This window comes from Erinaceus europaeus, chromosome 9 (genome assembly GCF_950295315.1).
Source record: "Erinaceus europaeus chromosome 9, mEriEur2.1, whole genome shotgun sequence".
Classification (NCBI taxonomy): Eukaryota; Metazoa; Chordata; class Mammalia; order Eulipotyphla; family Erinaceidae; genus Erinaceus; species Erinaceus europaeus.
Window position 1 is genome coordinate 107,215,710 of NC_080170.1, and position 288,358 is coordinate 107,504,067.

The 288,358-nt window shown below is 37.3% G+C and overlaps 1 protein-coding gene and 1 non-coding gene across 5 annotated transcripts; both read right to left on the reverse strand.

Annotated features, from left to right (window-relative positions):
- Positions 1-42,840: 42,840 nt before the first annotated feature.
- On the reverse strand, positions 42,841-210,637 carry IL1RAP (interleukin 1 receptor accessory protein). Of its 4 annotated transcripts, none has more exons than XM_060198507.1 (12): positions 210,480-210,637; positions 210,178-210,325; positions 157,897-157,961; positions 106,017-106,302; positions 100,518-100,704; positions 80,346-80,511; positions 78,851-78,922; positions 75,119-75,245; positions 72,157-72,305; positions 59,522-59,671; positions 56,887-57,030; positions 42,841-43,574 (listed from the first exon to the last, which is right to left on the reverse strand). In XM_060198507.1, the coding sequence occupies exons 2-12, from the start codon at positions 210,291-210,293 to the stop codon at positions 42,856-42,858; spliced, it is 2,181 nt and encodes a 726-aa protein (XP_060054490.1). In that variant the 5' UTR covers positions 210,294-210,325; positions 210,480-210,637; the 3' UTR covers positions 42,841-42,855. The 4 variants fall into 4 exon arrangements, with proteins under 4 accessions (XP_060054490.1, XP_016044843.1, XP_060054491.1 ...); XM_060198509.1 differs by lacking the exon at positions 42,841-43,574 and adding an exon at positions 52,644-53,841 and having other exon boundaries at positions 210,480-210,634; XM_016189357.2 differs by lacking the exon at positions 210,178-210,325.
- LOC132540558 (U6 spliceosomal RNA) lies at positions 205,601-205,703 on the reverse strand. Its single transcript, XR_009551757.1, has one exon. It is a non-coding gene; the product is annotated as a U6 spliceosomal RNA (small nuclear RNA).
- Positions 210,638-288,358: the final 77,721 nt, after the last annotated feature.

Genomic DNA, 288,358 nt, shown 5'->3' on the forward strand with positions numbered 1-288,358 from the left:
TTTCGGTCCGGGTGGTCTCCTTTGGTATTCCTAGTTGATCCGGGAGAGGAGAGGAGAGGAGAGAAAGCGGTCTGCTGCTCGTAGCTCCGCCTCCCTGTTAACTCCATATGTCACTTTTTTTATAATAAATCCTTTTTTTAAAAAAATATTTATGGACTGCAGGAAGATGGCGGACTGAGAAGCTGCTAGAGGCTGAGCTCCGACCACATCTCCTGGAAACGGTTCCAGATGCCGCCAGGATGCTGGCCAGGCTTCCCTGGATTGAAGACCCCACCAATGTGTCCTGGAGCTCAGCTTCCCCAGAAACACACCTTACTAGGGAAAGAGAGAGGCAAGGCAGACTGGGAGTATGGACCGACCAGTCAACGCCCATGTTCAGCGGGGAAGCAATCACAGAAGCCAGACCTTCTACCTTCTGCAACCCTCAATGACCCTGGGTCCATGCTCCCAGAGGGATAGAGAATGGGAAAGCTATCAGGGGAGGGGGTGGGATATGGAGATTGGGTGGTGGGAATTGTGTGGAGTTGTACCCCTCCTACCTTATGGTTTTGTTCATTAATCCTTTCTTAAATAAAAAATTAAATTAAAATTAAAAAAATAATAATAATAAAAAAATAAAATTTATTTATTCTCTTTTGTTACCCTTGCTTTATTGTTGTAGTTAATACTGCTATCGTTGTTTTTGGATAGGACAAAGAGAAATAGAGAGAAGAGAAGAAAACAGAGAGGGGGAGAGAAAGACACCTGCAGACCTGCTTCACCACTTGTGAAGCGTCTCCCCTGAGGGTGGGGAACCCGGGGCTCAAACTGGGATCCTTATGTCATGTGTTACTTTTTAAATAAGCTTAATAAGGAGATTTTCAAATGTGTTCTAGTCTTAGGATGATATTTGCTTTCCTAAAGCAAATTAAGACACTATACATTTAGGTAAAAAAAAAATATATATATATAATCACATTACCTCTTTTTTTAATTTAATTTTTTATTATCTTTATTTATTTATTGGATAGAGACAGCCAGAAATTGAGAGGGAAGTGGGTGACAGAGCAGGAAAGAGACAGAGAGACACCTGCAGCCGTGCTTCACCATTCGTGAAGCTTTCTACCTGCATGTGGGGACTGGGTGCTTGAACCTGGGTCCTTGCACACTGTAACATATGCACTCAACCAGGTGTGCCACCACCCCCGGCCCTCATGTTACCTCTTAATGGATAAAAGTCCATCATTAGTAAAATAGCTCTTGAATTTAATAAATTCAACTTACATCAAGCTGCGAGATAACATAATGACACAATAGGAGGCACATAAAGAAAGAAGTCACTCACAACATGTATGCTAACACAGACCGAGCAAAGAATCTAGAGCAACACCCATCATATTTTTAACTAATCTTTTGAAAATGTCAGTCGGTCTTAGCCAAGTCTTCCCTTAAGACACTCAGTTATTTCTTCATTTGTCTTCGTGTTTTCTGGTCCTGTCGCCATCTAGTCCTTAGCTCTACTCCACCGCCCACCTCCTGCCCCCTTGTGCCACCACCACCCACACACACACTCCCCCCACTCCTGAAGATTTTTGCTTGGTACCTCCCTCACTACTGACTGGCTAGCTATGCCCTCCAGTGGCCATTGTGGTGAAAGATCCTGGAAATAATGTCCCAGCTCTACAATGGACTGTGAGAATTTATAGAGCTCGCTGGTACTGAGAGGCTGTTGCCAGTGTGTTCAGTTGTGCTAGTTTTCTTTTTCATTTGCTTCTCCTGACAATCCATCTTTCCTAGTAGTCATTCCAAACATCCTTTCCTGCCTGACATTTTTTTTAAACATGTAAATCTGCAATCTACACTGATGTGACCTTGATAGATTGTGTTCAGAAAGCATTTATAGCATAAGAGACAGAGATGGGTACTGAGACTATTTTAAACTCACATGAATTTAACAAAGAAGATATTTAATTAAAAATAATTTTAATACTAGAAGATTAATTTTTTAAAAAACACATTCATAATATCCTCTTCCTAAAATATGTTGCCTAGTGACCAAATTGAATCAACTGTTAATTGATCTGGTGGGAATCTCAATAAGATGAAATTAAAAAGGAGTATGAGGCTAAGGATAAGAAAGAACTGTGTTAGAAAAAATACAAAACATGGTTCGATTCAACTTGGTTTAAAATATGATTCCAATGAAAACATAGGAAGGAGTCATTTTTTAATTATAATGACAAGAGAATGCACACCTACCATATATATTCATCTTTACAACGCTCTCATGAGGAATAAGAATATCATTCTCTTTCTACATCTGAGAAAATTGCTTCAGAGAATGTTCAGAGAGGTTGACCAAAGCAAAATTCAGTTTGGGTGTAGCATCCCTTCTATTAAAAAAAAGAACATTAGGGTCAGGCAGTGACATACCTGAAAGAGTATATATGTTACAATGAGCAAACCCCCTGGTCCCTACCTGCAGGGGGCAACGCTTCATGAGTGGTGAAGCAGTTGCTGCAGGTGTCTCTCTCTCCTTCTTTATCTACTCCCTCTCAATTTCTCTCTCTGTGTCTAAAAGAAAAATAAATAAATAAATAAAATATTTTTAAAAAAGAACATTTTGAAAAAATGAAATAGACCATCATAACTTTAAAAATGGGCATTAAGGATATTAAAATTTTCAGTATATCCATATGTATTAGTTTTCACAGATTGATATAATAAGACCATAGACTGAACAAGTTAAACTGTTACAGTTCTAAAGAGTAGCAGTACCAAATCAAGTGGTAGGCCATTTGATCTCTGGTGAGAGTTCTCTTACTGGTTGTAGACTTTGTCCTGTATACACTGGGAAAAAAGGAAACGAGGGGACCAGGCGGTGGCACACCAGGTTAAATGCACGTAGTACTAAGTCCAAGGACCCATGCAAGGATCCCAGTTTGAGCCCCCAGCTCCCCACCTACAGGGGGTCGCTTCACAAACAGTGAAGCAGGTCTGCAGGTGTCTACCTTTTTCTCCCCCTCTTTATTTTCCCCTCCTCTCTCAATTTCTCTCATCCAAAATAATAATAATAATAGGAATAATAATAATGACTGCCAGGAGCAGATTTGTAGTGCAGGCACACTGAGGCCCAGCAATAACCCTGGAGGCAGGAAAAAAAAAAAAAAAGGAAGGAAGGAAGAAAGAAAAGGGAAATGAGAGGAGGTGAGAGAGAAAAACCAATGTCTGCTACTCTTTCTATAAGAATACCAGAGTTTGGGATTAGGGCCCCATCATATAACCTCAATGAGTCTTAAGTGCCTCCCTAGTGGTAAAGATTCAAATATGGTTGCATTGGGGTCAAGGCTTCAATATATAAATTTGAGGGATACTATTCTGTCCACAGCTCTATACTTTATACTCTCTAAACGAAATTAAATGTTGCAACAGATAAAATCAGGTTTTAATTTTTTGAACATTTTAATTATAAGATCTGTTTAGCCAACTAAGTAGTAAAAGCATTGATAGCAAGGAATTTATTTTTGTCATCATTTAAAGCACGAGAATCTAGTATAACATTTGATTTGGAATATACTATCTGATATAACGCTAAAGATAAATAAAGATACTATTTTAGCTAAGTCAAATAGACTTGACATGCATATCTTTCCTCACCTTTATCATCTTTCTTCATTTTAGGTACCCTGGTTTTATAACCTGTCCACAAAATTTGGTTTAAGTTACTCAAACCTTGGATTCTGAGGTTTAGTGACCAGGCAGACTTATCCATAAACATGACTTTCTTTCATTTTGATGCAGAAAAGTATTTGAATTTCATGATGGTTTCATTAAAGAAAGGTACAGGGCTGTAAACCTGTAGGAAGGTATCATAATTTGAAGCTCAGTTAAATATTTCAAAGACCCTAAGAACTGATGTTTATATCCTTGACTCCTGCCACTGCTTATCGGTTTATTCAGTAATCAAACCCTGTCAATTCTAGTTCAGATATGTCGTGAGAATTTGAGTTATCCCCTCATTTGCTGCCCTAGCTCAGGTTATTTCCTTATAATCTTCTGTCTACAAGCCCTTCATCACAGACACTTCCTGTCATTAAGTTACTCTCCCCAACTCATACAACCCTATTTCCTATACTATAGGAATATTTATATGTTAAAAGATATTTAATCATTCCTTTCTCAAAATTTATGATTTATCATCTTCTCTTACTAGAGAAACTACCTGCATAAATTATTTAATAGTTGGCTTAAGGAATAACATGGTGTTAATTATAATTAACTATATTACTTTATATACAGTGACAACTGATCCTAACATGCCAAAAATTCTTAGTATTCCCAGTAAGAGGGAACTAAAATTAATTTAGAAACTACTTTTTATTATATCAATTATACAGCTTGAAAGTTCACCAAATAATTGTTATATATGATCTTTTGCTAAGCTGGAGAAGTATCATACTGCAATTTTAGAGCTGATTTTTGTTTTGAATATGCAAAGAGGTCTCAACAGAAGTAAGACTTAATGATCCTTGATTAATAATTAGTAGGTCTTACGTTTCAGGCTTCTCCCACCAGGTGGCGGTATATAAAACTTTCCCATATGTATTCTATACCCAATTTGTATCAGGAAGAAATAGGTAACCTATGAGGTTCTGAACTACCCATTTTGTCAGCTCTATGGAAAATTGGAGGTTCTGAACTACTCACTTTGTCAGTTCTATGGAAACTGGAGCAGACCCCTATCAATAAAAGTGATAAGCCGACATACTTCATAATTCCTAAAATTTTCAACTTTCCCAATTCTTCCTGCAACATTACAGTGCTGTAAAATGATATATCTGAAATTTAGTTAAGATTTTCTTCCTGGTTATTATTTTTAAAGTATCAAATACTCCCAGGAGAGGTAATTACTTTGTTCAGTATCTTCTGGTTTTTTTTGTTTGTTTGTTTTTGTTTTTGTTTTTGTTTTTTTTTCTCTGACAGAGAAAGTTCCACCCATTAACGGACTTTGCTCAGTTGAGATTAGGTCCCCAAGGGAAAAACAAGCAAAATTTTCTAGGCTCCCCTGATATCCCTGACCATACAAACCAAAGGGAAAAGTTGAGTCCAAGTCATGGAAAAAAATATAATTTTAGAGTTGATCTTTTCATATAGACATCATATAAGAAAACTAGCACTAGCAGAGGCAGGGTTATAGCCTAAGAAGCTGAAGGAAGGGCATTTCTTTCTTTTCTTTCTTTCTTTCTTCCTTTTTTTTTTTTCATAGATGGAATTCGCCAACTGAACCATCTTTTTTCCTGAATTCGTATCTTGTACATATGCAATTCCACAGCTCTTAAATTGGTTGGTTGGTTGGTTTGTTGATTGAAATTTATGAAAGTACTACAGCTCTGATATATATGTCACCATTATGTTATCTCTCCAGCCCCAGACTGACTTTTTCATTAAGGGAGAGGAAAAGAGAGATGGAGAGGCTCACAACAAACATACCCCAGTGCCTTCATGGTATTATCATCTGGTGCAAGGGTTGGAATGTGAGCTGAGTATATAAAAAGGCAAACATTCTACCCAGTGATCATGGTCTTCAATTGCATTCTAGATGTACTTGTTTAGAAGTTTTTACTACTGGTTTAATCTTTTGCTATTTGTCTATGCAGATTTTCTACTGTTTTGTGATTTAGTCTTGGTAAGTTATATGTTTTTGGAAATTTATTCACTTGTTTCTAGATAATCCAATTTTCTGCTGGCTTATAATTGTTCATAGTAGTTTCTTATTATCATTTGATCAGTGCAGGATTAGTTGTAATTTTTCCTCTTTTATTTCTTTTTTTAATATTTATTTATTCCTTTTTATTGCCATTGTTGTTTTATTGTTGTAATTATTATTGTTGTTGAAATTGATGTCATTGTTGTTGGGTAGCACAGAGAGAAATGGAGAGAGGAGGGGAAGACAGAAAGGGGAGAGAAAGACACCTGCAGACCTGCTTTAACCCATGATTCCCCTGCAGGTGGGGAACCTGGGGCTCAAACCAGGATCCTTATGCCGGTCCTTGTACTTTGCGCCATCTGAGCTTAACCCACTGCACTATCACCAGACTCCCTTTTTTATTTCTTAATTAATTTTAGTCTTCTTTCCTGTTAGTCTAGCCAATAGATTTTCAATTGTGCTTATTTTAAAAAAACATTTGACTAATCTTTTCTAATATTATATTAAACTATTTCAGTTTCTGGTATTTTTAACTTTATTTCACCCTTTCTGCTAAATTGTAAAGTTTATCAATAAAATTAAACTCTAGGTTTAATTTAATTGTTCACTACTTTACCAGTGTATACATCTTATTTATTTGAGATCTTAATTTTTCTTTTTTTAAATTTTTATTTATAAATAGGAAACACTGACAAAAAACACAAGATAAGAGGGGTACACCTATGAGAGGGGGAAATTGATTGAATATTTCAAACTTTTTAATACACAGATCATAATAGACTGAGTCTTTGAAATGTTGACTCTCTTAAAAGCTTAGATAAGAAGAACAGAAGCAATGGGGGATATTACTCTATAAGAGAAAGCTATATACAAATAATGTCAAAGGACATAAATTATGCTGATGTTGTTATATGATACAGCAAATCCTAATAAAGGGATTTTCAAAGTTAATCCAATTGCCAAATAATTTGATTACACCAATAATTATCTATTTTCTTCTTAATCCCTAAGACAGGAGGAACCTGCCACTTCCTCTATAGAGCCTATATTTCCCCAAGTCCTGGAAACTCTTGGGTGGGACTTACTTTCCTGCATGCTTCTCTCAATTCATACCAAATAATATTGCATCTGCTGATCCCAGCGTAATCAACACAACAAATAACACCTCAGCATGCTTCACTTCAGACTGTGTCCAGAGATGTCAGGCATGGAATGTCAACCCTTCACCCTCATTACTCAGGTGAGACATTTCCTTTCATAGGATTCTCTAATTCCATTTCAGGTGGTTCACTTCCTAACAAAGTCCCAAAGCCTAAATATAGACCAGGTCCCATGAGATAGAGCATATGCTTACATGTATCCATCAATTAGGGCAAAATATATATCTGAAAGCAAAAGTACACAACAGTCTGCAGTGAGTCAGTATCAAGTTCATAATGAAATAGTGTCTACTTAGACTTAGATACCCTCCTCACCTACATCCTATTATACTTCCCTCATTCACTCCAAAGCTAACCTTATCAAAGCAAGGACTGCAAAAGTTGAATAAGGGCAAGAGACCTGCATACTTTAAGGATGACTCTTTAGTCACTATCAGGCCACCCCATCATCTGGGGCCCTATTCGGGGAACCCTGAGATGCCCAAACAGACATGATGGGACTAGATCTCAAATAGATCCCTCCCTCCATTGTTATTGGTCATCTCTATCAGGAACAGCACAATAAACCCTGTCGGGCTAGCGTCTCAGGAGAGAGAGATGACCCAGGAACCAAGATTGGGGCGGCAAGGTAATACAAATCTTTATTCATGCAAATGCCCCAGAGTCGGGCAGTGGCACACCTCGTTAAGCCACTTGGTGCAGCAGCCTCTCCCTCTTCCACGCCCACCCTCCTCCAGCTTTGAACCTGGGCAACCACACCCAATGGGAGTGGGTTGACAATCATACATAGTTAGGAGAGGGGTGGAGAAAGCCACCTCCCCAGCAAAGGTTGCTAGGGGTTCAACTACTAGGATAGTAATACCCTGAGGGGAATTAGGAATGATGCCTTTAGTCATTTGTAAGACAAAGCAGAAGATTGATATGTAGATAAAGGGAAGGGCCATACTAGCATGGAAATAGGGTGGAGCAGGTTTAGCAAAGCTGTCAGCCTGGCGGGGAAGATGCATTTTGTGGGGCAGGGGAGACTTACATGGCTGCCAACCATCTGAGATTCATGTGTCCCCCTATTTTGCTCAACTCCTCTGTAGAAAGAGAGACTTACCAGGTGAACTCATCTCATAGGTTCAGCTCTGGCAGGCTCCACCACCTCCCCACAACTCCCTGCAAGACCCCTTTGTGGGCCCCATTGGACATTTCCCTCAACATGGATCAACAACGGTAGAGAATGTTCCATCCTTTGAAGGGAGGATGGACAACATACTCTATGTTCTACCTGAAGAAGATGGGTCCTGAAATTGGGGCAGCTTGGTACATTCCTACTCATGACCACAGAATGTGAGCTCAGATCTACAGGGATGTAGAGGTCACATAGGCTCCTAAGCTGAATATGGACCCCAAATCACATCAAATCGATGGGGTTTACAGTCAACAATATTTAAATACCTTTCTTATACTTGGTAGCTACTCTTTTCCCTGATCCAGCTTTCTTGTCCTTTTTCTAGCCATGACATCACCTCCCCAGGCAATAACTTGGATCCACCTACATATCAGATGTCTGGCTCAGGAAAACAAACAACAACAAAAACTAATATAATCATGGGCTCTTTGGAATAGAACTAAAATAGGATTACTGTCTACAAAGCGGAGATTCCCCCAAGTCTTCACATGAACTATTTCCAGCCTTTAGATTCATGACTAGTCAACAATTTATTTGGCTCTATCAGTTAACTCTTTTTTCAGCCACAAGGTTTCAGATGTCATCATGATGCCAACCAGACTTCCCTGGACAGATGACCCCACCACTGTGTCCTGGAGCCCCACTTCCACAGAACTCCACCCCACTAGGGAAAGAGAGAAACAACTTTGAGTATGGATTGACCTGTCAAAGCCCATGTTCAGCGGGGAAGCAATTACAGAAGCCAGACCTTCCACCTTCTGCATCCCACCTTGGGTCCATACTCCCAGAGGGATAAAGAATAGGAAAGCTATCAGGGAAGGGGATGGGATATGAAGTTCTGGTGGTGGGAATTGTGTGGAGTTATACCCTTCTTATCTTTTATTTTTTTGTCAATGTTTCCTTTTTATAAATAAAAATTTTAAAAAAGAGAGTGGTCAAATTCACACATAAATACTCTCTACCATTGTTGATCCATGTTGAGGGCAAGGTCCTATGGGGGCCCACAAAGGGTCTAATGTGTTGTTCCTGATAGAGATGACCAGTAACAATGGAGAGAGGGATTCATTTGAGGTCTATGATGTTTACTTCCCCTTCCTCTCTTTCTTCCTCTGGTAGGCCAATTCTTTTGAGATCATCCCATATGTCTCTGTTGTAGTTTTCAGTGTCTCTCAATCTCTTTTTGAGCTCTTTTACCTCTTTCTTAGTTTTCTCTAGCTCATCCTCTGCCTGGCTAATTCTGTTTTCTGCTTCTGTTACTCTTCTTTCCCTTCCCTTAGCTTCCTTCTTCTATTCAGTTATAGTACTAGCTTGTTCTGCTAATTGGCCTTTTAGCTCAGCTATTTTCAGTTGTCTCAGTTACCTCAAGGTAGGTAGTATTTTCTTGAAGGTCTCATCTGTTGTTTCCCAATTTCTGATAGCCCTTTCCTCCATAGTTGTCTTCATTTCTGTGATTATTAGGTCTACTGTTGCTTCCATACTTTTCTTATCTTATCACTTATAAGTAACATGACTTGGAGTTTCTTTTGGACTCCTGTCCTGATTCATTGTGGTAGCAGTTTTATTTGCTCTTGATTTAACCTTTTTTTTTTTTTGATGTGATTTTTATTTTTTGGTTCTGCCATTCTTCAGCTGTTGTGTTTTGAGTACAAGCCACACTAAACAAAAGTCTTTTCACAGATGCAGTCAAAAACCCCAGAAAGTACAGCAATAGCAACTGGAGCAATGATTGATGAGTTTAACCAATACCAGTTAGCCAAATAACACCTCCAGTCCAAAAAAAAAAAAAAAAAACCAAAAGAAAAAGCTAAAGGGAAAAAGACAAAGCAATAATAGACAATTATGCAAATCTATATATAGATCTAATATATATATATATATATATATATATATATATATATATATCCACTATAAATTCTAGAGATAGCAAGAGTTAAAAGGAAAGGAGAAAATAGAGGCAGAGAGAGAGAGTCCACTCTGAGTCAAATTTCTTTCACAAAGTAATTCATAAATGAGTATCAGTGAATTTAGAAAGCAAAAGAACGAAGAAGAAGGAAAAACAAAGAGAAGTGAAAGGAAAGAGGTTTTTTTTAAAAAAAAATATTTAGGAGAAGAGAAATGGGAGGGTGGAGGGTGGAGGGTAGAGGAGGGAAGGGGGAGGGAGAAACAAATTCCTCCCACAATGGACAGCACACCCAGTCACCTAGCAATGGAAAAAGCAACAACAGTTAATTGTGGCCAACCTGAAAAGGAGGGAGAAGGGACACATGTATATAATAATAGTAATAATAAAATAAAATGGAGTAAAAAACCCTAACAGTCTGTCTGCAGCTTGGACCTCTTTAGATTGACTGCACACAACCTGGTCCTCTTCCTGAGCAAAGCAAAGACAACCAATTATTAGAAGTATCAAAAAAAAAAAAAAAAAAACTCCAGCTAGTCTTTCCCAGGCTGGACTAAGGCCCTGATTGGTCAGGTATTCTGTCACTCAAATAGAGCTCCAGCCCCTTAAAAAATTAAAGGCTTGGAATGACACCTCTGCTGGGCCAGGAACTGTGGTAAAGAAAGTAGCTCCACAGGAAGCCTTCTGAGCAGCTAGCCAGCCCATGGGGGGCTGGTTTTGGGGTGGGGTGGGGGAGGGTGAGTTCAGAAATAGGCAAGCCAAAGATTTTCCTTTCCTTTGTCCTTTTGGCCTCTCTTTGCCAGCCCAAGAGTGGGTTATAGGACTCTTTTTTGGTGTCACCCTGACCATCCCTTGCTGTCCCTTACCACCGATGGGTCAGAAATAACTTCCCTCTCCTGAGAATCCCAGGTTGAAAGCTGTTTTTTTTTCTGGAACTCACACCAGGTGTTATCACCAAGTCACCATCTTGGCTCTGCCCCCTTGACTTTTCTTAAAAGAGGTAAGACTTCAGACCTGGAATGTCAACCTTCCAACTTCATTACTCTGGTAAGACCTTCTCTAACTTATAGGACTCCTTAATTCTATTTCAGGTGGTGCACTTCCTAACAAAGCCTCAAAACCTAGATATAGACCAGGGCCCATGACATAGGGCATAGTATACATGTATACATAAGTTAGGGAAAATATATACTTTAAAGCAAAAAGTTCACAATAGTTTGCAGTGAGTCAATAAATGAAGCAAACAAGTAGAAAGATAAAGTACCTAATCAAATAGTTTCTACATAGACCTAGATACCCTCCTCACCTACTTCCTATTTCACTTGCCTCAGTCACTCCAAAGCTAAACTTTGCAGACAAAGTAAGAACCACAAAAGCTGAATAAGGGAAAGAGACTGGCATACTTTAATGATGACTCTTTTGTCACTACCAGATCACTCCATCACCTGGGCACCTAGTCAGGGAATCCTTGAATTCCCACACAGACATGATGGGCTTAGACCTCTAAAAGATCCCTCTCTCCACTGTCACTGGTCATCTCCATCAGGAACAATATAATGGACCCCTTTGCAGGCCTGTATAGGTCCTTGCCCTAAATGTGGATCAACATTGCTAGGAACTGTTCCATTCTCCTAAGAAAAGTTGGACAACATACTCTACCACTCAAGGAAGATGGGTCCTGAAATTAGTGCAGCCTGGAATGTTCCTAGCCATGACCACAGAATGTCAGCTCAGACCTACGGGTTACAGAGGTTACATAGGCTCCTGTGCTGAATATGGGCCCCAGATCAAATTGATGGTCTCTACAGTTTATATAGTTTCCCCATATTTGGGAGCTGCTCTCTTCCCTGATCCAGGTTTTAGTGTTTTTTTTCCAACTATGACACTATCTCCCCAGCAATAACTTGGCTCCACCTGCATATTAGATGTCAGGCTCAGGAAAAAAAGTCATGGGCCTCTTGGAATATACCTAAAATATACCTACTAGCTTTTTCCAAAACAGAGTCCCCAGATCTTCATCTGCAATATTCTTGCCTTTAGGTTCATGATTAGTCAACAAATTGTTCTGCTTTATATGTTAACTCTCTTTTCAGCCACCAGATTCCAGATGCTACTATAGTGCCAACCAGACTTCACTGGGCAGATGACCCCACCAATGTGTCCTGGAGCTCCACTTCCCCAGAGCCCTGCCCCACTAAGGAAAGAGAGAGACAGGCTGGGAGTATGGATCCACCTGCCAAGGCCCATGTTCAGCAGGGAAGCAATTACAGAAGCCAGACCTTCCACCTTCTGCACCCCATAATGTCCCTTGGTCCATACTTCCAGAAGGATAAAGTATAGGAAACCTACTAGGGGATGGGATGGGATACAGAGTTCTGGTGGTGGGAATTGTGTAGAGTTGTACCCCTTTTACGCTATGATCTTGTCAATATTTCCATTTTATAAATTTTTTTTTAAAAAGAGGTGATTATAAAATTTCCTCTTAGAACTACTTTCATTGCCTGGAGGCAGACATATGCAGTTACCACAGCCCTGGGTTCTAGAGTATGGGCATTGCTGCTGTAGTGGTGGCACTAGTGCCCTAGGTGTGGATATTCATGGAACAACCATGAAACCAGATTCTATTGCATAGGTATGAGCAGAGTGAACACATTTCTGGAAGCTGCATCTTGAGTGTCTATGAAATAACTACAGCTCTGGAGTCTGGCATAAGATGGGGCATCACAGTACAGGTGCCAATGACTCCTTCTTAGGGAGCTCCAGGTATTTATCCTTGTCATGGGGATTTATTTCAGTTAGTGACTGTTGGCTATTTCAGTAATGAAAACTGTTGGTGACCTTGAAGAAATATGTCTCTGGAATCTGTGCTGAAAACTATTGCTGGTGCTCTATTATGAAAATTGCAAGAAGACCTTGGGGGTCACTGAGTTGTGTGTGCAGAGGGTGTGGATGTGGCAAGAAAGCTAAAGTGGAAATTCTCCTTGGCAAAATCTTCAGGGGTTCTTTGCAGAGCAGACTGCTGGGCATGTTGGTGACAACTGCAACTTGACTAATATAGAAAACCTTGAAACTTTCGTTCCTCCCATTTTCCAAAATTTTACTTATGCTAATTTTACCAGGAATTCTTCCTGTGCATTTATTTTATATTGTTTGTGAGGGAAGAGATGAATTGAATCACCAAAACATCATTCTGCCATCCATGATATTCTATTTATTTATTCCCTTTTTGTTGCCCTTGTTGTTTTATTGTTGTAGTTATTATTGTTGTTGTTGGATAGGACAGAGAGAAATGGAGAGAGGAGGGGAAGACAAAGAGGGGGAGAGAAAGATAGACACCTGCAGACCTGCTTGACCATCTGTGAAGCGACTCCCCTGCAGTTGGGGAGCCAGGGCCTCGAACTGGGATCCTTATGCCGGTCCTTGAACTTTGTGCCACGTGCACTTAACCCGCTGCAGTACCGCCTGACTCCCCATCCATGGTATTCTATTTGCTTATGTCTTTATCATTTTTATGTGGTGTCAAAGACTTAATACTCAAAGGCTACACCCAACCACTGTGAAATTCCCTAACTCTTCTTATTTATATATTTATTTATTTATTAACTATCACTATATTATTTTTTCACCTTTCTTTTTTGAAGGAAGACATTTATATCTAATATCTTATTTATTTTTTATGCTGGCATTATTAGTTTTCAACATTGTATAGGTCTCAGTTATATAGTTCCTTACCTCAGCAACTATATGTATCACACTGTACACACCATCAGATACCCAGCCACCATCCATCACCAACCAACTATCCTTCTTTACATATTCAACTATCACAGCTTCCTTCCCCTTCAGTATCCACAATTTTGTTGTCACCAAGAGATTTGTGTTTTTTTGCTTCTTTATATCCCAGAAATATGTGGGATCATGAAGTATTTGTCTTTCTCCTTTTGACATATTGTTCTTAGCATAATTCCCTCAAAGTTCATCCATCTTGCTGAGAATATCAAGTTTCATCTTAATTATGACTAAATTGTATTCTGTTATAAATATATCATATCTTCTTTATCTAATGTTTAGTCATTGGGCATTAGGACTGTGTCTGTATCTTGATTATTATCATTTGAGCTATAAGGAATGTAACTTTTTAATTAGCATTTTTATATCCTCAGTAAAACTCCTGCAAGTAGGACTGCTGGATCACATGGTTACTCTGTTTTTATTATTGGAAAACTCCTTATTGTTTCACGTGGAGGTTGCACCAATTTACATTTCCACCAATAGTACACAATTCAGGAGGGTTCTGGATAGGGGGATGTTTGTTTGCTTTGTTTTATCTTTGCCATTTGAGTATTTTGCAATCACTGTCTCTGCTGGCCAGAAGGATCCACAAGGGCTTGTGAGAAGGATCTCGGAATATCCTTAGCTGGAGGGCCTCCACTCCTCACTCCTGGGGCCTGTTATCTTCCAAAGCATCACTAGTCTGGGCTCCACAGGGACCCAATCACCTTCCAACATGATACCTGACCCAAGTTACCACTAGATGGTGCATTCTTAGCAGGGATGCCTCAGTCACATCCAGCTTCTTGCTTGCTGAGGATTAAAACAAGTCACCCTTACCATTTAATTTCACAACCTCATAACCCTTTTACTGTTTTCTGAATTTTTGTTAATAGCTATTTCCACAGGTGTGAGGTGAACTATGATTTTGATTTGCACCCTTCTAATGATAAGAGTCATAAAACATCTTTTCATGTGTTTCCTTGCCGACTGTAATTTTTGACACAGGCTTTTCAATTAGACTTTAGAGTGCTCCCGATGGTATTTTCATTTATGGATCTAATTTGGAAATGGGAGGAAGGCAGAGAGCATGAAAACTGGCATCACTACATTACCATCTTACTGATGCTACCACTAATGCTATCTCTAGTTACTGCAATTTTTTTTGTTATTTTCACTAGTTTATGTATTGCATTTTAATCTTCATTTTAATTGAGTTTATTTACCTTTATGAGAGATAGAAAGAGAACTGAACCTAAGGTCTCATGTATGCAAGGTATGAGCCCTATACTGACCCCCTCTCCCAGGTTACTGATTTTATTTTTGATGGTATACTGTTCTGGCTCTAGAAGTCATAAGCATTTGTAAAATACAAACTATCCAGTTTCTGGCAGAGAGTAAGTTCTCAAAAGTATTTGTGTATAATTGAATTGAATAAAACATTATAATGTACAGAAAGCATATCCTTTAGCATCCAGCTGCCAAAGATATATTTTTTAATCTCCTAAAGCTGGCTTAGTTAATATACCTGCTCCAAATATTCCCTTGCTTATAGGAACAAGGAGTCTATTCCTGGCACAAGCTAAATTTGTAAGTTCTGTGAGGCCAATATCTTTGCCTAGAGCACCTCACTGACATTTACTCACACAAGGAAACCACCCGAGCATCAGAATGAGCTAAGCAAGCTGTAGGTGTTGCAAATGAAAACTTCAGCTGAGAAGCCCACACAGCACACACTAACAACAGGAAAAAAAAAAGGGGGGGGGGGGAACAGCTACTCTTAAGCTAAATGCACAGTTGTTGCAGGAACCTCTTGAATAGCAGGGGTGAGCTGTGAGTTTAGATCATGATATCTCAACTGTGTGATCTGAAGGTGTGGAAAGGGAGAGAAAACTAGAGCAAGGAGTACAGGGCATTTTAAATTGGAACCTGGTAGTAAGGAGAAGTAGATATCCATCAGTTGGAAATTTTCTCCTTTGCTACTATATTAAAAACAGATAATTACACATATATTTAGACTTCAAAGTATTGCGTGTACTCTACCTATCTTATATTGTGCTATCTCTCCCAATTTGATGAAAATAAGTGGATTTTTTTGGATTTTCAATGCAAAATATAAAGCCTGAAGCCATAAAAATACATGCAATTAGAATTTTTGTGCCTGGAGAAATTAAAACTCCATTGTTTTCCTTTCAGAGGAAAAATAGCTATAGAGTGCTTTGAGAATCAAAATAGCAAGTGAATGTATGAATCGTATGAAAGAGATACAGTTTTTCAGTCTTACTGCTAAGTATCTTGTCTTATATCTTAACATCTACATGGCACTAAGTGGCCATCATCTAAAATGAAATTTGTTAATAAGTGAAACAAAATAAAAATATCCTGTTTTCAAGAAATGGAGAATTCTCAGATAGGTGTACCATCACCTGGCCCCACCACAAATTCCTTTATTAAGTATTTATTACTTAGCTCTAGACATTGTCCTCTCCTACATCGACTTCACTTCCCTCATGCATTCTAACTACTTATATAAGGGTACAAAAGATAGTAGTTTAATCTTCCTTATTTTATTCCATTCAGCAGGCAATCAGTAATCAATTATTGTCACCACTTGTCAATTTTTAGAAGAAATACTGTATACAATCAGCCAAGAGATATCCAAGAGGACAGGAGAAATAAACAGCAAAAAACTTAATTATAATGACAATATAGCAACTTGTGATTTGGGATACCTTCTAATACATTTTCTAGAGGGCCATTTTTTTCTGTTATTTTTATTATTTATTTAATATTTACTTACAAAATTATGAGATAACAGTGGTATAATTCCATACCATTCCCACTGCCAGAGTGCCCATTCCCTCCATTGGAAACTACAGTGGTAGTGGGATGACTGTTATATATACAGTGTGAGTGTATCCATTTATTTTCCATGATCCTGCTTCTCTTCCTTTCCAGGTCACACCTATACCTGTTGCTACTTCAGAATATCCTTCTTTTTTTCCCTTTCTCTCTTCCTCTGGGTCTTGGTGGAATTGGCCATTTTTAACCTTAAATGTTTATGTTAGAAAAAAAGAAAGGTAATAAATCACTTACATGGAGACAGTAAATAAATAAACTAACCCAAAGAAGATAGATTTACTGACGACAAGAGAAAAGATAATAGTAAATCATGTAGAAGAAATAAATAAATGTAGTCAACATAGGAAAAGGTGGTTAATTAGAATGAACACTGTCATAAGTCACTGATTAGAATACACAATAAAAAACACATCCATCACCAGTTACCACAATAAAAATGAGATGCTAACCCCAATACTAAAACATTGAAAATCGAAAATGTTATATTGTGAATACCAACAGATTTTAACTAAATGAATAAATTATTTGCAAATAAAATTGATCTAATGTGACATAAAATAAAGTAGACAATATGTAAAAACACCACATCAGAGGATCCAGGTGGTGGGTCACCTGTTTGAGTGTATATATTACAACGTGCAAGGTTCAAGCCCCTGGTCCCCATATACTGAATGGAAGGTTCATGAGTGGTGAAGTAGTGTTGCAGGTGTATCTCTGTCTCCCTCCCTTTCTCCCACTCCCATCAAATTCTCTCTGTCTCTATCCTAAATTAATGAATAAACATAATGTGCAACTAAACATTAATTTTTTAAAATAAAAAGCATATGTCAAACATATCGAATTAATTAACCAAAGATTTTTTTACAGGGAAAAAAAAAGAAGTTAGGATCATAATATCTCCAAGGTCAAGTGTTTTTCTTAACAAACATTTACAGAGGAAATAGCTCCAAGCCTACACAGATTTATTGAGGAAATAAAGAGGGATCATTTCCAAATCAGTTGTTAAGCTTACTGGTAACATAACATCATGAAGATATTATAGTATAAAATACTATAGCTCTATACCCCTATAGAAATGGCAGAATTTCTTAATAAGACATTGTCAAATTAAATACAATATTACATAAATTTTGCATAGTTCAATTTTGTATAGTTCAATCATACAAAATGCATTATTATTATTATTATTACTGGCAAAACTCAAATAAGTGATCAAATAATTAAGCTTTCCTACCCTCTGTCATAGATAAGGCAAGGATGTTCACTCTCACTACGTCTATTTATAATCATACTGGAAGTCTTGGCTACTGTCAAGGCAAGAAAAATAAACAAAAAGAAAAGAAGAAGTAAAACTATTGTCACAGATGACAAAGCTAATATAAAAATAATACATGCCAGTGGCCAGGCTTTTACATACTCAGTTGAGGGCACATGTCACTACACTTAGGCACCTAGGTTCAATCTTCTGGTCCTTACCTGTGAGGGGGAAGTTTTTCAAGCAGTAGAGCAGTGCTGCAGGCATCTCTCTTTCTCTCCCTCTCCATATCTCTCTTCCTTCTCAATTTCTCTCTGTCTTTATCCAATAAATAAGTAAAACATTTAAAATAATAATAGAAATAATGCACATTAAAGACTGTACAAAGCAGTTAAAACATAAATTTAGCAAGGCTGGAAGATACAAAGTAAAGTTTCATGAGATCAGTTCTATGTGTCTATAATGATTACAAACATTTGGTAAATGTCTACTTTAAATAAAAATTCTAGTTAAAATGCCATCTGACTGAAAAACAAAAGTAAGTTTAATATATTATCTGAAAGATAGTACTGGGGAGATAGGACAGTGGTTATGCAAACGAATTTTATGCCTTCAGCTTGGAGGTCCCATGTTCAGTCCCCTGCATCATGAAAGTCAGAACTGAGAAGTATTTATTTACTTGCTTATTTAGTTTTTGATCTGGGAACAATCTTTTATATATAATAGACAGAAACTTATAGTCATAAAAGAATAAAATATATTTAAACCTTTTGTTCATAAGATTATATTAAAATTGATAGAGAATACACATCATAGTAAAATATATAGGCATGTGAATATTTATGCATATGGATATAAACAAGCATAGCTATGAATATATATCTGCATCTGAGGCCATCAAGTGACTCACCTAGTAAAGCACATCTTACTATGGAGCCAGGTTCATGCTATGGGAGTACCTTCAGAGGTGAAACTTCACTAGCAGTGGATTATTGCTGTAGTGCAAATCCATTTCTCCCTCTTTCTGTCTCTCACTCCCTACCTAAAAGAAAAAAAAGTGGCTTCCAGGAAGAGTGGAGCCATGCAGGCACAGACTCCCAGCATTAATCCTGATAGTGATGATGATGATAATAATTTGTTTCTAGCCTACCAAGAACTCCTTCAATTATTTTTGTAATTCAATTATTTTCTATAATTTGTGCATATGTACTTCCATTCTTCTTGATCTAAAATTTTAATTCTTTCCTATTTCATATATATCAGTCATACTCAGCGAATGAAAAATCTCAATTAGGAGGCAAGTATTTCAAATAGGGTTAAAATGAGACATAGTAATATGATTTTATAGGAAATATACTTCAAATATAAAGTGCACATTAGTTCAGAATAATAGGTTAAATTACATCATGAAACAAATGTAAGAAAACAGGTCAGTTAATGTCAAAATACATTTTAAAATGCAAACTATCACTAGAAATAAAGAGATAAACATTTTATGAGTGAAATAAGTTAGTTTCAAATATGTATGCACCTCATAAAAGAACCTTTACTTTATATTTATATGATTATAGATGATGATGGAAACATTTATGCAGAATAGATTTTGTATTTTATTAATCAAGATGGAACCCATTGTCGACAGAAGCTAAGACTTAGGACAATAGACTATAGCAATAGTAAGAATCTATATATAAGCTACACACATACACTACTAAACTACTGAATCTTTGTTCTCAGTAGGTCTTTCATGCATTCTAAACTTACAGTTATAAACTTGCGTCACTTTTGGTAAATGTTTAGTATTTATAGTCAAAAGTGTCCTATTCAAGTGAAAAATAAACATGCAATTGCTAAATCTAAGTGTGTATAGTGCTGTAAATGAATTTAAAAAACTATTTGCCATCAGCAAATATGCTTAGAATCCTTAGAATCTATGGATTCTGAGTCATTTATTGTATCAAAACTAATAATAAGAAAGTATTTAGCTTTTTTTCTCAAGAACCGTAAAGTCAAGTAGAACAACTGGGAAGAATACACATTTTCTGCTTATTTAAGAGATGACATTTTAGATTTTTTTCCAATTGTGTGCCTTAACTGTAATTAAATCAGACTCATTAGTACCTTTTATCAAGCAAGTATTTTATTAAAACCCTATTTTGTCTTCAAATTCTTACTCTAATAACCTTCCTTCTGAGAAAGCCTCTCTCATAGATATTCAAAATTAACTCTTTTTTCATGAAACTAGTTCTATTTTTCTATTCTTCGACCTGCTACTCTATATTATATTTCTTTTAATCTATATCCACTCAACAAGTCAATATACCTAATATAAAATTCATATTTTACACATATTCATTCAACATGTTTGATCCAGTGTCTGATATAGTAAACATTTGTTGAAATAAATTTAATTTAATCAAGCCAGATAACATAAAATTAAATGAATATATTAGATAAGCAGTTAGTTAGACACAATATGACAAACAGTATATTTATTTTTCTCAAATTTGCCACTGCCTGGCCTCCTTGAAATTACTTTTTTTCCTATAGTATGTTATTTTTCCATCTTTGTCAATATATAGCTCTTAAAGTTATAATTTATGTTATCTGATGTATATTTAATAAACCAATATGACTTATATCTATCTAAAATGCTAAAAACATTGCTATCATTTATCACAAAAGAAAACTGTCAACTTTAATAGTCATTTTAATTACTCCCCTCCAATCTTGCATATTATTATTTAGTAACTTAATTCCAATATTTCTCTACACATACAAAAATAACCTTATAAATGTAGTGCTTTATTTGGTTCACACATAATAGTTCTTTCTTCATTACTTTCTTTTCTGCATATTTATTTATATATTCCATGGATAGTATCTTTAGTAAGTGTTCGTTTTCTTTGGAAATGACTTTACATTATGCTCATATTTGAATTATGGTTTATCTGAGTATATAATTTTAGAGTGACAGTTTAATATTTTCCTGAGCATTTTGATATTATTCCAGATGTCACTTAGCTTCATTTTTTTTTGCTGATAAGAAGTTCACTGGCAGCTGGAATTATTTATTTTTGTATCGTAATCTGTTGTTCTTTTGCATTTTCTAAACATTTTTTCACTTTGAATAACCTAAACATATACAATATTAAAGTTTGTTTCTTATTACTCTTTTCTGTGGTTCATACAATTTCCAATTTGTTCAGTTTATTCTTTATGTTTCTGCTTTCCTAGACTGTAAGGACATTTACACTGGGCATATTGTATTGCAACAAAATGAAGGATTCTGTGGAAGGAGGGAAAGGCTGGGTGTGAAGGGACTTTGGGACATAATAGTGGAAAAGAACTTAAGTTGGGGGTAAGAGAGTATTGTAGGCACATTTTATGTGAAGATGAGAAAGTGTACTCATGTTTCAAGAGCTGTACTATAAACAATCCCATAGTAAAGTGAATTGGAGAAAAAAAGAAAAACCTTCAGTGGTCAGCTTCTTGGGCAGTCTCCTGCACATGCTAAATCCTGGAAATTCCTCTCTGGGAGAGTTTTACAGCTCCCTCAATCTAAACCTTATAAAGAAAATTAATTCCTATTTTCATATCAGTCTTCCTACTTGGGACATCTTTGCCTACGAGTCACAAAAAGGGGATGACTTTTTCAGATAGATGATAGGTAGATAGATGATAGATAGAAAGAGAGATAGACAGATAAATTATAGTCAGAAATAGAGATGGGGAAGGAAAGAAGCACAGCACCACATCATCAAAGCTTGAACCAGCAAGAGGAGAAGGGAGAAATGACTTGAACCTGTGTCATCCACAGCAAAGCAAACACCTTTCTAACATGCTATCTTACTGACCTTACTTGGAGTTCCTCTAAATATTTCAGGTAGTATCTATTTGAGCTCTACATAGAGAGTAGACTAAGATTTCAGTCAGTTATATGATTTTTTGTATATTTAAGATATCATATGTATTTGGTCAGAGAGCAGAGATTTCAGAGATTTTAGGGATCTACACAAACACAGAGCTGCACACTTTTGATTTCTGGTTTGTACTAAAATTCTAGCTACCATCCTGTCTATATGTGATAACGGATGGCTTGACAAATGTTTGAATATAGCATTAAAAATTCAAGTCACTAATGCAAATATCTTTATTCCCCCAGAGGCAATATGGCTTCAACTCTTTTTTTTTTTTTTTTTGGCTTCAACTCTTAATCATTGTGATGGCTCTGAGATCATTTTTCATCTCCTGCATCTGGATATTTCCCTTTCTTGCTTTGTAGTATATCTGTTCCTAATATATTTAGAATGTCTCAGTAGGCAATATTATTTGCCTAGAATAAGAACAAAGATTTCTGTTTTGATGATTTTGTCCTTTAGTCAATAAACCAGAAGCAAGACTTTTCTACTCCCTCAGTTTCTGCCTCTATTTGACTGACTGCCTAGTTACTAATATTCTGGAGAGTTTGCACTTCCTGTTAGACTCCATCGGATGTTAGCAGCCAGTTCTGGTATTTGCTGCTCATGGATCAGTTTGAATTAGTAAGCTCACTCCAAGAACAACCTAGGTCTGATTTTCTTTGTAGAAGCAGTAGTTTAGGGTTTCAAAAGCTCTGGGAAGCACTACTATTGACACATTTAGCATACTCCATAACACGAAGTTCAACTTTCTCAAATGAGTAACAGATTAATTGTAATTTAAGCAAGAAGAGCAAGTGTCACAGAGTGGATATCTTAAATTATTTCTTTAACAAGTAAGTCAATGTTCTGTTCTCATATAGGAGCTTTACTTATTTGATCTGAATAAACCATTTTCTGTGTCTCTATTTCCTTAACTTTAAAATAGCAGAACAAAATTGGCTCTGCCTACTTCACAGGTTGTTGGAAGAGCAAAATCACAAGGAGATAGTGTATGTGAAAATATTTTGAAACTGTAAAATGTTATGTAAATGTGATTTATTGCTACTGTTACTGTCATAACAGAAATCTATATTTTACATCACAAGGCCATTTATACAGTCTTATTATAATCTGTGACATATAATGACAAAACATTATAGCTTGTTAATCATCAAAATATATCTGATCATTTTTCATTATTACGATACATCATTAGTGCCCAAAATATAAACAAGCATTTATGCCTTATAGTCATTTGAGAAGTTATGAGACAGCCTGATTTGTGAAGAGAATTTTAACTTTGGAATTGGATTTTTCTGGTTTCCAATTATCAGTTCTGCTACTTCTGAGATGCTTGAGCATTTAGTTTTCCTGAATTTTAGATATGTCACTTTTGAGATGGAAATAATTATGTATGCGGGTTTATTCTTGTCCCTAGGATGACTGAATTAGGTATTATGTGTTCATGTGAGGTTAGACTGATCTCACTAGTATTTATTTCCATCTCTCTCTGGCCAAATCCAGCTGCTTCCCAAAACAACCCCTTAGGACAATTCCCTAAAGCATAAAGAATGAAGGGAATATGTAACAAGGAAAATAGTCTGCATTTTTTAAGGTTATACAAACTGTATTGAAATAAACAAGAGAAGGTGGAGACCAGGGACTTGAATCTGGGTCCTTGTTCATGGTAATGCATGCACTCAACTGGATATGTCACTGCCTGGGTCCCCTATTTTACATTTTTAAAAAAAGGTAATAAAGAATACATCTGAATTTTTTTCCAGTTATATCAAAATAAACATCAGAGATGTTAGCTGAGGTTGATGTCCAACCACTATGCCCTTTGTCATGCACTTAATGTAATTCAATGAACTTTCTTTTTTTACCTCCAGGGCTACCACTGTGCTACAAAGCCACTGCTCCTAGTGGCCATCTTTTCCATTATTGGTGCTGCTGCTGTTGTTTTTGAACAAGAGAGAGAGAAGTTAAGAGTGTAGAGGAAGATAGGGGAGAGAAAGTCACCTGCATACCTGCTTCACCGCTTGTCAAGTGACCCCACTGCAGGAACAGAACCAGGGGCTTGAACTGGGATCCTTGTGCAGGTTCTTGTACTTGGCATTGTGTGTGACACCACCCACCCTACCCCCATGAATATTTTAAATGCAAATATTTAGCCTAAAATCAACGATATAGATGAGTGTTATCTAACAAGATAGCATATTATAATATATTCAGTATAATTTTGCTATGCTCTAGAGGAAATTTTGTGTTATCTTCTTTTTCTTCAGTATTAAAAGACAATGTGCTTTACCAAAATGACTAATATTCTGGGTCTTTTATCTATTTTTCAAAGTTGGAAATTAGTTATGTGTTGTTAAAATTCTGAGGCTCCAGCTGGCCGGGCTAGCTTCACGGGTGGGTAACAGAGATGACCAGAGACATACGGCTGGGCAGGGAAGCTATATTTCTTTATTCAGGAACAGCGATTTATAAACTAAGACAAACTAATCACCAAACAGAACTCTCTTTCCTCTTTCCCCTGCGGCGGCGCTAAGCACTCTCAAACTCTCGAACTTTGGAACTCTGGAACTCTCTCGGCGTTCCTTGGGGCGGGGCCAAGCGGGCCCACGAAACTAGCAGGACTGAACCAATTTTCTTGGCAGGGGGAGAGCTAGAACAACCCAATGTAAAGCATACAGCAATTCCCCCTTTTCTTTTTAACTAAATGACCACAGTGTCAGGGGTGTGGGGTGAACAGAAACCTATATCATACAGGCATTTCTAAAAAAGAAACTGGCACAAACATGGAGAAACATGTAAGCAAGAAACAAGAACCAGTGTGCTGCCAAGGGAATGCCTGAGGGGGTCTTTTTTTTTTTTTTTGCCTCTGTGGGCAAAACTTTATCAGCTTGAAAAAAACATTTCTTGCCTCTGGGGGGCGTACTTGTCTCAACAGACATTTGTATGGGGGCGGGGAACAGCCTAGAGTCCCAAAGGCAGCTGGCTGCAATTTACTTACTATGAAACAAAACTTGTTATTAGCATAACCACAGCACAATCTAAAATTTCTAATAGAGAAAGAATTTGAGACTTTTACATATCAACAACGTCTTTTTAACCTTTTGTTACACCCATTCAAGATGGAGACACACCCTAGGTGTGCACAGGAAAGGAAACCTCAGGCATGAGAATAATTAGCATAGCCATTGTGTAATCTACCATTTCTAATAGAGAAGGTAATCGAGAGTTTTACATATCAACAAGTTTATTTAACCTTTTGTTATACCCATTCAAGATGGAGACATACCCTAGGTGTGCGCAGGTCTTTAGACCATCTTAGTTAAAATATATTGTTAACTAATTTTTACCTCAGACTTTAAATGTAAGTTAATTTTATCTTTATGAGAATTACGTTGAAAACCTTTTTCATTTAACTTTGACTAGTAAGAATTTAGCCTTAAAGTTACTGTTTACCAAACTTTAAACATACACATAAACATGGTCATTAATACACAAGAAGAGAAACCTTTGTTATGAAGACATGTCATTTTAAACACGAATTTAGATATGTACTGTCTTAGTTGTTGGGGGGAGTCACCATCTGGAGGTGGCTTCCCGCGCAGCTCCACTTCAACGAATTGCAGGTTGCGATCTCTGCACGAATCTCTGCGTATTCCAGCTTGTCTGCCTTCAGACCGGAGCTGAGGATCTCGGCAAGTGTGCCCAGTTTCAGCAGGGAGCCCAGGAGGTTCAGGAGGTCCGGTATTGTTCCAGAATTCATAGCACGAGGGTGGGCGGGCCAGCCTTGTAGAAGGCACGGGCCGAGGTGCCCAGGGGTGGCAGCCATGATAGGCCACCGCGGCCCTGCCCCATGGCCCTGTCATATCTGTTGCCCTGCTCACAGTGGCTGAGCAGCTGGAGGGATCATGCATCCAGTGTCCTGCGCCATGCGGTGGAGAGCCGGCTCCTGTGGGCTGGCCTGCGTGCTGGCATTGGGCTCCTGCATGCTGGCATCGGGCTCCTGCATGTTGCCATTGGGCTCTAGCGTGTTGGCGTCGGGCTCCTGTGTGCTGGCGTCGGCCTCCTGTGGGCTGCAGGGCTGCGAGGCTGCGGGCGTGGTGCGCGGGGTTGTCTGGGCGCAGTCGGCTGGCTGGCTGTTCCACCAGGTGGAAAAGGCAGCTCCGCGTCTCGCCTCTTGCCTGCTGGCTCTTCCCAACTCCTCTGGCTGTTTTGAGTGTGCCCGAGCGAGTGGAAACCACAGAGTGGTCAAGAGATAAATGTTCCAGAAACAGCAAAGCAGTCTCGTGAAGAAAGAGCAGAGGCCTTTGGAGATCTCTTCACAAGCAGAAGAGAAGGCCATAGTACATAGGTAGCCAGATTGTCTTCACTTATCTGAGAGATGCGCAGGTCAGGTCCACATGGGTGCCATTTGTTGTTAAAATTCGGAGGCTCCAGCTGGCCGGGCTAGCTTCACGGGTGGGTAACAGAGACAACCAGAGACATACGGCTGGGCAGGGAAGCTGTATTTCTTTATTCAAGAACAGCGATTTATAAACTAAGACAAACTAATCACCAAACAGAACTCTCTTTCCTCTTTCCCCCGCGGCGGCGCCAAGCACTCTCTAACTCTCAAACTCTGGAACTCTGGAACTCTCTTGGGGTTCCTTGGGGCGGGGCCAAGCAGGCCCACAAAACTAGCAGGACTGAACCAATTTTCTTGGCAGGGGGAGAGCTAGAACAACCCAATGTAAAGCATACAACAGTTATGGAATGTATTTTAAGAAATTCTTTCTAACAATGCCCTTCACATATAATCTTTCTCTGTTCTTTCATAAATTGTCATATTAATGGCAATTGATTAATTGACTTATAGCTCTGAATAAACTTTTATATTTTGCATAAAATGCACTGAAAGTCCTTTCTAAGAGTGAGTAGTTTTATAAAAATGTAACTAGAAGCAGATTTCCTTTGAAATAAATTGACTTTAAATTCTTTGTTTCTTTCAAGGGCAGATTTTGTCTGCAGACTATGTGACTTGTAGTTAATATGGGCACTCTCATAATTGAATGAACCTTTAAATTGTAGACTTTGGGTAGCTTTCACAAGAAAGAAAAATTTCCCTTTAATTATCCTTGGCTAATTATCTTTGCATTAATGGCTTAACTGCTGTTATTCATCATATGGAAAGCACAAATAGAAGGATGAGAACAGTGTAAGACAAAATCTTTTCTCCTCACTGTTGAAGAAAATTAGTCATGGATCCTGTGTTTACAAATGAGATACCAACTCAAAGTCTCTTAGAAGAAAATTGAAGTGTATGATTTCAAATGAGTGGAAGTTTCAAAAGCATGAAATGTTTTAATTATTGGTGTAACTAGGAACTCAAAACAGATTTTTAGGAATCTTTCTCTCTTCATTGTTTATCTCCTCCTTCTTCCTTTGTTAACTTCACCCAGATGATCATTTCCAACAAAGAAGGCCTAAGCATGTTCTTTTCAAAACCTCAATAGAAAATCAGTTTGTTTTCCAAAAATTCTAGTAAGTTTTAGTTAATTTTGTTTTGATTGATTTGAACCATATACCTTTTAAAGACATCAAAAGTGCAAGGAACTATGGACATCTAATTTTTGACAAAGGTTCCCAAACTATTCAATGGGGAAAGCAGAGTCTCTTCAACAAATGGTGTCGGAGAAAATGGGATGAAACATGCAGAAGAATGAAACTGAACTACTATATTTTACCAAATACAAAAGTAAATCCCAAGTGGATCAAAGACTTGGATGTTAGACTGGAAGCTATCAGATACTTAGAGGAAAATATTAGCAGAACTCTTTTCTGCATACATTTTAAAGATATCTTCAATGAAACAAATCCAATTACAAAAAAAGACTAAGACAAGTATAAACCTATGGAACTACATCAGATTAAACAGCTTCTGCACAGCAAAAGAAACCACTACTCAAACCAAGAGATCCATCACAGAATGGGGGAGGATCTTTACATACCATACATCAGACAAGAGGCTAATAACCAGAATACATAAAGAGCTTGCCAAACTCAACAAGAAAACAAATAACCCCATCCAAAAATGGGGGGAGGACATGGACTGAATATTCACCACAGAAGAGATGCAAAAGGCTGAGAAACACATGCAAAGATGCTCTAAATCTTTGGTTGTCAGAGAAATGCAAATAAAGACAATGATGAGATACCACTTCACTCCTGTGAGAATGTTATACATGAGAAAAAGTAACAACAACAAATGCTGGAGAGGTTGTGGGGTCATAGGAACCCTGCTGCACAGCTGGTGGGAATGTTGATTGGTCCAACCTCTATGGAGAACACTCTGGAGATTATCAGAAGGCTGAAATGGACTTACCCTATGATCCTGCAATTCCTCTCCTGGGGATATATCCTAAGGAACCCAACACACCCATTCAAAAAGATTTGTGTACACCTATGTTCATAGCAGCACAATTTGTAATAGCCAAAACCTGGAAGCAACCCAGGTGCCCAACAACAGATGAGTGGCTGAGCAAGTTGTGTCATATATACACAATGGATTACTACTCAGCTATAAAAAAATGGTGACTTCACCATTTTCAGTTGATCTTGGATGGACCTTGAAAAATTCATGTTAAGTGGATTAAGTCAGAAACAGAAGGATGAATATGGGATGATCTCACTCTCAGGCAGAAGTTGAAAAACAAGATTAGAAGAGAAAACACAAGTAGAACATGAACAGGAATTGGCATACTGCACCAAAGTAAAAGACTCTGTGGTAGGCGGGTAGGAGGGGAGAATACAAGTCCAAGAAGGATGACAGAGGACCTAGTGGGGGTTGTATTGTTATATGGAAAACTGAGAAATGTTATGCATGTACAAACTATTGTATTTACCGTCAAATGTAAAACATTAATTCCCCAATAAAGAAATGTAAAAAAAAGAAAGCAAAGTATTAAAAAAAAAAAGTGTAAGGGAAATACTACTGAAAGGGTTATTTTAAGCCATATACCTTAGTCTGGATCTAGTCCCACTCGTAAGCATAGAATTAAAAGTAGGGGAAAATTTATGACTACTACTACTAATAGCAAGAATAATAAGAAGAATCTAACTGCTGTGAAAAGGTGAAGTGAAGGCTTAGAAGATATCATAAAGAATATACAAAAGACGATGTTGAAGTTCTGAAATCCTGTATTCAGTTTCCAGCACCACCCTAAGACAGAGCTGAGCAGTACTCTGTTTTCTCTCTCTCTCTCTCTCTCTGTGTGTGTGTGTGTGTGTGTGTGTGTGTGTGTGTTCCTTTCTGTATCTCTCACATTAAAACAAATACATAAGTCCAGTTGGCATCATGGTAGCATCTGAGACCTGGTGGCTGAAAAAGAATTAAGAGAGAAAGCAGAGCAAATTGTGAACTAATCATGAACTTAAAGGCTAGAATATTGAGGAAGAAGATTTGGGAGTCTCAGTCCTGGAAAAAGTTAGTAGGTCTATTTTTGGTATATTCCAAGGGGCACATGACTTTACTAGTTTTTGCCTATTCCTGATATATAATATGCAGGTGACCTAAGTTGTTGTTTGGGGGGATGGTGTCATAGTTGGAAAAAGTACCAGAAAGCTGAATCAGGGTAGAGAGCAGCTCCCAAATATGAGGAAAGTATATAAATATTGTTAACTGTAAACCCTATTGATTTGATCTGCGACCCATATTCAGTACAGGAGCCTATGTAACCTCTGTATTCTTGTAGTCTGAGCTCACATTCTGGTCAAGGCTAGAAATATTACAAGATGCACCAATTTCAGGATCCATCATCTTTGGGTGATAGGCAGAGTATGCTCCCTTCAGAAAATGGAACATTCCCTACCACTCTTTATACAAATTGAGGGCAAGGTCCAATAGGGACCCACAGAGGAGTCCATTATGTTATTCTTCATGGCTACCATGATACCAACCAGACTTCCTAGGGCAGATGACCACACCAATGTGTCCTGGAGCCCCACTTCCCCAGAGCTCTACCCCACTAGGGGAAGAGAGAGAGAGGCTTGGAGTATGGATCAACCTGTTAATGCCCATGTTCAGCGGGGAAGCAATTACAAAAGCCAGACCTTCCACTTTTTGCACCCCATTAATGACCCTGGATACATGCTCCTAGAGGGTTAAAGAATAGGAAAGCTATCAGGGGAGGAGATGGGATACGGAGTTCTGGTGGTGGGAATTGTGTGGAACTGTACTCCTCTTATCCTATGGTCTTGTCAGTGTTTCCATTTTATAAAAATAAATAAATAAAATATCAAAACAGAAAAGATGAAATGAATACTATGTTGAAAGAAATGAAAACATGTCTTGGTCAAGTATATTAGTCTTGAGCCTCAAATGGCTAACAAAAGTTTATAAATGGAAGAACTGATTGTAGGTGATAGAGTAAGAGATGCAAATGGCTCCGCAAAGATATAAATCTGACTAGAAAGCATGGCAATTTGTTGTTGCAGCTGAATATAAATCACCTCCATGAAGATGTGTTGTAGGTAAAGGGTAGGTGAGACATTAGACATATCAAAACATTTCAAAATTAGACTGCACAAATTTAGAGTAGGTTTTAAAAAGCTAACATTCAGAGGAAGGCTAGACAGTTACTTCGATTAAATTTATAAAGCCCTTATTATGTTTGATATCTCAGAGAGTATAGAAAAAGATGAAGTAAACTGAATAATCATGCTTTCAAAAACTATTAACAGGGCTTTATAAAAGATATTAACAATTGACTATACAAAAGGCATGGATTCATTTAATTTTATTTTTTTATTATTTATTTATTTATTCCCCTTGGTTGCCCTTGTTTTTATTGTTGTATGTTGTATGCTTTACATTGGGTTGTTCTAGCTCTCCCCCGCCAAGAAAATTGGATCAGTCCTGCTAATTTAGCGGCCGCTTGGCCCCGCCCCAAGGAACCCCGAGAGGGTTCCAGAGTTCCAGAGTTGGAGAGTTGGAGAGTTGCAGAGTTAAGAGAGTGCTTGATGCTGCCACGGGGAAAGAGGCAGCAGAGTTCTGTTTGGTGATTAGTTTGGTTTAGTTTATGAATCGTTGTTCCTGAATAAAGAAATACAGCTTCCCTGCCCAGCCGTATGTCTCTGGTCGTCTCTGTTACCCGCCCGTGAAGCTAGCCCGGCCAGCTAGAGCATCCGAATGGATAGGACAGAGAGAAATAGAGAGAGGAGGGGAAGACAGAGAGGGGGAGAGAAAGATAGACACCTGCAGACCTGCTTCACTGCTTGTGAAGCAACTCCCCTGCAGGTGGGGAGCCGGGGGCTCCTACTGGGATCCTTATGCCAGTCCTTGTGCTTTGTGCCACCTGTGTTTAACCTGCTGCGCTACTGCCCGACTAGACTCCCAGATTAATTTGATTTTAATCTCTCACATTCGGAACAAAATAAGTCAAGAAATAGCCCAGAACTGTTTGTGTCCCAGAAGTACTTCTGAATCTCTTTGAACCCAGACTTAAGGCCTCATCACTTTTTCTTCCTACAGAATTTTAGACCACTCCCATCATGCTATCTCCTTAATTATATCATCTATGGTCATTAAAGACATAAGACACTCTGATAACCCATAAACTGTTTAATTTTCCTCCTCCTATTTCTCTTCAATTCTTCCACCTGATCTAAAATTTGGCCAAAATTTGTCAGATTAAATTGTTGATAACCTATACAAGGCTACCAGAATGGCTTTGTCTCCTGCAGTATAATTTTTTACAAATTCTAGTCATTTCCATTTGGGCTTTTCCCACTCTACTCTCCATACACAAACTATTTTCCCTAAGCCTTCAGGAACTCTTGGTCAGTGAGTCATCAGGAGAAATTCTGATACCCTTTATCTCCTTTCATAACTCATTTTTCCTTCTTACTCAAATGGAAGCTGGTTTGACACCTGAAGATATGTCTCCTTTATTAAATAGTTGTTAATTTTCCACACCAGTTATGCAATTAGAATAGTAGTGAAATAAATACCTTCTCCCTCCTTTTTACTGTTTCTGGGTCACTGTCCCCCCTTCTCTGTAAAATCACCTAGCTTTAAATTCCATGAGTTCTATCCATATTAAACCGTGGATGTATTCATATAGTGGACCCTGATTCCTTTCCTTTATTTTTGTGATTATAACCCATTTCACTGTCATTCTATTAGTATTGGTGGTTTAATTCTAGGTGATTTTAACATTCACATAGCTTACATTTTTAGTATGTTTTCTTCTCTTTTCACCTCCAGAAGTCTTATTTTCAGTCTGTCTCCCTTCCTCATTGTCAATATCTTACCTTTGGTATTATGAGGTGAATAATTTCAATTTCCCTATTATCTTAACTTGCAAACATTTTGTCATGCTTTATCTTTCTAGCCCTTATTCCAACAACCTTTTAAGCTTACTGTGGTCTCTGGTCTATGTTTTATATTACACATTTAGTCAACATTACTGTGATTTTCGAACAATCTTAGGGTTCCAACTGTTTAGTCCATGTTTCCACCTACTTCTTACATAAACATATGTAGTCAAATGTGCTGGAGATAAACACAGTATTATTCTGTCTGATATCTTATCAATGTCATCACCACTATCCTTTTTTTTTGTAAAATTATCTTTATTTATTATTTGCACAGAGACAGAGAGAAATTAAGAAGGGGAGAGGGAGATAGAGAAGAGAGACAGAGAGCCAGAGAGATACCTGCAGCCCTGTTTCACCACTTGTGAAGCTGTCCCCCTGCAGGTGGGGACCAGGGGCTTGAACCTGGGTCCTTGCGCACTGTAATGTGAGCACTTAACCAGGTGCGCCACCACCTGGCCCCACCACTATCCTTAAATATATGCTATTTTTATTCCAGAAATAATACTGTTTAATAAGTCTGTGACCATTTACTTGTTTCTTCCAAGATACACTTCATACTTGGCTCTTCAGTCTCAAGTATTCAGTACCTAACATCTTCTACTTACACTCAAGACTATCTTGTTTATTTTTTTTCCCTGTAAAAAGCAGTAGGAGAAAAGCAGAAGATACAATTTTAAATTTTCCACTACTCCATAAAGTTACCTGCCTGGATCACCCATGTTACTCTGTACTCTGTGTAAATAAACTGTTCAAGTTGTTTCATTAATGCAACTCACACAAGGTTATCCTCCACTAACTTTATAATTGAACTTCACCTTAAGCGTAAATGTGAGAGATGTGTAAAAGGATATTTTCAAATACTAGCAAGCTGAAGAAGTCCTACTGGTGAAAAGGTATTCAGGAAATAGTGATATTTCTGAGTTGCATGGAAATGTGAAGCATACCTATAGAATTATTTGGAATTAAGTAAGTTGATGAAAATAGTCTAAAATAAAAGTGACCCAAATGCAGATAACAAAAATGAAAACATACTTTTGAAAAAATTGATGTCCCACAGAGATGTGGAGACTTGAAATAGGTTATAGTTGGGTCCTGAAAGATTAATTTTGTGATGATGCATGCAACACTTCAAAGGAAAGAGACAGGAGACACTGAGAAACATTAGAAAGCTATTATGGATTGTCTTGAATCAGTGCAGTGGTGGTGCCTTGGAGTGGAAATTATAAGATGTACTATTATGTACATTTATTGAACCACAGAAGATACATATATTTTGCTGGATATTTGGTATGTGTTTTTTTTTTTATCAACTGGCCCTTAATTAACACAGTGCTTTATTTTTCCAACATGACCTGAAATTTAAGTCAATAAGCAGGTATAATATTTTTCTGCTTGGAAAAATCATTAGTATGAAATATTCCATGACACATTGTAGGTAGGTACAAAGTGTTTATCATAGCTTAGTGTCCTGTCATTTTGAGACCATTAAACAGAAAGATCACAAGGAGATGAGTATGACACTGGTTTCAGTATCAGCAGTTATTGCAGTTAGTTTGGATAGAGATGGGAGGGTTGCAACCAGTCCAGGCATGGCACAGCTGGAGCACTTTCCACCTCTACTTGATCACAGAACATATGTCCTCAAGCTATGCTGGAGGTTAAACTTAATGATGCTGAATGAAGTGTTGTGAACATTAGGATTCCAACACTGCTATTTTATTTTGCATAGTAATGGAGAGTCAGTCAGCTATAGAAAAGACACAGGATTGTTTTGAAATGGAAACAATGACACAGTTACTCATTTTCTCAGAATTTCATAAAGCATTATAATTTAGAATATAATTCATAATGCTTAACTTTAGATTTATAATGCTCTTTACATGCTATATAATTTGAAAACCAAGTTCAACTTTTATTGCTGCATTATGATATCTGGATGCCATGGTAATAATTAGTTTTCTTTGGAGTTATATTGTAAAATAATAGGAAATAAATTTCTTAAGAATAATATGTATAAATTTCAATAAAACTTACAAATTGATACCTAAGAATTTGAGATTAAAATTAGTATAGAGAAATGAGAGCTTAACTAGAAACAAGTCCCATGTAAACTTATCTTTCCATAGCTACTGACCTCAGACTGTGACAGAAAGCAGGCAAAGGAAGAGAAAAAAGACTAGATGTTTATGTTTACAAGTGAGAAGTATGTATTATAGAAATTAGATCTAAATAGACACATTGCTTTTAATTTCTTGAATATCCTCTTTGTACCTCTTCCTGTTTTTCAGAATACCACTGGGTCTTGGATGCTAATATGGCTAAGTGGGGGCAGATAACATTTATTTAAACATTATCCAATAAATCAAAAACACATAATTTTATCATAACTAGAATATTTCTAGTCCAACTCCATTTTGTGAGAAGTCTGAAATACAGAGGAAATTGACGCATTAATCTGTAGTCCTTTCACTGTCGAGCTCATATAAGAACTGGGTTAATTCAGAGAATTACCTGCTCTTCCCTTCTTGTTCAGTGGCTACATTTTAAAATAGTCACTTCCAGTCTCTTTAAAGATGATCCCAAAATAAAGGTTCTATTTACTCAAACTCCAGATCAAGAACATGGCTAACTAACTCCATTCATTTCACTCATCAGCAGTTTTCAGAGCATGCCTTCCTTTGTAGACAGGATTAGAATAGAACAAGAGAAAGGGAAAGAGAAAAACAGAGAAAGATAGAAAGCAGGACCGATGATGTTATTCTACTTTTCCCAATTCTTTCTTTAATAACTAGGCAGAAAAAAATATTCTCATCAGAACAAGATGGTTACATCGACATCCCAATTGTTGTCATAGAACTAACTAGCTAACCAGTTAGTTAGCAAATTAGTTAAGACTGAACATGTTTTTCTCCTTTTCTGAACTACATTTAAATTTAAAAGAGGGTTGTCTATATTATAGAGCTGATTTTAAAATATGGTCAAATATACTTTCATACTCCTCCCTTGAATAAATACAGTTGAATTTCATCCCTTCCTAAGTTTGAGGTGAATTCAAGGACTCATTTCCAAGAGACTATAATATTGCAAGATGTCATTTAGTGAATCCTGGATGATCTCATTTATATGTGCAACTTAATAAGGACCTAAAGGAAAAACACAAGGTGAAACGTGGAGTAGGTATGGTGTACTGCACCAAAACAAAGGGCTATGGGATAAGAAGAGGAGAGAAAGGGTGGAAAGGGATTTGGGAACCCGGTGCTTGATAATGAAAATGGACCTTTGTTGAGCATGAGAGTGTTTTTCAGACATCTATTATGGGGAGATAAAAAAAATTGTACCCATGTGTCATCATCTGTACTGCAAACCATCAACCCCCCCCCCCCAATTAAAACCGACTAAGAAAAACGTAATGTCACCTAGGAGTTTGGGTTATGTCTTGCTCTAGGGTAAACCAGCTGATGTGACTTACACGTACTTAAGCAGTCATATGGGGGGGGGTGTGTTACTTTAGCAAGAACTGAAGTTTTACACCTGCAGATCTATCCTCTAGGTGATGTCAAGCCTTCAGAGGATCAGAGCCCTAGTCAATAGTTTAATTGTAACTTTATGAGTAACTGAGCATAAACCACCAGCTGAAGATCTTTCAGACTGCTGACCTATAGAAAATATAATCACTATTTTATTGTTTTAAGCTTCATGAGTTGTTTTCCTCTTCTTAATTTTTTTAGAAGCCATGTTTTATAGCCATCTAACTTATTGTAATACATATGAAATTTTACTGCCCATTCATTAAATATTTTTAGCATTGTGATACATGGTCTGGAAATATACCAGTATTCAGCAGGTAAAAGAATTCTCTTACATGACTTCTTTTTTCTTGGTTTTCTTTTAAATAATAATAATACCAACCGTGTAATTTCAATATCATGTAGACTCATATTTATTATATAATTTTACCTTTACAATAATTCAATGATATATATATATATATATACATATATATTTCCCATTATATATGAAGAAACTGAAAACTTGAGGACAAAAATGTTTGATTGAAAATATCATAATAGAACCACTACTAATCCAACTTAATATTTTCCACTACTTCAAGATCTACTATAAAAGAAATTTATTCCCTGATTCCCAACCCACATTTTAATTATGCAATATAATATTTGGAGACTTTATCTTATCTCCATTCAGTTTAAATTTCTAAGTTTTAGAAATGAAAGAATGGATTCATTGATTCTCTCAGTTTTGTCTGATTCTTCTTAGAAGTCATCTAATTTTCCTTGCCTGTGTCTAAATGTTGTACCTTAAACAGTCTGCTCTACTTTAGATAAGGGACAATGTGAATGTAATAAAAACTGGGATAATAACTTCCTTTGACCATCCACGTGAATAATTGCATTAGCTATGACTATAATTTTACTACATACATTTTGTTTTTCTCATATTACATGATTTAGTAAGATAGAAAAGTAAAGGAATAAAATAGTGTTTGAGATTTTAGTTGTTGCACATTAAGAAAATGTTGCCTAGGATATTATAAATACTTTACCTTCTTCAAATTTGTAGTATGTCACCATTGATATTTTCTTCTTCTTGGAATATTTGCAAATATTATAAGGATAGTTGAGGTAGTTAGTAGTAAGAATATATGTCTAAATCACTTGAGGAAATTTAGTAGTCAGAAGTAGACCTCAAATATATGAAACCTTTAAAAATATGGTACCCATCTTGGCAATATGTAACCTTGTGACAATAAAAAAACACTGTAATGCCACCTCAACATGCTTCACCTCAGACTGTGTCCAGAGACTTCACGTGTGGAATGACAACCCTTCAGCTTCATTACTCGGGTGAGACCTTTCCTTTTATAGTACACTCTAATTTCATCTCAGGTGGTTCACTTTCTAACAAAGTCCCATAACCTAGATATACACCAGTTTCTGTGAGAGAGAGCTTGTGTTCACACGTATCCATAAACTACTGCAAAATATATACCTGAAAGCAGAAGTACACTAGAGTTTGCAGTGAGTACCTCCCTAACACTTCCTCTCCACTATTCCAACCTTTGGGTCCATGATTGCTCAACAATTTGTTTGGCTTCGTATATTAACTCTCTTTTCAATCATCAGGTTCCAGATGCCACCAGGATGCTGGCCAGGCTTCCCTGGATTGAAGACCCCACCAATATGTCCTGGAGCTCAGCTTCCCCAGAGACACACCCTACTAGGGAAAGAGAGAGGCAGACTGGGAGTATGGACCGACCAGTCAACGCCCATGTTCAGCGGGGAAGCAATCACAGAAGCCAGACCTTCTACCTTCTGCAACCCTCAATGACCCTGGGTCCATGCTCCCAGAGGGATAGAGAATGGGAAAGCTATCAGGGGAGGGGATGGGTTATGGAGATTGGGTGGTGGGAATTGTGTGGAGTTGTACCCCTCCTACCTTATGGTTTTGTTAATTAATCCTTTCTTAAAAAAAATTAATAATAAAAAAACCACTGTAAATCAAAGTTCCTCAATAAAGTGATACTGTAATTGGATAGATAGATAGATAGATAGATAGATATGGTATACAGCTCTGATTGAGAATCACTTGGCTAAGATATTCAAATAATGTTTCTAAATTAAAATTTCATTGTTTAAATATTTGGCATAAGTTTTGATAATGGGAAAATAAACTATGTATTGTCTTTTTGTCTTAACTGAAAATATATGTATCAAATTTGATCTCATTTTTATTAGAAAAATGAATATTTGAATTTTTATCACCTTAGCACAGTATAAAAAAGCTCAGGAATTTGTGTACAGAGTTTATGTGGGAAATTAGCTTTCTTTCCAAGACCATTTTTCATAGTCTTTCTTTGCATTTAAACATTTTAAGTGCTTTGAATTATTTAGAAATAAATGGAGACTGCTGTCTAAAGAAATTTGTTATCAATAATCTCATCACAGTGATAAGATAGAAACAGTTTTCATTATTCAACATAGCTAACTAATATAGGATAAACCTCCCTAAGCACTGATACTCATCAGACTAAAGAGAATTATTATTTATGGTAATTGACACTGTATAACATGGAGACAACATAAAAATTTAATACAGGGAATCCAAATCATAGAAAGTACAAATACAGACATACAAATCCCCACTTTATCATCAGACTTCATAATACCCACACTAGTATTTGTCTCTTTATCTAAGCTTTAACCTGTTCAATTTGAATTCCCTATTTGGCTCTTCAAATAAATGGATGAAGTGATGCTTTCTAATGATCATGTTACATGCTCGGCTGTGTTCTAAATGTCTTCAATCCTACTGAATATCCCTGGATATTCAGGAATGAAATGGCTCATTGGCAGATAGTTTGAGCATACATTTTTGGAGGAGACACTGAATGAAAATTAACTAAGCACAGAAACACCCCATTTTCTTAGTATACTTCTTAATCAGAAAGTATAATGATCACTATTTCTTCACCAACATTTTTTTGGGGAAATTTATGGGCAAAGACTTTGCTCTGCTCTGTTTTTCTTTCACTTGACACCTTGGCAAACTGAGATGGGGTGATAGTAAAAAAAGTTCCTTCTACTCTTTTATTATCAACTGAGTGGCATATCTTGAAGGTTGCTTATCCCACCAAGCAGTATCAACAGCACCACTGAGGAAATTCTGTGTCCACTACTTTTCATTTCATTTTTGTCTTCTAAGGAAAACAAGAAAACTGCATTTCAGACTTCACTCTGGAGACATCAGTATTTACAGTTAGGTTGGGATAATTATAAATGTTGAGTAATAAGTATAAATATTTAGGCTAAAGTACACAACAGCAGAAAGCTACATATTTCAGATGAAAAAGCAAAAATGTAAAAATGTAAACTATGCTGAATGTAGAGCATACGAAAAGATAACTCTTGACAATTATTGAAATTTGGGGGTTATTTATTAGCATAGTAAAACTTCTGTTTAATACATGTGATGACTACAACCATCCTCCCAGATTGCAGAGGTCAGTATCTGATGTTCATATGTTGGAAACACCCTGTACTAATCACCCTTCTATTCAACTCTTTGCAGTGAGACAACTCCAAGGGACAAACATGCCCTATATGTTCATGTATTGCCTATAAACACCTTGTAAAAGGATGATTCGTAGTCCTTCTTGGTTGGAGAAAATCAGAGCCTAAAAGGATAAGAGAAGATTTAAACAGAAATAAAAATTAATGGTTCTTTAGTGTTTTGTGCATTAGAATTACCTGGGAAGATTTTTCAAAAGCACATTCCCACAATAAAATTCTGTATTTCATTAATCTTGCATAGTGTAAAAAAAAAAGGTATTTTAAAATACAAACCCCAACTAGTTCTTAAATAGATATGTCAAAGAATAAGATTTGGGTATTCATGAACCAAACTCTAATAGAAGCTCTCTATTATTAGAACATAAATAATAATTAAAAAGTATTGAGAGAAGTCAAATTAAGTCTTGTAGGTAGTAATGTGACCCATAGAACAACTTTAAAATGTAGATTTCTAGACAATACTCAAGATCTAATATATAAACATCTCTTAGGGAGACTCCGACTTGCTTTGTTATCTTCAATGTAAGCAGAATTCCAAAATTTGAAATAATACCCAAAGGAAATATTTGTTCTTCTGTGCATATATTTAAGATAGTTCAATTTATTTTTCATGACGTTTTCAGGAAAATTAGTTCAGGAACATTAATTTTATCAACAAGATCAGATCTTCAAACTGGAAAGGAATATGTATTACAATTTCTTTTCACTACTTATATAAGAAAGTAGCTGGAACTCACACAGAGATTCATAGATGCTGAAAGATTGTTTTTCAAGTTATTGATAAATATATTTTTATTTTTAATTAAGACAAACACAAATAATTTCTTTGGGATAAAATTATATCTTCATAGTAGAATCTAAGAGACAAAACTCCACTTTTGAAAATTTAAAACAAGAGGCATAGCATTTAAAAGTAAAATTATATCAACTCATAATATGACATGGTTAGATGACATATCAGATATTGATATGATATTTAATAAACTGTGTGGCAGGGTTATGTTAATGATCTTTTCATTTTGCATTCACTCTGGCTCAGCTTAGATAGTTTCAACTTGGCTGACTTTCTGACAGAAATAGTCCACATGAATCATATAGGGATGTCTCTAGATACTTGACCCTGGACAAATGCCACAAGCCTAAATAAGAAGTCCTGCTCTGCTCTATCACTGATAGTCTATGGTATCAGGAAAGCCACTTACTTTGGGTAATCTTATTCTATACTGTTTTTATCTGTTTTGTTGAAATAATAATGTATATGAAATCAATTATTTAAACCACAAATCATTATTAAAATGTTAAGTCTATGCAAACATAAGATACCATAGTTATAAATTATGCTAATAATATTAATTATGTTAATAACATTGTCTCCATTTTAAATAGCAGTATATTGAAGCCCAGAGAAAACAATCAAGCACAAAAGAAAATCTTTCAAATAGGCATAGGCATCATTGCTATGAATGATACCTATTTAGCCTACAAACACAACATTTTAATTATGAATATGCATGGCTTATAAGGAAACATTCTTTATTATTATTTGTCTTACTGAAATACATGACACTTATTACATTCAATTATAATGTATTGACTCAGAGAATAATAACATAGCCTATTAGCCTTCTTCCTAATAATAAAAGTCTGGTTCGTTATCTCTTTGACGGAGGTATACTTAAGGCCGAAAGCCTTACTTTTATGAGAATAAAATTACGTATTATATCACAAGTAAAGTCAGATTTAATGTTTAAGCCTCTATCCCTAACTTCAAAAATAATATATTTTAAGAATTTCAAAAGAAAATTCCCAGTTTTTTAAAGATATTTTATAATTTGGGACACCATATTAATAATAGATAAAAAGAATTAAAATGAAAGCATTCCCTACTTTCACAGGATTTAGATCAATTTACATTATCCACTGCTAACAGATTTGGAGATAAACTTATTTTCCATGTGAAAATCTTTAAATATATACCATAGATATATTAATCTCCTTAAGGAGGAATACAATATAGCTTAGGTGCTATATGTAAATTTTTTTGTTAGATAGAAGTATGGAGGTCTGTTATTTATTAATTATAAGTTCCATGATGAACAACATTTACTATGGAGGGCCCTTATCCCCTGGTCTTATTTCAACAGGAAAATTATAAGTTGATCCTTGTTTCAGGAAGAGTATTGGTTAAGAACATCTAGCTTCTTTTCCCACCCCTTGTTTGCTATTAGTGACAGAGAAGCTGATACTCATTCGGCCATAACTCACCAGTACCCAGGATTTTTACCTACTGAAGGGAACTACTCATTTTAAATATGAATTTTCCCACTTTACTCTACTTTTATCCAGGAATAATAGATTTTGTCTTATTTTCTTATAGAAAATCCATTGATCAGGAAACCTCTATAGACCAGATGGAAGACACACTATTTTTCAACATATTCATTTCAGTGGAAGGTTTGGACAGATCAGGCCTCTCTGAAAAGTCTAAATGTCTTCAATTTGGAACATAATAATGTCTCCTCCATTATGTCTTAAGACCATCCCATGTTTCACCGATCTTGACCCTAAGCCCCTGGCAAAACTGAATTCTTCAATTGTCACTTCTAAGAACACATGAGATTCTGATGGCCACTTTTATTGTTTACTTTCCTCTGGTTCTTACCCAGATCTCTCCCAGAGACTCCATCTTTCCTAATATCTAAACGAAATCTTGATTTCCTGGAATATTCTTTAGATATAAATTTAAATGTCATAAAATGTTGAAGGGCAAGAGATAGACAAAAATGTGTTAGTACAAATTAAATGGCATAAAATATAGCTTTATTGATGCTAACAACTTTAGGCAGCTTGAGAATGCTACTCTACAGTGAGAGAGCAAACACCATGTATCTCTGTATAGGTGGGCCTGGTTCTTCCAGGAAAATTGGCCTGTAGGTTTTATGGTAAGCTTAGTCTTACAGTTTCTACCAGAACCAATTTCTTTCCTTAATGCCCCCTTTGATAATGCATACGCTGTGTCATAGACCAAACACACCTGACTGTTTTAATAGCGAAGTTGATTGAGTCACTCAAAGAAGACACATTCTGGTGATGTTGTTGTGCACACTTGACCATGCACAAGAACCCAGGTTCAAGTCCCTGGGTCCCCATCTGCTGAAGGAAGCTTCACAAGCAGTAGAGTAGTACTGCAGGTGTCTCTATCCTTCTCTGTCTAACCCCTTTCTCTATTTATCTCTATGTTTATAAAAAAAAAAAAGAGAGTGAGAAAGCAAAGAAGAAAAAGTGGGGGAAATGGCCTCTGTGAGAAGTGGATTTGTAGTGCACCAAACCCCATCAATAACCCTGATGCCAAAATAATAATAAATAATAAAAATAAAACATTTAAATTATATTCTTCTTTGAACAGCTGTGCAAAATATAGGATCAGAATGTAGACAACTTTCTCATACTGACCTTCTAGGACCCAAGAAGAGTGTGCTCTTCTGAGGCCGTTAGAGGCAATAATTCTGGATTCAGATCCTTCGGGTCTTTGTCTCCTAGAAATAAATAGTTTTTAAAAATCAATAAAGGGGACACATTCTGAGAGTCCATTAGATGATAGAAATGTCAGTTATAACCATTGATTAACGACATATAGAGGGCAGGTAGAGACAAAAGCCACCACCCACCACACACAGTACTTATAGGATATAAAAGTCATTGTTATTGGATAAATCCGTCAAATGGTGAAGAGCAAGGGCTGAGATCTGGGGAGCTGGGGGTTCCAATCTGGTGCCATTTTGTATCCATTGAGTTTCTGACTCTTGGGACACAGGCTTACAGAGGTGTGTTTCCCACTGGGGCTGCGTATGAATCTCTGCCCGGTTCTTGCTCCTATGATGACTCTCTCCTTCGCAGTAGGTGACACAGCAACGACAGGCTGCAGATGGTTTCCCTCTGTGTTTGGACATTGTGCTTGTGCCTGGAGAAACACTGGTGACCCTCCCAGAGCTCTGGATTTCTGTGGGCTCTTTCAAACGACTTCTCCTCCTCTGAATATGGTCCAGACTGATGTCCGATTGGGAAGAACAGCTCTCATTCCAGCCAGAACTCGCACTGAGACTTCGCAAGGGAAGGGCCAATCGCAAGGCCTTCCAGAATTTAGAACCAGAATGTTTAGATTTTTCTCCCTTCCAACTCACAAAGGACACAGATTCCTTTAGCTGTAGGATTCCTGGGTGTGGATGCTCAAGGGGCCGATATTCAACCACAATGAGCTTGGTGGCAATGGAGTTTTGACACATGACACCCAGTTTAAACTCCAACATGCTGATGCTCTTTTCTGTCACATAGTCTGGGCTCAGAACAACAATCATCCTTCTGCTCCTTTGAATGAAGTCAAAAACTGCTTCCACTGTATCTATAGAAAAACGAAGCAAAAAAATAAAATAAAAAGGACAATACCTAGTGAAAACTTATGAACATCTAGTTTCTTACAGACAATAAATATTTGAGATTGAATGGTTTCAGTGATAAATAAGGCCCCTTATTATAAAATATTATCTAAACTCTCTTAGTAATGGTTTGCAAGTATCTGCTACTTTTAAAGATGAGGAATTTTGCTTCCTCAAACTAATTCTAGTTTTGTTTGTATAAGTTTTTGTTTTGTAGTATTCTTCTCTAATGCAGTTATCTGGTGGCATTAGATCTGATAACTTCCACTATTTCAAACACTTCACATTTGTGCTTTCACTACTTTTTATTAATTCAACTTCAATATTTTTAATTCCCCACCTTTCAGGTTATTGAGTATTATCCCCACTTTTATAGTTTTTCTCTGAATAATATTGTTTACTGCTCTCAGGTGGTGGTGCACCTGGTTGAGTTCTCACTTACCATGCGCAAGGACCTGGGCTCTAGCTCCTCGTACCCACCAGGGAAGCTTCATGAGTGGTGAAGTAGTATTCCTCTATCCCTACACACCTTTCAGTTTCTCTCTGTCTTATCAAATTAAAAGAATAAATAAAAATTTACATAAAATTTAAAAAATAGTACTTGTTTTCCCCCAGAATAGTATGCACAGCAGATCTGTACAAAATACTCCAGACATAGTCTTCTTCTTTCTTAGGGATGGACAGTAAGGGATTACTACCTTCTGATATCCATATGACCATATCTTAATACTTAAAATGGTTGGATACAGTACCAGATACTTCATATTACTGTCAAAATTCCCGTGTGTGTGTGTGTGTGTGTGTATGTGTGTGTGTGTGTGCACATGTGTATGCAGACACACATGAAAGTTTGAAAAAATTAGGTTAAAAATCAACTTGAAGGTTTATGGGTAGGAATTATTCAATTAGTTGAGATTTCCAGCAAAGCAATCAATTCTAATAATTACTGAAGTGGATTTGGACAGATTCTAGGAGCTAATGTTCGAGAAGAGTGTTAAGATTAACTCACTGTGAGATTTGGGAGTCTAAACAACCTAATTTTTTAAAGTAAAGGGATTACAAATGTATTAAAACAGTTATTTGCAACTCTGAAACCTGATACTGTAGACACACCATAAGGTTGTATATGAATTTTTGGATTCAGGGGAAACACAGTGATAGGCTGACTTTTTAGTCTGTGAAGACAAGCAGAAAATTTGTAACAAATTTGATCATTAAGAATGTGATCATTATGAGGGAAGGAGCTCTCCTACTGGATCCCTATTACCTAATTTGGGAATGTAACATGAATTTGAAAGGAAATTGAAAGAGACAGCATCAGTTTGAAAAATTCTGTTTTTCTTTTATAAAAAATGTGAGGTATTTGAAAGTTAAGTCTTTTCAAAATGTCTTTTATTTAATAAGACTAGTACAGAGAAAATGACAAAGAGTGGCCAGGACACTGCTCAGCTCAGGCTTAAGGGAGGATTGGTGATCAAACCTGGGACCCCGGAGCCTTAGGGCTGTCTCATCAGCCCTAGAACATTTATTTTTATCTTTTTTAAAATTATTATTATTAGGTGAATTTATCCAAATTCTTTTTTAAATTTATTTTTTATTTAAGAAAGGATAAATTAACAAAACCATAGGGTAGAAGGGGTACAACTCTACACAATTCCCACCACCCAATCTCCATATCCCACCCCCTCCCCTGATAGCTTTCCCATTCTCTATCCCTCTGGGAGCATGGACCCAGGGTCATTGTGGGTTGCAGAAGGTGAAAGGTCTGGCTTCTGTAATTGCTTCCCCGCTGAACATGGGCGTTGACTGGTCGGTCTTTGATAAGTTTAAAGGTTCACTTATCTGGGGCCTAACAGTGGCATAATGGGTAAAGTACACATAGTATTATCCACTCAAGGGGGAACATTTCAGGATTGGTGAAACAGGTCTGCAAGTGTCTCTCCTTTTTCTAGCTCCCTCTCAATTTCTCTCTGTTTTATAGTATGAAAAAAAAAAAAAAAAAAAAGGAAAAACCCGGCAGCCAGAAATGGTGGATTCATAATGTCCCAAAAATACCCTGGAGGCTCACTTACCTCAAAGTCTGTGCTTTTGTTTTCCTTAAAAAATAATTACTTTTGGGGCCAGGTGGTGGCGCACCTGGTTGGGCACACATGTTACAGTGAGCAAGGACCCAGGTTTGAGACCCCAGTCCCCACCTGCAGGGGGAAAGGTTCACAAGTGGTGAAGCAGGGCTGCAGGCGTCTCTCTCCTCTATCACCCCCTTCCCTCTCAATTTCTTACTGCTTCTATCCAATAAATAAATATAATAATTTTTTAATAGTGACTTTAGGGGGCTGGGGGGCGGTGCACTGGGTTAAGGGCACATACAAAGTGCAGGAACCCACTGCAAGAATCCTAGTTGGAGCCCCCCGCTCTCCACCTGCAGAGGGTCACTTCACAAACAATGAAGTTCTGCAGGTGTCTATCTTCCATCTCTACCTCCTCCATCACTCTCAGTTACTCTCTGTCCTATCCAAAACACCTGAAAAAAAATGGCCACTGGAGCAGTGGATTTGTAGTGCAGGCACCGAGTCCCAGCAACAACACTAGAAGCAAAATGATGATGTTGTTGTTGTTGATAATAATAATGATGATAATAATAATAACTGTAGGAAAATATAAGGTCCAGAATAGTAACTTTAGTAAAATAGACATCTACCCATTGAGGAAGTTACTCTTGAAAATAAAACACTATCCTGGATTTTCTACAGAAAAAAATTTTAAGGACCCTGGATTTGGAGTTTGGGCAGTAGTGAAACCAGTAGAATACACAGGTTACTATGGTCAAGGACCTGGTTCAAACTCCTGGTCCTCTCTTGCACAGGGGGTGGGCATGGGGCTTCATGAGTGGTGAACCCATGAGCAGTGCTACAGGTATCTCTATCCCTCCAATTTCTGTCTTTATCCAAAATAAATATTATTAAAAAGCCTATGGATTTGTCTCTAAAAAAATATTGAATCCTATTATTAAAGTGCATGATTTGAAAGAGAAAAATGCTGAAGAATCAGATGTGGTGGTGGAATTCCAGATACTGAATAACAGATGTAGAAGATACTTCTTAATTTTTAAAAAATATCTTTATTTCTTGGATAAAGGCAGCCAGAAGTCAAGAGGGCAGGAGGAGTTAGAGAGGGAGAGAGACAGAGAGTCACCTGTACTTCTGCTTTACCACTCGCAAAGCTTTCCCTGCAGGTGGAGACTGGGGGGCCTGAATGGAGTCCTTGCACATGGTAACATGTATGCTCAACCATGTGCACCACTGCCCACCCCCTTCCCAGGATACTTCTTAGGTGGACATTGTACTGTGTCATGGGATCATCACATAATTAGAAGGAAGCTACTTACTTTACAGAATATTTTGATATCTAAAATACTTTAAGTAATTCATATTCTAGATTATGAATTAACTGTCTTAATAACAAAAATTATTTGTATATGGAGTAATAAATTAAGTTGTTGTATGTGTCTCAGGTATGAGGTATAATTATGGAGCAATGAGACCAGTTTTTGTATGGCACTAAATTGTTAACATTTTCTAATCTTTAACTTGTAAATACTTCAGAACACTTCTCACTTATTTTTTAATATAACTTCTTTTTTACATGTATATTTATTTTCCCTTTTGTTGCCCTTGTTTTTTTTTATTACTGTTGTTGTTATTGGTGTTGTCATTGTTACACAGGACAGAGAGAAATGAAGAGAGGAGGGGAAGACAGAGAGGAGGAGAGAAGATAGACACCTGTAGACCTGCTTCACCACCTGTGAAGCAACTCCCCTGCAGGTGGGGAGCCAGAGTCTCCAACCAGGATCCTTACGCAGCCATGAGCGTTTAACCTGCTGTGCTACCATCTGACTCCCAACACTTTTCATTTTAAAACTCCTAATCTTGGAGGCCAAGCAGTAGCATACCGGTTTAAGTGCACATAGTATAAGGAGCAAGGATCCTTGCAAAGTGCAAGGATAGATCCTGGTTCAAGCCCCCGGGCACCCATCCCCACCTGCAGGGGGGTCACTTCACAAATGGAGAAGCAGGTCTGCAAGTATCTATCCTTCTTTCCCCCTCTGTCTTCCCCCTCCTCTCCCAATAACTCTCTCCTATTCAACAGCAGCAGCAACAATGGAAAAAAGATGGCCTCTAGGAGCAATGGATTCGTTGTGCTGGTACGGAGCCCCAGCAATAACCCCAGAGGCAAAATAAACGACAACAGCAAAACATGGTTTCTCTGGAAGAAAACCAGAGCTATAATAGTCTTCATTTGATATATTACTGGATACTAATAGCAGCAACCCTCTCTATTTTCTACTTTTGTTTCCTAAAATCTGAAGTGTAGAAAATGCTAAGAGCAACTTATTCTAAAACTGTAGATAAATCAAATATTGGTTTCTTCATTTGTTTCTGTATTTATTCTGATATTTTTTAAATAGGGTGGTGCATTGCATCAAAGCAAATGACTACAGAAAAAGTGGGAAAGTTACAGGGGGTGCTGGGGTTTTGGTACAAGAAGAAAAAAAATAGATTGGAGGTGTTTTTCAGATAGCTATCATGAGGATATGAGAAACTATTCCTGTGGCGACAATTGTATATTACCCCTTCATAAAATGACAAAAATGAATACAATGAGATCAAGATTGTCGAGCACATGGTTGACACAATGTAAGTTAATCACTTTAGTTATATTATTACTCTATCTAGTGAACATAACAAATAATGTACAGCCTTAAAGGTTGACTGAATATATATCAACTATTGATGGTATCTTTAAAGAATCCCCATAATACCTGGATTTGTTAGATGGCAACAAGCCTTTTAAAATCCAGTCAGTTCAGTTTAAAAGAGAGGCTGCTAAAAATACTATTGAAACATTTGATCTCCCATCTAAGTTTTAAGAATACTTCATATTTTGGGAGGAGAAACATATATAAGATAAACTGTTTTTTTAATTGTTTTGTTTAATTTTTTAATATTTATTTATTTATTTTCCTTTTTTGTTGCCCTTGTTGTTTTCATTGTTGTTGTAGTTGTTAGAACAGAGAGAAATGGAGAGAGGAGGGGAAGACAGAGAGGGGAAGGGAAAGACACCTGCAGACCTGCTTCACCGCCTGTGAAGTGACTCCCCTGCAGGTGGGGAGCTGGGGGCTCAAACCGGGATCCTTACTCTGGTCCTTGTGCTTTGCGCCACGTGCGCTTCACCTGCTGCACTACCGCCCGACACCCAAGATAAACTATTTTTTAATGTTATTCCTATCATTCTGTGAATTTCTTTTTGTCAAATACCTTATATTTGAAAATGACTAACAAAAATACTCTGAGTTAACAAGGTCACTAGTAGCCATAGAACCATGCTGTCCAACTTATTGAAATAGGAACTGCTGACAGTGAAGCTACAAAGTAATTTCTTCAGGTTTTTAAACATATTTAAACTCCTTACCACTCATGCATTGCACAAGTCCATCTATAAAATCTCAATAAGACCCATCAGATCTGTACTATACGCCTCTAGTTATAGTGACATTAAAAAAATCTTTAAATCTGCTTTTGGGGGTGCAGGTGGTGTACCTAGTTGAGCGCAATGTTACAACGCATAAGGACCCAGTTTTGAACCCCCTGTCCCTGCTTGTAGGGGGAAAGATTTGAGAGTGATGAAGCAGTGTTGCAGGTGTCTATCTCTCTCCCTCTCTACCATCCCCTGCCTTTTGATTTCTGGCTGTCTCCAATAAGTAAATAAATAAAGATAATAAAAAAATAAAAAAATTGCTTTAGGATAGTTTCTAACTGAATAAAAATTGGTTTTAATTTTTATACATTCACTGACCCTAAGCCTAGTTGTTGGAGACTGGTTAAAGAGGAAAATTCTTAGGGATCCTGGTGGTGGTGCACCTGGTTTAATGTACATGTTATAATGCACAAGAATCCAGGTCTGAGCCCCACGTCCCCACCTGAAGGGGGAAAGCTTTGAGTGGTGAAGCAGGGTAGCAAGTGTCTCTCTGTCTCTCTTCCTCTTTATATCCCCTTCCCTCTTGATTTCTGACTGTCTCTATCTAGCAAATAAAAATTATATAAAAAAGTTAAAAAGAGGATAATTATTCAATAAAAATATTTTTAGTAAGATCCCCAGCTTAGTTCTGAGAACCAAATAAATACTCCTGGAATAAATTAATAGGAATTAAAAAGAAAATTCTTAGGGAGTCAGGCAGTAGCACAGCAGGTTAAATGCAGGTGGCACAAAGCTCAAGGAGTGGCGTAAAGATACCGGTTAGAGCCCCTGGCTCTCCACCTGCAGGAGGGTCGCTTCACAAGCGGTGAAGCAGGTCTGCAGGTGTCTATCTTTCTCTCCCCCTCTCTGTCTTCCCCATCTCTCTCAATTTCTGTCCTCTCCAACAACAATGACATCAATAACAACAGCAATAATAACCACAACAATAAAATAACAAGGGCAACAAAAGGGAATAAATAAATAAATATTTTAAAAAATTAAAAAAGAAAGTTCTTATATTGCTACAAATGTAATATTATTAAATGAAAAGAAAATGTATTTCTAAATATGAATTATTAATTTATTTGAAACTGTAATAAAGCAATGTATCCATTATCAAAATAATCATTTTCTAACTAAATATAGGACATTTTAAAACTTGATTTAAAAGCAGTTGTCTTGGGGCTGAATATATAAAAGACAAGCAATTTCTGTAAGTTACCCAAATTTCAAGTTGACAAAAAATGAATAGGCTTATTTGTTTAAAAAATACCCTCCACACACACCCCCCCCCCCACATCTGGTATAGTAGGATAATCCACTTTAACTAAATGATTCCCTTACTTGCATGTAAACAAAACATTTCTTGATATGAAATTTCCATTTCTTTCAAAAAAGAAACACAATAAATGTAATCTATGACATAAATTTTATAAATGTACTGTTAATTCGGTTTATCATCATCTTTTACCCAAACATGAACATAAAGACATAAAAGTCATGCACAAATAAAATTTAATGCTGAAAATAAATGGTTTATTTTTAAAATAAACAAATTTACAAATCAAATGGAAGATGAAAAGTACAAATGTTTATGAATAAAATAAAAAGATAATCGTAAAACATTAGAACCTATGGAAAGAAAATAGATAATTAACAAATGGAGAATGAGTTTTGTTTCCCAAACAATGGAGTGCTTATTTATTAGATTCTTAGGGAACCATCTAAGTTACAATATAGAAAAAAAAAGTAAATCAATTTTATATTACTGTATAATTAGACAATCTATATACCATGGTTCTTGGTTAACTTGGGTAGAGAAGGTCTAAATATATTTTTTAATATTATAGATATGGGATTTTTTTTTAAACATTAGAATTTCTTCTTGCCTTTTACAGTATAAGCTATTTCTCCTCATCTCTCAAATACTATGTATTGAGCATCTTCTGAGACATAAAATATACAAACAAAATCTTGTAAAAATTTTCAGGATGATTTAGACTTGAGATGTATTGCATTTTATCACTTGGTAAAGTTCAGGAACAAGGGCAGGAATATAAATAGAAAATACCTAAAAGTTTCTAGGGCTACCCAAGGGCAGGTAGAATACATACGCAGAAGTGCAACAGTACACAACAATTGCAAGACAATGAATGGTCTCTTTGTAATGAGACTATCCCTCATTTTCCTAAAGTTCATCAAGGAACTAATACTCAAAGTTTATCTGAAGTCTGCTCACCTCCAGTCTTACAAGTAGAGGACTACTAGGAAGAGCAATTATGGTTTATAATAAGGAAAAACATTATCAAGACTAAAAACTTAGATCCAAACATGACTTCATACCATAGTTTTGTAGTCAAAAATTCAGGAAATCGCCTTCAATTTTAATAATCAGTAATTCCACGATGAAGCTATAATTTATTATGAACTTTATTACTACTGAGTGACACCTAAATACAGGAGCTAATTATAGACTTGCTTATTAATGATCATACTATTGGGACCAGGGTTTCTTAAAGTTATGATTTGGAGTGTTTCATAGGATATCTTGGATCATTTCTAGATATCTTATTTTTTCTTTCCTTTTTACTCAGTACTCCAAATTGAGATTTTTCTCTCTAATGCTTGGACACTGAGATTAACATGGCTTAGTTTCTACATGTGTGTGCTCGGAGCACAGCAGATCGTCAGTTAAGGCCTAAGTACTGGCTACTGCTTAGCAGTGGCCATGGAAACTTTGTGCACAACAGATTCCACTGTACTCAGTTCAACTGTAGCAGTAATAAATTATCTATACTAATTTAGGTAAGGCAAGACCTAATGACAACTAACACTCTGAGCAGTGAATTCACAAATAATACTAGTAGGCAGAAAATACTGACACGAAAACATATAATATTCGCTGGGCAAGAATTCCAGTTTTTTGTACTATTATAATCCAGTAGTTTAGAATATTGTGCCACTGGCAAAGTTAAAGTTATAAGCATATATGTATATACACACATATGCAATTCCTGTATATAAATAGCTTTAAGCATACATGCACACATATATATGTCTGCATATGTGTGTATATATATAATTCATATGTGTGTATATATATATTAATCTTTATGTAACACAGATATTCAACACTTTGTAAACTCTGGACTTTTTCCACTTTTTCAAATTTTAAGAAAAGTACGATTTAACTAAAAACAAACTAAAACAAGTTCCACTGACAAAGATTCTTCACACTGGTTTGGTGTGGAGTTTAATTTCTCCCATAAAAACAATAAAGAGAATATATACTCTGGTTAATTCTCTTGGGATATTAATGCCAAAAATAACTCTCAAGCTCATTTCCCAGTGAGTGGAGAAGTCTAATTTCCACACCTTACAGTGAGGAGACAGAAACATATAAGAAGTCACTTTTCCTACTAGTTACATCAGTTAGCAGAGTTGAGATTAAAAGACAAATTGCCAAAAACCCTGTTCTCTGTGCTTTCCAAAATCTCACTTGTCAGAAAATGACTAAAAAAAGTATTTTGCTTTCATTTTTCTCTCCATTAGCACCATTAAGAGAAGTTACTATCAGATCAAAGGGAGTGTGGAGCCACATGAAAAACTGAAATCACTATACAAGGTATAGTATATAGGGGAATGGGATAAATATGAGTTGACCGACAAATATTATAGAGCTTCCTGTCGTGCACAACTAAGATCTATTTCTCTCAAGTTGAAAACTATGACATGAATTACCTGAGATAAAGGGAAAAAGAGTTTAGTAGAAGAAAATGCTGGCAAGCTCTTTCAATCAACTATAAGGAGGTTTTGCTCCTAAATTGGCATCGGTCTTGATGCCACCCTGCATTATGTAGCTGCATAAGAGCTAATCATCTTCAGTGAAAATAAATGTAGGATCTGATCACATTGTTAAGGAAAGAATAACAATAAGAGAAAACTGTAATTATAAGCTTACAGTGACTCTGGTAGCAGGTGACTTTTCTTTAAGAGATTCTAAGTTCATAGCAAACTCCACAACATGTATGATCAGACAAGGAGAATAAAGAAAGAATAGAGATGCATAGGAAAAAGATTGGGATGTAGAAATTTAAAAAAAGGTCACATCAGTAAGGCCTGTGCAAAGAACACAGTGACACTAGAAACTGTTGACAGACTAGTGGCACTACCATCCTAAACCTTAGTCTTGCTTAAGGGAGCAAACTGGACACTCAGTCACCCTGAATTTATCCCTATGAGGAAGTTTCAATAGAATTATTTTCTGGTTTTGAAGGAATAATTTGTGAATAAAGAAGGGGAGACCCTTCCTGAAGTACTCTAGGCTCTTGTGTATCTTTCATTGACCCTTTCATACATTTTTCAAGGATGAATAGGAGAGACCCTGCTCGCCACTTCTAGACCACCTGGAAATTTTCTTCACTGGCATAGCCACCTGCAGCTGCTTCCAGAACCTGCCCTGTGGATACTTGGATTTCTCCCCTTTCCATTTAATGACCGTAAGCACCGTCTTAGCCCTCTTCAGCTCTTTCACCTTCGTCTCCTTCACAGCTTTGTACTGTACTAAAATGACGTTGATGTTGCCCCGAGAGGCCATGTTTTCTAGGCCAGCCTTGAGCTCCAGGAGGGCTTGGGTTCCCTGGAGTACGTAGTTGGGGCTTAGGACAACCAGGAGGCGTCTGCTTTTCTGAATGAAGCTCAAGGTCTCATCTGTGACAACTGGGAAAGAAAACACCATGGGGATTAGTGTTGGCCAAGAAATCCCCCAAAACATGGGGTTTAGAGAGACGTTAGGATAACAGCCTGAAATCCAAGGTAAGATTTTTTGGCACTTTGAACAACTTAATTCTTAAACCTATCCATTCTACTGACAAAAAAAAAAAAAAAAAAAAAAAAAACTCCTTAAAAAGAACAGAAATTAATGTACATATTTCTGTAATTTTGGTCTTCAAGAGTTTTATTTGGGATATGAGTTAAGATGAGTTGTACCAAAATCACTTTTTCTTCCAAAATATACCCATGTAACAACTCTGTAGTACCAATGGACATCTCTAAAATTATGCATTTCATTATGATTATTTTTGGTAGAGAGAGAGAGAGGGAGAGACAGAGAGAGAGAAAAGATGAATCACAGCACTCAAGTTTCCTTCAGTGGAATGGGGACAAGGCTTGAAAGGGGGGCAAAACAGGACAAAGCAGTACACTATCCAAATGAGCTATTTAATGGGCCAAAAGACCTACATTCCAGAGTTTCTCTCTGTTGCAAAGTCCCTATCCACTCAGACAGGAATAGGAACATTAAAAAAAAAAAAGTCTAGCCAATTGAGTAGCGATTTAGTTGGCATCACATTATCAGTTCATCAATCTATGAAGCTGTCTACTCTGGAGCCAAATTTAATCCATGAATTAGTTAAAAAAGAAAAAGAAAATCAAAAAATTAGTCCATGGATCTTTCTCCTTAATTTCCTATCATTCCTATGAAGCCACGTGTTTTAGCAGCTGCTAGCTGATGTGTTTGCCTTCACTAACAGTCCAATGCTTATTTGGGGTCAAAAAATTAGGAAAAGAAAAATGCAGGGAAATGGAAATTCACTATAATTTTATTCTGTTCTCAAGGGTTCTGATTAGATCCTGTCACTAATGTCTTGGGATTAATCCATCTCCATGAGTTCCCTTATTGAAGATTATAAAATCCTTTACTTGGGATTCAGATGGGAGCCAATTCCATGGAATGCACTAGTGTTGTTCAGAGTTATTTCATGGCTTACCAAATGCCTCCAAGAAGCTGAATTTTCCCCTAATAATCACAAGTTCAAGTCAGTTTAAAAAAGACTGATTTAAAAATAGTATGTGAAGCCTGAGAGAGAATGCAGGAATAAGTAATAGTCTACTCCAAGCAGCATAGCTGGATGTCGACCATGTATAAGCATAGAAAGAGAACTAGAGGTAATGAACATTAGGAAGAGCAGCAGAGAGAATGCAAGGATAAGAAAAATCACCGTCACGTCATAACTTGAATTTTCCAAAGAACTATCAACCCTCATTAATGGGTTTTACATGGTTGACAGATTGCATATATGTATATAATTTTCCACACAGCAGACAAATCTCTCTTGATGTCTGTATAAGCAAATACATGGATGAATAAATAATTTAGAATTTTAAATCCTATAATGGGTGGAATTCATCTCTCACTTGTATATCAAATAGTCATTTCCTACAAAATTGTGCTGAAAAGAGATTATCTGCTGTAGGTCATAAGCATGTTGGTCTTTTGCATGATGGCTGGGGTAGTAAAACAAGAAAATTAGCTAATTTAAAATGAGGAGGAAAATTATCTCCTCTATATACCAATTACATATATATATATATATATATATATATATATATATATAAACTTTAAAACATGAAATATTAACATTAGGTGGAATGTTGGTAAGCAATTTAGTGTTGAAAATTAGAATTATTACATGCATTTTAACAGCATAAAGGTTTTACAGTGGACTTAGGAATGTTATTATGTATTTATTTAAAAAAATCTCAAATGGGGAGTCGGGCAGTAGCACAGCAGGTTAAGCGCATGTGGCACAAAGCACAAGGACTGGCATAAGAATCCTGGTTCCCCACCTGCAGGGGAGTCGCTACACAGGTGGTGAAGTAGGTGTGTAGGTATCTATCTTTCTCTCCCCCTCTCTGTCTTCCCCTCCTTTCTCCATTTCTCTCTGTCCTGTCTAACAACGATGACATCAATAACAACAACAATAGCTACAACAACAATAAAAAGACAACAAGGGCAACAAAAGAGAAAATAAATAAATAAATAAATAAATAAAAACTCAAATGGACCATCAATTTTTGAGCTGCTATGCGCACCCAAAAGAGGTGTAGTTTTATTTTTAAAGTATTCAACAATTAAATATTTTTTAAAAATCTACTAGAACATACTAGTAATAGTTCTACTATATAAGATGACAGAAAGGAGAAACAAACCCAAGGAAAAGGGAAATTTGATAAGCACTGCTCTGTTAGAAAAAGTGATGAAAGGGAAACAGTCTAATATGATCAGCGAGTAAGATAAAAGAGTCCATGCATTCTCTTTTGCAGTTCAGTTTTGGTAAAATTAAACTCTAGAATTAGTTAAAAACATTAGACCCTGCATTTATAAAAAAATAATAAAACAAAAAACTAACCTAGAGAAATTAATTTATATTAATATAATTCTTATGATATATAAATGCGAGCACATGGAACAGTTAAAGCTGCGGAATTAAATCTAGAGTAATCTTCTTTATAGTTATACTTTTCTTTTTTAAATTTTATTACCTTTATTTATTTAACAGACACAGCCAGAAACTGAGAGGAGAGGGGATGCAGAGGGGAGGGAGACAGATAGATGACTGCAGCACGGCTTAACCACTTATGAAGCTTCTCTCCCTGCAGGTAGGGATTAGGGACTTAAACTGTAACATGTACGCCCAACCAGGTGTGTGACCACCCAGCCCCCTATATTTATACTTTTCTGACATCACCTCTTTAAGTTTATATGGGAACCTCGTGTAATACCATAAACTGCACTTGCATAGTTTACATCCACCAATGTAGATTCAGTCATACAGAAGTATCTGTCTCCTACACTAAAGAATGAAACTTTAAATGTTAAAGATACCAACACAGGTCTGTGCCATGGTAGTTAACATGAATGACTGCTAAAGTACCCTTTTGTCTTTCCAGGTAGCATCACTTGTACCCATATGAAATACCTACTTCCCCCAGGCAGACTGTCTCGGTCAAAGATGCACAGCTTGTATCCAAATTCATTCTCCAAAACTCCACGGAGGGTAAGTAGCACAAATTCTTCTTCTTCAGCATTTCTTGCATAGGATACATAAATATCATATTCCTTTCCATCTAGCAAAAAGAATGACAGATCAACTATGATTAGGGAAAATTCTCAATATTATTGCATTGTTCTTAAGCTTTTGAAGATTAGTCATTTTCATTTTTAGCTGTATAAATTATCTGACAGATTTCAGTGTGATTTCCCCTCTTGTGACAGATCTCTAGGCAAAATGACTATTTTAAGGTATAATTGCCAATTTATCTGATGTGTCTATTCTCATCTTACTAGGTTCATTATTACAGAATAGATGAGTGAGGTTTGGCCCATTCAACTATGAATTAGCAGAATTAGGAAGCAAATAGTCACAGAAGCTGGCAATTAATACCATACAGGCCATTTCTAGTTCATGTCCTAATATATTGTTCATTAATTTATTATAATAATAAGTTGAGTGAAATATTTAGAAACTTTCTAAAATATTTATACCTGAAAATAACCACCAAAAATAGCTTGATTTAACAAGCCAACATTTCTCAAAATGATCCATTTATAGAAATCACCACCTCTCATTACAAACAAAGGTCCCATGTTTCTGTCAAAAACCTAATCGATGATCATTTTTGGGGGGTGGATCTAAGAAGCTGTGCAAATAATTTATTCTTGTGAAGCCAATCAAGTTTTCATTAGAGCAGTGTTTTTGAAACTTACCACTTGAGAACATTGCTAAAGTATAAATTCTGGCTCAGAAAAGGGACTAAGTATTAAATTAGGACCTTGCCCTCAACTTGGATCAACAACAGTAGAGAATGTAACATCCTCCAAAGGGAACGTAGACAACATACTCTATGCTATACCTGAGGAAGATGGGTCAATATTGGGGCAGCTTGTTCCTACTCATGACTGCAGAATGTGAACTCAGATATACAGGGATGCAGAGGTCACATAGACTCCTAAGCTGAATATGGACCCCAGACCAAATCAAATTGATGGGGTTTACAGTTAACAATATTTATACCCCTTCTCCATATTAGGGAGCTACACTCTTCCCTGATCCAGCTTTCTGTCCCTTTTCCAGCTATGACATCATCTCCCTGGACAATAACTTGGATCCATCTACATATCAGATTTCAGGCTCAGAGAAAAAAAAACTAATATAACAGGCCCTTTGAAATATAATTAAAATATGCCTACTAGCTATCTACAAAATGAAGGACCCCCCCCAACACTGCACTATTCCAGCCTTTAGGTCCATGATTGTTCAACAATTTGTTTGGCTTTGTATGTTAACTCTCTTTTCAGCCACCAGGTTCCAGATGCTAGCATGATGCCAACCAGACTTCCCTGGAAAGACAACCACACCAATGTGTCCTGGCGCTCTGCTTCTCTAGAGCCCCACCCTACTAGGGAAAGAGAAAGACATTCTGGGAGTATGGATCGACCAGTCAACGCCCATGTTCAGTGGGGAAGCAATTACAGAAGCCAGACCTTCCTCCTTCTGCATCCCACAATGACCCTGCATCCCATACTCCCAGAGGGATAAAGAATAGGAAAGCTATCAGGGGAGGGTATGGGATACAAAGATCTGGTGGTGGGAATTCTGTGGAGTGTACCCTCTTATCCTATGGTTTTGTTAATGTCTCCTTTTTTGAATAAATACAAAAATATTTAAAAAATAAAATCATCCTTTTAATAAATTCCCACGTGACAGTGACACCTCATTTGCACAAAAGACAAATTCACTGTCCAATTCAGCAGCCCATGCCCCAACTGATTATTTAACTCTGGAGTTGAGTTATGCTATATGTATAAGATTTAATACGTACTAAAATTTCAAAGACACTTAGTAAGAAAATCCAACTTAATCCTCTCCATTAATATTTAACACAAAGAAAATTGTAGACTGAGTAAGCTGTAATGCATCAAAGCAAAGGACTCTGAGGAAGGAAGAGATTGGAGGGACTGGAGAAGGCCTTGGGATCCAGCTGTATGACGGTGAAAAAGATTCTAAATTAGAAATGAGAGTGTTTTGCAGGCACCTATCATAGGGACATGTGAAACTGTGTCCATGTGCCAATAATTGTATTGTAAACCATTAACCCCCCAATAGAATGATAAAACCCCCAACAATGATGACAACAATAAGTACAACAACAATAAAGAAAAAGACAAGAAGGGCAACAAAAGGGAAAATAGATAAAAATTTTAAAAAGAATAATAAAAAACCTTTTAACATTAATTCATGCTAAATTTTAATGTGTTCATGGTAAATAAGATATTATTGAAATTAAATTTACTTTTTATTTTACGTTTTAGTGTGACCCCTAAAATTTTTTAATTATGTTATCTGGTTACTGCTAATTTTCTAATTGGGATATGCTATTCCAGGCTAAAACAGAGAATAAAACCCTGTATATCAAACATTAGAGAAAATTCTTATGAGTAATTTTCGAAACAAATATTACAATGCTTGAACTCTCCAAGTAAGCTAGGTTTAGTCAAATAAACATCTTGTCTAAAGATGAGAATAAAAGAGACTTATATCAAATCTTCATTACTCACCTAAAATGGTTTCATCCGTTCCAAAATGAGCCCTATAAAACAGGACCATTTCTAGCCAATAGACATGGTAAACAACAATGAGAATTACTACTAGCAGGATGGTGGCTCCAAATCCACAAGCTAGTTCCACAGTGTATCTTGGCGGTATAACTGAAATAACAACAAAGAGAGAGATTTGACTTTCACATACTGATCACTGAGACCCACCAACCTGCCAGCAGCTAGATAAGACAAGCAGTTGAGCCACACATCTGCTTTATATGTGTGAACAAGCAAAAAAAAAAATACGGTAAGATTTAAGTACTATGTTTAATACTACACAGTATAATTATCTTTTTGTTTGTTTCCAGCACCTGCCATTAGGTGATATGAGGTAATTCAAATAAACACTGATAATATACAAACTAAAACAGAATCTTAGCTTTGGGAATGATTTAGAAAGTTCCTCACTTCTTGAATCTCTTCAAAAAATGCATTAAAAATATAAAACTATATCCTCTGCTTTCCTATCTTTTTGGATGGAATGCTAACTAATACTACTAGAATTAGCATGATATTTGTAGGGAAGTTAAATTGAGCAAAAGTCTTACTGTATATCTTTAGTCCTAATTGAATCCTCTTGTCCAGAACCATATGGAAGAAATTTAATTCCTTTTTTTAAAACTGAAAATAGGCCAAAAATGTTTATCAAGAAAGCATATGTTCATAGAGGTCATCCATGTGCTACTGAGTATGACTATCTCTGAAGGAATTTCCAAGCTCTATAGAGCTAGGATATGCATTACAAAGACTGGTGTGTAATATTTAGGTGTGAACACATTTCCACATCATCTGTTTATTTTCATATGATAGGCATCTATTTTTTTTGAAATTATCAGAAAAAGAGAAAATCCAAATTACCCAGCTTAGCCTTGTAAACAAGGTCTGTCACAATCAAATCACCTACCACCTCTCTCATTTACTATTGTCCTTTCCTGAAGAAATGAGGCAGATTTGGCATTTTTGTCTTTATTTATGCTATAGTTTCTGCTTTGACAAATAGTGATTCTATTTCTTTAATTCACATCCACATTATAATGTCACTATTTTGTAAAGGTTTTTCTATAATAAAACTTATCATGACCTAACCTCTGCCTGGTAGATAGTCCTACTCTTCTCCTCATTTCTAATCTTATTACAGTGTTTTTATTGTATGTAGATTTGTCTACAATTTTCTAGAAATATGTATCCAAACCTTTATTTAGCTACATTGCAAGCTTGTGATAATGAAGGTCAAGAGATAGAAGATCTAACAAGGAGTGACTTAAATTATTAATTAGTTAATAGGTTAATTGCTTATTCACATTTACTATACGCCAAAAGCAAGTGGAGACAGAATAGTGAAAAAGAAAGAAAAGGTATCTGTTTACTTAGTACTAATATTTAATGTAGGCAAGTATATGTGAAAATAAATAAAATAATAAAATTCAGATCATTATAGCTATCAGAAAAGTCATGATGCATTCTTGCATAGAAAACATAAAAGTAAGTCACGACTTCACTGGCAACCCAATGTAAACAAAATAGCTAGGGTGATGTTTTGGACATGGTAGATACAGGAAAAATACACTAAATAGAATAGGGAGCAAATGTTCCTGTGAGTAACTAAATATTGTAGCTTTTCTGTTTGCCCAGACAAAGCATAAAATTATTTTTTTCAAGTCTGGAATTGTTAGTGAATTTTCCTAACTTCAGTGTTCAGAGACCACCGCAGAAGACTACCATGAAATTCAATTTCTTTTTTTTTTTTTTTTTGCGTTTCTACTTCTTTTTTTTTTTTTACATGCATAACATTCCCCAGATTCCCATTTAACAATACAACCCCCACTATTTCATCATTTTTCATGGATCTGTATTCTTCCCACCCACCCACCCACCCCAGAGTCTTTTACTTTGGTGTAATACTCCAATTCCATTTCAGGTTTGACTTGTGTTTTCTTTTCTAATCTTGTTTTTCAACTTTGGCCTGAGAGTGAGATCATCCCGTATTCATCTTTCTGTTTCTGACTTATTTCACTCAACATGATTTTTTCAAGGTCCATCCAAGATCGGCTGAAAACGGTGAAGTCACCATTTTTTACAGCTGAGTAGTATTCCATTGTGTATATATACCACAACTTGCTCAGCCACTCTGATTATACATCAGTGGAAAAATCTTTTACGACAATAATGAGGAATGATAAGTAGTCTGAAGTTGAGCCTGGAGCTCTCCAATTAAAATTTCTAGTTTGAGGTTGATTGTCCAAAATTCAGTATACTACCACAGTGATGGTTTGTGACTCAACAGTGAAGATGTATGATCCGTACCTTTCTACTCATTCTATGTATAATGGTGCTTTGAAATAAGAAGACTCCATCATAAAAAGCTAGATGTTTATTAGTGTAGTTGTTGAAAATTTACTAAGATCAATCTGGTAGCTGTTATGAAAGATTCTGTGTCCTTGATATTTCTCTGGACCTGCTCTCTGTATTTACATTGGGGTAATTACTTACCATCTTCATTATTTGATCAGCTATTTTAACACCCTCTGGATGAACACTTTGTAACAGGAGAGAAAAAATTCATGACTGAAATGAAATTTTTAATATCAGTAGATACATTGCTCAATGATTAAGAGATCAGTTGCCCTCATAAATTTCCCCGCTGCCACATTCATTGTACTCTGCTTATTTTATTTCTAACTGTGATTTTAAATGTTTTATTTTAATATGTTTCATATTACAGACTGTACTTTGTGTGTAATCTCGATAATATTAGGAAATCTCTCATAATCCTCAAATAATTGAACTGTTTTCTTTCTTTTTTTTTTTAACTGAACTCTTGAACTACATAGTTCAAAGTCTAAATGTCTAAATGGCTTGAATCACATGTAAAAATTATTCTAAACTGGTTTCACAGAAAGCTTTGTTGGCTTGCTGGTCAAGCATAACTTTTGGCTCAGATTTTTCTATTTGCCTCAGCTAGAACCTCTGATGTTTGCATACTAAGATTTCAACTCTAATGCAATCCTAGACCAAAAGGTTCCCAAACAGAAAAGGGTAATGCAATTTGACCAGTCTGGACTTCTAAACGGCTCCTCTCTGATCTCACTGATAATCTGATGCAGGACAAAAAACAAATTTAACCACTTGGTCTGCTATTACTTTTTGAATCAGAATTTTTCTCCATCCATTTTGCAACTCTATAGTAATTACTAGCTCTAAAGCCCAAAATTTTAGTGAAGCACTCCTGGTTAAAATAGTTCAATATATCAGATCTAAACTTCTACTGCCTTGAGTTTTCAGTTTACAGTTTTGTTTCTCCTTAGGAACTTCAGTCACTTATCATTTTCATTATTATAGAGAGGGCCTACCCATTCTGTCTCTCGACCAAATGCTTTCAAGTATCCCCTGATGCAAAAATGTGTGTCTACTATTTGCTACATTGCATGAACTTCTTGGTAATTTTTGCAACTGTGGTAATGACCTCCTTCCTGAATTATAAGCAAAGAGAATGCTTTAAAATGAGACCTGTGAATTAACCTGTAGACATGATTTGTTTGGCAAGCAGTATGTTAAACTATGCATTTTGATGATCAGCAAAACAACTTAATTGTACAGTGTGTTGCTTTTCCATGAGTGTGACACAACTTTGAACATGGCCTCTATTACACTGAAGGAGGCTGTGGTGCTATACTTTCTTCTTCCATTTATAACCCCCTCTTGATCCCTCAGTTCACTATTTCCAAATGAAATATTTCATCCTTGAATGGTGAAGTCCCAGGAGACAAGGAAAACAAAAAGACATAAGCCATACATTTTGGACTTTAGCATATGGCCTTAAACGGGGGTAATACTGGAGTCCCCTTCTCCCCATAATATATAAAATAATAGTTTTTCATATTGGGACAATTGATAATCCTGAAATGTGAGTGTTGACAGAAAGGATATATAAAACAATGTAAACCTCACGATCATCTTGCTTTTTGCATGAAGGCACTTTGGGTCAGGGAAAAAAAAAAGAAGAAGAAGAAGAAGAAGAAGAAGAAGAAGAAGAAGAAGAAGAAGCTCCTTGGCCCCTTCCAAAAACAAAGTATAGTTAGTATCCCAGTTGAGATAAATCCAGAATTATCCACAGAGAAGAAAACCGTAGAGAAGAATTCTGGAAATCTGCAATGGGTTACTTCAAGCATTTGAAAAAATATGAAGACATTTTTTAAGTGCTATTTCACAAGCCCAGGCTACTAGTGAAATAATTGCCATAAAAATGAAACTACTAGGGAAGAAACAGTTCCAGGAGAACTGGTAGCTAAACAATCCTAGGACTGCACAAAGGATTCAGAAACAGTTATTGTTATTCAGAGGGTAGAAACTTTAACTCCCAATTACTAAGTGGAGACACCAGAAAAGTTGAGCCATAGAAACAGGTTATTTTAGTCTTCAAGTAAAAGTTATTTTACCTACTCTAACAAATACAAGTAAGGGGCCTTAAAAAAGAAACCAAGTTGGTATACAAGTACATTTAATGCTTGCTGAAGTATAACACTAAAAAAATAAAAATAAATCAGGCACTCAATTGTGTAACTTCACTAATGTATAGTATGTGATTAAATAAATCTAGACAGAAAAAGAAAAAAGTAGTACAAAAGAAAAACCCTCAATCAGCCAATAAACTCAGAACTGGAGCGCCAGAAGATGGCTCCTACAGTAAGACCCATTCCTTGTCATGCAGGAGGTCCTAGGCTTAAGCCCAGGTGCTACAGAAAAGCACCACAGCACAAGACAGAGCAGTGCTATAATGTCTCTTTACCACCCTCACACACACACACACACCATTCTCAAAATGAAAAGAAAAACAGATTAATCCAGAAGAGGTAGGCTTGTGCATGTCTGAGGACCAGGTTCAGCAAAACTTCAAAACTAAACTTCAACAAAAGAGACTGAAATTGACAAAGATGATAGGGTTAGCAGGTAGGTAATTTAAAATGGTTAATATAAATAAGCTTGTGGGACTGAAAAAGAATGAGCACCAGCAATAGGAAATAGGAAATATCAACAAAGATATTTTGATTAACACAGACTCAAAACAGAAGAATATAATTCTGAAGCTAGAAGTGCTGCAGTTTACAAATCAGACTAGAAATGATCAGTGAACACTAGGAATGATCCAAACTGAAAGTTAATTAAAAAAAAGGGTGAAATCTAGATATCAAATGTCCAGAAAATAAATTTACTGATGTTTGCAACTACACTGGCAATATCAATAAATTAGATGAATTATAGGAATGGAAAGATATATGAAAAAGATAACAAATGATAGAATCTAGGTCAAGCATATGACTACCTACCATATAATTCTTCATACTCTCTATGTGTTTGAAAAATTTCTTAATAAAGTATTGAAATATAATAACATAGATGAAATACTGCTGGATAAAAAACAAGAGGACAGAATTTGTCACCAGCAGATGTGCACCACCAGAAATATGAAATAATTATTCAGACTAAAATGTTACCAAGAATGAATGCACCAGAAATGGAAAATATGAAAATAAATGTAAAATTTTCCTTTTCTAAATCACTCAAAGGATAATTGGCTAAAGGAAAAATAATCACAATATGGTATGGAACTTATATCAAAAACTAACTGAAAAGCAGGAGGAAGGAATGATAGTTATTCATTGAAAGGGTGTCATAAAAGATGTGAAATAGTTAATTTCAGACAGAATATGATAGGTACAAAATTAAGTGCACATTTTAGAGAAAAAAATAAAGATGGAAGTAAAGTAAATAGGTCCAAGGAGGTGATAAAGAACTAAGAAATAGTGATTTATTCCAAAAGAAGGTGGGAAAAGAGAACAATAAAAGGATACAATAAAAAAAAGATACGATAAACAAATAGCAAGATGGTAAATTTACAGTTGATAAAATAACAATTAATTTAAGTTAGATATTCGAAGTAAAATTAAAAATAAATTAAAAGTGAAGAGCCCACATTATCTACATGAGATGTGCTTTCAACATGAAGACACTGATAAATTGGTGGGAAAAATTATATCATGCAAATACTAATTGCAAGAAATCCTAATGGTTAAATTACAATCATACAGAATACTAACAGAATATGCAAACATTAAAAAATAGAATTCAGTGGCCCCAGAGGTGGCGCAGATGTAGGGATTTGGAAGTATAAGGTCATCTATTGATACCCTATCTACATACTACTACATATAGTGATGAATACTGCTCTGAACTCTGATCTATTTACTAATCTTGTGTCAAATAAATCTTCAAGCAAACAAGGAACCATCCATCCAAAAGATCCAACAAGCTGGAGAGCTAGTTCATTAGATAGGGCTCAGACCTTGCCATGCATGACACCCAGGTCCAAGTTTGAGCACCACATAAGAGGTGTTATGGCACTAGAGAAAGAACCTGTGTTATGGGGCCTCTCCCTCTCTATTTGTTCCCCTCTGTGTGTGTCTAAATGAAAAAGTGACATGGAGTAGGAACATATTTCTGGAAATAAAAGTCCAAAATGTGTATGTTTCTAATAACATAGATCCTAAAATCATAAAGTGAATGCTTGTAGAAGTGAAAAATTACATTGAGATCAGCAGATGCAGTATCAGCTGGTATGACTTGAGAGAAGCATGCAGGAAAGTGAGCCCCACCCTAGAGGTTCCAGGACTGGGAGAAATATGGATTTTATAGAGGAAGCTGAAGGTTCCTGCTCTCTTAGAGTTTAAGAAGGCAATAGATAGTTATTGATGTAATCAAATTATTTGGCAATTGGGTTAACTTTGAAAATCCCATTGTTAGGATTTGCTGTATCATACATGACCTCACCGTAATTTATGTCCTTTGATTCTTTTTATATATAGCTGTATTTTAAAAAGTAATGCTACAAGTTGCTTCTGTTCTCCGTGGTCTAAGCTTTTAGGAGAGTCAATATCTCAAAGAATTAGTCATTATTAGAAATGTATTAACAATTTGAGCCCACTGTTAAAATTCAATCTGATTACCAATTTGAAGTCTCAAGTGCCTAGATTGAAGGAACCATACACTCAAGAGCTATGGTCTATGCATCCAAGTTTGAGACATTCAATTTTTCCCTTCTCTTATTAATTAAATAGTAATTTATGAGACTACAAGTTATTAGCAGTGTACATCAACACCATTCCCACCACCAAAATCTGCCTGCTTCCCCCCTACCACCACGCCTCCAGTGAAGCTGAACATCTACCCTTACCCTCAACCCAAGATTTTAACTTAGGTGCCCTACTCCAAAATCAGTCAGATTCTGCTTTGAGTTTCTCTTTCTGTTCTTCTTTCTCAGCTTCTGTTTATGAGTGGGATCATCCGATACTTGTCTTTGTCTTTCTGATAAAGTCACGAACCCCTTAAAATATACCTAAAATAGACCTACTAGCTTTTTCCAAAATGGAGACCCCAAATCTTCATCTGCAGTATTCCAGCCTTTAGGTTCATTATTAGTTAACAATTTGTTCTTATTTATATCTTAACTCTTTTTTCAGCCACCAGGTTCCAGATGCTACCATGATGCCAACCGGACTTACCTAGGCAGATGACCCCACTAATGTGTCCTGGAGCCCTGCTTCCCCAGAGCTCTGCCCCACTAGGGAAAAAGAGAGAGACAGGTGGGGTGTACAGATAGACCTGTCAATGCCTATGCTCAGCGGAGAAGCAATTATAGAAGCCAGACTTTCCACCTTCTACACCCCTTATAATGATCCTGGGTCCATACTCCCAGAGGGATAAAGAATAGGAAAGCTATCAAGGGAGGGGATGGGATACGGAGTTCTGGTGGTGAGAACTGTGTGGAATTGTATCCCTTTTATCCTATGGTCTTGTCGATGTTTCCATTTTATAAATAAATAAATAAAATAATTGAAAAATTACATAAAACCATAATTACATGTAAAGTTTTTAATACCTCTCAATCTCAAAAACTGAAAGGTTCTGTAAAATAATAAAATCACTCTATAAGACTTGACCAACACAGATATCAATAACCTTATTTGAAACTTGTAAGACATCATAAATGTAGAATATATGCTATTGAAAAATGCACATTAACTGCTCATCATGGTAAGTAATCATTTGGGACTTAAAAACAGTAAAAGAATGAAAAGAAATGGTGATGTGTATTTTTGGTCATAGTAGAAATAAATTAGGAACTATAATCACTGTGCTATAGTATGTGAAGCACCAGTAAATCATTCATTGTCACAGAGACACTGGTGATTTGGCATGTGAAGGATAAGGAAAGAAGGTTTAAGTGCCAGGAATAGCTTCCCCAGTACATATAATTTACCATGCATGAAGACCCATGTTGGAGCCTCTGAAACCATATGGGATACCATACACAACAGAATCTTCATGATGGAGCTACGTTGTGGTATATCTCCTGTAATTCTCTTTCCCTCTCTGCTTTTCCCCTTCCCTGTTTCTGTCAGTGAATGCAAGAGAAAGAATATATGCTAAGATCAGTGGAACTGTGCAGGTACAAAGTTCTGATAAAGCTTCTGTCACAAAAATGGAGGTGAGGGACAAAGAAGGTTTGGACCAGCTCATAAAAGTAATAAAGCCAGAATTAAAATGGGTCTGTATTGCAAAACTTTCCTATTCCACTGAGTTTCACAATAGGTAAAGCAATACTGTAGACACCTCTCTTCCTCACTTCTTTCCCCTTCCTTCTGAATTTCTCTCTGTCCTTGTTTTTTTTTTTTTTAATATTCTTTATTTTTTATTATGGCTGCTAAGACTCATGGATTCATCATATGGACACCAAGCAAGACCTAGTGAGTAACTTGGTGGCAATTAAAAAATGAATAGATAAAATAAATAAATTTGAAAATCATGTAAAAACTGAAGGTTCCTTAAGAAAAAAAGGCAGTAACTATAATAACTGTGTTTGTAAGTCAAACTGCAGTTTTAAGAAAATGAAGTAGAAAAGCAAAATGAAATGAAAGTATAATATAGAGGAAATAAGGAGTAAAAGTCTATTTGTGGGTGGCAGATCTATTGATATTATGTAAAACATGCTAAGTGTTCCTTTTGGCTACTATCAGGCCACCTCATCACCCTAGATTCTAGAAAGGGAATCCTTGTATTACTCCATTGAAATATGGGCCTAAATGTCTAAAAGATTCTCTCTACCATCACTGATCACATCCATTAGGAAGGTCACCTTAAGTCCTTTTTTGGGCTTTCAGACAATAGCCCCACTATGAGCTAGCAATGGTAAGAACTGCCCCACTTTATGAAAGGCAACTTCTTCCACCTGAGAAGACTAGTTCTAAAGTGAGTACAGCCTAGAATGTTCCCAAATGTGTCTATGGACTGTGAGGTCAGTCTGACGACGACTCTGAGGTTTTGTAAAAACTGAATGTTCCCTAAGTCCTACTTCAGGCTCAAGAAAATGAAGAAGGCAAGCAAAATAAATTGAAAGTATAGTATTTGGGAAGAAGGAGTTTATTTATGGGTGACAGACCTATTGATACTATGTAAAAAAAAAACTTAGTGAATGTAGAAAATATAAAGTGATATAAAAAAGCATGCTAATAGAAACCTATTTAATTAGAGAATCAAAATGACTAAAGACTGAGATCAAGGTATTAACAAATCAATTATTTGCAATTCTATTTTCTATAAAGGAACAACTGGATGATAAAAGATTTAAAATACCAATTATAATAATACTATAATATTTAGGGGGTAATTTTAAGTTAAAGTGGGCAAAAGCTGTACACTTTTAAAAGAAGAGCTACACAGTGAGAAATTCAATGAGTACTAAACACTTACCATTGTTTAGAAAACTCAATAATATTAAGATTCTTAACTTTCCCTAAATGATAGGAACTTAATACCATCTCAGTCAACTTCCAGCAGACTTCTTTTTTTTAAATTTTTATTTATAAAAAGGAAACATTGACAAAACCATAGGATAAGAGGGGTACAGCTTCTTACTTAGCTCACTTAACATAATTCCTTCTAGCTTAGTAGATCAGAAACAACCAACAGCACAGCTATATACAAGATACAGGGTACTGTACAGCAAACCCTAACAAAAGGACTTTTCAAAGTTAACCCAATTACCAAATAATGTGATGATAACATTAACTATCCATTGTCTTTTTGAACCTTAAAACAGCAGGAACCTCACATCCCCACTATAGAGCCTCTACTTCCCCCATTCCTGGAACCTTTGGATAGGGCCCACTTTCCCGTATGCCTCTCCCAATCCATATCAAATAATATTGCATCTGCCAATCGCAACCTAATCAACACAACGATTGCCACCTCAACATGCTTCACCTCAGACTGTGTCCAGAGACTTCACGTGTGGAATGACAACCCTTCAGCTTCATTACTCGGGTGAGACCTTTCCTTTCATAGTATTCTCTAATTCCATCCCAGGTGGTTCACTTTCTAACAAAGTCCCAAAACCTAGATATACACTGGTTTCTGTGAGAGAGAGCATATGTTCACACGTATCCATAAACTACTGCAAAATATATACCTGAAAGCAGAAGTACACTAGAGTTTGCAGTGAGTACACCCCAACACTTCCTCTCCACTATTCCAAGCTTTGGGTCCATGACTGCTCAACAATTTGTTTGGCTTCGTATGTTAACTCTCTTTTCAGTCACCAGGTTCCAGATGCCATCAGGATGCCGGCCAGGCTTCCCTGGACTGAAGACCCCACCAATGTGCCCTGGAGCTCCGCTTCCCCAGAGACCCACCCTACTAGGGAAAGAGAGAGGCAGACTGGGAGTATGGACTGACCAGTCAACGCCCATGTTCAGCAGGGAAGCAATTACAGAAGCCAGACCTTCCACCTTCTGCAACCCACAATGACCCTGGGTCCATGCTCCCAGAGGGATGGAGAATGGGAAAGCTATTGGGGAGGGGAGGGGATATGGAGATTGGGTGGCGGGAACTGTGTGGAGTTGTACCCCTTCTACCCTATGGTTTTGTTAATTTATCCTTTCTTAAATAAAAAAAATAAAATAAAATAAAAGAGGGGTACAGCTTCACACAATTCCCACCACCAGAACTCTGTATCCCATCCCCTCCCCTGATAGCTTTCCTATTCTTTATCCTTCTGGGAGTATGGACCCAAGGTCATTGTGGATGCAGAAGGTGGAAGGTCTGGCTTTTGTAATTGCTTCCCACTGAACATGGGCATTGACAGGTTGATCCATACTCCCAGCCTGTCTTTCTCTTTCCTTAGTGAGGAAGGGCTCTGGGGAAGCAGAGCTCCAGGACATATTAGTGGGGTTGTCTGTCCAGGGAAGTCTGGCTGGCATCATGCTAGCATCTGGAACCTGGTGGTTGACAAGAGAGTTAACATACAAAGCCAAACAAATTGTTGAACAATCATGGACTTAAGGGCTGGAATAGTACAGATGAAGTGTTGGGGTGGGGGTCCTCCATTTTGTAGATAGCTAGTAGGCATATTTTAGTTAAATTCCAAAGGGCCTGTGGCTATACTAGTTTTTTTCTTTCCTTTTTCTTTTTGCCCCTGAGCCTGAAATCCGATATGCCAGTGGATCCAAGTTATTCTCTGGGGAGATGTCATGGCTAGAAAAAGGACCAGAAAGCTGGATCAGGGAAAATAGTAGCTCCCTAATATGCAGAAGGGGTATAAATATTGTTGACTGTAAACCCCATTGATTTTATGTGATTTGGGGCCCATAATTAACTTAGGAGCCTATGTGACCTCTGCATTGCTCTAGGATCTGAGCTCACATTCTATAGTCATGAGTAAGAACATTCCATGCTGCCCCAATATCGACCCATCTTCCTCAGGTGTAGCGTAGAGTATGTTGTCCAGTGTCCCTTCAGAGGATGGAACATTCTCTACCATTGTTGATCCAGGTTGAGGGCAAGGTCCTATGGGGGCCCACAAAGGGGTCTATTTTGTTGTTCCTGATATCCACCAGACTTCTATGCACAACTGACAACTTGATATTAATACCTATGTATAAACATATATGATCATCTATTAAAATAGTCAAATCAATTTTGGGATTTATAGACTGCAAGTGACATTGGAATCTAGGATAATTATGAACAGCTTGAATGCACGTATAATACATTCTCATCATATTTATCCAGATGACTGATATATATTCTTGATGGTTTAATTGTCTGGGATTTTGCTTAGAGTTACAGACCCAAGCAAAATGTTAGACATAGTTTGTTTCAGGAACAATATCTCTCATAAGAGATTTAACATTTTTATTAACTGTATAAAAACACAGTAATATCAACATAAAACTCATTTTGACAACATTTTAAGTCAGTTTAAATTATTTTATTTTAGCAACTTGGCTAATAATATATTATAAATTTGAGAGTTGATATTGTACTTAAAATTTAAAATTATGTTTCTGCGAACAAAATATATTTTATGTAACTACTTACATATAAGCAGATGGCTCTATTTTTAAAATTTCATTTTTATTAATAATGTTTCTAAGAATATCACTGTGACACAACTGTCTTTCTGTGTCTCTATCTTTTCTTTATTCACCACAATGTTACATTTGGAGTTGCCATGTTTTTCTGTTGAATGCATTCATTACCTTTCTGTTTCACTTGGGCTACTCTGTTAACTTCTCCTCTGGCGTTTCTAGCATGACAGACATAGTTGCTCTTGAGATCCTCAGTGGTAACTTTCTTGATGATTAAAAACTGAGTTCTGGTTTCATCTTCCGTTTTACTATATCTTACACTAGAAGTTGGAGACAGAAAATAAAGCTTTAGTGAAGATTCAAGAGTCAAAAGCTCTCTGTGAAACAGTTAAGATAACCACAGAATCCTCAGAGGTGAGCAGGTAAGAATAAATTGTAGACTGGGATGAAACTATAACAAAAGAAGAATAGTTTTTAGATGCCAATAGTATGGTTACCATATACCTATATACTCCCACACTCCATTATCTATACTAAATCCTAGCATTATGGTCTATTGACCACAGTATGAATAATATTCACAGAAAATGTCTTCTTCCTTCACATTTTTGAGGTAGGGTGTTTATAAGAAGTTTCTCAGACCAGATATAATTGAATTTTGATCTAGGCTTTGACATGGACTGGCAACATAATTTAGGCAATGTAACTAATCTTTCCATATGTTGAGCATCATTTTTTTTTATAAAAGAGAGTAGCAATGCCTACAAAGTACATTGTGTTTATTTCTGAAAATTACTTCTGTTAAATATTAAGCAGTAGAAAAATCACTAATATTACTATCTCACACTCAGATATAATGCATTGTATTTTTTTTTTAAGATAGAGGCATAAAGAAACTGAAAGGGATCACAGCACGGAATCTTCTTTCAGTGCAGTGGAATCCATTCTCAAATCTGAGTCATGCACATGACAAAGCAGCACTCCTTCCAAATGGACTATCTCACCAACCTAGAGATAGTAAATTTCAGTGATAACTAAAGTTAAGATTTTAAAGACAATATATTTCTTGGTGAGAATGTTGGAGTTTAACAGTTACTTCTTAACTGATATACAGAAGAAACTTCTCAGAGAAACTCTGTGAAACTTCTCAGAAACTTTGTGAAAATAAATGTATCCAAATTTCAATAAGTTGTAGATTAGTTCTTTGGGAAAAAAATGCAGATTTCAATTTATTTAAAACTTCTTAGCTGTAAAGGAAATTAAAAAAAAAATCTCTCTTATAGCTGACTGCCATATAGGTTATTCCTGATAGTACTTACTGTTACTCAGAAGGTCGATTGTGAGTCTAAACTCAACTGCACTGCTCAACTATGGGCAGAGAATTTGTATTTCAGCAACCAACAAGGATGAGAAATTCAATTGTCTTTATTATGAGACCAGAAAGCACAATGTTAAGAATTCTTGAAATGACCAATATTCTCCCATTGTTTCGTTAGTAAGATTCTCATCAATGCTTTTAGCAACCCCCCTCCCCCGCAATTTCTAGAACCTTCTATACTATAAAAATGCTCTACTTCTCCAACCTCTAAATCTCTGCATATGATGCTTCTTTATACAGCAGTGTTCTTTCCATTTCCTTATCTAGTTGGTTTGGAACCACTCTTCAGATCTTATATATGTATTATATCATCTAAGACGTATTGTTCAATGTCCTAACAATTCCTAGAATCTCTAACCAAATTTTCTCATGACATCCAATAATTCAAACTCACTGTATTTATTAAATTATATTGGGTTATTTTCATTTTTAAATAACATTTTAAAAAATATTTTGAGACCTTAGGGGCATATTTTCACATCTACATCTGTACTACTCACCACAGATGGCAGCAAAGTTGCAGTGCCATCAAAAAAAGACCCCTCTACCTGCCTCTCACAATGTTTCTCCCCACTCTCTCTGATCATCACCAGAGTTTGGGACTACTATTAGGTAACTGTGAACACTCACATAATTTAAGATCTATCTACGCAATGGTGATGAGGCTTAGACAAATTCGTTATAAAGTTGTTCGGCTACTAATTTAAATAATAACAAGAGTCAACCAGTTGTTTTTTTTTTCAGTCATATGCTTCAGTTATATAAAATGATTTTTCTCTAAAGCTTTCTTCTTTGCCAACCCAAGCTCTTTCATAAAAGAATGTATATTTAGTAATAAAACGACCCAGCTTGCTATTCTTTTAATGCAGTGTTAGTGATGGAATTCAGGGCATCAGGTATGTGAGACATACTCTCAACTTCTAAGAAATATCCCTGGCTGATTTTTTAAAAATATATTTTATATGAAAGATAGCAAGAGAAAAAAATGGATAGATGAGAGAGAGAGGGGTAGATAAGATATATAAGTTTGTAGGTAGATGAATGATAAGCAGGTACGGATCAAAGCACTGCTCCATCATCCATAAAGCTACATTTGTTTTTGTTACTCTCTCATGTGGTGTCAGTAATAGAACCCACTACCTCAAACATGTAAGACAAAAGTTCAACTAATGAACCATAAGCCTGATCACTTCAACCCATGATTTTAAGGGTGAACTACATTATCTACCCCTTTCCAGTTTATGACAAAACTTGTGGTGTTGAAAAAGTAGGTGTCAATTTGATAGTCTAAATATTTTGTGAATTAAGAAAGAAAGGATGATGACAGTAAATACGGGCTCACTGAAAGACAAGTGACACCATTAGATGAGGCCAGTTACATAGGAACAGACTCCAGTTTTGAAGAACAGGGTTACACTGACAAGTTATTCTGTAACAGCTTAATCTCGTGACCTCGCATTTATGTAAAATAGTAATTCCATCTATTTTCTAGTGGGTATCATAAGTGTGTAAGCATTCTGGGAATGCTGTGCCCTATGGATAACTTTTATTGAAGACTGCCCATGTCAGGAAATGGTAATTCAACTCTAGGTCTTGGATTGCAAATCTAGAAATCTTGCTTTGGGATGTAGTCAGTAAAGACTTGAAAACTCTGCAAAGAGGCAAAATTACTTTATATCTATTGACTAGTATATATCGATGGGCATCAGATTGAAGGGTGAAGGTTAGTCACTCCCTTAACTGCATCAGTGATACCTTTCATTAACAGTAACTTCAATAGTAGTGTCCTCTGGTTTTTTTCCATCAATGGTCCACCAAAGTTCATTGCGAGAGTTTTCCAGGAAAGTGAAGTAGACAGTACAGGGGATTAATAGCTCCTCTCCTAGAAGACAAAAACCCATCAGTTTATAAAATTCATATGAGAGTATCTATGCAGTGTATCATGACTGATCAGAATTATTATAAACAAGTTTCAACTACTTAAAATTGTTCATCTAATTTTCAAATGAACTATTACAAATGTGTGTACCATACTTCATTCTGAAGCAAATTAAATAAAAGTATCCAAAAACTTTTCCTAATTTCACTAGAATGCAACCTATGTAAACAGTATCTGTTACAATCTATTATTTACTATATAATCCAAAATGACAATATTTCTTCAAAGAGACTCTGATGGTGTATTTTATTTTCTTTAGCCCTAAGCCTTCATGTCTATTTACTTTTGTTATCACAAGGAAGGGTCAGTATGAAAGGTTCTGCAAATCTTTTTCTTTAGAGAAAAGTGGCAATGAAACTGTTGAGAGGATGGTCACAGTGGGACATGCCTAGAAATGTTCAAACCGTCAGGACACAATCAGTTTAAAGGTAATTTACAGAGAAACAACTTCTGTAACATATTTTGAGGTGGAACATGAGGTTGGAGGGATGAAGAAATATCTAAGGTTTACTGTACTGAGGAATTGCTAGGGGCAGTTTAGGGTCAGAAAGAGACCCTGGGAGAAGGGTTTCTGGAACAGAATGTCCACACTCTGTTTTAAAAAAACAAACAAACTATTAAGTGATTGGCTGTGATATGCCTATATGCAAATGAGGTACTCCAGACAACTTGGATCAGCCTGCATATCAGATGTCAGGCTCAGGAAAAAAACTAGTATAGTCATAGGCCTTTTGGAATGTAACTAAAATGGGCTTACTAGCTATCTTCAAAATGGAGACCCCAAATCTTTATCTGTAATATTCCAACCTTGAGGTTCATGATTAGTCAACAATTTGTTCTGATTTATATCTTAACTCTTTTTTCAGCCACCAGGTTCTAGTATATTCAATGTATTTGAACAAACATTATTTTATAACATCACTGAGTTTGAGTAGATTTATTGTATAGGATACAATACAGAACAAGTCCAATTTTTCTATTTTCCCTTAACTGTGGGAAGCATTGAGTTGGAAGAATTACAAATTATGCCTCTTTTGGTCAATTACAAGTGATTTTTGTCTAGAATTACATAAATAATAAACTATACAAAGTAAAAACAAAAAACCTAGTCTTAGCAAACAAGAGGATTCTGAATAAGACTTAGCAGTTCTACGAATTGTAAAATTAACAATCCTGCCTCTACACTCCATCTCCTACCCCTTTGGAGTAGAGCAGATTAAAGGTTATCTTATGCTCATGCTGAAATGTTGCCAAGTCAATGTCTTGTGCAAGTTGTTTGCCTCAAACTGAAATCACTAATAGGAAGGGAGAAATCACTAGCAGTTGAAGAAATGAGTCGTTTCCCAGAGAGGCAGAGCATACTGGAACTGCCTACAAGATGGATGAATGAGTTTATCTCCTGAGCTGCCATATTGTCAGACATTTCACTTTCAATCCATATTTTCTCTTCTAATACTCCTCAATTTTCATGTGTTATTTATCAAATTGAAAAGCTATATCAAATTGAAAAGCTTCTGCACAGCCAAAGAAACTATCACACAAAGAGACCCCTCACAGAATGGGAGAGGATCTTCACATGCCATACATCAGACAAGAGACTAATCACCAAAATATACAAAGAGCTCAGCAAACTTAGCACCAAAAAAACAAATGGCCCCATCCATAAATGGGCAGAGGATATGAACAAAACATTCACTACAGAGGAGTTCCAAAAGGCTAACAAACATATGAAAAACTGCTTCATGTCACTGATTGTCAGAGAAATGCAAATAAAGACAACATTGAGATACCACCTCACCCCTGTGAGAATGGCATATATCAAAAAGGACAGCAGCAACAAATGCTGGAGAGGCTGTGGGGACAGAGGAATCCTTTTGCACTGCTGGTGGGAATGTAAATTTGTCCAGCTTCTGTGGAGAGCAGTCTGGAGAACTCTCACAAGGCTAGACATGGACCTTCCATATGACCCAGTAATTCCTCTCCTGGGGATATACCCCAGGATAACACCCAACCAAAAAGATGTGTGTACTCCTATGTTCATAGCAGCACAATTCATAATAGCTAAAACCTGGAAGCAACCCAGGTGCCCAACAACAGATGAGTGGCTGAGAAAGCTGTGGTATATATACACAATGGAATACTATACAGCTATCAAGAACAATAAACCCGCCTTCTCTGGCCCATCTTGGACAGAGCTAGAAGGAATTATGTTAAGTGAGCTAAGTCAGAAAGACAAAGATGAGTATGGGATGATCCCATTCATCAACAGAAGTTGAGAAAGATCAGAAAGGAAAACTAAAGGCAGGATCTGACTAAATTGAAAGTAAGACATCAAAGTAAAAACCCTGTGGTGAGCGAGAGGGTGGACATGCGGCTTCCTGGGCCAGCAGGGGTGGGGGTGGGGGTGGGGGCGGGTGGGTAGGATGGGACACAATCTTTTGGTGATGGGAATAGTGTTTATGTACACACCTATTAAATTGTAGTTATATAAATAACTATTTAATTAATATGAAAGGGGGAAAATTGATTGTATGTCTAACAAAGGGACTTTTCAAAGCTAACCCAATTACCAAATAATGTGATGATAACAGTAACTATCCATTGTCTTCTCGAACCCCAAGACAGCAGGAACCTCACATCTCCACTATCGAGCCTAAACTTCCCCCAGTCCTGGGACCCTAGGGTGGGGCCCACTTTCCCATATGCTTCTCCGAATTCTTATCAAATAATATTGCATCTGCTGATTGCAACCTAATCAATGCAATGAGAGCCACCCCAGCAGGCTTCACTTCAGAGTGTGTCCAGAGACTTCAGGTGTGGAACGACAACCCTTCAGCTTCATCACTCGGGTGAGAACTTTCCTTTCATAGTATTCTCTAATTCCATCCCAGGTGGTTGACTTCCTAACAAATTCCCAAAACCTAGTTATAGACCAGGTTCCAGGAGACAGAGCATATGTTCACACATATCCATAAACTACGGCAAACATATACCTGAAAGCAGTAGTACACTAGAGTTTGCAGTGAGTTCCCCCCAACATTTCATCTCCACTATTCCAACCTTTGGGTCCATGATTCTTCAACAATTTGTTTGGCTTTGTATGTTAACTCTCTTTTCAGCCACCAGGTTCCAGATGCCATCAGAATGCCGGCCAGGCTTCCCTGGACTGAAGACCCCACCAATGTGCCCTGGAGCTCCGCTTCCCCCAGGGACTCACTCTTCTAGGGAAAGAGAGAGGCAGACTGGGAGTATGGACCGACCAGTCAATGCCCATGTTCAGCGGGGAAGCAATTACAGAAGCCAGACCTTCCACCTTCTGCAACCCACAAGGACCCTGGGTCCATGCTCCCAGAGGGATAGAGAATGGGAAAGCTATTGGGGAGGGGAGGGGATATGGAGATTGGGTGGCGGGAATTGTGTGGAGTTGTACCCCCCATCCTATGATTTTGTTAATGTCTCCTTTCTTAAATAAATAAATAAATTTTAAAAAAGAGACATATTATGCTTTATAATTAAAATAATCTAAGTGAAATTCAGAGACACATTACCAGGTTCTTTTTCATACACCACACGATCATTAGGTGAATATATCTGTGGGGGCAAGGCATCATTTGGAGAGCCTGTGTGAGAGAGAAATAGACAATGGGAGACGATGTCAAACTATATAGGTTTTATCCCTCAGAACCCTCTCAAAAGTTGCTCTTCTGTGAATTCTTGCCTAACTTTCTGGTACAGTTTGCCAGCTCTTCTTGAAGGAAATCACAGCCCTATACATGTTCAATTACAACATTTCATGTTTTTAAAATAAGCTAAGAAAGAGATAAACACTACATATTAAGTACCCCCCATGCTACAGAATAGAATGTTTAATCTGTGTTTTTGTTTCCCAAAGCTTACATATGTGAAACATTTGTTAATGTGAGTATACAGCTATATACTTCAAAAGTTTATCTTAAGTTTCACATTTAGTGTAAATTTACTTCTGAATTAACTCCTGACCACATTATTCTGAAAGTAAGCATAGAAAGGGGAGACTGAAATCCATCCAAAGTTTTTATGTAAATTTTATTTATACTAGTTAATTCTCTCCTTCTTTTAAATTTATCCATGACAGCAGAGGAATCTGGGGAAGAAGAGTAGGGAGGAGGCTGGAGTCTGTGGGGTCCTGAGGTATGATGGTGGTAAAGAGCCCAAGTCGGGGGTGACAGTGCCTTGCAGACATCTACCATGATGAGACGAGAAAGTGTGCACATGTGTCAACAGCTCTACTGCAAACCATCAGCCCTCCAAAAAATAATAAAGGAAAAAAAAGAGAGAGTCTTTTGACTCTTTTTAAATGTTCTCTACGATTCTCTGGTTTTTCACCCTTGTTCTTTCAGTGCAGAGCAGGGATTAAAACAGTAAAAATAGAATGGGAAAGCTATCATGGGAGGGGGGTGGGTTATGGAGATTGGGTGGTGGGAATTGTGTGGAGTTGTACCCCTCCTACCTTATGTTTTTGTTCATTAATCCTTTCTTAAATAAAAAATTTTAAAAAAACAGTAAAAATAAAACTATTTTGAATTATTTGTAACATTTTACGTACATAGAAAGACATAAATTTAAGGAATTTACTTATTTTACCCAAATACCAAATTTAAATAAACTTAGTAATATAGTTCAAAAATTGCGTGCCTATTACCTTGGCCTCATTATGCATATTGTTTATAATATTCTCAACTATGCTGAATGCTAAGTAGTCAGTCTCAGTATAGAGAGAGGAGACTAAGATCAAAGTTGCACTGAAAACGAATTGCATTAGTATAATTTGAACATGGATCTGAAAGTACACCCTTCATTGACTAATCTTTATTTCAGTTATTCACATTTCCATTCAGTAGACCAATAGTTAATAACTGCCATGGATGTAGAATTGCTGAAGGCTCTGAGATAATGCAGTGCACAAAGAGACAAAAAAACCCCCAAAACTTTACATATATAACTACAAGTCAAAGCAAGATCATTGCATTTATGTTGTCTACATATAATATGAATCATACTTACCTACCACCTTTACAGTCAGAGACCTGGTGAGATGGAAGATGCGTCCATTTTCTGGATATGTTACTACACATGTGTAATTTCCATCATTTGTAACCAATGCTAAGAGAAAACTCAATTCCATGCCTTCAGGGATAACATTAGCAAAGCCCTTTATTACGCCACAGCCCTAGAGGAAATAAAAGATGTTTACTACTGTATGGGCATGTGTCAAAAATATAAAATGCATTTAATCTTACATAGAACATACGAAAATTGATATGGAAGAATTTTCTACAGCATCACTTTGGTTGATTATGTGGTGATGTTCTGTAGTGAATAGATATAATAACCTTCACTATCTTCCTGCAAAGGAAAAACTGACTTTTGGAACTGAAATAAAATCCCAATGTATAAACTTCCTGTCTCTGATTCCAATCTCTGACCAAATAGTATAGCAAGGTTAAAGTTCAGGAAGCTGACTAAGACAATATTAAAAGACTACATGCTATTTAAAAATATCAGAGCTACAGAGATAGCACAGAGATGATATAAAACACTTTTATGCCTGTTACTCTGAGGTCCCAAGTTCATTTCCCAATACCACCATAATACACCATAATGCATAGTCCTCTGAGAAACAAAACAACGAAAAAAACTAAAACCTACTTTTCATTTTTCTCCCGATTATATTAAATCAGAAATCTAGTCACTCCATTTGACAAATTAGGTTTAAATCTACATGCTTGATTTTGGCATTCAATGTAATTAGAATCTTGGTTTTCATGTCTTACTGTGCCTAATATTTTGTTTTATATTTTAAAGCACATTAATCAGTGTATAATGTGTAAAATATATATGTGTTGAACATTAAAATTTATATTTTTCTTTCTTCAGGAAATGACAAGTGTTGTAAAAGATGTGGAGAAAGAAGAACTCTATTACAGTGCTGGTGGGAATGCAAATTGGCTCAGTCATTATCAAGACAGTATGGAAAATATTTAAACAAGCACAAATAGAAATACTTTATGATCCAGCAATACCACTCCTAGGAACTCCTAGGAACATGAAAAACACTCATTCAAACAGACATATGCATGGGGGCATGCTCATAGCTGCACTGTTCACAATAGCCAAACTATGGAAGCAACCTAAAAGCCCACGGGCAGATGAGTGGATAAAGAAATGATGGCACATATACTAAATGGAGTACTATTCAGCAATTTAACAAGACAATATTGTTTTCTTTTGGACAAAAATGGGATAGAACTGGAGGTAATTATGCTTAGTGAAGTAAGGAAGTGCAGGACAACTACTAGATGGTTTCATTCATATACAGAACATAGAGAATTGAAACAAATAAACTTGAGGAAAAAAAGAAACAGTCGACCAATATCTAACACCTTGTGAGACCTATGTGGTTACAGTTGTGGGGGGAGGGATCCAAAGCCCAGAACTTTAGTAGTGGGAATGGTGTGGAACTATACCTCTATTACTTTCTAATTGTGTAAATTCTGATAAAATAACCAATACTCAACACAAAAATGATGTTTTATTAAATGGATAATTTAACTATGACATAGATGAATATATTACCTTAAAAGTAATTTCGATCCTTAAAATTAAGATATAATTCTTAGGTATTACTTTCAATTTCTAGTACTTACATATTTAATTTTAATTCTTATACACTTAAAGATTTCTTTTCTATTTTTTAAATATTTATTTCCTTTTTGTTGCCCTTGTTTTTATTGCTGTTGTAGTTATTATTGCTGTCGATGTTGTCGTTGTTGTGTAGGACAGAGAGAAATGGAGAAAGAAGGGGAAGACGGGGGGGAAAGAAAGACACCTACAGACCTGCTTCACCACCTGTGAAGCGACTCCTCTGCAGGTGGGGAGGCGAGGGCTCGAACACGAATCCTTGTGCGGGTCCTTGCACTTTGCGCCATGAGCGCTTAACCTGCTGCCCTACCGCCTGGCTACCAAAGATTTCTTAATTCCTGGAGATAGGGCAGGTATAAGTAAGTAGACTATTGTCACAGGAAATATGGTAAATATAGCACCAAGCTTTTCATTTGCAGTGCTGGGGAAAGAACTCAAGGACTCTCCACACATAGAACACTGATAAGTATCCTCCCTGGATTTTTTTTTTTTATTATTTAAAAAAATTATAGGGAGCCTGGCGGTAGCGCAGCGGGTTAAGCGCAGGTGGCGCAAAGCACAAGGACCACATGAGGATCCCGGTTCCAGCCCCCGGCTCCCCACCTGCAGGGGAGTCGCTTCACAGGCAGTGAAGCAGGTCTGCAGGTGTCTGTCTTTCTCTCCCTCTCTCTGTCTTCCCCTCCTCTCTCCATTTCTCTCTGTCCTATCCAACAATGACAACATCAGTAACAACAACAATAATAACTACAACAACAATAAAAAGACAACAAGGGCAACAAAAGGGAAAATAAATAAAATTACAAAAAAAATTTTAAATTATTTATTTATTTTATTTTAATGAGAGAGAGAAAGACACAGAGAGAAAGACCACAGCACTGCTCAACTCAGGCTTATGGTGGTGCTAGGGATTGAAAGTCTTTTGCATAACCATTATACTGTCTCCTCAGTCATAATTTTTTGGTTATATTTTTACAGGAGAAAGAAGAGGAAGGGATATTTGATACCACAGCATCATGCCACCACGCACACATTCCACATGGTATCAGGGCTCAAATCCATGGCTCTATGCACACACAGTAAGGTGTGTGCTCTATCTACCAGGTGAGCTACCTGCCACTCTGAGCACTAATTTTTGATTACTGGAGATGATCATCAAGAGGAAGCTGACATATGCTCAATTTAGTTATTTTCTGAATTAATTTATCCTATTTTGATAAACAGTGCTTCTAGACAATTGTCACCTTAGCAAAAAATTTCAGTACACTTGGGCTTTCACAAAGGCCTATAGCACTATAATGAATTCATGTCAGAGCTGGTTTAAATGTGTTTAAACTAGCCATAAACACTATTAGATGTTTTATAGCACCTTTCACTTAAGGAGTTTAAAGCTATTTTCCTTTCTAATTTATTAGCTAAACGGTTCTTAAATCGCAACAAAGTTGACAGATCAGACTAAACATGCTCTAGTTTTAGAAGTAAAAAAAGAGAGAGAAGATAACCATGCAGAACGCAAATCAGTTTTTCTATAGCTGAATATAGAAAGGTCTTTAGCTAACTTTTAAAACAAGAATGGACATTTCTTGTTCTACAATGAGACAAAACTAGAAAAATTATACTGAGACATGCACTTCAATTTACTTCATTATCTTATCTTACCTATCACGGTGCCAAACTTATTCTGTGATTCTCATTATCATCATTATTATTGACATCAGGGTTCTCACCCATCCCCAGCAGGAACTTTGCCCAGAATGGATAAGCCATTTTCACTGTCACTGAGTTAGTAGAACTGTCATCTGAATTTAGATCTACGTGTTTGGAGCCCTTTGCTTTTAATCCACTTAATTCTATTTCCCAAACATCGATTCTGCTTCAGCATATGTATCATATCACTTCAGTATTAAAAGTATGACATGGTTCCATCATTGCCATGAAGCTAATTCCACCAACTGTAAATTGAAATCATAACGTGTCAGCTATTTATAGTGAACTTGCTGACAGCACTTAAGAATGTGCTCCAAAGGCGGTTGCTTTATTGTTTTTGTTGTCACTTCACCATTCTGTGCCATCTTTAACAGAAGAGAGACAGACAAGTGAGAGACATCACTGCCCTCAAGCTTCCCCTACGCTGTGATAGGCTGGGCTTGAACCTGGATCACACGTATAGCGAAATAGATACCCTGTCTGGTGAACTATCTCAGCAACCCAAAAGGGTGTTTCCCCCTCCTATTACCTTGATGCGTATCTGTCACTTATGGTGGGACTATTTAAGATGCATGGCCTTGGGGGGCCAGGTGTTGGTGTATCTGGTTGGGCGCACATGTTACAGTGCGCAAGGACGCAGGTTTGAGCCCCTGGTCCCTGCCTGCAGGGGGAAAGCTTCACGAGTGGTAAAGCAGGGCTGCAGGTGTCTCTCTCCTCTATTCCCCCCTTCCCTTTTGATTTCTGGCTGCCTCTATCCAATAAATAAATATAATAAAAATTTAGAAATAGATGCATGGCCTACACATGTAAAATTATTTTCTGACTTCTATTCACCTATTCACTGTTGTATATCATTAAATAAATTGTATACTGGATATTGTTTGAGTTTCTAACAATAACAGTATTAGATAAAACAAAGGATTAGTTCTCAAGGACTTTTCACTAATAGTGAAATTGAATCAGATAAATCCAAATGTCAAGGAACATGAAAGGAAACAAATGTGTGTCTATTTCTTACTGACTCTTTTTGTCTTCATCTTAATCCAAATCCATGAAGATGAGCTTGAAATTTAGGCTGATCATACTTAAAGCTATCCATTAAATCTGTACTAGTAGGAAAAAAAATTCTTTTATCTAGTATTTCTTTGTCACCTCATAACAGAGGACAAAAATGTCAAAATGTTCTCACTTATATGCTGGACTTAGTAAGTAGGGACTGGCAGAGGGAACACAAAGTGAAATTTGGACTGGTTATGGTGCATTACATTACAGAAAATGACTCTGGGGAAGGAGGGAGGAGGAGGGGCTGAAGAGATCCTTGGGGTCCTGGTGCTTGATGATGTAAAAAGTTGTGGGTTGAGTGTTCTGCAGAGTACTTTCACAAGGAGATGAAGAAGAATATCTGTGTGTCAATGCATGTACTGTAAACCACTAATTCCCCAATAAAATGATAAAAAAAAATGCTTGGCAGGTTTCTGAGGTAATTTAATCAAGAAAAAAAAAAGGAGAATATCCTATATTCCAGATGGATGGTGGTGAATAAGGTTCAGAGCATGTTACAGTCCGCAAGAACCAGGGTCAAGCCTCCAGATCTCACTTGTAGGAGGAAGCTTCACATGTGGTTTTTCCTATCTCACTCTTCCCTCTCAATTTCTGTCTCTAATCAATTAAAATAAACAAACAAAGAACTAAATAAATCTCTAATGAATATCTCACAAAACTCTATGGGAAATATTCAGGGAAAAAAGGTTAATCAAAAATGGTTAAATTAACTAGTTTAACCAAAGAAACTAAAAAAAAAGAAAAAATAGCTGCTTCAAAGCTTTTAGCCCAACTCTTCATCTGCACCACTCCAGCCTTTAGGTTCATGATTGGTCAACAATTTGTTTGGCTTTGTATGTTAACTCTCTTTTCAGCCACCAGGTTCCAGATGCTACCATGATGCCGACCAGACTTTCCTGGACAGACAACCTCACCAATGTGTCCTGGAGCTCCACTTCCCCAGAGACCCACCCTGGTAGGGAAAGACAGAGGCAGGTTGGGATTATAGATCGACCTGTCAACACCCATGTTCAGCAGGGAAACAATTACAGAAGCCAGACCTTCCACCTTCTGTATCCTACAATGACCTTGGGTCCATACTCCCAGAGGGTTAAAAAATAGGAAAGCTATTAGGGGAGGAGATGGGATACGGAGTTCTGGTGGTGGGGACTGTGTGGAGTTGTACCCCTCTTATCCTATGGTTTTGTCAATGTTTCCTTTTTATATATAAAAAAAGATTAAAAAGACAAAGCTATTAGACCTATGGTATTTAATGAAAAAAAGAAATCATTTTATTTTGTACATGTGTATGTGTGTTGGGTACTTTTAGGGTGTTGATATGTTATACATAATCAAAACTGAGTATCTGATAAATTCTTTCTGTTTCTTTTTAAATTTTATTTTTATTAATGATGATTTGTTTTATGAGAGCATAGATCATCTCTGGCAATGTGTGCTTGGGCTTAAACCTGGGTCCTCTCATGTGTAACTCTCATATCCTATGGTGGTGGTATATCCTTAGTCCTTTTATTTCTTATAAGTAACTGCATATCTAGTCCCTTCCGTACACACACCTGAAATACATAAGATATTTTTATATATAGTAAACTGTGCCAGAAACTAAATCCTACAAGTTTTATGATAACTTTAAACAAAGTATTAGCAATACATGAAAATAGATATGTATAAAGACTGGGCTACTCAAAGACTAGAAACCATATTTCCAAATACAAGATTGAGTTAAGTGTAAGTGAATTTACAAGTGTTTATGAAGCAAATATATATTTAACAAGTCATGGTTTTAGTTTACCCATAAATTCATTCCAGATCTAAAAGAAAGAAGTTAAAAAGAAGACCAACCTTTCAGCTGCACAATGGCCATGGTGGCGATCTACCCACAGCATACTTATTTACAGTTCAAATATAATTGATATAATGTAATCAATTCTAAATATAAAACATGTTACCTCAGTTGAGTGCTAGATGGTTCATATTTGATGGAAAGAAAAGAGAAAGAGTACACTAGTACAGTAAATGAAATGCAACGATTATAGTGACAAAGATAAGGTACAAATTAAGTGCTATTAAAGTACCAAGATAGGGAGATTCATTTTGGCCTAATTTATTTTTGTGTCTTCACAGATATTTGAACAGACTTTTTGAGTTTAGTAGATGGATCTTGAGTTCTCAGAATTAGACATGAATGATATGCATATGTGGTTAAATATGTACAAAGAAAATATGATAAACACTTTCTGCATACAAAATGTTAAAAACCACTAAGTATGGAGAATAGGCAAAGGAAAGGGATAATCAACTAAGCTGTCAGTCCAAAATTAAGTAAGCATTTTAAACACAGAGTCTATTACACAGACTTTGGACTAGCTTCTCAACAAGAATGTCAAGAAGGGAAATTTTATCAGAAATGTCATCTCTTTATGATATTTTCTCATAAGTAATAAAGATTCACTTTTTAAATATGACTTATAAATAGTATCTGATGAATATAGCTCAGGTACTTCCAGGAGGTATGGCCATGGAGTAAAAGTCACAGAGCTGATCTCCCACAAAACAACAAATATCTACAACTACCAAACTTAATAAAACTCACCAACTACAGCTGAGATATCCAAAGAAGAACCACAACTCATACACATGACTGGGGTGAGAATGGACACAGGCAAGGAAACCAAACACAAAGAACTAAGATTGAACAGCAGAGGACTATACCATTTTCCCCTCTACACGCAGCAGTAGCCAAAACAAAACACAACTCTGGTGTTGAAAACCTTTCAACTTTTAACCCATGACATTACCAGCATTAATTACTGAATATACAGGCAAAGACACACCAAAAAAAAGCATGGAGCATTTCTAACCAAAAGAAGTCCCATCTATTAGAAATCCTGTCTGTTGCCAAAACATAAAGGGAGTTTGTGGCAGATAGCAACTAAATGGTAACGTGAAGCCTGCTTTTCTGAATACAGCTGCAGCCTAACATCAAAGGCCTGAGACTTGGATTCCAATTGAAATCATACAGAATATATATCATAGAGAACACAATGCTCAAGAGAACAACAAGAAACCTAAACCCAACCCCCATCCCTCCACCACCTGACATATAAATAAAGAGAAGTCCAGAGACTACAACAATACTACCAATTGTTGGCCAGTAGTAACCAGCATACACACACACACACACACACACACACACACACACACACACATTTGTAAATAGAAGAATTGCAGACAATCTACCAAACATGACAAATCAGATAGACAGGAATGAAATAAGAAGACTCCAAGAAAATAAGAACATAGCAGGATTATCAGAGAAAGACTACACAAAATCCATCATTAAGACTCTGCACAATCTAAGCATAGTATGGAAAAATCATATGCAAGAGTTGAAAGAATCTTTCAATAAAGAGTTAGGAAACACAAAAGAAGAGCCTGGACCAAAGTTCTCTAAGAAACTAGAAAACATGAAAGAAAAACCATTAATCAGAGTTCTCTAAGAAACTATAAAATATCAAAGAAGAGTTTCAATCAGAGTTCACTAAGCAGTGGTAAATTATAACAGAAAAACTTCAAATAGGACTGCAGGGACTGAAAAGATACTTTGAGGGCAGTACCAGCTTAAGTAGAAGGTTTAGAAAGTAGATTCAGTCATGCAGAAGAAGGAATATATAATCTAGAAGATAAATATAACCCCCTCTTTCACTTTAAAGAACAGGAAGTAGAAAGGTAGAAAGAATGAAGTGACTTTCTGTGAAACTGCAGACTCCATCAAAAGGTGCAATATAAAATTGGCCAGAATTCTGGAGGAAGAGGACAGGCTTATGGGAACAGAGACCATATTCAGGGAAATTTTAGCTTTCCTCAATTAGGCAATCCTTATAAAATAGCCATTCAAGAGGCTGAGCATACACTCACATACATGAATGTAAAACTACCAAAACATAATTGTAAAAACTATCAAAACTCAATGACAAAGGAAAAATTGGCAGGCTGCTAGGGAAAGGAAAGAAGTTACACACAAAGGGAGATTTACCAGGTTTCATCAGACTTCTCTTAATAAACCCTAGAGGCACCGAGAGAGTGGAATGGCATATTCAAAGTAGTAAAAGAGGGGGGATTCCTGTCATGGATCTTGTATCCTGCAAAACTATTTTTCAAATATGAAGGGGAAATAAAGGTCTTCTTAAATATCCAAAAGCTAAAGGAGTTTTCCATCACCAACCCCATCTTATATAAAATACTGAAAGGAGTTCTACAAGAAATGAGGAAGCAACGGATTACATGTTCTAAGTGAGGTGAATAGCAATAGACTAGAATTAAGAACAGGCCCCTAATAAGGGGCCAGGTGGTGGCGCATTGGTTGAGTGCACATGAGCAAGGACCTAGGTTCAAGTCCTTAGTCCCCACCTGCAGGAGGAAAGCTTCATGAGTGATGAAGCAGAGCTTCAGGTGTCTCTCTGTCTCCCCCTATGAATTTATGGCTTTCTCTATCCAATAAATAAAGATAATAAAAAAGTAAAGTCACTGTCAATGGCAGTTGTTAAAAAAAAAAAGAACACAATAAAAAAGAAAGATAAATAGGAAAGAAGAGGAAATTAATGGACAAATCAATTTTATCAAATGTTAATCAAGACCAAGTGAGGAACTCATCACAGAAACCCATCCACACAAAATGACAGATAGAAATAAATGGGCAAAGAATCAACCACTTAAAGCAAACTCAAAAGTAAATCGGAATGAGTAGCAACAAATGCTGGAGAGGCTGTGGGAACAGAGGAACCCTTCTTCACTGCTGGTGGGAATGTAAATTGGTCCAGCTTCAGTGGAAAGCAGTATGGAGAACTCTCACAAGGCTAGACATGGACCTTCCATATGACCCAGTAATTCCTCTCCTGGGAATATACCCCAAGGGCTCCATAACACCCAACCAAAAATATATGTGTACACCTATGTTCATAGCAGCACAATTCATAATAGCTAAAACCTGGAAGCAACCCAGGTGCCCAACAACAGATGAGTGGCTGAGAAAGCTGTGGTATATATACACAATGGAATACTATGCAGCTATCAAGAACAATGAACCCACCTTCTCTGACCCATCTTGGACAGAGCTAGAAGGAATTATGTTAAGTGAGCTAAGTCAGAAAGATAAAGATGAGTATGGAATGATCCCACTCATCAACAGAAGTTGAGAAAGAACAGAAAGGGAAACTAAAAGTAGGATCTGACTAAATCTAGAGCAGAGCACCAAAGTAAAAACCCTGTGGTGAGGGGGAGGGTGGATATTTGGCTTCCTGAGGTGTCAGAGGGGAGGGACAGGGATAGGAGGCTGGGAGGGGATAGAGTCTTTTGGTGGTGGTAATGGTGTCTATGTACACTCCTATTAAATTGTAGTCATATAAATCACTATTTAATTAATATGAGAGGGGAAAAATTGATCATATGTCTCGAACTTTTTAAAACATAGACTGAGTCTTTTTAATACATAGGCTGAGTCTTTGATATGTTGACTCTCTCAAAAGCCTAGACCAGGGAGAACAGAAGCAACTGTGGCACAGCTATATACAAGATGTTGGGTATTGTACAGAAAATCCTAACAAAGGGACTTTTCAAAGTTAACCCAACTACCAAATAATGTGATGATAACAATCACTATCTTCTTGAATCCTAAGACAGCAGGAACCTCACATCTCCACTATAGAGCCTCTATCTCCCCCAGTCCTGGAACCTTAGGGTGGGGCATACTTTCCTGCATGCCTCTCTCAATTCAAATCAAATAATATTGCATCCACGGATCGCAACCTAATCAACGCAACGAGTGTCACCTCAGCATGCTTCACTTCAGACTGTATCCGGAGACTTCAGGTGTGGAATGACAACCCTTCAGCTTAATCATTCTGGTGAGACCTTTCCTTTCATAGTATTCTCTAATTCCATTCCAGGTGTTCACTTTCTAACAAAGTCCCAAAACCTAGATATAGACCAGGTCCCATGAGATAGAGCATATGTTCACACATATCCATAAACTAGGGCAAAATATATACCTGAAAGCAGAAGTGCACAATAGTCTGCAGTGAGTACCCCCAAACACTTCATCAGCACTATTCCAGCCTTTAGGTCCATAATTATTCAACAATTTGTTTGGCTTTGTATGTTAACTCTCTTTTCAGCCACCAGGTTCCAGATGCCATCAGGATGCCAGCCAGGCTCCTCTGGACTAAAGACCCCAGTAATGTGTCCTGGAGCTCCGCTTCCCCAGAGCCCCACCCTACTAGGGAAAGAGAGGCGCAGACTGGGAGTATGGATCAACCTGCCAATGCCCATGTTCAGCGGGGAAGCAATTACAGAAGCCAGACCTTCCACCTTCTGCAACCCACAATGACCTTGGGTCCATACTCCCAGAGGGATAAAGAATAAGAAAGCTATCAGGGAAGAGGATGGGATATAGAGATCTGGTGGTGGGAATTGTGTGGAGTTGTACCCCTCCTACCCTATGGTTTTGTTAATGTCTCCTTTTTAAAATAAATAAGTTAAAATTAAAAAAGAAAAATCAGAATGTATGTAAGTATACTATATATATCAATAAACACCCTAAATGCAAATGACCTACAATCACCTGTCAAAAGACTCAGAGTAGCTAACTGGAGTAGGATCCACCCACTATATGTTTTGGAAACACACATTCAAAGACAAATAGAAGCTTAATGTAAGAGGCTGGAGCAAGATGTTCCAATCTAGTAATTCAGGAAAAAAAAAAAAAAAAGGACAGGGACAGTTAGTCTGTTCTCATATAAAAATAGTGAGCAGAGACAGAGAGAAACAACACATAATGGTCAAAGGATTAACCCATCAAGAAGACATAACCTTTATACATATACATGAGTTTAGGGCATGTATATGTATGAAGGTTAATATATAACAATTACTTACTGAACATAAGTGAGATATTAATAGCAAAAATAGTAGGGGGTCTTAATACACCACTCACAGCAAGAGACAGATTATCTGGACAAAATATGAACAGGAAAATAGTAGTCTTAAATGAAACCATAGACAAAATGGACCTAACAGATATAGACAGAAAATTTCCATCTCAAAAACAGTTGAATACACATTCTTCTTAAGTGCACATGGAACATTCACAAGATGTGACCATATGCTGGGTAAAAAAGAAAGTCTAAACATATATGTAAATGTAAAATTATAAAATACATCTTTTAGACTATGATGGCATGAAGCTAGAAATCAACAACAAAAAGAAAAGAAACTGCTCTAAAGTCTGGACACTAAATAGCACTCTTCTGAACAATACATAGATCATTGAAAAGATCAAAAACAAAATTAAGATTTACCTTGATACCAGAGAAAATGAAGAAATCAACTAACAGACCCTACTGAATACCATAAAAGCAGTCCTGACAGGAAAACTCGTAGCAATACAGTTTGACATTAATAAAGAAATCACTAGATTTTTTCCAAGAGAGAAGTTAAGTATAGCTTTCATTGGAGGCAATGGGACATGGAACTCTGGTGGTGGTGGGAACTATGTGAATTATATCCCTGTTATCTTAAAATCTTGTTAATCACTATTAACTCACAACTAAAAAAATAAATATTGCCTAATCAAATTCAACAACAAAATAAGAGAATAATTCACCAAAATCAAGTGGGATTCATCCTTGGGAAAGAGGGTGGTTCAATATCCTCAAATCAATCAATGTAATCCACATATAAATAAAAAGAAAGCTAAAAATCACATGATTTTATCGATTGACTCAGAAAAAAAAAAACATTTGATGAGGTTTTTTTTATGACACCCTTTTACGATAAAAGCCCTAAAAAAAATTGGGAGTGGAAGGAAAATTCCTCAACATAGTAAAGGCTATATATGACAAACCCATAGCTAACTTCATACTCAACAGGGGAAAATTGAAAGCTTTACACCTAAAGTCAGGAACTAGGCAAGGATGCCCACTTTTAGTACTTCTATTCACCATAGTCCTAGAAGTCCTTGACATCACACTCAGGCAAGAAAGAAATATCAAAGGAATAAAAATTAAAGATGGAGTTAAATTATCATTGTTTGTAGATGATATGTTGATCTACCTAGAGGAAACTCTGCCAAAATCTACTGGAAATCATCAATACACTCATCAAAGTAGCAGGTTATAAAACCAATACCCAAAAATTGTGGCAATTCTCTGTAAGGGTGATGGGTCAGAGAAAGGCAACTGAAGGAAGCAATCCAAGTTATAATCAAACCTAAAAAGATAAAATGCCTAGGAATAAATCTAACAAAGAAGGTGAGTGACCTTTTCAAGGAAAATTATAAAACACTGTTAAAAGAAATAGAGGGTGACAAAAAGAAATGGAAGAACACCTCATGTTTATGGACTGGAAGAATAAACATCATAAAAATGGCAATCCTGCCAAAAGCAATCTATAGATTCAGTACAATCCATATTAAAATTCCAATGATATTATTTCAGGAAATAGAACACCTTATTCAAAAATTCATATAGAATTTCAAAAAAGCATTACTAGCAAAGCACTCCTGAGGAAACAGAACAAAAATGGAGGCATCACAATGTCTAACTTCAAGTTATACTATATAGCAATAGTAATTAAAACAGTGTGGTACTGGAACAAAAAAGGTCACATGGTCCAGTGGAATAGGTTAGACAGCACAGAACTAAACACACATGTATAGGCACCACATATATGACAAAGAAGCCAAAACTGCCCAGTGGGGAAAAGCAGGTCTTTTAAACAAATAGTGCTGAGAGAACTGGGCAGGCAGATATAGAAAAGTGAAATTAGACAAAAAATTAATACCATACACCAAAATTAGCTCAAAATACGCCAAAGATCTAGATACTGACCTGAAAGTAAACATACAGAAGAACGTTATCAGTAAAACATTTCATGACATTAACATTAAAGATGTACTTAGAGACTCCACACCATGGGCAAGAGAAACACAAACAAGATTGGACAAATGAGACTATATCAAATTAAAAAGCTGACACACTAAAAGAAAATTCTATAAGGATAAACAGGAGACCTAGCAACTAGGAGATCATATTTTCATACCGTACTTCAGACAAGTGGTTGATATCAAACATCTATCAAACTCATACAGCTCAACAAAAAGAAAAAGAACAACCTAATAAAAAAGTGGATAGAAGATATGAATAGACAGTTCTCTAAAGAAAAGATATACATGGCCCACAGACATGTGCTGAAATGCTCCAATTCACTCTTCATTACAGAAGTGAAAACTAATACCACCTTGAGATAACTACCTCACACTTATGAGAATGACCTTCATCAGCAAAAAAGAAGAAGATAAGTGTTGGAAAGAATGTGGAGAAAAAGGAACTCTATTACAGTGCTGGTGGGAATGCAAACTGGTACAACTACTATGGAGAACAGTATAGAGAATCCTTAAACAAAGACATATGGAAATACCATATGATACAGTAATTCCACTCCCAGGCATTTATCCAAAAGAGATAATAACACTAATTCGAAGGGATTATATGTACCCCTCATGTTCATAGCTGCATTATTCACAATAGCCAGAATTTGGAAGCATGAAATGCCCATGACTGGATAAGAAGTTGTGGGACATATACTCAATAGCATAATATTCAGCAGTGAAAAGATGGTATTGTGTCCTTTTGGATAAAATGAATGGAACTGGAGAAGACTATGCATAGTGCAATGAGTAATGAGGTAAAGGACTTCATTCATATGTAGAGTTCAGAGAACTGAACACAGGAACTAGTAGAAGGGCCTAAAGAAGGCATCATAAATTCTCTAACCCATTTGCCCAAATAAATTTGTTAATCTAGTAGAAACGCCCAATGAAGGCAGACCCCATAAACCTAATACTGGTTTGGATATAATAAATGACACTCAACACTTTTTTAAAAAAAATTTATTTAATTATTATTGGATAGAAACTGGGAGAAATTGAGAGGGGGAAGGGAGATTGTGAGTGAGAGCAACAGAGAGGTACCTGAAGCACTGCTTCAGCACTCATGAAACTTTCCCCCTGCAGGTGGGGATTAGGGCTTGAATTTGGTTCCCTGCTCCACTGCCTGACCCTGACTTAATACTCTAACTCAATGGGGAAAAAGTCTAAGCTCATCAGATAAATGGTGCAGAAGTTGGTTAATGGCAAAAGACTGGCTCACTTAATGATGGCCCTTTTGGTCAATACCAGACCGCCTTATCATCTGGGCCCTAGTTAGGGAATCCTTGGATTCCCACATAGATATGATGAGCCTAGACCTCTAAAAAATCCAGCTCTTAAACATCACTGGTCACTTCCACTAGAAATGTAATCGTAAGCCCTCTTGTGGGCTCTTCCAGATGACAATACAAGATGGCAATGGTAGGGATTGCCCCACTCTCTGAAAGGATGCTGTATCATCCCACCCTTCCACTCAAGGAAAACTGATCTGGAAATGAGTGTAGCCTGGAATGTTCTCAGCCGTGACCATGAACTGTGAGCTCAGTACGACAAGGGACTCAGAGGTTACATAGGTTCCTCTGCTAAATATGAACATATATGGTCCCTGGATCAGATTGATGGGGTGAACAGTTAAATTTATTCATAGATTTTCTTCAAGATTGGGAACTACTCTTTGCCCCATTCCAGCTTTCCAGCCTTCTCAACTCTGACATTATCTTCCCAGACAGTATTTTTGTCTACCTCTATGTTAGCTATCAAACTCAAGCAAAAACTATGAAACTCATGGACCCCTATGTATCTAAAATATACTTCCTTGCTTCATTCCACCCTAAGATCCCCATTCTCATCTTCTCTATTTCTACTTTTTGGTACTTGTTCATTAATCATTTTGTCTTGCCTCCAAATTGCAGGTGCCATCATGATTCAATCCTGATGTCACAGGGTAGACTACCTCACCAATGAGTCTGAGAACCTCATCTCTCCAGACTCCTACTCCATTAGGGAAAGATAGAAACAGGCTGGGGGTATGGATTGACCTGCCAATGCCCATATTCAGCAGAGAAGCAATTTCAGGAACCAGAACTCCCACCCTATGTACCCTGAAAAGAATTTTGCTCCATACTCTTAGTAAAGGAGAAATGATAGGGCAAGATGACCAGAGGAGTCTGAACTATGAGTCAGGACCCAGAGAGAGAAGAGAAAAAAAGGAAGGACATTTGGAAGTTGTAATAAGTGTAGGTGTGACTTAAAAAGAGAAAGAAGGAAGAACCATAGAACAAAAACGGGCAAATATAATATATATAGATAGATAGTTTTAAAACTAATTGTCACCCCATATCTGGGAGAACAACTGTAGCTTCCAATGGAGGGAATGCAGATACAGAACTCTGGTGGTAATGGTGAGGAATTATATCCATGCTACCTTATAATTCTTTAAAACAATAATAAGGCACTAAAATACACACACACACACACACACACACACACACACACACACACACACAGCAGTATCTGATGAATTCTGATTAGTTTCACACTGGAATAGCAGGGGTGGAGGCAATATACCAGTTTTAATAATCACACTGAGTACTAGGACTACAGGTTTTTGCAAATTGATATCTGGAATGATACCCATTCTAGCAGTTGAGAACATATCAGCAGCTGCTATAAATGTAATATAAAAATTCTCAGTAAAGTGGTTCTCTAATCATCAATAAGAAGAGGAAATTACTTTCATTTTTAAAGGTGTCTCTGGGGAAAAATGAAACTCAATTATAACAATGAGAAAGAGAAATATCTAGTGAAATGAAAATTAAGATGGCTTGTCATGTTTTAAAACTCCTTTTTGTGAATAAATCAAAAAAATTAAAAGAACTAAAACAATGAGATCTCACATATATTTTTAGGACTATACATTTGTAATTCCCCAAGTAACTAAATTAGTAGTCTCCAGTTTAAGACTGGAGTGATATACCATATTCCAGCTATTTTATTTTATTTTATTTTCCTGTCTGTTGCCCTTGTTATCGTTGTTGTTGTTATTGCTGCCATTGTTGTTGGATAGGACAGAGAGAAATAAAGGGAGGAGGGAAAGATAGAGAAAGGGAGAGAAAGATAGACACCTGCAGACCTGCTTCACCACTTGTGAAGCGACTTTGCTGCAGATGGGGAGCTGGGGGCTCAAACTGAGGTCCTTACACTTCCTTGTGCCACATGTGCTTAACCCACTGTGCCACTGCCCGGCTCCCTATTCCAGCTATTTTCTAAGGTGGGTATTTGGTTCACTAAGTCATGGATAAACCAAGATCTGCCTTCCAGACTAGCCACAAAATTGGACTTAGTCAACAAACGTGTACTAAACATTTACAGCTACACTTACTGACTATTACCCAAAGGATTGTTAAATTTGAGAACTAAACTCTGGGTACTGAATGAAGAAAAACCTGCTACACAAATGAAAGAATAAAAGAAAAGAAATATGGGGGTGTTAGTGGGGGTTAAATCTCACTCATTTCTCCTACAATTCAAAACAGAAGCCTTTGATTTTTATTCTCTCCAATATCAGTTTCCTGAGCCCCCCTCCCCTGAACTCCCAAGACCCACTATTTACACTTCTTTGTTATAGTCTATCGTCCAATCTATACATCAGTCTATGTTAAAAACCGCCCTGCCACTCTCAGTGCAAACTCTGATCTTTCAGATACAAAGAAAATTGTTCGTCTACGGCCATACCACCCTGAACACACCCGATCTCATCTGATCTTGGAAGAAAATTGTTCATATAAATTTAAGTACAATGACTTTGAGGTAATTATAAAGAGGATTAACTCACCCCACCAAAACCAAACAACTCCCCCAAAAAAAGAAATTGTCATACCCCTCAAAGTGCCCAAAAGAATACATACATAATACATATAATATATATCCTTTTCTATATAATTTCTGGAGAGAATAAGTTTTGGAAAGTGGTCTGAAATTCCAGATTCTGCCATCATCAATTGGACTTTTTCCATTTTTTAATTTTTACTTTATTTGATGAAAGAGAGATATTTAAGAGAGGAGGGATAGAGCAGGAGAGAAAAAGATAGATACCTGAAGACCTGCTCTACCTGGGTTCTTGGATATGCTGATATGTGCTCTGAACCGGATGTTCCACTGCCCAGCCCCTTGAATTTGTTTGAGTAAATTATACAAGACAATATAAAAGTATAGGTCCTTAACACCAGTTGCACACTGTTTAATCTTCATTAGTCACTCAGTGACTTTTGACAAATCACTCAACTGCTATATGCATCAGTTCCTTAACTTATAAAATGAATAAAACAAGATAAACTATCTCACATAAAGAAACTAAGAAAAATGCATAAGGTATATGGATACATCGTTGTGGTCAATAAATGTTAACTATTATTATTTATCTATCATAGCTTTTACTCCTAATATATGAAAGACGATATCTACTTTGATGAATCGTGATGAGTATTGCATATAATATATAAAGTACCTAACACAATGTACTATACCAGTGAAGCTAAGTGAACTGTTAGTTTCCTTTTCATTTTTTCAGGTTTTCACCTTTCCACTAACAGGAAAGCAAGCATGCTCAAACTGACTGTGTCCTTTAACTCTCATACAGTTATCTGTATAAAGTTAAAATCTCTACATTGTCAAAGGAGGGAGCTAAACTGATAACATCACAAAGAGAACTACTGCAGGAGAATCAAGGTAAGTAGGTGGATATAGGGAAAAACTATAGAAGATAGAAAATAGAAGGTAATATCAGCATTTCTGTACCATGATAAAAAAAAAATGCAGTTTAAGGGATCTGGTTGAGTGCACACATTACCATGGCAAAGACCGGGGTTCAAGCCCCACCTACGGGAGGGGAAGAGCTTCACAAGAGGTGAAGCAGTATTTCAGGTATCTGTCTCTTTATCTCCCTTCCCTTTCAATTCCTCTCATTCCTATCAAATTAAAGTGAAAAAAAAGAACTCTTAAAATATATTTTTTTAAAGAATGCAGTTTCCAAGAAGCCTAATTTTATTTAAAATGTGGCAGAACTCACGGGATTAAAGGTACCATTTACTATTGAAATATAACCAGTAAAGAGCTATATATAATGTATTATAAACTTGTGGATTTAAAATTAATTCATTGGTGTCAACCCACTACAATTAATATTCATACTGAAATTAAAGTTGTTTCATCTCTGGCTAATGGATAACACTTAAAGTTGGCCCATAAGTCATACCACTAATGACTAAGTGAGATAAGTTAAAACTTTTAGCTATGATTATGGAATTGTCTATTTCTCTTTAATTCTGTTGACTACTGCTTTATGTGTTTTTAAACTCCATTAGTAAGAATATAAATTTCCCCTCTCTATTTTGTCCTGCTTGAACTGACATAAAATTCCTATTTTAGGGAGTTGGGCGGTAGCACAGCAGATTAAGTGTATGTGGCACAAAGCACAAAGACCAGCATAAGGATACTGGTTTGAGCCCCCAGCTCCCCACCTGCAGGGGAGCCACTTCACAAGTGGGGAAGCAGGTCTATCTTTCTCTCCCCCTCTCTGTCTTCCCCTTCTCTCTCAATTTCTCTCTGTCCTATCCAACAACAACAATAATAACTACAACTGTAAAAAAAAAAAAAAGAGGGGGCAACAAAAGGGAATAAATATTTTTAAAATTCCTATTCTAGCAGATTCTTATTGTGGCTGGTCATTTTCCAGAGTTCTGAGACACTAGGTCTACTCTGATGCCTTCAGAATCTTTTGCTATACAGTTATTTTGACTCACTGTCCCTAAGAGAGAAAAGCTCTTTTTTTGACTCACTGTCCCTAAGAGAGAAAAGCTCTTTTTTTTTTTTTTTAAGAGTCTGTACCTTCATGATGAATCCACCTCTTCTGGTGATACTTATTTTCACTTTTCCTTAGAGGAACTGACAGAATTTGAAAGTGAAAGGGGAGACAGAGGAGAGAGAATGAGTGACACCTGCAGCATTGCTTCACCACTCCTGAAGATTCCCAGCTACAAGTGGGGACCAGGGTCTTGAACCAGGGTACTTACGGAATGGTAATGTGTAAGGTCACCTGGGTGTGTCACCACCCAGTTCCTCTGCTGCTATTCTTAACTTGGTCCTCCATATCTTCCAGTGAATAAAAGTAAGAAACCTTTCTCAAGCTGTGTTTCATAGGAATTTAATATAAATAAGGCAATTTTCACATTCGATGAATGCAATATAAGAAACATGAGTTATGGTAAAACAATTTCTTCCCTTACTTTTAATGTTACAAAGTGAAAAAACAATAAAAGATATTAAAAGGGAGCTGCTCAGTATCGCAGTGGGTTAAGAGCACATGGCCCAAAGTGCAAAGACCAGCTGAAGGATCCCGGTTCTAGCTTCCAGCTCCCCACCCGCAGGGAGTCACTTCGCAAGTGGTGAAGCAGGTCTGCAGGTGTCTATCTTTCTCTCCTCCTCTCTGTCTTCCCCCCTCTCTCGATTTCTCTCCATCCTACCCAACAAAAGCATCTATGACAAACATAACAACTACAACAAGCACAACAACAAGGGCAACAAAATGGGAAAAATGGCCTCTAGGAGCAGTGGATTCATAGTGCAGGCACTGAGCCTTAGCAATAACCCTGGAGGCAAAGAGGGAGAGAGAGAGAGAGAGGAGAGATTAAGGAAGACACAAAACTGATGAGAAAATTTCAGTTTATACATTATCTCAATAAATACTTGTTGAGATTTTAGAGAAGGTAAATATCTTCTTGTCTACTTACCATATACCATGTAATATTTGGTTTAACACTGGAAGGAAAAAATCCATCTATATTTGGACAAGTGATCTTCTGAATACCATATTCTAGATATAGTCTATACTTGGGGCGTTTCATGGGAGACTGGAAACAGCTACCTTTTTGAACAACTTCCAGAGGAAATGCAACTTTGCTGCAATATGTGGTGTTCCTGAAAAGAGAAACAGACACTGAATGAGCAACCTCATTCCCATTTGATTTAATGCAGCAAACACCTTAAAGTGAACTAAGAAAAGCCATTTAACATTGGAACTTCATTTACATGTGTAAATTCCCATAAGAATTAAATGCACTCCTTTACCAAAAGACAAGACAGTATAAAAAAAAAATACATTAGCCGCTACTGATACACAAAGGTATTTAATATTTCCTTTATGTTCCTAAACATTTATGGATATGTACACATAGTCTACCTAAGAAAATAATGATATAACTACTCTAAGTTGTCACACATATATACAAACATATATATATATATATATAGACACATACACACACACACACACGTGATCCTATGCCAAGATTGAGAATATGTCTATGTCATGGTTTAGTTTCATCATGGCACTTGTGTATGCAAGTATATATAACAACATATCTAAATTATGTTATGATGATAAATAATAATGATGTAGAGAAACTGATATATATATATATATATATATATATATGAATGTAAATTTAATACTTGTAAGACAAAAGTTAAGACAGCAAACTTACTCAAAAGACAGATAACAGGAACCAGGCTTGGCACACCTGGTTGAGCACACACTTCACAGTGCACAAGGAACCAGGTTCAAGCCTGGTCCCTACCTGTAGGGGGAAGGCTTCATGAGTGGTGAAGCAGTGCTTCAGGTCTCTCTCACTCTTTGTATCTCTATTTTCATCTACCTCTCCTCTGTTTAACCCTGTCTGATTCCAATAATAAATAGATTTAAAAAATACTGATAACAGATAGATAATATAAGATAGTAACCTTAGATTGGGAGTCTGGTGGTAGCGCAGCGAGTTAAGCACAAGTGGCGCAAAGCGCAAGGACCAGCGTAAGGATCCCGGTTCGAGCCCCCCCACTCCCCACCTGCAGGGGAGTCACTTCACAGATGGTGAAGCCAGTATGCAGGTGTCTATCTTTCTCTTCCCCTCCTCTCTCCATTTCTCTCTGTCCTATCCAACAATGATGACATCAATAACTACAACAATAAAACAAGGGCAACAAAAGGGAATAAGTAAATATTTCAAAAAAAAAATATTGTAACCTTAGCTTTTGTCCTAGTAGCCCATTTCAAGAAACTAAAAAGTGGCTTATCCAGTGCTGTATCAGCAAGGGAAACACTGGACACAATAGGAGATTCTACCAAGTGAAGACTGTATAAAAAAATCATGGTAGCACCATTTATAGTGCATATATATATATATATATATATATTATATTTAAAATTACAAAAACATAAAACAACCTAGAATCACCAGGGCATTTTCTTTATGCTTAAATATTTGCATGTGTAATTTTATCTCCTACAGGATTCTTCTTCCATTGACCAAAAAAGACAAAAATGGGATCCAAGTTAAATGAAGCAATATTACTGTGACTGTTAGATAACATTACAATATACTTAAAAACCTTAAAGAGCCAAGAAGAGAACTTTTTGAAATCATTATACCACATAGTAATACAGTGGGCTACAAACTAATGTACAAAAATAAGAGGTATTCTTATATGCAAGTAATAAACAAGAAGAGGAAGAAATAAATCAATCTCATGTATATTCAAATAAAAAAATAACTAAATACTTAGGCACAAATTTAGCAAAAGGAGAAAAAAGACTTGTATGTTGAAAAGCATGAATCACTATGGAAAGAAATTACGACACAAGGAAATGGAATGTTAATTCATGCTCATAGTTAAGGAGAATTAACATCATTAAAATGACTATCTTACCAAAAGTGAAACACATATTCAATGCAATTCCTATCAAAAACCATATGAAATTATTTAAATAAGTAGAGCAATGGCTACAGAAGTTTATTTAGAACCACACTAGACTGAGAATTGTCATAAAAAGGCTGAACAAAAAAGAGCTAGAATAGAGATATTACATTCCCTGACTTGCAACCATATTATAGGCCTATATAGTAGCCAAATTTCTATAGTACTAGAACAAAAACATAAATTAATATTAATGGAACAGAGAGCCCAGAACTAAGCACTCTGATTTATGGACAGTTAGTCAATGGAAAAGGTGTCCAAAACATTAAATGGAAAAAGGAAAGTATCATTAATAAATGATGTTAGGAAAACTGGGTGACCATATTCAGAATAATGAAATAGGAAGGCTACATGTCACCATGCACAAAAGTAAACTTAAAATGAGTCGGAAGACTTAGATGTTAGATCCAAAACTGAAAATTACACAGTAGAAAGCATCATCAGAACACTACAAAATATCTGCATTGGAAATGTCTTCAGAGTCTTCTGCCCAACAGCAAGTAAAACAAAGAAAAATTAAACTACTGGGACTACATCAAGCTGAAAATCTTTTGTACAGCAAAAATATCTTCACCAAAACAGAAAAACACCATAGAGATTCCGGATAGAGAGAATCACTATGAAAAGAAATTAGACACAAGGAAATGGAATGATACTTCATGCTCATATTTAAGAAGAATTAACATTATTAAAATGACTATCTTACCAAAAGCGAAACATATATTCAACATAATTCCTATCAAAAATCCTATGAAATTATTTAAAGAAGTAGAGCAAAGTCTTCAATGAAGATATATAAAGAGCTCATGGGCTTGGAGATAGCATTTGGTTATCCAAAAAGACTATCATGTCTGAGGCTCTGAAGTCCCAGGTTAAATCTCCCATCCCCAGTACCACCATCAGCCAGAGGTGAGCAGTACTCTGGTACAGAAAAACAAAAGAAAAACAAACCAAACAAAGAAACAAACAAACAAAAATCACATAATTCAGTAGTAAAAACAAACAACCCCACTAAAAATGAGGTAAAGAACTAAACAGACATTTCTCAAAAAAATATACTCAGATGTTCCACAGACAGACAGATGCACACACACATAAATGTCAGGGGCTGGGGGTGGGGCAACTCCTTGAGAGCATATGTTACAATGCATAAGAACCCAGGTTTAAATACCTGGTTCCCACCTGCGGGAGGGGGGGGGGGCAAAGCTTCACAAGGGTGAAGTAGTATATATTTATTATGCTATTCTATACTGCTGTATGACTATGTTATTCACCCTACTTTATATACTGAATTGTGTTCTCTTAAAATTCATAATTCAAGTTCTTTTTTTATCTATTTATTTATTTTCCCTTTTGTTGCCCTTGTTTTGTATTGTTGTTGTTGTTGTTAGATAGGACAGAGAGAAATGGAGAGAGGAGGGGAAGACAGGGATGGGGAGAGAAAGATAGACACCTGCAGACCTGCTTCATCGCTTGTGAAGTGTCTCCCCTACAGGTGAGGAGCCGGAGCTCTGCTGGTTCTTGCACGTTGTACCATGTGCGCTTATCCCGCTGAGCTACCACCCAACTCCCCATAATTCAAGTTCTGAGCATCAGTACCTGAGAATTATTGTATTAGAATAGAGGCATTGAACAAGGTCACTAAGGTAAAAACCAAACAAAACAGAAAAATTCATACTAGTGGAACACAATAGATTGTGTCCCTCTACAATTCTTTTTAAGAAGAGACAGACTATAGAGGAAATACTGGGTGAATGGACACGTGTTACAAAATCTTGGAAGAGAGGATGATCATATATATAAGTCAAGAATAACTGATATATACCAATTCTGCCAATACTTTGATCTTGAGATTCTAGCCTCCAGAACTGTGACAAAAACAAACTTCTGCTATTTAAGTCTCCCAGTCTGTGGTGTTTTGTGATGGCAGAGCTAGTAAATGAATGAGTGCTTTTAACTCCTACTCTAAAATAGTAGGGAACAGTGTAAAAAAAAAAAAAATCACCAACATGGAAGGTCAAAAAACATAATAAAGCCTGGAAACTGAAAGAAAGCTGCAGGGGTAAAATCAGACTCAAAACAACATTGATCTAAAGTAAAAGAAGGAGGAAGTATATTATGGAGTAAAATGCAAAATATGCATAAGAATGAATTTTCAAAAGAGATTTTGCAGTAATGGTAGAATGTTAAGATAACATTCTTTTTTTGTTTGTTTTTTATTTTTTAATATTTATTTAATTTATTTATTCCCTTTTGTTGCGCTTGTTGTTTTATTGTTGTAGTTATTATTGTTGTCGTTGTTGGATAGGACAGAGAGAAATGGAGAGAGGAGGGGAAGACAGAGAGGAGGAGAGAAAGATAGACACCTGCAGACCGTGAAGTGACTCCCCTGCAGGTGGGTGGCTGGGGTTCGAACCGGGATCCTTATGCCGGTCCTTGTGCTTTGCGCCACCTGCGCTTAACCCGCTGCGCTACAGCCCGACTCCCCCTAAGATAACATTCTTATGTCCATAGATAAGGTGCTCATTTTTTTTGTAGGGAAACTTTGGTGGAAAAGTTTGAAAAACACTACCTTAAATGTACTTAACAGCCCTTAAGTATATTTTTTCTATAAAGACATCCTGAATGCTTAATCCATGTCGAATACTTTCTAAGATTCCAAGAAGAATACTTAAGAATGGGTTATGCTTGCTCTGCTCACTACCTACGAAAGAGTGCCTCCAAGTATGGCAGGTAAAAGTTTAGTCTGATAAGAGAAACAAAGCTCCACCTCCAGATAATAATAATTTTATTAGAAATTGAGAAGGAGGAAGTCGAGCGGTAGCTCAGCGGGTTAAGCGCACATGGCGCAAAGCGCAATGACGAGCAGAAAGACCCCAGTTCGAGGTCCCGGCTCCCCATCTGCAGGGCAGTCGCTTCACAGGCGGTGAAGTAGGTCTGCAGATGTCTTTCTCTCCCTCTCTCTATCTTCCCCTTCTCTCTCCATTTCTCTCTGTCCTATCCAACAACGATGACATCACAACAATTAAAAAAAAGGGCAACAAAAGGGAAAATAGGTAAATAAATATAAAAAAATTTTAAAAAAAGAAATTGAAAAGGAAACACGTGGTTAAATGCACTCATTACAGTATGCAGGGTGCTAGGTTTAAGCCAACAGTCTCACTTGCAGGTGAGAAAGCTTCACAAGCTATAGATCTCTTCCACCCATTTCTCTCCCCACTTAAATTTCTCTCTGTATCTATGCAAAAATAAACAAATACATTTTTTTTTCAAAAGAAAAGGAGCCATTTATGGAACATGTTCTCAAGGACACAGCAATTTTTTTTTTTCTCTCACTTCTTTCAGCCAACCACAGCTTATCCACAGAGGTAAAGTGTAATGCTTTCTAAAAACTTACTTCCTCTCTACAGCTTCAAACATTTTATTCAGTTCATGAAGCTTAAAGGAAAAGAGAACATCGTCACTAAATGCTGAACTACCTTAACATGCAGGTATAGTTGCCCGTGTCATTGAGGAGGGTGGGTCGGAACCAGAGCACATCTTTCTCTTTACTAATACGGTTATCAGGGAGGCGGAAGTTAATTGGTTCTTCAAGGTCTCGGTCTTGCCTAGTCCAATACCAGATCAGAGTAAGACCAGCTGAATGGGCTGTGCTGTAGTTATATTTCAGGAAGTGTTCAAAGAGTGGGCATTTGATGCGAGCTGGTTCATCTTCAAACACTTGGATCTGCCTCATAGTGTCAAGTCCCCAGTCATCACAGCGTTCTAGAACAATCAGAAAGAAGAAGCAGATTGAGTCATTTTACATTAAAGGCCACCAGAAAACACAGCTTTTCCTAATGATACACAATTTTCCCCAGGACCCTGCTTCTCTGACTGTTATAAGTCACTCTAAAAATGTATATAACATAAATATGATTATATAACCTGTCTTTTTGAATGAGAACACAGGCAAAACGCTAGAAAGTACTTTTTTTGTTCTCTATTAAAAATGTGTAAACTTCACGAAACCAGTATGTAACTCAGTCCAGTAAAAATAAAATGTATATGACAGACGACTGTGGTATTAAGAAATAACCCCTCTTATCCTATGGTTTTGTCAGTGTTTCCTTTTTATAAATAAAAATAAAAATAAATATAAATAACTTTTCATTCTGTTATCATGTCACTATTTTAGGATAATGATTTGACCTCCTAACTTGACTTTATTACGTCAAACAAGGCGTGGAAGAAGATAGGAAATGAAAAAAAAATCACATTCTCTTTCATTTCTCAGGGGTCTCTAAGAGAGCAGGTCTCTAAGGAGAATTTTTAACTGAAAAGCAAACCACATTAGATTCCCAGTGCCCCCTAGCTCCCCTGGTTTGAGAACTATCATAGAATTGCACTGCTCAAAATCATGTGAACCACATTTACATTGCAGATGCACCAGTTGCCACATTAGAAAAGGGGGGTTGGCACTTCTGGTTGAATGCACAAGGACCAGCTTTGTAAGTAATGAAGCAGTGCTGCAGGTGTCTTTCTGTCTCTCTCCCTCTCTACCTCCCCCCAAATCTCTCAATTTCTGGCTGTCTCTATCCAATAAATGAAGATAATTTTTTTTCAAAAGTTTAAAAAAGTAAAAATTGAGTAAATTAATTTTTATAATATTTGATAAAACATGGAGCATTCAAAACACTCCCCGCAATGCTGGACTACTTTACATCTGCATTATTTTTGTGAAAAATGTTCAAAAGTTCAATATCATTTATACGTGTAGCATGGCAATGTGGGTTATATGTGGATCTATTAGCTGCCATATTGGACAATGGTACTATGAACCTCAGAAAGTCAAAGGATCAGAGCAAGGTTTTCAAAAAAAGGTGCTAGAGTTTTAATCATTTAAAGTTAATACATACTATGCGATTTTAGGTGGAATACATAGCAGCTTTTATAAATTTATGTCATGAAACATAATCAAGAAGTCAAGGGATCAGAGAAAGTTTTCTAGAAAGATGCTAACATTTTAATGACTCAGAGTAAATATGCAACATGTAATTTTAAATGAAGTTTGTAGCAATGAAACATGAATGATTTGTTCATTCAGAAGGAAAACACAATATAAAACTTCATTTTGTGGGAGTTGAGCGGTAGCGCAGCGGGTTAAGCGCACGTGGTGCGAAGCACAAGGACGGGCATTAGGACCCCAGTTCGAGCCCCCAGCTCCCCACCTGCAGGGGAGTCCCTTCACAGGCAGTGAAGCAAGTCTACAGGTGTCTATCTTTCTCTCCCCTTCTCGGTCTTCCCCTCCTGTCTCCATTTCTCTCTGTCCTACTTAACAATGACAACAATAATAACTACAACAATAAAATCAACAAGGGCAACAAAAGGGAAAAGAAATAAATAAAATTTAAAAAATTAAAAAAATTCATTTTGTAAATTCATGTCTGAATGGTAGGCTCCAGATGACATCCAGCACATGGAGGCAAGAATAGCGGGCAAGGCTGTTGGAATCCTCTGTGTGTCCCTAACACAATCATCTTAAAACAATTTTCTTTTTACTTTTTATCATTGATATATAAGCACACACATGCATGTGCATATATACATATAAACTATATGATGCTCCTTGCATCACAGTTAACATCTAAAACTTTCATGAGATGTATGACAATTATAATGACCATACTTAATGCTATAAATTATGACATTTTAAAATAAAATGATGATGTCATTCTTTGATGTACATCACCCAATTACAATAAAATAGTCATTTGCTATGTATCAATATCAACTTAAAACTAGGAAGTAAACCTCAGTTTATTTATTGATTTTATTTTAATGAGAGAGGTATAGAGATAAAGACAGAGAGACACCAGAGCACTGTTCAGCTCTGGATTATAGTGGTGTTGGTACTGAACCTGGGGCTTCAGATCCTTAGGCATGAGAGTCTTTTGCATAATAATTATGCCTGGAAATCTGACATTAATCACTAATAATTCTATACTGTTCTTTGTTCTCTCTAAATTGACATTAATTCTCTATCTCCACATATAACCTTATAATTGTGGAATTCAGTTTATGTCTCACAGTAATTTGCTTTTTTCTGCAATTCTGTTTTCCTGTGATCTAAAGCGTTTTTTTGCTAAAAAGCTTTTTGTTTTGGAGTGAATTGTCTTATGATTACCGTATCAATACTTTCAATGATATATATTTTCAACTTTTCCAAGAGTTAGTAAGTATAAAATATAAAATTTTATTGGAAATACTTTCAAAGTGATAATTGGGTAGTTTCCTTTTTATAAGAGAAATGAGGTATTAGCTAAAATTTTTAAGTATAGGTAAGCACTGAAGAAGTTTTGTCTAGAGTCAAGCACAAAGAGAATTTAGTTCACAAAGAGAATTTAGTTCTAGCAAAGGCAATTGATTCTTTAAGCTTCTTCTAAGCCTTACGCCCGTTTGTATTTTTACTATCAAAATTTATTTGTAATAACTTGTCTTTGACAACTCTGGGGTATAGATCTTAGAAATATATACCTACTTTTCATTCCCTTTTGCAGCCTTATTTGCAATCTGATGCTATGAATTCTCTAGTCAAAAGGGAAATCTATTTCCCTCTCTTTAGATGTAAACTGTTCTTGCAGCATCTTGGCAAAATGCAACAGAAGTGATGTGAGTCAGTTCCAAGCAAAGACTCTAAAACTTTTATCCTTATTACTTATTTATTTATTTATTTATTTACATTTAAATCTTGATATCACCATAAGCATAAATAAAGTAGTATGGGTTGAATGTTACATCTCCTAAGTTTTACATGTTGAAACCATTATATGATATTTGGAGGATGGCTCTTTAGGACATAAGAGACTAGAGAAGGTAGCCTCACAAGACAGGATTATATGGGACTAATGTCTTTATTAAGAAGAGGAAGTGAGATGCCTGCTCCCTATCCCATATCTACCTATGCCTCCTCCTCTCTCTGTATCATGTCCTCACTGAGAAGTGAAAAGGCAGGCTTCTTTAAACCAGGGAAAAGAGCCTGTTAAACACCCTATCTATAGGTGTCTTCTTCTTCTAGCATTTGCCCTTCTTCCGTAGCCAGTCAACAGCATCAGGTTGAGCCTGATGTAAAGTTTCGAGACCTCCTTTGAATCTGGAGAGGTGGCAGTCGTTGACTATGTGGGTCATAGTCTGTCTGGAGCCGCAGGGGCAGTTCGGGTCGTCTCTGGCTCCCCAGCGATGGAACATAGCGGTGCACCGGCCATGGCCTGTTCGATAGCGATTGAGGAGGGCCCAATCATAACGTGCTAGGTCAAAGCCGGGTTGACGCTTGCAGGGGTCTGCGATGAGGTGTTTGTTCTTGACCTCAGCTGACTGCCAACTCTGTTTCCAAGAGTCTGGAACAGAGAAGTTCAGTGTAGGCGTAGGGGACCAGATTGGGTGATGAGATGTCAAGCGTTGGACAGGGTGAGCGAAGATATCCACGTATATTGGCAGGTCCGGTCGGGCGTAGACGTGGGAAATGAACTTAGATGATGCCGCATCCCGACGAATATCTGGTGGGGCGATGTTGCTAAGAACTGGTAGCCATGGAACCGGGGTGATCTTAGCCTTCTCATTCTCCTGAACTCTAAGGAATAAATGTTTCATCTTAAACCACCTGGCCTACACTATTCTGTGATAGCAATATGAACTGATCTGAGTCAGTTAAGTTTGCAAGCTTACTAGTGAATAAGAAAACTAACAGCATAGAGCTAAAACACCCCAACTGGCTTTTCCACAGTTGATCAAAGATGCCAGAGTAAGCCCAACTTGAGCCATGCTTATGTCAGCAGAATACCAAGGAAACCTAAAGACTCATGAGTGAAAATATAGCTATAAAAAATAAAATAAATTTTTGCCACAAAAAGTATGATGTTGAAACTATATTTTTGTGGCAACAGATAATTGATAGAACAATAATAAATGTGAAAATTAAATAAGCAAAGACTAACACCATTAAACCATTTATTTTAAAAAGCCAAGAATTTAGCTTTATGACTTGCAAGACAATTTATAAATAATAATAAATTTCTAAATTAAGTAATGACTCTCTGGAAAATTTAACAAATTTGATTTTTTTAATATTCAACAAAATACAACTATTTTAATTTATAAAGTTTTGCTTAGAAATATCTTTTAAATCTAATATTCTTTAAAAGAACTGAGATAATCAAAATCTTTTTCATATAACATATACCTGATAACATAGTATAATTATAAAACCTGTCACATCTTTATACATATTGTCACTAAAGACTCCACTAGAACTGAAATAACTTTTTCAAGAAATAACCTCAAGTCACATCAAGAACAAGAGAAAATAGCAACATAAACAAGGATAAGTAGCACTAAGCTCAGTCCATTTAAAATGACAAATCCTAAGTCAGAAAAAAGTTGGAGACCAAACCAATGTGCAATTCATAATGCCAAAGTGAAACAAAAAATGGAGATATGGAATCATTAGTGCTCTTAATCTGACACTTTTGAATTCTTTTCTAGGTATATTGTAATTTTGTAAATTTTCCATTCCTCTAAAGTAAAGAACAAGCCATGAAACTACTTTGGTCAATATGATGTAGTGACTGTCACTTGCCATAGGTATTTCAAGAATGAGAGTATATTTTACACACAGACTGAAACTCCCATAACTTGGGTCACTTAATGCGGATGTCATGAGGCAGAGCTTTGTGATATTTAGACATAGAGAATAGAACTGGCTTGTCACCAATATGAATAACCTACCCTATCCTGACCAATGCAATCAGATATATTGAATCTGAGGGTATGGAGATGGATAAATTAGAAAATTGGAAGAAAGCTATGTCCAAAAGTGACAGTATTTGTTCTATAAAACAAAATAAAAAAAACTGTCAAGAAAAGTTGGCTTTCAGTTTCACTCTCCCTAGCACTCAATGATTTTTCACTAGTCAGCTTCAAGGATGAGAACAATTAGATCTTTTCCCTCCAGCTGAGAAAAATAAAGACTACAAAGGGAAATTTCACTACCTTCAGAAGTTCTTTAACATATAGAACATTTTTTCAATATGCAAAAGAAATGTTCATATCTGGAGTAGGGCACCAAAGTAAAAACCCTGTGGTGAGGGGGAGGGTGGACGTTCAGCTTCCCAGGGTGGTGGTGACGGGTGGTGGTGGTGGGAGGGTACACAGTTTTTGGTGGTGGGAATGGTGTTTATGTATACTCCAATTAATTTGTAGTCATATAAATCACTATTTAATTAATATGAGAGGGGAAATTGATTGTATGTCTCAAACTTTTTAAAGCAAAACTGAATCTTTTTAATACATAGGCTGAGTCTTTGATATGCTGACTCTCTTTGAGCCTAAACCAGGGAGAACAGAAGCAACCGGTGGCACAGCTATATACAAGATGTTAGGTATTAAACAGCAAGTCCTAAAAAAGGGACTTTTCAAAGTTAACCCAATTACCAAATAATGTGATGATAACAATAACTATCCATTGTCTTCTTGAACCCTAAGACAGCAGGAACCTCACATTTCCATTATAGAGCCTATATTTCCCCCAGTCCTGGAACCTTAGGGTGGGGCCCACTTTCCTGCATGCTTCTCTCAATTCATACCAAATAATATTGCATCTGCCAATCCCAACCTAATCAACGCAACGAGTGCCACTTCAGCATGCTTCACTTCAGACTGTGTCCGGAGACATCAGGTGTGGAATGGCAACCCTTCAGCTTCATTACTCAGGTGAGACCTTTCCTTTCATAGTATTCTCTAATTCCATTCCAGGTGGTTCACTTCCTAACAAAGTCCCAAAACCTAGATATAGACCAGGTCCCATGAGATAGAGCATATGTTCACACATATCCATAAACTAGGGCAAAATATATACCGGAAAGCAAAAGTACACAATAGCCCGCAGCGAGTACCTCCCCAACACGTCATCTGCACTATTCCAGCCTTTAGGTCCATAATTGTTCAACAATTTGGCTTTGTATGTTAACTCTCTTTTCAGCCACCAGGTTCCAGATGCCAGCATGATGCTGACCAGACTTCCCTAGACAGACAACCCCACCAATGTGTCCTGGAGCTCCATTTCCCCAGAGACCCACCCTACTAGGGAAAGAGAGAGGCAGGCTGGGAGTATGGATTGACCAGTCAACGCCCATGTTCAGCAGGAAAGCAATTACAGAAGCCAGACCTTCCACAGTCTTCATCCCACAATGACCTTGGGTCCATACTCTCAGAGGGATAAAAAATAGGAAAGCTATCAGGGGAGGGGATGGGATATGGAGACTGGGTGGTGGGAATTGTATGGAGTCGTACCCCTCCTACCCTACGGTTTTGTTAATGTTTCCTTTTTTAAATTTTAAAAAAGAACTGGAAAATGAGGGATGCAGTTGACCAGCATGTCCTTCGGTATAATCTCACTCAGAGTCTGTAACTCTTGGCCTTTCCTCTCTACTAGATGGTGCACTGGCCATTGTGCTACTTATTCTCTTGGCCTCAGACACACAGCCCTCCACTGTGCTGGCAGAAGAATCTGTCTAATCATGTCTAATGCATGATTCTGGTGTGCCCTTTGTTTTTCTTTAATGTGTGAAGTTTCCTCCTTGTCATATTCATACTCATCCTTTAAGAAACACTGAAGAATCATCTTTTCTAAGAAGCAGCTCCGAACTCCCCAAAAGACTGACATTTTCCCTAGCACTAGGCCTTAACCATATCTGCACATAAAATTTGCAACAGTGCAAAAAAAAAGTTCAGAGTCAGAAAAATAGCTCACTGTGTAGGGAGTATGACTGTTCATTACATGGCTCAAGTCAGAGCTCCAGGACCACACAGCTAGATCAATGAGAAAAGTACTTGTTTGGTGGTGTCTTTCCCCTCTGTCTCTACCTTTCTGTGTCTCTATAATTGAGTGAAAAAGTGGTCAAGCAGGGCCAGTAAAATGCACATTTTATCAAGCACAGGGACCCAGGCCTATGACCCTGATTACCACATGTAAGCACCATGTAAAGAAAAAAATGTAGGAGTAGGTGAACAGTGCTGTGCTGTTTCTCTCTCCTCTCTTTCACCCTCTCCCTGAAAAAAAAAGGGGGAGGGGATAAAAAAGAAAAGACAACATTCACCAGAATAGGTGAATCATGCAGGTCCAAAGTTTCAGAAAAGATCCTGCTGACAAAAAAAAGGAAAGAAAAAGAAAAAAGGAAAGGAAATGAAGTAAGTAGAGAGATATGTAATAAATTTGAGCTGGTAGGGACTTTATCAATATTACACATACACAAGACCCTGGATCAATCTCTGATACCTTAAAAAGAAGAATTAAGCTCAACACTAATAACTTCTACATGGACATTTATAATTTTCAATCAACTTCTTAATTACATATATTTAAGTATGAAAAGATAATCTTAAATTGCACCTGAAAAAATTCTACCACAAAAAGTAAACTACAGAAAGATAAAACATTTTTTAAAAGCTTAAGAAAATAAATCTCTTAAATAAAGCCAGTTAATATTAACAAAGGAAAACTGTTTCTATTAAAAACAGGACCACATAAGAAAGTATTAGTGAAAAATGCTCATTAAAATTACAAGCATAGACGTAGAAAGTTTAATGTTAAAGGCATTATTTGAGCCTTAAGTTTAAGAATTCCCAAAAATTTAAAGTTAAAAGGAAAAAAAAACATAGGAAGTAGACAAACTAGTTAGAGAATAGTCGAGGAGTCTCAATTTCCCAGTAACAGGAGTCCCCAAAAAGAAAAAGTAGGCAAAGAAAATCCTCAACTATATCTCAACTATATCTGAAGAAAAAAATAAGTTCCAGAAGCTAAATTAAAGTGACTTTTCAACTGTGTCAACACAGTGGGTAAAAATAGACTTATACCACAAAAACATTATCAAAAACTATGGAAAAAGAAAATATTCTGTCATCTAGCAGAGCGAGAAAACAGCCTTTTATAAAGATTCAAAATAGTTTCGGAACTTTCCAAAACAAGATGAAAGTTAGAAGATTATCAAGGAATACATCTAAAAGAAAATTATTTCTGATTTTTTTCTATCTAAACACAGAGAAATAACCATATGTGACATGTTTAGATATATAAAGACTTGATAACAGGGGCCACAGAGTAGCAGCAGCTGTGTTTCTCCTCTCTCCTCTTCTTGCTCAACTACGAATATCAAAGAAGATCACCTGATACCACAACAAGAAGAGACTAGGACTACTTTGGGAACCCACTGAGTTACCAGTGAATGAAAATATATGTGGCCCCTGGACAGAAAGCAGCATAAGGAGAGATTCCTGGGGCTAAAAGCCTTATCTACTCCCTAGTGGCTGGTAACAGTTTGGCAGTTTGCCAGGTAAGGAGCCACCTCCAGTCTGTTTTCCAAAAAAAGACTGCTGAAGGGAGGAGAGGACTCCCCTAAGGTTCACCAAGTGCAACTGTGAGTATCCATTGCTACTGCCCCTTGGAGGCTGGAGGGGCAGTGGGGAAGACCCTGTGCTGACATCAGTGGGGAAGAGAATTGACCACGAAGCTCAGGAGAAGATCTACACCCTACTGGTCTAGAGATGGGGCTGTATAGGGGAGCCTTTCCACAGTGTTCTCCTGATGAGATCATGGTGAATAATTGCCTCTGCCTCAGAACCCACAGACTATAAATGGGACTAGTTAAGAAACTCACAGGGCCAAGCAGTACTACCTGGCTTGGCTCTGACTGACTGCCAGCAGAGAAGCTGAATTGAGCCAGGGGCTTTGGAACCTTGGGGTGTGGGACTCTCTTTTGCATAACCACTGAGCAACCTCTCCCAGAACCAGCTTTTTCTATTGGTCAGGAGTGAGTGATTAAGCTAACAAAGATACTTATAAGTAAAAAGCCCTCAGGCTACAATAGTCTACATGGAAAAAAAAAAGATCAAAAGAAGTTTTAACAGCAACTGTGCTTCAACTCAGAGATTGAGATAACAATGAAACAACTGTTAACTACCACAACTGTGAACTCTTTAAGTACCTTACTTAGACAAGTCAATTCAGGCAAGAGTGATCTGTGGATTGAAAAGTACAGAGAGAAGGACTTAACAATTTTTAACATCTATGCACCCAATGAGAAGCCATCTAAATACATCAAACATCTACTGAAAGAGCTGCAACAATATATTAACAGCAACATAGTCATAGTAGGGGACTTCAACACCCCACTCTTTCAACTTGACAGATCATCCAGGAAACCTACCTAACAAGACAAATACAGACTCAGTGAAAGGATGGAAAACAAATACAGAATCAGTGAAGGGATGGAAAACATACAAGCCAATGGCCCACAAAAAAAGGGCAGGAACAGTTATTCTCATATATGACAGGATAGACCTTAAAATAAATAAAATAAATCAGACAGCGATGGACATTACTTAATGGTTGGAGGAACAACCAAGAGGACTTAACGATTATCAACATTTATGCACCCAATGTGAATCCATCCAAATAATTCAAGCATGTAATGAAAGAGCTACAGCAATATATTAATGGCAACAAAATAATAGTAGGGGACTTCAACACCCTACTCCCTCAACTTGAGAGATCATCTAGACAGAATATCAATACAGAAATGAGGGAGCTTAATGAAGAGATAGATAAACTAGAAATATTAGAAATATTAGACATTTTCAGAGCCATTTACCCCAAGAAACTGTAATACACATTCTATGCAAGTCTACATGGGTCATTCTCTACTTTTAAAACTCTTTCAAAAGATTGAAGAGACAAGAATATACCCTTACAGCTTCTATGAAGCCAACATCACTCTGATACCAAAAGCAGACAGGGTTACAACATAAAAAAGAAAACTACAGACTGATATCTCTGATGAACATCGATTCTAAAATAGTGAACCAACTTCGAGCCAATCAGATACAGCAGTATATTAAAAAGATTGTTCCTCATGACCAAGTGGGGTTTATCCCAGGGATGCAAGGTTAGTTTAATATACATAAATCAATCAACGTGATTCACTACATCAATAAATGCAAGACCAAAAACCACATGGTTATATCAATAGATGCAGAGAAAGCCTTTGACAAAATTTAACATCCCTTTATGATCAAAATGCTAAAAAAAAAAAAAAAAAAGGAACAGATGGAAAATACCTCAAGATACTGGAGTCGAGTCCATATATAGCAAACCTACAGTCGGTATCACACTCAAAGGTGAAAAACTAGAAGCATTTCCCCTCAGATCAGGTACTAGACAGGGCTGCCCACTATCATCATTACTATTCAACACAGTGTTAGAAGTCCTTGTCATAGCAATCAAGCAGGAGCAAGAAATTAAAGGGATATAGATTGCAAGAGAAGTAGTAAAACTCACCTTATTTACAGATGATATGATTATATATACCTAAAGAATCCAGCAGGAAGCTTTTGGATATTATCAGGCAATATAGTAAGGTGTCGAGTTATGAAATTAACATATGAAAGTCAGTGACATTCCTTTATGCAAACACTCAAGTTGGAAGAAGAAGAAATCCAGAAATAAATTATTTTTTTACTATAGCAACAAAAACAATAAAATATCTAGGAATAAGCCTAACAAAAAAAGTTGAAAAACTTGTATACTGAAAATTATGAGCCACTATTTAAGGAAAGAGAAAAAGACATAAAGAAGTGGAAAGATAGTCCATGTTCATGGGTTGAAAGAATTAATATCATTAAAATGAACATACTACACAGAACCATAAACAAATTTAATGCAATCCTCATCAAGATTCCAATCACATTTTTTAACAAAATAGAACAAAAGGAAGATGAGAGGAAGGAAAGACACCATAATACAATGTCATTTTCAGTCCTTAATTTTATTATTCATTTTAATTTTTTTCTTTAAAATCTTGACTTAGTTTTTAACTTAAAAATGTATTCAAACACATTGGCATGAGGATAATTTCATTCATGAATTCTATCATTTCAAAGAGAAAGAAAGATAGCTGAGCAGTTGCTTATGAAGGCTGAAGCTTCACCACATTTAGTTTGCTGTCTAAGTGAAATAAAATGCTATCGCATTCTATATCTCATGAAAAAAAATCCTTTATGCTGTTCTTGAATATATCACTATTAAGATTCCGGCACTATTTGCATCAACATTGGGTGATGGCAAGTGAAAATTAGCGTCCTTTAAGCAACTCCACTCTTATATTTGTCAATTTAGAACACCTCATCTTGAGTCATTAGACCACTTGTTCTCATGTTATGACTCGCTCTTAATAGAAGCAAAGGCAAATTACAGAGAGGAAGCTTTTGTAGAACCAAAGGGGACTTTTTAATACAACAATTCAAATTGTCACTTTGGCCCCTGAAAGTCATTATATCCTTGAGTAAAATTTAACATATTAGCATAGATTATGAATGAAATGTGTATTTTTCTTTTTTTTTTACCTCCTCCCCCCCTTTCTTTTGTACTAGAGTACTGCTTGCCTCTGCTTTCTGGTGGTGCTAGGGATTGAACCTGGAACCGTCAATGTCTCAGACATAAAAAGCTTCTTATATAATCATTATATTATTTCTACAGCCCAGGTGTGTTTTTCTTTTGAACAGTAGCAGAATGCTTATTATGAAATGTGAGATGGAAGAGAGATCTAAGAATGCCATCACAACAAATATGTACACAGGCCAAAGTTCTAGGAGGAGTAGGAAATGAAATTTTGGTGATTGCTAAGGCAGACTGTGAAAGGAACCAGTTGAATGCTTATTGATCCTGTTTTATTTGTCTTACACAAAAACTACATGTCCTTATCAATTGGGATGCCACTATAATTTGCTCCGATCAATGCAATTTTATCAGCAATACTGAAATAATCTGAAATGCATATCATCAATATTGATGCTGTCTCCTACCCTTACTTGGGGACCCTAGAAATCTTTGAAAAGGTTAACATCATCACAAGATGGAAGGAGTCTGAACCCTTGCCACTGCTCAGAGCAGAGATTCTCAAGAATTCCATCTCAGTTAACAAGAACTGTGGTTGAGTGAAAAACAAAACTATTACATTATGGCTCTGAGACTATATTTGTTAAAGTAGTCATATTGCTTATCCTGACTAATAAAGCAGTTTTTTTTTTTCATATTGTAATACCCCAAGGGAAGACCCTTTAAAAATAGCATTAGATAAATGGTGCAGAGATAGCATAACAGGAAGGCCCAGGGTGATGGCACACCTGGTTGAACAAACATGTTTCAATGTACAAGGACCCCACTTGTAGGGAGAATGTTTTGTGAGTTGTGAAGCAGGGCTGCAGGTATCTCTCTGCCTCTCTTCCTCTTCTATCACCCCCCTTCTTTCTTCATTTCTGGCTGTCTATATTCAATAAATGAAGATAATAAAAAGAGATATCATAATGAATATACAAGAGATTTTCATACCTTAAGCTACCAGATTCAATTTTTAAATGTTATCTAGCCCTCTCTAAAATGATCCCTCACTATGAGAGAAACACAAGTCTTTCATAATAAAATTTAAATACAGGTAAATTATCAAGATTTTAGGCTATTCCATTTTTTTAATCAAATTTAACACAATATATTTTTAACACTTATGGGGGGGTTAATAGTTTACAAGACAGTTGTTTCCCCACTTCTATCACCAACTGCAGTCTTCTTACAACCAAGTTCTCTTAACAATGTATTTTTAAAGTGGAAAAGTCACTATAGCTGCTTTATATCTCCCTTGTAAATATTTCCTGGACCAAATGAGCACTTTTTAAAAAGCGAGTCAGGGGATCGGGTGGCAGTGCACAGGGTTAAAGTGCACATGGCCCGAAGTGCAAGGACCCTCGTAAGGTTCCAGCTTCTGGCTGAGGTCGCTTCACAAGAGGTGAAGCAGGTCTGCAGGTGTCTATCTTTCTCTCTCCCTTTCTGTCTTCCCCTCCCTCCTCTCTCCATTTCTCTCTGTCCTATCCGACAATGAAATCAATAACAACAATAAAAATAACCAACACAACAATAAAAAACAACAAGGGCAACAAAAAGGGGGTGGGGATAGTCTCCAGGAGCAGTGGACTTGTGGTGTAGCACGGAGCCCCAGCAATAACCCTGGAGGCAAAAAAAAAAAAAAGGTGTAACTATATAGCATTCTCTTTGAAGTATTTGCCCATTTGAATTCCGTTCTGTGAGATTCTAAGTTTCTCTAGTTAACCACCTGAAGGTATTTTGTCAGAATCTTTTTTTTAATTATTCAATGAGCAAATAAAAATAAAAATCTCTGGCAACAGGCTGAAGTGCCATGTAATACCAAATTAATTATATGATTCACTGCAGCCACCAGTAGAAGAAAGGATTGGAGAAAAGGCTGTTATGCAAATAGGTTTGTCTCTAATGGCAGCAAAGGGAATTTAGCAAATTACTGGTACAGCAAATTACTTTTCTTGTTGTTTAAAATATCCCCTCTTATCCAGCTTACTCTACAGTGCAAGCCCTCTCTAAAATGATCCCTCAATATGAGGGAAACACAAGTCATCCTTTCCCTCAATCAAAGGATTTCTTAAAGGCTGAGACTTGGGAGCACAGAAGACTAATGGAAATGTGCAAAGCTTCGCAAAAGCCAAGTCACTGGAAAATCCAAACCACGCTCCTGACAGCAATTAGCATTTATATAGCAGGGTATACATTTTAACTAATTAATCTCACAACACCCTCTTGGGCTTTCATGCCCATTCCCACATTACATGCCAGGAAATGAAGACAGAGAGATTAATTGACTTACTTTTGCCTGAGTGGTAACACAAATGAAAGCGGCCTGAACATAGATCTAGGATGCTTGTCCCCAATCTATGCTCACACATTTACAGAGAGATATTTCCCACAGGAAAGCTATTTGTGTATTTGTATTTATTAAATATTTATTGAGAACCTGCTATGAGTAAGACACTATGCTGAGTGCTAGGATAGAGAGACATATACATATTCAGGAAGCTCAGGCATAGTGAGAAAAAATATCTCCTATTGGAAGAGTAAGGCATAACTAATTGCTGTCCAATGGTAATTTGTCATATGCCACTAACTTTTCCTGTAACTGGATAAACCACTTCCCTTCTCAAACTCAGTTTCTTTATGTGTAGTAACATGAGCAACATATGGTGTTGTAGGAGAATAAAAGGAACTCAGTTCCTATTAGCTGAATCAAAATAATCTATCTGCATAGATCTGTCCAGAAGTCAACAGTCTTGAACAATGAATGATATAAGATATAGACACAGAATTAACTAAATGAAAATATCTGACAGCTAAAGAGACTCCTAAGCAGGTACACAACATGGCATGATATGATAATACATAGTAGTGCAGTACCGTACAGTGTAGTATAGTCAAGCATAGTGTTGTAGTATTCATGCGGTCAGGGATAAGATGATGGTCCTGAGATTGGGTTGACATAAGAATCAGCTGCTTTTTTTTGTTTGTTTGTTTGTTTTGCCTCCAGGGTTATCGCTGGGGCTCAGTGCCTGCCTACACTATGAATCCGCTGCTCCTGGAGGCCATTTTTCCCATCTTGTTGCAATGTTGTTATTTTTGTTGCTACTGTTATTGCTGTTATTACTGCTGTTGTTATAAGATAGGACTGAGAGAGGAGGGTAAGACAGAAAGGGGCAGAGAAAGACACCTGCAGACCTCCTTCACCACTTGTGAAGTGACCCCCTGCAGGTCACTGCAGGGGGATTGAAGATCCTAGAGTGGGTCCTTGGAGCTTTGCATCATGTGTGCTTAACCCACTGCGCTACCACCTGGCCCTCAGAATCAGTCCTTTTTGACATTCCCAACTGGAATCCAAGCTGCTTAAAAATATGTCTCCACCAATAATTCTATTTGTAATAGAGTAATATAACATTATTATTATATATGTGAGAGCAGCAAGCAAGACTAATAGGAGGACTGTATATCTACTGTGTTAGTTTCTGCTTAATTTTTCAGTAATGCATGATTCCTTAGGAAATATAAGCCTGAGGTTGTGATCTAGAGAATCCAGTGTGTGAGCCAATGGATTAGGGTGACCAGTGATGATGAGTGAGTGACATGAACACAGAGGAAATCAACAAGTGTGAACAATTTTTTGAGGCAAAATATAAGTGACAGTCCCAGAAATATTAGCAGGAGTTTTCAGATAGAGGAGACATATAGCACAGAACACATAGAACTAGAGCTTGATAAAGCAAATAAGATTCAGAGAGGCCTTATGTCACCTACTCGCCTTATTAATTCATATAAAAGCTATATGCTGAATAACCTGTCATGTGTCCAAGTACTGAAGTGGGCTCTAAAGGAGTATCAGTAAATAAAACAAAGGTCTCATGAAGCATACCTGCTAACACTGGGAGACTGTATTAGCAATAAACATTCCATAAACTACGTAAGGAAGAAATATAGAAAATATTGAATGGGGCCGGTTGGTGGCATACCAGGTTCAAGACCCTCAGTCTCTTCCTGCAGGGGGAAAGTTTTGCGAGTGGTGAAGTAGTGCTGCAGATGTGTCTCTCTTTCTCCCCTCTCTAACTCTATTCTCTCGATTTCTGGCTGTCTCTATCCAATTAATAAAGCGCTTTTTTTTAAAAGAGAGAATATTGGAAGATGATAAATCAGTGGGATAAAGTTAAATACACAACCATGTGGAAAAGGATAGGGAGTGAGGGTGTCGGGAGGACAGTGACAAAAGTATACAATTTAAAGAGAATAAGTACTCTAACCATTATGAACCTCAGTTTCCAAATCTAAAAAAGAAGAAAAAGAAAAAGGAAACAAACTTGGTCTGCTGAAATAGCTCACTTGTATAGGTGTTTTTTGTTTGTTTCGTTTATTTTATTAATTTTAATGAATAGCTGTTTATTTATTTATTCCCTTTTGTTGTTTTATTGTTGTAGTTAGTATTGTTGAATATGAAACGATATAAAACAGAAATGGTACAGTTCTAGGCAATGTGCTAGACATAATTAATCTGTGGGTTGCCATTTTCTATGTGACCACTGGGAAATTACTTCCCTTTCTTTAAGTCTATGGCACAAATGACTAGACCTGTCTATTTACCATGTTGTCACATCCCCTTCTTCTTCTTTTTTTTTTCCACTTCCCCTTCTAGAGTATAGGAATACTTAGATGGATACACTAGCTATTCAGAACAAAACCCATCATTCCCAGATTATCTCTCACCAAAATGTGGCCACGTCACTAAGTCCTGGTCAGTAGAATATATTTGTAATTGTCATGTGGTAGATTATAGAAATCATCACTGAGAGACACTGGTTTGTTCCTATGTTTCCTAAGCTTATGCTTAGATTCTGCTGTTTGAAAGATGGATATGCTGGCTGGGGCTGCGGCATGGATCATAAGAATGAAGGCCATCCACTAAAGGTAGGGAAATATGAAGATAAACGCAGGTAGAGCTTTGAAGAAGGTATGTGGATGCCTCACCTACTCATATTTCTACCTTGGATTTTTACATGAAAAATGCAGTTTTCTATATTCTTGATATACACCCACCATCATCAACACTTCTTGCAAAATGATTATAACTGTAGACTTTTAGAACCTACCCAGACCTAATAAACCAAAATCTGCAGTTTATGAACACCCATTAGTGTATTTGTATGTACATCAATACTGGATGTGTAGCAATTTAAAGCATTTATTTTTATTTCCCCTGTTAATAGCTGATCATCATCTTGATAGCAATATTCTGTTTAAACTATTAAAGTTGTTGAACTGCTTTTGAGCCATTATCTACCTCATGAGTCTATGGTAAGTACTTCCATTTTCCTTCTCAACAGAAAAAAATATTTAAAATATCTGAATGTTATTTAACAGTGGCCAAGAAATTGCCAGTTTTCAAAAAAATCTGTAAATTATTTGCCAGAGTATTATTTCTATGGAAAAAAATACTATTTAAACAATACTGTTAAAATAAGTATATTTTATGCATGGGAAAAATGATTCAAGAAAAAGTTTAGAAAATGTCTGAAATCTAATGCTTGTCAACCAAGTCTTTAGGAGTGAGAGAGAAATTAGGGGAGGAGGAGAAAGAGCTGGATTAGCTGTAGGAATCCATCATGTTGCTTGTAATGTCTAACAATACTGAGTTAATAACTTGGCAGATGGCTTTCCTGGACCAGATAATTGGACATACCTTACTCCCACCAAAAAAGAAAAAAAAAAAAAAACAGTTTCTAGATTGAGTAATTTGAAGAAAGAGCCCTGAGAGAATGACAAGATTTGTCAATATGGGAAGAAAGCCAACTTCAGAAAGTTGATTGCAAGAGGAGGGAGAATCTACAAATTGCAGTTGGAATTTTGCAAGGTTTTGTCACAGTTTGTTTCTACAACAAGGTTTATCCACCCTCCCACACCTCCAGTATACAGTATACAGCATCTCTCTGCAACCAGGAGCATTTATCTTTACACTGCCTTGTACACTGATATGTTTTATCAATTGGACATGATTGGTTTGACTAATTTTAAAATGTTCAGTAAAAGCATTACTAAGAAAATGTGAAAATAGACACGAGAAGGATAATATAATAAAAGGAAACAAATCCTCATAGGTGGAAACAATATAACTTGTGATGTTGGAAGCCAGGCTGTGGCACAGTGGGTTAAGCTCACTTGGTGCCAAGCAAAAGGACCAGTGAAAGGATCCCAGTTGGAGCCCTGGCTCCCCACCTGCAGAGGGGTCGCTTCAGCGGTGAAGCAGGTCTACAGGTGTCTATCTTTCTCTCCCCTCTCTGTCTTTCCCTTGTCTCTCAATTTCTCTCTGTCCTATCCAACAACAATGGCAGCAATAACAACAGTAATAACAACAACAACAACAATAAACAACAAGGACAACAAAAAAGAAAAACAATAAAAAATAAAGTTTAAAAAAAAGAAATATTAAAAAAACTTGTGATGTTTATAATCAGAAACACACACACACAAACACACACACCCTATAGTAGGTGACACTTAAAATCAAAAAATAAATTATTTAGAGGAAAATTCAGAGGTGGTATCATTCAGAACTTTGTAGTTATTATAAAACTAGTATTTTTGGATTTCTGAACAGTTTCACTTTCATTTTATATCTTTCACTCATATGTTGCTTTCAGTCTGTGACTATAAAAAATTCTCATTAAGGCAGAGATCTTGAATGAAAACTGTGTCCTCTGGAGGATATTCCAATTCCCAGGTCTGAAGGAGCTGCTAAAAGACTCCAGGCTTCCTTGGTTCCCATCAAGTCATTTTGCAACTGGTTTTTAGGGCACTAACAAAAAAGTTCCTCAGTCATCATGTGTTAATGTCCAAGAAGGGTCCAACAAACACCCTCCCTGCTGCTGTGCATAAGGAAGGACATGGAATAACATCAGCTAATAGCCATCTAGAAAAGACAGCAGGGGGCAGCAGGCTAGAGAATGGATGCCAGGTGTGCTGCCTCTGTACCATGAGTCCATTATTTTCACTTAAAAAAAAAAAAAAAGACTGTAATAAGCTTCCTTGTGCAACTGAAAGGAATGATTTTCTTTGCAGGGATGTTGTGACAATAATAATAATAATAAACAGACATGTCAAATGCGGCATAGTACACTAGGGAAACTCTAAGAAGTCACTAGCTGTTTTTTGTTTGTTTGTTTGTTTTCTGTTTATGTCCCCAAGCAATCCTTTAAACTTTCCAATTAAAATGTAAAGATCTACTTACTATTCACATACAATAGTCACTCAGCCTCCACTCTCTTTATTCTCATTATTACACAAAAATTTATTCAGAGTCCTGTGTGTGTTGCAACCTACAAACACAATTTTTAAAATATGACCTTTGCCTTCTAATTTCCATTGAAATGCAGATGTAAACAAAGGTATTTTACTTATTGTCAAAGAATTCCAGACTATACTGGTCACATATCTGGTTGTAGCCTCTGGCTTCAGCAGGACAGTTGGCAACATCCCGGTACCATAGTTGAGATGAATTTAAGAGACGATAAAAAACAAGGCTGTGATATGTGATAGAGGGCCGTATGTGAGAAGTGGAGGGGGATCAAAGCAAGTGCCTTACCTTACCAAGTGCCTTACCTCCAAATTACTTTCCCTATGGCTTACACAGTAGCTACTTTCTGGAGTTGGGCGATCCTAGATTAAATCCTTGTTTTGCCACTTCCTCACCAAGTGATCACTTAAAAGGAAATTAAAACTCCCCATGTGTGGATAGAGGAACCCTTTTACATTGCTGGTGGGAATGTAAATTGGTACAGCCTCAGTGGAAAGCAGTCTGGAAAACTCTCAGAAGGCTAGACATGGACCTTCCATATGATCCAGTAATTCCTCTCCTGGGGTTATATCCCAAGGACTCCATAACACCCAACCAAAAAGAGGTGTGTACTCCTATGTTCATAGCAGCACAATTCATAATAGCTAAAACCTGGAAGCAACCCAGGTGCCCAACAACAGATGAGTGGCTGAGAAAGCTGTGGTATATATACACAATGGAATACTATGCAGCTATCAAGAACAATGAACCCACCTTCTCTGACCCATCTCGGACAGAGCTAGAAGGAATTACGTTAAGTGAGCTAAGTCAGAAAGATAAAGATGAGTATGGGATGATCCCACTCATCAACAGAAGTTAACTAAGAAGATCTGAAAGGGAAACTAAAAGCAGGACCTGACCAAATTGTAAGTAGGGCACCAAAGTAAAAACCCTGTGGTGAGGGGTAGACATGCAGCTTCCTGGGACAGTGGGTGGTGGGAGTGGGTGGGTCACAGTCTTTTGGTGGTGGGAATGGTGTTTATGTACACTCCTAGCAAAATGTAGACATATAAATCAGTAGTTAATTAATATGAGAGGGGAAAATCAATTGTATGTCTCAAAGTTTCTCAAAACACAAACTGAATCTTTTTAATATATAAGCTGTGTATTTGATATGCGGACTCTCTCAAAAGCCTAGACCAAGTAGATTAGAAGCATCCAATAGCACAGCTATATACAAGATACTGGATACAGTACAGCAAACCATAACAAAAGGACTTTTCAAAGTTAACCCAATTACCAAATAATGTGATGATAACTTTAACTATCGATTGTCTTTTTGAACCCTAAGACAGCAGGAACCTCACATCTCCACTATAGAGCCCCTACTTCCCCCAGTCCTGGAACCCTTGGATAGGGCCCACTTTCCTGTATGCGTCTCCCAATCCATACCAAATAATATTGCATCCGCCGATCACAACCTAACCAACGCAACGATTGCCACCACAACATGCTTCACCTCAGACTGTGTCCAGAGACTTCACATATGGAATGACAACCCTTCAGCTTCATTACTCGGGTGAGACCTTTCCTTTTATAGTACACTCTAATTTCATCTCAGGCGGTTCACTTTCTAACAAAGTCCCATAACCTAGATATACACCAGTTTCTGTGAGAGAGAGCTTATGTTCACACATATCCATAAACTACTGCAAAATATATACCTGAAAGCAGAAGTACACTGCAGTTTGAAGTGAGTACCTTCCTAACACTTCCTCTCCACTATTCCAACCTTTGGGTCCATGATTGCTCAACAATTTGTTTGGCTTTGTATGTTAACTCTCTTTTCAATCACCAGGTTCCAGATGCCACCAGAATGCTGGCCAGGCTTCCCTGGATTGAAGACCCCACCAATGTGTCCTGGAGCTCAGCTTCCCCAGAGACACACCCTACTAGGGAAAGAGAGAGGCAGACTGGGAGTATGGACCGACCAGTCAATGCCCATGTTCAGCAGGGAAGCAATTACAGAAGCCAGACCTTCTACCTTCTGCAACCCTCAATGACCCTGGGTCCATGCTCCCAGAGAGATAGAGAATGGGAAAGCTAAAAGCTATCAGGGGAGGGGGTGGGTTATGGAGATTGGGTGGTGGGAATTGTGTGGAGTTGTACCCCTCCTACCCTATGGTTTTGTTAATTAATCCTTTCTTAAATAAAAAAACAAAAACAAAAACAAAAAACTCCCCATGTGCTAAAAAAGGAAGATTTGGACATTAATCACTTTTAATGTGTTTAACAGAGAGTTATTGAATAGTAGTCACTTTTATTCATTTTGGTTTTTTTTTCTTTTTTTTAATTCCAAACTGAGGGTCGCCAATTTCAAAATGGAAAGGGTTCAGCAAATGTAATTAATATATTTAACATATGATGGAGTTATTTCTTTGGGAATATTTTTGTTACTAGTTGGGCTCCACTGCTCCAAGTCAATGCTTTGGAGAGAGAGAGAGAGAGAGAGAGAGAGAGAGAGAAATTGAATGAATAAGGAGGAGGAAGAAAAAGAGGAAAAGGAGGAGAAAGATGAAGAAGAGGAGAAAGAGAAAAAGGAGACTCAAATGTTCTTAAAATTCTCTTAAAAAAAAAAAAAACTCTTAGAGCACTGGACTCAAGCCTGGGTTGCACACATGACAAAGCAGGCACACTATCCAGATAAGCGTTCTTGTTAGCCCTACTTGGAAGTTTTAGAAACATTCAGAACAAACCTCTCATTGAGCAAATGGTATTAGTAGGCTCAGAAAGCTAATTTGATGAACAACAGAGCTCACAAATGGTAAGTACAGAATCATCTTCCCAATTCAAGTCCCATGCTCTTACAAGAACATTATTCAGTAAAGTGCAAATTCCAAGGACAGAGTTTCACTATCATTCTCAGTCAGTACTTGGAATATAAACAGTGTAATAATATATTCTCCTTCAAAACAGAGCATGCAAATAATAAAATAATAATAATAATAAACAGAGCATGTAATAGGCAAAAAAAAAAAAAAGCAAACTTGGGAAGAATGAAGCAAGCCATATTAATAGTAGGCACTAAGAAAAAAAAAAATCGCTTTTGTTCAACATAATTAAGTCATGCAATTCTTCCCCATCTCCTCATTTTAAAAGTAAAGCTGTGCTATGGCTCTTGATCCGGAAGCTGAAGATGTACTAGGTGTGGCATATGGGAAGAAGGATTATTCTGAATCTATGTTTCATCATAGTATATAACATAGACTACAAAGACAAATATCTCTCCCATAAAAATGTTGAAGGAGTGAAAAAAAAAGTACAGGGAAGTAAGTACCACGTGATTTGAGGTACATAAATGAGCCCTAGTTTAGCTTCAACTGCTGTGTTGACTTTTATAGAGGAGCAGATTAAAACATGAAAGTTAAGAAGAAAAATGAGTAATTACATTTGTTTTTCAGTTTTTTTATAGCTATTTTATTAGAGCCAGGGACAGAACATTAAAAGCTAAGATTTCAGTCCTAAAATGTAGAAAGCAGGGTATGCATAAATTGACTTCTTAATTAGTAAAGATAGCTGCAATAATCTTTTTTACTCAGTAACATAATGGAAATTTAAAGCCCTGCAGGTGCTGAACAAAACTCTATCCCCTTCATCCTTACATCTCAATCGAAAGGTCAGGGAGATTATTGATGAAAGAATATCAGGGCCTTCAATTTTCAATCAGGAATTATATAATTCCTCTGTCTCAAAATTTGCATCCTTAGTCTAAACACAACTACAAAGCTAAAGAAAGAACATCTTGTAAGTCTTGCCAGAAAACTCCTCAACAATTCTCAGGAAATTGCCTGGAGTAAAAGGGTGTCTGAAATCTTTATCACCTGCCAGAGGAAGAGACAAGGGCTGCAATCCTGCCATTGCATTTAAGAAAGGCATCCCCTTGTGAGATGCCAGTGAAGCCTCATTCAATTTTAATAATATGTCCAGCATGTAGATTTCTCTTGAAGTGTGGTAGTGACAAGCAGAAACAAAAGATTCTAAGGAGAACTGGATGAGCCAGCATCACAAATGGAAAACACAAGAGAAATAGGGTTTGAGAAAATGTTTGGTAGCGAATGATGACTGAGTGATAAGAAGAATTCTCAAGGTAGGACTTCTGAGTGGTTGATTAGTCAATGTCAGCTCTCAGGAGAAGTGGGAGGGTCTTGGCAAGACAGATGCTGAGATGCAGTCATGGCCCAAGTTTCTGAGTACTTAAGTCACCTATGGTCCACTATGACTTTTAAATTTCTTTATTAGGGATAATGGTTTACAGTCTACAGTAAAATACAATAGTTTGTACATGCATAACATTTCCCAGTTTTCCACATAACAGTTCAACCCCCACTGGGTCCTCCTCTGCCACTATGTTCCAGGACCTGAACCCTCCTCCTACTCCAGGGTCTTTTCCTTTGGTGCAGTCCACCAACTCCAGTCCAAGTTCTGCTTTATGTTTTCCCTTCTGATCTTGTCTTTCAACTTCTGTGAATGAGTGTTATGTGTATTCATCCTTCTGTTTCTGACTTATCTCATTAAACATGATTCCTTCACCACTATGATTTTAAGATAACGCCACAAATATCAGAACTAGAAGGGAAATTGTCTTGTTTCATGACACATGTTAGAGGATATGAAATCAGAAGAGGTGAAGGAAGACCAGACTTAAAGACTAAGTCAGAAGGAGAACGAAATCCTTCCATGAGTTACCTCATCCTTATCTTTTATTTCTCTTAACAACACTTCCATACGTGTTTTATTATCTCCACTTAGGAAACGGGATAACGAGTCTTAGATACGCTGAAGAATATACGCACACCACCGGACAGTGCTAAATGAATTAAACAAGGATACCTCTAGATTAAGCATCTTTAATGCTTTAGTACTCCATTTTAGCAAACCAAACCCTAAGTCTATAATGCCTCAAAGTCTAGAAATTTGTATTCTAAGGACTATCATAGTCAATTAGATTTTCTTAAAGAATGCAACCACTTAAACTAGAGCCAATCAATAATTTCCTTGCTTTCTTCTGCCTCTCCTCTAGGAAAGCCTTGCCCCTAGTTTTCTTCCACAGAGCAAATGTTTTGGTTTAGAGCTATGAACTAAAATTGACCTTTGCTTAAATAAACACTTCAAAAATTTTATTACGCCTCAGTTTGTCACTTGCCAACAGTAAATAAGGAGGCAAGTATGAAGGGTTCTAACACTGATTTGCCTCATCCTAGAGTTTAAAATTTAATGCTGAAATTTCTCTACTGGGAATTTACCCAAAGAAAACAGAAACACCTGCCAGGGATCGGGGCAGTGGTGCACACAGTTAAGCGCACATATTACCAAGTGCAAGGACCCAGGTTTGAGCCTCCAGCTCCCCAACTGCAGTGGGAAGACTTCACAAGTGGTGAAGCAGGTGTGCAGGTGTCTTTCTCTCCCATTCTCTATCTCCCTGTCCTCTCTCAATTTCTCTTTCCTATATAATAAAAAATCAGGGGGCTGGTCACTGGGAGCAGTGGATTTATAGTGCTGTCACTGAACCCCAATGATATCCCTGGTGCCCTGGTGACAATAAAAATTAATTAATTAGTTAATTAATTTAAAACCATCTATCAGAAAAGATCTATGTACACCTATGTTCACAGCAGTACAACTTGTTATAGGCAAAACCTGGAAGCAGACTAGCTTTCCACCAACAGACAAGTGGCTAAAATAAACTGTGGTTTATTCAGCGGTTAAAAACTGAGGTCCTGGGCAGAGAACCCCACCAATGTGTCCTGGAGCCCCACTTCCGAGAACCCCATCCCCCTAGGAAAGAGAGAGATAGGCTGGGAGTATGGATCTACCTGTCAATGCCCATGTTCATCGGGGAAGCAATTACAGAAGTCAGAACTTCCACCTTCTGTACCCCGTAGTGACCACCCCTGAGTTCATACTCCAGAAAGTTAAAGAATAGGAAAGCTATCAAGGGAGGGGATGGGATAAGGAGTTCTGGTGATGGGAATTGTACCCCTCTTATCCTATGGTCTTGTCAGTGTTTCCACTTTATAAATCAAAATTAAAAAAAAAAAAAAACTGAGGTTTGCATAACTACAAAAAAAAAAAAAGCTCAAGGATACAGGTTTAAACCCCAGGTTTCCATCTGCAGGGGAAAAGTTTCATGAGTGGTGAAGTAGGGCTGTAGGTGTCTCTATGTCTCTCTCCCTCTCTATGTCCCCATAATCTCTTGATTTTTCCTGTCTCTATCAAAAATAAAAATTTAAAAAAAAAAAACCTGTGAGGTAGTTGCCTTTTGCCTTTGAGTCACTTGGATGGAACTGGAAGATATCATGTTAAATGAGATAAGCCCAAAAAGAGAATGAGGGAGAACATGAAATGTAGACTGACACAGTATATGGCACCAAAGCAAAGGACTTGGGAGGGAGGTGTGGAAGAGGTCTGTGGGGTCCTGCTGCATAATGAAATTGGACTCATATGCATCAATGATTATACTGTTAAGCATTAACCCACTCAATAAAAAAATAACAAGATATTTGAAAAATCAGTGCTGAGTGTGGTCAAGTAATTTCTCTTTCCTTAAATTCAAGTTTCTCGTGTAAAATACAGGCCAGGATAGTCAGGTGGTTTCTAAACCCCAGCTGATTTCTATAGTATGGATAGGCCTGTAATCAATGCTAACTTCCAGAGTGCTTTCTAAGTTTGACAAAAACTTAAAATCAAGCCTTTTTTTTTTTTTCTTTTCAAGGCAAAGATGCGGGAGTGGGGTGAGTAGGCACTAGTTAATAGAAAGTGGAACAAATTGAGTGAGTTTCTTTAATGAGGAGCATAAAATCCTTGATTACCAGTTCCCCTGCATCAGAAGGCACATGTCACAGCCAAGAGGCAGTGAGGCACATCACATCTGTCTGAATTAGAGTACCATTGCGTAGTCCTGTTCCCAATGGAGACTCAGGAGCTATCTTCATGCTTAACTTTCCCCCCATAATACCCACTTTAAGAAGCAGAGGAGTCAGAAATGTCAGCTTGTCCTCAAGGCAGCTCCCGCAGCACTCTCTGCCTCTGTCTTATTAAGTATAGTCAGGCATGACTCAGCTCCTTCATCAACTGTCTGGGAAGGAGAACATTTCATGCTACTCGAAAATCACCTAAAGCAGAACAATGGGAGGCGTTTAAGGTAGGTGGTTAGTGCTGAGTTGCTTATTGCTCAAAATCAAATCAGCCTTTTTCTATTCTAGACAGGAGAATCTTAGGCAAAAGGGATGCAAGGCTGCATTTGCTCATAACACATCAGATCACCCTGTCACCTCCAGTTGTAACCATCAGCCACTGAGACACCTCTTCTGTCTGGGTCACAAAGCAAAGTGAACTGTGGGTTATGTCACATCCTTCAATCAATGAACCCTCCATGAGAATGTACTCCATGCAACAGTTTATAATAACTGCAAAAAAGGAGACACAGTCTCTGCTCTCACAGATGTCACTATCTACAGAAGGTTGACAGATAGGCAAACAATCACAATTCAAAGCACTATGAAGTAAATGAGAGAGGGGGTAGAAAGAAGAGAGAGAGAGAGAGTTGCAGCATGTTATGAGAGAGCTGAAAAAGCTCTAAAATCTGACTATGGGAAGGCAGAGTTCAACGAAACCTTCACAGAAGAGATGGCATCTGATTTAAAACTGAAAAGATGAATAGGATATATCTTGACAGATATGAAGGGAAGAGTCCAAACTGATGAAAAAGCGACATATTGTTATGCATATAAGGTGACAGAACCATAAACAGTCGCTAGTCAGCTGGGTCTGCATTACATGGTGTGGAATGATTTTGTGCAGAGTAAATTCAGGTGAGTAGAGTCATAAGGGGGGAGAAACATACACGTTCGTTTCCATATCTATCTATCTATCTATCTTATCTATCTTATCTATCTATCTATCTATCTCTATCATGGAAGTAACTGAGAGTGGTGAAATCTGAGTAAAAAAATGGCACATCTTAATGATAACTACAGAAATAATAAAGAACTGGTATTTGCACACTAAAATTATCTAATGGGTCACACCCACGTCAAGAATTGAACGCAAGGACAGAGAGATTTTCCTAGCTTACCTGCTAGGAAATTTGCCTTGCTATGCAGCCCAAGTTGAGACTCAACCTTACCACATAGGAGTACAATGGTACCAGGGAAAATTTCAGTTCTGTGGTTTCTCGCTTTATCTTCTGTCTGCCTGTTTATCTTTTTTGATTTATATGAAAAAAAAATGGCTCAGAGTGGTGAAACTGCATATACAGGAATCTCTAGTGACAACCACCCACCCCAAAGAAAAACAGAATTTCTTTATCCACTTCTTCTTTTGCTTATAAAACCAACAATGAAGACAAAAAAGACAATGACAGTGACCTAACCGGGGTGGGAAGAGGAAGGCAATGAAGCTAATTGTTTCTGAGATGGTAAATGCTGTAGGGTTGTTGATGTGAAGACTGATTTATCAGCACCATTCCACAGTGCCTGTTCCTTTTCCATCCTCCAATCCCGATCATCACTAGTGATATTGCATGGGGCTGTAGAGTTGACAAGCATTTTATTAGAGCTTCTGGAACCTAATTGTCCAGAACCTTTTCTGTTTTTCTCCTGTGCAGTCTGCCCTCAAAGTAGTTTAATAACCTGAAATCCCTATGAATGACAATGCCTTGTAATATCGCAGCATACTGCCTATATATATCTGAAGGAACTCAAAGCATCAAACATCCCTTGAAGAGCCAATTCAATAAATGATGCAAAAACTGAATATCCATATGCAAAAGAATCAAAAGGGATCACTATTTCACATTGTGCACAAGTTGATTCAAATTGGATTTAAGACTTGGAGATTAGGGAGCCTGTTGGTGGTACAGCTGGTTAAGTACATATATTACCATGCACACAGACCCAGGTTCAGGTCCCGATCAGTGAAGTAGTGCTACGGGTGCTTTTCTGCCTATCTGTCTCTCTCTATCTCTCTCTCTCTCTCTCTCTCTCTCTCTTCCCCTCAAAATTTTTCTCTATTCCATCAAATAGTAAAGTTAATAAATAAGACTTGGATATTATATCTGAAACCATGAAATATATTGAAGAATACAGGCAAAATCATCCATACTATTTTTTTTGTGAAAAAAAAAATCTATTGTTACAACAAGCAAACAAAATCTTACTAAGTGGGAGAAAATATCTGCAGGCTGAATAATGTGTTGCTTTATGGTACGTGCAGCCTAGGTTCCAGCCTGGTTCCCACTATAGTAAAGGAAGCTTCTGTGTTGTGGTCTCTCACAAATCTCACTCTCTTTGCCAGGAAGCAAGGAAGGAAGGAAGGAAGGAAGGAAGGAAGGAAGGAAGGAAGGAAGGAAGGAAGGGAAAAGAGGGAGGGAGGGAGGAAAAGATTTCCATGCCTGAGGCTGTTTAAGTTCCAGGTTGAATGCCCTGTAGCACAGTAAGCCAGAGCTGAGTAGTGCTCTGATCAAAAAGGAAATGGAGCAGAAAAGAGAAGAAAAGAAAAAATAAGAAAAGAAAAGAAAAGAAAAGAGATAAGGGTGAAGAAGACATCTGGAAAACATACATCTGACAAATAGTAATGTGCAGGATACATAATGACTCACAAATGCAAACAACAAAAACGATCCCATTCAAAAATGGGACGATTTAACAGACACTTGCAGGGGAAAAAAAATATTTATTATCAGAGAAATGCAAATCAAAATCATAGTGAGGCCACCTCATAGCGTGAGAATGGTTTTTATCAAAAAAGCCAGAAACAGTAATTGTTGGTGAGGATGTGAAGAAAAGGAACAGTTACATGCAGTTGCTGGTTATAGTAATTGGCCCATGCAAAATTATTCCAGATATTTCTCAAATTGATGAAAATAGACCTATCATTTGATCATAATGAAAACAGACCTAACATTTGATTGAGTAAACCCACTGCTAACTATCGCTCCAAAGAACTCAAAATCACTATTCTGAAGAGATAGAACACACCTGTGTTCACTGGAGTGCTATTAGCAACAGCCAAGATACAAAACAACACAGGGTGTTCAACAATAAATATATTAATAATGAAAACAAAACATAAAGTACTAATATCCAGGATATATAAAGAGCTCTCAAAATTCAGTAAGAAAACTAACAATTTTAAAAATGAGACTTTTAACAGACATTTTATTAAACAAGATATACAGATTGCAAATATGCATGTGAAAAGATACCCCAAATCATTACAGAAATGTAAACTAATTCACACAGACAACAGCTAGCTTTTTGGTAAAATGGAAAGCATTTATGAGACTATGCACAGTATCCAGAGTCCTAATTTGACGTTGATGAGAATACTAACTGAGTTTCTTTCCTACTAACTTAAATATACATTTAGAATATGATCTACCATTGTCACTAATATGTTTTTAGCAAAGAAAAATAAAACTAATATTCAGGGAGAAATCTGAATATATTTTATAGGAGTCTTACTCATAATTATCAAAAGCTAGAAGTAGTCAAATTCTATTGAACTATGTAGTGAATAAACAAACTGTGGCATGTCTGTGCAATGGAATACTACTCAACAACAAGGAATGAGCCCGTGACACACTTCACAGTATAAATATAACTTGAATGTACCATGCAAAATGAAAGTTCAGGCCCATATGATTTCATCAGTATGACGTTTTGGGAAAAGCAAATCTTGTAGGAAAACAGATTCATTTGCTTATTGTTATGGTTTTCAAGCAGGAAAAATTGACTGCACAGACAGCTTTTGAAGGGTAGTAGAATTTTTCTGCATCTTAATTGTGGTGGTTGTTTCCTAGATGTAAACATTTGCTAAAATGCATAAGCCTGTTACACCAAAAACTAGAATTGACTACATATAAATCATACATCTAGTTCAATATGTGTGACACAAATTATACATGTGATCTTAAAAGAATAAAAGAAAAATTCCAAAGATGAAGAGCTGCATGGAACAAAAACTTATCCATTTACAACCTCTACTTAGAGATTTGGTTTTACTTGTAACAACTGGTAGTGGGCAAATACCCTGCATGGTAGTGATATCACAATTCCTTCCCTACCTATTTGTAAAAAACTCTCTACGACTTAGAAACTATTCATTTCGGGGAGTTGGGCAGTAGTGCAGCGGGTTAAACGCATGTGGCACAAAGCTCAAGGACAGGCATAAGGATCCTGGTTGAAGCCCCTGGTTCCCCACCTGCAGGGGGTCGCTTCACAAGTGGTGAAGCAGGTCTGCAAGTGTCTGTCTTTCTCTCCCCCTCTCTGTCTTCCCCTCCTCTCTCCATTTCTCTCTGTCCTATCCAACAACGATGACATCAGCAACAACAACAATTTTTTAAAAAGGGCAACAGAAGGGAATAAATTTTAAAAACTTAAAAAAAAAAAAGAAACTATTCATTTCGATATAATTGATGTAGTTTCAGTTTGTAGAAATTTCTCACTTCTAAAAAACAATAGCAGTTTCTCTGCTTCTCCTAAGACACTAACCACCACCAACTTTCTATATTTGGTATTTAAGGTCTAGACTGTCCTTGGACTGTCCTTTGTACATACTGAACTCAAAGACAAGGCATGGATCATGATAATGTGGCACATGGGTTCATACTTAAATGCAAAAATATCAGTTCTAATCTTGTAATGCAGAAAAACAGCTGGGTCTACCCACATGCCAAATTGTCATGCTACTTTCCAGACTCATTGTGTGAAGCTTCCCCTTACATATTTGCTTTTTCTGGTTAAGAATTGAAATGTCTTATCTCAGTGTTTCACCATAATAATTTGGAGAAATAGGATGGGTGTGATATTGTTATCTTCCTTTTCTAGCTAAGGACAAAGAGTCACATGGATACATGTGACTTAAATCTAGACTTAAAAAATATATACATTGTATATTGTGAATTATTCAGGAAAGTATCTATCTATCTATCTATCTATCTCCCTCCCTCCCTCCCTCCCTCTCTCTTTGCCTCCAGAGTTACGCTGTGGCTTATTTCTAACAATAGGAAGCCATAGCTCTTGGCAGCCATTTTTTGCTTTTTTTTTTTTTTTTCTATTCTATTAGCTAGGACTGAAAGAAATTAGAGGAGGAGAAGATAAAGAGGTAGAAACACAGACACCGGCAGACTTGCTTTGAAGCTTGTGAAGTGTGTCCCCTGCAGGTGGAGAGCCAGGGACTCAAAACTGGATCCTTGCACTTAGTACTATGTGTGTTAACCTGGTGTGCCACTGCCCGAACCCTCGACCTTTTCTTTTATTTTTCTTTCTTTCTTTTCTTTCTTTCTTTCTTTTTTTTTTTTTTCTTAACCAGAGCACAGTTCAGTTCTGGCTTATGGTGCTAAGGATTGAACCTGGGACTTCAGAGCCTCAGGCATTAAGAGTCTCTTTGCATAACCACTAAATTATGCTATCTTTCCAGCCCTAGGGAACTGTCTGATGCTATGCATATCCTGAACTCCTAGAGCACTAAGACTGAAATGTATTATACTAAAAAAAAAAAAAAAAAAAAAAAAAAAACAAAGGGAGGAAGGAAGGGAGGAAGGAAGGAAGAAAAGGAGGGAGGGAAAAGGAAAAGGAAAGCAAAGCAAAGGGCACGCTCACATGCTATTCTCCTAGATCAGAGTTGAAGGTGTTAAGTTCTGAAAAGATCTCATGATCTTTTCTATTTGAATGTAATATGCTTTACCTTAAAGAACCATTTTGAAAAGTAATTGTATCAACTTGAGACTCATCTGCTAATACTTCATAAAGGTGTGAGGTCATTTTTAAAAATAGGTTGGTGGCTCTTCAAAATATTAAACAAAGGGTTACCATATGACCCAGGAAATATATTTCTAGGCTTATATTCAAAAGTAAGAGAAATAGGTGTTCACACAAAAACCTGTATACATTTATTCACAACAGCATTAATCATATTAGATAAAAAGTGAAAATAATTCAAGTGTCTGTAATTATGAATGAATCAACAATAGAATGCTATTATTCATCAGTGGGAGGTTATGTAATACTAATACATGCTACAGCATGCTTGTATCTTGAAAGGACAAACCAGCTACAAGATAAAGTATATAAAATAAAATCATATGTAATGTGATTACATTTATTTTATTTCTATGAACTGTACAGAAAAGGCAGATCTGTTGAGACAGAAAGTATCTGAGGGTTGTATGGGACTGAGGAAGCGGTAAAGGGTCTTCAAACTGATAGTTAATAGACATAGAACTGTGTTTTCTTCTGATTGTGACTATGTTCTTAGATTGTAATGATGACTGCAAAGTTCACATGCCTGATTTCGATTCTTCTCTATCTAGAGTCAACAGGAAAAAATAAATGGTAGCCTTGGTGGGGATAGGATGCTTTGGGTGTGAAAGTAAAATGAATAAGGATCTTAGAACAAAGAGACTTTGAGACCTGTTTTTTGTTTGTGTGTTTGTTTTTGTTGTTTTTACTATTTGTAAGAATGGCTAGGTCATCTAACTTCAACTCTGATTGATTATATGTAAAATGTTGACAATTGCTTACTTTGTTAGTATTTTTAGGGTCAAAACTGTAGGAACATTCTGTAAACCCTGTACTACATATGTTTGTTGCATGGAGAGATCAAAGAATGCTGACAGATGAAGGAGGAAGTGCTCATTTGTTTAGCATAACATAATCACACCTAAAGACAATGAATTATTGACATCTGGTTTAGCATACTCTGTCGTACTGATCTGATTTATTTAAAAAAAAACAGGAAGCTGCAAAAATTAAAGTATCTTTTCTGTAGTAAAAAGAATAATAATAACTGGTAAATACTATTTCTCATAATATCCCCTTGTCTAAGATCTCACAAATTCCAACAATTCAGGTCTTTATTCTTTTACATTCTTGAAAATTAAGTTCTCTTTATATAATTAAATTGCAATAGTTCATAATAGTTTATCAAATTATTTTAACTGGGTTAGTATTTTATTTATTTATTTACTTTTGTGGAGCCAGAGTCTCACATCCAGGCAATTCACCCATTCCCAAACAACTCTTTCCCACTGAAGTAGAGAGATGTCACAACACTGGAGTTTCTCCCTGGTAATATTGTGGACTCTGATATTATACACAGGCTCAAATTTCAGTTGCACACATAACAAGGCAGAAGCTATCCCCAGTGAACTATCTCTCTGGCCCAAAGATTTTGAAACTCCTGATTTTGGGACAGTTTTAAAAAGATGAAAGCAGCATTAGCATTCTAGAAAGAAGCTCAAGTTCACCTGTTAGAAGGCAGATGCAAATTAAGTCAGCAGATGTTTTTCATTCATCAGAGTAGCAGCAAATAAAGAAAACAGCAATGCCCAGCCGGCACTGATCGTAATGGTGTGATCTTGTGACTAGGGGTGGTTTTCCATACTTTGTGAGTGAAAGTACACATTGGAATAGGCAAACTATGTGCCTTCCTTTGACCTTGTAATAAAATACCTACACCTCGATACTAAGGAAGTTAGCAGATGAGTGAATGGAGATGTATTCACAGCTCTGTGCTACACGATTGTTTTGAATACAAACATTGTTGATGCTTAGACAGTGTGTTACAATAAAATTCATACCAGGAAGCTTTTGAAATGACATCTGTAGTTGCTAATATAGAAATGATTTTTGGGAGGGAGTTCTTATTAAAAGAGGGACTATATATATTTAGGACTTTTGAGGATGGGCTATTAAATTTGTAGTAGTTTGAAATTGGTGATGTTGGCATTATTTATCCTGTACAAATTGGTAATGGATGCTACACTACCTCTTTTCTGCTGTACCACATGCCAATAGATGCATGTATAGGTAAGAAAGAGTGTGTGCACAGTGAAAATATGTGGTAATATCCACCCCATTATTAAAAGTGATCATCTATATCAAAAGAAATTATATTTAAATAAATAAGAAATACACTTGCTTATTTTTCCACAACATATGTTATATAGAAACAATTCTGTTATGAGCACCTTGACAATAACTCTTTAGTATATAGTTCAATCTTCCCAACTCTACATTTGACTTAGATGATTTGTGATGCTTTACTAGTTTTGTCCATTTTTATGCAGCCAAGTAGATGAGATTCTCTTTAATGGCTTCTAGTTTTGGTGATACATCTAGAATACAATGAGGGGTCTTCCTCATTCCAACACTACAGAAGTGTTTAAAGATATCTTCTTCTAGTACTTATAATTTATATTTTAATGTAAATATTTAACCCACCTGAGATTCATCTGGGATTAGGACATAAGACAGGGATGTAATTTTATTTTTAATAAAATTAACCAAAATGCTGCTGTATCTTTCTCCAGTAACTTGGACGCCACCTTGGCAACTGCCTGCTGCAGAACTGGCTTGCTAACTTTTCTGGATTCCTCTTTTCATTTCATTGTGTCCCCCTAGGATTTCTAACCAACTCAGCAATTCACAGTAAAAGCCATTTATTTGGGGACCTGGGTGTTGGCTCACCCAAGAGAATCCAGGTTCAGGCTCCTCCCGCGGACCCCACCTACGGGGAGAAAACTTCAGGAGCAATGAAGCAGTGCTACAGGTGTCTCTTTCTCTCTCTCACTCACTCTCTCAATTTCACTGTGTCTTACCTTTTTTAATTATTTTTTATTATCTTTACTTATTGGATAGAAACAGCCATAAATCGAGAGGGTGGAGGAAACAGAAAGGGAGAGAGAAGGAGAGACACCAGCGGTACTGCTTCACCACGGGCAAAGCTTTCCCTCTGCAGTTGGGGACCAGGGGCTCAAACCCAGGTCTTTGAGCACTGGAACATATGCGCTCAACCAGGTGCACCACCACCCCGGTCCCATCTCTTACCTTTTATCAAAAAGAAAAAATAAAATAAAATTGGCTTCCAGGAATAGTAGAGCAATGAGCTCCAGTGATAAATTTGACAGAAAAAAAAACTTTATATGTTGCATTTCTAGCTATTTTATAGGAAAAGTATTATTTAAGGAACTGGGAGTTGGGCGGTAGCATAGCGGGTTAAGTGCACATGGCGCAAAGCTCAAGGACAGGCATGAGGAACCTTCTCCATCATATTGAGAAGAACTGAAAACTTTCCTAATAAATTTCTATATGACAGATAGTATAAACATTTAAAATCTAGATGGCATCAAGGTCCTGTTAAAATACCCTCAATGATATTTCAATACAGAGAAGTCAAATGTATAAGCATCTTTAAGTTTTTTAATTGTATTTATCTATTGGATAGTAACAGCCAGAAATCAAGAGGGAAGGAGGTGACAGAGAGGGAGAGAGACAGTCACCTGAAACACTGCTTCACTTGCAAAACATTCCCCTTGCAAGGGAGGACTGGGGGCTTGAACCTAGGTCCTTGTGCATTGTAGCATGTGCACTCAACAAGGTTCACCACCACGGGGCCCCTAAACATCCTTAATATGCATGGGGCCCTCCTACCTCTTCCTTCTCTTCCCATGTCTCCCCACCACCACCACCACCACCTAATTCAGAAAATTCTAGCACCATAAGCAGCATGATCATTACAGTTTAGGGATTTTATTTTGGGGTCAGTAATTTACAGTACAGTTGTTAACTTGTGGGTACATCAATACCTCAAGACCCTTTTCAGACCTTCCCAACCCTTCTCCCTCCAGAGTCTTTTGCTTTGATGTAATACACCCTATCTCATTCAAAATTCACATTGTGTTTTTCTTTTCTGGTCTTGTTTCTTAAAATGCCACCCTGCTGCTTTCTGCTTTGCACAATTTTTTAGCACTCTTCAATTACTCTTTTTTTTTTTTGCACTCTTAAATTCTTAACAGAAGGTATTCTTCACAATTACATTTTAATTACTGGACAATGAGAGTATTTTCTGATTGCCTTCTGTCAACATACTTTCTTATAGATAATTTTTTATAGAACTTAAAAATCTGTCTATATCTATTTTGTTCTGTTTCACATACTCTCTAGACCTGCAAGACCTATGATAACAGGTAATTTCTTTTTTTTTCTTTCTTTCCTTCCTTATCAATAAATTCATACAAACACAGAGTCTTGCACAAACCCATAAACTGTGGATGAATGAATAAAGAGTGACTAAACCCCAGATCAAACAGATGGGTTCACAGTTAACGATATTTTTATATTTTTCCTATATTAGGGAGCTACTCTCTTCTCTGATCCAGTTTTCTAGTCCTTTTTCCAACTCTGACACTATCTCCCCCGACAATACCTTTGGTTCACCTACATGTTAGATGTCAACTCAGGCAAAAATTAGTAAAGTCATGGGCACCATAGTACTAGCTTTTTCCAAAATGAATATCCCAAATCTCATCTGCTCTATTCTTACCTTTAGGTTCCTGATTATTAAACAATTTGTTCTGCTTTATTGGTAAATACTTTTCAGCCACCAAGCTATAGATACTACCATGATGCTGACCTGACTTCGCTTGGCAGATGAGCTCACCAATGTTTCCTTGAACCTCACCTCTCCAGAGCCCTGCTCCACTAGGGAAAGATAGAGACAGGCTGGGAGTATGGATCAACCTGCCAACACTCATGTCCAGAGAAGCAATTACAGAAGCCAGACCTTCCACTTTCTGCATCCCATGATAATCCTGGGTCCATACTCCCAGAGGGAAAAAGAATAGGAAAGCTTCCAGTAGAGGGGATGAGATATGGACCTCTGGTGGTAGAAACTGAGTGGAATCATATCCCTCTTATCCTGTGGTCTTGTCAATATTTTTATTTTATAAATAATTATTTAAAGTTAAAAAAATAAGTGACTGAATGCAAACTGGATTATTCATCTTTGTATTTCTCATGCAATATAGATGTGGACATAATAAAGGTCCAGGGAATATATGCTGAGCTGGGTTTCAAATCTAATCATGAAAAAACAGTCATCCTAAATGTGAAAATTAAATAGATATTTGACATCTTATTTTCTTTTCAACTATTTTGTTGGGGGATTAATAGTTTACAATAAACAGTTATTGGCACATGTATAAAATTTCTCAGTTTGAAAATTTTTGACATTTTCTACTAAAACACAATGGTGTATTCTCTAAGGACGAAATACTGATCATTACTCTCTGATGAAAGTATCATATCTTTAAAATAGTAACAGTCATTGAAAACAGTGAGTTCCCTGGAATTTAGAAAGATGTGTGCATTAACCACTGAATATATTTTCAGGTTTTCAATTCTAGAGTGTTCACAGTGCAATAATATAACTATGTAAGGGTTGATGATTATATACCCAGTCCAATCTTCTGCACATTGTAGAATTCAAGTAATAGTTATTTTAACTGTTTGCTACACATGCACACGCACAAACATACCCTGAAAAAAGAGAACATTATCTGAGAAAGATAAAGCGTTGCAGCCATGTGGAGTAAAACGGAACTTAGAGTGAAACTATCACTACATTTGAAAATTCACACCATACTCCCAGAAGGACAAAGAATAGGGAAGTTTCCAGTGGAGGGAATGGGGCATGGTACTCTGTTGGTGGGAACTGTACCCGTTATCTTACAATCTTGTTAATCATCATTAAATCACTAATAGAAAAAAGTTAAATGAAGGAAAGATCTGAGCAGACTCTTAACAAAATAAGACAGTTAGATGGCCAATAGGCAATGAAAAAAAAATGCTCAAAATCATGGATTATGAGAGAAAAATGAAGAAAAAAATGAAGGCAATAATGAGATACCCACATTCCTGTGAAAATGTCTGATATGAAAAAGGACAGAGATTTGGTGAGAGCATGTGTGTGGGGGGGAGATCTTCTAGGGGCTGGGTGGTGGTGCACCTGGTTGAGCATACATGTTACAATGTGGAAGGGCCTAGGTTAAAGGCCCTGGTCCCCATCTATGGCGGGGGGTGGAGGGGCTTTATAAGTGGCAGAGTGGGGCTGCAAGTGTTTCTTTATCTCTCTCCCTCTCTAAGACCCCCTTCCCTCTCAATTTCTGGCTGACTATACCCAATGAATAAATAAAGATTAAAGAATTAAAAACAAATTAACAAAAAACTCCTCCTTCAGGCAACATGGAATCATTCAAGCATGATACCTTAGTGGCAAAAAAAAAAAAAAAATTAGGGGGGTTAGGCGGTGGTGCACAGGGTTAAGCTCACATAGTAAGAAGCACAAGGACCCGCACAAGGACCCCAATTTGATTCCCCAGCTACCTACCTGTGGGGGTAGGTATGGGGTTGGTCCCCTTCACAAAGCAATGAAGCAGGACTGCAGGTATCTTTCTGTCTCTCGCTCTCTATCTCCCCCTTCATATTGATTTCTGGCTGTCTCTATCCAATAAATCAATAATAATAATAATAATAATTTTAAGGTTTATTGCAGCAGAGCAAAGGGTTCTAAAGGAGTGGTGGTAGAGGCTGGCTGAAAAGGCTGCTGGTGATAAGGATACAGTGTCCTGTGCCAGGGGAATTGAACCTGTTGTAGGAGAGTTTAAGTATGCTGACACTGAATGTGGGCAGATATGATATTGTACACCTGTCAAAACCTGTCAAATAAAGCAGTACATAGAGTAATACATTAGCAAATAGAAATAATAAAATAAAAAATCATTTAAAATATAAAGTGTCTCTCAGGAAAATCACCTTGAAAAGTCCATAATTTGAATATAACACATGTAGTGAACATTCTCTCTATATATATATTTCGGGAAACTTGAAACAAAATCATTCGCAATAGTATCTGTAACATGAAAAGTCATGTCCAGGGTTCTTTGTGTTTTAGTTGGTTAAAAGTTATCATTCAAAAGTGTGTACTTAATATTATTGATGGGGAAATTTGCTTGACATATTTTAAAAGTGAAAATGATAAATTTTACAGAATTTAGGGGCAGCATGTAATCATGCAAAAATCATACCTGCATTTTAGAGGTTACAAAATAGGGTCCAGGCAATGGTACATCAGTAGAACACACATTACAAGGCACGCAAAGACCTAGGTTCAACCCTCTGGCCCCCATTTGTAGAAGGGAGGTTTCACAAGCAATGATGCAGGGCCGCAGGTGTCTTTTTTCTCTCTCCCTATCTCCTTCCTTTTCACTCTCAATTTCTCTCCATCCTATCAAGTAAAATAAATAAAAGGTATTTCTCAAAAGCAAAAAAATAAATAAATAAACAACAGGATATACACATTTTGCCACTTATAGCTATAATTAGCTAGTAAGTTAAATTAATATTATACTTCATTTTTCTGTAATATGGAGTTCCTCACTAATGAAACATCTATTTCTATCTTATGCGGCTATTTAGAGATTATAATAAAATATATCTATACACAAACTACATATACATGCATTATACTGTTATACCAATTTACAGAAAATTATAATAATAAAAGAGCTTCACATGATCTTCCTTTAGACATTACAAAAATCAATACTGTATTATGTTCCATGGTTATTACTGCAGTCATCAATTATCACTGCCCTATAGATGAGAGGAAGTACGTTCTTTGAAAACAGGATATTTCAAGTAATAAAAGTGAGATAACTCAGAGCTTCTTCTAATAAAGCAACTAGGAACAATATTCCTGTCTTCAGTTTCTTCCGGAAATCTCCAGTAAGGCCACAGTATACACTGAGAAGGACTCCTCAAACACTGCCACTTATAATTCTTCTATTTTCCATTCTCTACCAACAAAAGTTAACCTTCCTCCTAGACCTGAATACAAATCGACTTTCTATTGAGCTTAAAACAATATACGCTGCAACTAGGAAAAAGGAAAAAAAAAAACATTTTGTAGCATACTATATAGATGACATATAATAGCGGACTGACTCCACCTTAGCTTGTGGAACACAGCACAGTAAAGGACCTAGAGTCACACACTGTTGATGGTCACTGGATTTTCATTTTTGGAAGGCCAATCCCAGTTCTATAACTCCATCATCTCTACTGTACCTTTTCTTCAACCAGTATCCTGACTGACAGAGCATATCATTTAAGATGCTGGACGTACATTAAATGAAAGAAGCTTCCATACTTAGTGCTTCTATTTCCATATATCACTTCAATATACTAAGTATGATAGACATAATGAGGACATCTTTTTTTCCCTCTCTCTTTTCACCAATTTATGGCTTATAGTACATTTGTTGGCACATGGGTACAATGTCTCCTGATAGGTATCTGCAGAATATTCTCACTCCCAGTTTAAGTCCTGTTCTACCATCCTGCACTAGGACTCCATCACCCTCTTCATCATATCCTCAACCTCCATCTCCAGAGTCCTCTGCTTTGCTGCAATACACCATACCCACTCTAAATATCTTCTTGTGTTTTCATTCTCTGTCCTTATATCTTAATGAGATTTAAGTGAGATTGTCTGATAATCATTTTTTCTCTGTTTTGGCTTATCTCACTTATTCTTTCAAGTTCCATCCAAGGTGAGGCAAAGGAGATTATTTCATTTTTAACAGTGGGTATATATATATATATATATATATATATATATATATATATATATAATCATAATCTTAAGTCACTCATAAGTTGTTGGACATCTAGGCTGCTTCCAGGTTTGGGTTACAGTGACTTGTACTGCTCTGAGCATAGGTGTATAGGTGTATACAAATTTATTTAGATAGGTGATTTTGTTTCCTTTGGATAAATCCCTAAGAGAGAAATTACTGGGTCATAGGGTAGGACAATTTCTAGTGAAGAATCAATGTGGTGTAAAAGTAGAAGAAAATTTACTAATTTAGAAGGAACCCATATGAAGGTGACTGAGTAAATAACTTATGAAAAATGTTTATTTTTCAATGGAATATCACTCTGCAATTAAGAAAGATTATATTGTGTCCTCAGGGGAAAAAAGTGAGTGGAACTATTTATGATTATGCTTAGTGAAGTACAGAAGAAAGTGAAAGACAACTAGGAGATGGTTTACCTTACATAGGAGGTACAAAAAATGAAATATTTTAACTTATCAAAAAAAAAGTATCCACCTAATTCTCAGATTTTATGAAAACTATGATAGTTGGTGGGGGAGGGGTGATGGCATGGAATTTTGTTGGTAGGTACAGTATGGTTCAATACCACCATAATCCTACAATCTTATAGACTACTATTAAAACACTAACAAAAATTTTAAAGGATCACATATGAAGAAGATCTCAGAAAAAAGGGTGGGGTCCTTAAGTAGTGTTTGGTTTTCTGTTAATGATCTGATACAGTACATGAAACCACTATCACCATTACTATTCAACATAGTGTTGGAAGTTCTTGCCATAGCAATCAGGCAGGACCAAGGAATTAAAGGGACCACAGTTTGGGAGAGAAGTCAAACTCTCCCTATTTGCAGATGATATGATAGTATACATAGAAAAAAAAACCTAAAGAATCCAGCAGGAAGCTTTTGGGAATCATGAAGCAATACAGTAAGATGTCAGGCTACAAAATTAACATTCAAAAGTCAGTGGCATTCCTCTATGCAAACACTAAGTTAGAAAAAGATGAAATCCAGAAATCAATTCCTTTTACTATAGCAACAAAAACAATCAAATATCTAGGAATAGACCTAACCAAAGAAATGAAAGACTTGTATACTGAAAATTATGAGTCATTACTTAAGGAAATAGAGAAAGACACAAAGAAGTGGAAAGATATACCATGTTCAAGGGTTGGCAGAATTAACACCAAAATGAATATACTACCCAGAGCCTTATACAAATTTAATGCTATCCCCAATCAAAATCCCAACCATATTATTAGGAGAATAGAACAAATGCTACAAATGTTTATCTGAAACCAGAAAAGACCTAGAATTGCCAAAACAATCTTGAGAAGAAAGAACAGAACTGGAGGCATCACACTCCCAGATCTCAAATTGTATTAAAGGGCCATTGCCATCAAAACTGCTTGGTACTGGAACATGAATAGACACATTGACCAGTGGAATAGAATTGAGAACCTAGAAGTAACCCCCACACCTAAGCACATCTAATCTTTGGCAAAGGCTCCCAGACTATTAAATGGGGAAAGCAGAGTCTCTTCAACAAATGGTATTAGAAAAAAATGGGTTGAAACATGCAGAAGAATGAAACTGAACCACTATATTTCACCAAACACAAAAGTAAATTCCAAGTGGATCAAAGACTTGGATGTTGGACAAGAAACTATCAGATACTTAGAGGATAATACTGGCAGAACTCTTTTCTGCATAAATTTTAAAGACGAAACGAATGCAATTAAAAAGAAGACTAAGGCAAGTACAAACCTGCGGAACTACATCAAATTAAACAGCTTCTGCACAGCAAAAGAAACCACTACCGAAACCAGGAGACCCCTCACAGAATGGAAGATCTTTACATGCCATGCATCAGACAAGAGGCTAATAACCAGAATATATAAAGAACTTGCCAGACTCAACAATAAGAAAACAAATGACCCCATCCAAAAGTGGGGAGAGGACATAGAATAGTGAATATTCACAGAAGAGATCCAAAAGGCTAAGAAACACATGAAAAAATGCTCCAAGTCTCTGACTGTCAGAGAAATGCAAATAAAGACAATAATGAGATACCACTTCACTCCTGTGAGAATGTCATACATCAGAAAAGGTAGCAGCAAAAAATGCTGGAGAGGTTGTGGGGTCAAAGGAACCCTTCTGCACAGCTGGTGGGAATGTCAATTGGTCCAACCTCTGTGGAGAGTACTCTGGAGAACTCTCAGGAGGGTAGAAATGGACCTATCCTGTGATCCTGCAATTCCTCTCCTGGGGATATAGCCTAAGGAACCCAACACATCCATCCAAAGAGATCTGTGTATACCTATGTTCATAGCAGCACAACTTGTAATAGCCAAAACCTGGAAGCAACTCAGGTGCCCAACAACAGATAAGTGGCTAAGTAAGTTGTGGTATATATACACAATGGAATACTATTCAGCTATTAAAAATGGTGACTTCACAGTTTCAGCCCATCTTGGATGGATGTGAATTAAGTCAGAAACAGAAGGATGAATATGGGATGATCTCACTCTCGGGCAGAAGTTGAAAAACAAGATCAGAAGAGAAAACATAAGTAAAACCTGAACGGGGGTTGGTGTATTGCACCAAAGTAAAAAACTCCAAAGTTGGGGGGGTCCAAAAAGGATGATAGAGGACCTAGTGGGGGTTGTATTGTTATGTGGAAAACTGAGAAATGTCATGCATATACAAACTATTGTATTTACTGTCGAATGTAAAACATTAATACCCCAATAAAGAAATTTAAAAAAAGTGTAAGAGATTAATAATCAAATAAAATGCATGGTATTAAATAAATTAAAAGTAGAAATTATATAGAACACACTAGTAACTTATGGATGCACTATCTTTTTTTCCTTTTTCTTTTTCTAAATTTTTTTTAAATTTATATATTTATTTATTTTCCCTTTTGCTGCCCTTGTTGTTGTGGTTATTGATGTCATTGTTGCTGGATAGGCCAGAGAGAAATGGAGAGAGGAGAGGAAGACAGAGAAGGGGAGAGAAAGCAGACACCTGCAGACCTGCTTCACCACTTGTGAAGGGCCTCCCCTGCAGGTGGGCAGCCGGGGCAAAACTTATAAAGGATAGAGAATGGGAAAGCTATCAGGGGAGGGGATGGGATATGGAGATTAGGTGGCGGAAATTGTGTGGAGTTTTACCCCTCCTATCCTATGGTTTTGTTAATGTCTCCTTTTTTATTTATTTTTTTTCTGTTTCACTTCCTTGTAATATGTTATCTCATTCTTTTTTTTCTTTTATTTAAGAAAGGATTAATTAAGAAAACCATAGGGTAGGAGGGGTACAACTCCACACAATTCCCACCACCCAATTTCCATATCCCACCATCTCCCCTGATAGCTTTCCCACTCTCTATCCCCCTGGGAGCATGGACCCAGGGTCATTGTGGGTTGTAGAAGGTGGAAGGTCTGGCTTCTGTAATTGCTTCCCCACTGAACATGGGCGTTGACTGGTCAGTCCATACTCCCAGTCTGCCTCTCTCTTTCCCTAGTAGGGTGGGTCTCTGGGGAAGCGGAGCTCCAGGACACACTGGCCGCTGGCATCCTGATGACATCTGGAATCTGGTGGCTGAAAAGAGAGTTAACATACAAAGCCAAACAAATTATTGAGCAATCATGGACCCAAAACTTGGAATAATGGAGAGGAAGTGTTAGGGGGATACTCACTGCATACCCTAGTGTACTTAATGTCTCCTTTTTTAAATAAAAAATTAATTAAAAAAAAAGAATATCCTACCTAACATGCAGAGAGTTGGGAGGGGGGGATCAATATATTTACAAAAGGTTTAGTAACATTAGTACCTTTGTCAAGTCCAACATCAAAATGCACACTCCCTTTAATTCAAGGAGCACAGGAAGTAAAGAAGGAATGGATGGGGGTACCTCAGAATGGAAAAATGGTTAGAGTGGCCAAGAGTGTGAAGAGATAGTATAATGGTAATGCAATGATACTCTCATGGTTAAGGCTCCAAAGACTAGATTCAATCCCATATACCACGAGAAGTCAATGATAAAATTTTTTTTAAAAGTCGTCTCTTAACTACTATTTCAGACCCTACAGGAAAGTGATATTCACTTAACTTTATAGTGCTATGCCAAGAAATTTGATTCTGATGAATAGAGAAATAAAATTATAAATTCATGAATACAACAGAATGAAGTCATGTCTTATTACTGGGTTGTGATTATTTTATCTCTTTTTTTCTCATTCTTTCATTCACCTTGTACTTTGTTCCTTCTAAAACATGAAGAGACAAACGAAGTGATTATCTTTGTGAGTTTGTATGTCATGAACTTGAAGATATTGACTAGGGTTCCCAGATAATTTATAAAAGTATCTTTTTTTTTCTCACCCCATCAAAAACAGTTAAGCTAGTAGCATCCAGAGATTTTAAAATTAAATTAGCTGCATTATTCACAATAGCCAAAGAGTGGGGACAGTCTAAATTCCCATCCACAGATGGTTAGATAATGGGATATATATCCCATGGAATACTACCTTGCCTTCAAAAGAGATTACATTGTATCCTTTGGGACAAAATGAATGGAGCTGAAGGTGATTATGCTCAAGTAGAGAGGAAAGACAACTAGCAGATGTTTTCACTTATATGTGGAATCTAGGGAACTGTAGCACATGAACTTGGAAAAAGAAGAAGAAGAAGGAGAAGGAGAAGGAGAAGGAGAAGGAGAAGGAGAAGGAGAAGGAGAAGGAGAAGGAGAAGGAGAAGGAGAAGGAGAAGGAGAAGGAGAAGGAGAAGAAGAAGAAGAAGAAGAAGAAGAAGAAGAAGAAGAAGAAGAAGAAGAAGAAGAAGGAGAAGCAAACAAACAGTTTGAAAGACGTTGTGAGAACTGTGGTGGTTACCGGTGGGAGGGTGCGGGGACTTTGGTGGTGGCTGCGGGATGGAACACGAGCCCATGATTTTACAATCTTCTACCCCCCTATTAATCACAATTAAGATAATCATTTAATTAAGTTAAAGTAAATAATGCATTGTACATTGAAGGTGAATAGGTATTTTGTTTCCTCGAGAAGTTAATCAGCTAACCCTAAAATAAAATATTAAAGCAGTGTAGCAGCTGGGAGAAGAGTGCAGCAGGCAGAGCAAAGGATTTGAATGAGTTCCTAGTTTGATCTCTACCACCTCATGTGTCACAGTGGTGCTCTGACTCCTCTCCCTCTGTCATATACAATTATATATGCATCTCACATGAAAGAAATAAATCTCTTGAGTAAAAAAAAAAGTAAAGTAAAACAGCAAAATAAAAATCAAATTCTCAACTGTGTTGATGTTCTCAACACAGAATGGTGATTAATATAGAAAAAACCGTCTGCAAAGTTACCATAAACTGAATTGTGGTGAATGTTTCTTTTTTTCTCAATCAGAATGTGAAATACTCACACTCACCCTTGGGAAGCATTTGTAAAACAGAAATGCGTGTCAGTATAATACAACACACAAATGCAGCTTAAGGAAGAAAGAAAGGAAGGAAGGAAGGAAGGACAGAAGGAAGGAAGGAAGGAAGAAAGAAAGAAAAAAAGAAAGGAAAGTCTGGAGATGACTTTATCTCATGAGACAGCATTTAAAGACAACAAGGTGAAATGTTATCATTTTAATGACCTTTATGGCTAAGAGTAAAAAAATGCAACTATATTCTTCAGTCATTTCTCCAAATGGTTGGAATAAATTGCACAGAAACAAATCATGTTCAGGATGAGCAGCCATGAGCAACAGAGACTGAATGTCACAAGTACATCTGAGTATGGATTTTTTCAAAAAGGCACATTCAAATCAGATGAGGCCACTGGGGCTGGCAACAAAATTAAATCCTTAGCAAAAGCTGAAAGAACCTGTAGAACATTGAAAATACTACATGTCCTTGCAAAAGTAAGACAGAGTAAAAAAAAATAATAATAAATTAATTAAAACTAGTCAACTATTTCTAAATACATTAGACATGAATATTCTTTCCCTGCAGGGATTAATGTCCTTTTCAATCTTGTCTCATCCTATCTATCTGGATTGGCTTCTATATACTTTCATATTATCCTTTCAATTGCACTGCACTTCTGTTTCCAAACAAGAGGTACGTTTTTCTACCATAAAAAGGCATCTGTGCTTTTGCTTGAGAAGCCTTCTCGAATATCTCCCTGCAAAATCAGTAACTTTCTCTGATTTTTCAGGACATAGTTTGCTACTTATTTTCTCTTCTCTCAGTTTATTGTAAAATGCAAAAACTCCCTGTTTTTATCTGTTTATTTTTGCCTATTGAATTTTGTGTAATTCACTCTCAACATGCTACAAAATCGTTTCTGCCTTCTGAACACAATTTAAATAGTGAAAAAGAAAATCAGAGTTGGGTACCTCCATTAAGAGGATAGAATTCGAAAGGAAGGCAAGGTGTTACTAAGGAAAGGGCTGAGTTTTGCAGGCAATGCAGTCTTCAAAATACAGCAAATCAGACACAGCACTAAGAGCACTGTTAACTTAGCTCACCTCTGTGGTTCTTCACTTCCTAAGCTAAAAAAAAACAGGTCTAGGAATCTCTAGGTCCTCTCTCCAGGCAGTGCCTTCTGTGAAGATAATGATAGTGTATATGAAATGCAGGCCTGCACCTGGCACACAGTCAACTGATTATTTATTGGCTTTGAAATAGAAAAGCTATAGTCAAAGATCTGCTGTGCAATGTGTGTATAAATTCTGGAAGAAGATGCATTGCTATCATTTTAACATATAACTTGGATATGACAGTATTTTTTTGTAATTCACCATATTATATGTGGTGTCATTCTCATGTTCTCCTCTGCTTGGAATCACAGGTTCCAAATATTTATTTTTATTCTAAGGCAGCTTTTGCATCCCAACTTTCTAACATGCTGCCAATGAAACACACCAAAAAGAAAAATGTGTGATGAGATGAAGTTTCTTTCAGAAATTCTTGCCAAGGATAACTCCTTAAAGTTTAGTATTTCAAATTCTTAATACTATAACATACAAAAACATTACAATGACTGTCCTCTTAATGAAAGTATCTTAAGGAAGGGAGCCTTGAGGGTGGTAAACGTACATCTTTTTTTTTTTTTTTTTTTTTTTGCAGAGCACAGTGATCCATTACTGAGTGGTTCTTTAATAGCTAACGAAGACTAAGACCCCCTTAGTCTTAATTTCTTTCTAAATAGTTTCCATGCAGGTGAAATCCAAAAGGAGTAGATTTAACAAAATTAACATAGATCTTGAAAACTGGGGAATTAGCTGAAGTAGTAGTTGTACTAAGCATTAACTGCAGAACTTCAGGTCATTCACTGGACAGCTTTGATCCCAAGTTAACAACAGTCTATGTGTGAGAATCAAAGGGCAACACATATACAAAATTCAAAGTGCTTTTATTTTTCCTTCAAGTAAAGGGAGCTTTATTATTACCATTGTTAACTACTGGATTATAATCATGTGATCATTATTTCACTTATTAGTCTTTATTGTTTTAAATGAAAGCAAATAGAGAGTTTTCGGTTTTTTGTTTGTGTGTTTGTTTTAAATTTGCTTTTATCACTACCCATAATGAAAATGCTGCCCCCACGATCCTTTCTGCGACCAGGAGGAACTTAAACTGAAGTCAGTAAGTATGCTGTGCCTTCCATTCCACTTCACTGCACAGAACTGAGTCTTACATGTTGCTAGGGTTTTCCTCTCCAAGCTGAGGTGACAGCTCAGCCTACTCAAGCATCAACATGGATGCCTGAGGTTCCAGAGTCCGCCAGTAAAATCCCCAGCACCACTTTATACCATATCATGGCTTCTTTTCTTCTAGTTTCTCATCGCTGCTCTTTCATAATAAATAAATAATTTTTTAATTATTTTGCAGAGCTTTCCTTAAAGAAGGATCCACAGGCAGGGGTAGTTAGCATAATGGTTATTCTGAGGCTCTGAAGTCCCAGGTTCAATCCCCTGCACCATCATAAGGCAGAGTTGAGCAGTGCTCTGATGTTTCTCTCTGTGTCTTTCTCTCTCTGCACCTCTCTCAAAAATAAAATAAATAAATAAATAAATAAAATAATTTTAAAATTTTTTAAAAAGAAGGATCCCCAGGAAAAGTCAAAACAAGGCGAACCTCTTACTAATATTTTATGTACATAGGGTAGTTTAGTTTTATAGTTCACTTTTCCTTTGTTGCTCACATGCATTTATTTAAAAAGGTCTGACATAGAAAAAGCCTTGTGAAAGACTGAAGACTTGGCCAGCATCTCTGTCACTGTAACAGGTAGACCTTCATACATAAGAAGTTGATTGATCCCGGGGATGTCCTGTGATCCTTTTTTCCCTAGTCTCCCAGAGGCAATTTCCCCTTTTATTTTTGTCAACAACACTTCTTTTCTGTTCCTCTCCTTCCAGCTAGGAAGTACATCACTAGACAGACACAATATACCTTTTCATAAGGAAGGCAAATGAGTATGTGCCAGATGGGCTGAAGGGATTACAACATGTTTCCTGCCCCCATAGTGACTCAATGGGGCTGGTATGAGAATTTATCTTATTCAAGAAGTCAGCTTCCCCAGCAGAATTATGAGTCACAGTTCCTGGGTAGAAAGCTACTTTCCAACAGCATTTGGGTTGGGGGTGGAAGGGTGCCTTAGATGGATTAAAGTAAAGGTCATTCAGACAAGTAACACTACCAAGACTCTAAGAAGGCACCAATGTCACTAACTTCTGGGATTTCATAGATCTCTCAGTAACAGTAACAGTCACCTTTCCCCTTTTCTTCAAGGTGAAGCAGAGCATCAACCTACCTACATGGACAAATTACTTCTGAGTATACAAGCAAGTTCCAAGTTCCATTATAAAACATGCCAGTTTGTGCAAAAAAGAAAATGAAAGGATATTTTTTTTACATCTACTTAACACACACACACAGCCTACTACTTATTAATCATTATTCCAAGAATCTGGATAACAGACAAAAATGACAAGTTCATGACTTCAGACAAATGAAAAGCAGAAAAATGGGGAGAAGCAGAGAAGAAAAGAGAGAAAGAATGAGAGGAGAACAGGGATTTGGGATTTTTATACTTTAATATAAGTAAGGAAAATAATGCTGCATCAGGAAAAGATGGATGTTACAAAAAAATAAAGCAAGACAGGATAGTAGTTGGGCGGACCATTTTAGTTAAGATGGTTAAAGAAGGTCTCCAAAAGCAGATTACAGTCAAGCATATAACACAATTAAGAAAAATAAAGTTTTTAAAAAACTTTATTTATCACTGGATAGAGACTGAGAGAAATTGAGACGGGAGGGGGAGATAAAGAGGGAGAGAGACAGAGAGACACCTGCAACCATGCTTCACCACTCGTGAAGCTTTCCCCCTGCAGGTGGGGGCCATGGGCTTAAACCTGCATCTTTGTGCACTGTAGTGTGTGCATTTAACCAGGTGTGCCACTGCCTGTCCCTAAACATAAAGTGTTTAAATATGCCCAGCATATTTAAAAACTAGGTCATGGTGGCACTGACCAGGTAATGCAAACACTCAATCAAGTAGGAGAGATGTTGGTCTAAACAAACAAGGAAGTTATATCTCAACTTTGTCCCTACTGAATCTGTCCTGAGTGTTATGGATCCTTTCCTCTGTAAAGCCCAGCGGGCCAACAAAGTTGGAAGTTACCTCAATATTTCTTAGCTTTGTGCTGTACTCTGTCCTAGTTATATCCCTTCTTAAATGCTATTTTTGGTTTCTAATAAAATGCTTTAAATGGCATAGAAAACCTGAAATGCACCAGGAAAAAAAAATAATCAGATTTATAGGAGGATTTAATTTCCAAGTAAAGGACAGAGGAAGGCATATATTGAGGAAGGCTGGTTATGGTTACATGGTCAGAGATGACATTTCTGAAGGCCTCTCACAAAGAAGAGAAATTAAAGCAATAATGTTCAGGGAGTCGGGCTGTAGCGCAGCGGGTTAAGCGCAGGTGGCGCAAAGCACAAGGACCGGCATAAGGATCTCGGTTCAAACCCCGGCTCCCCACCTGCAGGGGAGTCCCTTCACAGACATTGAAGCAGGTCTGCAGGTGTCTATCTTTCTCTCACCCTCTCTGTCTTCCCCTCCTCTCTCCATTTCTCTCTGTCCTATCCAACAACGACAACAACAATAACTACAACAATAAAACAACAAGGGCAACAAAAAGGAATACATAAATAAAATAAATATTAAATAAATAAATAAATAAAGCAATGATGTTCAAAGTCCATGTCGCATGGTCTTCAGGGAAATTAGGTACAGAGAAGAATATTTTTTTAATATTTTTTTTAAATGAAGTCCTTTGGTACCCTGTATTAAAACTAGAGAACTTTGTTTGTTTTTGTTTTAATCAAGCAATTAAACCAAAAGTAAAATCCATGGAAATAACAAAGAGAAAAATTCAATTAGATGTGCAAAAAATTTCTAAGATTCTATTAATCTAAAGTCATTCCAGAATGTATAATGAAAGTACCACTGAATGGTCCTGAACAGTAATTTTGGATATGAGAAGAGAGTTGAAACAAAGGCTTTCAAGTCCCTATAAATCCATCACAGAATTCCAGTCATAACCAGAATGGCTGGTTTTAGTTATTCAAACACAACAGAGGACTTGACAACATTTTTATATGAAAGAATGAACCTAACAGCAGGTGTTTTGAGTTGTTGTGTTTTTTTTTTTCTATGTAGAAGCAATGTCACACAAAGAAGCTCATCATTATTTGCTTTTTAAGGCCTCAATAAACTTCTCCCATTACATCTGGAAAACAGAAAGAAGCAAGATTGTATTTAGCTTGTATATGAAAATGACAGAACATTCCTGTATTTTTACATAGAAGATAACTGCCCTATGTGTATTATATCCCATGAAATCTAGAAATATCACGGGGTTCCCATCATCAAAATTCTATGACTCTTATGATTCTTTGCTTACTCAGAATACAATGGAAAGAAATATAATGATATTCTCACAACTTACTTTCAGAAGGGTTAATACATTACTCTGTTTATGAGTTGCATTTTAATAGTTTATTTAAAGTCATTCACTTACCTGAGGCATCAATTTGCAAGATTCCATAGAAGTAGAGAATCACTATACACCACAGAAGTCCCATCCTGTCAAGATAAATACAAAGATGAGAGAGCTCTTATTTTTCTCAAGGGTTTAAATAATAGTCAATAAGCAATACTTGTAGCAGTGTTTACTTGTAATGCTTGTGGGGTGTTTACAATATTAGCACATTCAACTGTCAGAACCAGCTAAAAAGATAGTCATTTTTTTGTTTACATCCCCATAATAATCTCTGATATGTTTTCCATCTGGAGTTCCATTTATAGGAGCTAGGTTTGATCTTATAATTCTATTTACTCTCCTGGTGTACTTCCAACTAGAAATAGTCTAGCACTTCTCCTCAGTGATAAATAAAACCCTGGAAATACGGAATGCAGACATGATCTATAGTCCCTCACACTCTGAATTTACAGGAAGGAAAAATATAAACTTCATGACCTGCTGTGTTGACTTTCCCATTCTTAATGAAAGAGACAAATGGCAAGGCTAAAGTCCAGATTCTGTGACATTTTTAGCATTTCTGTTGATAACCAGTTGTAAGAGCCAGCTAGGAACAATAATGCCCTTTCATTTATTTACTTGTGTTATTTTTTTTTAATTCAGAAGTCTTGGATATTTAACACCTCTGTGAAATGCTTCTTTTTATACTGCCTTAGACATACCTAGCTGCTGATAAAAAAAAATTTTTCTGTAGAATTACTACCATCTAGATATTGTTGAGAAATTCCATGATTTCTGTTTCAGACACAACAAACATATAAAGGGCTCTTAAAAATAGTTTGGTAACTTGTCCAGATAATGTTTTAGGAAGTGATAAGAGACAGTATTTATACCCACATCTAGCTAACTGCCAAGTTATCATTCCTTCATTCTGGTCTAAACATTTCCCTTACAGTATTCTAAAATTTTTAGGCAGAAGAACAGATTACTGATTTGATTACTGCTAAGTCTACTACTCCAAAAATTAGACTAGGCCACGAGCTGCAGAACCATATGGGTCTACCAGTCTATAGGTCAGAGAGGCTTTTGTTAAACATGGTAATTGCATAATGGTATATAAAATGAAGGGGATTTTTGTTGTTGTTGTTGTTTACTTCCTTGTATTATAAACAAGATAAATAAGATGTTTAAATAAGATGGGTAGAGTTTATGAGAGACTGAAAATGTGTACAATAATAACTGCAATACAAAGTAAACAGAATTTTTTAAAAAAAGAGATTACTGCTACTGAAGATTAGCAAAAGAAGGATTACTACAATCATGACAATCAAAGAAGCTACTAAGGTAGCTTTTGAACTCAGACCTGTTAAAATTTTAGTGGGGGTTGTATTGTTAAATGGGAATCTGGAGAATGTTATGCATGTACAAACTATTGTATTTACTGTTGAATGTAAAGCATTAAAAAAATTTTAGAATTGAACAGAAGGAAAACATAAGGAAAGGAAAGTCAGAATGGATGATGATCAAAGATAATGAAGTGCAACATTAATGGAAATAATCTATAAGTAATTTACTTCAGCTCAAACACAGGGTATTATGTGAAACAACAAATTATTGGAAAGCAGGGAGTATCAGAATCAGTGAATATATAGTAAGGCTAGACCTAGCAGAGTAAGGATTTAGGAGTTAAAATTTGAACAAAAAATAGGGAATAAGTCAAGATTTCTTATTAGAAGAATTAAATGATCAAGTTATGCTTTATGGAGATCATTCTTCTAAGCACATATTAGATGAATTGCCACTGATTTCTGTCTCGAAATAATTTTGGCTCCTGAATTTGTCATCACAATAATTGTTATCCGCCTGGCTTTGTCTCATCTATAAAGTTAATCAGCATGCCACCTATGTCCTTGTATAAGCCATTAATAAAAGTAATTAATAATTCTGCATTAATCCTTGTCAGCAGAGGGCAACTAATATTTCATTGCAGGCACAGTAATTTCAGCCCCAATACTCAGTTATGCTAAGGCATGCTAGCATCTCAAATTGCTTTTGACTATTAAAAAAAATTGTGCACCTCTAGATTTTACCAATTTGCCTGTTTATAAGCTGCTGAATTCTAGCAGCAACACTTAGAAGACATTCTAATTAATGTGACTGAGGACCTTAATTGATATTCTCATGAGTAACTGGATTATGCCAGAGGCTATGAGAAGTCAAGTCACCAAAATAAAGCTGATTTAAGATAACCTGTGTACAGGGTCTGTTCTGCCCTGTGATGAATTAGAGAAAATGTTAATTGAAAAGAAAGTATGATTGTGCAGGGTGGTTCTGACAGTCTAAATGGACCAAGTTAGTGGGAAACAGTTGACTGGCTTGAAACCTATCAAAATAGGCTGGCTCATTTAACATCACTTTGTATTGTACCTCAGATTGTTTTTTTAACTGCCACCAGCAGATTTTTTAAATTTATAAAATGGAAATATTGACAAGGCTACAAGATAAGAGGGGTACATTTCTACAAAATGCCCACCCACCCCCAGAGATCCATATCCAATCTCCTCCCTTAATAGCTTCCCTATTCTTTATCCTTCTGGGAGTATGGGCCCAGGATCATTATGGGGTGAAGAAAGTGGAAGGTCTGGCTTCTGTAATTGCTTCCCCACTGAACATGGGCATTGATAAGTTGATCCATACCCCCAGCTTGTCTCTCTCTTTCCCTAGGAAGGCAGGGCTCTGGGGAGGTGGGGCTCCAGGACACACGGTAGGGTCCTCTAACCAAGGAAGTCAGGTTGGCGTCATGGTATCATCTGGAACCTGGTGGCTGAAAAAGAGTTAAGATATAAAGCAGAAAAATTTGTTGACTAATCATGAACCTAAAGGCAAGAATATTGCAGATGAAGATTTGGGGTCTCCGTTTTGGAAAAAGCTAGTAGGTCTGTTTTGGGTATATTCCAGAGGGCCCATGTCTTTACTAGTTTTTGCCTTTGCCTAACATCTAATATGGAGGTGGACCCAGGTTATTGTCTGAGAAGATGGTGTCATAGTTGGAAAAAGGACTAGAAAGCTGGATCAGAGAAGAGAGTAGCTCCCAAATATGAGAAAAGTATATAAATATTGTTAACTGTAAATCCCACCAATTTGATCTGGGGCCCATATTCAGCACAAGAGCCTGTGGTAACCTCTGCATCCCTGTAGGTCTGAGCTCACATTCTGTGGTCATGAGTAGGAACATTCCAGGCTGCACTAATTTTGGGACCCATCTTCCTGAGGTAGTAGGTAGAATATGTTGTCCAGCCTCCCTTCAAAAAATGGAACATTTCCTACCATTGTTTATCCACACTTTGGGCAGGGTCCTATAGGGGCCCACAAAGAGGTCCATTGTGTTGTTCCTGGTGGAGATGACCAGTGACAGTGGTGAGAGGGATCTGTTAGAGGTTTAGGCTCATCATGTCTGTGTGGGAATCCCAAGGCTCCTTGACTAGGGCCCCACGTGATGGGGTGGTCTACCAGCATATTTACTGAGATATACTTCACACACCACAGATACCATCCATTTTTAGTGTATAATTAATTAAGTATATTCATATATGACAATAATAGTTATTATGTTTTTTCCCCTGTTTTTAGATGTTGAAGAACTTTCCAAACACCCTGCCTGCCTCTGGAAAGTAAGAAACTGTAGGAAAGTAAGCCTAGGGTCTTTTCCTTCAACTAAGTGAGATATTTGAGGACTGTGCCAAAAAGTTGCCTACTTTATTTCTTAAGAGTTACTTTATTTATTTGATATGAGATCATTTCAAATAAGGGGGAGTGAGAAAAGTGATAAGCCAGAGTGCTGAAGCATGGGAGTACAGAGGATGAATCCCTAAAATAATTTTGCTAACTGAAATAAGCCAGATGAAAGAGTATGAACTCTTTTTTTTTTTTTTAAGTTGCCTTCAGCAGCTTGAGTCTGTGTGATCCCACCATTCCTGGAAGACTTTTGTTCTTTTCTTTTTAATGTCTGGTAAAAAGATACAGGGAAGGAGGAAGAAGGGAGAGACCAAACACTCCAGACCAAAACTCTTCCACTGTACCTGGAGCTTCTCCATTGCATGGTACTCGTGTGTGGTAGCTGGGAATCTGAACTCAGTTCCTCTTTTTTTTTTTTTTTTTTTTTTAACTAATATTGTGACAGTGTTTGCATAGAGGAATGTCACTGATTTTTATACATTAATTTTGTAACCTGCCACTTTACTATATTGGTTAATAACTTTCAGGAGTTTCCTGATGGATTTTCTATGTATATTATCATATCACCCTTGACCAGTGACAGTTTGAGTTCTCTTCCAACTTGTACCCTGAAATAGCTAGGACTTCTGACACTATGTTTAATAGCAAAGACAACACTGGGCACACTTGTTTAGTACCTGAGATAAGTGAAAATGCTTATGGTCTCTCACCATTGAAGGTGATGCTGGCTGAAGGTAATGTTATATTTAGATTCAACTAGATTTAGAAAGTTCCCATCTATTCCCATTTTTTGTAGTGTTTTCATCATGATAGGGTGTTGGATCTTGTCATAGGCTTTCTCTGCATTTACTGAAATCAAATTTGGTTTTTGGTTTTCCTTATTTTAATGAGATGGATAACATTTATTGATTTGCATACCTTGAACCAGTTTCTCATCCCTGTGATAAATTCCACTTGGAATATTCTTGTGTCCCCAATAGTTTGGAAGAACCTGAAAAGTATAGATATCAGTTCCTCCTTAAAGATTTTATAGAATTCACTTTATAAAACCGTCTATGCCTGGACTTTTATAATTGGGAAGGATCTTAAAAAGGTTTCCATTTTTTTTTTTACTATAATTGCTCTATTCATTTTTTCTAGTTCCTCCTGAGGTTCACTTTTGGAAGGTCTATGCTTCTAGGAACTTTTCCATATAGCTTGGTGGTATATAGTAGTCTAAAGAAATTTTGCATGATATTTTAAATTTCTGCAGTGTGTGTTGTGATATTTCCTCTTTCATTTACAATCCTATTTGAGTCTTCTCTCTTTCTGTTTAGTGAACCTGGACAAAGGTGTGTCAATTTTGTTTACCCCTTCAAAGAACCAGAGTTGATCTTTGTTACGTTATTTTTATTTTTATTTTATTTATTTCCACCCTAGTTTGTATGTTTCATACCTTATGCTTGCTACAGGTTTCCTTTGTTCTTCTTTTTCTAGCTGTAAGATGTTCAGTCAGGTTGTTAATTTGATTTTTTCTTGTTTCCTAACATTTGCCTGTATGGCTATGAATTCCATTGTTAATACTTCCTTAGCTATGTCTCAAATATTCTGATAGCTCAGATCTTCATTCTCATTTGTTTTCAAGAATATTTTAATTTAATTCTTACTCTCTCTTTTGACCTAGTAGTTGTTCTGCAATATACTAACTTTCCAAATTTGGGGGCTTTTGCTAATTTTCTGCTTCTTGTTGAATGTTAGTTTTAACTCCACTGTGTTCTGAGAAGATGTTTGGGGTGATTTCTATGCTCCAGAATTTACTGACACTGTCTGTGTGGTCTAACATATGATCTATCCTTGAGAATATTCCATGTGCATTAAAAAAGAAAGTATGTTTCCAGTTTCTTGGTGCAAAGGTTTATGATGGTGTCTAGTGGGTCTAATCTACCAATCTCTTCATTTAATCTTTTGGTGTCTTTATTAATTCTCTGCCTGGGTGATATCTGTCTACTTGTGAAAGTGGGGCATTAAAGTCTCCTACACTTGTTTTGCCACTGATGAATTTTCATAGCTCTCTCTGCAGATGTTTGACTTACTCTGATAGCCCCCATGGGGTTCACACATGTCAATAATTGTTAAGTCCTCTTGGCTGACTGATCAATGAGCATTATGGAATGCCTACCCCTACCTTTTATTACTTTTTTATTATAAAATCTATTGTATCAGATATATATATAGCTCCCCCTGCCCTTTTTTCTGGCTCTTTAGCTTGTATTATGGTTTTCCAAAGCTATAAAACTTTATCTGGAATCAGAAAATTTTATCTGGTAACAGAAAATGCCAGTGAAGTTGTGGGAATAAAGTAATTCTTTTACATTGCAGGTAGGAATGTAAATTGGTCCAGGCCCTGTGGAGAGAACTCTTAGAAGGCTAGAAATGGGCCTACCCAATGACCAGGCAATTCCTCTCCTGGGTATATATACTAATGAAACAAACATACCCATCCAAAGAGATCTATGTGTACCTGTATTCATAGAAGTACAATTTGGTTTTTTTTATATTTATTTATTTATTTCCTTTTGTTACCCTAGTTATTTTATTGTTGTAGTTATTATTGTTGTCATCCTTGTTGGATAGGACTGAGAGAAATGGAGAGAGGAGGGGAAGATAGAGAGGGGGAGGAGAAAGATAGACACCTACAGACCTACTTCACCGCCTGTGAAGCGACTTCCCTGTAGGTGGGAAGCCAGGGGCTCCAACGGGGATCCTTAGCCGTCCTTGCACTTTGGGCCATGTGCGCTTAACCCGCTGTGCTACTGCCTGTTTACAATTGTACTGCCAGAGTACAATTTGTAATAGTCAAAACCTGGAAGTAAACAAGTTGTTCAATAGCAGATGAATGGCTAAGAAATGTCTGGTATATATACATAATGGTATACTACTCAACTATTAAGAATGATGGAATCGGGAGTCGGGCGGTGGCGCAGTGGGTTAAGCGCACGTGGCGCAAAGCGCAGGGAACGGCGTAAGGATCCCAGTTCGAGCCCCCGGCTCCCCACCTGCAGGGGAGTCGCTTCACGGGCGGTGAAGCAGGTCTGCAGGTGTCTATCTTTCTCTCCCCTCTCTCTCTGTCTTCCCCTCCTCTCTCCATTTCTCTCTGTCCTATCCAACAACAAAGCAACGTCAACAATGGCAATAATAACCGCAACGAGGCTGCAACAACTAGGGCAACAAAAAGGGGGGGAAAATGGCCTCCAGGAGCGGTGGATTCATAGTGCAGGCACCGAGGCCAGCAATAACCCTGGAGGGAAAAAAAAAAAAAGAATGATGGAATCGCCTTCTTCACCTCTTCTTGGTTAAAGTTTGAAGGAGTGAAATACGCCTGAAAAGAGAAGGATGAATATGGGATGATCTCCCTTATTTGCAGAGCTTAAGAAAGAATAACAGAAAGTAGAAACATAAAGTAAAACTTGAACTGCTTTGGTGTATTGCAACAAAACAAATCTCTCTGGGGAAGGAAGACAGGGTGAGGAGTGAAAGCAGGGGGGGCTTCCAGATCCTAGTACATGATGATGGGCCTAATTTGGGGGGTGAGAATGTTTTTCAGACATCTGTCTTAGAGAGATAAGAAATTGTATCCATGAGCCAACAATTGTACTGTAAACTTATAACCTCCCAATAAAAAAAGAAAAAGAAAACTCTTAGCAAATTGAAACTGAAGCTACTTTCTCAGATCAATAAAGAGCATCTACTGAAACCTGTAACTAACATCACATCCAGTGTTGAAAGATATAAAGCTTTTCCACTCAAGTCAGGAGCCAGAAAAGATGTCTTTTCTCAATGGTCCTCTACATCACACTGAAGAAGTCTTATCCAATGCAGTAAGTAATCCTAAAAGGCCTATGGAAAAAAATAAACCTCAGTGAGCATATTTAGTAAGCTCATGGCCTATGCACTCATTGAATAAAAAAGTCAATATATAGCTACTTATACTTGGAATGAACTAAAGGAAACATGGTTTTAACTGTTTTACAATAACAAAACTAAGTGCTTTGCTCAAAGTCTAGCAAAGCACAAATAAGATCTATATACTGAAATTATATAAACTATCATTAAAGAAATTGGTGAAGAACTATATAAGTAAAAACGTGTTTATGACAGAATAGTCCCATGCTCCAATCCTTGGAACATGGTGTCTTGCCTTATTTATCAAAAGATATTTATAAATGTAATTAAAGCCACTGACTTTAAATTAAGGATGTTATCCAGATTATATACATGAGTTCAATCTAATCATAACAGCTCTAATAAATAGACAACTTTTTCTGACTAAAGTAAGAAGCAATAAAGCGATATATCAGAAATTCTAAACAAGAGAAGACTTTGATAGGTCTTTGATGTGTAAAGATAAATGTTCTCACATGTCCAGGGGGAAATTTCCCTTCCCTCTCAATTTCTTTCTGTCTCTGTCCCAGATAAATACAGAAAAAATAATTAATAAATAACAAAGTTAAATACATACATTCTAAAATGTCAAGCATTCTCAGGCCCAAGTATTTAGCCAAGAGAAATCAAAGATTTTGTTGACAAAATGAAACATGTACATGAACATTTATAGCAGTCCTACTACTAATTCCCAAACACTGGAAACAACTCAGATGCCCTTCAACAAGTCACTGGCTATGCAACTTTAGTTCATTAAAAAAAAAAAAAGAAAGAAAGAAAAGAAAAGAGAACTTTTGAGCAACACAAAGCAATGAGCTGTTGATAGCTACTTGGATGAAATTCAGAGGTATTGCACTAAATGAAAATAGTCTCAGTAGGTTACTCACTGTCCAATTCCATTAAAATGATATTCCCAAAAGGGCAAAATTAAGAGTGACAGAGAGCAGATCTGCAATTATAGGTTGTAGCAGAATAAAACTACAAAGGAAAATCACAAAAGATATGTTTATGGTATAGAATAGAGCAGTACAGAGTTGTACCTAAAAAACAAACAAACAAAAATCCCTAGATTTTATAGGATAATTAAAATATATTTTAATGTGGCATGATTTTTTCCATAGCCCCACAAATGATCTGCAAACCCTTCTAGACTGTCTAAATAAATGAAAGCTGTTTTAACCTACATATGGGTTCTATTTTCAACACCTGCTTTGAAAATAACACAGACCTGTAGTTAGATACTGAATGTTCCAGAAAATTCTAGCAGTAAAGACATGCAGAAAGATCAATGATCAATCCCAACTTTCTTCTTACCAAGCTAATGTTGCTATAACCTTGATGCAACAGAAATGTCTAAGTTCACATCTAAAAACATTAACACAATCCTCTTAGACATTGCCTTTCCCTTTCTTACTCAATAGTTTCAAAAGTGTTTGAAAATCTGAGGACATATATCAAACAATAGACCACCTGCCATCTTTAGAAGCTTGAAATAGAATTGATTTCCTTTTGTTCTGTATTATTTTGAATAGCAACATGCTCAGCAGGGTGAGAGAATAAATGTCATTATTATGTCTCATCCTTCACAAGAGAGAACTAGAACTAGGTTTTCAGTTAGATGAAAGTGAAAGAGCACTTTAGAAGGAGCACTTGGCACCACATGATATTGAACCAATGGAGAAAAGAGAGCTGAGGGATTACTCAAAGTAATCATTTAGAGTTATGATCCTGATAATATCTTGAAGATGAATTGAAGATCCACGTGTTAGATAAATATTTGTAGATACTTCTCAATGAAGATAGAAGAGTTTCCCATTGTGTCCACTCACTAGTGGAAGGGCAACTCAATAACTGAGTAGTCTGCACTAAGGAATGATAGACTAGCGTGTTGAATAAGGGTGATATAAACCGAGCTCATCAAGTCATTGGAAAGAGTGCACATGAATAGTCTTGTAAAGTACTTAGCATCATCCCATATTATAAATAATTCTGAAGGAATGATGGTTATCATGAACTCATATTAAATGATATAGTATATGTGAAATGCTTAATAAACTGGTGCTGCAGCTAATTTTGAGCTGCCATCAATATACTCTACAAAGAATTTAAATAACTTGCTTTAAGTGAACCATTGAGCACTAACTATTGGGTGAAACATGTCAAGTCCTAGTCTTTGAATGTGGCAGGTTTAAGCATAGTATTCTGTCCTCCAAATACTCTAGAGAAGGCAGCTGAATTTATAATCTGGCCTCTAACTTCTGTAAAAATCAAGATTATTACAAAGAAATGGGAATTTGAGAAAAAAGATCATAGTCCAGAAGATTCTTCTTCTCTGGTATTTGAACCCAGCATTTTGAAAATTGACCTGAAAACCTGTCTAATAGATTATGAAAGATTAAAGGATGTGACATGGGAGGAGCTTTGTAATCACAGAATTCTACACTTTTTCATGACATTTTATTATTAATTAAACTAGACTGTTTTGTTTCAATTAAATTTGATTTAAAAAAAAACCTAAAAGATTAGATATCTTAAAGTATGAAAAGAACCTGAATGGCCTTTGGGAATGCTTATAGGGAAGGGTCAAGAATGAGGTTTCCAAAGGAGTTGGGTGATAGCGCTGCAGGTTAAGCGCAGGTGGTGCAAAGCGTGAAAGACAGCTCAATGATCCAGCTTTGAGCCTGCAGCTCCCCACCTGCAGGGAAGTCTCTTCACAGGTGGTGAAGCAAGTCTACAGATGTCTATCTTTCTCTCCCCTTCTCTATCTTCCCCTCCTCTCTCCATTTCTCTCTGTCCTATCCAACAATGACGACATCATCAACAACAACAATAATAACTACAACAATAAAACAACAAGGGCAACAAAAGGGAATAAATAAATAAATAAATATTTTAAAAACGTTTATATATAGAATGAAGCTTCCCAAGTATGCTAACAGTCTACTTCTTAGAAGTCAAATGATAGCTACAATCCACTTGTAAACATCCATGACTTTACACAGTTAGTACTGTACTATTAAAGTGTTAGAAATCTATTAAATATAATGGTCATAAGAAGACCAGGAGGTGGGCAGAGGATAGAGAGCATAATAGTTAGGCAAACGTATTCTCATGCCTGAGGCTCAATCCCCCAGGATTCAAACACCACCACCACCAACCCTCCCCCACATACACACACACACCATCATCAGCCAGAGCTGAACAGTGCTCTAGTAACAAAACAAACAAAAAACAAAAACAAAAAAAAAAGAAGACTAGGAAGTGATGAACCCAGTCAAACACATTACCATGCAGGCTGACCCAAGCTCAGCTCTCTCTCTCTCTCTCTCTCTCTCTCTCTCTCTCCCCTCTATCAAAAGAGAAAGAGAGAGAGAGAGAGAGAGAAAAAAGAGGAAAAGAGCCACTGGAAGTGGTGGAGTTATACAAGCACAGAGTTTCAATTTTTAGCCCCCCCCCCGTGTGTGTGTGTGTGTGTGTGTGTGTGTGTGTGTGTGTGTGTGTGTGTGTGTGACTAATGGTTTGCAAGATTACCCACACCTACCACCAAAGTTGTCTGTCTGCCCCACTCTACAAATGATAACCACTGCAGTTCTCACAAAATCTTTAACATAGTTCTTTTAATTCTGCCTTTTTTTCCCCAAGTTAATGCCACGTAAATAAAAAATAGCTTAAAACAAAATATAGAACATGGCAGAGTCACCTTTAAGATTGGTGAAGGGAAATCTAGAATTTGATTAGTATTACAGCATTTCTTCTAATTCAGATAAATATCTGTCAAAATCTATGCAAGCCTAAACATGGAAGAGGGAGAAAACCATCACAGTACTCATATAATTTACAGTCCTAAGGCATATAAACACACAGAACCTAGACAACGGGGCTACAGTAGAATAATATCAGAGTGAGATTCAGAATAGGAGGCACCTGCTTGGGGAAATGTGATGGCAATTAAAGTTCAATTTAAACTTTAGATGAAATTATTACCACTGTAGACGCAAAAACAGTTATATCACTACATAGACTAAGATCCAAATTAATGACTTTTCTCACCATAGTAAAGATCCTTAGTCCTTTGAGATTTTCTCTCCTTAAATTTCACATAATGACACTGCCACTATTAACCTCACTTAATTCAATAGGATAGTCTGAAGATCATGATCCTGTCTGTGAGACTTGAGAGAGAGAAAGACATTATCTACACACTTTTAAAAAGGCACAAGAAGCAAAACTGTGACCAAGTAGTCAGGTTTCTCCAAGAAGACTGTGCTCTGTAACTTCTGAATCTACAGAATGGAATTTCGTTCACATCAAGAAGAATTTATTGAACACCTACAGCTGTTTTCATACACGTTAATAAAAAAAACTATAATACACAGAAGTAAGAACTCTCTTATAATCACAGACCTCACCAAGTAAGAATTATAAAAACAAAAAAGCAGAGAAAAAGAACAAGTGGTCAAATGTAATCCAATCACACAAAAAGAAAACTATTGGGTTGTCAGAATAGTCATGATACATTTGATGAACTTTTGGTGTATACTCCCAGAGGGATAAAGAATAGGGAAACTTCTAAGAGAGGGATATGCAACACTGGTGATGGGAATTGAATTGCATGTAATTGTACCCCTCTTATCCCATAATCTTGTCAATCATCATTAAGTCACCAATTAATAAAAATAATAAATAAAGAAGGTGCAATTAAAAAAAGGAAAAGAAAACATAGAAAAGGGGCCTGGGAAATGGTGTACCTAACTGAGTGCACACACATCACAGTGCAAAAAGGGGCCTGGGAAACGGTGTACCTAACTGAGTGCACACACATCATAGTGCAAAAAGGGGCCTGGGAAATGGTGTACCTAACTGAGTGCACACACATCACAGTGCAAAAAGGGGCCTGGGAAATGGTGTACCTAACTGAGTACACACACATCACAGTGCAAAAAGGGGCCTGGGAAATGGTGTACCTAACTGAGTGCACACACATCACAGTGCAAAAAGGGGCCTGGGAAATGGTGTACCTAACTGAGTGCACACACATCATAGTGCAAAAAGGGGCCTGGGAAATGGTGTACCTAACTGAGTGCACACACATCACAGTGCAAAAAGGGGCCTGGGAAATGGTGTACCTAACTGAGTGCACACACATCACAGTGCAAAAAGGGGCCTGGGAAATGGTGTACCTAACTGAGTGCACACACATCATAGTGCAAAAAGGGGCCTGGGAAATGGTGTACCTAACTGAGTGCACACACATCACAGTGCAAAAAGGGGCCTGGGAAATGGTGTACCTAACTGAGTGTACACACATCATAGTGCAAAAAGGGGCCTGGGAAATGGTGTACCTAACTGAGTGCACACACATCATAGTGCAAAAAGATCTGAATTCAAGAATCAATTCCCTTCCTGTAGAAGGAAAATTTCACAAGAAGTAAAGCAGTGCTTCAGTTATCTCTCTGTCTCTCCCTCTCTTTTTTATTACTTTTTATTTATTGGTCAGAGACAGAGATAAATCCAGAGGTAAGGGGAAAGAGAGGAAGAGAGAGACACTTGCAGACCTGCCTCACCACTCATGAGGCTTTTCCCCCTACAGGTGGGGGCTGGGGGTTTGAACCTGGATACTTGCACATTGTAAGATGTGCACTCAGCCAGATGCACTACTACCTGGCCCATCTCTCCCTCTCTAACTCTCCTTTCCTTCAATTTCCTTCTATATCTATCAAAAATAAATAAGTAGCATATATTAAAAAACAAAATAATAAAATTAAAAAAAATATAACATGTTAGAAAATCTGACAACCCAATATTATATATAATAGTAATTAATCACTCTGCCAAAGAATTACCTAGTCAAATGATTTTGTAAAATAACAAATCATCAGACAAGGTTTTTATCCAACTTCATACTAGCTATCAAAATCAAGCAAAATCTACCACAGTTGTGGGCCCCAAAAAACATGCCTAAAATGGACTTCTTCCACCCTAAGATCCCTAATCTCATCTGCTCTGTTCCTTCCTACTTTTTGGTTCCTGTTCATTAACCATTTTGTCTCACTTTATGTTTTTCCACCTTCCAGACTCCAAGCTTCATATGCTACAATGATTCCATCCTCACTCCTCTAGGCAGATGATCTCACCAACATGTCCTGAAGCCTCTCCTCTCCTCTTCAAAGCTTTACCCCATTAAAGAAAGATAGATAGGCTCGGGGTATAAATCGACCTGTCCACATGCAAATCCAGTGAAAAAGCAATTACAGAAGCTAGAACTACTACCTTCTGTACCCCCAAAACAACTTTGATCCATACTCCCAGTGGGGAAGAATGATATGAGGAAGAAGGTAAACAGGGCTCTGAACAACAGCTCCATCAGGTCCCAGAGAGAGAGGATGAAAAGGGGAAAGATATTTCAATGTAGTAATAGGATTATGTGTGGCCTGGAGTGGAAGAGAGGACCTGGAATTAAAAGAGAGTAATTATGTAGAAATGTAGACAGACAGATGAAGAGATGACAGTTAAGCCATGTCTGCAACCTTGGGAGAATCACAGTGGTTTGCAGTGAAGGGACTTGGAATTCAGAACTCTGGTGATGAGAACAGTATAGAATTTTACCTCTGTTGAAATGCAATTTTGTAAATCAATATTGAATAATTAATAAAAAAGTAACATATCATTTATCTTTTACTCAGAAATTCACAAAACACAATAGAATTTTAATGATTCATGTAGTCTACAAAGTAAATACTGTGTTTGACATGACTTTATTTAATTGATTCATTTGATATGTTTGGTAACCTAGGCTTACAAGACCAGTCTTGTAAGCTTTAGTAATAAAATTTCACATCACTTCAAAATGTGTTACCACACTGCACCCACTACCAAAATATAAATACCCCCGAATAAAGTCCATTAGACCTCCTCCCTCTATACAGCTTTGACCCTGCTTGTCCACTCCCATTCTTTTTGGTAACCTCAGTTTATGTAGTGCACATCCAAAGGCTTGACTTAACTAGCTTTTCTTTTCTCCTTGCTTTGTTTCTGTTTACTACAGATGAATAAGATCACTTAGTGTTTTCCATTTATATAAGTCCTTCTTAGTATTTCATGCTTACTGGTAGTGAATCCCTTTAACTTTCGTTTGTCTGAAAAGTTTTTGTTCATTCTTTCAAAGCTGATAGCCTAACTGCATATAGAATATTCTTTGTCCTTTTTTTTACCCTCCCCTTTTTTATATTGGGGAGATTAATGATTTACTATAAATAGAATACTACTCAGCAACTAAGAATTAATTCATCTTCTTCACCTCATCTTAGATGCAGCTTGAAGGAATCATGATAAGATATGGTAAGATAATCCAGAAAGAGAAGAATATAGAAAGTTCTTGATTAGAGCTCTTTTCCATTCAGAAATTTGAACATAATATGTCAGTCCATTCTACTCTTTAGAGCTTCTGTTGTGACATCCACTAAATGTCTTATGAAAGTTCTTTTATAGGTGATTCTTTTTTTCTTGCTGCTTTTAAAATCTTCCCTGTAGCTTTATCTTCAGCATTATGGGTCCTAGTGAATTTCAGCTTAATTTTTTCTGAAACTCAGATTTTTCTGAATATGACTGTATGTCTCCTTCCTCAGTATGAGGAAATGCTTTCCTAATATTGCTTTTTGTCCCTTTCCTTTCCTCTAGGACTACACTGGTGCAATGGTGTTTCTCTTGATATTTTCTTATAATCCCCTTATATAATCTTTATTGAATTTATTTGTCTTTTTCTTAATTTTTTAATGACTTCCTCTACTTTGTCCTCCAGCTCACCACTTCAACCTTCAGCTTCTGTCTTTCTTTTGGTGGTCCACTCTACTATATTTTTAAAAACACAGGTATGGATTTCTTTATTCTCTAACTCCCATTGTGACCTCACTCATATTTTTCTCTGACTCCTAATGAACTTCTCATTTCAGTGACTGTTGTTTGGATGATATCTTTAGTATGTTTATATTGTTTCCTCTGATATTTGAAAACGTAAGAATTGTGGAATTCTACTTAGGGAATTAAGAATTCAAGTCCCAATTTCCAGATCAATCTTTAATCCATAAAATGTGGATTTTTTTTCATAAAACGAAGGAATTTTCCACTACTAAACCTGACTTACAAGAATTGCTGAGAGGAGTCCCTCATGAAAAGCAGAAGCAAGGGGATTCTAACTTTTAATGAGATGATAAGTTTTAGAATAAAACCAGGAATACAACAACAATACTTATGTTCATAGCTGCATTATTCATAGTAGCCAAAGAGCAGCCTATATGCCCATAATCAGATGAAAGCCTAAAATTTTACAGGATATATATTACATGAAATACTACTCTGCAGTCAAAAAGATGATATTGCATACTCTGGGCAAAATGGATAGGACCAGAGGTGATAAAGCTTAGCAAAATAAGTAAAGAGATGAAAGACAACTACCAGATGGTCTTAATAATATGTGGACTATAGAGATCTATATTTATATAAACTTACCAAAAAAAATCAAAAAGAAGAAGGAGAAAGAGAAGAAGAAGGAGGAGGAGGAGGAGGAGGATAAGAGGGAGAAGAAGAAGCAAGCAAGCAAACTGCATACAAGACTTGAGAAAAATATGGTAGTTATCTTTGGGACGTGACAATACAAATTGTGGTTGTGGGTAGTGTGGAACTAAACACTGTAATCTTGTTACAAGCTACTAATAACAAATTTAAAATATATATTCAATAAAAAAGATGTGAACGTTTTCTAAAATTACACAGAGTATATACTGGTTACCCAGAGGGCATTGGGATTCTGGTACATGATGGTGAAAAAGGACCTAAGTTAGGTGGGAGATGTTTTGAAGATACCTATCACAGGAAAATAAGCAATGGTGCCCCATACATAAATAACTGTACTGTAAACCATTAACCTTCCAAAACAATATTCGAAAATACTAATACTAAGTACTTTTCAACATCCTACCCCTCCCTCTGAAGTCTTTCCTTGTTCTCTCTTATCTTGCTGTTAATGACATGTAGGCCATTACTTTTCTAAAAACTCTAAGCAGGCATTTGGACATAAGAGACTGGAGAAAGCTCTGCCCTAATCTATTTTATTTAAGTTTTTACTTTTCATTCCCCCCTTTTAGACAAGAGCTCTAAGTTTGTGCTCACAGTACAGATAGTCTAAATGAACATGCACACAAAACAACTTCTCGTTAGTAAAAAACATATCCTTGACCATTGTCAAACTCTGTTCAGGTTTCCTGTTGATCATTTTAAAACTTTATCCTTAGATGATTTGGCTAATTTATGTGAACCCTAATGCCCTTATAGATAAAATAGGGTATATATATATATATATATATATATATATATATATATATATATATAATTTTTTAATTCACAAACTACTAAAAGAGTAAAATTAGATAGTATTATGAAAAAATGTTACATAAGTTGAAGTGTTAAAGATAAGAAAGTGATACTTTTATTTTGCAAATGTACTCCCAGGCACAGTAGATTACTGAGCAAGCTAAGGACCATCCAGTGGATGTCATCTCTGCTAGGAGTGGTTCTAAACAGATGTCACTTCATTGAGTGTTGACTGTTTCATGATCCACTACCTAATAATTGAACCTGTCTTCAGAAATTAGATTTGACTAGCTGTAAGTCATTCTCAGTCTCATAATTCAGTCAGTTGCCCTTTCACAAGACAGCATTTCCCTGCATCATGCCCTTAAACACCATTTCTCCCATAAAAATAATCAGCCGGCTAAAGACCACCTGGCAGACTAGGACCCACCTGCACACCTGTCCAGGGACCTGCAGTCTAAGCTATGCCTTACAGATGCCGTAGCACTCAGGAGCTCCTAATGCTCAGTTACACAGTAAACAGAAGAGATGAATATGGGCTAGTCCTGTTTCGTGTATCAATTAGCTGTTTGACTTTGAATATGCACTTTATTATCACAGTGTCTCAGTTTTCACAGCTAGTTTCTTTCAAATGAGTCAAGGTCACAGTTAAATTGGAGCATTCACAGAAGATGTATGATGTACCAAATCAACACTGTGCCGATTGTGAGAAAACACAGAGGCAGCAGAACAGGCTCCAGCCCCATGCATTCTGTCTGTTGGAGAGTATGTTTCATTAGGCATCCTCCTCATCCTCAATCTTGTCCCTGAAAACACACTAATAATAGATAAAGTATGTTGGGGGAGGATGGTGCACCTGGTTGGGTAAACATGTTACAATGCACAACGACCTGGGTTCAAGCCCCCAGTCCTCACCTGTAGGGGAAGAGCTTCACAAGTGGTAAAGCAGGCCTGCAGGTTTTGTCTCTCTTCTCCCCCTTCCTTCTTGATTTGTGACTCGCTCTATCCAATAAATAAAGAAAATAATAAAAAAAAATTTTAAGTGTGTTCTTGGGAACCCACATAATTCAAAACTCTTGAGGAAGTCTCTGAGTGTGTGTGTGTGTGTGTGTGTGTGTGTGTGTCTGTGTCTGTGTGTGCATGTGCGCAGTGTGTCAGAGGCAGAAAGAAGAAAGGGTGAAACTCCAGAGCATGCCCTGATCACAATGTTTAGTGTCTATCACATTGTTTTGCAATGCCAGAAGTTGAAACGAAGTATGCCTATAGGCAAAATGTACATGCTTTGCTGCTCAGACACCTCTCGGCCTCCCCCCGAAAAGCTAAGAAATCTTAGAGAAAAAGTCATCTCTTTGTCTCTAAAGTGTTAAGGAAAAACCCCGCATGAACTAAAACTGAGGAGGTCTGTGTGAGTCTGTGTCCCTTCTGAGAAAATTCTATGACTTCATTCACTGATTTTTGGACACCAGGATCATCCTGACAGATGGCAATGTGCACCCACCAGTTCCTTAGTCTGGGATGTGACCTGTGTCTACTAGATCATTCTAAAAAGTGGGAAGGGTTTGGGGGACACTGACCACAGTTCTTTACATATACAGTTGACATTTGGTGACTTAATTCCAAATAAAATAAGAGAATGCAACCCCCTTCCATCAGGATAAGAATGAGTTAGAATTTGCTACTGCTATTATCTGCTGATCCATAAACCATCAGAGACTCAAGTGACCCTAATTTCAACAAGTGTGTCTTATCTTCACTACGCAGCTACTTCAAAACAAACAAACAAACAAAAAAACACAGTGCCCTCACAGAGGTGCTCAAGCAGATTTAAGTATTTAATATGAGGTTTTAAAATGATTTGACAAGAAAATTGAGCAAGAAGGCAGAACATATACAAAAAAAAAAAAAAAAAAAGGCAAAATACAAGCAGGATATTTTGTTGCTTTACCTTAAGTCCTTCAGAGCGTTTTCCAAATGTTGTGGAATACAATACCTGAATACCTACTATGTGATTCTTCTGTGCCAAATGAAACTAAGTTGGCATCTCTAATATGTTCATCATTAATTACAGCCATTTGGATAAAAGTCTGCTCATTTAATTAAAAGCTCCAATCTCTGACTCTGCCATATATTGGGTTATCAGAAAAACTCTGAACAGGTAGTACTTTGAAATATAGCCATTCTTAACAGAAAAAAAAATGTATTTAAGGAGAACTTAAAGCAAACCTTACATTTTTTTTTATTACCACTGAACATAGAATAGGGAGAAAAATTTGTTGAAAAAATCCAATCACGTGACTATTATCTTACAGTTTCAACATCCCTAAGACCATAGATTAAGGGCAGCAATTAGGAAGAAAAATGCATTCTACACACCACGTTAAGGGCATATATCCCTTGGAGCAGGTCATCCAATCAATGCATGGCTACCACGTTCTGTTCTAGGCAGCAATAGCAGTGATTACAGAATTAAATAGGGCCTTACATGCAATGGGGCCATGGAAGCATGTTCCATTATTCCCATGTGGCCAAGAAGGGAAGTTCTTATTAGCACACACAAATATTTTTAAAACACGGTCTGTATGTGTATGTATATAAGCACTTATTATTCACAAAGTTTTTATATGTATATGAATATCTATGTATATGACATGCAAAAACCTCTGAAAACTTTCAGAAGCTCGATATGCAATATCAACCCCATTTTATGAAAGTAGCAATTTTTCCAGACACAAAAATGGTAAAGCTTTTGTCTAAAATGCATTGTTCAAAAACCAAATATAAATATCTTCCCATTATATACTCTCTCACTGCTTATGTTCTTACTTTAAAAGTTTATATACACTTTGCCCATATTTGGAAGCTGCTCTCTGTCCTGATCTAGCTTTCTTGTCTTATTCCCAACACTCACAATATCTTCCTAAACAGCATTTTTAGCCCACATGCAGGTTAACTATCACATTCAGGCAAAAGTTAGAAAGTCATGGGCCCCTTGGAATATACCTAAAATAGACTTCCTAGTTTCTTCCAACATGAAGACCCCAAAAGTTATCTGTTATATTTTTTACCTTTATGTCCCTGATATTTAAACAATTTATTCTGCTTTATATCTTAATGCTTTTCAGCCACAAAGCTGCAGATGCTACCATGACACCACTGTGAATTCCTTGGGTAGACAACCTCACCAATGTGTCCTGGAACCCCACTTCCCCAGAGGCCTACCCCACTATGGAAAGGTAGGAACAGGATGGGGGTATGGATTGACCTGTTAACACCCATGTCCATGGGGGAAGCAACACAAAGACCAGACCTTCCACCTTCTGCATCCCATAAAGAATTTTGGTTCATATTCCCAGGGAGTTAAAGAATAGGGAAGCTTCCAATGGAGGGAATGGGATATGGTACTCTGGGAATTGTATGGTGGGAACTGTATGGCATTTACCCCTTAAGCCACAATCTTGTCAATCATTATTAAATCACTAATAAAAAAAATACTAGACAAAAAAATTAAAAGTTTGCATTAGATCACTCCAGTGAGGGGAGTACATAGTTTATATGTTTAAGGTTCCAGGTTTCATCAGTGACATTGTATTATGTCTGAGCAAAACTGTGGTCCTGGTGTCTCTGTCTCTCTGTCTCTCTCTCTCTCAAAATTAATAAGTAGATTACTAAAGCTTGTGACAGAAACATGGAATAAGAGAAACCATATATGAGTCTAAATGCCTAACTCTTTTTTTTTCAATCATTTTATAGGAGTTAAATGGTTTATAGTCCAGTTGTTGACATCTGCATACTATTTCTCATCTCTTGTGATAACTGTCTGCAAAACCCTCTAGACTCCCAACTTAGGTGAGCACACAGTCTTCAGTTTTTATCACACTCTAAAAAAACATCCCATATTGCTCCATGCCATCATTGATCCATAGCTGTCTCCAACAAGAGGTCCTGAATGTCTGCCTTGGCCCTGAGAATTTTAAATAAGAATTCAATGAGAGATGCTAGTAAGTGGTTCTGTAATTGTCTAGGGGCGGATAAAACCTTGGTAGAATAATAAACATATCAATATGCTGGCAACATGAATGATCCTGCAGCAAATTACAACAGGACACTTCAACTCCAAAGCCTAGGGTGGCACATCTGCATAATTAATCTCACTTTGCTATATCCCTGCAGGGTCAGCAACACTGGCGTTCTGCAGCAGAAATTAATGTCTTATTATTTCATCCCCTTTGGTGTGTTTCTTTGGATTCAGGAAAATAGTATCAGATGAAGCAGCTCTGTTGACACACAGAGAGAAAGCTTTAATAATAATTTAAAAATTTCTCACATAAATCCTGGTTAGGTACACACGAGATGAATTAAATGTACAGTCCATATGTACCTAGTAAAGAGAGAAAGACAGTCACGAAGTATTTATTTTCTTTTTTTAACATCTATTTATTTAGTCCCTTTTTGTTGCCCTTGTTTTATTGTTGTAGTTATTGTTGTTGTTGTTGAATAGGACAGAGAGAAATGGAGAGAGGAGGGGAAGACAGGCGGAGAGAAAGACAGACACCTGCAGAACTGCTTCACCGCTTGTGAAGCGACTCCCCTGCAGGTGGGGAGTCCGGGGCTTGAACCAGGGTCCTTATGCCGGTCCTTGCGCTTTGCGCCACGTGTGCTTAACACGCTGCGCTACCACCCGACTCCCTTAAGTATATATTTTCTTGAATTAATTGGGATAATCTGAAATTTCATATTGATCTCTATGGTCCAGCTTGGGGTTTTACAGAAGGATATCAGGAAATTGCATTTTACTATTATGGAAGCATTTTAGAGAAACCCTAGAATATTAGTACTGGGTGAAGGACTAGGCTACAAAGACACTTCTTACAAGACTTCTAAGGAGTCTTTAGAATGCTAGTGCACACTGAAACTGAGGAATCACTTACAATACTCCTCAAACTTAATTTATTTTAAGAAACCTTGTTTAAAATATCTTCAATCATTAGAATTCTTGACACAGTTTAGAAATGCTGACTAAAGCTTTTTATTTATTATATTTTTTATTGCACTGGAATAAGACACTCTTGCAATAAAAATAAACCTTGCAAAGTTCCTATAAGTTCTCTCATGGGGAGTATTAAGAAAATATTTTAGTGAAGTAAGGGTCATGAATTCTTAACCATGAGGGAAAAAATAGGGAATTCAAATCAATTTTCTAATTTACTAAGCTATCCCTGGGGCAAAGTGATGAAGTAACAATATAAAAATGGCTGGCTAAAATGAGACATAAGACATTCTGGTGGATCTGATGGTAATGCTATGCTCTGACAGTATGTTTAATTGGAGTTGGTTATGACTAATTTTTCTAGCACTTGGGATACTTTAAGAAGTATTACCAAATCAGAACATAAGACACCACAGAGAAAGAGTCAGAAAACTAAAGACAAATCGTATTTCTCAGAATATGAAAGAAATCAGCAGGAGGCCGAGTGGTGGCACACCTAGTTAAGAGAACAGATTATCAAGCTCAAGAACCCAGGTTCCCACTTGCAAGGGGTCCACTTCATGAGCAGTGAAGCAGGTCTGCAGGTGTATCTTTCTCTCTCCCTCTCTATCTTCCTCTCCTCTATCAATTTCTCTCTGTCCTATCTAAATGAAAATTAGAAAGAAAAAAGAATGAAATCAGCACACAGGAGATTCAATAAATAGCCTTTCTACCTCCATGACTTTAATATACACTAGAAAAATTATAAGTACTATTTTTTTAATTGGTTTGCTCTTCTCTTAGAGAGAGTGTGTGTGAGAGAGAGAAAGAGAAAAAGCATGTGTTCATTAGACTGGCCCCCCAAACAGTAGCTTTTTTCATGTATATTCATCCCCTGATACTTGAAAAACAGACTAAAATCTTGTTCTCCAAAACCAAAAGAAAGATGTTTACCAACCCACAAATAAGAAAGCTTTAAAAGCCTTAGTTAAGTTTTGGATGCTATCAAGACACCTGTAAAAGCTGACTGATGACAAGGACCAAATCAATTTTCCCACAGAGCACATCTTCATTCTGTTTCCCTCATGCCCTTCATATGACATTCTGAATCCTACAGAAATGACAGCAAGCCAGTTTTTTGTTTGTTTGTTATTGTTTGCTTTTCTTTCTTTTTTGTACCACTCCTCACCCAACCAGGACTACAGTTGTTGGTACACATACAGATGGTGCTATAAATCACACAGCCCGCAAGCCTCAGGCCTCTTAATCATTTTCTCTGCCTGGAATGTCTAGCATTACCCCTACTCATAAGTACAAACAATGCCCATCCTTCATGATTTATTTACAACATCATTTATTTCATGAAACATCTCTGCTTCCGTAGCCAAAGGTCATTTATCCCCTTTCTATATAAAATTCTCTTCTGCTCACATCAATACAATCCTTTACCTTGAACTACAAGTAAGTGTATATTTTTTCTGTTGAAATCCTTAATAATAGCATCTACCCTGGTAATGTTAGTTTGTTCTGATGCATGGAATGTGAGTCAAATGACTGTGGACTTCCAAATAGAGTAATTCCATTGGCTGTTGCGCAGTCCAAGCAAACACTTATTTAAAGTATTTCATTTGTCTCCCATACCTCTAATCGCTCAGTAATCTTTTTCCAGTTAATCTTTCAGGAAGTCTTTTCTCCCTAAATTCTGTCAGGCAATTTACAGCAATACTCTGTGACCATTATCTGTTTTATCACTGTAGGGTTTGATCTGGGCTTATGAAACATCCATTTGCATTTATCATGTATAAGATGGCATTTCAAAAAGGGGCCAGTTAGCTCTTTCCAAAACATTCAAAGGACTCTTGAGACTAGCCCTAGAATAAGACCTCATTCAGTGACATGTTGCTTCATTCAACATTACTTTTTGATCTGGGTGAAATCCAGAACATGGCTACTGCTGAGGAAAATTTTCTTTCTTTTTTTCTTTTGTTTCCTACCTGTTTATGTTCCAGTGGATATGAGTGCTTATAACTGCCATTCTCAACCCTTCTGAAGCTCTAAGGAAACATTTATTTAAACAGGAAGTGCTTTCTAAGAGGAATTTACAGGCATTCCTTTGGTTCTTCCAATCATCCTCAATGCCTTAAGTTTGGAGTTTCTAAGCCTGAAGCAAGATCTGGGTCAGGAGAGACAGGTATAAGTAGGAACCAGAAGAAAACAGAGAGTGGAGAGATAATAAACCAAGCCAAAAGTATGTGTGGATACAAGGAAACTGAGAGGCATTTAACTGTGGACACAAAATCGGTTCACTTATTCAACAAATATGTTTCAAATTCCTAGTATACATGAGGTGTGTTACTCAGCTGAAATAACGCATGCATTGAGAGCCTACCTAGTACTACTTTTCATGTCTCATTTTACTTTGCATTCACAACACTTATTCATAAAGGAATATAATTTTCCTGCTTTACAGATGAAAAAATTAGGTGCAAAAAAGGTGGAGTGTCTTACTCAAGATATCACAGTAATCAAATAGCAGAATCTGGATTTAAATATGGTTCTCTGATTACAGCAGATTGCCTGCATTGACTCTTTTAAATCATACTTCCTCATGCCCATGACAGGCTATAAAACAAAACACAAGAAGAAAAGTGTTCTGTATTTCATTCTCTGTATTTTAAAAAGATAACCCAAAAGGTCAACAAAGCAATGTTAAGTGTTGATGAAGTAGAGGTTGTAGAAAAAGCTCATCTACATTAGTAGAATCCCTGAAATATAAGTAAAAAAAATATTTCACTGGAAAAGTGGTTTTCATTACTTTGAAAGTAATGGAGTGACACAAATGAGATGTTTCCGGGAACTGCACTGACTAAGCTTATTTGTAATTAGTGTAGCATCACTTGTGTAAGTGGGGAGACTACATGCAAAGGTTTTTTTCAAGTTGTTTTCTCAGTCAGTTTCTCAAGAAAACACCCTTGCTTTTCAAATCTTATGCAAACAGATTCCAGTTTCTAAGGATGGGCAGGATATTGAAATCTCAAAGAACAGTTCCTTATTACATTATTGGCGTGCTAAAATGCTAACAAGTAGTGACTTTCAAGGGAAGACAGCAGGGATAAAACAACAAGTTAGTGTTGTTGTTTTTTTTTCTCTCTTTTTTCCTATTATTTATTTAGAGACAGAGAGAGATTGAGAGGTGTGGGGAAAATGGGGAGGGAAAGAAAAAGAAAGATACCTGTAGCACTGCTTCATCACTCATTATGCTTTCCACCTTGCAGGTTGGAGACCAGGGATTTGAACCTGGGCCTATGTGCATTGTAATAGGTGCATTCAGCCAGGTGCACCACCACCTGGGCTCCAAGGAACTACTGGTTCAAGGAGATACTTTTAGCTAAAGAAGATAGAATTGTTTTAGAGATGTATGGCAATATGGTTGTAACAGTGGAGATTGTCGCAAAATTACACACTTTAAAAAGGTTAAAATGGAGGGGCCAGATGGTGGTGCACCTGGTTGAGCACACATGCTACAATTCACAAGGACCCTGGTTAGAGCCCCTGTCCCCACCTTCAGGGGGAAAGCTTTGTGAGAGGTGAAGCAATGTTGCAGGTGTTTCTCTGTCTCTCTCACACTCTATCATCCCCTTCCTTCTTGATTTCTGACTGTGTTTATCCAATAAATAAATAAAGTTTTTTTTAAAAAATGCAGTTAAAAATGGGAAATTGAGACTTGCATGATAACTGACCTGGTGAATTTACTTTGTCAAACACATGACCCAGATTGAACTCAATCTCCAGGGCACTAAAGGAAATTTTGGTGCTGTTCCATCTTTCCCTCTCCCCCTCCATCTCACTCTCTTTATATGAAAAATAAAATTAAATTAAATAGGTCAGAGTGATGAAGCCCCTTAATGACATACACATTTTTCACCACACAAAGAAATAAAGAATACTAAGATCCTAGAATTTTTTAAAATCAGGTTCTATGGAGAAGGTACATAATTTTATACTAGGACAAACCCCAGCTATATCTCTTACTGATCATAAACTCAGAAGAAAAAATTAGACTTTGGTTCTGAAATGCATTTGCTAAACATGCTAAAGTCTATCCTCTCCTTTATAAAAGCAAGTGCAACATTAAAATAAGAGGCTTATTCTTCTTGTATGGAACTTGAAGGACTCATGTTAAGTAACATAATTTGGAAAGAGAAGAACAAATACTGGATGATCTCACCCAAAGGTACAAAGTAAAAAACAAAGAAACGGAAAACACATGGTGAAACCAGGACTAAGTAGAGTGTACTACACTGTTTATTTATATAAATAAAGGACTCTGGGGTAGGTCAGGGAGGTGGGTGGGGTGGGGATGAAAGGAAGAAATGATGGAGAAAAATTTGAGTGAGATACCTACCACAGGGACATGAGAAGTTGTACTCATGCATCACAAACTGTCCTGTAAGCCATTTCTTTATGGACCAAGCAGTGGTGCACCTGGATAAGTGCTCACATTACAGTATGTAAGGACCCAGGTTCAAGTCCCTGGTTCCCACCTGCAGGTGGAAGGCTTTACAAGTGGTGAAGCAAGGTTGTAGGTGTCTCTTTGTTTCTCTCCCTTTCTACCTCTCCCTACCCTCTCAATTTCTCTCTATCTCTATCTAATAATAAACAAGAATACATTTTTTGGGAGTCGGGCTGTAGCGCAGCGGGTTAAGCGCAGGTGGCGCAAAGCACAAGGACCGGCATAAGGATCCCGGTTCGAACCCCGGCTCCCCACCTGCAGGGGAGTCGCTTCACAGGTGGTGAAGCAGGTCTGCAGGTGTCTATCTTTCTCTCCTCCTCTCTGTCTTCCCCTCCTCTCTCCATTTCTCTCTGTCCTATCCAACAACTATGACAACAACAATAATAACTACAACAATAAAACAACAAGGGCAACAAAAGGGAATAAATAAATAAATAAAAATTAAATTAAAAAAAAGAATATATTTTTTAAAAACTATTTCTTCAACAAAATGGCTTAGAAATGCCAAAGTTTTGAGTATGAGAATAACGAGTAGCCAATAATTTATATTTACACTAAAAGGCTGGAATTTCCCAGAAGCATGCCATGGTAATACTGTAAGAACATATAGGTCATACACTGTCGGCATGGTAAAAGATAGCATGGTAGCTGAAGAGTAAGGGAACTCACAGGACACCAAGGTAATGTAAAATAAGTTGTCAGATCAAAATGGACAAAATTACTGCTTCCTCTGCTAGCATTATTAATAAGAGAAAGAAGAAAATCTTTCTTTTCTTTTTGCTTTATGAATAACTGAGACCTTACACACACACACACACACACAGACACACACACACACACACACAATTTCACCATCCTAGACCACTTTTTCATTCAACAGAAGGACAGAGAAAGAAAAAGGCCCATAACATCAAAGATTCCTTCACAGCCACAGCTCTTTCCATGTGGTGCTGAGGCTTGAACCAGGATTGTGTATATCACAATGCAGACACTCTCCTTGGTGAATTATAGCAGAAAAAAAGTTCCCTTAAGTAAAAGCATCAGAAAAATCCTCTGTCAATATACTACTTGTTCCTAATTCTGTACAAATGAGTCATAATCTCAAAACAGAATAGTATGGCTCCTTGGAATAGGACAGAGTCTCAATTTACCAAGAGGTTCTGGGTCATTTCCAGAAATAAGTTTGAAATTATTGAGAAGCAAGAATTATGCATAGATACACAAACGGACAAACACATAATAAAGCAAATATTATATAGTATTAGTAGACATCATGTTTATTATGATACATTTCCAACTTTATTATATGGTTTCAAATTTCCTTAGTAAACTGTGGGGGAAATAATTACATAATCCTATAAAAATCCCTTGAAGTGAATATAATATGCAGTTTTTCCTGCTTCAACTTGCATTAATCCTATTTGCAACATAATTACTAGATTCAGATTTTTCCATGGTTATATGTATGCATTTATTTTTATTAAAATTGAGTAATTTATAGTCTACAAGCTGCTTTTTTTGCTTTTTTTACTATCTTTATTTACCTACTGGATACAGACAGTCAGAAATTGAGAGAAATGGGAAGATAGACAAATAGAGAAAGAGGCCTGCAGCACTGCTTCCTCACTTAAGTCATTCTTATTTTTTCCATATTAGTGCATACATTATTCTTCTTAATGGCTAAACAGAATTCCTTTCATTATCCATAGTATAGCATGTTTAACAACTAACAAATGCCATTATGACTATATACAAAATTTTGTACATTTCATGTCAGAGAATGTTCCGTTTGAATTGATGTTTTAAAAAGTACATATGGTGGGGAGTTGGGCAGTAGCACAGTGGATTAAGCGCATGTGGCGCAAAGCAAACAGACCAGTTTAAGAATCCCAGTTCGAGCCCCCGGGTCCCCACCTGCAACGGAGTCCCTTCACAAGTGGTGAAGCAGGTCTGCAGATGTCTACCTTTCTTTCCTCCTCTCTGTCTTCCCCTCCTCTCTCCATTTCTCTCTGTCCTATCCAACAAGGACAACAAGAATAACTACAACAATAAAACAATAAGAGCAACAAAAGGGAATAATAAGTAAATATTTTTTAAAAATACATATAGTGCCCAATACCTACCCTGAAAACCACAGGGAAAATCTGAGTTGCTTCTAGTGACTAAGGGGCCTAACAGCTCCCTAAAAGAAAAGTGAAACTCACAGAATTCCAGGACATAGTCTAACTCAACAGCTGGCACCTTAATGACTAGACAGTGACAATTATCAAACATATGTTCATTTGCTAACCACTAGACAAACTAGTGTTCAAACATCAACCAGAATGAATCCTGGACCAACTTAAAATTGTTATCAGCTTGACAGTCCCTTAGATCCTCTTCCTAACAACTTGGATTATCTTAGTTCATATGCCAAAGCAAAAGAAGAAGAAAAAAATTGGGGGTTCAGGAGCAGGTTAAGCGCACGTGGCGCAAAACACAAGGACAGCATAGGGATCCCGGCTCAAACCCCCGGCTACCCGCATGCAGAGGAGTTGCTTCACAAGTGGTGAAGCAGGTCTGCAGGTGTCTATCTTTCTCTCCCCCTCTCTGTCTTCCCCTCCTCTCTCCATTTCTTTCTGTTCTATCCAACAACAACATCAGTAAACAACAACAACAATAATAACCACAACAACAATAAAATAAAACAAGGGCAACAAAAAGGGAGAAGGGTAGTCTCCAGGAGCAGTGGATTCCTGGTGCAGGCACCAAGCCCCAGTGATATAACCCTGGAGGAAAAAAAAAATGGAACAAAGGCAAACAACTTTTATATGTAAACATACTGATGTTAGCAAGAAAGTTGAATTATTAAAAAAAAAAAAACACTAAAAACCAAACAAGCAAAGCAGAGATATAGGGAGCTAGGCCCTTTGATGACACAGCCTCACATAGTTTTTTAAATTTTATTTATTTTTAATTATAATAGAGATAGAAATTGAGAGGGGAGGAAAAAACAGAGAAGGAGAGAGAGAGACCTGCAGCCTGCTCCACCATTTGTGAAGTTTCCACCTCATGAGTGGGGACCAAGGGTTTGAGCCAAGGTCCTTGTGCACAGTTACATGTGCATTTTACTGACTGTGCCGCTGCCTGACCCGAGTCTTCTATATTTTAACAAGTACTGGGTCCCTCAGTGTGCAAAGTGAAAAAGAAAGTGTCAAAGTAATAGCTGTAAAATAGTCATCAAACATAAGGTTTCTCTGGTTACTTGTATAAGATAGCTGTTTAGTATGGAATCTATTTAAGAAAATATACTACTGAAAGTGTAGCAACTTGATCCAAAACCACAGAAGACCATACAAGACTCTGGGTCAACCACAGTTAACAGAAAACACAAACACTGAGATGTCATGATCGATCCAAAGACAATTAGTTGTTGGAAGTACTCAGACAGCTATAATCCAGAGTCAGTGAATTTTAGTTACTGCATTTGTGGGAAACCCACACTTACTAAATGAATCACTAGGAACTGAAACTTTAAATTTTCATCATTCTCCATGACATAAAATATACCTATCACAGAGTCTTCCAGAGACAAAAAGCTGAGTCTTTAGAAATAGGATGATCATAAATGTGAAAGCGAGTTGGTCTGAGGAAGACTTAAAAATGAGTTAGAAGACATAATTTGTGGTATATAATAATGTTCACTGGGTCTCGAGAATGTCTCCCATTCCAAGTTCAAGACCAACCCAAATCACACATCACACTGGGATAAACTTCAGTATTATAGTATCTTTCTGCTCTCCACTCACTCTCTCTGGGGGAAGAAAAAAAAAAGGTAGCCTAAAACAGGGAAGCTCCCACAATTATAATTAGTAATAATAGTAATAAGCGGGAGGAGGAGGGAAAAGAGAGGGTAGCAGTTGTCCTTAGAATACAAACTTTCTAAAACCTAAAAAGAAAGAAAGGCATTGCTGGCTAGCCAAGCTACACAAAAAGGAACACTGCCCAACACATTTATCACCAGGAAAGAAGACATCTATATGATTTAAGCAAATCTCCTTGTTATCATGTTTTTATCAAAATGACCTTTAGAAAATATGAAAGGACCTCAAAAACTAGTGATTTTATACAGGATGCTATTCAGGAAATAGGAGCCCAGGCAGGAAAGGTGACTTTCATGAGGTCAATAGCTCACCTGAAAAAATGTATCTCTCCCTCTCTATCTCTCTCTCGCTCTCTCTCTCTCTCTCTCTCTTTCTGAATGCCATGCTGCCTGCTAGCTCTGAAAAAATTACTAGGAAATATAACTGTCCCCTAAAAATAACACACCATTTATAACCCCTGGGAAAGAGTCATGGCTAAATAGGCAACGGTCCTGTCAAAGCAAGACAGCTACTTGGGCCCAGGAGCAATAGTGAGGCTGCCAAGGAGGTTGAAACTGCTGTATTCTTGCCATGACTTGGTGAAGATTTATGACATATACAGGGAAGCTTGGTCACACTACCTTCAGGCAGTACTGGACCAGATTTCTAAGGAGTCTGTGCAGCTGTGAAATTTCTTTTGTGTTTGTTTCCTGGGAACATAGGGTTGAACTAACTCTGAAAATCTGGGAATTTCTAAAACTTCCCTGGAAGGAATAAGACTTCAGAATTGTATCTATCCAAACATGATAGCACACTTAGCTGGAATATATTTGGTTGGCTGGAGGAGGGGAGGAACTGAAAGAACTTGGCTAGAGCCTGGCCAAGTCCTGAAGATAAAGATCCCTGTACTTAACAGAAAGTGTCATGCATCCTCAGCATCACACTGGTAGGTAAAACCCTCTGTCAGTTTTCTCATTTCTTTTTATTCTCTTAAACCAAAGCTGCTAAATCACCTATTTGGCACTTTCTATGTCCATAATAGTCCTTCTTTCAAGACTGAAGGAATTGTTTCCATTCTGACTTGAAAATGATTATCAGTGTTGAGCAGTGCAGCTTGTGCACTAGCAGCAAACCATTATAAATAAAGAGATAAGTAAGGGAGTCGGGTGGTAGTGCAGCGGGTTAAGCGCACATGACGCAAAGCACAAGGACCAGCATAAGCATCCCGGTTCGAGCCCCCAGCTCCCGACCTGCAGGGGCGTCGCTTCACAGGCGGTGAAGCAGGTCTGCAGGTATCTTTCTATCCCCCTTTCTGTCTTCCCCTCATCTCTCCATTTCTCTCTGTCCTATCCAACAACGACGACGACAACAATAGTAACTACAACTATAAAACAAGAAGGGCAACAAAACGGAATAAATAAATATTTAAAATAAATAAATAAATAGAAAACAAGAGGAGAAAAGGAAAGAGCTTTGCACTATTGATATCCTCTCCTTTAAGTGGCTTCCCTTTTTAAAAAGGCAAGAAGAAATGGCTCTCAAAGATACTTTCTTATATGCTGCCAAGTACAAAGGGAATATTCTTCATGGGGTGTTTGTCTGCTCTGACTCGAACTTGTTTCAGGGTGTGTCTTCATTTGTCCAATAGGTCTGCTCCAGGCAAGACTTCATTCATTAGTAATTAAAAAGAAAAAGAAATCCAGATCTGGCAGCCCGTGGGAGGTTTTCCTACATGGATGTTCACGACCCACGTGTTCTGGTCACAGACACAACCAGGCCAGTAAGAGGGCCCAGAGGATCCGTGCCAGGCCCAGACACAAGTCTTCCATTCTGACACAAAGTGCTGCCAAATGGGGAGGAACCACATCCTTCCTCATTCTAAGTTCTCTTCTTAAATCGAGTAGTTGTTCTGACAGGGGAAGCACAGGGAGAGAGACAGGAGGCGACATCACTAGTTGATGTTAATCATTAACAAGGGCAAACCTTTATTCCCAATATAAAGTTTCTAAGTATATCTGAGACAGAATCTCAAAGCCGGAAAGACCCTCTAATATTACTCTGACTCAAACTTCTCCCAATATTCAAATGGCTCTGTGACATCCTTGCCAAGCTGGATACTGATATCTTTAAATCTCTCTGGTGACGGTGAACTCATTACCAGCTTAGTGATCATATGCCTTGAAAAGTTATGGGTGTCTTTTTATGCATAGTTGGGCTCCAATTCCTGTAATGTTCTGCTTACTTGTCCTGGTTGAAGGCTCTGGGCCATGTCAGGAAAATGTCCCCCTCTCCCCTAGACACCTGCTGATATTTATCTCAGTTATTCCAGCATGAGAAAGCAGAATTTCTACCACTCCAGAGATCTCACTTTCAATAAAAGGGAAGACTAGCCCATATTCCTCTACTCATCTCTCCAAACTATGGAGTGTGAAAGGCATGCCAAGAATATTTTTAAAATGTCATTAAAACAGTGGAAGAAGTGGCATCAATTGATTAAGGCATGCTTGGGTTTACAGGTAAATTGAAAATAAAAGATAAAAAGAAAGGAAGGAAGAAAGAAGAGAAAAGAAAAGAAAATATGCAGTAAAAAGTCAGAAATTCCAATGGGCAATGCTCAAGCTCAATCCAAGGGAAAAAAAAACTACCTCAAGAAAATGGTTAGATAATGCAATGTAGCAACTAAACACTTTTTGAATATTTATCTATTATTTATTTATTTGATAGGACAGAGGAATATTGAAAGAGAAGGATAAATAAAGGGGAAGAGAGAAAAATACCTGCAGACTTGCTTCACCAATTATGAAGCTTCCCCACTACAGGTGGGGACCAGGGTCCTATACCCAGCTACTTGTGTGTGGAAACACTAGCTCCACCAGACGTGTCACTTTACAACTAAATATTTTTTTAATTATCTTTATTTATTTGATAGAAACAGCCAGATATCGAGTGGGGATGGAGAAACAGTCAGAGAGAAACCTGCAGACCTGCTCACCACTTGTGAAGCTTTCCCCCTGCAGGTGGGGACTGGGGGCTTGAACTGGGGTCCTTGAGTATTGTAGCATGTGTGTTACCACCCAGCCCCACTAGACATTTCCATAAGATGCTCATACATCTTAGAAGCAAACTGGACAGCATCCATGGAGGAAAGGACAGACCAGCACAGTGAAGCAACAGACTATATTTCATCATGGGTACAGAGTGACACAGACTTGGGTACAAATCTCCCATGCCTTGCAAACTTCTTAACCACTATGAGTCGCAGTTTCTTGTTAGATGCACGTCAGTACTTAACAGGAACCTCATAGGAACTAGGAATAAGAATTACAAGAGTTAAGTTCATAAAACACCTGGTACATAGCTAAGCATTCAAATTTGCTAGTTATTATTTTTTTCTCTTACTACTAAAAAAGTTTAGCCTTCTATTCTCACAAACTTTTTCCTTACATACTGTAGCAAATATAAGTTAAAAAGAAAAAAAAAAAGGAGAAGGAGGAAGGGGGGGAGGTGAAAGAAAGTTAAATAATAAAAAAAAAAAACCTGCATGCCTGATAAGGAGAAAGGAGGCCAGTTCTCACATGGGAGAGAATCAAAGCTGAAGCAGCAGCATGCTACAGTTGAAAGCATAGTGTACTAAGACAAGTTACAGACAGGTTTGACTAACTCTAAATAAGACACATCCCTCCGGCCTATTTCAAAGCCTAGGGTTTAGCCTTTTTAACTCCAGCAATACAGTTTTCTCAGAGAACTATGAAGCACACTCTGTTTAAGGACAGCTGGAAAAGCTTAATTTCTTTAGGCCTCCTCCTGCTCCCCAGAGCCAGGTCTCTACATCATAACTGCAACCATCCCAGGTGCTCCACACAGCCAAATCTGAGGTGGTCACCTTGATTTGATATGTCTGAGGGATGTTTCCAGGAGGACAAAATACCACAGGAGTTCACTGAATGGCAGTGGTAGGCTTTGTACTCAGAACTGGCTATTGAAATGCTGGGCAATACAGCACTGGATTTAAGCGTGTGTTTGAGATAAGCCAAGAGTGTGAATGAGTTGTACTGTGGTTTGACAGGTAGGAAGTCAGGGCATGTATCTTCTAAAGATTCAAGGATATGCACAAAGATTAACTGTCAGAGAAAACTTAAGGAATGACCTCATTTGAGAATTTAAGGGTGTCCTAGGGATATCGGCTTTGGTATGTTTTACTTTTTCCTATTTATTTATCTGTGTATTTGTTTATGAGAGAGAGAACTTGAGCATCATGTACATGTCATCAAACCTGCGAGCTCATGCTCTAGGCACTACGTCATCTCCCAGACTACTTTGGGCATGTTTTTTATTTGTTTTATTCGTTTTAAAAAAAATATTTATTTATTTACTCCCTTTTGTTGCCCTTGTTGTTTTATTGTTGTAGTTATTATTGTTGTTGTTATTGATGTTGTTGTTGAATAGGACAGAGAGAAATGGAGTGAGAAGGGAAAGACAGATGGGGGAGAGAAAGACAGACACCTGCAGACCTGCTTCACCGCTTGTGAAGCGTTTCTCTGCAGGTGGGGAGCCAGGCAGATTGAACCCGGATCCTAACACCGGTCCTTGTGCTTTGCGCCACGTGCGTTGAACCCGCTGCGCTACCGCCCGACTCCCTGTTTTATTACTTTTAATTTTTTAAATTTCAGAGAAAAGGAGAGACCCTGCAGCACTGGAGGACTCCCTGGTGCTGTGGAATGCCCACGTGCTAGCATTTGAACACAGGCTGCAAGACCTGACTCCCACCAGCCAAGCTATCTCCCAGCCCCATCAGTTATGCTTTCTTTAATCCCCTAGTTTGGTGTTCTGTGCATTGGTGGAAGAAAGTAGTAAAAATCCTCTGTGAGAGTAAAGAATCACAGCTAGAACTGTACCATCTGGGTAGAAAAACAGATCTTAATGATAATGAAGTCCAAAAACAGGAACAGATTTAGAACAGGTGCACAGCATAACCAGAGATATGTCCCAAGTAGATTATCAGTCAGTGGTGTATAGGCTGAAAATGGAGGTATAACGACCAGTCAATGCCTATGTTCAGCGGGGAAGCAATTACAGAAGCCAGACCTTCTTCCTTCTGCAACCCACAATGACCCTGGGTCCATGCTCCCAGAGGGATGGAGAATGGGAAAGGTATCAGGGGAGGGGGTGGGATATGGAGATTGGGTGGTGGGAATTGTGTGGAGTTGTACCCCTCCTACCTTATGGTTTTGTTAATTAATCCTTTCTTAAATAAAAAAAAATTTTAATGGAGGTATAAGCTAAAAAGAAAGGTATCTGTTGGATTTATCTGACTACAGTGAACACTCCTTAAATATCAAGTGGTAAGTGGTTATTTGATGATTATCACAAACCCTGAGCTTCAGTTTTCTCATTACGACTAATCTTGAACTCAGTGACTTTAAAGAGTAGTTGTTAAGTGAATTGACATATAAGTAGTTTAATATGTGCTAGGCACTTACACAAACATAAGGGAATACTTATATTATCACTTGGTAGAACCAAAAAAGTTTAGGTTTGTCAAGCAAAATAAGTAATATTTTTTTACAGAAATTCATAGCCAGAATGATACTGGCTTGGTTGCTTAACTCAGTTTTACTTAAATCAATGTTTCAGCTGCATATACCTTATCTGTTGCTTTCACATAATAAAGAATTATGAGAATATTTTAAGGAATAGTTATCTAGGTGTGCCTAGATAACTTTAGACTTAATAATATTAAACAAAGGTCAAATCACCTTGGCTTGCAATATACTGTAACTTTTTCAAATCTCAGAATGGTGCCAAGCCATTTCTTACATGACTCTAAGCTACCTTTCTTTGTGGGAATAGAGAAGTGTTCCAGGACTAAAAAAAAAACACATAAAAATCTGACCAAATTTTTATAATAGAATCATCATTCACTGAGTGTTCCACCTATTCCCTTTATTAATTTTTTATTTTCTTTATTTATTTTCTAAACTCCAATGCTTGGATGCCCAATCACAGATCTATCTAAAAAAAAAAAAACATAATTCTGAAAATACCCTCCCCCTACTCTCTCCTCTCACTAGAGGATATTCAATGCTTCTCCTTACCTTATAGGATTGAATGCAAATTCCTTACAAGAATAAGCTAACTACTCACATTTATTGGAGTCCAGTCTTCTCATATACCATCCCCCCGTCCAATGAAGTTCTCCTATGCAAAATATACAAACTCATTCTTCACTTTGTGTTTTTCATGTGCTCTTAAACTTTGGGTATAATGCACAGCATTTAACTGTGTCACTTTAGTTAATCTGAATTTTCCCACAATCTTTTTCTCTGAACAATTCCTAATTAGAGCTTGCCGCTTGAAAATGAGAGTGAGATTTGAATGGTAGAAGCAAAATAACAGTCATAGCTTTGGCAAAGTCTAGTAGGTGAGCGAGTACCTACTGTATTTCATGTATCTAAATATCATATTGATCTGGTAGCAAATGTAAGTAGGAGCACCAGCAGTAACCACAGGGCTTCTCCATTTCTCCAAGTCAGTGGTCAGGTAGGTGTGGCCTCCATAACTCAATGTGCTGACCTTTCATACAAATCACCCACATTATCATGATAGATACAGTGAGGGACAGTGTATGGATAAACTTTATCCACCTGGGTTCCAGATGTCTTCTTCAAATTCACATCTGGATAGTCTTCTAAACTGCCTGTTTGCCACAGACAAAGGCACTCCCAGAGACTCTTTCAGAGGCTCCTTGTAAGAATCCAATTTCTGGACTCCCAGAGTCCCACTGTGAATCTTTAATATCCTGTCTGTAAACACTGGTTTAATCCCTGCCTGTGACAAAGCTCATTCTCCACAGCAGCATTCACCCATCTGATTTCTGTTTTCTTTGTTAGGTCCTAACTCATACATCACTTAATCACAGTCGCCTTCTGGTGCAACAGATGCATTCTCTTTTGAAAGGACAACAAACTGTTCTATCACATCTCTTTTACGATTTATAAAGGGACCAGGCAGTGGATACACCTGCATGAGCTCATACATTATCATGCACAAGGACACAGGTTCAAGCCCCTAGGACCCACCTTCCAGGGGTTAATTTCACTATCAGTGAAGCAGTGCTTCAGGTATCTCCCTCTCTCTCTCTTCCTCCCCCGTAATTTTCTCTTTGAATCCAAAATAAATAAATACAAAACTTAAAAAAAAGTTATGCTCTATAAATATTACACAGTTGTATTAAAAGCCTCTGTGTATTGTTTCATCTTTCATAATCATCTGTAAATTCTTTATATTTAGGAACAGTGTTTGATGGTAGTATTTTTATCTCCACATCTCACCAGTGTCTGGCTTACAGAAGGTTCTCAGAAAATACTTACAGTCCTAAACGGTAAGTGGATCATCCACAGCACTGTTTCCTTTTCTGACAGCACAGGTAACTGAAACCAGTGCTCCTGTGTAAAAGTAAAGTCTCCTCTTTATGGCAGTGATTTCTATAGCCACTGTACCTTTTCATTCCCTTCACTTAGAGAAGAGCCTCTTTAATGTCAAATCCATCACTATTTATTCTTACCATACGCACAGCTCTAGAAAAACTCATTAGCTGTTTCCCTGGTCTATAATAAAGTAGGAATAACTAATTGTATGGAAAAGGAAGAGAAAACTACCAGAGCAAAATGTGCTAAAAGCAAACAGGAATAGCAGACAGTGTGAGAGAAAAGGTACAGAAAATTTATGAAAATCGAATTACCTTTAAAAAGGATAGCAATCTGTTGCCATTTAGTCTATCAGTAAATGATCTCACCTCAATAAATTCTAAACAAATTACAGTCCTTTCCGATAAAGTGTCTTGAATCACCAAAAGTAAGTACTGTTACAAATTTTCGAGGAATCTTCCGAAATTGTTTTTTTTAAACAAGTCTTTTTCAAAAGTCACACACTGAAATTTCAACATACAAAACACAAACAAAAGCTCCATTCTCAGAAAAAAAACAAAGGGAATTATAAATCTATCATACAGTCTTGTGCAGTGGGTGCCATGTATAACTTGGGCACTGCTGGGGGGGGGTGGAGGGAAACAGAGAGGGAGAGGGAGAGAGAGAAAGTTGTGTATACCTTTCTTCAAAAGAAATCAACAAACTGGAAATGTGGGAATATGGAAGCAACCTGGAATTGTCTTTGTAGTAAACAGTCTAGAAGATTATCCATATATGAACTGTAGGACGATAAAAGAAATATCTTTTATAAATGTTTCATAGACTGGGGGAAAAAATCTCATTACAAATCAGCTCCATATCAGTTCCATCTTGGCCTCTTACTAAGAAACAAGCAAATTCTGTCAACGAAATAGAACTGTATTCATTCTAAATAGTTTCTTCCAGAGCAAAATAAACTGTCAACTAGAATGCAGCTTCTAACCTTGCCCATACAACCTTTTCCTCATTTCTCTGCCAAATATCTCTTCACTACAGAGAATGTTCCTAGGGACTATCAAGGGCCTACAACCCAGCACCACTTGCCTTGGAAGAAAAATGTGACCATACACAGGGAAGATACAGTTGACAGTATTGTCACAGTCACCCAATACAAACCTGGAGGCAACTGTGGCATTCTTCATTTTTCCCTGATTTACAACTAAAATTTGAAATTCACAGAGGATTGAAGTAAGAACTGAATTAAGCACTCAGCACAACTCCTGGCACACAAGAAGTATTGAATCAATACAAGTGATCATAATTAGCAAGAGGCACTAACCTTCCAGCAAGCTCTGCAAATTAGTTCCATTAAATGTTATCTGAGGCAAAATGAGAGCTGCTTTTTTTTTTTTAATCTTTGCCCCCAGAATATTCTGGGATTGTCACTCAGAACATAAAATAACTTCCCAGCAAACCTGACTCAGGCTAAGGAGAAGGATACACAAGTGTATCAGATGTTTGGAGAAGAGGCAAGGTAGCTAGCCACACAGCATAGTTTGCTCTCTCCCTTGCCATGTCATCCCCTAGGCCAGGTCCTTCTACCTACAAGAGCTCCTGTAAAAAAAGGCAAGATGCCATCATGAGTCCTGGAACAAAATTAACATAACTGATTACATAATTGAATCTTCAGCTTTTTTTTTTTATTTAAGAGGAAGTTTTTCACAACTGAAAAACTGCTGGAGTATGTAAGCGTTAAGTATGTTTAGGGAGGTTAGTACAGTGCAGAAAGAATAAAAACAGCTCATATGGACTGCACCCAAATTATGCTGCAGGCACTGTGTTAAATACTTTTATTTGCATACTTAAACCAAACAACACTGCTACCCTTGTGCCAACAACACAGATGAGCAAGCAGGTTTAGAGATCAATCGGTGAGCAATTTTTATCATAGCCCAGAGGTAACAAGTAGCAAACATTTCCCTGACCAATCCAAAACCCACATTTTTAACTCAAGAATATAAATATTGTCACCTTCTAAAATTTGGGGTTTTAGCATAATATACTAATGAAATGGTACAACTGAAAAGTAGGTCAGACATTCATGCACTGATTTGATGCATTTTTTTCAACTATTCCTTCATATAAAGCACTATGAAGAGAACCCCCCCCAAAAAAAAAAAGATGAATGAAACAGGCAGGTTCACATCTCACATCAAAGGGAAGAATGGTAACATGATTAAGGTTGTCTAAGTTCAAATACTGGCTCTATCACTGACTAGCTCCATGATCCTGACTCTCGGTTTTCTCTGCTGTCAAATTATGTTTCACATAATCATTCTGAGTGTTCTATAAGTCAGTATTTGTAAAGTAATTGAAAGACACCCCACACATATTAGAGAACTAATATTAGTTCATGCTATTAGGATACACAGATGACTAAAATGTGTTTTAGTTCATATTTCAGGAATCTTTGTCTCCAGAAGTGTGAGGTGCTATTTAGCCCTGACAAGAGCCAGGAAGAAGAAAATGATCTTACATAAAATTAAATTTGCTTTTCACATACTCCTCAGGATGACATTATTTCAGAAACTGGAGTTTAAAATCTTATATGGAAATAGCTCCAGGTCCAGTATTTGGGAAGAATGATTATATAAGGCTCCTATATAAGAACTGTAGTTTCCAGCTGCATTAAATTGAACAATGGTCCATATATCTCAGCCCATTACTTACTGCATTTGGAAGGAAGACTGGTATTACTGAGAAAAAGTAAAGAAATCTCGTTTCGCTAATTTCACTGTAGCTGACTTGCCTTTCTCTTCTGCTCATAAGAGACTTTATAACAAAGCAGTTTGTTTCCTCATTTTATAAATAAATTCTTTCATATTCCTTCATTCTGTTTAAGACTCCAAATGTCAAACCTACTCACCATTCTATTTCAAGACCTTTCAATGACTTCCCACTACTCTTTGTATAAAATTCCAGCTCCTTCCTAGGTCCTGTGAGTCCAGTCTGACCCAGTCTGAATTAGGCCTTACTTCTTTACTATTATTATTATTGTTATTGTTATTATTTACCAAGAGCACTGTTCAGCTCTGGCTTCTGGTGGTACAAGGGATTGAACCTGGCACCCTGGAGCCTCAGGCATGAAAATATTTTTCCATAACAATTATGCTGTCTACCCAGCCTGCTCCTACTTTTTCGGAACCATACTTCCAGCCCTTCACTTCCTGTCCTCTAGTCCTTGTCATGTCAACAATGACCTCAGACCTATTCTGACTTTTTTCGCAGGCCTTATTGTAAGTACAAATGCAACCTCCTCCTCCTCTTTCCTTGTCACTCTTTTCATTTCAGTCCCAAATATCTTGGGACTCTGAAATGAAAAATTAACAACAAAAACAAAAACTCTGAAATCATTTGTATTTTTTGTTTGTTTTTAATAAGTTGTCTATTTATTGAATAGAGACAGAGAGAATGTAAATGGAAGGGAAAAATGGAGAGTCACCTACAGCACTACTTCACTGCTTATGAAACTCTTCGCCTGAATGTGGGGATCAGAGTCTTAAACCCTAGTCTTTGTGCACTCAACTGAGTGCACCACTCCTGACTCCCATATTTTTTGTATATTTATTTATACATTTAGTCACATATTTGCTGTCTCTCCATTAAACTATCCTTACATCTAACAACACCTCTGTCTTCCAAGGCAATTTGGGGAGATAAATATAGGTGAGATGTAAATATAGAGATAATCTACTTCCAAAATATAAAACTTTACATGTACACAGATACACAATAGTAATACACACCATACACACACAAATGTACATACATATGAATTTCTAATACACAATATTCAGCATTCTAAATATGAATGCATGCACAGAGCCTATACATGTTTCACACTAACATCCATCTACATATTTATTTATTCATCACCTGTTCAAGATTACTCAGCTACTATTTATGAGGCCAAATTCTAGGCACTTAGGACATGGCATGAGCAAAACGAAGATCCTTGTCCCTGTGGGTTTTACACCATGGTGAGAGTGAACTAAAAAAAAATAAAAATAAAAAAATCAATAGACCAAATAAACTAGTTTAAAAGTATGTGGAAAGTGAAAAGGTGACAACTGCTGTGGAAAAAAAAAAAAGTAAATGAATCAGAGATGGTGTGGGGAGATGAGAAGCAGAATGAGAGACATTTTAATCTACAGCCTTTACTGAGATGGTATGGAACAAAGGCTTCAAACAGATCAAAGAGTTAATCATGTTGTTATCTGGAAGAGTGGGTAAGACAGGAAACAGTGCAAATCACAGGTGGCTTTGCAAGGTATCTTACAGGCTGGCTTATCTATTGGCTGTAATAATATGTGGCTAATGGTGTCAGTTTCTGCTGTGGGTACTTCATGTGTTAAATTATTTTGTTCTCACAGCAGCCCAATGAGTTATATACCCTGTCTCTCTCATTTCCACAGATAGGTTAAATACCATGCTCAGGATTATACAGATAGAGCCAGAATTTAAACATATGTAAAGAAAGACTCTAGACTCTTACAATAGACTCTCTGACAGAAAAATCTAATCCAGCAAATCCTCAGACTTCAGCACTGCGGCCCTGCATACCTGCTTCTATAACAAGCTTTCCAGATTCTGAAATAGATGGTTCATGCACCACAATTTATCACTGCTCTAATTCCTCCTCCACATGAAAGCTTTTCAGCTATTATAAAGTAAATATCATATTCACGCCCTATCTCTTCCCAAACTGGGAAACATTTCTGTAGTCCCTCTGAGATCGCTATTCAATGAATTTCATCAATTGGGTCAAACAGCATTGCTGAATAAAGATGAAGGAGTAGATATTTATTGAAGGTCTTTTAGGTGCCAGGTATTAAGTACAAGAGACTTAATATTTTTTTAAAAATATTTTATTTTATTTATTTATTCCCTTTTGTTCTCCTTGTTGTTTTATTGTTGTACTTATTATTGTTGTTGTCGTCGTTGTAGGACAGAGAGAAATGGAGAGAGGAGGGGAAGACAGAGAGGAGGAGAGAAAGATAGACACCTGCAGACCTGCTTCACTGCTTGCGATTCCCCTGCAGGTGGGGAGCCAGGGTTCGAACCGGGATCCTTCTGCCGGTCCTTGTGCTTTGCGCCACCTGCGCTTAACCCGCTGCGCTAAAGCCCGACTCCCCAATATATTTTATCTTATACTATTCTCTCTCTCTCCCCTATATATAGATGAAGATATATAATATGTATGTATGTAGCTAGAGATACAGATATCTATCTCTAGGAAACAAAACATCTTACCACTAGTTAACAGATTAAAAAAACTAAGTCAACACAGATTGACAATTCAAACTCAACTCTGACTCTAAAACTAGAATTTCATTACCCAGGGGCCTGGCAATAGCGCAGCAGCTTAAGTGCACAAGGCATGAAGTGCAAGGACTGGCGTAAGGATCCTGGTTTGATCCCCTGGCTCCCCCCCTGCAGGGGGTGGGTAGCTTCACAAGTGGTGAAGCAGGTCTGTGGGTGTTTATTTTTCTCTCCCCCTCTTGGTCTTTTCCTCCTCTCTCAATTTCTCTTTGTCCTATCTAACAACAAGGCGGGCAGCAACAAGGGGCAACAAAATGGGGAAAATGGCCTCCAGTAGCAGTGGGTTCATAGTGCAGGCACCCAGCCCCAGCAATAACCCTGGAGGCAAAAAAAAATCACTACCCATTTAATCCCCCAACCCGTGCAATGTTTTATTGTGTAACTGAACAACAGATATCTAATCTACCAGATAAAATACTATGTTGTGTATTTTATGTGTATTATGTATATGTAATGTATATTAGCATTTGAGTTTATCCTTTCTAAAAGTTAAGACTGATATTTATTCAATTAAGAGCCAAATTTCTTCCATGGACACTAAATGAGTTCAAAAGGAGAAATTAGGAAACAAAGTCGGAAAGCTAAAATCCAAATATTTTATTTCTTTGTAGAAAGTTATGGTGATTAATGGTGATGGACAGCCAGCTTTATATAAAAATTCTATAGGGAAGTCGGTGGTAGCGCAGCGGGTTAAAGGCTCCTGGCACAAAGCTCAAGGACAAGCGGAAGGATCCCATTGGAGGCCCCGCTCCCCACCTGCAGGGAAGTCACTTCACAGGAGGTGAAGTAGATCTGCAGGTGTCTTTGTCTTCCCCTCTCTGTCTTGCCCTCCTCTCTCTATTTCTTTCTGTCCTATCTAACAACAACAACAATAATAAATACAATAAAACAAGGGCAACAAAAGGGAAAAAATAAATAATAAAAAATAAAAATAAAAATTCTCTGCATGAATGTCCTAAACAATAAATGCCTGTATGCTAACTCAGTCCTCAAACTATTTTTCCTACCCCAAACCTGGGTCCAGGGAGGGTAAAAGAATTCACAGGTCAGAGGAATATGGCAATACCACAGGTTTAACCTCCTAGTTCGACTACCTTCTGGCTAGTCTCAGCAAATATATAGTCTCTTAGATTCAGGATATAAAGTGTTAATGGTCTCACCACAAGATTTGCCTTACCGCGGATGTGAGGGCGATCTGGCTGTGACATCTGTCACCCCATTGATCGCCAGAGTTGATTCGGCTGATCTGGCTGGCTAGGCAGGTGTCCCCTTCCTCCCTCACCACTCTATGTGCGTCCCTCCCGAAGCTGCGAGCTTGGTCGAAGAGGACCGGTCTTTGGTGGAGGGTTTATGAGTAGCTGCGCTCCCCTGCTAGAACCTCCAAAACAAGCTCTCAAGATTTGCCTTACCGCAAGGTTACTGCCAAGATAAATATAGAAACTGTGTGTATAAAACAATAATATGTTGGAAACTAAAGTTCTATGTAAACAAAAGCTACTACTGTTTAAACCTAATTAGGCTTTTATCCAATCTGTTATCAGTTTAGGCATGCAACTGAATCATTGTGATTGCTGGGGTGAGTAGAGCACATATGATACTACGGGGATCTGGGTTCAGAACTTCAGTCCCCACCTGCAGGGGGAAAGTTTCACAAGTTGTAAAACTGTGCTGCAGGTGTCTTACTCTCTCTCTCTCTCCCTTCTCAAATTCCCTCTGTCTCTATAACCATTTTAAAGCCACTGTCATTTCTGTTGTTAACCATAGTGAAGGTTAAAATCCTCATGCACATATCTTAAAGAATGTCATTGCATATAACTGACACTTAACAAAACCGAATAAACAGTATTTTATTATCACTACCTTTTAAAAAATGATGAAAACAAAGCGGGGGGGGGGGGGCAAAAGTCTTTTCAAATTTAATCACAGAGAGACCCAAATCTCTGATGTCACAGTCACACAGGCACAAGCCTAGATTCCCATAACATCTACGACTGGGTTAAAGACCTATGTTCCCTATATTTAAAAAGAAAACATTTCAGATATCAGAGTTTTCTTTTTTTAAAAAAAAATCCTCTTTTCTGTTGCCTTTAGTTCTGATTGGGAAATGAGGAAGCCAGTGCAATCATAAGGACTTATGTGTCAAACAAGAGTCTCCTGGATGTAAACATGGATGTAAACAGGACGTAAAGTCATCCTGTACCTATAGGCTATTTTATCAAATAATGGCTGGACTGATGTGAATTCTTCAGTACTTTTTAGAAGTCTTAAGATCAGATAATAACCCATTAGAGCTACATACCTACTGCCCTGGAAACTTCCGATTTATTTTTTCCAGGTAATTTATTAAGACACTTGACAATGGCCTTGCTATCAATATTTGGAAGCATGCACTTCAGTGTTATTCTCCACTGTGTCTGCAAAAAAAAAAAAAAAAAGAAAGGAAATATCTATCCTTGGGTAAAAAAATTTTCTTTAATCATTGACCCAGGTTGTCCAACATTCTAATTACAGAATGTTAGTCTGTGACTCCTTATCATTTGTTTCATGTGACCACAAAATTAAAAGAAATTAAAGTTGCATTATTAAGCTACAGAGACAGCCTCTAAGATAATTAACGCCATGACAATGTGTGAGAGAACTGGAAAGTCAATGGTGGAACTAATCGAGAGATAATATGAATCAATCATTTACTGAACTCTGTATCTTTTATGTACATGGCTCTATGCTGGGCACAGAGGAAGGTAAACTATGCTATTAGCTGCTTAAGAATTAATCAGGATTCTGAACAAGAATACAGAAGGATATATTACTGACCCAGATTTGTTTGTTTGTTTATTCTTAATCACAGCAGAGTTAGAAGAAGTTACAAGTATATAGAGCAGTCTAAAGGACTGGGAAGAACAAAAAAGAATTTGAGCAACATATTTGGGAAGGCGATTTCCTCTTAAAGGAAAGGAGACAGTCAGCCAGATACTAGGTATTGGTATCTATTTTCACTTCCTTAAATTGTGTGTTGTAGTGTCTAATTATATGGTATAGTAAACCAAAAATTTTGCACTCAGCCACACAGTTGGTGTATTAATTGGACCTTAGAGAAGTCTCTAAGTGCCATTGAAGCTCAGTTATATCCTCTGTAAAAGGCAGACAAGAATATATATGAGAGTTCCTTTTTATGCTTAAGTGACATGACAGAAGTACATGTATCAATGAATGCTGATTTCTTTTGCCCTCCTCTGTTTGACCAGAAAATAGATGTCCTGGCATAAAACAATAAGAACATTTTCACTTTGTTCCTCCCTTCCCCCTTTAGCTCTGACTTTTGCAAAGAAATACAATAGTAGAATTTCAGAATAGAGAGGAATTCTAAAAAAAAAACAAAATGTATCATTACAGGAGAAACTTTCAGATTATCCAGTCTTGTTCCCTATACTTTACTTTCAAAGACAGAGACTTCTCAGTCCTAGGTAAAGTGATGACCAGAAAGGCAGAATGAGTATGGGTAGGTCATCCATCCTTATCCAGGTCCTCCTTCCTAGCCCAGAGAACTACACAATTTAAAGTCTTTCTGCAGTCAGGAGATTGCTCATTTAACAAAACAGGTATGTCATCATGTTATCATATCAATTTGATCACCAAGTGCCCCAAAAGTGCCACTGCAGTTTGCAAAACTCCATGGACTGTAGATGACATTGTGATGACTTCTTAATCTCTCTATCCAAGACTTATTTATTTTTTTAATCCAGAGCTTCGTGCATGAGTTATTTCACTATGTGAGGCTGCTTTTCAGTGAAACATAATGAAGAAGCAAATGGAAGAGACAGTACAGCACGAGAGATGCCCCTGTGTTATGGCACTGCCATGGGGTGCTAGAACTTAAACCTGGGTCATCTTCATGTCAAGCCAGTACCGTACCCAGTGATATATTCCTCCAGCACCTCTATCTGATTTTCAATTTTTTATTATTGGTTCATTCATTTGTTATTTACTTATTGAGTTTACCAGAGCACTGTTCACCTCTAACTTGTGGTGGTACTGGGAATTAACCAACAACTTTTGGTGCTGTGGGCGTAAAAATCCTTTCATATAACCATTATTCTGTCATCCAGTTCTATTTGAATTTTTTTTTAAATATTTATTTTCCCTTTTGTTGCCCTTGTTGTTTTTCATTGTTGTTGTAGTTATTGTTGTTGTAACTGATGCCATAGTTGTTAGATAGGACAGAGAGAAATGGATAGAGGAGGGGAAGACAGAGAGGGGGAAAAAAGATAGACACCTACAGACCTGCTTCACTGCCTGTGAAGAGACTCCCCTGCCATTTGGGGAACTGGGGGCTCGAACCGGGATCCTTCGGCCCATCCTTGAGCTTTGTGCCATGTGCGCTTAAACTGCTGCACTACTGCCCAACTCCCTTGAAAATTTTTTAAAGAATGAAAAATTCAATGAGCGTAAGCAGAATACACACAGGTGCAGTACAATGGAATCACAAAAAAACAGTTAATTGAAAATAAAACCATTAATAAATTATTTTTTATTCATAGGGTTATTGCTTTGCAGTTCAGGCACTGACATATTACTATGATTTCATTATGCACCAGGACCCAAGTTTGTTTGTTTTAATATGGAGTGCCTCTCAAATATGCATGCCATCCTTGTGTAGGGGCCATGCAATACTTCTCTGTGTCATTCCAATTTTATTATATATGCTGCTGAAGCAAACACAGAACCCTAAAATGTAAAGACAGCAAGAGAAACTACTTTACACCTGTGAGACTGTCATACATTAGAAAGGACAGTATCAACAAACGCTGGAGAAGATGTGGGGAAAAGGAGACACTTCTGTACTGCTTATGGGAGAGTGCATTGGTCCATTTTCTGTGGAAAATAGTCCAGAGACTAATTAATTAAGATCTTTCCTATCTCTAGAATAAATTCAAGCATTGTTTCTTGCTTATACTAAGTGATAAAGGGTATGCTTTAACTCTATTTAATTTCTCTTGCCTTGGAAGTAAAAAAAAAGTACACAAAATTATTACACAAATTGAATGAAATACATATGTAAAACAGTATAAATCCTGATAGGCCTCAAGAAAGAATAAGTACTATATGTTTATTTTCATAACTTAGACAAAATGGAATTGAAATCAGAAGAATGTGCAAAAAAAAATGTGCCCTACTTCTGAAATGCCTCCTTGAACAAGGTACTATCATAGTTCACACACTACTAAATGAATCAATTCCTGTTTTCTAGCTAAAAAAAAAAAAAAGAACTGATATTCATCTCTGTACAACAACTTGCCTCAGGTACCTTCACTGTCAGACTCTCCAATCCCGGAGCAGCTAGTGTTTCTAATAATAAATTCAGACTATAAGGTGGTCCCCTAATAACAGTCAGTATAAGCTTTGTAGCCTTGCTTTCAACAAAGGATGAAAAAAAAAAAAACTGAGCCAATGAGAAGTTAACCTGAATGAATCCCAAAAAAAATATCAGGTCCCAAGTGTTCTATAACCTTCCTTTCTATTCCTTGGAGTTTTTACTTATCCACACAGAACAATTTCCACACTGTGCATAGATCACAGAAGGTGGCTTCTTTAATGTTTCTGGCACAAGGAAACAGTGACTCACCAGATCCTACATCTGTGTCACCAGAGCAAAAGCCTGGCAAGTTGATCAACAGATGAAACTGCATGCACAGTCAAGATAACCTTTTTTTTTTTCCTTCTTTCCTCTCTGCTTCCTCTGATTTCTTCCAGCCACATTCTGCTTTTCTAACTGTGCCAGGTAAAATGACACTAATTCCCTACCTTTTGGCAAAAAGCAAACATATGTTCCCAAATGTCAAAAGCAAGAGAGTAAAACCTTTCTCCCAGAACCGCATTTGCAAGCCTGTCTGCTAGCTGCAAAGCAGAGAAAGCTGATGGTCTGTGAGGAGTCTTAACTGATAAATGGCTCCACTCCCTGGGCTGGAAACAGAATTGTTCTTTTTTTCTACATAAGCCTGCAGTCATAAGTGTCCAGGCCAGCACTGAGCACTACCAACGAGCAATAGTCTTTTCTAGTAATGCAGCCTCTCCCTGCAACTCTTAATATTCCCTTACCCACAGAATCAATGCATCCTTTACACTTGAAATTGGCAGAGGTGAAAAAAGTTACACTCATGCTATTCATGCTTCAATCTTCTAACCACCCTGTGAATTAGTACCAAGATGCGAGAGGGAAGAAACCACTCAGAACAGGAAGGAAAAGGCGACATAAGTGAACTTTGTATCTTCATAGTACCCATCCTCCTAGGAATGAACATGCTTACAGCAAACACAGGCTGGTAGGAAAGCTACCTTAGCAATCATTGTTTTGCAACTTCCTCTCCTGAGGCCAGGTTCTGCTTACTCCACAGGGCAAGATTAAGAATTATTCCCTTGCAAGAAACTGTCTTCTTTTTTGTTTTGTTTAATTATCTTTATTTATTGGATAGAGACTGCCAGAAATGGAGAGGAAATTGAGATGGCAGAGAGGGATAGAAAGAAATAGACGTCTGCAACAGTACTTCACCATTAGCAAAGTTTTCCCTCTGCATGGAGGCTAAACCTGGGTCTTTGCACAATGTAATGGGTGCTCAATCAAGTGTGCCACCACCAAGCCCTCAAAAATATCCTCTTTTGAACAGAAAGGATACCCTGCTATCGCCAGCCAAGTAAGATCAACCTAACAATTGAAGTGTGTGTGTGTGTGTGTGTGTGTGTGTGTGTGTGTGTGTGTGTGTGTGTGTGTGTGTGTGGTGAAGGGGAAGTATGGTGGTAGATGGTAAAGGTCCTTGAGTGAAACATAAAACGTGTTTTCCCAGGATTGAAACTTACTAACCACATGATTCTTGCAATCTCTCATTTTTCTGAGTCTTACTCAGAGAATAAGACTGCCCCCTCAACATAGACTCCAACAAGTAAGAAATATTATTGGAACCTACATTATATTCTCAACTGAATTTGATCCTTACAAGAATCCTTGGGGAGAACTTTTTTTTTCTCCATTTTAGAACTGGATGAAGAAAGAAATTCTAAATGGTGAAATAAATCACTCAGGATTATCCAGTTACATAGGAATTAAGGCTGGAATTTGAATTTGACCATAAAACCTCATTCTTTTTCACTATTAATATTCCTGCCATGTCCTTCTTCCCTCAGGACTACTGCAAGGAACAAGGAATATTATAATATATAAGGAGCACACTTCAGAAAATTTATCTTTTTGTTTGATCACGCAGATGGAATATAAATTTAAATTGAGGTTCTACTGGTTCTACACTATAGATGTCTTAGGGGTACTTTGGAAATTTAAAAATTTGATAGATAAGGAAGAAAGATATAACTGGGCATCCTTTCTCAAAATAAAAAATCAGAATCAAAAGGGATTAGCTTGCAGACTCCTTTCTGTCCCCTTGTTGTGACCTTATTTTGAACATTTTTCTTTTTTCCACAAGTCCCCAGCCTCTCAGGCATGCGTTCAGATGTATCCTGGCCAGCTCATCACAATGCATGCACACGGAACAAGCTGAAGGAAGCAAGTGAGCCCATCCTCTGCAAATGCTCCATGCAGGAGAGGGCTGTGGGGACCCCACCAAGCTACGTTCTTCCATCAAGATGCATCACACTCCTTCGCATGTGGTCATCAGTACTGCACACAAATGCAATGGACTGTGAAGGAGGCAGTCTACTATACATGCTGGATGCTCATTCAGGGACTTACAGCATTGCCAGAAGATAATAGTAAATAAATCATTGTATGAAGTCCAATCAGAAAAAAAGAAAGAAAATGTTAGGAGCTGGTGAGGGGGAAGATTATTTAATTTTAAAATACCCCAACTGCACAGAAAGATCACTATGGACATGTATGAATGTGTATGTTTAAATAAGGAAAGTTTGTCTACATGTAGCAGCATCACAACATAACCCATAAAAATAGAATGTTGTTGTTCTACACTAGATGGAAAATAGAAAGTTGATCTTGTGACCAAAGATAAAGGAAAAAAAGGCTGAAAAACAGTCTGCAATATATCAATATACATGGAACTTACAACTTCTTTACTTGCCTTCCTACTTCTAAGTAAATTCAGCACTTTATTTTTTTTTTTTGGTCACAGACCTAAAGTCTGGCCTAAAAATGACTGGGGAATTTACACAACTGAGAACCATTAATATTATACGAGTCAAGCATCCATAATCAAAGTCACATATAGATATCATTTTTTTAAAAAACTATAATAGAGTAATTAAAACTGCAGAGAAAATATTTCCAGATTTTTAAAAAGGCACTCTAAGTAAGGTAATAGTTTTTTTTTTTTTCAGGTTTGATGATCTGCTAGTTGAACTATTTCCTCAGTCGAAATAATCTTTTGTGAAAACCCGCTCCCTCCAAGCTTTATAAAAAAACAATACTGTAATAGTTGCTATCAATTTCAACCTGACTAGGAGCTATGTCAAGCACTCTGTGCTTTGAATTAGTCCATTTCTTATTCCAACTAGCTAAAGGCTCCTTGTAATTATAATATCCATGCTGAGATTGGGGAGTGGGGAATGAATATCAGGAAAACTAAGATAACTGGCCCAAATTCAAGGAGCTAACATGTCAGAACTGGAGACAAACGCAGGTAAATCCTCCTTCTCAGCCTGCAACTAGTCCAGGGATCTGGAGGGATCAGTAGAGCAAAGACGGTTTGAGAGGCGGCCCGGGGGTGGGTGGTGGGAGGGGTGGCGGGAAGGCAGCCTGGGGAATGTTTCTTAAAGGAAACGCAGAAGTTTGCTTTTAGGTCTATGCACTATCTTGCTTCCTCGTTCTTTCCCAGTCTTAAAAGCAAACGGGGGTTCTGACCCTATGAAGTCAATTATTCCTAAATGAGGGCCATCATCTACCCCTCACTAAACTCCTCTTCCTCCCTCCCTGGCTGGAGAGGGAACTGTGAGTACTATACCAGGTCACCAGGCTTTGCTCACCTCTCCACCCACTCCACCTAGAATCAGACACACTCCCTTGTCCAAGACATAGGCTTTGAGAAAGCAGGTCGGGGGGGGGGGGGGTTGGGTGGGTGGGTATAGAGAGAATCTGCAAGCAGCCTCTAACCAGGCTGTCACAGTTGCAGGCTGGGAGCAACGCGACAAGAAGTGGGCTTGCAGGCGCACGCTGCCCTCTCCTACCCTCACCGCTTGCAGCAATGCTCCGGGGTAACCAAGGCGAGGGAATGCCCGCGTAGATCCCTTAAAGGACTGGGAGCAAGAAGCAGCACCAGGCAGTCTTCCCACAAACACAAGGCGATCATGCGGCTCCGGGATGGGCGTCTGGGTTCGAGACCTGGCCATGATTAATAACTGTCTGTGTGATTGAATGCAGACACTGCCTCGCTTTCTACCTCAGTTTTGCCCTTCTGGGCCATCCCAGGATTGAACTCCATACTCTGTACGGGACCTGCTATTCCCCCAAGTCCAAAGGCCAGCGTGAGACTCACCTTCCTAGGGGAGCAGAGCAGACTCAACGACCGAGGCGAGGACCAGGGACAAGGGTCGCCCAGCACGAGCTGTCAGGCCCTAGCACGAGCGGCTGGGAGCCCGGATCCCTCCAGCCTTCCCCCTATGAGCTTCTTACTTTCAGCCGCCGCACTTTCTTTTTCCCCCTGTAGGGCTCCTCCCCCGGCGAGGCGCGATTGGCCGCCGCGATGTGTGGGCTCCGCCCGCCGCCGGGGTTCGCCAGCCAAGAGTTCTCCAGGCTTCCCGGAGTCGGGGGCGCGGGGGCGGCACCGAGCGCGCAGCCCCACCCGGCGGCGGCGAGTTACGCGGAGACAGAGGCTGGCCTGGAGGCGGCCGCCGGGCTGCTCTGGATCCCTTCGGTGCTCTGCCACCACCTGGGCAGACTAGAGCGTGCAAGCAAAGGGTAGCGGCAGTCCTGAGGCTTGGCATGATACCAAAAGCCATGTCCCCTGCTATACATATAGATGATACTGGCTTCTCAGTCTAGATCGATGGCACCCTCCCGGCTCCGTGTATTTAGCAATCATACTTGCAGGTGAGTGAGTCAGGTTGAACTACAAGGTTTATGCCTCCAGCTTCTCTCCTTACCATGTGTCAAGCACAGAGAGAGACTTAAATTCGTGGTCCAAAGCTATAGCTCCCAGATGAGGTAGAGCTGGAGAATCCTAAGAACCAGTGGTCCTGACAGTCAGGCAACATCTTTTTTTTTTTTTCCACTGGTGAATGTTCGGTGCTTGACACAGTTTCTGGCACTAAGTAGGTACATGAATACTGAATAATAGACGCTGAAATTGTTAAAGGAGGAAATGATCTCAAAATAACCACTTCCCTTTCGTTAATTCCCATTGCCCTGGGTTTCAGTAAGAACCCCCCCCCAAGTGTCCTCTCACACTCCAGAGGGTAGTTTATATAATTACCTTGAGAAGTTTTGTAATTTCTTATCCATAAATTGACTTAATATCTCTCATTAAATCAAATGTTTTTGTTCAATACTCTTCTGGTCATCCCTTTTGATAGTCCATCATCATTTGTCCCCATTTCGAAAACTCCTTAACAAAGACAATCTACCAGGCTGACTTATCTCTTTACACATTCATTGCTCACTGTCACCTCCTTGACTTCTCTCCTGCTCTCAGTCACCTAATTATAGTTTATTAGTTATTATTAGTTTATTTGAGATATTGAGATACAAAGAAAGCAAGTTAAGAAACAGAAGAATAAAATATATATGAAGGAAGAAATGTCCTTCCTGTGCTGGTAGATGCTAATCTCTACTACACATATTAGCTAAAGATTATAGCAATGCAAATCCCACAGTTTCTGACCTCAGAGAGCTAACTTTCCCCATAGTAAAATAACAATGGAAATGAAACTGTAGAAAATACCCATGCCATTTCAATTAATCATGAAAATTAACGCCAAGAAATCATTATTCCCACGGATATCTGGCACACATGTGCTCACAACATGGTTATAAAACAAAATAGGAAATAATCCAAAAGAATTTTAAAATTACCTACCACAAGCTAAAAGGATAATTTAATGATAGAGCACTAGATTCACATGTATAAGGTCCCACATTCTATCCACGTCTCTACATAAGTTAGAGTAGAAGTGGTGCTTTTCTTTTTTTTTTTTTATTTATTTATTATTATTATTTTTTCCTCCAGGGTTATTGCTGGGCTCGGTGCCTGCACTATGAATCCACCGCTCCTGGAGGCCATTCCCCCCCCCCCTTTTTGTTGCCCTAGTTGTTGCAGCCTCGTTGCGGTTATTATTGCCATTGTTGACGTTGCTTTGTTGTTGGATAGGACAGAGAGAAATGGAGAGAGGAGGGGAAGACAGAGAGAGAGGGGAGAGAAAGATAGACACCTGCAGACCTGCTTCACCGCCCGTGAAGCGACTCCCCTGCAGGTGGGGAGCCGGGGGCTCGAACCGAGATCCTTACGCCGGTCCCTGCGCTTTGCGCCAAGTGCGCTTAACCCACTGCGCCACCGCCCGACTCCCAGAAGTGGTGCTTTTCTATCTATCTGCCTATCCATCCATCCCACCATCTATCCATCTCTCTTTTTCTCTTGCACATCGTCATGGGAGTTTCATTGCTCCTGGTCAATTTTTTCTGATTGAAAAAAACAGAGACAGCGATGGAAAGACACCACAGCACATAAGCTTTCTCCAGTATAGTAGTGGTTGGCAAGGAACCTGAGGTGCATTCAATACGAAGCAGGTATAATATCTAAGTGAATGATCTTATTGCCCACCTCACCCCCTCAACAAATATTACAGTATTACCTACCAGTACAAAAATTAAAGTTTTTCTTCAATGTATTGTTCACTCATGAAGTATATTCAAGATATAACTTGACAAAGTGCATTTTTCAAGCACTTAATATAAAATATGTTTACAATGTAACAAGCACTTTGCATATATTAGCTCATTTGGTTCTTATGACAACCTATAAGATACTGTTACTATCTCAAATTTATGGAGGAGGTATAAAGATATCTTAATATAATTTGTATATTATTACTTACAGTCAGTCTTAGACATAGTTGATCAATTTCTCTTTTAAACTCCTTCTTTTTTGTGATCAGGGAAGTGAATCAGTAGAATGTGTTAGCCTGTGACCCTACATTGTATCTCCTAATACCACATATGCCACATATAGGACAGCTTTCTCATAAAATAAATAACTAAATCTGTAATAAGTAAATGAAATAAGATTTTTAAAAAGTAAGCAGCATCTCTTATATTATTTAGTCTCCACCAATTTCATTTGCTGTTCTTTTCCAGATTCTTTAGTTGAATCTTCTACTCCTTCATAATCACCGAAAATGAGCATGCCACAGAGTTCTTGTTATCTTTACATCCCCTTTCTATGGTATCTCATGTAAATATAAATATCTCAAGCATCTACTACTTGCAAGGTTAAATGCACAGTGCGTACTCCTAACTCTGCTATCCCTATTGTTACCTTCACAGACATATCTTCTGAGATGTTTTCTATATATTAAATTTAATGTGTTCAAAACAACTTTTATTTCTCTCCTTCATCAAACTACCTCACCTCAAGAGATTTTACTGCTTTTGTAAGAATTTTTTTTATTTAATTGTTCAGACCAAAAAGATGGATTCATTACAGACCACTCTTTTCTCTTGTAAGTCATAAGCAGTTAATCAGCGAATATTTTGTTTCCTTCACATTCAAAATATGTCTTAAATTTGTATTGTATTTCTCTACTCCTTCACAATCATCACAGTCCAAGTTACAGTAGTAACTCTTCTGCCTTTTTTCCCCTGCTTAAACTCTTTTCCCCAGAGTCTATTGCTTACACTTCAGAATGATCCTTATAAGTAGAAATCTGAATAAGTACAAGCCAGTAATTGAAGGCAAGGACCTTGGGGTCTAACTCTATGGGTTCAAGTTAAAATTCTAAAATATTAGCATAACTTGGTGAAATTATTTAACTTCTTCGTGTTTTAGCCTCTTCATCTATAAAAAAAAAATTGGTAATAATAATAGCAAAACCATAGGGCTCTTGTAAAATTAAGTGAATTAATATGAAAAATACACTTGAAATATAGATTACACATATGGAGTGCTATATAAATATTAGTTGCTATTTTCACTAAAATGTATACATATATAAATATTAGTTGTTATTTCACTAGAAATAATAAATCATAATCTATTTTCAAGTATCCAATGATTTCTTTCTCATTATTAGAAAATTCTCCAGAGTTCTTACATTGTCTACATGTTCTAGTACTTTTTAAAATCTTTATATATTTTACTGTTTGTTGCCCAAGCAAACTAGTAAGTCTCCATGCTGAGGCCTTTGCACTTACTAGTCCTTTCTTGTAGTATTCTTTCCCTATGCCTTGCTTCTTCACTTCATTCATATCTTCTTGCAAGTCTCTTGCTAACTGGCACATTGTCATCAAAGTCTTTCCTTGACAATGATATCAAACACTATTTTTCTCCAACTTAACTAAGGTACAGTTTAATTTATTTGTCTATTCAGTTTTTTTTCACTAAATTATAAAGTCCAGGATGGTAACATGTTTCCTTCATAGATATATCTTCTGAGATTGTTTGTTTGTCTGTTTGTTTGTCTCCAGAGTTATCACTGAGGCTTGGTGCCTGCACTACGAATCCGCTGCTCCTGGAGGCCATTTTTCCCCCTTTTGTTGCCCTTCTTGTGTATCCTTGTTGTTATCATTGTTGTTGCTATAGCTGTCATTGTTGTCTGACAGGACAGAAAGAAATTGAGAGAGGAAGGGAAGACAGAGAATGGGAGAGAAAGACAGACACTTGCAGACCTGCTTCACAGCTTGTGAAGTGACCCCTCCGCCCTGCAGGTGGGTACCCGGCCGGGGCTTGAACCGGAATCCTTGAGCCTGTCCTTGTGCTTTGCGCTTTGCACTATGTGCGCTTAACCCACTGTGCAACTGCCCGTCTCCCCCTCCCCCGAGATAGTTTCTATATATTAAATTTAATGTGTCTGAAACAATTTCCTCTCCTTCATCAAACCACCTCACCTCAGCCAATTTTGCTGCTTTTATAAGAATTTTTTCATTTACTTTTTCAAACCGAAAAGATAGATTAGTTATAGATCACTCTCTTCTCTTGTATGTCATAAGCAAATATATTCCCCTGACAAGTAGACAGAGTCTTGCACATGCTATTGACTTAGTAAATAGTCAATCAAGTATAAACCCAGTCCAAATCTCTTGTGGCTAAGCTGAGACCCCAAAAACATTATGTGATGAATTTTCGCCTCTCTCTTTGGATTTGTTTTTTAGGAAGCAAAAATAATTGGAAGAGAATAACAAAAAGCAGTAAGTCGCTTTTCTTGACTGGGAGCAGGCTAAAGAAAGTACAGTACAGAAACATTTCACTTTAAGTTTTTGGAAAGAAGGTGAACAAAAGGACTGAGCCAAAAAAGAAACTGGGAAGGAAAAATATAATTATATCACCTTCCACATTCTTTTGTGTCCCCATCTCTTATAATTTTCAACTTTTTATTTTTTTGCATCCCTACCCAGCCCTTGTACCTGTCAATAGCCCAGTGTAGTATTCAGTCATACCTTTCTCTTGAAGTGTACATATTTCCAAATACTTTCTCCATCTCCCTCTTCCACCATGTTGTCTCTATTATTGGAATTAAAGGTTGAAATATCTTCTCTCTTCGGTTTAATTGTGCTCACTATAGAAACATAAGTAGAATGAGCAGAGCCATTTCAATATGTTGATTACTAAGGACTAAATCTTATCTTGTCATTTGCTTAAATATATTTATTTAACTTTTGATCCTTATAAATTAGAAGAGGAAATGTGACCTTTGGGGGGATTTCTTCATTCTTATCCCTTGAGCTAGAAGACTAGATTATTTGGATCCCTGAAAGCAGAGAGACAGAAGGGAAACTCATGATCCTATCCAGAACTTTCTTTATAGGTATATAGTAAGGGGGTATCTCCAACATATAGATGACATAGATAAACACAGCCAGACATTGGTTAAAATAATGAAAAAGATTTTATCCAATAATTATTGTTAGTTCAGAGAAGAGCTGAAGTTTATTCAGATTTGTACAGAGGAGAGTGAGATATTTTAAATGGAGAATAAGCAGCAGGTGGAGTGACTGGTCAATGGCACACCCAATGGAGCACACACATTACCATGTACAAGGATCTGGGTTCAAGCCCACAGTCCCACAGGGGAAGCTTGAAGAGAGTTGAAGCTTGTCTACAGATCTCTCTCTCTCTCTCTCTCTCTATCCTATCAAATAAAAGAAAAAAAGAAGGAAAGAAATATTCCCTGCTAGCAGTGATTCATCATCCAAGCACCGAGTTCCAGTGATAACTCTGGTGGAAATAAAAAAACAAAACAGGTAGAGCATGAGTTTAATAGAGTTAAAGATCTGAGAAATTCCAAAAGAGTTAGTTAATGCAGATACTACTAAGTAGTGTGTATCTGCTAGTTGTCAGTTATTGAAGTTGGATTTCTGTGTCCTCTTACTGAGACTAGAAGACAGAGATCTTGTTCTACTGGATGTTTGCACCTCAGACCTAGCTCTCAAGTCCTTGAGAAAAGGATTTCTTAGTTCTAAGAATTACATATTCACGATTGCATATCATTTTTAGTAAGTTCTTCAAGAAACCCAGGGGTCAGCAGTATATCATTATATTGACTAGAACAAAAAGCATTTCTTCCCAGCAGTTTTAACTTCCTTAGGCAAACATTTTAAAGGAAGACTAAGATTAGGGTTTAAATGGAGTTGTTCCTTGCTAAAGTTCTCAGCCATCAGAAGATTCTCCCTCAGCACATCCAAATTACTGAAAGCACTGCGTACTTTCAGTTGCTTCTCCTTTAAAACCATCTTCCCTTCCTCTGGAATGTTTATCTTCATGGTGATGCTCCTCCAGCATCACTGCAAGAGCATACTGAGATGACTGACAGGGTGACCATGATCAGCAGACAGGTTTTCCAAAAGACAGCCTGAGTCTTCTTGGTTTATGGCTTAAAGCTCCAGGAGAACTGTTAGAAAAGACCTAATTTTCTCACCTGCTTTTATCCTTCCAAACAGAAGCTCTGAAGCAAAGGTCAGGATTTTAATAAAGTCTTGGAAGATGGTTATTATGCAATGTTGACACTTAACTACAGCCGGAAATTTAAAGACAAGGATTTTGCATACAGAAAGGGGAAACTTACCTTTATGGATCTGACTTGGCCTTAGAAGTACTTAACAACACATTTACCAATTTCCAGTCACTAAAATTTAATTTAAACTGAAAACATGCTCTTTGTACAGATAGCATTACCTGATTTACTCTCTAAGACCAGCCACCGCAATGTCTTAAGGCCAGTAACCTAAATTGGTCACCATCTGGTGAATAACAACCAATCAGTGCCAGTCAAAATCATGCTAACGAGTACTTGCTAATTCTTATAGTAATATGAGAGGGCTATGCCATTCAACCCTTTATTCTGTGTAGCAGCAGGAAAACTGAATGATCCAGGAGCAGGCAGGCATGCACTTGTTATATTATTCGTCTCAAAAGAAGAATTTTCAAATAGTCATCTGGGATTTGGAGATTTTTGTATGGGATTCTTTCTGTGCCACCAGCATTGAAAAAAGTGTTTTATGTTTTATTCATTCGTTTATTTCAAACATTTGTTGAACATTTGCTCTTTGTGGGCGCTGTGAGTGATTCTGAGATAAGGTAGACATGGCTTTTTCATTGCAATGTCTACATAGATTCTGCAATGCAAGATTGAAATAATATCCCTTCCTCACTGAGCAAGTATCACATGATATGCTCTTCAACCTCACAGTATTTTTAAGCCTTAGAATAGCCTTAAAAGATTACATGTTATTTTCTTTTAGTGATTAAATGATAGAGAAGCTTCATCACCTAAGAATTACAGTCATTTCCTATCAAACACAAGAGCAAACCCTAGATTTAACAGATTCCAAAGGCCACACTTTTCAATGCTACACTAAGGTCCATAAGGAACTTCAAATAAAGATCTACTACTTAAGATGTATGTAATAAGTACAATGTGATGTGAAGAACATAGCATGATATTTCAAGTCAGAGAAAGATGTTTGCAGGTGGCACTGAGCTATAGAAACAGGAGCCATGGGGTGATGGCTTTGACTTTAATATGATGGCCAGTGGGAGAGAGGCTGGAAAACTGTACTTTAGCCAAATATTTGAAAGCCAAGGGGTCAATAATATTTTAATTACTCGCCAGAGAACAGGAACTGTGATTTTTCTTTACATTCCAGAAAGTTACTTGACGTAAAGATTGCTTGAACAAATGAATGAGTTATTGATACCTGTTGAGAACCTGATGCTCTCTAAGTCTGATGCTTTTTACAAATATTATACTATGTGATCACAGAGGTATTGTGACAAATACAAGATAGGCATTTGTTTTTCCTACTTAATAGACACAAGAATTTCTTAGGTTCAGGGAGTTCATATAGCTCGCCCAGCACCACAGAGTAGACTAAAGCAGCAGTTTATTAGTATTTTTGTTGTTATTTTAAATATGTATTATGGAAACATAATATGAATTTGTAAAGTTCATCTTACGAGTGGAAGATATGACTTTTAACAAAGTAATCACGCAAAAGACAACTGGTATCTAGATTAAAACAATTATGTGCCATAAACTACAGAATTTGACCTAATATGGAATTCAGTAACGTCATTTCAATTTTTATACAAAAAAACAAAAACAAAAAAAACCCTCACTCTGTAGTTTTTATTCAAGGGGACAAGGGAACTTATGAACTACTGAGTCATATTTTGCCTGGAAAGCCAACTTCTCTTTGGGGAGCATGCATGCCTTTCTTAAAATCAAAGTTAATTTTCTTGAACAATAACACTGGAGATACACCAAGGGTTATTATAATCAGGACAAGTCTCCTGCCTCCAGAACAGAAGCCTCAGTAATACTTCTACATTCCACTTAATGAATCACTGCATAGTTTGATGTATTTCTATAGTTTTAGTCCTTTTGCTGTAGACAATTATTCCAAATATAGATAAAGCCTGTGAAACAGAAGTAGACTGCCAAAGAGTCAAGAGGCAGCAAAACACACTTAACTGACTGCAAGTCACCTGGATTCTTGTGAAGTTTTGCAGTCTTTTACTTTTTCTCTGAGTAGTACTTATTCTCTGAGTTTTAATTCAATAATTTTAGTAGCTTCTGCTTTCTGGGATTCTACTTCCATGCCTATAAAGTGGTCGTGAGCTTAAAATAGTTAACTGGAACAATGGTCACCAGCACTTAGTAAGCATCTAAATCATCTACATTTTCTAAATTATTAAATTATTTTTGGTATAATTTGCTTTACGTTTCATCATTGGAGATACTCAGAACTTACAGGTTAGTACCTGTGGGTTGTGGACATAGCTTGATACCAATAACCTCACTTCAAAAGTATTTCTAAAAATTGATGTTGAAAAATTGAAATTTAATATGGAAAATGACTCTCAATTATCTTCCAGACAAAAACCAAGGTCACATGTTAGTTTAAACATCAGTTTGGAAAAGTTCACAAAGTATTGTTTTACCTTGATTCTAAAAGAAATAGCAAGGAAATTATACATTTAAAATACATTTATCTACATGAATGACTCCACAATTCTTATTACAGAATAGTAAATATAAAATACATTTAGTAAATCTTGCACATTTATAGTTATTGAATACCACACAAAGTCCACAGGAATAAAGCAATTAGATTATCTAACTGTATTTATAGATTCTTATTAAACTCAAATGAACTATAATATAGTTTGCTTATCTAAGGTCTGCTTTGATATTTAGAAAGATCAACAAGGGAAAAATAAAGATGAAAACAATTCGGAAATCAAAACATTTAATAAAGGTAAAAAACAAGACAAAAAAAAAAACCTTTATTGTATCCCTCTGGGAATACATAGTAAATGTCAACAAATAAAAATTTTAGTGTTAACAGTTATATACATGCATATTTATGCTGTGGAGTACAAAATTATAACAGAGCAAGAAAGGGCTGAAACAGACCCCTGCTCACCTCTCCTCACCATGGGCCTGGAAACCGGCACTTCCAACTTCACTTACACACCTGGAAAACAGGTAGTGTAGTTTCTGGAAGGTGATTTATTTACCTGAGAAGAACCTGCCTAAGAACAAGTAGCTAGAACCAAGACAACCAGGAATGTTTATAAAGGAGCTAGAAGTACACTGGAAAGATGGGATTTTGAACAAAGCATGACATTTCTCCCCCTCTGCACTTTACACTTTATTTTAATAAACCATCTTTCTGTAACACAAATGATGTATTGAACTTTTATAAGGAATGGACAGATGAACTAAAAATGTACCTATTTTGATCCTATATCAAGATGACTTCCAGTTGGGAAATTACTGAAGTTTATGTGAAAATAGAAATTGATATTTACTGTCGAATGTAAAACATTAATCCCCCAATAAAGAAATTTTAAAAAAGAAAGAAAAAAAAAGATAACAGAAGCTGAGATCCCTCTTGGAAGAGGGGTGTGATTTGCCAAGAGAAAAAGGAGATAAGAAACATTTAGGCTGTGAAAACAGCAGGACGGAGATATTATAGCCTGGATAAACAAAGCATGGAGGCTAAAAATGACTTTTCTTTCTTTTTCTTTATTTTTATTGGGAGCCTAATGGTTTACAGTTCACATGTTGGTGCATATCTTCTGTGCCAACATGTCTCATCTCACCAAGACAGGTGTCCATCACTGGAAGTTCGTAGAGGTAAGGCCATAATCCCTAGTCAGAAAGTAGTCACTGCAGGATGGGCATAAAGACACTGTTTTCTGAACCTATAGGAAGCCCCTGAAAGCTTATAAGCAAGGAAAAGAGCTGCAATAAAGTTAGGGAAGAGGAGTTGCTCTGGAGCTCAAGTTGGCTAATTTGAAACCAGAAAGAACTTTATTCTTTATTTCTTTCTTTCTGTGTCTGACAACTGAAATGGTATTGGGATAGTCATGGGACAAAACCCATTCCAAATATCTCACCATTAAAGATCTTGGGATTTCTTTGAAAATGTAGTGGGTTGTTTTTTGTTTGTTTAAAAGTGAATGAAAAAATTCCATTTATACTGACTCCCCAATAACGGGTTCAAGGTCTTCTCTAGGATAAAATTACCAGCTACTTAATACAGAGCGGTAAAAATCAGGAGCACAGAGGGATGTTTATTGTGTTAGCAACTACAGAGGGAATTTAAAACTGGCTGAATACAATTTCAAAAGTTGGAATTTGACCAGGATCTCATGAATTAATATCGCCATTCATTCTGGATCCTTGTGAAGACTTTAATTTTATTGTTCTTATAAAATTCATGGGACAGTGTTTCTCAAATCCCATGCCCCACCTCCTATCCGCCCCCCCCCCAAAAAAAAAAAAATCGGCTGTTTTACTTTCCTTGCTTGGCCTTGGCCACGTCCAGTATGGTTTTGATTGCTGCTGCTGCTGACATCAGGACACATTCATTGTCCCTGGAAGGGCATTTTATTTATTGGTGCTATGTTTCAAAAGGTGCATTTCCTTACACCATTATGTTCAGCTGGCCACGTAATAGCATAGGCTGACATTTTGGTCACTACTCAGGAAAGCAGCAGATTGTGTAAATTCCACAGCTCCAGCATGTCAATCATGAAGTACCTTGAAAAAAATAGTACATGTTGAGCTTACTTATTAAAAAAAAAAAAACTCATAGAAAATATATAATCGTAGAAAATACAGCAAGTAAAATCAAGAATCACACTTTAAACTAGAAAAATTTAACTACTATGCATACATATGTAACTTTTGTTTACAGAGAAAAAAAAAACTAAGGCATACCTAAGATAAAATAGACACTATTGCAGATTATTTGGAAATCTATGAGAGAAACATTGAAACCCCATTAGGTAAAGGGGCAAGTATGTGACCAAACTGCTAATTATTAAGTCTATAGTTAAGACCAAAACAATTTAAATCACATCCAAGTTCACCGGTGATTAAAGAAATGCTAATGTAGACAGTGAGGAACATTTTACACTTACTATTGAAATAAAAACCCTAAAACTAATTTTGTTGATCAAATTTTTAGAGTATTGATACACTGCTATTTCTATGATTCTGAAGCATTAGCATAACTCTTTGAAGAATCAATTTGGCGATTAAAGTCAAGATCTTAAAAAGGTTATATTCCAAATATTTCAATCCTCAAAATTTACATAAAGAAGTAAATCAAGGAGAAAAATGTATCTGCTTATATATCTATTGCATAATAAAATAATATCTTCAAGGATATGTAAAGAACTACAATTCAATAGCAATAACAAATAATAGCCTAACTCGCACCAGGTTAAACACACATAATAGGAAGCACAAAGACATGCACAAGGATTGCGGTTCAAACCCCAGGCTCCCCACCTGTAGGGATGTCTCCTCACAAGTGGTGAAGCAGGTCTGCTATCATTCTCTCTCGCTCTCTCTCCCCCCTCCCCTCTCAACTTCTTTCTGTCCTGTCCAAAAAAATCGAACCAAGCCCCAGTGACCACCCAGGAGGCAAAGGAAAAGAAAATAACCTGACTAAAGACTGAGCAAATGATTCAAACATTCTTTTTTCCCCTTCAGCCCACCTCTTATGAATATGTAACCTCACTGCTCTAGAATGGTTTTTCATTAAGCTCGAGAGACTTAGAGAGGGATAGTACAGTGCCATATCACTTCTTGAGAATTTGAAACTTGAATCTAAGCTGAGTACATAGCAAAACAGATGTCCTAACCAGTAATCTAGATAGACTTTGAATAGATTAGTCCCACTCGTTGAATAGATTTTCATCCAAAAAAGAAATACAAAATGATTAGTAACTCATAAATACATGTTCAAGTTTGAATAAAACGTCAATGGGATACAACCTCAGAACATCAAGTGAGTTTTAGTTTAAAAAAAAAAACTGATGTCAGGATGTGAAGAAACTTCATACCCTTATGCATTATTAGTAGAATGTAAAATACTACAGATTATGTGGAAAACAACATGATTCTTTTAAAATATTAAAAATAGAATTCTTGCATGATCCAACAATTTGCATTCAGATATATATCCAAAAGAAATGAAGGCTTAGTCTTGAGCAGGTATTTGAAGGTCCATGCTCAATGCCAAAATCATTTATGATAATAGTAATAAAAAAAACAGAAGCAACCCAAGTGTCTTTTGACAGCCAGATGAATAAACAAAGTGTGATATATAAATACAATACAATACAATACAATATTAATCATGGGGCTGGTTGGTGGTGCATCTGGTTGAATGTGCATGTTATAATATGCAAGGACTTGGGTTCAAGATCTTAGCCCCCACCTGCAGGGGGAAAGCTTCATGAGTGGTGAAGCACTTCTGCAAGTGTCTCTTTCTCTCTCATTCTCCATCTCTTCCTTCCTTCTAGATTTATTTCTGTTGCTATCTATAAGTAAAATACTTTTAATTAATAATGCTAATCAGCATTAAAGAGAAGGAACTTTATGAAGCATATTATAATGTGTATAATCCTTGAGGACACAATGTTAAATGAATCACAATGGCAAAAAATAAAAATAAAAAACAGACAAGTACTATGTGTATATGAGGTACCAAGAGGAGAAAAATTTAGAGACAAAAAGTAGAATGGTCATTACTAAGGCTAATGTCAAGGGAGAATACAAACTCACTGAGTATAGCATTTCAGTTACCCAAGGTAACAAAACAGAATTCTAAAGGTTTGTTGTATAAGAATATGAAGATATTTTATTCTACTCAATTGCATTCTCCAAAATGGACAATTTTATATTGCATCAACCATAATAAAAAATAAAGTGACTTTTGTTAGAAAATGAGTTAGTCAATTTTGAAAGGTCATGTGCTCAAATATAATAAAGCCATTAGAAAAAATAATTGCACTTATTATGGCTCTGGATAGAATAGTCATTTTGATTACTTTAATTCTTCTGATTCATGAACATGGGATATTTTCTCATATATTTATTTATTTTTCTATTTCCTTGAAAAGTGACTCATAATTTTCAGGACATTATCAGATATTAAAAATGATGAAGTTCCCCCATACCTATGCACATCTAATTTTTGACAAAGGGGCCCAGACTATTAGATGAGGAAAGCAGAGTCTCTTCAACAAGTGGTGTTGGAAACAATGGGTTGAAACATGCAGAAGAATGAAACTGAACCACTGTATTTCACCAAATACTAAAATAAATTCCAAGTGGATCAAGGACTTGGATGTTAGACCAGAAACTATCAGATACTTAGAGGAAAATATTGGCAGATCTCTTTTCTGCATACATTTTAAAGACATCTTCAATGAAATGAATCCAATTACAAAGAAGACTAAGGCAAGTATAAACCTATGGGACTACATCAAATTAAAAAGCTTCTTTATAGCAAAAGAAACCACTACTAAAACCAAGAGACCCCTCACAGAATGGGAGAAGATCTTTACATGCCATACATCAGGCAAGAGTTTAATAACCAACATATACAAAGAGCTTGCCAAACTCAACAAGACAACAAATAACCCCATCCAAAAATGGGGGGAGGACATGGACAGAATATTCACCACAGAAGGGATCCAAAAAGCTAAGAACACATGAAAAAATGCTCCAGGTCTCTGATTGTAAGAGAGATGCAAATAAAGACAATGATGAGATACCACTTCACTCCTGTGAGAATGTCATACATCAGAAAAGGTAACAGCAGCAAATACTTGAGAGGTTGTGGGGTCAAAGGAACCCTCCTACACTGCTGGTGGGAATGTAAATTGGTCCAACCTCTGTGGAGAACAGTCTGGAGAACTCTCAGAAGGCTAGAAATGGACCTACCCTATGATCCTGCAATTCCTCTCCTGGGGATATATCTTAAGGAACCCAACACATCCATCCAAAAAGATCTGTGTACACATATGTTCTTGGCAGCACAATTTGTAATAGCAAAACCTGGAAGCAACCCAGGTGTCCAACAACAGATGAGTGACTGAACAAGTTGTGGTCTATATACACAATGGAATACTACTCAGCTGTAAAAAATGGTGACTTCACCGTTTTCAGCCAATCTTGGATGGACTTGAAAAATTCATGTTAATTGAAATAAGTCAGAAACAGAAGGATGAATATGGGATGATCTCACTCTCAGGCAGAAGTTGAAAAACAAGATCAGAAAAAAAAAACAAATAAAAACCCATAAGTAGAACCTGAAATGGAATTGGCATATAGCACCAAAGTAAAAGACTCTGGGGTGGGTGTGGGTGGGTTGAGAGAATACATGTCCAAGAAGGATGACAGAGGACTTAGTGGGGGTTGTATTGTTATATGGGAAACTGGTGAATGTTATGCATGTACAAACTATTTGTATTTATTTTTGAATGTAAAACATTAATTCCCCAATAAAGAAATTTTTAAAAAATGATGAAGTTGGGGGCCAGATGGTAGCACAGCAGGTTAAGCACACAAGACACTGAGCTCAAGGATCAGCATACAGATCCCAGTGCAAGCCCTGAGCTCCCCATCTGCAAGGGGGGGAGCTGCTTTGCAAGCTGTTTTACTCTCCCCCTCTCCGCCTTTCCTTTCTCTCAATTTCTTTTTCCTACCCAACAACAACAGCAGCAGTAGCAACAATAACAAGGGCAACTAAATGGAGAAAATGGCCTCCGAGAGCAGTGGATTCATAGCGTAGGCACCAAGCCCCAGATATAACTCTAGAGGCAGAAAAAACAAAAAGAAAGAAAAGAATGATGAAGTCATCTTCTTCACCTCATCATGGATGGAGCTTGAAGGAATTGTGTTAAGTAAGAGAAGCCCAGAAAGCGAAGAATGAATATAGGATGATTTCACTTATGGGTGGAACTTAAGAATATTACTGCATATAATATTTATATTATATTAAATATGTTGAATTTATTACTTTTAATTGATAGGTAGTACATTCTTAAGATATCTGACATTTTTATTACTTGGTATTTGCACATAAGAACTGGAATGATCCTGAGCCAAGATGGCGGTGCGACAACATCTCCTGACTTAATCTCTGAAAAGCAGCTGCTTGAAACTGGGAAATTCTGAGTGAGGGCAAGATTTCCAGAGAGTGGTACAGGAAGTATACAAGAGAGATCAGAGTGGAACCAAAGAAGAGAGGCACAGATCACCTACAGGCTGGACTGGGCTATAAAAGGCCAAAGCACATAGAGTGTGGTTTCTCTTAGTTAAAATTAGCCCTCTGTATGGGGGTCAGGTGTGTGTGGGGGGGACCACAAGCTCCCTCATTCCAGAGGGGTCAATGACCTCCCAGAAACTTCTTCAAGGAAGTTCATCTACACCGATGACATCTGCTGTGCAACTCAGGCATCCAAGTTCGACATCCTCGAGGAAACACTCACGAAAGACATGTCTCTGATATCTGACTACTGCAAAAAATGGCGACTAATCCCTAGCACTGCAAAAACGGTATCATCTGTTTTCCATCTACACCATGCCTCGGCCTCGCATGAGCTTAATGTGCAGCTTGGCGATACGAGAATCCGGCATGAAGCCCAGCCAGTTTATCTTGGCGTTACTCTCGATCGCACTCTGTCATTTCATGAACATCTCATAAAAACTGCAGCAAAGGTGGGAGCCAGGAATAACATCATTGCAAGACTGGCCAGCTCCTCATGGGGCGCGAGCGCTTCCACACTACGATCATCATCTCTGGCATTATGCTATTCCACTGCAGAATACTGTGCCCCAGTATGGTTCCGTAGCCCCCATGTCCACTTGGTCGATTCCAAATTATATTCCTCCATGAGGATAATTTCTGGAACCATCCGTTCCACCCCGGTTCCATGGCTGCCAGTTCTTAGCAACATCACCCCGCCAGATATTCGTCGGGATGCGGCATCATCTAAGTTCATTTCCCACGTCTACGCTCGACCGGACCTGCCAATATACGCAGATATCTTTGCCCACCCTGTCCAACGCTTGACGTCTCGTCACCCAATCTGGTCCCCTACGCCTACACTGAACTTCTCTGTTCCAGACTCTAGGAAACAGAGTTGGCAGTCAGCTGAAGTAAAGAACAAACACCTCATCACAGACCCCTACAAGCGTCAACCCGGCTTTGACCTAGCACGTTATGATTGGGCCCTCCTCAATCGCTATCGAACAGGCCATGGCCGGTGAGCCGCTATGTTCCATCGCTGGGGAGCCAGAGACGACCCGAACTGCCCCTGCGGCTACAGACAGACTATGACCCACATAGTCACCAACTGCCACCTCTCCAGATTCAAAGGAGGTCTTGAAACTTTACATCAGGCTCAACCTGACGCTGTTGACTGGCTAAGGAAGAAGGGCAAATGCTAGAAGAAGAAGAGGGGTCAGAAAATAGTCATAGAGGAAGAGGCCTCCTATGGATACAACCACATTCTCAAGATTCCAGACTCAGCAAGGAACCAGGAGAAGGAGCTGGGGTTTTGTTTGTTTGCTTGTTTGCTTTTCCTTTCCTCTGTTTCTCTCTTCAAGGGGGCTGGAACTCCTTCTGATTGGTCACCAGTCTTTTGCCCCTTTTAGGGCCATGAGAACATTCTGCTGTAGCATTTTTTCTTAAATCTAGTTAAAAGCTTATGTTGCTTTTTGCAATTGGTTTTTACTTTGTTTAGGAAGGCAGTGAGGTTTAGGATGACAATTTGGAGGTTAAACTACAGACTGATCTTTAGGTATTTTTTAAATATTGTGTGTCTTTTTTGTTTGTTTTGTTTTTGTTAGTCAGTTTAATTGTTTGGTTTTTTTTTTTTTCATTGCTGTTAGTTTATTTTCCTTTCTCTTCCCTCTGACCGAAACCAGTGTTGGCTATTGGTGCATTGCATTTACTGGTTGTGCTATTGTGGTAATAACTTTTTTCTTAGCCTTTGCCCCTGTATTTGCTGTATTCACTTGTGCATATCTGTGACCTATCTTGTGCAAGGAGACTGACAAGGTAAGATTTTTCTTTCTTTATCTCTCACTCAATCTCTTCCTTTATTTCCTCACCCTTCCCACAATCTCTTAAATTTATGTTTGATAGTGGATCATAGTTACAATGAAAAGAAATAAGGATAAAAAAAGGATCCTGAAGGCTGCAAGAGAAAAACAAAAAGTCACATACAGGGGAAAACCCATAAGATTATCAGCAGACTTCTCCACTCAAACTCTAAAAGCCAGAAGAGAATGGCAAGATATCTATTGAGTGCTCAATGAAAAACGGTTTCAACCAAGGATAATATCCTGCTAGATTTTCATTCAGACTAGATGGAGGGATCAAACCTTCTCAGACAGGCCGCAGTTAAAGGAGGCAACCATCACCAAGCCAGAGGTTCTAAAAGATCTCTTATAAAAAGAACACCACCATAATACTATAAATTGTTTTCTTATTTATTTATTTGCCCTTATTTTATTGTTGTAGTTATTATTGTTATTGTTATTGATGTCATCATCATTGTTGGATAGAACAGAGAAATGGAGAGAGGAAGGGAAGACAGAGAGGAGGAAAGACAGACACCTGCAGACCTGCTTTACTGCCTGTGAAATGACTCCCCTGCAGGTGGGGAGCCAGGGGCTCAAACCGGGATCCTTATGCTGGTCCTTGTGTGTTGTGCCACATGCATTTAACCCACTGCGCTACTGTCCGACTCCCCTTATTTATTTATGTATTTATTTATTTATTTATTATTGGATAGAGACAGAGAGAAACTGATAGAGGAGGGGAAGATAGAGAGGGAGAGAGACAGAGAGACACCTGCAGACCTGCTTCACCACTTGTGAAGTTTTCACCCTGCAGGTAGGGACCAGAGGCTTGAATCTGGGTCCTTGTGCACTGTAATGTGTGTGCTTAACCAGGTGCTCCACCACCTGGTCACTCACTTTGAACACATATCTAATTTAAAATAAATTTCTTCTTTCCCCAAGGAAGAACAGACACCTGAAAGAAGTTGTAAATTGGGAGTCGGCCAGTAGCGCAGCTGGTTAAGTACATATGGCACAAAGCTTAAGGACCAGTATAAGGATCTGGGTTTGAGCCTCCTGGCTCTCCACCTGCAGGGGGATCACCTCACAAGAGGTGAAGCAGGTCTGCAGGTGTCTTTCTCCCCCCACCCCAGTCTCCCCATCTCTCTTGATTTCTCTCTGACCTATCCAATAACGTCAATGATAACAATAACAATAATAACAACTAGAGCTATAACAACAAGGGCAACAAAAAAAATGGAAAAAATGCCCTCTAGGAGCAGTGGATTCATGGTGCAGGCACCAAGCCCCTGGAGGCAAAAAAAAAAAAAAGTTGTAAGTCATGCTAATTTTTTTCTTTACAGAGTCTAACACAATTTCTTACATATGATATGCACTTGATAAACCCTTATTGATCAACACAAATATTCAATAAACACTTTTTGCTGGATCAACATTGCAGTCAGACATTTATAGGACTAACATGCTTTCCTGATTTATTATAATATGTTGGATATACCAAAGGGCAAGTACCAGATAGCTCCCTTGTTGCTATTTAAGATTTAAAAAAAAGTTTCTTTGGGAATCACTATAAAATGAAAGTTATTTGATTATACATTCCAGAAAACAGTATCATCTACAAATTAATCCAAAAGCAATTTTGAAAAAACGTTAAGAAAGCAGGAATTACTATCCTCACTTAACATGAGGGACAACTTCTTTGAAATGACATGAAAAATACAGTAAATGTCAGCAAAAGGACCAGAACCCAGGTTTGGAATAGCCTGATCCCTTGACAGTACTGCCTTGCTGCAGTCTTGTTGTAAGACCTCATAAAGCCTTGAGACCCTGCTTTTATTGTTTTCTTTTATCTATGCAGCACAGAGCTAGTCAGTTTCTCCATCACTAGACTTCGAAGTACTTAGCTCTGAGTCTCTACCCTGTACTGCATTGAAGTTGAATGAGAGAGGCTGGCTTTCTTTGGCAAAAGACACAAAGAGGAAATTTTATGAAAATTTCTGTAATCATAATTATTATTTCACATGGGCTACTTCAATGCCTTGCATGCTATATTCATATTAAATGAACATCACTTTTGGAATATTTATTTATTTATTTATTTCAATTTCTTTTCCTTCTAGAGTTATCGCTGGGGCTCAGTGCCTGCACTACGAGTCTACCATTCCTGGAGGCCATTTTTCCCATTTTATTGTCCTTGTTGCCACTATTATTATTGTTACTATTGCTGTTGTTGTTCTTGGATAGGACAGAGAGAAGTTGAGATGAAGGGGAGTGGGGTGGGGCGTAGAGAAAGATAGACACCTGAAGATCTGCTTTACCGCTTGTGAAGCACCCCCCCCCCCTTGCAGGTGGGGAGCTGGGGGCCCCAGTCGGCATCCCTGAGCCTATTCCTGTGCCTCATGCCATGTGCACTTAACCCCCTGGCTACTGCCAGAGCCCTATTTATGTATTTTTCATAGTATGCAAGGTTCCATTACTCCTACCCTACTCATATTTTTAAATCTCAGATAGATTGAGACAGAGAGAACAGGAAAAGTGTCCAGGTGGTGGCACTCCTGGTTAAGCACACACATTACAGAGCACAAGGACCCAAATTCAATCCCCTGGTTCCCACCTGCAGGGGGAAAGCTTCATAAGTGGTAAAGCAGGGCTGCAGATGTCCCTCTGTCTCTTTCCCTCTCTATTTCCCCCATCACCTAGCAGTTTCTCTTTGCCTTTCTATTATAATAAATAAATAAATAAATTTAAATATACATTCAAACAATGAGACAGAGAGAGAGAGAGAAGGAAAACATACCACAACACTACCCTACCATTTATGAAGCTTATGCTGGTACTGTACATGGTGTTGCTATATGGTGTCAGGGCCAGAGCCTTCTTACATGGCAAGATATGCACTCTATTAGATGAATTACCTTTCTCTTTGAAGACACAGCTAAGGTTCTGAAAAGTACTTCCTTGTGAATTGAGTGGATAAAACTAGCTAGTCTGAAATGCAATTTAATCAAGATGGCATCTCAGAAGAAAGATTGTGAGCATTCTTCCCAGAAGTCAGGGATGGAAGCTGTGTAACAAGAACATGGGTACCATGTGATCTGATTTTTTTCAAGGAAAGTTTGGCTGACATAAAAAGACAATGTCTGGTCACTTAAGGAATTCTAATATTTTAGGTAACATTAAGTGATATGACCGTTTTCCTCATTGTCATGTTTGTTAGGAAGCAAATGCAATTCTCTGGAACTGACTGACAGAAATCACACATTAGAATTCAGTTGCCCGGGAGTTGGGCAGTAGCGCAACGGGTTAAGCGCACATAGCGCAAAGCGCAAGGACCAGCTTAAAGATCCCTGTTCGAGCCTCGGATCTCCACCTGCAGGGCTGTGGCCTCACAGGCAGTGAAGCAGGTCTGCAGGTGTCTCTCTGTCTTCCCCTCCTCTCTCCATTTCTTTCTGTCCTATCCAAGAACAACGACATCAGTAACTACAACAATGATAAACTGAAAGGGCAACCAAAAGGAATAAATAAATAAATATTAACAAAATGCATTTATTTATAAAAAAAGAATTCCACTGGCCTATGAACCATGCATTTCTTCTTATGACCAATGCTTACACTAAATTTATTCTGAGCAAAGAACTGTACAAAGCACTTACACTATCTCTGCCTTCCACAAAAGTTTTGAAACCTAGAGAAAGAAAGAATACACAAATAGACATCACAGAAGGAAGATGGGATGAATGCTATTGATGATTATAGAGTGCAAAGAAGTTCAAAGTAATTAAAAAGAAAAGAGAAGAGAAGAAAAAGCTCTCCAGTTGGTTCCATCTGGCAAATAATCTCTTCCATATCTCTCTGGTTTAAACAAGTCTATTAAAATCTAGCATCTCACACTTTCATATTGTATCTTCTTCCTTATCACAATAAAGATATCAGGGTTTTTTTTTCTTGTCTTTGCTACAGGTTTTAGGAATATAAGGGTTAGTTTTATTCATTGATTGGTTTTAGATTTTGTGGTTTATTTTCTGTTAATGGATGTCTTGGCATCTATTTAGCTAATTTTTCAGAAGATATTAACAAAAAGGGGGATATTGTGAAGTTGTTTGAATTTAAGATCATCACTTCAGACTAGGGCCATCTCTTACAAAGCACTATGATGGAGACAACGTCTGACAGCAAAGCGTGCAGCCCATTACTGAGAGTTTTAAAGGTCAGACTGGAAGTGACCTGCTATTATATGTGAATTTTACTGATGACTAAAGAACACATGTTCTGAAAAGATTGGGTGGATAAAATGACTATTATAAACTAACCGCTTATATATGTCAGGACAAATGGAGCAGCATAAGAACATTTTTTTCTGAAATTCTTTGAAGTGTGACAGAGAAAATTAATTTGAAACTAGAAAATAGGAAAGCCAGGCCATAAATTTGGAATTTGACAAATAGGGCATACTTATACGATTTGCCAAGTCTATAATAAAAAATGAACTGATTAGAAAAAAATACCAAGTTCTTGTGAAGAAGTTTCTTCTGCTAAAATTATTTTACTAGTCAGGTCTTTTTCTCTGCTTTTTTTTTTCCTTTTCCTTTTTTGTTGTTACTCTTGTTATTGTGTTTCAAAAAGTTTTTAAGCCCTGATCAAATAATTGCCATTTCTGTCATCATGGAGAAAAAAATACATAAAGTTGGATGTATTTTTTTCTGAGTTATATACATGCTATTATATAAACACATTATGTTCCATTTTAAGCCCAGGGTAGAAAATTCAAGAAACCTACTATAATTAAGCAATAGCCTTTATTTATATCTACTTAAATATATATATGATATGTATATAGGTCAACTATAAATTCATAGTGCCAATTTTCACATACATATATACATGATCACACACACAAACACTTTTTTCTCTCTCATCCCACATATACCAGACAATTCTTACTCTGTATGTGTATGTGTACATATAAACACACATATGCGACTCTTCATATAGTGCTTCTTCCATCTGTTTCAAGTTTCCGTATATTCCAATCAACTAAAATTAAATGTAAACATGTGCTTCCCATTTAAGATCTGGTGAATCCATCTCTTTATTTCTAGTATATGGTATCCAGTGTTCCCAAGCATAGGAGGCATGTAGTGAATATTATTTGAACTATGTTGGATTGAATGGAGAGAACACTACAAAAGTGAATTAACTCAGCACAGTGTTGATTTACAGCATGAGATTCTGCTTAAACCTATAATCAGATTAGTTCAGGAGCTAGGAAGTAGCATAACCAGTAGAGTATGAATATTTACAGCGCATGGTGTCCTGAGTCTGAGTCATGGGTGCTACCTACATGGGAACACAGTTGACAACACCAGGGGAATTTCATGGATGGTGGAAACGTATGATATTCTTTCCTATTTGTGAATGTCTCCCTTTCTCCTAAATAATGAAATGACTGGACTAGGGAGGAAATTCAGAGGTATCTTACATGTGCTAGGCTCTGTGTTCACACCCTGTATCACATTAAAAAGTAAGTATCTAAAATGAACCTACTAGCTTTCTCCAAAATGGAGGCCCCAAATCTCATCTGCTATATTCTTGCCTTTAGGTTCCTGATTATTAAACAATTTGTTCTGCTTTATATCTTAATGCTTTTGCAGCCACCAAGTTGCAGATGCTACCATGATGCCAACCTGACTTCCCTGGGCAGATGACCTCACCAATGTGACCTAGAACCCCACCTCTCCAGAGCCCTGCTCCACTAGGAAAAGATAGAAACAGGCTGGAAGTACAGATCAACCTGCCAACACCTATGCCCAGCAGGGAAGCAATTACAGAAGCCAGACCTTCCACCTTCCGCACCCCATAATGATCCTGGGTTCATGCTCCCAGAGGGATGAAGAATAGGAAAGCTTCCAATGGAGGCAATGGGATGCAGAATTCTGATGGTGAGAACTGTGTGGACTTCTACCTCTACTTCTTTTTAAAATTTTATTTACTTATTTGTTACCAAATAGAGAAAGAGAGAAATTGAGAAGGAAGGGGAGACAGAGAGGGAGAGAGACAGAAAGACACCTGCAGCCCTGACTTGTGAAGCTTTCCTCCTACAGGTGGGGACCAGGGGCTTGACCCTGGGTCCTTGCGCATTGTAATGTGTGCTCTCCACCAGCTGCACCACCACCTGGATCCTACTTCTACTTCTTAGCCTATAGTCTTGTCGATCATTATTAAGTCAGTAAAAAAAAAATAAGTTGAAGCTCTAGAGTTTTAAAGCATTCTAATGTAAAAGAGGAGTATATTGCTATAGTATACATGCAAATTTACACCCAGTTGTAAATTTCAGCTTTGTTATTAAATATATGTGTGAATTGCTCTTACCTTACTGTCTGACACATCAAACTAAATAAATTGTATAGGTAATATGTACATGGTAAGTACTATATGTGTGTGTGTGTGTGTGTGTGTGTGTGTGGTATTTTCCCTCTTCTTTATTGACAAATGAAAAAACAGCTTTGCTTACTTAAATATGTTCTTCTTTCCCACTTAGAAACATGTTAGATGTTCACAGACATTAGGTGTTTCTATTAGTTCAGTTATAATAACTTTTATTTTTCTTGGCACACAACATTTCCTACTGTAATAGATAACTATGAAGTTTCTTATATGCAAGTGTCTTAATATTTGTGAAGATCTGATAAAATGATAGTGATATTATTAATAGGTAGTTATAGGACTAACTGCTAGACATCAGGATTACATGAGAATGGAGAAATATTTCCTCATTCTCTGGATTACAATACCTCCACCTAATAAAAAATTTTTAAAAAAAGGAAGATACAGCTTATCAAGCGATTTTGATTAAGTTTTGTCATCCTGTATACAGAAAGAAGACACACACTTGCCGAAATTTATAGGCAACAATAGAGGAGGAAAGGGAAGAGACAATTGTTTAGCCTAGTCAGAAAATGAATTCATTCCTTTAAATTCCCTCTGACCCACAAGTGTTCAAAAATTAAAGTGTACCCAATTCCAGACAATTGTACCAGAGTTAAAGGACTCAGATCTTTGATTATGCTTGCTGTATTATTTGAATTGTTCTTGTCTCAAACAATAACAGTTAATCTCATTCTCAAATTCTTGTTTTGTGCATCCCATCCGTTTTAACCAGTTGCTGAGTTTCCTGTGTGTCAGCTGCTGAGGAGCTATGGGTACTGCACAAAATGAGGCAACGTACTGTCATCAAGCTGTTCAAAGCCTAGTGAAGGCAGAAAAAGACAAGACAACTGAAGATAACTAAGATAAATCTTCTGATTAGGTTATGAATTAGATGGAGAATAATGAGTGTGCATTAACTAATTCCTACTGAAGAAGAAATGAAAAATAATTTCAGAAAAAAATTTCAGATAAGTGAATTATAGATTTTCATTCACCTTTCTCAGGGTGATTTATTATTTTTTTAAGTACCATTTGAGAATGAAGACAATTCAGGCCCTGAAATACTGCCAATAGTAAATTAATACTCACTAAAGTATCCAATCTCCCTTGTCTCAATGAAAAAAGTGAAAGATATGAGGAGGAGATTCTAACTGCCTTATCTTTTAATCACACTTCCATTTCTTTCATTCATGCAACAAGTGCTTTAAGCCTAGCACTTTTGGGGTCACTTGATAAGCACAAAATTAACTGACAGAAATATACTGCCAATACCACTCTTAGGCATTTATCCAGTGGACACTCAAGGACTAATTAGAAGGGATGTACGCACTCCTATGTTCATAGCTGCACTATTCACAATTGTCAAAGTGGAAGCAGCCTAAATGCCTATCATCAGATGACTGGCTAAAGAATTTATAGGATATATTTTCCATTGAATACTACTCTGCAGTCAGAAAAGATGATATTGTGTCCCCTCAGATAAAATGAATGAAATTGGAAGTGATTCTGCTTAGCAAAATAAGTAAAGAGATGAAAGACAACTACCAGATGGTTTCACTCATATGCAGAATACAGAGATCTGATTTACACGAACTTTCAAAAGGAAGAAAGAAAGAAAGAAAGAAAAAGAAAGAAAGAATCCAAACAAAATAGAAGCAAGAAAACTGTTTTTAAAACTTATACGCTATGGTGGTTATTTTGGGGAGGTGAGAGAGTGAGGATACAGAACTTTGGCGGTGGGCATGGTATGGAACTATATACATTGTTATCTTACAATCCTATAACAAATTATTAATAACAAATAAATTAAATTTTACTGCTACTCTTTGGGAAAAAAATGATTTGTTTAACTACCAAAAAATGTATAAGATTAGTTTAGCATATCATCTAGAGGCTGAAGGTAAAAAATTAGCGGGGAAAAATTATGAAAATATGTCAAGTAAGTGCAGGGCCAACTAAACATTCCTGTTGGTCAGATCTGACAACTCGAGCAACGTAAATGTTGGACCCTAATTTAGAAAAAAGAATATTACCAGACAAAAACATTATGAATAATGAACTTTCATTATAATAATATTTAAGTGTTGATTCCTTGATTTTTGACAAAGGTGTCATATTAAATTAAAGACTCATAAAGAAACTAGGTGCCAGATACACAAAAATCTCTGTGTTACATGCTGACTTTTGATAGTAAATAAAGCTATTCTAATAATTAAAGTTTAGTTAAAAAAAAGGAAAGAAAACTTTACCAGCTTATAGAATTTAATAAATTTTGTAAAATATATAATAGAGCCGATAAAATAAATTCTTCCCAGATAGACCCTTTATTATACTTTAGATAAAATTACACTTTCTCCTGTACTTACTACTGTTTTTCTGATTTATTCTTTCCCATGATGGTTATGCAAAGAAACTCTCATGTTGGAGGCTCCAAAGTCCCAGGTTCAGTCCCCTGCACCGGCATAAACCTGAGCTGAGCAGTGGTCTTGTTAAAAAAAAAAAAAGTACCAGAAATACCTTAAGGGCAAAGTACCAATCAAAAATAACTCTCTCCCCTATTAATTTATTCAAGAATTTTTATCAGTATAAACTCAGATCACAAACTTCTATCTATATAAACAGACTCAATACTTTGGACTGTAATCCATTAATAAAAGAAATTCAATGGAAAAGGGTAAATTAGAAAAACAGTTGCAAGTACAGGAGAAAGTATAATTTTATCTAGGGTATAATAAATGTTCTATCTGAGAAGATAGAACAAAAGTTTAAAAGGTATGACAGTGAACTGCTCAGCTCAGTGGAGAAAGAAATTTCCAAGAAGATAACATACAAGTACAAAGACTGCGGTCAGAAGAAAACTTATGGTGTTATGAAATAGCAAAGACACTAGTGCAGTATTATAGGGCATAAAATGAACTAAGAGATAACATGTTTGACCAAATCCTATAAGGCTCATATTCATTGTAAGGTGGTATCTCTTATTCAGGGTGAGAGCATACTACTTGCAGTGGATTATGAGCCAGAGATTAATATTACCTGATCTATTTTTAATGGGATCTCTCTGACTGTTGGATGTATCATAAACTGCAACAGGAAAAAAGAAGCAGACGAGGCCATTACAGTAACCTATGTGAGGATGCTGGTGTCTTAGTGAGGGATTTAGAAGCAGTCTTAGTGAGTTAAATCATGATACATTTTGAATATAGAGCCAACAGATTGCTGAGTGTTTGAATGAAAGTTATGAGTGGAAGTCTATAAGGAACAACAAAAGAATGATGACCATCAACTAAATCTGGGAAGACTGTAAAAAGAGGATTTTTCTGGTAGGAAACCAGAAATTCATCACCACCACACTTTTTTCTTCTACTTTCTAAACGCACTTTGGATTTTTTTTCTCTTTGCTGTTTTGACTTTGCTACTTTTACCACATCAAACGTTTCCCATTCTTTCTCTTTGATCCTTGCCATCATCTTATATCTGGACTTTCTGCTTTATTCTTATCTTCCTCCTGCTATTTTCACACATCAAAATTATGATTAGTTTTTGAAATGTAAATAAATGAAAAGTTTTTCTTTTTTGTATAAGGCCCTCTAAATTCTTTCTTTCTTTTTTGAAAATAAATATATTTAATACATATTTTCCTGCATCTTGATTTGCACACTCAACAATGTTTCCTGGAAAACTCTCCAAAAAGCTGGAAGACCAATGATTTACCCTTTTTATGGGCTACGTAATATTGTGCATTATATATATATAATAATGCTTTTGCAACCTACTCTTCAGTTCCATAATTTGATAGGATTCATTTTGTTCCTTGGACAAGGGTATTCATTGCAACTTTTTTTTTTCTGCCTCTAAAATTATCTCTGTGGTTCAGTGCCAGCACTATGAATCCACTGCTCCTGGAATTTTTTCATTGTTGTTGTTGTTGTTACTACTGCTGTTCTTGTTGGATAAGACAGAGGGAAATTGAGAGGGGAGGGGAGGACAGACAGGGGAGAGAAAGATAGACCCCTGTAGACCTGCTTCACCATTTGTGAAGTGGGCCCTGCAGGTGGGGAATGGGGGCTCTAACCGAGATCCTTGCACATGGTGATAAGTGTGTGAGTGCTTCACCACCGCCCCCCTTTATTTATTTTTAACCAGAAATGTTCAGCTCTGGCTTATGGTGTCAGGGATTGAACCTGGAATTTCAGGGCCTCAGATGTGAAAGTCATTTTGCATAGCCATTATGCCCTTTGTTCAGTTAAAACTGCTACCATTGTATTAAGTCTCGTGCTATTAGTTGCTTCTAAAAGCTATTTTATGACAAAAAGTAATACATCTCATAATTGTAGATTGGAGAAGGCTTTGGATCTTACTCTATCATTTCCCTTGACAAAATGGATCTCAGAGAGCAAGCAGGACTTTACCCATATTTGTACAAAGCTGGGTTGTCAGAAATACAATTGAATTTGGATATACCAGATGGTAGATTAGAATTAACAATCCAAATCAACGCCCATAGCTAGCAAACTACACCCAGTTTATGAGTTTGGTTTTCATTTAACTTTCAGTCCAGAAGTGTGGTAATAAGACCAATGAATCAAGTTAAACAGAAAGCATAGGGAAGATTTGTGTGCAATTAGTCTATTTTGGTTTATGTGAAGAAACTTCTGTCATATGACCCAGGTGCACTCCTTAATTTGGGAGCTGCAAAGTTTTCCTGTAAAAAGGGTCCTTTTTATCATTTGTCTGTCATGTTCATCCTCTTTTTTTTTTTTTTGAGGCAACTATTTGGAGCCTTTTCTCAAAAGCACTTTCCACTAATTGTTTAATATACTTACCAGTTCCTAAATCCCCTCATGTTGTAGCTCTATTGCCTTCCTCAGGAGAGAGAGCTCACTATAAAATGCTGGTTGCTAAGCAGTGCCTATTTTTATCCCACTTGAGCAGAATAGAGGCCCACTTGATGAGATTCTATCACTGAGGCTAGCTATTTTGCAGGTTTTGCAGGTTAAGCATTTATTGATGTTTTCCTATGAAGTCCATGGATTCTGCAGTATGATGTACAGCATGAGGGTGGAAAACAGAGGTCAAAGACCTGTCTCAGAGATCTCTTAGCAAAATAGTAGAAAAATCTAATACATTAAGTTATTCATGAGTGTTGAAGCAGGTCTGCAGGTATCTATTTTTTCCCTCTCCCTTTCTATTTCCACGTCCCTCTCAATTTCTCACTGTCCTGTCAAGTAAAAATAAAGTAGATAGAAAAATAAAAGGTTGGGGGGGAGCAAACCCTAACCCTGGTTGAGGGCACATATTATAATGCACAAGAACCTGGTTTCAAGCCCCCAATCCCCACCTGTAGGCGGAAAGCTTGACATTGCTGCAAGCATCTCTCTCCCTTTCTTTTTCTTTGTTTTTTTTTTTAATTGTTGTAGTTGTTATTGCTATTGATGTCATCGTTAGATATGACAGAGGGTAATAGAGAGAGGAAGGGAAGACAGAGGGGGGGAGAGAAGGAGAGACACCTGCAGACCTGCTTCACCTCCTGTGAAGCAATTCCCCTGCAGGTGGAGACCCAGGGGCTTGAACTGGGATCCTCAAGCTGATCCTTACGCTTTGTGCCACGTGGCTTAACCTGCTGCACAACCACCCTACTCCGCTCTCTCTCCTTTTTTCTGTTTCCCTTTTCCCTCTCTATTTCTCTCAGTCTCTATTCAATAATAAGAAATAAATAACATATATTAGGGAAAAAAAAGCCTGCCAGGAGCAGTGGATTCATAGTGCTTCCACTGAGTCCCAGAAATAATCCTGATGGCAATAAAAAAAAAAAAGAAAAAGAAAGAAAGTAGAAAGGAAAAAAAAACTTAAAAGTTAAATAGAAAATAAATAAAGATATTGCAGCTATTTGAATACAGTACCCCATAATGACCCTAGATCCATACTCCCAGAGGGATAAAGAATAAGAAAGCTTCCAATGGAGGGGATGAGATATAGAACTCTGTTGATGGGAATTGTGTGAAATTGTACCCCTCTTATCCTTCAGTTTTGTCAATCATTATTAAATCAAAAAAGGGAAAAAATAAGTAATAAATAAGAAAATAACAGAATAAATAAAGTATATTCTCATTTTAGTGTCAGACTTATCCATCTAATTAATTTTCTTAACAATACTTTGAAGATTCTATGCCTGTTTTACGGACAAGTTAAAAAAAACTCAGAAAAGTAAACTCTGTGACACCATATTACAGGAGCAACTAAGTGATATAAGTACTGGTTGTTTCTTGAGTATAGAGAACCGTATAATAGAGCTAAACTACAGTAGCATTATGGAAGTGGGCGAGAATTCATTGTTATTCTGTTCATAAGCATTTTTCAATATATACTCTTCAATTTACAAAAGAATTTCTGCAATAATTTCTTTCAAAAGTGAGTACAAAACATTGTCAATAGGTTCCTGAGGAGCACTGTAGAAGGAAGAGATTAACTCTATGGATAAGGGATTAACAACATGGTTGTTAACATCTAGTGAAAAGCCCCAGCCATGAAACCAATCTCTATAGGATCTTGGTGTCTGACTAAGGAAAACTTGGCAACCACATCTAGACTCTGCATAAAACTCAGTAACCTGTCACCCAGGGGCCCACACACTAAGTAGATTAAATTTGCAAGCCTCTTGCACCTTTTCCACCTCTCTGGTTCATCCTGGTTTTTTATTTGCTTTTTTTTTTTTATTGTTGTTTTCTTTTTGCTTGGCTTTGATCAGTGCACTGCTAAACTGTGGTTTATGGTGGTGTTAAAAATGGGATCTTCAGTGCCTAAGGCTTATATAACCATTATGCTATCCCATCCCTATCCTCTGAAGCCTTTCTGCTCTGTGCTCTCCTGCTGAGCCTTGGCACCTCAGGCAACTGATCGCCTGCAGCTCTGTTCTGGCTCCTACGCTATTTAATATTTACATCAATGACCTCCCAGAAACTTCTTCAAGGAAGTTCATCTACGCCGATGACATCTGCTGTGCAACTCAGGCATCCAAGTTCGACATCCTCGAGGAAACACTCACGAAAGACATGTCTCTGATATCTGACTACTGCAAAAAATGGCGACTAATCCCTAGCACTGCAAAAACGGTATCATCTGTTTTCCATCTACACCATGCCTCGGCCTCGTGTGAGCTTAATGTGCAGCTTGGCGATACGAGAATCCGGCATGAAGCCCAGCCAGTCTGTCTTGGCGTTACTCTCGATCGCACTCTGTCATTTCACGAACATCTCATAAAAACTGCAGCAAAGGTGGGCACAAGGAATAACATCATTGCAAGACTGGCCAGCTCCTCATGGGGCGCGAGCGCTTCCACACTACGATCATCATCTCTGGCATTATGCTATTCCACTGCAGAATACTGTGCCCCAGTATGGTTCCGTAGCCCCCATGTCCACTTGGTCGATTCCAAATTATATTCCTCCATGAGGATAATTTCTGGAACCATCCATTCCACCCCGGTTCCATGGCTGCCAGTTCTTAGCAACATCACCCCGCCAGATATTCGTCGGGATGCGGCATCATCTAAGTTCATTTCCCACGTCTACGCTCCACCGGACCTGCCAATATACGCAGATATCTTCGCCCACCCTGTCCAACGCTTGACGTCTCATCACCCAATCTGGTCCCCTACGCCTACACTGAACTTCTCTGTTCCAGACTCTTGGAAACAGAGTTGGCAGTCAGCTGAGGTAAAGAACAAACACCTCATCACAGACCCCTGCAAGTGTCAACCCGGCTTTGACCTAGCACGTTATGATTGGGCCCTCCTCAATCGCTATCGAACAGGCCATGGACAGTGAGCCGCTATGTTCCATCGCTGGGGAGCCAGAGACAACCCGAACTGCCCCTGCGGCTACAGACAGACTATGACCCACATAGTCACCGACTGCCACCTCTCCAGATTCAAAGGAGGTCTTGAAACTTTACATCAGGCTCAACCTGACGCTGTTGACTGGCTACGGAAGAAGGGCAAACGCTAGAAGAAGAAGAACTGCAAATCCAGACTATACCTTGGTTATCTAGTAGCCAGACCACATTGTCATCAATGAAGTTTAAGACCTTTCCAAGTTTGTACTTTCTTGGCAACTCCATCAGTACCTGTATAAAGTTTCCTTATACTTTACAATTACTATTTTACTGTGACTATTTCATTTTCTTTTCTTTTCTTTTCTTTTCTTTTCTTTTCTTTTCTTTTCTTTTCTTTTCTTTTCTTTTTGCCTCCAGGGTTATCCATGAGGCTATGTGCTAGCACTACAAATCCACTGCTCCTGGTGGACATTTTCCCCATTTTATTGGATGTGACAGAAAGAAGTTGAGAGAGGATGGGGGAGATAATGAGGTAGAGAGAAAAAGAGACACCTGCAGTTCTGCTTCTCTGCTTATGAAGCATTCCCCTTGCAGGTGGGAAGTTGGGGGCTAATACTCGAATCCTTGAACCCAGATCCTTGCATGGGTCCTTGCACCTAGTATTATGTGGATTAACCTGCTATGCCATTGCCCAGCCCCTTAATTTACTATCTTCATCTTAACCTGGTTAATCTAAGTGGTTTCTACTTTTCTCTTGACTGAGTCCACACTGTTACATGAATAGAATTAAATGCATGCTACATTTATCAGAGTTTGATAATGTTGGGAGAAAGAAGGAACCTCTTAATCATCTAAAAAGTGGCATCTTAGGGAATTTATATATTGGAAAAAAATAACTACGTATTTATTTATTTATTTTTTCCTCCTCCAGGGTTATTGCTGGGCTCGGTGCCTGCACCATGAATCCACCGCTCCTGGAGGCCATTTTTTCCCCCTTTTGTTGCCCTTGTTGTAGCTTCGTTGTGGTTATTATTATTGCCCTTGTTGACGCAATTCGTTGTTGGATAGGACAGAGAGAAATGGAGAGAGGAGGGGAAGACAGAGAAGGGGAGAGAAAGATAGACACCTGCAGACCTGCTTCACCGCCTGTGAGGCAACTCCCCTGCAGGTGGGGAGCCGGGGGCTCGAACCGAGAGCCTTACGCCGGTTCCTACGCTTTGCGCCACATGCGCTTAACCCACTGCACCACCGCCCGACCCCCTCTACTACGTATTTATTATACAAGAACACTACTCAGCTCATACTGTGTGTGGAGGAGAGGTTGATCCTTGGACCTCAAAGCTTCAGGTCTAAGGGTATTTTGTAGAAAACTTGTTCTATCTCTCCAGCTCTGGAGGGGATTGCTTTTGATCACAACTGACATCCAGTTTAGTATCATGGACTTAAAGGAATAAGGAATAGAGCTAGTTAAACAAAGGTCTAGTAACCAATCCCAAAAAGAACTAAGGAGTAATTTGGATCACTGAAATATGCATATGAAATTCTGTTTCCAGATAGATGTCTCTTTTTCCTCTATATCTAACATTGTAAAATCATTTTGAAATTAAAAGAGCAGAAAATTTCAATATGATTGAGGGTGAATTTGACCTATCATGATTCTTAAGAAACTTTTGTGCAGAAAGTTCTACTCTTCAGGAATTTATAGAGTATCCATCTCAACTTGTAGGGAAGTCTCTAGTTGAATGACACAATAATCCATCTTGTTTCTAATTTGGTTCAATGCTTCTGCTATTGGATAAAAACACAAGAGGAAAATCATTAAGCTTTCAAATAACAGATGTTGGGAAGAATAACAAATGTAAAGGTGTAGAATAAAGAAATACTAAGAGCTGTGTAGAGTTGGAACTAAACACTGAGGTTTAACAAAGTTAAATCAGTCAGTAGGTGTATATTTTAAGACAAATTCTTAAAAGCATACAGTTTCCTCCAAAGAAGAGAAAACTTCTATTTTCTCAATAAGAAATTATATGTCTTGGCTGTCTCTGCTAATTTCTCTTGTTGAAAGCAGAACTGCTATTGAATTTTCAAAAAAGATTCATAAATGTAAAGAATTAACTTCATTGATCTTATTTTCTCTTAACAGTGCCTAAGGGCCAGACAAGGACTATTGTTATACAAAGTCATAAATCTGGCCAATTTAGGATGAAAAGAAAGGCAAGTCAAATGAATGAGAAATAAATCAAAGACATGTCAGTTACAAGCCAACACGGTGCATGATCCAATTCTGAAGTTTCCAAATCCATATGACTTTCTTTTGCAATTCACACAACTGCAACTTGAGGTGGATTTTTGGAAGTTATAACAGACATTATGAACATATAATTAAAAATGAGCCACCAGGGACCCAGCAGCGGTGCAGCAGGTTGGGCACACACATTATCATGTGCAAGAACCTGGGTTCGAGCCCTGACTCCCCCATCTGCAGTGTGGACAATTGAGCTGTGATCAGTAAGTATGAAAGTATCTACCTTTCTCTATCTATCTATCTCCCCCTCCCTCTCAATTTCTTTCTGTCCTATCAAATAAAGTAGAGAAAGAAAGAGACAGAGAGAGAGAAACAAAAAAAGGACCACCAGTAGTGATAGATTCATGGTGTGGGCACCAAATCCCAGTGGTAACCCTGGTGGCAAAAAATAAAATAAAGAAAGAAAATAAACCACTATATGTATGTGGTTTAAAAAATACCTTAATTGAGAAAAAATAATAAATACTAGTTTAATATTATAGTTACCTAATAATTACTGAGAACATCCTATTATCCAGGCAACTTGGTAGCATTTCACTTGTCCTGGAGATTAAATAATTTGCTAAATTCATTCAGCTATAAAACTGGACCGACTGGATTTGAATCCTTCTGTGTCTGATTACAAAGTCACTTTTCTGAGTCTGGACATTATTTAGTTACCACTTTTTTTTTTTTTTTAACCAGAATACTGATCAGCTCTGGTTTATGGTGCTGCAAGGGATTGCACCTGGGACTTTAGAGCCTCACACATGAAAGTCTGTTTGCATAACCATTATGCTATTTACCCTGCCCCACCACTTTTTGGGGGGGTCAGGGGGGAGAAAAAGTTATGAGAAGATAAATAGTATCTATGAAATGGAACCACAAAATAAGAACTCTAATCTATGTCTCCTGAATCCTTAAATGTTATGTCTTTTATCACATGAAACTACAAAGAAATATTAGATCTTTGGTTCTACAGAAGGTGAGCTTCTTTATTTTTTATATTTAATTATTTTTAATGAGAGAGATATAGAGAGAAATGAAGAGGGGGGAGAGAGAAAGAGATGAGAGCACTGCTCAGCTCTTAAGGTGGTACTAGGGACTGAACCTAGGACCTCAGAGCCTTAGGCATAGAAGAGTTTTTCCTATTATGCTATCTCCCCAACCCTGAGGGTGAGTTTCTAAGTCTACCTATGTAGAGGGAAGAGTAAAGAGTGTATGTTTACAATCTTCAGATTGAGTAGTTTTTTTTTCCTCCTCTAGGTTTGACTTTTCTTTCTTGCACCTACACAGTTCCTGGAAGACATTGCCTTGCCTTCCTGTTTCTTTTGTGTTTCTTTTCTTTTTTTTTAATTGGGGGAGAGATTAATGGTTTACAGTAAATGCAGGTTTTGATACATATGTAAAATTTCTCAGTTTTTTGCAAAACAGTCACAACCCCAGCCTAGGTCCTCCTCCACCATCACGCACCAAGACCTGAAGCCCTCCACCCCCCCCACCTACCCCCCCCACACACACACACACCAGACTTCTTTGCTTTGGTGCAATACACCAAATCCAGTCCAAGTTTTACTTGGTGTTTCCCTTTTCTAATCTTATTTCTCAACTTCTGTCCATGAGTGAGACCATCCCACATTCGTCCTTTTCCTTCTGGCTTATTTCATTTAGCATGATTCCTTCCAGCTCTGTCCAAGATAATGTGAAGAAAGTGAATTAATCATTATTTTTAATAACTAAGTGGTATTCATTGTGTATATATACTATAAAATTCTTATCCAGTCATCTGCTCTTGGACTTCTGGTTGCTCCAGGTTTTGGCAATTAGAAATTGTGCTGCTATGGACATATGTATATGCAGATCATTTTGGATGGGTGTGTTTCATTCCTTAGTATACATCCCCAAGAGAATTGTTGGGTCAATAGTTCCATTTTTAGACTTCTGAGAGTTTTCCAGACTGTTCTACATAGGGTTGGACCAATATACATTCCTACCAGCAGTGCAGGAGGATTCCTTTATCCCCACAGCCTCTCTAACATTTGTTGTTGCTGATGTATGAGTCTTACAGGGATGAATTGGTATCCATTATCTTTATCTGTATTTCTCTAACAATCAATGACTTGAAGCATTTTTTCATATGCCTGTTGGCCTGTTGGGTCTCTTCTTTGGTGAATATTCTGTTCATATATTCCCCCCACTTATGGATTGTATATATTTTTTTTCTTTGCTGAGTTTGGTGAGCTCTTTATATATTTTGGTTTTTAGCCTTCTGTCTAATATATGGCATGTAAAGATCTTCTCCCATTTGGTATGGAGCCTCTTAGTTTGGGCGGTGGTTTCTTTTGCTGTGCAGAAGCTTTGCAGGTTGATGTAGTCCCACTGGCTTATTTTTGTTTTACATTCAAACTTGTCTTGTACTATTGAAAATGCCTATAAAACTTAGATGAGAAAGAGCTCTGCTAATATTTCACTTTAAGTTTTTTTATAGTTCTGGCCTAACATCCAAGCCCTTCATCCATTTAGAGTTTACTTTTGTGTGTAGTGAAATGTAGTGTTTCAGTTTCATTATTCTGTACATTTCAACCCAATTTTCCCAACACCATTTGTTGAAAAGACTCCTTTTTCCTGTTTAATATTTGGGCCCCCTTGTCAAAATTTAGATATCCATAGGTCTGGGGGCTTAGTTCTGGACTCTCAATTCTAGCCCGCTGGTAAGCCTGTCTATTTTTGTTCCAGTACTAGACAGTTTTTATTACAATAGTCTGTATTCTAGTTTAAGATCTGAGAGCATGTTTCCTCCAGTTCTCTTCTTTTTTCTCAAGACTGCTTTGGCAGTTGTGGATATTTCTTGGCTCCAGATAAACATTTGTAGTTCTTATTTTATTTTCTTTAAAAAAAATGGTGATATCTTGAGGTGGACTGTTTCTTTTCTTTTTGATATCAGATAGAGACTGGGTGTGAGACAAAGGGAGAGAGAGAGAAAGAGAGAGAGAGAGAGAGAGAGAGAGAGAGAGAGAGAGGAACAACCACAAACCCTCTGTAAATGGTGTTCCTATAAGGTGCTGGGTGCTTGTACCCAGGTCAACGAACATGATGAAGTGTTTGTTCTGCAGAGTGAGACCTTGTCTGGAGCAATGTGACAGGTGATAAAGGGTAGCCCAAGTTAAGATACAAATCTTTCCTTCAAAAGAATTTTGATACAGGTCCAGGGAGACATCATAGTGTTAGCTCCACAGGAATTGTATGCAAGAAGTCATAAAAGCTAAGCAACAGTGCTCTGGTCAAAATTAAAAAAATAAGTTTAGTACACTGGAGAAAAATTAATCAGTAAGATAATTTAATATAAGATAGTGCTATTTAAGTTTGTAAGAGACTTCTTTAGAAATGTATAGATTAGATAGGTGGGGAAATAGTATAATGGCTTAATCATTATACAAAAGACTTTTGTGCCTGAGGCCCTAATGTCCAAGGTTCAATCCCCCATAAACTCTGATAAAAAGATAGGAAGAAAGAAATAAAGAAAGATGTGTAATTCATGTCATCACCATACTGAGAGCTTCACTGACTCAAACTTAATCTCTGTTTTCACTCACCTCTGAATTAGAATCCAGACACTAAACTAATCCAGAAGAAGGAAAAAATAAAGGACAGAGGTAGGATGCAAAATATTATTTAGTATAGAGAATGTATTCATTAATTCCTATAAGTAAAGCTGTTCTTGTCTCTCAGCAATGTTGTGGAAGGTATCAGCTAATTTTGGAAGATATTCAGACTTTCAGAGTGTGGAATAAGATCATCTACTCACCTAAAAGTTCTTATTTAAAAATTATTATTATTCTTTTTTTTTTTCTGCCCCCAGGGTTATTGTTGGGGCTCAGTAACTTCACTTCTGCACTTTGAATCCCCTATGTCCATTTTTATTTATTTATTTATTTATTTATTTGGTTAGGACAGAGAGAAATTGAGGAAGGGGAAATATAGAGAGGGAGAAAAAAAGACACCTGCAGACTTACTTAACTGCTTGTAAAGCAACATCCCTTCAGGTGGGGAGCAGGGGCTTGAACCCAGATCCTTGTGCTTCCGATTTTTAAATAGATAAAGATAATTTGAGAGGGAAAGAAGAGACAGAGAAGGAGATAAAGAAGGGAACAGACAGTGGTGCACACCTATTTAAGCACACACATTACAATGCACAGGGACCCAGGTTTAAGCCCCTGGTCTCCACCTACAGGGGCAAAGTTTCACAAGTGGTGAAGCAAGGCTGCAGGTGTCTGTCTCTCTCCCTCTATACCTCTCCCTCCCATCTCAATTTCTCCGTCTCTACCTAATAAAATGTCCCCCCCCAAAAAAAAAAAAAAGAAAGAAAGCATTTTAAAAAAAGGAAATAAAAGAGAAACCTGTATCATGATCTCACACTTGCAATGCTTCCATGCTGCAAGTGAGGATGGGGAACTTGAAGCCTGGTTCTTGTGCATTGTAATGTGTTTGCTCAACCAGGTACAACAACTCTTGGCCCGTTCATAAAAATTCTTATTCTCAGAATTTTGAGATCATCATAAATACTTAAATATTTGTTTAGCTCTATATGTTAACTCTTTTGTTAGCCACCAGGTTCCAGATTGTTGGGACTATGTGTAAGCTTGATAGAGCTTAGGGAGAACTACCCCCATCTTTGGATGGAGGTCTGAGAAGATATCCTCTTGGTTAGTCTCTCTCAAGCGAGGTGAGCAAAAGGGGGGAAACTCAGACTTAGTTCTTTCCTTCTTGACTCTCAGGCACACAGAAACCCCAATACTTCTCCCCATTAACTGCAGGCCACATGGCCGCCTACTTTAAGATTCATTTCTCTGACAATCAAAGACTTGGGACAATTTTTCATGTGTTTCTTGGCCTTTTGGACCTCTTCTGTGGTGAATATTCTGTCCATGTCCTCTCCTCATTTTTTGATGGGGTCATTGGTTTTATTGTTGTTGAGTTTGGTAATCTCTTTATATATTTTTGGTTATTAAAATCTTGTCTGATGTATGGCATGTAAAAATCTACTCCTATTCTGTGAGGGGTCTCTTGGTTTGGGTAGTGGTTTCTTTTGCTATACAGAAGCTTTTTAATTTGATGTAGTCCCATAGGGTTTTACTTGTCTTAGTCTTCTTTGTAATTGGATTCGTTTCACTGAAGATGTCTTTAAAATGTATGTGGAAAAGAGTTGTGCCCATATTTTCCTCTAAGTATCTCATAGTTTCTGGTCTAACATCCAAGTCCTTGATCCACTTGGAATTTACTTTTGTGTTTGGTGAAATATAGTGGTTCAGTTTCATTCTTCTGCATGTTTCAACCCATTTTTTTCTACACCATTTGTTGAAGAGACTCTGCTTTCTCCACTTAATAGTCTGGGCACTTTTGCCAAAGATTAGATGTGCATAGGTGTGGGGGCTTATTTCTGGGCTCTCAATTCTATTCCACTGGTCAATGTGTCTATTCATGTTCCACTATCAAACAGTTTTGATGAAATGGCCCTATAATACAATTTGAGATCTGGGAGTGTGATGCCTCCAGTTGTGTTCTTTCTTCTCAAGATTGTTTTGGCAATTCTAGGTCTTTTCTGGTTTCAGATAAACATTTGTACCATTTGTTCTATTCTCCTAAAAAATATGGCTGGGATCCTGATGAGGATAGCATTAAATTTGTATATGGCTCTGGGTAGTATATTCATTTTAATTATGTTAATTCTTCCAACACATGAACATGGAGTATTTTTCCACTTCTTTGTGTCTTTTTCTATTTCCTTGAGTAGTGACTCATAATGTTCAGTATACAAATCTTTCACTTCTTTGGTTAGGTTTATTCCTAACCAAAACTATTTTTTTTTGTTGCTATAGTAAATGAATTGATTTCTGGATTTCATCTTCTAACTCAGTATTTGCATAAAGGAATGCCATTGACTTTTGTATGTTAATTTTGTAGCCTGATACTTTACTGTATTGCCTGATGATTTCCAAAGGCTTCTTGCTGGACTCTTTAAGTTTTTCTTTTTTTTTTTTAATATTTATTTATTTATTTTCCTTTTTGTTGCCCTTGTTGTTTTAACATTGTTGTGGTTATTGATGTCGTTGTTGGAGAGGACAGAGAGAAATGGAGAGTAGAGGGTAAGACAGAGAGGAGGAGAGAAAAACAGACACCTGCAGACCTGCTTCACTGCCTGTGAAGAGACTCCCCTGCAGGTAGGGAGCCAGGGGGTCGAACAGGGATCCTTAAGCCAGTCCTAGTGTTTTGCGCCACGTGCGCTTAACCCACCGCGCCACTGCCCGACTTCCTCTTTAGATTTTTCTATGTATACTATCATGTCATCTACAAATAGGGACAGTTTGACTTCTTATCTTCCAATCTGTATGCCTTTAATTCCATGCTCCTGCCTGATTATTATGGCAAGAACTTCCAACACTATATTCAATAGTAATGGTGATAGTGGGCAGCCCTGTCTAATACCCGATCTGAGGGGAAATGCTTCCAGTTTTTCACCATTGAGTATGATGTTGGCTGTAGATTTACTATATATAGACTCAGCTATCTTGAGGAATTTTCTATCTATTCCCATTTTTTTGTACGGCTTTGATCATGAAGGGAGGTTAGATTTCGGCAAAGGCTTTCTCTGCATCTACTGATATAACTATGTGGTTTGGGGTCTTGCTTTTATTGATGTGGATCAAGTTGATTCATCTACGTATATCAAACCAACCTTCCATCTCTGGGATAAACCCCAGTTGGTCTTGATGAACAATCACTTAATATACTGCTATATCCAGTTGACTAGAATTTTCTTTAATATTTTAGCATCTATATTCATCAGAGATATTGGTCTGTAGTTTTCTTTTTTGTTTGTGTCCCTGTCTGTTTTTGGTATCAGAGTGATGTTGGCTTTATAGAAGCTGGAAGAAAGTATTCTATGTCTTCAATCTTCTGAAAGACTTTTAAAAGTAGAGGTATTAACTCTTCCTTGTAGGCTTTTTAGAACTCATTCGTAAAACCATCACATCTAGTACTTTTACTCTTGGGAAGGTTTTTGATACCTATTTCAATTTCATTGGCTGTGATGGGCCTATTCATACTGTCTAGCTCCCCTTTATTTAATTTTAGAAGTTTGTATGTATCTAGGAACTGGTCCATTTCTTCCAGATTCTCTAACTTGGTGGCATATAGTTGTTCATAGAAGCCTCACATGATATGTTGAATTTCTGCAGTGCCTGTTAATATATATTCTCTTTCATTTACAATCTGATTTATTTGGGTCTTCTCCCTTTTTTGTTTTGTGAGTATGGCTAAAGGTTTGTCGATTTTGTTAACTCTTTCGAAGAACTAACTTTTACTTTTGTTGATCTTTTTTTTTGGTTTTCTTATTTTCAATGTTATTTATCACTGCCCTAACTTTAAATATTTCTGTCTTTCTGGTTCATTTAGGGTTCCTTTCTTCTTTTTCTTCTTCTTCTAGGTCTTGAAGGTATACAATAAGGCTGTTTATTTGTGCTTTTTATTGTTTCCTAGTGTGTGCTTGCATGGCTATGAACTTCCCTCTCAGTACTGTCTTAGCCGTGTCCCAAATATTTTGACAGCTTATGTCTTCATTTTCATTGAACTCTCGAAACATTCTGATTTTTTTTTTTCCTATTTGACCCAGTATTTGTAAAGTAGTATATTATTGAGCTTCTACATTTTGGAACTATTAATAATCTTTTTTTATTGTTAAGTGTTAGTTTAATTCCATTGTGGTCTGAGAAGATGCTTGGGATGATTTCAATGCACTTGAATGTGCTGATGCTGCCTTTATGGCCTAACATATGGTCTATCCTTGAGAATGACCCATGTGGACTTGAGTAGAATGTATATTCCAGTTTCTTGGGGTGACTGACTCTGAAAATGTCCAATAGTTCTAGTAATCTTCCTCTTCATTTAGCTCCCTCATGTCTTTATTGATTTTCTGCCTAGACGATCTGTCAAGTTGAGAGAGTGGGGTGTTGGAGTCCCGTACTATGACTGTGTTGCAGTTAATATATTCCTGTAGCTCTTTCCGTGTATATTTGGTGTACTTAGATAGCTTCTCATTGGGTGCATAGATGTTAATAATTGTTGAATCCTCTTGATTGACTTATCCTCTGATTATTAAGTAGTGTCCATCTCTATCTTTTTAAATTTTATTTATTTTAAAGTCTATCATGTCAGATATGAGAATAGTTGTTCCTGCCCTCTTTTGTGGGCCATTGGCTTGTATGATAGTTTTCCATCCTTTCATTTTGAGTCTGTGTCTTGTTGAGTTAAGTGGTTTTCCTGTAGATAGCATATTGTTGGGTTGTGTTTTTTGATCCATCTCTCTACTCTGTGCCTTTTAATAGGTGAATTCAGGACATTGACATTTATTGATATCAAAGATTGAAGTTTTTTTATTTAAAAAAGGAGACATTAACCAAACCATAGATAAGAGGGGTACCACTCCACACAATTCCCACCACCAGATCCCATCCTCTCCCTGAATGCTTTCCTATTCTTTATCCCTCTGGGAGTATGGGCCCAAGGTCATTGTGGGATGCAGAAGGTGGAAGGTCTGGCTTCTGTAATTGCTTCCCCGATGAACATGGGCATTGACTGGTCAATCCATACTCCCAGCCTGCCTCTCTCTTTCCCTAGTAGGGTGGGGATCTGAGAAAGCAGAGCTCCAGGACACATTGAGGGGTTGTCTATCCAGGGAAGTCTGGTCGGCATCATGGTAGCATCTGGAACCTGGTGGCTGAAAAGAGAGTTAACATACAAAGCCAAACAAATTGTTGAACTATCATAGACCTAAAGGCTGGAATAGTGCAGATGAAGTTTTGGGGGGGTCCTCCATTTTGTAGATAGATACTAGGCATATGTTTAGTTATTTTAATGCCATTATAGTATATTTTTAGAATTTTCTGATATATGGCATATTTATGGTGGTCTGTTTATAGGAAATCTTTCAGAACTTCTTTCAGGGCAGGCTTGGTGACAGTTGATTATTTCACTGTTGCTTGTCTGAGAAGGTTTTTATGCCTCTGTCTAGTCTGAATGACAGTCTAGCAGGATACAGTAGTCTTGGTTGAAAGCCTTTCTCATTAAGCACTTGATAGATATCTTGAAATTCTCTTCTGGCCTGTAATGTTTTTGTGGAGAATTCTACTGGCTAATCTTATGGGGTTTCTTCTGTAAGTGAATCTTTGTTTTTCTCTTGCAGCCTTCAGAATCCTTTCTTTATCATTATGATAAAGAGTAAAAATATTCATTCTAAATATGATGTGCCTTGGTGTCTTTAAGTCTGGGTTAATTCTGTTGGGGACCCACTGGGCTTCTTGAACCTTTATGTCTTTTATGTTGTCTAGACTAGAGTAGTTCATAGCTATTATGTCCTAAAGAATGCTTTCTTCCCCTCCCTCTCTTTCTTCCTCTGGTAAGCCAATAATGCATATATTATTTCCTTTGAAGTCATCCCATAAGTCTTGCTGGGTCTAGTGTGAGGGTGTTTCTTCCTGGGCATGTGCTCTCTGGGTTGGAGAGAACTCGACCAGAGCCAACCTTGGCTGCCGCTTACTCAGCGACACAGGAGAGATACCAGGAACTCATGGCAGAGCGGGAATGCAATGCATCTTTATTTATCAGAGACAACACTTTTATATATTTTGACTGTAAGTGGCAAGTCAGAAAAGGAAATGGCTAGGAAAGGGGGTGGAGAAAAGGAAAGAGCAGGAAGGTAGAAAGTATCCATAGCACTCTTGCAAAGGTTTTAACTGGTAGGATTAATTAATACCCTGCAGGCAGGGTGGGTCTCAGGCAAAACAATTATTATGTAAATAGACCATAATATCAGCAATGGAGGATGGAGAACAGAGGGGTGGAGGGCTGGCTTAAGGCCTGACAAATGTCTCTGTTGTTGTTTTAAGTACCTCTTAATCTCTTTTTGAGATCTCTTACTTTTTTTTTTAGTTGTCTCAAATTCATTCTCAATCTTGCTAACTCTGTCTTCAGCCTCATTTATTCTATTCTCTCTCCTCTGTACTGTTTTCAGTTTTAAGCTCTCTAATAACCTTGAGATAATTAGTGTTTTCTTTCAGTCTCATTTGTTGTTTCTGCACTTCTGGTGACAATTCTTTCAAGCTCTTTAGTCACTCTTGTGTCTATTTCCTTAACTACCATTTGGATGTTGACCTCATTATTCTGTGCTTCAACCTTTTGGGTGGGGGGCTTCAAGCTGGACTTTTATCCTGGTTAATTTCTCCAGTATTTCTTTCTGGTTTAACCATTTTATAAATAATCACTCATTCCTGACTAAGAGATAAAGCAGGGTGGGGGAGATATAGCACAGTGGTTATGCAGGGAGACTCTCACACCCAAAGGATCCAAAGCTCCAGGTTCCATTCAGCTTCTCTGCCAAGCTGGGCAATACTGCTGGCCCTGTGAGTTTCTAAATAAATCCCTTTTATAGTCTGTAGGTTCTGAGACAATTATTCACCATGTTCAAATCAGGAGAAAAATGTGGAAAGTCTCCCACTATATAGCCCCACTGTTAGGCCACCAAGGTGTAGATCTTCTCCTGAGTTTCCTTGTCAGTTTTCTGTCCCTCAATGTCAGCGAAGGGCCTATAGCCTGCTGCTCCAGCCTCTGAAAGCAGTAGCAACGGAGCCTCACAGTTGCATTTGGTGAGTCCTAGGGGATTCCTCTTCTCCCTTCAGCAGTCTTTTTGTTGGTAAAACAGACTGGAGGTGGTGCCTCAACCTGTAAACTGTTGTACTGTTACCAGCCGCTCAGTCTCTCCATAGGTTTTTCTCTGTCCATGAGCCACATGTGTTTGTACTTACTGGTAATTTGATGGGTTCTTGAAGTTGTTCTAGTCCTGTATTGTTGCAGTCCCAGGTTCTCTTCTTTGGTATTGCTCAGTTTTTTTTTTGTAAATAAAAAATTTAAGTCAATAAATGTCATTCACCACATCAATAAAAGCAAAGCCAAAAACCACATGATTATCTCAATAGATGCAGAGAAAGCCTTTGACAAAATCCAACACCTATTCATGCTCAAAACTCTACAAAAAAATGGGAATAGATGGGAAATTCCTCAAGATAGTGGAGTCTATATATAGCAAACCTATAGCCAACATCATACTCAATGGACAGAAGCTGAAAGCATTCCCCCTCAGATCGGGGACTAGACAGGGCTGTCCACTGTCACCTTTACTCTTCAACATAGTATTGGAAGTTCTTGCCATAGCAATCAGGCAAGAGAAAGGAATCAAAGGAATACAGATTGGAAGGGAAGAAGTCAAGCTCTCACTATTTGCAGATGATATGACAGTATACATAGAAAAACCTAAAGAATCCAGCAGAAAACTACTGGAAGTTATAAGGCAATATAGCAAGGTATCAGGGTACAAAATCAATGTACAAAAAATCAGTGGCATTTCTTTATGCAAACACTAAATCTGAAGAAGAAGACATCCAGAAATCACTCCCATTTACTGTTTCAGCAAAATCAATCAAATACCTAGGAATAAAGTTGACCAAAGAAGTGGAAGACTTGTATGCTGAAAACTATGAGTCACTACTCAAGGAAATAGAAGAAATGGAAAGATATCCCATGCTCATGGATTGTCGGGCTGAGCTTCACTGATGGGAGACAGATGACCAGGGACTCATGGTTGAGCTGTATGCAGTATCTCTTTATTCATGCAGGACGCAGCGCAATCTATACCAAGCTAGACTAAACTAACAACTAACTAAAATGAACAATGTTGTCTTTATATATACTTCCTAAGTAGGGTGTGAACAGGATGTGACGCAGAGAGGGTGGAGAGAAAAGTGAGTGGTGAAAATCAGGGTGTGACAAGGAGAGGATCAGGGTGTGACAAGGAGAGGGGGTGGAGCAGGTGAGAATTCTACCACTAAACCACCAATGCCCTGGAGGGAAGGTGGTGCTTTATGTAAATTTAAAAGTGATTTACGTAAATAGAAGGCAATGGTTATGTAAATAGAATACAGTGGTTATGTAAATAGAATGCAGTGTTAAGCAGGGGGGATTTAAACCAAATGAAACAGAAGGGGTTTTTAAAAGCATACCAATAATGGATTGGAAGAATAAATATCATCAAAATGAATATTCTCCCCAGAGCCATATACAAATTTAATGCAATACCCATCAAAGCTCCACCAAGCTTCTTTAAGACAATAGAACAAACACTACAATCATTTATAAGGAACATGAAAACACCTAGAATTGCCAAAACCATGTTGAGGAAAAGAAACAGAAATGGAGGCATCACACTCCCAGACCTTAAACTATATTATAAAGCCATCATCATCAAAACAGCATGGTACTGAGACAAAAATAGGCACACAGACCAGTGGAACAGAATTGAAAGCCCATAAATAAATCCCCACACCTATGGACAGCTAATCTTTGATAAAGGGGCCCAAAGGATTAAATGGAAAAGGGAGGCTCTCTTCAATAAATGGTGTTGGGAAAACTGGGTTGTAAAATGCAGAAGAATGAAATTGAACCACTTTATCTCATCAGAAACAAAAATCAACTCCAAATGGATCAAAGACCTAGATGTCAGACCAGAAACAATCAAATACTTAGAGGAAAACATTGGTGAAACACTTTCCCACCTACACTCAAGGACATCTTTGATGAATCAAACCCAATTGCAAGTAAGACTAAAGCAGAAACAAACCAATGGGACTACATCAAATTGAAAAGCTTCTGCACATCCAAAGAAACTATTAAACAAACAAAGAGACCCCTCACAGAATGGGAGAAGATCTTCACATGCCAGACATCAGACAAGAAACTAATCACCAAAATATATAAAGAGCTCAGCAAACTTAGCACCAAAAAAGCAAATGACCCCATCCAAAAATGGGCAGAGGATATGAACAAAACATTCACCTCAGAGGAGATCCAAAAGGCTAACAAACATATGAAAACTGCTCTAGGTCACTGATTGTCAGAGAAATACAAATTAAGACAACACTAAGATACCACCTCACTCCTGTAAGCGTGGCATACATCAAAAAGGACAGCAGCAACAAATGCTGGAGAGGTTGTGGGGATATAGGAACCATTTTACATTGCTGGTGGGAATGTAAATTGGTACAGCCTCAGTGGAGAGCAGTCTGGAAAACTCTCACAAGGCTAGACATGGACCTTCCATATGACCCAGTAATTCCTCTCCTGGGGTTATACCCCAAGGACTCCATAACACCCAACCAAAAAGAGGTGTGTACTCCTATGTTCATAGCAGCACAATTCATAATAGCTAAAACCTGGAAGCAACCCAGGTGCCCAACACCAGATGAGTGGCTGAGAAAGCTGTGGTATATATATACACAATGGAATACTATGCAGCTATCAAGAACAATGAACCCACCTTCTCTGACCCATCTTGGACAGAGCTAGAAGGAGTTATGTTAAGTGAGCTAAGTCAGAAAGATAAAGATGAGTATGGGATGATCCCACTCATCAACAGAAGTTGACTAAGAAGATCTGAAAGGGAAACTAAAAGCAGGACCTGACCAAATTTCACCAGGTTCCAGATGCCATCAGGATGCTGGCCAGGCTTCCCTGGATTGAAGACCCCACCAACGTGTCCTGGAGCTCTGCTTCCCCAGAGACACACGCTACTAGGGAAAGAGAGAGGCAGACTGGAAGTATGGACCGACCAGTCAACGCCCATGTTCAGCGGGGAAGCAATTACAGAAGCCAGACCTTCTACCTTCTGCAACCCACAATGACCCTGGGTCCATGCTCCCAGAGGGATAGAGAATGGGATAGCTATCAGGGGAGGGGGTGGGATATGGAGATTGGGTAGTGGGAATTGTGTGGAGTTGTACCCCTCCTACTCTATGGTTTTGTTAATTAATCCTTTCTTAAATAAAAAAAAGAAAAAAAAAAAAGGAAAGATGTTGTTTTACAAAGTCTGAGAGAGAAGCTATCAATTTATAGCCTTGAGCCCAAAATTGGTTACAATGATCTTTTAACCATTGATGAAAGCTTTTTAGACATTTAAAAATACTTATTTAGGTGGGGTGAAGTAGCATAATGGTTATGCAAAGAGACTCTCTTGCCTGAACCTCCAAAATTCTAGGTTTAATTTCCTCTATCACCATAAACCAGAACTGAGCCGTGCCCTAGTGAAAAAGGAAAACAAATCAAAACAAATTTGTTGATTTTTTTTTAAATCAAGAAATTTCCCCTAAAACAGCATTTCCTGTATCCTGGATATTAGTAGAGTCAAGTGAAGCAAAAAGGAGACCAGAAAAACAAATGGCTAGAAAAGGAGAAACTTTGTTTATGCTGGTGGGTATGGTGTCGGATCTTTCTGAACAAGAGCACCAGCTCTTAGCTTTTGTTCTTTAGGGTATTTACACCTATAGGACATGTCTCTATGTTATTTGGTGTGACTTCACTGGTACACAGCAAGCAGAGAGTACATAAATAGATTACTAACAGTTGGATCTTATAGTTATACATGTAATTATACTTGTCTGCATACCTTCCCATATAAGGCAGTGGACTTCCCTTTGTCCAGATTTAGCCTGACCTTCCTGTAACTATTTCAGATGAATAACAATATTCTCGAAATGATTTTTCATGTTTTCTAGACTTCTCAATATCCTCTGGAATTATGCTAGATCACAAGAAAGAAAAAAGATTTCTTTTCTACTAAAAAACAAACAAAAAACCCAAGATGAAAGTTTCCTGTAGGCAGAGAGAAATGTAAATATCTTTGGTTTGGTATAATTAAAAAATGAGAATTTTAAAAAATATAAATATAATTTTGTATTACAAATATAAATGGTATAATAGGAACATTCTAGGTTGAGAGAAAGACAAGAACTCAAAAGTATGTCACAAGTGAAGGGATGTGATGACACAATAAAAACAGATGGAACAATGTGATAAATAAGGAAAGATAATCTGTTTTGGTCACATTATAGAAATTCCTGAATGTCGGGGGGGTCGGGCGGTGACGCAGTGGGTTAAGCGCATGTGGCACAAAGCACAGGGACCAGCGTAAGGATCCCGGTTCGCGCCCCTGACTATCCACCTACAGGACAGTCACTTCATAGGCAGTGAAGCAGGTCAGCAGGTGTCTTTCTCTCCCCCCTCTGTCTTCCCCTCCTCTCCCCATTTCTCTCTGTCCTATCCAACAACAGACAACGTCAATAATGGCAATAATAAGAACCACAATGAGGCTACAACAACAAGGGCAACAAAAGGGGGGAAAATGGCCTCCAGGAGCGGTGGATTCATGGTGCAGGCACCGAGCCCAGCAATAACCCTGGAGGAAAAAAAAAAAAGAAATTCCTGAATGTCAGTCTAAGGAGTTCCTGTGAAACTTCTTATCTTCTTTATTATTTTTAAAGCAAAATTTAGAAGTTTTATGAAACATATATATTTAAATATTAAAATATTCAATCAAAATACTATTCAATAAAGTTTTCTCATTTTTCTCTTAAGTTGTCTCTATTATTAATCACAGCCACTAACTATTTTCTAAAATACATCTGCAAATGGAATCTATGTGAATTGATCATTTGGTCCATAATAATCATTTCTTGGCCAGGTAGAGTTTTGATATTTAGCTTTATGAAATGCTCCCATACATATTATTATTCAAATTCCACAACGATCCCAGATACAGGTGAACTTAGGTTTACTACCAGATGGAGCTAAATTCCATATTCTGTGCTTCCAGGTTTGTTCCATTTACAACAATCTCCAGTCAATTTAGTCTTGATGTTCTGACTCACTATGCAGGGCTAAAATGAAGGCTAATCTGTAACCAAGTGTGTTAAGCAAGATTTGATAGTTGTTGAGCAAGGTAGAGGGATTAAGGAGTGAGTCATCTGAGATATTCTAAGAGGATAATATGGAACAGGAGTGAGAGATGCTTAAAGTTGCAGCAGCAGCAGCAGCAGGCAGAATCAACTCTGTGTTGGTTTCCAGGTTATGGAACAGAACTGTTCTTATCTACAATGATAGGAAAAGGCTATACCCACAGCCCCTTGGGCATGTCAGGAAGACAATGACTGAGGACTTATAATAAAATTTCAGGAAATAATCTAGAGTCATAGTACAACAAATGGCATATATGGCCTCTCAAACTTCTAAGTGTACTTATAATAGCTAGGAGCCTATCTAAAATTCGGATTCTGGTTGAATAAGGAAAGGGTAGGAGATGGGTTTCCACATCTTTAATAAGTTTTTTAGTTTTTGCATATTTAGATGGTCCTCTGCAGCCCTATAAAGAAAAGAAGCAAGTCAAGATAGATCAGCTATCATAGGACTTAGGTGAGGAATCATTCTGAGTATCTGAGATCCAAACTAGTAGGCAAGGGTAACTCAACACTATAATACAGAATTGGAAGCTGAAAGAACTCAATACAAGGGCAAGTTTAGTCTACCACCCCAAGTCCTGTCTAACGTCAATGGCAATGACAATGAAGAAAACTCCCCATTTAGAGAGCAAGAATTCTTCTGAGAACCACAAGCCATGCAATGTCATTCTGAAGTAATGATTTAATATATCACAGGTAAGTTTTCAGTAAGCTTTCCAACCTATTCAGAAATGCCAAAGTTTGTTATTTTAGACCCTGCCCTAGGTCAGTGGGAAATAATAAGTATTAGATTTTTATAGTTTTAGAACTGGCAGTAAATTTTGGAGCATGGCTCAGCTTCTGTAGCTTTACCCAAGAGAGCTGAAAATAGGAGTTACTAGCAGAGAGTGTCATCTGCTGTGTTTGAGATTAAAACAAAAGCCAGATGGGCCCCAAATACAGAAGAAGAGATAGGGCAGATGGGATATGCCCACTATGGGCTATATAAAATGCAAGATGTGAAACTTGCTTTTATGTTACCTTTCAAGCCAAAAGGATGTTAGAAAGTACTCAACTTCAAGATGAGGGGGGCAGCTGTCTAATGTCAAAGACAAAGGTGAAGAAGACTTGTTAGGGTGGTAAGGACAGATTTTAGTCAGTAATAGATAGTTGCAAAAGGAAAGAGTCCAACTTGTGCTGAATCCACTTATAATGTGCACAAAGGTGACTGAATATTTAACAAAATGAAAGAGTACAGAAGGAATAGGAAGGACTCAGCAGTCCGGGAGGTAGGAAAATCACAAAAAGTGAGAAAGGTCCCCCTTTTCCAAAACCAATTGGATTTGTTAACTGGTTCTTATCAAACTTAGCTTCCTATTTTCTCTCAAGTGCTAGGAGACAAGGATCCTATTTTCAGGTGTTAGCTGAAACAAACTAAAAATTGTTTTGGAAGCCTTGTATTTCCCCAAACAGACACTTAAAAGGAGTAAGGATCCCTATTTTTAACTGGACACCATCTTTCTACTCAATACTTTTAAATTAGCCCACCTGCATGTTAGCTATTAGACTCTGGCAAAAAATTACTAAAGTCATGGGCCCTTTGGAACATAACTAAAATAGACTTCCCAGTTTCTTCCCACATGAAGACCCCTACTTTCATCTGCTCTATTCTTACCTTTGGGTTCCTATTTATTAAACAATTTGTCCTGATTATATCTTACTGCCTTTTAGCCACCAAGCTGAAGACACTGCCATGATACCATCCTGACTTTCCCTGGACAGATGACCTTACCAATGTGTCCTGGAACCTCACCTCTCCAGAGCTCTACTCCACTAGGGAAAAATGAGCTGGGGTGGGGGGTATGGATTAACCTGCCAATGTCCATGTCCAGTGCAGAGGCAGTTGTAGAAGTCAGACCTTCCACCTTTTGCATCCCATAAAGAATTTTGTTCCATACTCCCAGAGGGATAAAGAATAGGGAAGCTTCTAATGTAAAGGATGGGACATAGAACTGTGGTGGTGAAAACTGCATGCAATTGTACCCCTGTCATCTTACAATCTTTTTAATCATTATTAAATCATTAGTAAAAAAAAAAAAAAAGGACTAATGATCATCCTAGAAAAGCAGACTCATGCTTTTGGAAACTGTGCTAGGGTTTTGTTTAAGTCTTTATAGGAAAAAGTTGAGGTTTAGTCAAGAAAAGGAGGGACACAGAGGAACCAGATAATAATTTGTACAGAGAAAGTCCAAATCACTTAGAGTTCAAAATGGCTTCATCTTGGGGAAACTATAGACCTTGATTAAAAAAAGATACTCACAGATTCATCATTGACATGCTCAAGTCACAGAACTAAGGCTAGCATGAAAAAATATGTTATATTCATAACAAAATAAATTCATGCTAGAAGAACTTAGACTCAACTAGAGAGTTTCCTATTCCCTATTGCATGACTTTTCCATTTCATCAGTGTAAACTTCATGGTTTAAGGCAAGAGAAATGTTTTTCCCAGTATAAGCTTAAAGAAAGAATAAGGTATTTATCAATATATATGTTTTAGGTAAGTATATGTTGCTGAAACAATGAGAGGGAGATTTTCTTCCACTGGTATTCTCTCCCTCCTAAATGGAGTTTGCAACAACCTTCTTAACTCTTCCTGCACTCATATCTGTTGTATGCTTTACATTGGGTAGTTCTCCCCCGCCAAGAGAATTGGATCAGTCCAGTTAGTTTCGCGGGCCTGCTTGGCCCCGCCCCGAAGGAACCCCGCCAGAGTGCCAGAGGGCCAGAGTTTGAAAGTTGCAGAGTTGGAGAGTTGCAGAGTAAGAGAGGGTTCCTGAGTTCGAGAGTGAGAGAGAGTGCTTGGCGCGCCGCGGGAAAGAGGCAGCACAGTTCTGTTTGGTGATTAGTTTGGTTTAGTTTATGAATCATTGTTCCTGAATAAAGAAATACAGCTTCCCTGCCAAGCTGTATGTCTCTGGTCGTCTCTGTTACCCGCCCGTGAAGCTAGCCCGTCCAGCAAGAGCTTAAGAATTTTAACAACAATATCAATGCCTGTGCTCTCTGCTCCCTGCATCAGTAGGCTCAGGTGTAGTGGGAGGCAGTGTGTCCTCATGCCATCTGTGCTGCTAGGATGCCCTGGTATTTCCACCCTCGACTCTTTATGTCTCATCTCCACCTCTACATTTTTTCCCTTTAGAAAAATATGCAGTGGGAGCAAAGAACTGTGTCATCATCTTCCTATAGCCCTTGCCACCCCTCCCCCTTCCTACAGACACATTTCTCCCTTGAGTCAGTTTGCCAAATCTTTTGTAATTTCTCCATTAAGATCACAAGTTAAGGCTGGTCTTGCCAAAGTTAACTGCATTGCAGAATTATTTAAATAGTAACAATTGCTTTCTGCATCTGTAATTATAACCTGGGGGGAGGGGCAGGTAGGAGAACTAGAGCACCTGGCTGGTCTTTCAAGTATTTCCTTTTTGCTTAAGTCATTAATGTTTCAACATTCAGTGAAGGTTTTCTGCCATGGCTTTTAGCTGCTAAACTAATGTTACATTAAAGTGATAAATGATGCTATAAAAATGAGGAACCCCAGCTGAGGGATTAATGTGAGGTGCCCTTTTAAAAGGATTTAAATTGTGTATTTTGAATGTATTTGTTATGAGATTCTTTGAACATTTTAGTAATACAGAGGCTTTAGACTCGGGCATTCTGATGCTGTCTAAACAATGTCAGCTCAACTCTCATTTCATAGACACCAAAGATAAATCTTCTCATTAAATGAAGCTCTTTGGTTCAATCCAGATAGAAACATACGGTAGGCAAATGACTAAGTGCCTCCTCTGAGCTCATTATCATTCATTTGGTCCATTGTCTTCCTGTTCCTCCAAAGAGGAAGTCCTGCCTCTTCACATCATATGGGTGAAGTCATCCTACCATTGAAAGTAGCCCAACAAAGGATATAATCTTTATTTTTAAGAATGCCATTACTCATTCTTCTCCCTAAAGGTTTACCAACGTATTATTATAATGTACTACCCAATCAGTTTAGAAGTCAAAGAAAAGTTCAAATACTTCTCCAGTTTTATGACAGATTTGCTTTTCTTTACATTTTGTATTTGTAGAGAGCTTTTGTTTTCAAGTTTTTTTTACTATCTTTTTCTTTTAAAGAAATTTTTATTAATGATTTAATATTTATTTACAAAATTATAAGTTAACAGGTATAATTCCACACCTTTCCCACAACCAGAGTTCTGTGTTTTCATTCTCTCCACTGGAATTTGCATTAGTTCTCCCAAGATCACAGATATGGGTTAGCTACAATTTCTATAACTATCTCTCTATATCTATATCTATATCATCTATATCTATATCTATATGTATTTGCCCATTTTTTTCCCTATGGCCATGCCTTTTTTTCCTTTCTAAGTCACACTTTAGATAGCTTTTAAACTAAAATTCTTTTCAAACCACTCCAAGTACTAGCTCGTAAAGTCATTGCATCATAAGACATATGTGTTAATATTTGCTATGAAGATAATTATGTTTCCATTAACTAGAATACTGAAATTTAATTATTTCTTAGTTGCCTGGAGTGAGCAGATGTTTTCTCTAATGGCTTTAATCTTATATCACTATCCTGTATTTTTTCACTCGCACTCAAAAATATTTCTGTGAAGAATGACTTACATAGATACAAGAGACATCATTGTGACAACCAGAAGAAGCTATAATTATTGCATGCTACCAAATTCATATTACAAATACACACATACATACACACACAAGTAGATATATAGAAAAGTGTGTGCATGTGCTTGTGTGTGTGTGTGTGTGCGTGCGTGCGTGTGTGTGTGTGTGTGTGTGTGTGCGTTTTCTTCCTTTTCAAGTTAAGGCATTCAGGAGTATGTGAAATTAAAGATAACACGTAGAAGCTTCAAAATCACAACTTAGCCCAGTAATTCAGTTTCTTACTTGCACCATAAATAATATAGATTAATGGAAAGAAGGCAGGGAAATCTAGGGAGTTAAACTGTTAATTGAAGATGAAAACACTTCGGAAAATTTCTTTATACCAGTATATTTTATTATTAAAATTCAAACTGAAGAATGAAACGTTCCCTCAAACTTATTAAGTCTTCTAAGTTCTATAGTTTTCTTCCATTTTTTATTAGAAGTTGCAACCTGATAGATGATGTGTTTTGGGTCAGATTCAGAAATATATGAAAACTGGCTTCTTAAAAATTACAGCTCCAAAGTAAACTGTAATTTAAAGAGTAATTTCTTTCAATATGTACAAAGTATATTGGTTTCCTGTATTACAGACCTCAACTGGAAAAGTTATTTAATAAGTAGGTGTCAAAAATAATAATAAGTAGGTGTCAGCCTTCACTAGCTAAAGGGGGGTTTGGAGGGTGAGATTTTTCAGTTGGAAGGAAGCACAAGGAAATGACATTGATGGAGGTTGATACAGTCAGTTTAGACATGCATAGTAGTAAGCCAAGTTGATACGTTAGAAGTGCAGTGTGAGCATTACATCACTAGTGTTAGGCATAAAATATATTGAGTGCAGAAAATACCGAGTGCAACATGGGTTTTGAGCCAGTAAAACAGAGATCTTAAGCGAAGGCTACATCCCAAAGCCAGGCTACCATCTGGGCTTTGAGCCAGAGTGATTCCAGCATGAACTTGGCAGTTCAGCCCACAGTAAGAATATAGCTGGAATGCTGGAGTCCAAACTTTGATTTATCTGGATAACCATTATAGATTACCAAAATAACGTTTTGGCTTTTTTTTTTTCATCTAAAACTAACAGGATATCTACCTTAAATCAAGACTTCTTATGCAATTACTTATACCTAGTTTTGCATTTAAGCATGTCTTTTAATTACTGTCTCTGTTTTCTTTATTTACATTGTCTACCTCAAAAGTTTCTTAATAACATCAAGATTTTCCAACATTAAGAAATATTCTTTTATAATACAAGAGCTGCATCCTGAAAAAGGATGCTATATTTTTCCTTCCTTCCTTATTCTCTTTTCTTCCTTCACATTATTATTACTATTACTCAAAGCACTGCTCTGCTCTAAATTATGATGTTTCCAGGGATTTAATTTGGGACTTTGGTGCCTCAGGCATGGATTTTTTTTTTTTTTTGCTAACCATTATGCTACCTCCCAAATGTACCTATTGCATTTCATGAGTTTTCTTAGCAATATACTGGGATAGCTTTGATTAGCTCATTGGTCCAGAATTCAGATGTACTAATTCTCTCTCTCTCAGGAATTATAATCCTTTTAGCCCATAATTTTGTCAATTCTTAATAAATCACTAATAAAAAAAAGAAGTCCTGTTGAAGAGAGAAATCACTTATGAAGCAACAGTTAGTCTGGCAGAAGTTCTGAGAATAATTATTCAAAAATTATGTCCCTAGGAAAATATCATTTCACAAATAAGTAAAGTCATTGTTAAAACCTAACCAAAAATGGAGATAATACATTAAATTCTAAATAAAAACAAAAAAATATTTTCCCATTTCTGTTTAATGCTTTATATGTCCTAAGAAAATGGAATTTTATTTTCAATTCTGTGCTGCTACAATATAAAATTACGTTGTCTATATTGACCTGATAAACTTTGACTTTAATACATCTAGATTTTTATTGGTAAACTATATATACTATATACATGTTGGTTTAAAATGATGCATACTTGCAACTTACATAATGCTGTAATGTAATGTTATTTCAATTGAAAATAAAATAAAGTTTTTATTTAAAATTTTTATAATAATTTATTGTTTCAGCAGGTACTACATCCCACACCTATTTATCGCCTATCTAGAATATTGAATAATACCTTACTTTCTCATGTTGTTACTTTTTCACCAGTGTTATCACTATAACTTCATACTTAAATGACTTCAAAATTCCTGTAAACCTTTTTTTTTTCTTTGACAGTGAGGGATATGGAGACAGAGTAAGAAGGAGAGACACTACAGCTCTGCTCCACTCCCATGAAATTCCTGCATGCAGGTACTCCTGTGTAGTGGCCAGAAAACTGAGCCTGGCTATCATATATGGTGAAGTGTATGCTTGACTGGGCATGCTATCTCCTGCTGGGGCCCCCCTCCTGCTCCATCTCATTACTTACATATGTACTACAAAATACCATTATAGAAATCCTTCCTTGGAGGCCAGGTTGTGGCACACCTGGTTGAGTGGACACATCAGCATGTCCAAGGACTCAGGTTCAAATCTCTGGTCGTATGGTTTTCCTGCAGGGGAAAAGTGTCATGAGCGGTAAAGCAATGCTGCAGATGCCATTATTTCTCTCTCCTTTCTCTCTCCTCCCCCCTCTCAAATAAAATAAACAAATCTTTTTTTTTTTTTTTTTTTAAAAGGGAGAACGAAAGAAAGGGGTAAAGAAAGGAAGGAAGGAGAAAGAAAACCTTTGGGAGTGGAGGCCTAAAGTATCTGGATGGTGACATACCTAGCTGAGTGCACGTTATCATATTCAAGGACCAGGGTTTAAACCCGGTCCCCATCTGCAGGGAGGAAGCTTCATGAGCCGTGAAGCAGTACTGCAGGTGTCTCTCCTTTTCTATCCCTCTCCATCTCTCCATTCTCTCTCAATTTATATCTCTACCAAATAAGTGAATAAAATATTAATACAAGTAATTATAGTCAAGCTTCCAGCTCACCACCTGCAAGGGGTTGCTTCACAAGCGGTGAAGCAGGCCTGCAGATGCCTTATGTTTCTCTTCCCCTCTCTGTCTTCCTCTCCTCTCTCTGTCCTATCCAACAACAATTTCTCTCTGTCCTATCCGACAACAACAATAATAATAGCAACAACAGCAATGGACAAAAGATGGCTGCCAGGAGCAGTTGATTCATAGTGCAGGCACCAAGCCCCAGTGAGGGGAATCAACAAGAAATATATATATATATATATATATATATATATATATATATATATATATATATATATATATATACACACACATTTATATGTGTATATATATATATATGAAAAAAGCCTAGGTCTTAGATATATATGGCTCAATGGGCAAGCACCTGCCTTGCATAAAGTAATAAACAAATAATTGTATCAAAAAATTTCAAGATATTGTCTATGAATATTCTGACTCACAAGTCCTGGGGGACCCTACAAAAAGTGTAGGTTCCTATTCTCTCAAATCAGTAGAGTCAGAAATTTTTGATATTTTTGTTAAGTCTCCTTGACTATTCTTAAACCATAGTCTGTTAATACACACAGTATAGTCTAACATACTCAGCCTGCTTCAAGTCATACTCTAAAATTGTGCCCTAATTTCTTAGTAATGTTATTAATCTCTGGATCAGCCAAGTTCTTTTGGTTTAAGAGCCAGATACTCCCATAGCCAGGGAGGTGATTCAGCAGGAGAGATCAAGACTTGTGTGAGTACAATCCCAAGTTCACTCTTCAGGAATGTTTAAATGTACAGAAGAAAAAGCAAACAAACAAGAATCATATAACCAGATACTCCCTCTACTTTACTCAGGATGATTTATGAAACAGACACAAAGTAACTATAAGAATAAATCAGTCTCTGGCTTCCCTAGGGAGTCTGTGGTTTTAATTCATAAAGTTGTTTTTTTTTTACCCTTTATGATTTCAAATCATCACAACACAGTTTCTATCTCTTTCTTTTTCCTTATCATGACTTGTCCTTCAGTTTTATCTTCCACAGAAAGTTTGTTTTTCTGGGCTTAACAAATTAAGAGGGAATGCGTAACTAGTCTCATTCATCATTTTGACCAAACCAATGTATGGATTTTTTTTATGGCCTTTGTAGTAGCTGCCTATTAATCCAGTTGAGAGGCATTTAGAGATACAGTCACTAAGCAATGATCATAGTTATATCAGAGAAAGTCTTAAGTCATGGTTGAATACATAGGTAGACTCAGAGAAAAGGCTCTATGTATGCTAGCATCGGCTTCAGAAGCCAACTGTAGCCTCTCTTCTCAATCCTTCTTATTCAGACTTAATATGGTTATTTTTCCTACAAGTATACCTAAGGCTTTCCCACCTCTTGGCTTTTGTGTATATATTCCATTTGATATAAAGTATATTTTCCCAATCTACATCTACTAAAGTTTTAAGGTCCTTTTGCAATTAATTTCATGGAGATCTCCTATGCTGTCTACACAGAATTAAGCGTTCTGTGACCTATTTTTCAGTGCTTCGTTAAACTGCTCATCTTTGTTTTTTGTTTTTTTTTGTTTTTGGTCCACAGTTAAAATCTATACTTTTGCCTATAATTAATGGCATTTGGGTAATGGTGAACCACTGGAGGTCAAGAGTCTTGCTGAATTCACTTAGGGTTCTTCTATGAGTTAAACACAATGACCAGAAAACAATATCAAAACAGTGCTTTGAATTTAGTTAATAATGTGGCTAATCCAATATCGTGCAGTTCAAATCATCATTTTGGATTTTGTGATCTACTACATTCGTTAGTGTATGTTTGTTGAGATACTGACATGCAAAAAAGAGCAATACAAAGGTAGTAGTTTTATGTCTTCCTTCAAGAAATGGAAATTTCAAAAGGCATTATACTTTATTTGCATGATACATAAACATAGAAATCACCTCTTAGAGTTGGATCACCTGCTTGACTGCACACATTACAGTGTCCAAGGCCCTGGATTAAGCCCCTGGCCCCACCTGCAGGCGGTGGGTAGTTTCACAAGTGGTAAAAGCAGCATTGCAGGTGTCTCTCTTCCTCTCTATCCCCCTTCCCTCTCTATTTATTTCTTGTCTCTATCCAAAATAAATAAATAAAAATATTTTTTTAAAAATCAGATCATATTAGTGTGACTACTCCTGGATATTTTTCCTCCATTGGTAAAATGAAAAGTTGGTGTGGATGGTCTGAGTAGTTGCCAAAATATCTTCCAGTTCAAGGATTATTGATTTGGAGAGAAAAAAAAAAAAAGCCTAACAGCAGAATTTGGATAAATCTATACATCAAACAGTCTATGGCTCTGACAAAGAGAATCTTATCAAGAGACAGACTATCCAGGAATCAGGAAAACTGAGTAACAAACAGTAATGAGAACCCAGGGCTGCTGGGAAATCACAGGGGAGGGAATTCTGTCCATGGGAACCATTTTAACAGGCCCCAGGCCCTGCAAAGTTGTCCTCACAGTACTGGAGCACAAGAAGTGAGACTTTAATGTGTAAACTGGATTTGGTTTGGACAGCTGATGCCAACAAGGCAAAGGTTAGCTTCCTTTCTGGGTGCCACACTGGAGGATGTGTTTTCTAAACTCACACTCTATTTATGTTGAAATTAGGCTTTAATCTCTCAGGGAATCACTGACGCTTGACCAACTGGTCCAAGTCACAACCTCTGTCTGTTCTCTGCAGCAAAATAAACCATAATTTCACTGGGCACTGCTTTATACATCACATATTCACAGTCTAGTAATTTCATTCCTACATCTGTGGCTCCCCACAGAGGTGCCCCATAGCCTAAGGGCAGGACAGAGTGGAAGCTCTACCCACCAGCCTCTATAGATAGGTATGAGGGGGCACTTCTTGGGTCTCCACTGTAGTTTCCTCTCAGCTGAAGTGTATTTGTAAGAAGAATTTGGAAATCCAACTGGTGCAACTTTACCTTACTGAATTCATCTAGTGACAACTCTCACATTCTAGCTACTACTTTTTGCCCCTTCATGGAGAAATCTGGGGTTCCTTGCTCAGTTTCAGTTGCAGCCCTCCCCTGGGGCTGATCTACCTCTTCAGAGGCAAGTCTGTGGGCCCATCCCTTTCTTTGTCACAACATTGCCCTGGATGACTCCTCTCAGAAAGAGGAATCTGGATCTTTCCTGGATCTTGGCAGCACCTTTTCCCCAGAAAACCTCACTCAGCCTCTCACATTCCCAGTGACAAACTTCAGGTCTTGCTGCCACTATCCTACCCTTTCAGGGCCCAATGACCACAGGCTCTTCCTCATAGAATTAAAGCCATTTCCCTCAACTTCCAACTGTCAATGTCCTGTTTTTGTGGCCTTCGTACACAATGGGTAGATAAGGAAGTTGTGGTATATATACACAACAGAAAACTATTCAGCTGTATGCTCAGAGGAGAACTCATCTTTTGATATAACATGGCTAGAACCGGAGGGAATCATGCTACTAAATAAATCAGTTACTGGGTGATCTCATTCATAAGTGGAATTTAAGAAGCAAAGCAAGAAGAAATATAGGGTGAAATATTAATGATAAACTATATTCAATTTAAGCAGAACTAAGACTTCAAATGGATTAGGTTGAAAAGAGGGTAAAAGGAGATCAGATCCAAGATCTCTGGTATAGGGGTTTTGGGGAGATGTGAAATATTGTGCTATTGATAGCAGACATAAACAGAGACTTCTGGTTCATTTGTCTTCCAGTAGCGAAATTTCATACTCTCATTTGTGCTAAGGAAAATGAGTTTATTAAAATCAAGTATCATTTGTAAAACATTTCTTCAGTATAAAGAAATTATGTTTTAAAAACTAAGGGGAAAAAAACCTTTTAGTTCTGACATCCTATAATCTTAGGGGTTTTGTATATCACTATTTTTTGTTAATTATTTATTTCCCACCAAAGTTATTGATGGTGCTCAATGCCTCCATGATGAATTCATCTGGTGGCCTTTTGATTTGTCCTTCTTCTTTTTAGATAGAGACAGAGAGAAATTGAAAGGAAAGGGGAAAGAAAAAGAGACAAAAGAGCATGAAGTTGCTTCACTGCTCATGAAGCTTCCCTCCTGTGAGTGGGGGCTGAAGGCTTGAATACTTTCCTTGCACATGGTAAGGCTGTGCCACCACCCACTCCCTGTGTATCATCATCAATATCATTCTTCTGTTTTTCACATTTTATTGGGGGGTGCTCAATGGCTTACAAGTACAATTGTTGATGCATGGAGAAATGTTCATGTATCTGAACTCTTTATATTCCGTTCCATTGATCCAAGTGTCCATTTTCATTCTAGTGCCAGGATGTTTTAATAACTATTGCTTTGTACTATAAACTGAGTTGGGGAGCATGATTTCTCTGCATATTTTCTTTTTTCTCAGATGTGCTTTGGCAACTCATGGTTTTTTTATATTTCCATACAGTTTCGGACAAGTTGTCCAATCTTCTTAAAGAATGTTATTGAGTTACTATGACAATTTTGTATATCTTACAATGTCTATGACATTATATTTTATGTTAGTCTTGGTTTACCAACATTGGTTCTATTTCTTTGTCCACTTGCCTCTGCTTTCCTGTCTTTTTTTTTTTTTTAATCTGTTGTTGTTTGTATTCTTGGTTTTATTCTACCAGTGATCACCACATTTATAGTTGAAATTCCTTTGCTTCTTTTAATATGGGCCTCCTTTCAGTATTTCTTGCAAGACAGGATTGGTGGTGGTGAATTCCTTCAATTTTTTTGCCTTTGAGAAGATTTTTACTTCTTCCTCATACTTGAAGTTTGGCAGGGTTGAGTATTTGTGGTTGCCAATTCTTATCTTTTAATACACTGAATATGTTATTCTACTCCTTTTTTGACTTTAGGGCCTGTGATAAGAAATCTGATGAAATCTCAATAGTTCTACCTCTGTATGTTTAATTCTTCCTTTCCATAGCAACCTGCACTATTTTTCTTCTTGTCCTTGGTTTTGAATAGTTTCACTATAATGTGTTTTGGTGTGAGCCAATTGGCACACTCAGCTGAATACAAATATTACCCTATCACTATTTATTTACTTATGAGAGGGATAAGAAGAGAGAGAGAGAGAGAGAGAAAGAGAGACATAAACAGAGACAGAGACAGAGAGAGAGAAAGAAAGAACCAGACAATCACACTGTTACCTGTGCTACTGGGGATCAAACTCAGGAGATCCTTGATGGCTGAGAGTACAACACTTTATCTACTATGCCACCTCCTGGACCACTACCTCACCATTCTTAACCTTTTATTTCCCCACCAAATGGAATAATTTTTGTACTCTTTTTTCATGCTTCTTACCAAATATATAACTTAGGCTTCCCAGGTTATTGCAACTACTTTAGTCAGATGCTTCTTATACTTCATCTTCTCTGAGAGTTCAGAGTGTTCAATGGAACTTTGCCACTCACCCTGCAATCTCCCATTTCAAGCCACCTCATAAGAAGTATTTCCTAGCTTCTTCCAACATGAATACCCTAAATCTCATCTGCTATATTCTTACCTTTAGGTTCACAATTACTAAACAATTTCTTCTGCTTTATTTCGTAATACTTTTTAGCCACCGAATTGCTGATGCTACCATGATGCCAACCTGACTTCCCTAGACAAGTGGCTTCACCAATGTGTCATGGAACTCCACTCCCACCCCCACCACCCCAGAGCCCAACCTCACTAGAGAAAGATAGAAACAGACTGGGAGTGTGGATTGACCTGTCAATGAAGAACTACAGAAGCCAGATCTTCCACCTCCTGCACCCCATAAAGATCTTTGATCCATACTCCCTGAGGGGTAAAGAATAGGGAAACTTCCAGTGGAGGGGATGGGATGTAGAACTCTGGTGGTGGAAATTGTATGGAATTTATTCTACATTATGCCACTGCCTGCCATCCACACAATCTTTTTAAAAGCAGATAGTTTTTATTATCAAACTAAATTTTTATTCTAAAGAAAAAGTGTTCCCTACTTCAGATCATTTTTAGTTTAATTTATTTCAATCTAACTTAATTAACATGTTTGGAATATTTTGTGTATGCACACAATCCTTTTACCATGGCAAAATGCACAGAGACTTCCAGGAAGTTTGTTGGGAGCTCATGAACTGAGGTCTCTATGTCTCTATCCTCCCCTGCTTCTCCTCAGGGAGCCTCATCTAGTGAATCAGGGCTGTGCTGGAAGACTCCTTGATAGGTCCTAGAAAATAAAATTCTTGAGAAGGGCATATTATACTTCTTGGTGTAAAAATGCCAGGTTGTAAAAACAGAGGCTGAATGACTGAATTTACAATAGTAATTATCTCAGAATGATAATGAACTATTTTCTTCCAGTTTTTAGAACTTTAAATACCTCCTAGTTTGCTATAATTTGATCTGTTTCATTTTGAGTGCATTTGGATTTTATCTTGGGTTTCAGAAAAATATTTAAAACATGGTTTTCTTTTCCATTCCAGAATTTTCATACTCATTGCCCACTTGATCTCATAGTCTATGATAGGAATTACTTTTGTGTAAGTAGTGTTGTGTTTATCTGCTTTTGTTTTGTTTTGTTTGTTTAAATGACCACAAGTGAATTGATGAATTTTAAAATGTTTTGGTAAGAATTAAGAAACCAGTTTTTGGTAAAAGGTGGATGTAAATCTAATTTGATCTTTGATGCATAATGATATTCAAATATTGGGTGATAGGTGTAGGAAACTTGAAAGTGCATTGTTAGTGGAGGATTTATAAATACTAATAAAATTGAGTAAAAATCAGTCTGATTTTCATGATTACTGAGTGCAGGTACTTTGAGGAAATGTCAGAAAAAGACACTCCTCCTTAAAAAGTATTTTATTTGATTCAAATTCCAAACTGATGATTCTCAAAACATGTGTTCATTCTTTCTTTTTTCCTTTTTCCTTTCATTTTCCTTCCTTTCTCTCCCCTTCCCTTTCCTTATTCCTTCCTTCCTTCCTTTTCTACCACTGTTTTGCCAGAGTAACACTCATTTCTGTCAACTGCTGGTGCTGTTGATTGAAATCAGAAATTCTTGCATGCAAATTCTGTACTAGTTTACTAGTGTCAAATTGTACTTTTATACAAGATCAAAAGATATTAGAGATCTTTTGAGAAAGTGCTGCTGGAAGGTCAAAACTATATAAGAATTTTAAAATGTTGTTTTCCTTACTTTCATATACTTCACTGTGTATAGTGGGGCTTCCAGAGGCTGGCTGTAACATGATAATTCAGCACATTGGATGCTGAAGCAAGCTGTGTTTTACATTAGCTAAACTGTATATTCAGATACTCTTATGCTAATTTTAATGTAATTTCTATTAAAATCAACTGTGATGTTAAGTGCATTCTCATTATTTTTAAATGAGTATGTGAATACATGTATTTTTATTTTGTAATTTAGTTTCTGATATGATAAATAACATGAGCTATGACACTCAGAAATGTTTGAAATTCATAAAATTATAAGGAATTCTGAAAACAAAGACTTTGAAAACCACAGTTCTAAAAAACTGATGAAATTTTTTGGGGAACTTCAGTGTTCCTCTAAAAGGATGGACCATATACTTACTCTATAATGTTAAGATTTGTATACTTAAGAAGTAATTGATCAAGTTTTTATTATAGAGTCATACCATCCTTACCTATTTTTTTGCACTTCCTTATGAAGTGTCGACATAATATATCATCCCAAATGACAATAGCTTTGAGACTATAATGTCATTGCTATTAGTAATAATGTGGGAGCAGAACAGGTGTGCAACCAGTCTAGATCCCAATAAGGAACTAAGAAGTGGTATTGTCATTCTATTTATATAACACTTATTATTTACAGAGCATTTTACTTGTTCAAATATTGCTTTATTTTTATGTCTCAATTTTGTATGTAGGGATAATATTGAATTCCAGTGTTACAATCTAAAATATGAATAATGATCAAGCACAAAGCAATTTTTTTCCAAGTGGATAGGGAAGATAAAATAGAAAAACAAGAAACTATATCATTGGGGTTAACATAGATCTTTTTAAAATCTAAAGAAACAAATATGTAACCACAGTCAAAAGCTGATGAATGATAACTTCAAGGAAATACCTTACTTTTATGCAAAGTGTGTGTGTGTGTGTGTGTGTGTGTGTGTGTGTGTGTGTGTGTGTGTGTGTGTCTGTGTTTAATTGGGCCTTAGTCATCAATGACTTTACCTGTCTGGACTGCTTTTTCAATCAGATAGAAGGAAGGGAACCAGAACTGGGTGGTGGCACACCTGGTTAAGCACACACACTATAGTGTGTAAGCCCTGAGTCCTCAACTGCAGGGGGAAAGCTTCACAAGTGGGGAAGCAGGGCGCACGTGTCTCTCTGTCTCTCTGTTCTTCTCTAGCCACCCTCCCTCTCAATTTTTCTGTCTTATCGAATCAAAGTTAAAGAGAAAAATTCTTTTGGGGTAAGATGGTAGAACACCTGGTTAAATGCACACACTACAGTGCACGAGGACCCAGGTTCACGCCTCTGATCCCCACCTGCAAGGGCAAAGCTTCATGAGTGGTGATGCAGGGCTGCTGGTGTCTTTCTGTCTCTCTACCTCTCTATCTCACCTTCCCTTCACAATCTTTCTCTGTTTCTATCCAATAACAAACAAACAAATAAATAAATAAGAAAACAATTTAGAACTAGAAGCAAAGATGAAACATTTACCCAAGTTTAACACAAAAGAGAGGCAGGGAGAGAGAGAATGGGAAACAGAAATAAAAACACTGTCCAGAACTTCCTCTTGTGGCAAGTCTCTCAAATGATGTACAGACTCAAACTTGGCAGCAGCATCCAGGAAAGGTTGTTGTCCTACCCAATGAACAATCTCTCCAGACTTCTCCTCTTCTTCTTCCTCCTCCTCTTCCTCTACCTCTTCTCCCTCCTCTCCTTTCCCTCCCCCTCATTTTCCTCTTCTTCCCCCTTCCTCCTCCTCTTTCTTCTCTTTTGTCATTTAATCAAAGCTAATAACATTCTCTAGTTTGGAAATGATGAATTTAGTTAGTGTTATAGTTCTGTGTTTTTCATTTTACTTTCTAATTCTGTTTCGGCCAATCAAAATAGTCAAATCAATTTCCAGACATTATTGTATACTAAATAGGTACTGACCTGCTTTCATCCCCTCCCCCAACATAACCACCATAATTTTTGTTCTTTTATTTATTTTTTTATTCTTAGAGACTTTTTTCTTGGAAGATCATGTGTTTCAATTCTCTATATTATACATATAAATGGAACTATCTGGTCTTTGTCCTTCTCCTTACTTAGTTCACTAGTATAATCACTTCTACTTTCATCCATTTTGTCCCAAAGAATGCTATGACATCTTTTTGAATTGCAAAGTATCACCCCATGGAGTTTATATCTTGTAATTTCTTTATCTGGTCATCTATCAATGAACATTTAGACTGCTTCCATATTTTGACCTTTGTAAATAACACAGTTAAGAACCTGGAGGCACATATGCCTCAGGGGGTACACTTTACACCTCCCTCAAGTATGAGTTTACATATCTTATCCACCTCCAAAGTGTCATGTCTCCCCACTATAGGAAATTTGAGTTTCTGTTACCCAAAGAGAGGTCCACTCTTCCACTTAGTAACTTCAGACTTAAAAAGTCTAGACGTTTGTGTATGTTTCACTCTGTCTATTCCATTTGTTTGGTTATTAAATCACACAAAACATTTTTTTTCCTGCCTTGTTTAACTTAGCAAGAATCTCTCTAATTCCACATTGTAGCGAAAGACAAAATTTAAATTTTCCTTAAATCTAAGTAAGTATTCCACAGTATATAAATACTTCAGATTTATTTATTCATTTATGTATTGAAGAGGTTAATGCTTTACAGTGCAGTCATTGTCACAGGCATAATATTTCTACTTTATTATCCACTCATCTGTTACAGGATATTTGGGTTATTTCCAAATCTTGGGTATTATAAATAGCACTGCAATGAATATATATATACATATGTGTGTGTGTATACACACACATATATACATACATACATATATATATATATATATATATATATATATATATATATACACATATATATATAGTTTTCAAATTAGTGTTTTTTATTCTTCAGATAGCTATCTAGTACAAAAACTTATGGATCACATTACAGAATTCTTTTATTTTTTTGAGAAATTTCCATAGGTGCTAAATAAATTTCTATCCCCACCAACAATGTATAAGAGTTCTTTTACCCACATTACCCTCATCAACATTTGTTGGTTTTGATTTTTTTTCTGACCATTTGACTTTGATAGAGTTGCTTATTTTTGTCATTGAATTTAGTGCATCTTTAATACTTGAGTATTTGAAACTGAAGAATTTTAATTATGAAAAATTTCACCTGTATTGTCTTTAAGAACATAAGCCTCCATTTTATATATTTTCATCTATTTAAAATTCTACTACACATGTGTTTAGCACTATTATTTTTTTTCTTTCTGTCTCTGAAACGGTCACACATTACTAGTTTGGGACTAACACTTTTATTAATTATATTAAACTCCTGTACTGAAAAACTTGAGTATGGTTTACAAATATATATATATATATATATATATATATATATATATATATATATATATCCAGGAACAAAGCAATAGGTATTTCATTATTATATCTTATCTGTAATGCATCAATGAAGTTTATTTCAGTTTAATCTTTTCATCATGGTTTCAATTCTCTTTAGGTTCCAGCTGTGCAAGTCTCTTTTCTAAAAATTCACAAAAATGAAGTTATTAAAATTCAAATACTAAACTTAGTGAGTTTGATACTTAATATCTCTATTATTTGTACTCTGTGATTTACATAGATTGAGATTCTGAATTTAACACTTTTTTGCAGCATTTGACATTCTTATTCTATTTTGTTATGTTAGCAATACTGTTATATATTGTTTTATAAGATTCAGCATATTTATTTACTTATTTACTATTGGATGTAGGCAGAGAGAAATTGAGAGGGGAAGAGGGGGTAGAAAGGGAAAGAGACTGAAAGACATCTGAAGCCTTGCTTCAGCATTTGTAAAGTTTTCCCCCTGCAGGTGGGGACCAAAGGCTTGAACTTGGGCCCTTGTGCACTGTAATATGTGTGCTTAGCCAGGTGCACCAGCACCCAGGGGGCCCCAGATTCAGTATCTCTATATGAGCATAATGGAAGGAATTTTATGCCATTTCTGTCCACTACTTTTGCCAAAAAGTGATGTGTTAATACCATTTGACAACATCCATCCTTTATATATTGAAAGCTTATCATGCAAAAGATATTGTAGGAAAATAAACATTTATAAAAAACCCTTATGAAACAATTTTTCTTTATTCACAGTTTTTTTTCCTCTGTTCAACTGAAATGTACTATAATCCATTCACTAGTGGCTTCCTTGTTAATTAAAACATATATAATGAGTTGCTCTTATCTTAATAAGCAGTAAAATTGTTTTCTACTTGCAAAAAAAAAAACTCTTACGGAATGACAGTAATATTTCCCCATTTATAAATGATAAGAAAATAAAATTATCTGATAAATCAAAATCCATTTAGCAGGATGTAAAACAGACACACAAAACTCCTCCTGTATTTTCTTTTCTTCTTTTCTCTCTCTCTCTCTTTTTTTTTTTTTGCCTCCAAGGTTATTGCTGGTGTTCAGCGCCTGCACTACAAATCCACTGCTCCTGGAGGCTATTTTTTCCCCTTTGTTGCCCTTGTTGTTTATCATTGTTGGTGTCATTGTTGTTGTTATTATTGCCATTGTTGAACAGGACAGAGAGAAATCCAGAGAGGAGGGGAAGACAGAGAGGGGGAGAGAAAGATAGACACCTTCAGACCCGCTTTACTGCTCGTGAAGTGACCCCCCCCACCCCCTGCAGGTGAGGAGCCAGGGGCTTGAACCAGGATCGCTGAGCTGGTCCTTGTGTGCTTTGCACCATGTGCACTTACCCTGCTGCACTATTTACTGCCCAGCCCCCTGGATTTTCTTTTTTTTTTTTTATGGTCGTCCTGAAAATCACATAATTTCAAAGAGCAAAAAAAATTAAAATTCAAGTCATTGTAACATAACTAATCATGTGATTACAAAGATACTGCCAATAAAATAATTACGAGTGAAATAATAAAGGAGATAGACTTAAAGTGATAATTATGGACAAGTTATTCAAAAAAGATGAAATAAAAATGAACATAAATTATTCAAAAGCGATTGAAATTTGGATATTCTTAACAATCATTTCTGGGTATTTCTCATCTGCATTCATATATACCACTCAAATGTGAAATTTCTGACCCAGTATGCATGAATTACCTGACAAAGTACCTTAAAGTAGAAAATATTGCAGTTCCACTTCTAAGTGGTTTTGCCAAGGAAATTGACTTGATAATGGTTCATTGGAAGTGCCAACTATTTTCATGTGATTTCAAAGTGCACTCCTAAACTATATCAATATGTCAAGAATAGAATAAAAACACATAGTTTATATACTTTTAAAAGTCAACGCTCTTTATCTTTTCCTTTCCAGGATTGAATGAAACTTCAGACTTGAAATACTCTATGTGCATAGCCAGTTACAAGTACTATTTAAATATAAATTGTATTGAAGAAATGAATATCTTGTGAAGAGATTTTTTAAAAACTGCATGAAGGGCCAGGTGTAATACAAAAATCACTTCTCATTCACTTACTGAAGAGCAGAAAGCTTATTAAAATAAAAAATTAGAGTGACATTGGTTTAAGCGGTATATACATAAATTTCAGATGTGTTTTATTGCATAGGCATTCTCATAAGTGACAAGGAGCACAAAGAGCTTTTCAATAGACTTTCTTACCATAGGGTCATCATATTCTTAATTGCTGTCTTAAAAAAATGAAACCAGTATATAAGATAATAAACTGATAAGATAATTTCTAATTTAGATCCCTGACTCCCAGCCTGACTGAAAACTGAACAGAGAAAAATATGATTAGAAGATATGATGGATCAACAGATGGTGATTATTTCAGCCTCAACTGACAGAGGTGGCAGTGATATAGAGTAAATAAAACACAGATCAAAACGAATACTTCTTATTATGGCAAAAAGGGTGCACTAACACAAAAAATGCTTCTCAAAAGAGCAAATAAAACTGCATATTAAGATATCTGTGTCAAGATGTATAAACACTATGGCTTGTATAAATAGTTTATAAATAATTCCTACAAAGAGGTCTAACAATATTTTTCTAAGTAAATTATTCTCTTAGAAACTAGATGATTTTCCCAATCACAAACAACTAATCTATTACAAGTAGAATTAAAATGAAGACTGTCTTTTTTTTTTTTTATATAATAAGAGCTTCATTTCACATTGGAGGTACTGGGCAAATATTTGAATATTCTTTTTTTGATTTTTTAATTTTATCTCAAGTTTTTTTCTTTTACTTCAGTCAAAAGCAGAATTTCACCTCAAATACATGACTAAAGTGAAATAGAATAGTTTAAGAAAGTATAATATGATTCTCTTTCTATTATTGTGTAATATCTAGGCAAACAGATAAAAAAGAATTAGTTTTTCTTTACTAAGGAGAGTAAACAAAAATAAAAAGATTACGAGGAGGAATGAAAATGTAGAAAAATAAAATAAAGAGATGAAATATTAGTTTTAAAAGCTTTTTCTTGGGGCCGGGTGGTGGTGCATCTGGTTGAATACACGTTACAATGCACAAGGATATGGGGTTGAGCTCCTGGTACCCACTAGCAGGGGAAATGCTTTGAGAATGGTGAAGCAATGCTGCAGATGTCTCTCTGTCTCTTCTTCTCTCACCCCCTTCCCTTTCAATTTCTGGCTGTCTCTATCAAATAAATAAATAAAATTTAAATATGTGTTTAAAAATGTTAAAAAACAAAACAGAAAAAAAAACACCTCTTTTTCTTCCATCTCATGCCAAGGAATGAACTCAGCATCCTACACATGCATGATGCCACCAATAAGAAGCCTCCCTAAGCCATTTTTTAATTCTTTTTTAAAGATTATTTTAGAGAGAGATGGAGGGAAGAGAGAGAGGAGAGAAACCACGTTAGTGTTCACCAATTCGTGGAGCTCCATTCATGCTGTTTCCAGGGCTAGAAGCTAGTGCCTTATGCATGGCAAATTTGCAGTGTACTTTATCAGCCCTCTCCTACCTCTGAGAGTATAAAAGGTATGCATCATCCGCAGAGTGATACAATGTGAACAGCTAAGCTAGCAACTCAATATATATATATATTTTTTTCTTTTCTTTTTTTTTTTTTTTTCTTTTCTGGTCATGAAGAACAAGGAAAAGAACACAGGTGGGCTGGGAGTGTGGGTAGAAGGAAAGAGCTAGTGACAGAATCTTTAATTCTGGGAATGAACCCACATGAGTCTCAGTCTGTACATAAAAGATTGAAACAACGGGGTAATTAAGAAACTGAACTAAGACTTGAGTCACTAACCTCAGAAAGTGAGGCAATCTGTAATCTTTACATATGACTGGATTTACTGACTACTCATAGAAAAATTAAAATGCTGTCTAGAGGGTAATAGCAGGATTCACAGTATAATCAACAAAACATTCTCCCATTCACTGACATGTTCTCAAATTAACTGACATAAACAGGAAATGTGAACCATTCATAGTAAATTGCAATCAGCAGATACCTACCAAATTCTGTAGATATATTAAGAAGATAAGATAGACATTTAAAGTTTCTATTATGCTATGTTATATGGGGTAAATATATATTAGAAAAGAAGAAAATGTAATAAAGAAGTACAATACAACACAGGAAGTTTAGAATTTAAAAAACTGAAATTTAAAATGTATTTGTGGACTCAGTAGATGATAGAAAAAAATGTCTGTGAACTTGAACATAGAACAATGAGAATGGCCAATTTAGAGAAGAAAATAATAAATAAGATTAAAAAGTGAACAGAGTCTAAAATACCATTGGGACCACAAAAAAAAAGTCTTAACATTTCTGTAATTGGTGTTTCATTAGAAGAAAGGAAGTAGCTGCAGAAAAAAAAGAAAAAAAGCTTAACTGATCAAAAACCTTGGATAGGTACACATTAAAGAGTTAAGCAACTTAGTTGCTTCCACACAAGATAAATCCCCACTTATTTGCCCTTTTTCCCCCTCAAAGAGTGCCTCTGAGACTAAGATACAGAGTCTTAGGACTCCACTTAAGATGTTCCAACTTTTGTGGAACAGAAAATACAGGAGTTACTGTTTTAAAGAATGTAAGAAGAATAACTTACTCAACTAGTTTCGCCATTCCCTCAAGATAGCATGTTTCTCAGAGATCTCACATGGACCCCAGTTTCTTCCATGGAAGAAAAGCAAAATTATATAAATGAATGAACAGAATTAAGGAGATGGAATTTGAAAGTCCTAATTATTGACTACTTTCTTAGAGGATAGCAGACTAACAGAATGATGGTATCAGAGGATTTCTTTGTTTCTGCTGGGAAATTGTGCAGATGCAGTCACAGCGGCCATATTGTCCCCTCAGGTTATTACCAGTTCCCATGAGAGTTAATATGATATTCTCGGAGTGTCTTTCCCAACCTATCCTGTCCCGACTTGTCACTCCTGGTTTTTGCCCTATAAAGTTCTCCTACTTCTGCCTCTCCCTCTCTGGGCTGCTTTTCACCTCAGTGAATAGACACAGGGGAAGGGTGCTGTGCTTAGTGGGAGGCAGCCATTTTTGCTAGCTCCACGTGGCCTGAACCACTGAGCTCTCAACCAACTCTGAGGTGACCATGCTAATAAAGATTTGTGTTCCCTTTCCACTCCGGATCTCCTCTATCTCTCCTCCACGGTACAGCCCTACAGTTTCTGTCTTGAATAATGGGGTAAATGGAGAATATAGAGAGTATTATACAAAGAATCACACAGTCTGTCACACCAAGAGTACCAAAAGCTGGACATAGGATTATTCAGTTGTAGAAGATTTAGGTGAAATTGTAAAGATGGGATTTCATGTTAAGTGAAACAAGTCAGAAGGAGAAAGACACTATGATATGCTCTCACTCTCACTCTCCAGGAAATTCAAAGAAGGAAAACATCTTCATTTTGTGAGATTTATCCAAAGATAAATTGGACTGTTCATGGGAGTTGTTAGTACTGAGTTGAAGACTTACATGTTAAAGCCTCAGGGGTACATGCAATGCGATAATTTATGTCTATCACCGTCATTCGGATTTGTTCAATAAATAGCAAATTAAATGAACTTTAGGGAAAAAAATGGGACAGAGTCAAACATGCATAAACCTAGTACCTAAGTCTGCATATTTGAGGTCATTGGATGGAAGGAAGGCTGTAAAAGGAGGGGTTTAGTGCCTTGCTCTAGAAGGGACACATAGGTGGTGGGTGAAGTGCAATAGCATATATTTTAGGGAGATGTGAAATTGTATTTCTGAACTGAGATAACAACAGCAGTCCTGTAAGACTATTTCTTCACTAAAAACCAATGTTTAAAAAGAGATAGTATTTTTTTGTCACTATGATAGAGTCCTATATGTAAGACTGAAGTTCAAAGTTTTTAGCTAGATTTGGGAATTTTGGGCATATAGATGATATTTGAAGTATAGCTAAAGAATTAGGACATCTGGGGTTCCAAAAAAAAATACAAAACAAGGCAGTGTGTGTGTGTGTGTGTGTGTGTGTGTGTGTGTGTGTGTGTGTGTGTCTGTGTGTCAGAGGGGGCAGGCGTGGCAGTCAGTGGAGCACAGCATTAAGTATGAAGCTCAATGACCCTCACAAGGATCCCAGTTCTAGCCCCAGACTCCCCACCTACAGGGGTGTTGCTTCTCAAGTGGTAAAGCAGGTCTGCAGGTGTCTATTTTTCTCTCTCCATCTCTATCTCCCCCTTCTCTCTCAGTTTCTCTTTATCCTAATCAGTAAAGTGATTAAAAAAAAAAAGGCAAAGGGTTAAGACTGAGCTGTGGGGAAGCATTAGTACTGATGATATTTATAAATCTAAGAAGAATCCAGATAAAATGAAAGTATTAGAGGAAGGAAAAAATTCAGAAAAGAGGCTTTCTTCAAAAGCTTAGAAAGGAAGAATATCAGGAATATGTGAAGGTCAATATTTTCTATAGCAAATTTGGGATTACCACATTTCTAGTTTAACAGCTAAACTGCTTAGTTCAATGAAGGAAAACAGAAATAAATGGACAAGTATCTCCTCCAGTATCTGGAGGAGAGTAGCTATATGTGATATATATATATATATATATATATATATATATATATATATATATATCACATATACTCTCTCTTTTTCCCCTCCACCAGGGTTATCATTGGGGCTTGGTGCCTGCACCATCACTGCATCAATTCTGATGACCATTTTTATTCCTTTCTTATTTATACACAGGCTAGGGATAGACATACAGATAGGGACAGAGAGGGAGAGAGAAAGAGAGACACCTAGAGTACTGTTCCACTGCTTATGACACTCTCCTGGAGATGGATAACATGAGCCCTTTATCAGGCGCACCGCCACCCAGCCCCAGCCCCAGCACGTCTTCTTTATCCACTCACCTGCTGAAGGACACTTACGTTGTTTCCATGACTCCATGACTGAAAATAATGCTGTGATAAACATAGCAGTGCATGTATCTTTTCAAAATGAAGTTTTTTGTATTTTTCAGGTAAATACTCAAAAGGAAAATTTCTTAATTTTTTAAAAAAATTTTTCTATAGTGAGAGAGAAAGAGAGAGAGAGTTCTCATGTCAGAACTAGAACTTCTGTGTAGAAAGTCCCAGAAATTCAAAGAAGGAAAACACCTTCATTTTGTGAGATTTATCCAAAGATAAATTGGACTGTTCATGGGAGTTGTTAGTACTGAGCTGAAGATTTACATGTTAAAGCCTCAGGGGTGCATGCAATGTGATGATATATGTCTGTCACCGTCATTCGGATTTGCTCAATAAATAGCACATTAAATCTTGGTGTATTTATCAACATGTAGTCAGTTTTAGTCAACAAAAATAATAATTGTAGATGGTTTGATTTACTACTCTCAACAAAAAAACTGACAATATGTAATGAATGAAGAGTAAAGGTCTTTGGGATTTTGAGTGACTAAAAATATTACTGGTCTTTGGTTCTAAAAGCACTATGGAAGATAAACACACAAATTAATTATAGGATTTGCCAGACATGAATTGTTTCTTTCCATATTCTAGCAAAATGGAAAGGCTCTAAAGGCAACATTTTCTATATGTTTTATGCAGGTAGTTACATATGTAAATAAACAGACACAGATATATTGCATTGAAAACTCATTATACTCTGTGTAAACTGAAAGGTAAAAACATTTTATTTCTTAGTGTTGTTCTTAAAAACACATAAATAGGTTAAAACCTATTACATTTCCATCTGAGTCAGAAATTGCAATGGCAGAATACTATTTTTTAATTTAAAAGGATAAAGGATCTTATTTCCCAATTCAACTTATATGATGAATTTTAATAGGCTTTTGTCATCCATTTATACAGATCGTTCACAACACAAAGGGAAATAAATTTCTAGTTGTTTTTTTCTTTATCATTCCAAACTACAATGAATATAATTTCCTCATGTTGCTTTCTGGGAGTCATAAATGTCACCACAACTGCAATATTTTGTTCTTATTTTTATTTCTATTGACTAAGCCTTTCCCTTTTCACCCACTTAGTGTCACCCTATCACAGCCCAAATTATAGTCTAAATTACAAAGACAAAGTGCTCCTTTCTTCAGCCACAGTGAAATGTAGACTCCACAGAGCATAAATTGTTCCCTATGGCAATCAGTAGTCAATCTTTCATTTTCTTTCACAAACCTCATTCAAGAAAAATTCAGTGATAGGAAAATGAATATTTTACTTCTTTGACATTTTGGTACTTCTATAGTCTAATTTAATTTCATCATACTGTTAGGAATTTGATTATTGGCAATTCTAACATCTGCATAAACTAAATAAACACATTATTAACTATTAATAATTTACTGAAGGGCAAGTAACCATTTTCTGAGTCTTGCTATTAAAAACTGACAATGCTTTACTTGGCATTTGTTCCATCCAGAACCATCTCTAAAGGAAAGATAGACCATGAAGTTATTTTGCTTACAACTATCTAAGCAATTTCATTTGGTGAAGGAAAACACCTGGCTAGTCTCATTCTGTTCAAAACCTCAATGATCTATTCCAACATCTCTAATTCCAGTCACACTGGAGTCCCTGGTAGCCACCCCTCAACTGCACCACCCACATTCTTCATTCTATAGCCATGCCCAGCCTGTTATCTCCAATTGAGATGCCTTTGTCCCTGAGTTTGCCACTATACAACCACAATTTACTGTAATAATCTCCTCTATGGTATCTATTATGAAATAAACAGGATATTTTAAACACAGATCTTCCAAAATCAGAATGTTGTTTGTCGTTATTCTCTGATTAATATTTCATAAGAGTAGAGAAATGTTTCACTCACAGCATATTTCCTTGTAGGTCTTACTGCCCATAGGGTCACATACCTGGCCTAAATTAACTATTAATAAGGCGACTAAATGGGCATCACAGATGGCTAATCCATTCATGGGGTTTATAACTAAGTCACATGGGGAAGGAATGAATAATTCAGTAAAATCCAATGTTAAGAGGAAGGAGAAGTAGGTTTTGAATCGGCAATAATTGTTTTGGGCTCTTTCCAATGTAAAATTAATTGATATCTCTTTCAATTTCAATTGCCACTTGGGGTTCAAGCCCTTAGTCCCTACCTGCTGGGGGAAGCATCAGGAACAGTGAAGCAAGACTGCAAGTATCACTCTCTCCCTCTCTCACCGGATCTCCCTTCTTTGTTTGAATATATATATATACCGGGTAGTAGCACAGTGAGCTAAGTGCACCAGCCGGAACCGCCAATACTAGATCAAGGATTCAGGTTCGAGTCCCAGCTGCCCACCTGCAGAGGAGTTGAAACAGGGTTGAAACAGGCATGCAGGTGTCTATCCTTTTCTCCCCCTCTCTGTCTTCACCTTCCCTCTCGATTTATCTTTGTCCTATCCAGCAATAACAACGAGGGCAAAAAAAAAAAAAAAAAAAAAAAGCCACTAGAAATGGTGGAATTGTGC

What these genes read in the sequence shown, in the direction of transcription:
- IL1RAP (XM_060198507.1), bottom strand. Translation starts at nt 210,293, where the DNA reads ATGATCGCCTTGTGTTTGTGGGAAGACTGCCTGGTGCTGCTTCTTGCT. An exon ending in CTTGCAAATTGATGCCTCAG is followed by an intron (nt 106,303 to 157,896) that starts GTAAGTGAATGA and finishes TGATTGTTCTAG; the next exon opens with AACGCTGTGATGACTGGGGA. An exon ending in GAAGTTACTGTTAATGAAAG is followed by an intron (nt 72,306 to 75,118) that starts GTATCACTGATG and finishes TCCAACTTCTAG; the next exon opens with TGTAAGATATAGTAAAACGG.